The 282796-nt window shown below is 51.2% G+C and overlaps 6 protein-coding genes across 9 annotated transcripts in view; 2 read left to right on the top strand and 4 right to left on the bottom strand.

Annotated features, from left to right (window-relative positions):
- Positions 1–8150, top strand: part of LOC138100586 (E3 ubiquitin-protein ligase RNF31-like) — a 49581-nt gene extending 41431 nt beyond the window's left edge. The window contains exons 17-20 of the mRNA XM_068998459.1: positions 1144–1257; positions 2247–2369; positions 6464–6561; positions 7905–8150. Coding sequence (XP_068854560.1) covers positions 1144–1257; positions 2247–2369; positions 6464–6561; positions 7905–8148 — 579 coding nt within the window. The 3' untranslated portion in view covers positions 8149–8150. The remainder of the gene's footprint in view (positions 1–1143; positions 1258–2246; positions 2370–6463; positions 6562–7904) is intronic.
- Positions 8151–59636: 51486 nt separating this feature from the next.
- IPO4 (importin 4) lies at positions 59637–126470 on the bottom strand. Its single transcript, XM_068998461.1, has 29 exons — positions 126378–126470; positions 126212–126298; positions 122614–122681; positions 118265–118306; positions 112204–112327; positions 104734–104913; positions 103505–103570; positions 103321–103422; positions 102159–102242; positions 101919–102071; positions 101235–101288; positions 100422–100531; positions 97878–97986; positions 95917–96037; positions 93979–94092; positions 87317–87415; positions 85771–85879; positions 76838–76946; positions 75231–75322; positions 75058–75135; positions 73809–73866; positions 73462–73546; positions 71256–71440; positions 68759–68803; positions 67647–68368; positions 67406–67529; positions 66445–66540; positions 61949–62012; positions 59637–59821 (listed from the first exon to the last, which is right to left on the bottom strand). Exons 1-29 carry the CDS (start codon positions 126468–126470, stop codon positions 59676–59678), a joined length of 3519 nt encoding a protein of 1172 aa, XP_068854562.1. The 3' UTR covers positions 59637–59675.
- A 925-nt stretch (positions 126471–127395) lies between these two features.
- Positions 127396–144654, bottom strand: LOC138100583 (NEDD8). Of its 4 annotated transcripts, none has more exons than XM_068998452.1 (11): positions 144564–144654; positions 141514–141742; positions 140277–140384; positions 137724–137864; positions 136559–136654; positions 135467–135566; positions 135345–135387; positions 134709–134764; positions 133937–133984; positions 131273–131355; positions 127459–127548 (listed from the first exon to the last, which is right to left on the bottom strand). In XM_068998452.1, exons 1-11 carry the CDS (start codon positions 144581–144583, stop codon positions 127540–127542), a joined length of 933 nt encoding a protein of 310 aa, XP_068854553.1. In that variant the 5' UTR covers positions 144584–144654; the 3' UTR covers positions 127459–127539. The 4 variants fall into 4 exon arrangements, with proteins under 4 accessions (XP_068854556.1, XP_068854553.1, XP_068854554.1 ...); XM_068998453.1 differs by having other exon boundaries at positions 137763–137864; positions 144564–144651; XM_068998454.1 differs by lacking the exon at positions 137724–137864 and having other exon boundaries at positions 144564–144649.
- Positions 144655–145837: 1183 nt separating this feature from the next.
- On the bottom strand, positions 145838–193630 carry TGM1 (transglutaminase 1). The gene is made up of 15 exons (XM_068998457.1): positions 193601–193630; positions 184074–184275; positions 177574–177750; positions 174694–174972; positions 173427–173545; positions 170356–170463; positions 168274–168448; positions 161722–161860; positions 160321–160424; positions 158049–158137; positions 157770–157923; positions 149853–150131; positions 148128–148288; positions 146987–147123; positions 145838–146075 (listed from the first exon to the last, which is right to left on the bottom strand). Exons 2-15 carry the CDS (start codon positions 184270–184272, stop codon positions 145838–145840), a joined length of 2358 nt encoding a protein of 785 aa, XP_068854558.1. The 5' UTR covers positions 184273–184275; positions 193601–193630.
- A 2569-nt stretch (positions 193631–196199) lies between these two features.
- RABGGTA (Rab geranylgeranyltransferase subunit alpha) lies at positions 196200–223367 on the bottom strand. The gene is made up of 17 exons (XM_068998462.1): positions 223316–223367; positions 223145–223178; positions 219692–219790; positions 218120–218238; positions 216883–217049; positions 215209–215403; positions 214102–214185; positions 213936–214018; positions 212311–212412; positions 212105–212201; positions 211965–212016; positions 211774–211862; positions 206759–206847; positions 203230–203334; positions 201611–201724; positions 197488–197575; positions 196200–196491 (listed from the first exon to the last, which is right to left on the bottom strand). The coding sequence occupies exons 2-17, from the start codon at positions 223145–223147 to the stop codon at positions 196343–196345; spliced, it is 1635 nt and encodes a 544-aa protein (XP_068854563.1). The 5' UTR covers positions 223148–223178; positions 223316–223367; the 3' UTR covers positions 196200–196342.
- A 9594-nt stretch (positions 223368–232961) lies between these two features.
- LOC138100584 (zinc finger protein interacting with ribonucleoprotein K-like) lies at positions 232962–233925 on the top strand. The gene has a single exon (XM_068998456.1). It carries the CDS (start codon positions 233172–233174, stop codon positions 233769–233771), a length of 600 nt encoding a protein of 199 aa, XP_068854557.1. The 5' UTR covers positions 232962–233171; the 3' UTR covers positions 233772–233925.
- Positions 233926–282796: the final 48871 nt, after the last annotated feature.

Genomic DNA, 282796 nt, shown 5'->3' with positions numbered 1-282796 from the left:
GTCAAATTACACCATTTTTGGTGAATTTTGGGTCAATTTGGGTCAGTTATTCCAATTTAGGGCCAATTTTGGGTCAATTTTGACCATTTTTGAGTCAATTTACACCAATTTTGGTCACTTTTGGGTCAATTTCGGCCAATTTTGGGTCAATTTTGGCCAATTTTGCGCCAATTTGCCAATTTTGGGTCAATTTGGGGCAATTTTGAATCAATTTTGGCCAATTTTGGGTCAATTTACACCATTTTTGGTCCATTTCGGGTCATTTTGGGTCGATTTTGGCCAATTTTGAGTCAATTTTGTCCAATTTTGGCCACTTTTGGGTTAATCTTGACCATTTTGGGGTCAATTTTGGCCAACTTTGGGTCATTTGGGGTCAATTTCAACCATTTTTGGGTCATTTTGTGCCAATTTTGGGTCAATCTACCCAAATTTTGTCCAATTTAGGGCCAATTTGGGTCAATTTTGCCCAATTTGGGGCCAATTTTGGGCCCATTTCAGTCAATTTTGGCCACTTTTGGGTCAATTCACCCCAATTTTGGCCACTTTTGGGTCAATTTTGACTTTTTTTGGGTCATTTCGTGCCAATTTTGGGTCAAATTTGGCCAATTTTGGGTCAATCTACCCAAATTTTGTCCAATTTAGGGTCAATTTGGGTCAATTTTGTCCAATTTAGAGCCAATTTTGGGTCGATTTTGGCCAATTTTGGGTCAATTTACCCCAATTTTGGCCACTTTTAGGTCAACCTTGACCATTTTGGGGTCAATTTTGGCCAATTTTGGCCAATTTTGAGTCAATTCACACCAATTTTGGCCAATTTTGGGTCAATTTCGGCGAATTTTGGGGCAAATTTGGCCAATTTTGGGTCAAATTACACCAATTCTGGTCAATTTTGGGTCAATTTGGGCCAATTTTGTCCAATTTAGGGCCAACTTGGGTCAATTTTTGCTAATTTTGGGTCAATTTTGACCATTTTTGGGTCATTTCGTGCCAATTTTGCGTCAATTTTGGCCAATTTTGGGTCAATCTACCCAAATTTTGTCCAATTTAGGGCCAATTTTGGGTCGATTTTTGTCCAATTTTGGGCCAATTTTTGTCCTTTTCCCGCCCCTCCCCCTCCCGCCCCTCCCCCTCCCCCTCCCCCAGAGCTGCCCCTCCCCCCAGTGCCCCCTGCGGGGGTCCCTGCACGGGCACCACCCCCGGGACTGCCTCTTCTACCTGCGGGACTGGGAGCCCCGGCGGCTGCAGCAGCTGCTACTGGTGGGACTGGGAGGGACTGGGAGGGGATTGGGAGGGGATTGGGAGGGACTGGGAGGGGACTGGGAGGGACTGGGAGGGACTGGGAGGGACTGGGAGGGGACTGGGAGGGACTGGGAGGGACTGGGAGGGATTGGGAGGGACTGGGAGGGGATTGGGAGGGACTGGGAGGGACTGGGAGGGACTGGGAGGGGCTGGGAGGGACTGGGAGGGAACTGGGAGGGGATTGGGAGGGACTGGGAGGGGATTGGGATGGACTGGGAGGGACTGGGAGGGACTGGGAGGGACTGGGAGGGGATTGGGAGGGACTGGGAGGGGATTGGGATGGACTGGGAGGGACTGGGAGGGACTGGGAGGGACTGGGAGGGGATTGGGAGGGACTGGGAGGGGACTGGGAGGGACTGGGAGGGAACTGGGAGGGACTGGGAGGGAACTGGGAGGGACTGGGAGGGACTGGGAGGGACTGGGAGGGACTGGGAGGGGATTAGGGGGGACTGGGAGGGACTGGGAGGGGATTTGGGGTTACTGGTTTGTACTGGTTTGGGGTTTGGGGTTACTGGGAGGCGCCGGGATGTGACTGGTTTGAACTGGTTTAAACTGGGAGGTGCTGGGATGAACTGGGGAGGGGGTTCAGGGTTACTGGGAGGTACTGGGAGGGTGTCACAGGGTTACTGGGATAGACTGGGAGGCACTGGTAGAGCACTGGGAGGGCACTGGGAGGGACTGGGGACTGGGAGGCAACTGGGAGGGACTGGGAGGGAACTGGGAGGGACTAGGAGGGACTGGGAAGGGGGTCCAGGTTTACTGGGATGAACTGGGACGGGGTTGGCTCTTACTGGGAGTTACTGAGAGGATCTGGGAGAGGGCTGGGGGTTACTGGTTTGTACTGGTTTGGGGTTTGGGGTTACTGGGAGGGGACTGGGACGGGGTTCTGGGGTCACTGGGAGGTCACTGGTCCGAACTGGTCGTTACTGGGAGCTCTCCTGGCCCAGGATGGGAACGTCCCCTTCGAGACGGAGCCGCCCCCTGACGCCCCCCCCAACCCCAGTGGTGAGACTGGGAGGGACTGGGAGGGACTGGGAGGGAACTGGGAGGGACTGGGAGGGAACTGGGAGGTCTGAAACCCCAGCTGGGATCCCCCAAAATCCCCATTTTTTCCCCAAAATCCCCAATTTTTCCCCCAATTTTTCCCCCCAAAATCCCCAATTTTTTCCCCACTTTTCCCCAATTTCTCTCCCAATTTTCTCCCCAAAATCCCCAATTTTCCCCCCAAATCCCCATTTTTTTCCCAAATTTTCCCCCCAAAACCTCTAATTTCTCTCCCAATTTTGCCCCCAAAATCCCCAAATTTCCCCCCAAAATCCTCAATTTTTCCCCATTTTTTTCCCCAAATTTTCCCCCAAAATCCCCAATTTTCCCCCTAAAATCCCCAATTGTTCCCCCAAATTTCTCCCCAAAATCCCCGATTTTTCCCCAATTTTTTTCCCTAAAATCCCCAATTTTTCCCCAAAATCACCAATTTCTCTCCCAATTTTCTCCCCAAAAATCCCCAATTTCCCCCCAATTTCCCCCCCAAAATTCCCAATTTTCCCCCCATTTCCCCCCATTTCCCCCCCAATTTCCCCCCAATTCCCCCAATTTCCCCCCCAAAATCCCCAATTTTTCCCCAATTTGTCCCCCCATTTCCCTCATTTTCCCCAATTTCTCTCCCCAATTTCCCCCCCCAAAATCCCCAATTCCCCCCCAAAATCCCCAATTTCCCCCCAATTTTCCCCCAATTTTTCCCCAAAATCCCCAATTTCCCCCAATTTCCCCCTAATTTTTCCCCCATTTCTTCCCCAATTTCCCCCCAAAATCCCCAATTTTCCCCCCAATTTTCCCCAATTTCTTCCCCAATTTCCCCCCCTAAAATCCCCAATTTTCCCCCCATTTTCCCCAATTCTCTCCCCAATTTTCCCCCAAAATCCCCAATTTTTCTCAAAATCCCCAATTTTCCCCCATTTTTCCCCCAATTTCCCCCAAAATCCCCAATTTTCCTCAAAATCCCCAATTTTTCCCCAATTTTTCCCCCAATTTTCCCCCCAAAATCCCCCTATTTTCCCTCTAAAATCCTCCATTTTCCCCCAATTTCCCCAATTTCTTCCCCCAATTTCCCCCCCAAAATCCCCAAATTTCCCCCAAAATCCCCAAATTTCCCCCCAAAATCCCCATTGTTCCCCCCAATTTTCCCCAAAATCCCCAATTTTCCCCCAATTTCCCCCCAAAACCCCAATTTCCCTCATTTTCCCCAATTTCTCTCCCAATTTTCCCCCCCTAAAATCCCCAATTTCCCCCAATTTCCCCCAATTTCCCCCCAAAATCCCCCAATTTCCCCCAATTTCCCCCCAAAATCCCCAATTGTTCCCTCATTTCCCCAATTCTCTCCAATTTTCCCCCCTAAAATCCCCAATTTTCCCCAATTTCCCCCCAATTTCCCACCCCTAAAATCCCCAATTCCCCCCCAATTTTTCCCCAAAATACCCCAATTCTCTCCCAATTTCCCTCTAAAATCCCCAATTTTCCTCCCAATTTCTCCCCACAATCCCCAATTTCACCCTAAAAATTCCCCAATTTCTTCCCCAATTTCCCCCTAAAATCCCCAATTTTCCCCACTTTCCCCAATTTCTCTCCCAATTTCTCCCCAAAATCCCCAATTTTTCCTCAAAATCCCCATTTTTCCTCAAAATCCCCAATTTTCCCCAATTTTTTCCCCAAAATCCCCAATTCCCCCCTAAAATCCCCAATTTTCCCCCCCAAATCCTCCATTTTCCCCCAATTTTCCCCTCAAAATCCCCAAATTTCCCCCAAAATCCCCAATTCCCCCCCTAAAATCCCCAATTTTTCCCCAATTTCCCCCTAAAATCCCCAATTTTCCCCAAAATCCCCGATTTTCCCCAATTTTCCCCCAAAATCCCCATTTTCCCTCTAAAATCCTCCATTTTTCCCCCAATTTTTCCCCAATTTCTCCCCAATTCCCCCCCAAAATCCCCAAATTTCCCCCAAAATCCCCCAATTTTCCCCCCAAAATCCCCAATTCCCCCCTAAAATCCCCAATTTTCCCCCAATTTCTCCAAAATCCCCAATTTTCCCCAATTTTTCCCCCCAATTTCTCCAAAATCCCCAATTTTTCCCCAATTTTTCCCCAATTTTCCCCCAAAATCCCCAATTTCCCCCAATTCTTCCCCAATAACCCCCCCAAAAACCCCAATTTCCCCCAATTTCTCCCCAAAATCCCCAATTTTCCCCTTAAAATCCCCAATTTTTTGCCCCAAAATCCCCAATTTTCCTCAAAATCCCCAATATTTTCCCCAATTTTCCCCCAATTTCCCCCCTAAAATCCCCAATTTCCCCCAATTTCCCCCAATTTTTCCTCAAAATCCCCAATTTCCCCCCAATTTCCCCCCATTTTTCCCCCAATTTCCCCCAACCCCCCAAAAATCCCCCAAATTTCCCCCCCTAAAATCCCCAATTTCCCCCCAATTTCCCCCCAAAATCCCCAATTTCCCCCAATTTTCCCCCTAAAATCCCCAAATTTCCCCCCAAAATCCCCCAATTTCCCCCCAAAATCACCAATTCCCCCCCCAAAATCCCCAATTTCCCCCCAATTTCCCCCCTAAAATCCCCAATTTCCCCCCAATTTCCCCCCAAAATCCCCCAATTGTTCCCCCCAAATTTCTCCCCAAAATCCCCAATTTGTCCCCAATTTCCCCCCAAAAATCCTCAATTTTTCCCCAAAACCTCTCATTTCTCTCCCAATTTTTTCCACAAAATCCCCCAATTTTCCCCCCGTAAAATCCCCCAATTTTCCCCCAATTTTCCCCCAATTCCCCCCAATTTCCCCCCTAAAATCCCCCAATTTTCCCCCCATTTTCCCCAATTTTTCCCCCAATTTTCCCCCTAAAATCCCCAATTTTTCCCCAATTTTCCCCCCAATTTTCCCCCATTTTTCCCCAATTTCTTCCCCCAATTTCCCCCCCCAAAATCCCCAATTTTCCCCCAATTTCCCCCAATTTCCCCCCCAAAATCACCAATTTTCCCCAATTTCCCCCAATTTCCCCCCCAAAATTCCCAATTTTCCCCCATTTTTCCCCCAATTTTCCCCTCAAAATCCCCAATTTTCCCCCCAAAATCCCCATTTTTCCCCCAAATTTCCCCCAAAATCCCCAATTTTTTCCTCAAAATCCCCAATTTTTCCCCCATTTTTCCCCAATTTTTCCCCCAATTTTTCCCCACAAAATCCTCCATTTTTCCCCCAATTTTTCCCCCAAAATCCCCAATTTCCCCCAATTTCTTTCCCAATTTCCCCCCCAATTTCCCCCCAATTTCCCCCCCATTTTCCCCCTAAAATCCCCAATTTTTTCCCCAATTTTTTTCCCCAATTTTCCCCCATTTTTCCCCAATTTCTCCCCCAATTTTCCCCCAAAAATCCCCAATTTTTTCCCCAATTTTTTCCCCCAATTTTCCCCCAAAATCCCCAATTTTTTCCTCAAAATCCCCAATTTTTCCCCCATTTTTTCCCCCAATTTTCCCCCAAAATCCCCAATTTTTCCCCTCAAAATCCCCAATTTTTTCCTCAAAATCCCCAATTTTTTCCCCAATTTTTTTCCCCCAATTTTCCCCCCTAAAATCCCCAATTTTCCCCCAATTTCCCCCAATTTTTCCCCCTAAAATCCCTAATTTTTCCCCCATTTTTCCCCAATTTCCCCCCAATTTTTCCCCAATTTTTTCCCTAAAATCCCCAATTTTGTCCCCAATTTTTCCCCCAATTTTTCCCCCAATTTCCCCCCAATCTCCCCCCAATTCCCCCCAATTTCCCCCCTAAAATCCCCAATTTTTCCCCAATTTTTCCCCAATTTCCCCCCAATTTTTCCCCAATTTCCCCCCAAATTTTCCCCCATTTTTCCCCAATTTCTCCCCCAATTTTCCCCCAAAAATCCCCAATTTTTCGCCAATTTTTCCCCAATTTTTCCCCCAATTTTCCCCCAATTTCCCCCCAATTTCCCCCCAATTTTCCCCCCATTTTCCCCCCATTTTCCCCCCCTAAAATCCCCAATCTCCCCCCAATCCCCCCCCATTTTTCCCTAAAATCCCCATTTTCCCCCAATCCCCCCACTTTTCCCAAACTCCCCGTTTCTCTCCCCAAACCCCTCCCCTCCCCTCCCCCCCCCAGGCCGCTGCCCCGGTGCCGGAGCAGAAGCAGCTCGGGGTCACCCTGAGGGACGAACCCTGCGGCCGCTGCGCCCCAAAGGGCCACGCCGGCCTCTGCCGGTCAGTCGGGGGCACCTGGGGGGCAGGGGTCACCCAGGGGTCACCCAGGGGTCACTCGGGGTCATTTGGGGTCACCCAGGGGTCATTTCGGGGCAGTTTGGGGTCACTCAGGGGCGGTTTGGGGTCATTTGGGGTCACTCAGGGGTCACTCGGGTCATTTTGGGGGTCTGGGGTCACTCAGGGGTCACTCAGGGGTCACTCAGGGGCGGTTTGGGGTCACTCAGGGGTCACTCAGGGGTCACTTGGGTCATTTTGGGGGTCTGGGGTCACTCAGGGGTCAGTTTGGGGGTCTGGGGTCACTCAGGGGTCAGTTTGGGGGTCTGGGGTCCACTCAGGGGTCACTCAGGGGTCACTCGGGGTCATTTGGGGGTCACTCAGGGGTCATTTGGGGTGGTTTGGGGTCAGTCCGGGGTCGTTTGGGGTCAATTTGGGGTCATTTCGGGGCGGTTTGGGGTCACTCAGGGGTCACTCAGGGGTCACCCAGGGGTCACTGGTCACTCACTGGCCATCCCCCCCCCCCTCCCAGCCCCCACTACAGCGAGTACCTGGTGTCCCTCAGGGCTCACTCACTGGTCACTCACTGGTCAGTCAGTGGTCACTCAGTGGTCACTCAGTGGTCACTCACTGGTCACTCAGTGGTCACTCACTGGTCACTCAGTGGTCACTCACTGGTCACTCAGGGGTCACTCACAGCTCACCGGTCACTCACTGGTCACTCACTGGTCACTCAGGGCTCAGTGGTCACTCACTGGTCACTCACTGGTCACTCAGGGCTCAGTGGTCACTCACTGGTCACTCACTGGTCACTCAGGGCGCACTCAGGGCTCAGTGGTCACTCACTGGTCACTCACTGGTCACTCACTGGTCACTCAGTGGTCACTCACTGGTCACTCACTGGTCACTCACTGGTCACTCAGTGGTCACTCACTGGTCACTCACTGGCCATTCCCCCCCCCGCCCAGCCCCCACTACAGCGAGTACCTGGTGTCCCTCAGGGCTCACTCAGTGGTCACTCACTGGTCACTCACTGGTCACTCACAGCTCAGTGCTCACTCAGGGCTCAGTGGTCACTCACTGGTCACTCACTGGTCACTCAGTGGTCACTCAGTGGTCACTCACTGGTCACTCCCCCCCCCGCCCAGCCCCCACTACAGCGAGTACCTGGTGTCCCTCAGGGCTCACTCACTGGTCACTCACTGGTCACTCACTGGTCACTCAGAGCTCAGTGCTCACTCAGTGCTCACTCAGGGCTCACTCAGGGCTCACTCAGGGCTCAGTGGTCACTCACTGGTCACTCAGTGGTCACTCACTGGTCACTCACTGGCCATCCCCCCCCCGCCCAGCCCCCACTACAGCGAGTACCTGGTGTCCCTGATCAACCGCCACGGCCTGGACCCCGCCCGTCTCTATGACCGGGCCGAGCTGCGCGCCGCCGCCGAGCGCCACCTAGCGGCCGGGAGGGCCCGGCGCCGGCCGGGCGAGAGCGAGGCCGAGCTGGAGGCGCGACTGCGCCACCTGCTGGAGGAGGAGGCGCCCGTCAGGCCCCGCCCCCCCGGCCCGCTCCGGACACGCCCACTATGCAAATGAGCCCGCGGGAATATGGGGCGGGGGGATTTTGGGGCGGTTTTGGGGGGGTTTGGGGTTTTTTTGGGTTTTTTTTGAGTCGTTTTCGGGTGGTTTTGGGGGGGGTTTGTGGGGGTTTGCGGTCGTTTTGGGTTTTTTTGAGGAGTTTTTGGGTCGTTTTGGGGTGGTTTTGAGTCATTTTGGGGGGATTTGGGGGGTTTTGGGGTCGTTTTGGGATTTTTTGAGGGGTTTTTTGGGTCGTTTTGGGGTGGTTTTGGGGGGGTTTGGGTCGTTTTGGGGTTTTTTTGAGGGGTTTTTTGGGTCATTTTGGAGGGGGTTTGGGGTCGTTTTGGGTTTTTTTGAGGGGTTTTTTGGGTCGTTTTGGGGTGATTTTGAGGAGTTTTTGGGTCGTTTTGGGGTGGTTTTGAGGGGTTTTGGGGTGGTTTTAGGAGGATTTTGGGGTCAGGGGTCACTCAGGGGTCACTCAGGGGTCACTCAGGGGTCACTCCGGGGTCACTCCGGGGTCGCTGCTGGAGGAGGAGGCGCCCGTCAGGCCCTGCCCCCCCGGCCCGCTCCGGACACGCCCACTATGCAAATGAGCCCGCGGGGGCGGTTTGGGGGGGTTTGGGTGATTTTAGGGGTTTTTTTGGGGTTTTTTTGGGGTGGTTTGGGGGGGGGTTTGGGGTTTTTTGGGTTTTTTTTGGATCGTTTTGGGGTGGTTTTGAGTCATTTTGGGGGGATTTGGGGGGTTTTTGGGTCGTTTTGAGTCATTTTGGGGGGATTTGGGGGGTTTTGGGGTCGTTTTGGGGTGGTTTTCGGTGGGTTTGGGGTCGTTTTAGGGGTTTTTTTGAGGAGTTTTTTGGGTCATTTTGGGGGGATTTGGGGGGGTTTTGGGTCGTTTTGGGTCTTTTTTGAGGAGTTTTTTGGGGTCGTTTTCGGGTGGTTTTGGGGAGGCTTTGGGGGAGTTTGGAGTTTTTAGAGGGGTTTTTGGGTCGTTTTGGGGTGGTTTTTGGGGGGTTTGGGGGGGTTTGGGTCCTTTTTGAGGGGTTTTTGGGTTGTTTTGGGGTGATTTTGAGGGGGTTGGGGGGTTTTTGGGTCGTTTTGGGGTGGTTTTAGGAGGATTTTGGGGGTCTGGGGTCACTTAGGGGTCACTCAGGGGTCGCTGCTGGAGGAGGAGGCGCCCGTCAGGCCCCGCCCCCCCGGCCCGCTCCGGACACGCCCACTATGCAAATGAGCGCCTGCAATATGGGGCGGTTTTGGGTCAGTTTGGGTGATTTTAGGGGTTTTTTTTGGGGTGGTTTTGGGGGGGGTTTGGATGGGTTTGGGGTCGTTTTGGGTCTTTTTGAGGGTTTTTTTGGGTCGTTTTGGGGTGGTTTTGGGGGGGTTTGGGGGGGTTTGGGGTCGTTTTGGGTTTTTTTGAGGGGTTTTTTGGGTCGTTTTGGGGTGGTTTTGAGGGGGTTTTGGGTCGTTTGGGTTTTTTTTGGGTTTTTTTTGAGTCATTTTGGGGTGGTTTTGGGGGGGTTTGCGGTCGTTTTGGGTCTTTTTTGAGGGGTTTTTGGGTCGTTTTGGGTCGTCTTGGGGTGATTTTGAGGGGGTTGGGGGTTTTTTTGGGTCGTTTTGGCGTGGTTTTGAGGGGTTTTGCGGTCATTTTGGGGTTTTTTGGGGTTTTTTTGGGTTTTTTTTGGGGTGGTTTGTAGTCATTTTGGGTCTTTTTGAGGGGTTTTGGGGTCGTTTTGGGGTGGTTTTGAGGGGGTTTGGGGGTTTTGGGGGGGTTTGGGGGGGTTTCCGGTTGTTTTGGGATTTTTTGGGGTTTTTTTTGGGTCGTTTTGGGGTGGTTTTGAGGGGGTTTGGGGTCGTTTTAGGATTTTTTGAGGGATTTTTTGGGTCATTTTGGGGTGGTTTTGGGGTCGTTTTGGGTTTTTTTGAGGGATTTTTTGGGTAGTTTTCGAGTGGTTTTGAGGGATTTTTTGGGTCGTTTTGGGGTGGTTTTGAGGGGTTTTGGGGTCGTTTTGGGTTTTTTTGAGGAGTTTTTTGGGTCGTTTTCGGGTGGTTTTGGGGGGGGTTTGGGGTCGTTTGGGGTTTTTTTGAGGGGTTTTTTGGGTCGTTTTCGGTCTTTTTTGAGGGGTTTTGGGGTCGTTTTGGGGGGATCTGGGGGGGTTTGGGGTCGTTTTGGGTCTTTTTTGAGGGATTTTTTGGGTCATTTTGGGGTGGTTTTGAGGGGGTTTGGGGTCATTTTAGGATTTTTTGGGTTTTTTTCTGGGTCGTTTTGGGGTGGTTTTGAGGGGTTTTGGGGGTTTTTGGGTCGTTTTGCGTTTTTTTGAGGAGTTTTTTGGGTCGTTTTCGGGTGGTTTTGAGGGGTTTTTGGGTCGTTTTGGGGACGTTTTGGGTGGGTTTCGGGTCGTTTTAGGATTTTTTGGGGGTTTTTTTGGGTCATTTTCGGGTGATTTTGGGGGCACTTTGGCGTCTTTTTGGGGGGGTTTGGGATCATTTTAGGAGGATTTTGGGGGTCAGGGGTCACTCAGGGGTCACTCAGGGGTCATTTAGGGGCAGTTTGGGGTGATTTTGAGGGGTTTTGGGTCACTTTGGGGTCATTCAAGGGTCACTTGTGGGTCATTTTGGAGGTCTGAGGTCACTCAGGTCGTTTTGGGGGGGTTTGGGGTCATTTTAGGAGGATTTTGGGGGTCTGGGGTCACTCAGGGGTCACTTTGGGGTCATTTTGGGGGTCTGGGGTCACTTTGGGGTCACTCCGGGGTCACTCAAGCAGCCGCTATGCAAATGAGCTTCCATATAAGGCAAAAATGACCAAAAAAGGGGAAAACGCCCCAAAACGGTAAAAAAATCCATTTAAAGAGGGGGAGGGGGCGGGGCTGAGGCGCTTTATGCAAATGAGGGCCGTGAAGGTGATTAATGAATGCAAATGAAGCTTGTACGGGGAGGGGCCACGCCCCTTTTTATGCAAATAAAGCTGTGGGGTCACTGCCGGGAGAGCCACGCCTCTTATGCTAATGAGCCCCAAAATGCCCCAAATTCACCCCGAAATCCCCCAAATTCACCCCAAAATCCACCTGGGAGCCCCAAAATGCCCCAAATTCACCCCAAAATGCCCCAAATTCAGCCCAAAATCCACCCGGGAGCCCCAAAATCCCCCAAATTCACCCCAAAATCCACCCGGGAGCCCCAAAATCCCCCAAATTCACCCCAAAATCCCCCAAATTCAGCCCAAAATGCCTCAAATTCACCCCAAAATCCACCCGGGAGCCCCAAAATGCCCCAAATTCACCCCAAAATCCCCCAAATTCACCCCAAAATGCCCCAAATTCACCCCAAAATCCACCCGGGAGCCCCAAAATGCCCCAAATTCACCCCAAAATCCACCTGGGAGCCCCAAAATCCCTCAAATTCACCCCAAAATCCCCCAAATTCAGCCCAAAATCCCCCAAATTCACCCCAAAATCCCCCAAATTTACCCCAAAATCCCTCAAATTCACCCCAAAATCCCCCAAATTCAGCCCAAAATCCACCTGGGAGCCCCAAAATCCCCCAAATTCACCCCAAAATCCACCTGGGAGTCCCAAAATTCACTCAGGAGCCCCCAAATGCCCCAAATTCACCCCAAAATCCCCCAAATTCACCCCAAATTCACCCCAAAATCTACCCGGGAGTCCCAAAATCCCTCAAATTCACCCCAAAATCCCCCAAATTCACCCCGAAATCCCCCAAATTCACCCCAAAATGCCCCAAAATTCACCCCGAAATCCCCCAAATTCAGCCCAAAATCCACCCGGGAGCCCCAAAATCCCCCAAATTCACCCCAAAATGCCCCAAATTCACCCCAAAATCCACCCGGGAGCCCCAAAATGCCCCAAATTCATCCCAAAATCCACCTGGGAGTCCCAAAATGCCCCAAATTCATCCCAAAATCCACTCAGGAGCCCCAAAATCCCCCAAATTCGCCCCAAAATCACCCAAATTCACCCCAAAATCCCACCTGGGAACCCCAAAATCCCCCAAATTCACCCCAAAATCCACCTGGGAGTCCCAAAATCCACTCAGGAGCCCAAAAATGTCCCAAATTCACCCCAAAATCCCCCAAATTCACCCCAAAATCCCCCAAATTCAGCCCAAAATCCACCTGGGAGCCCCAAAATCCCCCAAATTCACCCCAAAATCCCTCAAATTCAGCCCAAAATTCACCTGGGAGTCCCAAAATTCACTCAGGAGCCCCCAAATGCCCCAAATTCACCCCAAAATCCCCCAAATTCACCCCAAAATCTACCCGGGAGTCCCAAAATCCCTCAAATTCAGCCCAAAATCCCCCAAATTCACCCCAAAATGCCCCAAATTCACCCCAAAATGCCCCAAAATTCACCCCAAAATCCCCCAAATTCACCCCAAATTCACCCCAAAATCCACCTGGGAGCCCCAAAATCCACTCAGGAGCCCCAAAATACCCCAAATTCACCCCAAAATCCACCCGGGAGTCCCAAAATCCCCCAAATTCAGCCCAAAATCCACCTGGACCCCCCAAAACCCCTCAGGGACCCCCCAAAAACCTCAAATTCCTTCAAACCCCCCAAAATCCACCCAGACCACCCCAAAACCCCTCAAATCTCCCCCAAATCCCCCCCAAAACCCCTCAGGGGACCCCCCAAAACTCCTCAAATCCCCCCAAAAATCCCTCAAAATCCCCCAAAATTCACCCCAAAACCCCACCCAGACCCCCCCAAAACCCCTCAGGGATCCCCAAAATTCCCCCAAATTCCCCCCAAATTCTCCCCAAATCCCCCTCAAATCCCCCCAAAACCCACCCTGGACCCCCCCAAAACCCCTCAAATCTCCCCCAAAATCCCCCAAATCCACCCCAAAACCCCACCCGAACCCCCCAAAACCTCTCAGGGACCCCCAAATTCCCCTCAAATCCCCCCAAAATCCACCCGGGGCCCCCCTAAAACCCCTCAAATTACCCCCAAAACCCCTCAATTCCCCCCAAACCCTCTCAATCCCCCCCAAATTTCCCCAAATTCCCTCAAATTTCCCCCAAATCTGCCCAAATCCTCCTCAGGGACTGCCCAAAACTCCTCAAATCCCCCCCAAAATCCCCCAAAATCCCCCCAAATCCCCTCAGGGACCCCCCAAAACCCCTCAAATTTTCCCCAAAACCCCTCAAATTTCCCCCCAAACCCCTCAAATCTCTCCAAAAACCCCTCAGGGACTCCCCAAAACTCCTCAAATCCCCCCAAAAATCCCTCAAAATCCCCCAAATCCACCCCAAAACCTCCCGGGACCCCCCAAAACCCCTCAGGGACCCCCCCAAAACCCCTCAAATCCCCCCAAAATCCACCCGGGACCCCCCTAAAACCCCTCAAATTCCCCCCAAAACCCCTCAATTCCCCCCAAATTTCCCCCAAACCCCTCAAATTCCCCCCAAATTCCCTCAAATTTCCCCCAAATCCCCCTCAGGGACTCCCCAAAACTCCTCAAATCCCCCCAAAAATCCCTCATGATCCCCCAAAATCCACCCCAAAACCCCACCCGGACCCCCCAAAATCCCTCAGAGACCCCCAAATTTTCCCCAAAACCCCTCAAATCCCCCCCAAAATCCACCGGGACCCCCCTAAAACCCCTCAGGGATCCCCCAAAAATCCCCCGGAACCCCCAAATTCCCCTCAAATCCCCCCAAAATCCACCCGGGACCCCCCTAAAACCCCTCAAATTCCCCCCAAAACCCCTCAATTCCCCCCAAATTTCCCCCAAACCCCTCAAATCTCCCCAAATCCCCCTCAGGGACTCCCCAAAACTCCTCAAATCCCCCCAAAAATCCCTCAAAATCCCCCAAATCCACCCCAAAACCCCCCGGGACCCCCCAAAACCCCTCAGGGACCCTCAAAACTCCTCAAATTACCCCCAAACCCCCTCAATTCCCCCCAAAACCCTCAATCCCCCCCAAATTTCCCCCAAACCCCTCAAATTTCCCCCAAATTCCCTCAAATTTCCCCCAAATCCCCCTCAGGGACCCCCCAAAACTCCTCAAATCCCCCCAAAAATCCCTCAAAATCCCCCAAATCCACCCCAAAACCCACCCGGACCCTCAAAAACCCCTCAGGGATCCCCCAAAAATCCCCCGGGACCCCCAAAATCCCCTCAAATCCCCCCAAAACCCCTCAATTCCCCCCAAAAACCCTCAATCCCCCCCAAATTCCCCCCAAACCCCTCAAATTCCCTCAAATCTCCCCAAATCCCCCTCAGGGACTCCCCAAAACTCCTGAAATCCCCCCTAAAATCCCTCAAAATCCCCCAAATCCACCCCAAAACCCCACCCGGACCCCCCAAAACCCCTCAGGGACCCCCAAAACTCCTCAAATCCACCCCAAAACCCCTCAATTCCCCCCAAAACCCCTCAATTCCCCCCAAATTTCCCCCAAACCCCTCAAATTCCCCCCAAATTCCCTCAAATCTCCCCAAATCCCCCTCAGGGACCCCCCAAAACTCCTCAAATCCCCCCAAAAATCCCTCAAAATCCCCCAAATCCACCCCAAAATCCACCCGGGACCCCCCTAAAACCCCTCAAATTCCCCCCCAAACCCCTCAATTCCCCCCAAATTTCCCCCAAACCCCTCAAATTTCCCCCAAATTCCCTCAAATTTCCCCCAAATCCCCCCCAAAAACCCCCCCGGGACCCCCCAAACCTCCCCCGGTCCCTCCCGGCCGCCATTTTCCTCCTCCCTCACCACCTTCCTCCCCTCACGTTTGCCGCGCTCTGATTGGCCGAGCGCCGTGAGGCACCCGGCGCTCCCATTGGCTGGGCGCTTCCCGCCTCTTCCCAAGCTCTTCGCCGATTGGTCAGCGCTTGTCGCCGAGGGGAGAGAAGCGCGCTGATTGGTTGGACGGGGAAAAGGCGGGAAAAAGAGGGGTGGGGAAAAGGGAGGGGCGTCCTGAGGCGAGCGGCCCGGTGATTGGCTGGAAGGAGGGAAAGGGGGCGGGGCGACCGAGGTTATATAAGGGGCGGCGCGGCGCCGTCGGGCTCAGTCCGGCTGTGGCGGCGGTCGAGGCGCGGCGCTTCCGGCGGAGGCGGCGGCGGTTTAATCGACTAATTGCTCCATTTAATTAACTTAATTAACTTAATTAGTGGCGGGGGCTCGCGCCGAGCGTTTACGGCGCTAATTAAGGCGCTAATTAGCGCCGCGGAGGGTTTGGTGGAGGCGATTCGGGACTGGTTGAAACTCGGAAATCCGGGGAGGGGCGTGAGGGTTCAAAGCCGGTTTTAATTTCATTTAATCCCTCGTTTAATTGCTTAAGTAGTTTAATTAGTTGATCGGTTAATTAGTTTTACTCGCGGGGTTTCGCCGCGCTTTTTGTTCTTTTTTTTGAGGCGCCTCGGGCGTTTCCTGAGGGATTTTAGGGTTAAAAATCGCTTTTTTAAAACTCGGTTTTAGCCCGAATTTACCTGAATTGCCTCACGTTTATTCAACTTTAAGCAATTTTTACCTCGGGCTTTTTAATTTTAATTAAATTCGGGCCGTTTTGTCCCCCTTTGGGGCCAAAGTTGCGGTCGAAGCGTTTTAATTCCATCAATTCCCGCCTAAATTAACGAACTCGGACCCAATTAAGCTTTAAACTTAATTAAAATTCCTTTAATTTATTGGTATTTAAATCCAATTGTTCGCTCCAAAATTTATTCACTTTTGGAGCTTTTTGAGGCGGTTTCGGGTCTTTTTTTGAAGCATTTTCTTGCTTTTTCTGCCGCTTGGGGTTGAAATAATTTAAGTGCTGCCTTAATTTATTCTAATTTATTCATATTTATTCAGAGTTATTAAAGTTAACGGATTTGGTTGATATTTAGAGGGGTTTCGGATCAGGTTTTTGGGTCCGGAATTCCCTTTTTTAGGATTTTCTATTAATTGTTAACTTAAGTAGAATTAATTTAATTAATGTTCTATTTATTAACTATTTATTTAATTTATTAAATATTAATTAAAACGAGTTTTTAACGCTTAAAACTGAATTTTAATTAAATTTTAAAGGGTTTTTTTGGGTGCTTTTCCAGGGCTTTTCTGAGGCATTTTTTGGGGCCAAACCCCCCTTTTCCCTAAATAATTAAAAAAACTGTTCTTTAATTAACTTTAATTAAATTTAATAATTTTAATTAAATTTATTCTTTTTAATTAAACTTAATAATTTTAATTAAATTTAATAATTTTCATTAAATTTAATAATTTTAATTACATTTAGTGTTTTAATTAAATTTATGGGTCTCTTTTAAAACCCACTTCGCAAACACCTCGTAACTTAAAATCAAATTTTAATTAAATTTTAATTAATCCTTAATTAACTTTCGTGCCCTTTCCCGAGGCGCCTTAAACCCAAAAATTTAAATATAATTTAAATATTGCTTATCGTTTTTTTTATTAATTTTATTGACGTTTTAGGCGGTTTTTGGTTAAATTTTTGAGCCCTTTTGTGGCTTTTAAGCGTCGATTCGAATCCACTTTAATTTATGCAAATACATGCAAATTAGCGCCAATATATGCAAATTTATGTAAATTTTATGTAAATTTATGTGAATTTAAAATCGATTTTGGTGCCACTTTTCAGCCGATTTCCCCTCGTTTCTGACACTTCCGATTTGCCCAAAATCGCCTTTTTTCCACCCGGTTTTCCCCCCTCCCGCAACAAAAAAAAAATCTAAAAAAATTTTTTTTGGGGGGAAAAAAAAAAAAAAACCAACCCAAATTTATTCAGATTTATTTAAATTTATTCAAATCGAGCTTCCGGAATGTTCTACTACCCCGAGGTGCTGCGGCGCCACAGCGGCTGCTTCGGCACCATCTGGTGAGGGCCCTTTTGGGGCCAATTCCGGGGATTTTGGGGCTTTTCGGGGCGGTTTGGGAGGATTTGGGGTGGATTTTGGGGGGATTCGGGAAGATTTTGGGGGGATTTTGGGGCGTTTTGGGCGGATTTGGGGCATTTTGGGGGGATTTTGGGTGGATTTGGGGTGGATTTTGGGGTGTTTTGGGCGGATTTTGGGTGGATTTTGGGGCGTTTTTTGGGGCGTTTTGGGGCGTTTTGGGGGGATTTTGGGTGGATTTTGGGGTGGATTTTGGGGCGTTTCGGGTGGATTTTGGGGCGTTTTGGGTGGATTTGGGGCCATTTTGGGTGGATTTTGGGGCATTTTGGGGCGTTTCGGGTGGATTTTAGGGTGTTTTGGGCGGATTTGGGGCGTTTTGGGTGGATTTGGGGGGATTTTGGGGCGTTTTGGGGGGATTTTGGGGTGGATTTTTGGTGGATTTTGGGTGGAATTTGGGGTGGATTTTGGGGGGGGTTTTGGGGCATTTTAGGTGAATTGGGGGGATTTCAGGTGGATTTTGGGGCGCTTTGGGTGGATTTTGGGGCGTTTTGGGTGGATTTTGGGGCGTTTTGGGCGGATTTGGGGCGTTTTGGGTGGATTTGGGGGGATTTTGGGGCGTTTTGGGCGGATTTTGGGGCATTTTGGGTGGATTTTGGGGTGTTTTGGGCAGATTTTGGGGCGTTTTGGGCGGATTTGGGGCATTTTGGGGGGATTTTGGGTGGATTTGGGGGGATTTTGGGGCGTTTCGGGCGGATTTTGGGTGGATTTTGGGGTGTTTTTTGGGGCGTTTTGGGCGGATTTGGGGCGTTTTGGATGGATTTTGGGGCGTTTTGGGCGGATTTTGGGGGGATTTTTGGTGTATTTGGGAAGATTTTGGGGTGGATTTTGGGGTGGATTTTGGGGCGTTTTGGGCGGATTTGGGGCATTTTGGGTGGATTTTGGGTGGATTTTGGGGCATTTTGGCTGGATTTGGGGCGTTTTGGACTGAATTTGGGGTGGATTTTGGGGCACTTTAGGTGAATTTGGGGCGTTTTGGGGGGATTTTGGGGTGGATTTTGGGTGGGTTTGGGGGCATTTTAGGGGAATTTGGGGCATTTTGGGGGGATTTTGGGGCGTTTTTTGGGGCATTTTGGGTGGATTTGGGGCATTTTGGGTGAATTTTGGGGTGGGTTTTGGGGCGTTTTGGGTGGATTTTGGGGTGGATTTTGGGGCGTTTTGGGCGGATTTGGGGCGTTTTGGGTGGATTTTGGGGGGATTTTGGGGCGTTTTGGGCGGATTTGGGGTGGATTTGGGTGGATTTTGGGCATTTTAGGGGAATTTGGGGCATTTTGGGTGGATTTTGGGTGGATTTTGGGGCGTTTTTTGGGGCATTTTGGGTGGATTTTGGGGTGGATTTTGGGGCATTTTGGACAGAATTTGGGGTGGATTTTGGGGCACTTTAGGTGAATTTGGGGCGTTTTGGGGGGATTTTGGGGCATTTTGGGGCGCTTTGGGTGGATTTTGGGGTGGATTTTGGGGCATTTTGGGGGGATTTGGGTGGATTTTGGGACATTTTGGGTGGATTTGGGGGTGGATTTAGGGCGGGTTTGGGGGCATTTTAGGTGAATTTGGGGCGTTTTGGGGGGATTTTGGGGCGTTTTGGGTGGATTTTGGGTCATTTCAGGTGGATTTGGGGTGGATTTTGGGTGAATTTGGGGCATTTCAGGTGGATTTGGGCTCATTTTGGGGCATCTTGGGTGGATTTTGGGACATTGGGGTGGATTTTGGGGCATTTTGGGGCATTTCAGGTGGATTTTGGGGCGTTTGGGGCGGATTTGGGGCGTTTTGGGGGGATTTTGGGGTGGATTTTGGGGCATTTTAGGTGAATTTGGGGCGTTTTGGGTGGATTTTGGGGCGTTTTGGGTGGATTTGGGGCATTTTGGGGGCATTTGGGGGCGCATTTTGGGGTGGGTTTTGGGGCATTTTAGGTGGATTTTGGGGCAATTTTGGGGCATTTTAGGTGAATTTGGGGTGTTTTGGGGTGGATTTGGGCGTTTATGGGGGGATTTTGGGGTGGGTTTTGGGGGATTTTAGGTGGATTTTGGGGCATTTTGGGTGGATTTTGGGGCATTTTGGGGCGTTTCGGGTGGATTTTGGGGCATTTTAGGTGAATTTGGGGCGTTTTGGGTGGATTTTGGGGCATTTTAGGTGAATTTGGGGCGTTTTGGGTGGACTTTGGGGCGTTTTGGGGTGGATTTGGGGGGATTTTGGGGCGTTTTGGGGGGATTTTGGGGTGGATTTTGGGGCATTTCAGGTGGATTTTGGGTCATTTTGGGTGGATTTTGGGTGGATTTTGGATCATTTTGGATCATTTCGGGTGAATTTTGGTCATTTTGGGTGGATTTTGGATCATTTTGGGTGAATTTTGGGTCATTTTGGGTGCATTTGGGGTGGATTTTGGGGCATTTTGGGGAATTTTCCAGGCTGGCAGCCACCTGCCACTCGCGGCTGCTCCGCCGGGAGTACCTGGGCGTCAACGTCCCCCACACCTGGTAAGGGCCCCAAAACCCCAAAAACCGCCCCAAAAACCGCCCCAAAAACCCTCAAACCCACCCCAAAATCCTCGATTTCACCTCCAAAAACCCCAAATTCCCCTCAAAAACCCCAAAAAGCCCCAAATTCACCCCAAAAATCCAAAATGGCGGCCTGAGCGAATCCCCCCAAAACCCCCCAAAAACCACCCCAAAACCACCTCAAACCGACCCCAAACCCCTCAAAATTACCCCAAAAATCCAAAATCCTCAATTTCCCCTCAAAAAACCCCAAGTTCCCCTCAAAAAACGCAAATTCCCCTCAAAATACCCAAAAAGCCCCAAATTCACCCCAAAAATCCAAAATGGCGGCCTGAGGCGGGGCTGGCTGTCCCTGAGGGGAACTCCCCAAATAAACCCCCAAAATCGACCCAAAACCATCTTAAATGACCCCAAAACCCCCCAAAATCACCTCAAAAGATCCCAAAATCTTCAATTTCCCCTCACAAACCCCAACTTCCCCTCAAAAACCCCAAATTCCCCTCAAAAAACCCAAAAAGCCCCAAATTCACCCCAAAAATCCAAAATGGCGGCCTGAGGCGGGGCTGGCTGTCCCTGAGGGGAACCCCCCAAAAAAACCCCCAAAACCGCCCCAAAACCACCTCAAACTGACCCAAAACCCCTCAAAATCACCCCAAAAAAACCCAAAATCCTCAATTTCACCTCCAAAAACCCCAAATTCCCCTCAAAAAACCCAAAAACCCCCAAATTCACCCCAAAAATCCAAAATGGCGGCCTGAGGCCGGGCTGGCTGTCCCTGAGGGGAACCCCCCAAAAAACCCCAAAAATCGACCCAAAATCACCTCAAAACCAACCCCAAATCCCTCAAAATCACCCCAAAAAACCCAAAATCCTCAATTTCACCTCAAAAAAACCCAAATTCCCCTCAAAAACCCCAAATTCACCCCAAATTCACCCCAAAAATCCAAAATGGCGCCCTGAGAGAAACCCCCCAAACCCCCCCCAAAAAACCACCTCAAACCGCCCCAAAACCCCCCAAAATCACCCCAAAAACCCCCAAAACCCCCCCAAAAAACTCCAATTTCTGCTCAAAACCCCCAAATTCCCTCAAAAAACCCCAAATTCCCCTCAAAAAAACCCAAAAAGCCCCAAATTCACCCCAAAAATCCAAAATGGCGCCCTGAGAGAAACCCCCCAACCCCCCCCAAAAAAACCACCCCAAACCACCCCAAAACCCCCCAAAATCACCCCAAAACCCCCCAAACCCCTCATTTCCACCCCAAAACCCCCAAACTCCCCCCCAAAAAAACCCCAAAACCCCCCGAATTCGCCCCAAACCGGCCACTTCCGGGTTCTCCTTGGCCCCGCCCAGCGCCGCCGTCACCTCGTTCGTGATTGGCCGAGGCGGTTGGGAAGTCCCGCCCCCTCCCGCCGGGGCCCCGCCCCCTCGCTGCTCGCTCTACCTGGGGGCGTTGCTGCAGTTGGGTCTCGCGAGAGTTTACGGGAGGCAGTGCCGCAGCCTGCTCGGTAGGGGGCGCCAGCCGCGAGATTATGCTAATGAGCCGCGAGGGGGGCGGGGTTATGGTAATGAGAGGTGGGGAGGGGCGGGTTTTTTGGGGGGTTTTGGGGGGGATTTTGGGGGATTTTTGGGGGTTTTTGGGGGTTTTCGGGGATTTTGGGTGGATTTGGGTGGGTTTGGGGGAGATTTGGGGGATTTTTGGGAGGTTTTGGGGTGGAATTTGGGGGATTTTTGGGGGAGTTTGGGGGATTTTGGGTGGATTTTGGGGGGATTTTGGGGGGATTTTGGGGGGAAAATGGGGATTTTTGGGGGGTTTTGGGGGGATTTGGGGGGATTTGGGGGATTTTTGGGGGGATTTGGGGTATTTTGGGAGGGTTTTGGGTGGATTTTGGGTGGATTTAGGGGGAATTTAGGGGGGATTTTGGGGGATTTTGGCTGGATTTTGGGGATTTTGGGGGGATTTGGGGTGGATTTGGGGGAGATTTTGGGTGGAAAATGAGAATTTTGGGGGTGATTTTGGGGAGGTTTGGGGGATTTTGGGTGGATTTGGGGGATTTTGGGGGGATTTTGGGGGGTATGGGGGATTTTAGGGAATTTGGGGGATTTTGGGGAGATTTTGGGGGATTTTGTCGGGATTTTGGGCGAAATTGGGGGAGATTTTGGGGGGATTTGGGGGGTTTGGGGGGTTTTCGGGGATTTTGGGTGGATTTTGGGTGGGTTTGGGGGAGATTTGGGGGATTTTTGGGAGGTTTTGGGGTGGAATTTGGGGTATTTTGGGGGGGGTTTGGGGGATTTTGGGGGGATTTTGGGGGGATTTTGGGGGATTTGGGGGATTTAGGGGGAATTTTGGGGGATTTTGGGGGATTTTGGGAGGATTTTGGGGATTTTGGGGGGGTTTTGGGTGGATTTAGGGGGAATTTTGGGGGATTTTGGGAGGATTTTGGGAGGATTTTGGGGATTTTGGGGGGATTTTGGGAGGATTTTGGGAGGATTTTGGGGATTTTGGGGGGATTTTGGGGATTTTGGGGGGATTTTGGGTGGAAAATGGGAATTTTGGGGGTGATTTTGGGGAGGTTTGGGGGATTTTAGGGAATTTGGGGGATTTTGGGGAGATTTTGGGGGATTTTGTCGGGATTTTGGGCGAAATTGGGGGAGATTTTGGGGGGATTTGGGGGGTTTGGGGGGTTTTCGGGGATTTTGGGTGGATTTTGGGTGTGGGGGATTTTTGGGAGGTTTTGGGGTGGAATTTGGGGTATTTTGGGGGGGGTTTGGGTGGATTTGGGTGGATTTTGGGGGGATTTTGGGGGGAATTTGGGGGGATTTTGGGGGGAAAATGGGGATTTTTGGTGGATTTTGGGGGGGTTTGGGGGGATTTTGGGGGGATTTAGGGGGAATTTTGGGGGATTTTGGGGGATTTTGGGTGGATTTTGGGGATTTTGGGTGGATTTGGGGTGGATTTGGGGGAGATTTTGGGTGGAAAATGGGAATTTTGGGGACGGTTTTGGGGAGGTTTAGGGGATTTTGTCGGGATTTTGGGGGGATTTGGGGGAATTTGGGGCATTTTTGGGGTTTGGGGTGGATTTTGGGCGAATTTGGGGGGGATTTTTGGGGGGGTTTGGGTGGATTTGGGGAGGATTTTGGGGGAGATTTTGGGGGGATTTGGGGTGAATTTGGGGGGATTTTGGGGTGGATTTGGGGGGTTTGGGGGGATTTTTGGAGGGATTTTGGGTGGGTTTGGGGGAGATTTGGGGGATTTTTGGGAGGTTTTGGGGTGGAATTTGGGTGGATTTTGGGGGAGTTTGGGGGATTTTGGGTGGAATTTTGGGGGGATTTTGGGGGATTTGGGGGGATTTTGGGGGGAAAAAGGGGGGTTTTTGGGGTATTTTGGGGGGGTTTTGGGTGGATTTGGGGGAGATTTTGGGTGGAAAATGGGAATTTTGGGGGTGATTTTGGGGAGGTTTGGGGGATTTTGGGGGATTTGGGGGGAATTTTGGGGGGTTTTTGGGTGGATTTGGGTGGGTTTGGGGGGATTTTGATAGATTTGGGGGATTTTGGGGGGTTTGGGGTGGATTTTGGGGGTATTTTGGGGGATTTTGGGGCATTTTGGGGGGATTTTGGGGAGATTTTAGGTGGAAAGTGGGAATTTTGGGGACGATTTTGGGGAGGTTTGGGGCATTTTGGTGGATTTGGGGTGGATTTGGGGAGATTTTGGGGGATTTTTGGGGGATTTTGGGGGATTTGAGGGAAATTTGGGGAATTTAGGGGGGATTTTGGGGGATTGGGGTGGATTTGGGGGGATTTCGGGGGGGATTTTGGGTGGAAAATGAGAATTTTGGGGACGATTTTGGGGAGCTTTGGGCGATTTTGGGTGGATTTTGCGGGATTTTGGGGGGAAAATGGGGATTTTGGGTGGATTTGGGGGATTTCGGGTGGATTTTGGGTGAATTTAGGGGGGGATTTTTGGGGGGGGGTTGGGTGGATTTGGGGGGGATTTTGGGGTGGATTTGGGGGATTTTGGGGGAGATTTTGGGGCGGATTGGGGGGATTTGGGGGATTTTTGGTGGATTTTGGGGGATTTCGGGGATTTTGGGAGGATTTTGGGGAGGTTTGGGGGATTTGAGGGGATTTTGGGGGGATTTGGGGGGAGATTTGGGTGGGTTTGAGGGAGATTTGGGGGATTTTGGGGAATTTGGGGGATTTTGGGGGGATTGGGGTGGATTTTGGGCGGATTTTGGGGGGATTTTGGGCGGATTTTGGGCGGATTTTTGGGGAGATTTTGGGAGATTTTGGGGCCTGTGGGAGGCAGAGTCACAGCCTGGCCGCTAGGGGGCGCTGAGTGCGGGTTCATGCTAATGAGGAGGCGTGTTTATGCAAATGAGGGGTGTGGCTATGTAAATGAAGGGGTGGGGCTTGGGAGGACTTTGGGGCAGATTTGGGGGTTTTTTGGGGTAATTTTGGGGGGATTTTGGCCAATTTTGGGGAGATTTGGGGTGATTTTAGAGGATTTGGGCGATTTGGGGTGGATTTTGGGCCATTTTGGGCCATTTTTGGGCCATTTTTGGGTCATTTTGGGTCATTTTTGGGTCATTTTGGGTCATTTTTGGGTCATTTTCATCTTAAAATTCCGCTGCTCCCGGAGCCGTTTTTGGGTCATTTTGGGGCCGTTTTGGGTCATTTTGGGGCCGTTTTTGCCGGGATTTCGGGGTTTTGGGACAATTCAGGCTCTCTCCATCCATTCCTGTGGGGTTTGGGGTGGATTTTGGGGCATTTTTGGGTCATTTTGGGCCATTTTTGGGCCATTTTTGGGTCATTTTTGGGTCATTTTCATCTTAAAATTCCGCTGCTCCCGGAGCCGTTTTTGGGTCATTTTGGGGCCGTTTTGGGTCATTTTGGGGCCGTTTTTTCCTGGGATTTCGGGGTTTTGGGACAATTCAGGTTCTCTCCATCCATTTCTGTGGGGTTTGGGGTGGATTTTGGGGCATTTTTGGGTCATTTTGGGCCATTTTTGGGTCGTTTTCATCTTAAAATTCCGCTGCTCCCGGAGCCGTTTTTGGGTCATTTTGGGGCCGTTTTGGGTCATTTTGGGGCCGTTTTTTCCCGGGATTTCGGGGTTTTGGGACAATTCAGGCTCTCTCCATCCATTCCTGTGGGGTTTGGGGTGGATTTTGGGGCATTTTTGGGTCATTTTGGGCCGTTTTTGGGTCGTTTTCATCTTAAAATTCCGCTGCTCCCGGAGCCGTTTTTGGGTCATTTTGGGGCCGTTTTGGGTCATTTTGGGGCCGTTTTTTCCCGGGATTTCGGGGTTTTGGGATAATTCAGGCTCTCTCCATCCGTTCCTGTGGGGTTTGGGGTGGATTTTGGGGCATTTTGGGCCGTTTTTTGGGGTTTTTTTTTGCAGAGGACGCCTCGATGATCCTGGAGCGGCTGCACCGCGTGCGGCGCCCCCTGGTGGACATCGACATCAGCCCCCCCCGCAGGTGCCAAAAACCCCCAAAATTCACCCAAAATCCACCCAAAATCCCCCCAAATGGACCCAAAATACCCCAAAATACCCCAAAATCCACCTAAATGCAGCCAAAATCCGCCCCAAATCCACCCCAAATACCTTAAATCCACCCAAAATCCACTCGAAATACCCCAAAATCCACCCAAAATCCTCAAAATCCACCCCAAAACCCCCAAATCCCCCAAAATCCCCCAAATCCACCCAAATCCGCCCAAAATCCACCCAAAATTCATCCCAAATCCACCCAAAATCCCCCAAAATCCACCCAAAATCCACCCAAAATACCCCAAAATCCACCCAAAATCCACCCAAAGTCCCCCAAATCCGCCCAAATCCCCCCAAACCCCCCCAAAATCCCCATTTCTCCCCCCAAATCCCCATTTCCCCCCCAAACCCCCCAAAAATCCCCCAAAAATCCCCATTTCTCCCCCAAAATCCCTATTTTTCCCCCCAAAATCCCCATTTTCCCCCCCAAAATCCCCATTTCTCCCCCAAAAATCCCCATTTTTCCCCAAAATCCCCATTTTTTCTCCCCAAATCCCCCAAAATTCCTAAAAACCCCCCCAAAATCCCCCCAAAATCCCCCAAATCCACCCAAACCCCCCAAAATCCCCAAATTTTGCCCCAAAATCCCCATTTCCCCCCCCAAAATCCCCATTTCTTCCCCAAAATCCCCATTTCCCCCCCCCAAAATCCCCATTTTTTTCCCCCAAATCCCCCCAAAATTCCCAAAAACCCCCCAAAATCCCCCCAAAATCCCCCAAATCTCCCCAAAAATCTTTACTCCGCCCCAATCGCCCATTCTTCCCCCAAAAATCCCCAGTTTCCCCCCCCAAAATCCCCCATTTTTTCCCCCAAATCCCCCTTTTAATCCCCCCAAAACCCCATTTTTCTCCCCCAAATCCCCCCCAAAATTCCCCAAAAACCCCCCCAAAATTCCCCCCAAAATCCCCAAATCCCCCCCAAATTTCCCCCCAAAAATCCCCATTTCTTCCCCCCCCAAAATCCCCATTTCCCCCCCCCAAAATCCCTCATTTTTTTTTCCCTCAAAATCCCCCCAAAAATTCTAAAAACCTCCCCAAAATCCCCCCAAAATCCCCTCAAATCCCCCCCAAAAATCTCCCCAAATCCCCCCCAAAAACCTCCCCTAAAAATCCCCATTTCACCCCCCCCCAATCCCCATTTTTCCCCAAAATCCCATTTTCCCCCCCCCAAAATCCCCATTTTTCCCTCAAAATCCCCATTTTTCCCCCAAATCCCCCCCAAAATTCCCAAAAACCCCCCCAAAATCCCCTCAAAATCCCCCAAATCCCCCCAAAAATCTCCCCAAATCCCCCCAAATCCCCCAAAATCCCCATTTCTCCCCCCCAAAATCCCCATTTTCCCCCCCCAAAATCCCATTTTTTTCCCCCAAATCCCCCCAAAATTCCTAAAAACCCCCCAAAATCCCCCCAAAATCCCCCAAATCCCCCCCAAATTTCCCCCCAAAATCCCCATTTCTCCCCCAAAAATCCCCAATTTTTTCCCCAAAATCCCCATTTTTTCTCCCCAAATCCCCCCAAAATTCCTAAAAAACCCCCCCAAAATCCCCCCCAAAATCCCCCAAATCCACCCAAACCCCCCAAAAATCCCCAAATTTTGCCCCAAAATCCCCATTTCCCCCCCCCAAAATCCCCATTTCCCCCCCCCAAAATCCCCATTTCCCCCCCCAAAATCCCCATTTCTCCCCCCCCAAAATCCCCCATTTCTCCCCCCAAAAATCCCCATTTCTCCCCCCAAAATCCCCATTTTCTCCCCCAAAATCCCCATTTCCCCCCCCAAAATCCCCATTTCCCCCCCAAAATCCCCATTTTCCCCCCCAAAATCCCCATTTTCGCCCCCCAAAATCCCCATTTCCCCCCCCCAAAATCCCCATTTCCCCCCCCAAAATCCCCATTTCTCCCCCCAAAATCCCCATTTCTCCCCCAAAATCCCCATTTCCCCCCCCAAAATCCCCATTTCCCCCCCAAAATCCCCATTTCCCCCCCAAAATCCCCATTTTTTCCCTCAAATCCCCCCAAAATTCCTAAAAACCTCCCCAAAATCCCCCCAAATTCCCCATTTTCCCCCCCCAAAATCCCCATTTCCCCCCCCAAATCCCCATTTCCCCCCCCAAAAATCCCCATTTCTCCCCCAAAATCCCCATTTCCCCCCCCAAAATCCCCATTTCTCCCCCAAAATCCCCATTTCCCCCCCCAAAATCCCCATTTCTCCCCCCAAAATCCCCATTTTTTCCCCCAAATCCCCCCAAAATTCCTAAAACCTCCCCCAAAATCCCCCCCAAATCCCCCTAATCCCCATTTCTCCCCCCAAAATCCCCAAATTTCCCCCCAAAAATCCCCATTTGTCCCCCCAAAATCCCCATTTCTCCCCCAAAAATCCCCATTTTTCCCCAAAATCCCCATTTTTTCTCCCCAAATCCCCCCAAAATTCCTAAAAACCCCCCCAAAATCCCCCCAAAATCCCCCAAATCCGCCCAAACCCCCCCAAAATCCCCATTTCTCCCCCCCAAAATCCCCATTTTTGCCCAAAATCCCCATTTTTCCCCCCAAATCTCCCCCAGGCCGCTGCTGCTGCCGGATTCCCGCGCTCTCATGGAGGAGCTCGAGGCCGCTCCCGACCCCTTCTTCGGGGTCATGGGGGTGGAGCTGCCCCCGGTACCCAAAAACCCCCAAATTCACCCCAAAATTCCTCCTTTCCCCCAATTTCCCAAATTTCACCAATTTTCCCGCCTTTTCCTCTTTTTTTCCCCATTTTTCCTGATTTTTTCCTCATTTTTCCTCATTTTTTTTCCATTTTTTTCTTATTTTTCACCCGTTTTTCCCCAATTTCCCCCAAATTCTTCCCATTTTTTCCCCAAATTTCCTCATTTCCCCCCAATTCTCCCCCAATTTCCCCCAATTTTTCCCCATTTCCCCATTTTTCTCCCCAATTTTCCCAATTTCTCCCCAATTTTCCCCATTTTCCCCCTTTTTTCCCTCATTTTTCCCCATTTCTCCCCATTTTTAACCATTTCTCCTCCATTTCTCACCCAATTTCCCCCCATTTTTTCCCTTTTTCCCCCAAATTCTCCCCAATTTCTCCCCAATTTTTCCATTTTTCCCCATTTTTCCCAAATTCTCCCCAATTTTTCCCATTTCCTGCCATTTTCCCCCAAATTCTTTCCATTTTCCCCCATTTTTCCCCAATTTTTCCCTTTTTCCACCCAAATTCTCCCCATTTTTCCCCAAATTCGCCCCAGTTTTCCCCCAATTTTCCCCCAATTTTTCCCATTTTTCTCCAATTTCCCCTCGTTTTCCCCATTTTTTCCCTTTTCCCCCCATTTTTTCCCATTCTTTCCCATTTTTCCCCAAATTTTTCCCCAATTTTTCCCATTTTTTCCAATTTTCCTGCCTTTTTCTCTTTTTTTCCCGTTTTTCCTGATTTTTTCCTCATTTTTCCTCATTTTTTTTCCATTTTTTTCTTATTTTTCACCCATTTTTCCCCAATTATTCCCCAATTTTTCCCATTTTTCCCTGATTTTTCCCTTTTTTCCCCCACTTTCCCCAATTTCTCCCCCATTTTTCCCCAATTTTTCCCCCCATTCCCCCCATTTTTCCCATTTTTTTCCCTTTTTCCCCCAAATTTCCCCATTTTCCCCCAAATTCTCCCCATTTTCCCCCATTTTTCCCATTTTTTCCCTTTTTTCCCCCAAATTTCCCCATTTTCCCCCAAATTCTCCCCATTTTCCCCCATTTTCCCCATTTTTTCCCCAAATTCTTCCCATTTTTCCCCAATTTCCCCCAATTTTTCCCCAAATTCTTCCCATTTTTTCCCATTTTTCCCCAATTTCTCCCCATTTTTCCCATTTTTCCCTTTTTTCCCCCCAAATTTCCCCATTTTCTCCCACTTTCTCCCCATTTTCTCCAATTTCCCCCCATTTTCCCCCCATTTTTTCCCTTTTTCCCTCAAATTCTTCCCATTTATTCTCATTTTTCTCTATTTTTCCCCATTCCTCCCAAATTCGCCCAAAATTCCCCTTTCCCCCAATTTCCCCAATTTTTCTGCTTTTTTCCTCTTTTTTTTCCCGTTTTCCTGATTTTTTCCTCATTTTTCCTCATTTTTTTTCAAATTTTTTCTTATTTTTCCCCAATTTTCCCCATTTTTCCCCAATTTTTCCCAAATTTCCCCCAATTTTTCCCATTTTTTCCCTTTTTCTCCCAATTTTTCCCCAATTTCTCCCCAATTTTCCCCCATTTTCCCCATTTTTCCCTTTTCCCCCCAAATTCTTCCCATTTTTTCCCCATTTTTCCCCATTTTTCCCCATTTTTCCCCAATTTTTCCCATTTTTCCCCAAATTCTCCCCAATTTTCTTGGGTTTTTCCTCTTTATCTTTTATCCCAATTTTTTCCTCATTTTTCCCCATTTTTCGTCTGTTTCTCCTCCATTTTCCCCCAATTTCTCCCCATTTCTCCCCCAGTTTATCCCAAATTCCCCCATTTTTCCCATTTCCTGCCATTTTCCCCCTAATTCTTTCCATTTTCCCCCATTTTTCCCCGATTTTTCCCTTTTTCCACCCAAATTCTCCCCATTTTTCCCCAATTTCTTTCCATTTTCCCCATTTTTTCCCATTTTTTCCCCAAATTTCCCCATTTTCTCCCAAATTCTCCCCATTTTCCCCCCATTTTTTCCCATTTTTCTCCAATTTCTCCTCAATTTTCCCCATTTTCCCCCCAATTTTCCCCATTTCCCCCCAATTTTTCCCCAATTTTTCCCATTTTTCCCAATTTCTCCCCAATTTTTTCCCAATTTTCCCCCATTTTCCCCCATTTTTCCCGTTTTTTCCCTTTTTCCCCCAAATTCATCCCATTTTTCCCCAATTTTCCCCAATTTTTCCCAATTTTTCCCCAATTTTTCCCATTTTTTCCCAATCTCTCCCCAATTTTTCCCCAATTTCTTCCCATTTTCCCCATTTTTTCCCATTTTTTCCCCAAATTTCCCCATTTTCTCCCAAATTCTCCCCATTTTCCCCCCAATTTTTCCCATTTTTCTCCAGTTTCCCCTCGTTTTCCCCATTTTTTCCCTTTTCCCCCCAATTTTTCCCATTTTTTCCCTTTTTCCCCATTTTTCCCTGATTTTTCCCCATTTTTCCCCCAGTTTCCCCAGTTTCCCCCCAATTTTTCTCATTTTTCCCCAATTTCTCCCTAATTTTTCCCATTTTTTCCCATTTTTTCCCCAAATTCTCCCAATTTTAGTGGGTTTTTCCTTTTTATCTTTTATCCCGATTTTTTCCTTATTTTTTCCAATTTTTTCCCCATTTTTTCTCTGTTTCTCCCCAATTTTTCCCATTTTTCCCTGATTTTTCCCTTTTTTCCCCCACTTTCCCCAATTTCTCCCCAATTTTTCCTCAATTTTTCCCCCCATTCCCCCCATTTTTCCCATTTTTTCCCTTTTTCCCCCAAAATTCTTCCCATTTTCCCCATTTTTCCCCAATTTTCCCCAATTTTTCCCCAATTTTCCCCATTTTCCCCCATTTCTCCCCATTTTTCCCCAATTTTGCCCAAATTTCCCCCAATTTTTCCCCAAATTTCCCCCAATTTTCCCCAATTTTTCCCTTTTTCCACCCAAATTCTCCCCATTTTTCCCCAAATTTGCCCCATTTTTCCCCCAATTTTTCCCATTTTTCTCCAGTTTCCCCTCGTTTTCCCCATTTTTTCCCATTCTTTCCCATTTTTCCCCAAATTCTTCCCAATTTCCCCAATTTTTCTGCTTTTTTCCTCTTTTTTTTCCCATTTTTTCTGATTTTTTCCTCATTTTTCCTCATTTTTTTTCAAATTTTTTCCTATTTTTCCCCAATTTTCCCCATTTCCCCCCATTTTTTCCCATTTTTCCCCAATTTCCCCCCATTTTTCCCATTTTTTCCCTTTTTCCCCCATTTTTCCCCATTTTTTCCCCACTTTTCCCAATTTCTCCTCAATTTTTCCCATTTTTTCCCTTTTTCCCCCCAAAGTTTTCCCATTCTTTCCCATTTTTCCCCAATTTTCCCCATTTTTCCCATTTTTTCCCTTTTTTCCCTCAAATTTCCCCAATTTCTCCCCAATTTTTCCATTTTCCCCATTTTTCCCAAATTCTCCCCTTTTTTTTCCCATTTTTTCGCTTTTTCCCCCAAACTTTCCCCATTTTTTCCCCAATTTTCCCCATTTTCCCTGATTTTTCCCATTTTTTCCCCATTTCTCCCCAATTTCTCCCCAATTTCTCCCCAATTTTTCCCATTTTCCTCCATTTTCCCCCATTTTTTCCCTTTTTCCCCCAAATTTCCCCATTTTCCCCCAATTTTGCCCTAATTTCCCCAAATTTTTCCCATTTTTTCCCTTTTTTCCCCCAAATTCTTCCCATTTTTGCCCCATTTTCCCCCAATTTCTCCCCAATTTTTCTCATTTTTCCCATTTTTTCCCTTTTTTCCCTCAAATTTCCCCAATTTCTCCCCAATTTTTCCATTTTTCCCAATTTTTCCCAAATTTCCCCCAATTTTTCCCATTTTTTCCCTTTTCCCCCCCAAATTCTTCCCATTTTTTCCCATTCTTTCCTATTTTTCCCCAATTTTCCCCAATTTTTCCCCAATCTCCCCCCAATTTTCCCAAATTTCCCCCAATTTTTCCCCAATTTTTCCCATTTTTCCCCATTTTTCCCCATTTTTCCCCAATTTTTTCCCAATTTTCCCCCATTTTCCCCCATTCTTCCCATTTTCCCCATTTTTTCCCTTTTTCCCCCAAATTTTCCCCATTTTTTCCCCAATTTTCCCCATTTTCCCTGATTTTTCCCCATTTTTTCCCCAGTTTTCCCAATTTTTCCCCAATTTTTCCCCATTTTTCCCCCATTTTTCCCCACTTTTCCCAATTTCTCCTCAATTTTTCCCATTTTTTCCCTTTTTCCCCCCAAAGTTTTCCCATTCTTTCCCATTTTCCCCAATTTTCCCCATTTTTCCCATTTTTTCCCTTTTTTCCCTCAAATTTCCCCAATTTCTCCCCAATTTTTCCATTTTTCCCCATTTTTCCCAAATTTCCCCCAATTTTTCCCATTTTTTCTCCAATTTTTCCTCAATTTCCCCCATTTTTCCCCAAAAATTCCCAATTTTCCCCAAATTTTCCCCAATTTTTCCCATTTTTCCCCTTTTTCACCCCAATTCTCTCCCCTCCCCCCCCCAGCCCGAGGCGCTGCTGCCGGAGGAGCTCCCGGAGCTGCCAGGTCTGAACTGGGAGGGACTGGGAGGGACTGGGAGGGACTGGGATGGACTGGGAGGGAACTGGGACGGACTGGGAGGGAACTGGGACAAACTGGGACAAACTGGGACGGACTGGGATGGGCTGGGACAGACTGGGATGAACTGGGAGGGACTGGGAGGGGATTGGGAGGGAACTGGGAGGGAACTGTGAGGAACTGGGATGGACTGGGACAAACTGGGATTGGTTGGGACGGACTGGGACAGAGTGGGACAGACTGGGAGGAAACTGGGAGAGAGTGGGAGGGAACTGGGAGGAACTGGGACAAACTGGGACAGACTGGGATGGACTGGGACAAACTGGGACGGACTGGGACGGACTGGGAAGGACTGGGAGGGCACTGGGAGGGAACTGGGACAGACTGGGACAAACTGGGATGGACTAGGACAGACTGGGCCTTACTGGGAGGGAACTGGGAGGAACTGGGAGGAACTGGGAGGGGATTGGGACAAACTGGGACAAACTGGGACGGACTGGGATGGACTGGGACAGACTGGGATGAACTGGGAGGGACTGGGAGGGAACTGGGAGAGACTGGGACAGACTGGGATGGATTGGGAGGGAACTGGGAGGGACTGGGAGGGACTGGGAGGGGATTGGGACAAACTGGGACGGACTGGGACGAACTGGGATGGACTGGGACAGACTGGGATGAACTGGGAGGGACTGGGAGGGAACTGGGAGGGACTGGGACAGACTGGGATGGATTGGGACAAACTGGGAGGGACTGGGACAAACTGAGACAAACTGGGACAAGCTGGGATGGACTGGGACGAACTGGGACGGACTGGGAAGGACTGGGAGGGCACTGGGAGGGAACTGGGACAAACTGGGACAAACTGGGATGGACTAGGACAGACTGGGCCTTACTGGGAGGGAACTGGGAGGAACTGGGACAGACTGGGACAAACTGGGAGGGAACTGGGACCAAAAATTGCCCAAAACTTCCCCAAATTTCCCCAAAATCCCCCAAAAATCCCCCAAAAAAATCCCAAAAAAATCCCAAAATTCCCAAAATTCCCCAAAATTCCCCAAAATTGCCCAAAATTCCCCAAAATTCTCCAGAATTCCCCAAAATCCCCCAAAATTCCCCAAAATCCCCCAAAAATCCCCCAAAAAATCCCCAAAAAATCCCAAAATTCTCCAAAATTCCCCAAATCCCCCAAAAAATCCCAAAATTCCCCAAAATCGCCCGAAATTCCCCAAAATTTCCCGAAAGTGCCCAAAATTCCCCAAAATTCCCCAAAATCGCCCAAAATTGCCAGAAATCCCCCAAATTTTCCCCCAAAAATTCCCCCAAAAAATCCCCAAAATCCCCCAAAAAAATCCCCCAAATTCCCCAAAAATCCCCCAAAAATCCCAAAATTCTCCAAAATTCTCCAAAATTGCCCAATTTCCCCAAAATTGCCCAAAATTCCCCAAAATTCCCCAAAAATCCCAAAATTCTCCAAAATTCCCCAAAATTCCCCAAAATTCCCCAAAATCCCCCAAAATTCTCCAAAAATCCCCAAAATTCTCCAAAATTGCCCGAAATTCTCCAGAATTCCCCAAAATTCCCCAAAATTGCCCAAAATTGCCCGAAATTGCCCGAAATTGCCCGAAATTGCCCGAAATTGCCCGAAATTCCCCAAAATTTTCCAAAATTCTCCAGAATTCCCCAAAATTGCCCAAAATCCCCCAAATTTTCCCCCCAAAAAATCCCCAAAAAATCCCCAAAATCCCCCAAAAAAATCCCAAAAAAATCCCAAAAAAATCCCCAAAAAATACCAAAATTCCCAAAATTCCCAAAATTCCCCAAAATTCCCCAAAATTGCCCGAATTTGCCCGAATTTGCCCAAAATTGCCGGAATTTGCCCCGAACGGTGGTTGTGTCGCAGAGCGCCCCCTGGCGGCCGCGGCCGAGGCCATCACCCTGCGGGAGGCGGAGCCGGCCCCTCCCCCACCCCCCCCCGAGGAGGTGAAATTTGGGGCCAAAACCCGGGAATTTGGGCAAAAAGGGGAAAAATGGGAGTGGGGGAGGGGAAACGGGGGGGTTTGGGGGGAAAAAGGGGGAATTTGGGGAAATTTGGGATTTTTGGGGGGAAATTTGGGGATTTTGGGGAAAAATTGGGGATTTTGTGGGAAAATTTTGGGGAAAAAATGGGGATTTTGGGGGGAAATTTGGGGGGTTTTGGGGGGAAAAATGGGAATTTGGGGAAAAATGGGGATTTTGGGAAAAGTTTTGGGGATTTTGGGTGGAAAAAGGGGATTTTGGGGGGAAAAAATGGGGATTTTGGGCAAAAATTGGGATTTTTGGGGAAAATTTGGGGAATTTGGGCAAAATTTGGGGATTTTGGGGTGAAAAAGGGGGATTTGGGGGGAAATTTGGGGGGTTTGGGGGGAAATTGGGGGGTTTTGGGGGGAAAAAAAAGGGGATTTTGGGGAAAAATTTGGGGGGTTTTGGGGAAAATTGGGGATTTTGGGTGGAAAATGGGGATTTTGGCGGAAATTTGGGGATTTTTGGGGGGAAATTTGGGGATTTTGGGGAAAAATGGGGATTTGGGGCAAAAATTGGGATTTTTGGGGAAAAATTTTGGGATTTTAGGGGGAAATTTGGGGATTTTGGGGGAAAATGGGGATTTTGGGGGGAAAAATGGGGATTTTGGAAAAAATGGGGGGTTTGGGGGGAAATTTGGGGGGTTTGGGGAAAAATGGGGATTTTGGGAAAAAAATGGGGATTTTTGGGGAGAAAATCTGGGAATTTGGGCAAAATTTGGGGATTTTGGGGGAAAAAGGGGGGTTTTGGGGAAAAAATGGAGATTTGGGGAAAAATTTTGGGGGGTTTTGGGGGGAAATTTGGGGATTTTGGGAAAAAGGGGATTTTGGGGGGGAAAAAAGGGGATTTTGGGCAAAAATTGGGATTTTTGGGGAAAAAGGGGGATTTTGGGGAAAAATTTTGGGGATTTTGGGGGGAAAATGGGGATTTTGGGCAAAAAATCTGGGAATTTGGGCAAACTTTAAAAAAGGGAATTTTGGGGAAAAATGAATGAGAATTTGGGGGAAAATTTGGGGATTTTGGGAAAAAAAAGGATTTTGGGTCCATTTGGGGGGGATTTTTTTGGGTCAAATTGGGTGGATTTTGGGGCAATTTGGGTGGATTTTGGGGGATTTTGGGGTGGATTTGAGGTGGATTTTGGGTGGATTTTGAGGCATTTTGGGTGAATTTGGGCCATTTTGGGGTGAATTTGGGGGATTTTGGGCCGTTTTGGGGTGAATTTAGGTGAATTTGGGGGATTTGGGGTGACTTGGGGTGATTTTAGGGGATTTTGGGGTAATTTTGGGGGATTTTGGGGTGAATTTGGGGGATTTTGGGGTGAATTTAGGGGATTTTGGGGTAAATGTGGGGGATTTTGGGGTAAATTTGGGGGATTTTGGGGTGATTTTGGGCCATTTTGGGGTGATTTTGGGGTGATTTTGGGGTGAATTTGGGTGAATTTGGGTGATTTTGGGCCATTTTGGGGTGAATTTGGGGGATTTTGGGGTGAATTTGGGTGATTTGGGGTGATTTTGGGTGATTTTGGGCCATTTTGGGGTGAATTTGGGTGAATTTGGGTGATTTTGGGTGATTTGGGGTGAATTTGGGTGGATTTTGGGGTAAATTTGGGTGATTTTGGGGTGAATTTGGGCCATTTTGGGGTGAATTTGGGGGATTTTGGGTGAATTTGGAGGATTTTGGGGTCATTTTGGGCCATTTTGGGGTGAATTTGGGGTGAATTTGGGGGATTTTGGGGGATTTTAGGGTGAATTTGGGTGATTTTGGGGTGAATTTGGGGCATTTTGGGGTGAATTTTGGGTGATTTTGGGGTGAATTTGGGGGATTTTGGGGTAAATGTGGGGGTTTTTGGGGTAAATTTGGGGGATTTTGGGGTGATTTTGGGGGATTTTGGGGTGAATTTGGGGGATTTTGGGGTGATTTTGGGTGATTTTGGGGTGATTTTGGGTGATTTTGGGGTGAATTTGGGTGATTTTGGGGTGAATTTGGGGGATTTTGGGGTGATTTTGGGGGATTTTGGGTGCCCCAGGTGGAGCTGCCCGAGGTGACTCCGCGGGAGCTGCAGCTGCTGCTGGAGGCCGAAGGTCAGAGCTCGTTTTTGGGGCATTTTGGGCCATTTTTGGGGCATTTTGGGGCATTTTGGTCATTTTTGGGTCATTTGGGGTCTTTTTGGTCGTTTTTGGGTCATTTTGGGCCATTTTGGGTCATTTTGGGCCATTTTTGGGTCATTTTTTAGCCGTTTTTGGGTCGTTTCTGGGTGGATTTTGGATCATTTTTGGGCAAATTTTGGCTCATTTTGGGTCATTTCGGGATCATTTTGGGGCCATTTTGGGTCATTTCGGGTCACTTTGGGTGGATTTTGGGTTATTTTGGATCATTTTTGGGTCATTTTGGGTGGATTTTGAGTTATTTTTGGTTCATTTTTCGTCACTTTGGGTGGATTTGGAGCCATTTTGGGTCATTTTGGGTGGATTTTGGGTCTTTTTGGGTCATTTTTGGTCCTTTTTTTGGGTCGTTTTTGGGCCACTTTTGGGTCATTTGGGGGCCATTTTTGGGCATTTTGGGTCATTTTGGGTCATTTTGGGTGGATTTGGAGCCATTTTGGGTCATTTTTGGTCCCTTTTTGGGTCACTTTGGGTGGATTTTGGGTCATTTTGGACCATTTTTGGTCATTTTTGGTTCATTTTAGGCCATTTTGGGGCATTTTTGGGGCATTTTGGGGCATTTTGGTCATTTTTGGGTCATTTTGGGAGGATTTGGAGCTATTTTGGGTCATTTTTGGTGGATTTTGTGCCATTTTGGGTCATTTAGGGGCCATTTTGGGGTGAATTTTGGCTCATTTTGGGTCATTTTGGGTCATTTTTGGGTCATTTTTGGTCATTTTTTGGCCATTTTGGGCTATTTTTGGTCATTTTTGGGTCATTTTAGATGGATTTTGGGTCATTTTTGGGTCATTTTTGGGTCACTTCGGGTTGATTTTGAGTCATTTTGGGCCATTTTTGGGTCATTTTGGGTCATTTTGGGTGGATTTGGGGTAATTTTTGGGTCACTTTGGGTGGATTTGGAGCCGTTTTGAGTCATTTTGGGTCATTTTTGGGTCGTTTTGGGTCATTTTGGGTCATTTTTGGGTCCTTTTGGGTCATTTTGGGTCATTTTGGGGCCATTTTTGGTTCACTTTGGGTGGATTTGGAGCAATTTTGGGTCATTTTTGAGTCATTTTGGTTCATTTTGGGTGGATTTTGAGCCATTTTGGTTCATTTTGGGTCATTTTGGGTGGATTTTTGTGCCGTTTTGGGCCATTTTTGGGTCATTTCTGGGTGGATTTTGGGCCATTTTTGGTTCATTTTGGGTCATTTTGGGCCATTTTTGGGCCAGTTTTGGTCATTTTTGGGTCATTTTGGGTGGATTTGGGGTAATTTTTTGGCAATTTTTAGTAATTTTTGGTTCATTTTGGGTCATTTTGGCCATTTTGGGTAATTTTGGTTCATTTTGGGCCATTTTTGGGTCATTTTGGGTGATTTTGGGTCATTTTTGGGCCACTTTGGGGTCATTTTGGGTGGATTTGGGGTCATTTGGGGTCATTTTGGGCCCTTTTTGGGTCATTTTGAGCCATTTTTTGTTCGTTTTGGGCCTTTTTGGGTCATTTTCGGTCATTTTGGGCCATTTTTGGTTCGTTTTCGGTCATTTGGAGCCATTTTGGGTCACTTTGGTTCATTTTGGGTCACTTTGGTTCATTTTGAGCCATTTTGGGTCATTTTAGGGCATTTTGGTCATTTTTGGGTCACTGTGGGTGGATTTGGACCCGTTTTGGGTCATTTCGGGCCATTTTTGGGTCATTTTGGGTAATTTTTGGGTCATTTTGGGCCATTTTCGGGTCATTTTGGGTCTTTTGGGTCACTTTGGGTGGATTTTGAGCCATTTTTGGGTCATTTTGGGCCATTTTTGGGCCGTTTTGGGTCACTTCGGGAGGATTTTGAGCCATTTTTGGGTCATTTTTTGCCACTTTGGGGTCATTTAGGGGCCATTTTTGGGTCATTTTGGGTGGATTTTGGGTCATTTTGGGCCATTTTTGGGTCATTTTGGGTCATTTTGGGAGGATTTGGGGCCATTTTGAGCCATTCTTGGGTCATTTTGGGTGGATTTGGGGTAATTTTTGGGTCATTTTGGGTGGATTTGGAGCCGTTTTGGGTCATTTTTTGGCCATTTTGGGTCACTTTGGGTGGATTTTGGGTCATTTTTGGGCCTTTTTGGTTCATTTGGGGCCATTTTTGGGTCATTTTGGGCCATTTTTGGGTCATTTTGGGCCATTTTTGGTTCATTTTGGGTCATTTTGGGCCATTTTGGGTGACTTTGCTCTCCCCTCCCCCCAGCGGAGGCGCCGGAGCTGGAGCTGGAGCTGCCCCTCCCCCCCCGTGAGAAACGCGGGAATTCGGGGGGAAAAGGCGGGAATTTGGGAAAAAACGGGAATTTGGGGAATTTTGGGGGGAAAAATGGGGGAATTTGGGGAATTTTGGGGCAAATTTTGGGAAATTGGGGGAGATTTGGGGGAATTTTGGGGGGAATTTGGGGGAAAATGGGGGAATTTGGGGGAAATTCGAGAATTTTGGGTGGAAATTTGGGAAATTTGGGGGAATTTGGGGAAATTTTGGGGAATTTTGGGGAAATTTGGGGGAAATTTGGGGGGAATTTGGGGAAGTTTGGGAAATCTGGAGTTTTGGGGGAATTTGGAGGAATTTTTGGGGAATTTTTGGGGAATTTTTGGGGAATTTTGGGGGAATTTTGGGAATTTGGGCAAGGTGGAAGTTTTGGGTGGAATTTCGGAAATTTGGGGAATTTTGGGTGGGAATTCGGGAAATTTGGAGAAATTGGAGGAATTTTGGGGGAATTTGGGTGGAAATTTGTGGAATTTTGGGGAAGTTTGGGAATTTTGGGGGGAAATTGGGGGAATTTTGTGGAATTTTGGGTGGAAATTTGGGAACTTGGAATTTGGGGAATTTTGGGGAAATTTGGAGAATTTGGGGGGAATTTGGGGTGGAAAGTTGGGGAATTTTGGGGGAAATTGTGGAATTTTCAGGGAATTTGGGAATTTTGGGGGATTTGGGGGGAATTTGGGAATTTAGGGGGAAATTGGGGGAATTTTGGGTGGAAATTTGGGAATTTTGGGTGGAAATTTGGGGAACTTGGGGGAATTTGGGGAATTTTTTGGAATTTTGGGGAAATTCAGGAATTTTCAGGGAATTTCAGGGAATTTTGGAGAATTTGAGGGGAATCTGGGGAACTTGGGGGAATTTTGGGGGAATCTTGGGTGGAAAGTTGGGAAATTCGGGGAATTTTGGGGGAATTTTGGGAAAAAATTGGGGAAATTTGGGAAGTTTTGGGAAATCTTGAGAGAAAATGGGGAAAAGCGGGAATTTGGGGGAATTCTTGGGGAAAATGTGGGAATTTTGCGAGGAAATTTGTGGAATTTTGGGGGGAATTTTGGGGGAATTTGGGGGAAATTTTCTGGAATTTTGGGTGGAAATTTGGGGAATTTTGGAGGGAATTTTGGGAGGAAATTTCTGGAATTTTTGGGTGGAATTTTGGGGAATTTTGGGGGGAATTTTGTGTGGAATTTTCTGGAATTTCGGGTGGAATTTTGTGGAATTTTGGCGGGAATTTTGTGGGAATTTCTGGAAATTTCTGGAAATTTTGGGGGAAGTTTGGGAGGAATTTTCTGGAAATTTTGGGTGGAATTTTAGGAGGAAATTTCTGGAAATTTTGGGTGGAATTTTGGGGAATTTTTGGGGAATTTCGGTTGGAAATTTTGGGAGGAAATTTCTGGAATTTTGGGTGGAATTTGGGGGAATTTTGGGGGGAATTTTCTGGAAATTTTGGGCGGGATTTCAGGGAAAATTTCTGGAATTTTGGGGGGATTTTGTGGAATTTCGGGTGGAAATTTTGGGGGGAATTTCTGGAATTTTGGGGGGGAATTTTGGCGGGAATTTTTTGGAAATTTTGTGGGAATTTCTGGAAATTTGGGAGGAATTTTGGGGGGAAATTTCCGGAATTTGGGGGGAAATTTTGTGGGAATTTTGGGGGGAGTGTTGGGGAATTTTGGGGGAATTTTGGGTGGAAATTTCTGGAAATTTTGGGTGGAATTTTGTGGGAATTTTGTGGGAATTTTGTGGATTTTCGGGTGGAAATTTGGGGAGGAAATTTCTGGATTTTTGGGGGGATTTTCTGGAATTTGGGGTGGAAATTTTTGGGAGTAAATTTCTGGAATTTTGCGGGGAAATCTTGTGGAATTCTGTGGGAATTTTTGTCAAATTTTGGGGGGAATTTTTGTGGGAATTTCGGGAGGAAATTTTGGGAGGAATTTTCTGGAATTTTGGGTGGAATTTTGGGGAATTTTGGGTGGAATTTTCTGGCATTTTAGCGAGAATTTTTGGGGGAAATTTTTGGAAGTTTTGTGGGAATTTCTGGAAATTTTCTGGAATTTTGGGGGGAAATGTCTGGAATTTTGGGTGGAATTTTGGGAGGAATTTTGGGTGGAATTTTCTGGAATTTTGTGGAATTTTGTGGAATTTTGGGAGGAAATTTCTAGAATTTTGTGGGGAATTTTGGGGAAGTTTGGGTGGAATTTTCTGGAATTTTGGGGGGAATTTTGGGGGCATTTTGTAGAATTTTGGGGGAAATTTTGGGAGGAAATTTCTGGAGTTTTGGGGGTGAATTTTGGCAGGAATTTTTTGGAAATTTTGTGGAAATTTCTGGAAATTTTGGGTGGAATTTTGTGGGAATTTTGTGGGAATTTTGTGGATTTTCGGGTGGAAATTTGGGGAGGAAATTTCTGGATTTTTGGGGGGATTTTGGGGGGAATTTTCTGGAATTTTGGTGGGAATTTTGGGGAAATTTCAGGTTGAAATTTTGGGAGGAAATTTCTGGAATTTTTGGGCGGAATTCTCTGGGATTTTGGGGGAATTTTGTGGAGTTTTGGGGGAAATTTTCTGGAATTTTGGGGGAATTTCAGGTGAAAATTTTGGGAGGAAATTTCTGGAATTTTGGGGGGAATTTTGGGGAATTTTAGGTGGAATTTTGTGGGGAATTTGGGGGGAATTTTGGGGGGAATTTTGGTGGAATTTTGGGGGAATTTTGGGAGGAAATTTCTGGAATTTTGGGGGGATTTTGTGGAATTTTGGGGGAAATTTTTGGGTGGAAATTTCTGGAATTTTGGGGGGGATTTGGGGGAATTTTGGGGGGAATTTTTTGGGAATTTCTGGAAATTTTGGGAGGAATTTTGTGGGAATTTTGTGGGAATTTTGTGGATTTTCGGGTGGAAATTTGGGGAGGAAATTTCTGGATTTTTGGGGGGATTTTGGGGGGAATTTTCTGGAATTTTGGCGGGAATTTTGGGGGAATTTTGGGTGGAAATTTTGGGAGGAAATTTCTGGAATTTTTGGGCGGAATTCTCTGGGATTTTGGGGGAATTTTGTGGAGTTTTGGGGGGAATTTTGTGGAATTTTGGGGGAATTTCGGGTGGAAATTTTGGGAGGAAATTTCTGGAATTTTGGGGGCAATTCTGGGGAATTTTAGGTGGAATTTTGTGGGGAATTTGGTGGAATTTTGGGTGGAATTTTGGGGGGAATTTTGGGGGAATTTTGGGAGGAAATTTCTGGAATTTTGGGGGGATTTTGTGGAATTTTGGGGGAAATTTTTGGGTGGAAATTTCTGGAATTTTGGGGGGATTTTTCTGGAACTTTGGGTGGAATTTTGGGTGGAATTTGGGGGAATTTTGGGGGGAATTTTTTGGGAATTTTGTGGGAATTTCTGGGAATTTTGGGAGGAATTTTGGGTGGAATTTTGGGGGAATTTTTGGGCGGAATTCCCCGGAATTCCCCATTCCCGCCCTTCCCCCGCAGGCCCCGCCCCCCCGGAGCTGCCGCCCCTCCCCCCCGTCCCCCTCCCCCCCCCCTCCTCCCCCCCCCGCCCCTCCCCCTCCCCCCCCCCCGGCCCCTCCCCCCTCCCCTGTGGGACCCCCGGACCCAAATCCCGCCCGGGCGGCTCCGGGAGCGGCTGCGGCGGCCGGGCCTCGACTGCGCCCCCAGGGTGAGGAATCCTGCCCCATAGATCGGGGGCTGACCCATAGATCCGACCCATAGATCCATCCCTGCCCCATAGAGCCACCCCATAGATCCCATAGATGTGGGGCTGACCCATAGATCTGACCCATAGATCCCATAGAGCCACCCCTGCCCCATAGATCCACCCCATAGATCCCATAGAGCCACCCCATAGAGCCACCCCTGCCCCATAGAGAGCCTCGACTGCGCCCCCAGGGTGAGCATCCTGCCCCATAGATCGGGGGCTGACCCATAGATCCGACCCATAGATCCGACCCATAGATCCATCCCTGCCCCATAGATCGGGGTCTGCCCCATAGATCCGACCCATAGATCCTATAGAGCCACCCCATAGAGCCATCCCTGACCCATAGATCCGACCCATAGAGCCATCCCTGCCCCATAGAGCCACCCCTGCCCCATAGAGAGCCTCGACTGCGCCCCCAGGGTGAGGAATCCTGCCCCATAGATCGGGGGCTGACCCATAGATCCGGGTCTGACCCATAGATCCGACCCATAGATCCCATAGAGCCACCCCATAGAGCCACCCCTGCCCCATAGATCCGACCCATAGATCCCATAGATGTGGGGCTGACCCATAGATCCGACCCATAGATCCCATAGATCCATCCCTGCCCCATAGATCCGACCCATAGATCCGACCCATAGATCCATCCCTGCCCCATAGATCCGACCCATAGATCCCATAGATGTGGGTCTGACCCATAGATCCGACCCATAGATCCATCCCTGCCCCATAGATCCACCCCATAGATCCCATAGAGCCACCCCTGCCCCATAGAGAGCCTCGACTGCGCCCCCAGGGTGAGCATCCTGCCCCATAGATCGGGGTCTGCCCCATAGATCCGACCCATAGATCCCATAGAGCCACCCCTGCCCCATAGATGTGGGTCTGACCCATAGATCCGACCCATAGATCCCATAGAGCCACCCCTGCCCCATAGATCGGGGTCTGCCCCATAGATCCGACCCATAGATCCCATAGAGCCATCCCTGCCCCATAGATCCGGGTCTGACCCATAGATGTGGGTCTGCCCCATAGATCCGACCCATAGATCCCATAGAGCCACCCCATAGATCCCATAGATGTGGGTCTGACCCATAGATCCGGGTCTGACCCATAGATCCAACCCATAGATTCCATAGAGCCACCCCTGCCCCATAGATCCATCCCTGCCCCATAGAGAGCCTCGACTGCGCCCCCAGGGTGAGGATCCTGCCCCATAGATGTGGGTCTGCCCCATAGATCCGACCCATAGATCCCATAGAGCCACCCCTGACCCATAGATCTGTCCCTGCCCCATAGATGTGGGTCTGCCCCATAGATCCGACCCATAGATCCCATAGAGCCTCCCCTGCCCCATAGATCCACGTCTGAGCCATAGATCCGACCCATAGAGCCACCCCTGCCCCACAGATCCGTCCCTGCCCCATAGATGTGGGTCTGCCCCATAGATCCGGGTCTGACCCATAGATCCACCCCATAGATCCCATAGATCCATCCCTGCCCCATAGATCGGGGTCTGACCCATAGATGTGGGTCTGCCCCATAGATCCACCCCATAGATCCATCCCTGCCCCATAGATCGGGGTCTGACCCATAGATGTGGGTCTGCCCCATAGATCCACCCCATAGATCCCATAGAGCCACCCCTGCCCCATAGATGTGGGTCTGACCCATAGATCCACCCCATAGATCCATCCCTGCCCCATAGAGAGCCTCGACTGTGCCCCCAGGGTGAGGATCCTGCCCCATAGATCCGGGTCTGACCCATAGATGTGGGTCTGCCCCATAGATCCACCCCATAGATCCCATAGAGCCACCCCTGCCCCATAGATCCGACCCATAGATCCCCCCACCCCATAGCTCCCCCCCTGCCCCCTAGATCCCCCTCTGCCCCATAGCTCCCCCCTGCCCCACATCTCCGCCCCACAGGAGCTGCAGGAGCCGCCCCACAGAATGCGCCGCCCCCCAAGTGAGCTCCTGAGCGCCCCCGCCCACGGTGAGAGCCCGGCTCTGCCCCACACATCCCTGTGCCCCACACATCCCTGTGCCCCATAGATCCCCTGCCCCACACATCCCTCTGCCCCACACATCCCCCCTGCCCCACACATCCCTGTGCCCCATAGATCCCCTGCCCCACACATCCCCCCTGCCCCACACATCCCCCTGCCCCACACATCCCTCTGCCCCACACATCCCCCTGCCCCACAGATCCCCCCTGCCCCACACATCCCTCTGCCCCACACATCCCCCTGCCCCACAGATCCCCCCTGCCCCACACATCCCCCTGCCCCACACATCCCCCGTGCCCCACATCTCCCCTGCCCCACACATCCCCCTGCCCCACAGATCCCCCCTGCCCCACAGATCCCGGCTCTGCCCCACAGATCCTCCTGTCCCACAGATCCCCCCTGCCCCACACATCCCTGTGCCCCACAGATCCCACCTCTGCCCCACACATCCCCTTGCCCCACAGATCCTCCTGCCCCACGCATCCCTGTGCCCCACAGATCCCCCTGCCCCACAGATCCTGGCTCTGCCCCACAGATCCCAACTCTGCCCCACAGATCCTGGCTCTGCCCCACATCTCCCCCTGCCCCACACACCCCCCATCCCTTCCCCGCTCTGTCTCCCCAGCCCCGCTGCCCCCCATCCCTGCCCCACATCTCCCCCTGCCCCACACCCCATCCCTGCCCCACACATCCCTGCCCCACACCCGCCCCCCATCTCTGCCCCACACATCCCTGCCCCCCATCTCTCTGTCCCCAGCCCCGCTGCCCCACATCTCCCCCTGCCCCACACATCCCTGCCCCCCATCTCTCTCTCTGTGTCCCCCCAGCCCCACTGCCCCACATCCCTGCCCCACATCCCTGCCCCACACATCCCTGCCCCCCATCTCTCCCTGCCCCCCATCTCTCTCTGTCTCCCCAGCCCCGCTGCCCCACATCCCTGCCCCACATCCCATCCCTGCCCCATCCCTGCCCCACATCTCTGCCCCCCATCTTGCTGTGTCTCCCCAGCCCCACACCCCACATCCCTGCCCCATTTCCCTACAGCCCCCATCCCTGCCCCCCATCCCTGCCCCCCATCTCTGTGTCCCAGCCCCACTGCCCCACATCCCTGCCCCACACCCGTCCCCCATCCCTGCCCCACATCTCTGCCCCACACATCCTTGCCCCACACATCCCTGCCCCCCATCTCTCTGTCCCCAGCCCCGCTGCCCCCATCTCTGCCCCACACATCCCTGCCCCCCACATCCCTGCCCCCCATCCCTGCCCCACACATCCCTGCCCCCATCTCTGCCCCCCATCCCTGCCCCCCATCTCTCCCTGCCCCCCATCCCTGCCCCACACATCCCTGCCCCCATCCCTGCCCATCTCTGTGTCCCCCCAGCCCCACTGCCCCCCATCTCTGCCCCCCATCCCTGCCCCACACATCCCTGCCCCCCATCTCTCTGTCCCCAGCCCCGCTGCCCCCCATATCCCTGTCCCCCATCCCTGCCCCACATCCCTGCCCCCATCCCTTCCCCCCATCCCTGCCCCACACATCCCTGCCCCACACATCCCTGCCCCACACATCCCTGCCCCACACATCCCTGCCCCACACATCCTTGCCCCACACATCCCTGCCCCCCATCTCTGCCCCCATCCCTGCCCCACACATCCCTGCCCCCCATCTCTCCCTGCCCCACACATCCCTGCCCCCATCTCTCTGTCCCCCCAGCCCCGCTGCCCCACATCCCTGCCCCCCATCCCTGCCCCCCATCCCTGCCGCCCATCCCTGCCCCCCATCCCTGCCCCACACATCCCTGCCCCCCATCCCTGCCCCACACATCCCTGCCCCACACATCCCTGCCCGCATCTCTGTGTCCCCCCAGCCCCGCTGCCCCACACACACATCCCTGCCCCACACATCCCTGCCCCACACATCCCTGCCCCCCATCTCTCTGTGTCCCCCCAGCCCCGCTGCCCCACACATCCCTGCCCCACACATCCCTGCCCCCCATCCCTGCCCCCCATCTCTCCCTGCCCCACACATCCCTGCCCCCCATCCCTGCCCCACACATCCCTGCCCCCCATCCCTGCCCCACACATCCCTGCCCCCCATCTCTCCCTGCCCCACACATCCCTGCCCCCCATCTCTCCCTGCCCCACACATCCCTGCCCCCCATCTCTCTGCCCCCCAGCCCCGCTGCCCCCCGACCTGGCCGAGCTTTGGCTTCGCTGCTTCCGGCCCCTCCCCCGGCCCCGCCCGCCGGCCCCGGAGCTGCCCAGCGAGGTGGAGGTGGGGCTGCCCCATAGATCTGACCCATAGATAACCCCTGACCCATGGATCTGACCCATAGATCCCTTCTGACCCATAGATCCATCCCTGACCCATGGATCTGACCCATAGATAACCCTGACCCATAGATCTGACCCATAGATCCCTTCTGACCCATAGATCTGACCCATAGATCCCCTCTGACCCATAGATCCTCTCTGACCCACAGGTCCTCTCTGACCCATAAATCTGACCCATAGATCCTCTCTGACCCATAGATCCGATTTGACCCATAGATCTGACCCATAGATAACCCTGCCCCATAGATCTGACCCATAGATAACCCCTGACCCATAGATCCATCCCTGCCCCATAGATCTGACCCATAGATCCCCTCTGACCTATAGATCTGACCCATAGATCCCTTCTGACCCATAGATCTGACCCACAGATCCATCCCTGCCCCATAGATCTTCTCTGACCCATAGATCTCCTCTGACCCATAGATTCATCCCTGCCCTGTAGATCTGACCCATAGATAACCCCTGCCCCATAGATCCTCTCTGACCCATAGATCTGACCCATAGATCCCCTCTGCCCCATAGATCTGACCCATAGATAACCCTGACCCATAGATCCTCTCTGACCCATAGATCTGACCCATAGATCCCCTCTGCCCCATAGATCTGACCCATAGATAACCCTGACCCATAGATCCCTTCTGACCCATAGATCTGACCCATAGATCCCTTCTGACCCATAGATCCATCCCTGCCCCATAGATCTGACCCATAGATCCATCCCTGACCCATAGATCCTCTCTGACCCATAGATCCGATTTGACCCATAGATCTGACCCATAGATAGCCCTGCCCCATAGATCCATTGCTGACCCATAGATCTGACCCATAGATAACCCTGACCCATAGATCCATTCCTGATCCATAGATCCATTCCTGACCCATAGATCCCTTCTGACCCATAGATCCATCCCTGCCCCATAGATCCATCCCTGCCCCATAGATCTGACCCATAGATAACCCCTGCCTCGTAGATCCATCGCTGACCCATGGATCTGACCCATAGATCTCTTCTGACCCATAGATCTGACCCATGGATAACCCTGACCCATAGATCCATCCCTGACCCATAGATCCTCTCTGACCCATAGATAACCCCTGCCCCATAGATCCTGACCCATAGATAACCCTGCCCCATAGATCCATCCTTGCCCCATAGATCTGACCCATAGATAACCCTGCCCCATAGATCCATCCCTGCCCCATAGATTCTGCCCCATAGATCCATCCCTGCCCCATAGATCTGACCCACAGATCCATCCCTGCCCCATAGATCCCACCCTGCCCCATCGGCACCAAATTCTGCCCCCAAAATTTTCCCCCCAAAATCCCAATTTTTCCACCAAAAATTCCAAATTTTTCCCCAAAAATCCCCAAATTTTTCCCAAAATCCCCAAATTCTTCCCCAAAATCCTAAATTTTGTCCTAAAATCCCCAAATTCTTCCCCAAAACTCCCGAATTTTGCCCCAAATCGGGATTTTGCCCAAATTCCCGGGATTCAGCCTCAAAATCCCAAATTTTGTCCTAAAATCCCCAAATTTTGCCGCAAAAATTCCAAACTTCGCCCCAAAAATCCGGAATTTTGCCCAAAATCCCCGAAATTCACCCCAAAATTCCAAATGTTCCTCTGAAAATCCCAAATTTTCCCCTAATTTGCCAAATTTCGAGCAAAAATTCCAAATTTTGCCCTAAAAATCCCAAATTTTGTCCTAAAATCCCCCAATTTTGCCCGAAATTCCCCAATTTTACCCCAGAATTCCAAATTTTCCCCCCAAAATCGCAAATTTTGCCCAAAAATCCCTAAATTTTGCCCCAAATCCCAAATTTCGCCCCAAAATTTTAGATTTTGCCCCCAAAATCCTCAAATTTTGAGCAAAAATCCCAAATTTTGCCCGAAATCCCCCAAAATTCGCTCCAAAATTCCAAATTTTTCTCTGAAACGTCCAAATTTTGCCCCAAAAATTCCGGATTTTGCCCCAAATCTGGATTTTGCCCAAATTCCGGGGATTTGGCCCCAAATTCGCTGCCCCTTTCCCGCCCCTCCCCCCCCCAGGTGCTGCGGGAGGCGCCGGAGCCGAGCCTGGCCCCGCCCACTTCCGGTGAGCCAAAATGGGGCCAAAAACGGCGATTTTGGGCAATTCGGGAATTCGGGGGGGAGAAAAGGGAAATTTGGGAAAAAATTGGGGAAATTTGGGGGAAATTTGGGGAAATTTCGGGAAAAATTGGGGAAATTTGGGGAAAATTTGGGGGAATTTGGAAGAAATTTGAGGAAATTTGGGGAATTTTGGGGTATTTGGGGAAATTTGGGGGAAATTTGGGGGAATTTGGGAAATTTTTAAAAGCCGGGAAGAAAAAGGGGAAATTTGGGGGAAAATTTGGGAATTTTGGGGAAAAATTGGGAAAATTTGAAAGGAATTTTGGAGAAAATTTGGGGAAATTTAGGGAAATTTGGGGGAAATTTGGGGAAAATTTGGGGAAATTTGGGGGAATTTGGGGAAATTTGGGGGAATTTGAGGAAATTTTGGGAAATTTTGGGGAAAAATTTGGGGAATTTTAAGGGTATTTGGGGATTTTGGGAAATTTGGGGGAATTTTGGGAAAAATTTGGGGAATTTTGGGGTATTTGGGGAAATTTGGGGGAAATTTGGGGGAATTTGGGAAATTTGGAAGAAATTTGAGGAAATTTTGGGAAATTTTGCGAAAAAATTTGGGGAATTTCGGGGTATTTGGGGATTTGGGGAAATTTGGGGGAATTTTGGGAAAAATTTGGGGAATTTGGGGGGAATTTGGGAAAAAATTGGGGAAAATTTGGGAGATTTTGGGAAATTTTTAGAAGCCGGGGGTAAAAAATAAGAAATTTGGGGGAAAATTTGGGAATTTTGGGGAAAATTTTGGGAAATTTGGGGGAAATTTGGGGAAATTTGGGAATTTCTGATGAATTTTGGGGAAAATTTTGGGAAATTTGGGGGATATTTGGGGGGAATTTGGGGGAATTCGGGAATTTTGGAAGAAATTTGAGGAAATTCTGGGACATTTTGGGGGAAATTTTGGGAAATTTGGGGGAAATTTGGGGAAATTTGGGTGGAATTTGGGGGAATTTGGGAATTTTAGAAGAAATTTGAGGAAATTCTGGGAAATTTTGGGGAAAAATTTGGGGAATTTCGGGATTTTGGGAAATTTGGGGGAATTTTGAGAAAATTTGACCAATTTTGGGGAAGTTTGGAGGAATTTGGAAAAAAATTGGGGAAAATTTGGGAGATTTTGGGAAATTTTTAGAAGCCGGGGGGAAAAAGGAGAAATTTGGGGGAAAATTTGGGAATTTTGGGGAAAATTTGGGGAAATTTGGGGGAAATTTGGGGAAATTTGGGAATTTCTGAGGAATTTTGGGGAAAATTTGGGGGATTTTAGATGGAATTTGGGAATTTGGGGGGAATTAGTTGGATTTTGGGAATTTTGTAAAAATTTGGGGAAATTTTGGGAAAATTTAGGAAAACTTTGGGTATTTTGGGGGAATTTGGGGGGAATTTGGAAAAATGTTGAGGGAAATTTGGGGGATTTTAAGAAAATTTTGGGGATTTCAAGGGAATTTGGGTATTTTGGGGAATTTCGGCAAAATTTTGGGATAATTCGGGAAGAATTTGGGAAAAAATTGGGGAATTTTGAGGAATTTTGGGTGAAATTTGCAGAATTTTTGACGGAATTTGGGGAAATTTGTAGAATTTTGGGGAAATTTGGAGAATTTCGGAAATTTTGATAAAAATTGGGGAATTTTGGGGAAATTTGAGGAATTTTGGGGCAATTTTGGTGGAATTTGGGGAAACTTTGGGGGATTTTTAGATGGAATTTGGGAATTCGGAGGGAATTTGGGGGAATTTTGGGAATTTTGTAGCAATTTGGGAAATTTTGGGGGAATTTGAAAAAAATTTGGGAAATTTTGGAAAATTTTGGGAGGAATTTGGGGAATTTTGGGGAAATTGTGGCGGATTTTTAAAAATTTGGGATATTTTGGGGTAATTTGGGGAATTTTGAGGAATTTCGGGGAAATTTGGGGGGGAAATTTTAGGAATTTTGGGGAATTTTGTATTTCGGGGTAAATTTGGGAGATTTGGGTGAAATTTGGGGAATTTCGGGGAATTTTAGGAATTTGGGGAATTTTGGGGGGAATTTTTGGGGGGAATTTTGGGGAGTTTTGGGGAATTTTGTGCTTTGGGGATAAATTTGGGAATTTTGGGGTGGAATTTTGGGGAGTTTTGGGGGGAATTTGTGAATTTTGGGTGGAAATTGTGAATTTTGGGTGGAAATTGTGAATTTTGGGTGGAATTTGTGAATTTTGGGGAAATTTGGGGAATTTTTGGGTGGAATTTTGGGGATTTCGGGGCCGCCCTGGATCTGACCCCGCCCCTCCCCCCCTCAGAGCTTTCCCTGGAGCCGCTGGAGGAGGAGCCCAGGTCAGAGAGGGGGAGGGGCCTAGACCGGAAGTGGGCGGGGCCTAACCCGGAAGTGGGGAGGAAATTTGGGAAATTTGGGGGGAATTGGAGGGAAAATGGGGGAAATTCAAAATGGCGGCCGGAAGTGGGGGGGTCATAACCCGGAAGTGGAGTGAGGGGGTGGGATCAGGCCCGGAAGTGGGGAGGAATTCTGGGAAATTCTGGGGAAATTGGAGGGAAAATGGGGAAATTCAAAATGGCGGCCGGAAGTGGGCGGGGCCTAACCCGGAAGTGAAACGGGTGGTGAAATCGGGCCCGGAAGTGGGGAGGAATCCTGGGAAATTTGGGGGAAATTGGAGGGAAAATGGGGAAATTCAAAATGGCGGCCGGAAGTGGGCGGGGCCTAACCCGGAAGTGGAACTGGGGGGTGAAATCAGGCCCGGAAGTGGGGAGGAATCCTGGGAAATTTGGGGGGAATTGGAGAAAAAATGGGGAAGTTAAAAATGGCGGCCGGAAGTGGGCGGGGCCTAACCCGGAAGTGGGGAGGAATCCTGGGAAATTTGGGGGGAATTGGAGAAAAAAGGGGGGGAAATCAAAATGGCGGCCGGAAGTGAGTGGGGCTAAAGCCGGAAGTGACTGTGGGAAACCCGGAAGTGGGTGTGACAATCCGAAAGTGCCTGTGAAAAACCGGAAGTGAATGTGAAAACACAGGAAGTGAGTGTAAAAAGCCCCGGAAGTGAATGTGAAAAACCCGGAAGTGAATGTGAAAAAACCGGAAGTGATTGGGGAAAAGCAAAAAACGATTTAGGGAACACCGGAAGGGGCGTGGTTTAGACCGGAAGTGGGCGGGTTTTATCCCGGAAGTGCATCGGGGCGGGGATTAAGAAGTGGGCGGGGCTCCGGGTGGGGTGGGCGTGGCCTCTGACGCTGCCGCCCCTCCCCCAGCCTCCCTCCCCCTCCGGCCCCGCCCCCCGAGGTTCTCCCGGAGCTTCCGGAGGCGCCGCCCGTCGACCTCAGGAGGTGGGGCCGGGAATTTGGGGGGGATTTGGGGAAATTTCGGGGAATTTTGGGAATTTTCGGGGGATTTGGGGAATTCCGAGGGTTGGAGGGAGACTTGGCGGAAATTTTGGGGAAATTTTCATGATTTTTGCGGAATTTTTGGGAATTTTTGAGGAAATTTTTTGAGGATTTTGTGGGAATTTCTGAGGAATTTTTTGGGATTTTTTGGGGGGATTTTTGGGGGATTTTTGGATGAATATTTTGGTGATTTCTCCAGAATTTTTTGTGGAGTTTCTCAGGAATTTTTTGGGAATTTTGGAAGAATTTTTCAGGAATTTCTCGGGAATTTTTGTGAAATTTTTCAGGAATTTTTTTGTGGGACTTCTCAGGAATTTTTTGGGAATTTTGGGATGAAATTTTCAGAAATTCCTCCGGAATTTTTTTTGAATTTCCCAGGAATTTTTTGAGGAATTTTTTGGAAATTTTTGGACGAATTTTTCAGGAATTTCTCAGGATTTTTTTCTGAAATTTCTCAGGAACTTTTTTGTGGAATTTCTCAGGATTTTTTTGGGAATTTTGGATGAATTTTTCAGGAATTTCTCAGGAACTTTTTATAAATGTTGGGATGAATTTTGCAGGAATCTTTTCAGGAATTTTTTGGGAACTTTGGGATGAATTTTTGTGGAATTTCTGAGGAAGTTTTTTGGAATTTTTGGATAAATTCTTCGGAAATTTCCCCGGAATTTTTGTGGAATTTCTCAGAAATTTTTTGGGAGTTTTGGGATGAACTTTTCAGGAATTTCTTCAGATTTTTTAGGGAATTTCTCCAGAATTTCGGATGAATTTTTTGTGGAATTTCTCGGGAATTTTTCGGGAATTTTCCGAGAATTTCTCAGGAATTTTTTTGGAAATTTGGGATGAATTTTTCAGGAATTTCTCCGGAATTTTGGGAATTTCGGGTGAATTTCTCAGGAATTTTTTGGTGGAATTTTTCAGGAATTTCTCAGGAATTTTTTGGGGGAATTTTTTTGGAATTTTTCGGGGGAATTTTTCGGGGATTTCCGGGAATTTCTCCGGAATTTTTCGGGGGGAACTTTCCCGCCCAACCCCCGCCTCTCTCCGCCCCTCCCCCCCCCCTCAGGCTCCTCCTGGACCACGCCCGGGCCCCGCAGGGGGCGGAGCTCGGCGCCATCTTGGACCCGGCCTGGCCCCGCCCCCTCGTGGCCCGGGCCTTCGCCCTCTGCCTGGGTGAGCCTTGGCCACGCCCCCTTTAAGCCACGCCCACCTCCCCTTTAAGCCACGCCCATTTCCCCTTTAAGCCACGCCCATTTCCCCTTTAAGCCCTGCCCCTTGTCCTTTAAGCCACGCCCTTTGTCCTTTAAGCCACGCCCAGTTCCCTTTAAACCACGCCCCTTTCCCCTTTAAGCCACGCCCCTTCTTTAAGCCACGCCCATTTCCATTTAAGCCACGCCCCTTCCCTTTAAGCCACGCCCATTTCCCCTTTAAGCCACGCCCGTTTCCCCTTAAAAGCCACGCCCCTCCCCCTTGAAGCCACGCCCCCTTTAGACCACGCCCACTTCCCCTTTGGGCAACGCCCCATCCCCTTTAAGCCACGCCCCCTTTAAGCCACGCCCCTTTCCCCTTTAAGCCACGCCCCTCCCCTTTAAACCACGCCCATTTCCATTTAAGCCACGCCCCTTCCTCTTTAGGCCACGCCCACTTTGGGGGGGGTTGGGGGAATTTTTTGGGGAATTTTTGTGGGATTTTGGGGGGGAATTTATGGGGGAATTTTCAGGGATTTTGGGAAAATTTGGGGGGAATTTATGGGGGAATTTTCTGGGAGCTTTGGGGAATTTTGGGGAGAATTTTGGGGGAATTTTCAGGGATTTGGGGGAATTTTTTGGGATTTTTTGGGGGAATTTTCAGGGGTTTTGGGGAATTTTTGGGGGAATTTTCAGGGAGTTTGGGGGGGAATTTATGGGGGAATTTTCAGGGATTTTGGGAAAATTTTGGGAGGATTTTTTGGGGGAATTTTCAAGGAATTTTGGGGGAATTTTCTGGGATTTTGGGGGGACATTTTGGGGGAATTTATGGGGGAATTTTCTGGGATTTGGGGAGAATTTGAGGGAATTTTTTGGGATTTTTTTGGGGGAATTTTCAGGGGTTTTGGGGAATTTTTGGGGGAATTTTCAGGGAGTTTGGGGGGGAATTTATGGGGGAATTTTCAGGGATTTTGGGAAAATTTTTTGGGAATTTTTGGGGATTTTTTGGGGGAATTTTCAAGGGTTTTGGGGAATTTTGGGGGGAATTTTCAGGGATTTTGGGGGGAATTTTTGGGGGAATTTTCAGGGATTTTTGGAAAAATTTGGGGGGAATTTTTTGGGATTTTTTTGGGGAATTTTCAGGGACTTTGGGGAAATTTGGGGGGAATTTTGGGGCGAATTTTCAGGGGAATTTTGGGGGGCGAATTTTGGGGGAATTTTCTGGGATTTTGGGGGGAAATTTTGGGGGAATTTTTGGGGGAATTTTCTGGGATTTGGGGAGAATTTGGGGGAATTTTCTGGGGATTTTTTGGGGGAATTTTCAGGGATTTTGGGGGAATTTTTGGGGGAATTTGGGGGGATTTTGGGGGGGAGTTTATGGGGGAATTTTCTGGGATTTGGGGAGAATTCGGGGGAATTTTTTGGGAATTTTTGGGGGGAATTTTCAGGGGTTTTGGGAAAACATTTTGGAAATTTTTTGGGATTTTTGGGGGGAATTTTCAGGGATTTTGGGGGGGAATTTATGGGGGAATTTTCAGAGATTTGGGGAGAATTTGGGGGAATTTTTGGGGATTTTTTGGGGGAATTTTCAGGGAGTTTGGGGGGAATTTTTGGGGGAATTTTCAGGGATTTTTGGGGAATTTTTGGGATTTTGGGGCGAATTTTCAGGGGAATTTTGGGGGGGAATTTTGGGGGAATTTTCAGGGATTTTGGGAAAATTTTGGGAGGAAATTTGGGGAATTTTCAGGGACTTTGGGGAAATTTGGGGGGAATTTTGGGGCGAATTTTCAGGGGAATTTGGGGGGGAAATTTTGGGGGAATTTTCTGGGATTTTCAGGGGAAATTTTGGGGGAATTTTTGGGGGAATTTTCTGGGATTTGGGGAGAATTCGGGGGAATTTTTTGGGATTTTTTGGGGGAATTTTCAGGGAGTTTGGGGAAATTTGGGGGAATTTTGGGGGGAATTTTCAGGGATTTTGGGGGAATTTTTTGGATTTTGGGGCGAATTTTGGGGGGAAATTATGGGGGAATTTTCAGGGATTTTGGGGGGGAATTTTGGGGAGAATTTTCAGGGATTTGGGGAAAATTTTGGGAGGATTTTTTGGGGGAATTTTCAGGGATTTTGGGGCGAATTTTCAGGGGAATTTTGGGGGAAATTTTGGGGGAATTTTCAGGGATTTTGGGGGGGAATTCATGGGGGAATTTTCTGGGATTTGGGGAGAATTCGGGGGAATTTTTTGGGATTTTTTGGGGGAATTTTCAGGGATTTTGGGGGGGAATTTATGGGGGAATTTTCTGGGATCTTGGGAGAATTTGAGGGAATTTTTTGGGATTTTTTTGGGGGAATTTTCAAGGGTTTTGGGGAATTTTTGGGGGAATTTTCAGGGATTTTGGGGGGGAGTTTATGGGGGAATTTTCTGGGATTTGGGGAGAATTTGGGGGAATTTTTGGGGATTTTTTGGGGGAATTTTCAGGGATTTTTGGGGAATTTTTGGGATTTTGGGGCGAATTTTCAGGGGAATTTTGGGGGGAAATTCTTGGGGAATTTTCTGGGATTTTGGGGGGAAATTTTGGGGGAATTTTCAGGGATTTTGGGAAAATTTTGGGAGGATTTTTTGGGGGAATTTTCAGGGATTCTGGGGGAAAATTTGGGGGAATTTTTGGGGGAATTTTCAGGGATTTTGGGTTCATATTTGGGGCAATTTTCTGGGACTTTGGGGGAATTTATGGGGGAATTTTCTGGGATTTTGGGGGAATTTTTGGGGAAATTTTCTGGGATTTTAGGGAAGTTTTGGCGGGAATTTTCTGGGATTTTTTGGGGGAATTTTCAGGGATTTTGGGGGAATTTTGGGGGGAATTTTCAGGGAGTTTGGGGAAAATTTGGGGGGAATTTTTTTTGATTTCTTGGGGGAATTTTCAGGGATTTTGAGGGGAAATTTTGGGGGAATTTTCTGGGATTTTGGGGGGAAATTTGGGGAGAATTCGGGGGGATTTTCTGGGATTTTGGGGGGAGAAATTTTGGGGGAATTTTTGGGGCAATTTTCAGGGATTTTGGGGGAATTTTGGGGGGGATTTTTTTGGATTTTGGGGGAATTATCTGGGATTTTAGGGAAGTTTGGGCAGGAATTTTTTGGGATTTGGGGGGAATTTTGGGGGGAATTTTTTGGGATTTTGGGGGAATTCTCAGGGAATTTTGGGGGGAATTTTCTGGGGTTTTTTTGTGGGAATTTTGATGGGAATTTTTGGGAGATTTTGGGAAAATTTGGGGGGAATTTTCAGGGAAATCCCGGGAATTTCGGGGGCCCTTCCCAGCACCTCCCCCTCCCCCCCAAGCCCCGCCCTCTTTGCCCATATTTGGCTCAAGCCCCGCCCCCCACAGAGCTCTGCGCCTCCCATTGGCTGCGGCTGGAGCAGCCCAACCCCTACGGACCAATCCGCATCAAGCTCCGCCCCCAGCGCCAATAAACCACGCCCACTTTACCTTATATGGACTTCCGCCTCTTTTCCCTGGGAATTCCGGGGGGGTGGGGGGGGGTTTTGGGCGGAATTTGGGGAATTTTGGGTCAATTTGGGCTATTTTGGGGTCATTTGGGGCTGTTTGGGGTCATTTTGAGGGGATTTGGGGTCAATTGGGGCCCTTTTGGGTCATTTTGGGTCATTTTGGGTCATTTTGGGTCAATTTTTAGGTGATTTTGGGCCATTTTGGGGCCATTTTTGGGTCATTTTGGGTGGATTTTGGGTCATTTTGGGTGGATTTTGGGTCAATTTTGGTCACTTTGGGGACACTTATGGCCAACTTTCGGCAATTTTGGGTCGTTTTGGGTCATCTTTGGGTGGATTTTGGGACATTTTTACGTCACTTTGGGTGGATTTTGGGACATTTTTACGTCACTTTGGGTGGATTTGGAGCCATTTTGGGTCAATTTTGGGCCATTTGAGCCCTTTTTGGTTCTTTTTAGGTCATTTTGGGCCCTTTTGGGTCATTTTTGGGTCACTTTGGGTGGATTTGGAGCCGTTTTGGGTCATTTTGGGTCAATTTTGGTCACTTTGGGGGCACTTGCGACCAATTTTGGGTCATTTTGGGCCATTTTTGGGTCATTTTGGGTCACTGTGGGTGGATTTTGGGGTCATTTTGGGTGGATTTTGGGTCAGTTTTGGTCACTTTGGGGGCACTTAGGCCAATTCTGGGTCATTTTGGGCCATTTTAGGTCAATTTTGGGCCATTTTTGGTCCCTTTTTGGGTCATTTTTGGTCACTTTGGGGGCACTTGCGACCAATTTTGGGACATTTTTAGGTGATTTTGGGTCATTTTTGGCCATTTTTGGGTCCTTTTGGGCCATTTTGGGTCAGTTTTGGGTCACTTTGGGTGGATTTGGAGCCATTTTGGGTCATTTTGGGTCCCTTTGGGTGGATTTTGGGTCATTTTTGGGTCACTTCGAGTGGATTTGGAGCCATTTTGGGTCATTTTGGGTCAATTTTGGGCCATTTGAGCCCTTTTTGGTTCTTTTTAGGTCATTTTGGGCCCTTTGGGGTCATTTTTGGGTCACTTTGGGTGGATTTGGAGCCGTTTTGGGTCATTTTGGGTCAATTTTGGTCAGTTTGGGGGCACTTGCGACCAATTTTGGGTCATTTTGGGCCATTTTTGGGTCAGTTTTGGGTCACTTTGGGTGGATTTGGGGCCCTTTTGGGTCATTTTTGGGTAATTCTGGGCCATTTTGGGTCAATTTTGGTCATTTTGGGGGCACTTACGGCCAATTTTGGGTCATTTTGGGCCATTTTTGGGTCATTTTTAAGTGATTTTGGGCCATTTTTGGCCATTTTTGGGTCATTTGGGGTCACTTTGGGTGGATTTTGGGTCATTTTTGGGTCACCTTGGGTCATTTTGGGTCAGTTTTGGTCACTTTGGGGCACTTACGGCCAATTTTGGGTCATTTTGGGCCATTTTGGGTCAATTTTGGGCCATTTTTAGTAATTTTTGGTCCATTTGGGCCATTTTTGGTCCTTTTTAGGTCATTTTGGGCCATTTTGGGTCAATTTTGGTCACTTTGGGGGCACTTGCGACCAATTTTGGGTCCCTTTGGGTGGATTTTGGGTCATTTTTAGGTCATTTTGGGTCATTTTTGGGTCACTTTGGGTGGATTTGGAGCCATTTTGGGCCATTTTTGGGTCATTTTCATCCATTTTTGGTTCATTTGGGGCCCTTTTTGGTCCCTTTTTGGGTCAATTTTGGTGGATTTTGAGCCATTTTGGGTCATTTTGGGTCAATTTTGGTCACTTTGGGGGCACTTACGGCCAATTTTGGGTCATTTTGGGCCATTTTTGGTCCCTTTTTGGTCATTTTGGGTCATTTTGGGTCCCTTTTTGGTTCACTTTGGGCCATTTTTGGTTCATTTTAGCTCATTTTGAGCCATTTTTAGTCCTTTTTGGGCCATTTGGGCCCTTTTTGGTCCTTTTTGGACCGTTTTGGGTCGTTTTGGGGCATTTTGAGAATTTTCCTGCTGTTTTGGGGCGTTTTGAGGGAATTTTTTGGGAATTTTGGGGATTTTTGGGAAGGTGTTGAGAGGAATTTTCGCTGCGGTTTTGGGGGGATTTTCATGGAATTTTAGGGGGAATTTTGGAGGGGATTTTGAGGCGATTTCAGGGGATTTTGGGTCCTTTTTGAGGCGGATTTTGGGAGGAATTCTCGCAGATTTTCGGGTCGAATTTTCAGGGGAATTTCGAGGATTTTGGGGAGAATTTGGGGGATTCGGGGAGGAATTTTTAGGGAATTCCAAGTTGAGTTTTTCCGAGGAATTTCCCAGGAATTTTGGGGCGATTTCGGGAGGAATTTGGAAGGGATTTTGGGGAGGGATTTGAGCTCGGATTTTTGGTGAATTTTCGGGGAATTTTCGGGGAATTTTTTGGGGAATTTTGGGAGGATTCTCAGCAGAATTTCCCCGCATTTTTTCGGTCCTTTTTTAAGGGAATTTCCCCCCCCCCCCCCCCCCCAAATTCCAGGAGGATTTCGACAAAATTCCAGAAATTTCCAACAAACCCGAAAAAAACTCCAAAAATCGCCCCAAAATTCTGGAAAATTCCCCCCCCCACCACCACCAAGCCCCGCCCCCTTCCGAACAAGCCACGCCCCCTTCCCCGCCCCACCCTCGATTTTTATTGGCCGCCAATGACGTCACTCCTGCCCGGGGGGCGTGGCCTCCAACAGCCGGGCCAAGATGGCGGCGTGGGCGGGGTCGAGGGAGGCCACGCCCACCCGGAAGCGCCGGGGGTCGGCCCCGCCCACCTGGCGGAGCAGCGCCAGCAGTGATTGGCTGAGAGCTGAGGGGGCGGGGCCGGGACGGGTGGGGGGGAGGGGAGGAGGGGAAAAAAACGGGGAAAAAAAGGAAAAAAGGAGGAAAAAAAAGAGGAAAAAAAAGAGGGAAAACGTCACCGAATGAGGCCCAAATTTCCCTCAAAAATCCCCGATTTCGCCCCGAAATTCCCTCCCATCCTAAAAATCCCCAATTGTCAGCAAAATCCCAGGAATTTCCCCCCAAAATTCCCGAAATTTCCCCCCAAAATTCCCGAAATTTCCCTCCAAAATCCTGAATTTTGCCCCGAAATTCCCTCCAATCCCAAAAATCTTCAATTTTCCCACCAAAAATCCCCAAATTTTCCCCCCAAATCCCCAAATTTCCCAGAAAATCCCCAAATTTCCCCCCAAAATCCCCAATTTCCCCCCAAAATTCCCTCCAATCCTAAAAATCCCCAATTGCCACCAAAATCCCAGAAATTTCCCCTCAAAATTCCCGAAATTTCCCTCAAAAATCCCCAAATTCCCCCCAAATGATGTCAAATCCCCCAATTTCCCACCAAAACTATCCCAAAATCCCAATTTTCCCCCAAATTCCCCCCAAAATCCCAAATTTCCCCCCCAAAATTCCCTCCAATCCTAAAAATCCCCAATTGCCACCAAAATCCCGGAAATTTCGCCCCAAAAATCCCGAAATTTCCCCCCAAAATTCATGAAATTTCCCTCAAAAATCCCGAATTTTGCCCCAAAATTCCCTCCAATCCCAAAAATCCCCAAATTTTCCCCAAAAATCCCCAAATTTCCCAGAAAATCCCCCAATTTCCCCCCAAAATCCCTGAATTTCCCCCCAAAATCCCCAAATTCCCCCCAAATGACGTCAAATCCCCCAATTTCCCACCAAACCCATCCCAAAATCCCAATTTTTCCCCAAATTCCCCCCAAAATCCCCAATTTCCCCCCAAAATGACCCCAAATCCCCTCAGTTCTCCCCCAAATTTTCCCCCAAAACCATCCCAAAATGCCAATTTTCCCCAAATTCCCCCCAAAATCCCCAAATTCCCAAAAAATCCCCAGAATTCCCCCAAAAAATCCCAAAAATTCCCCCAAAAAATCCCCAAAATCCCCCCAAAAAATCCCCAAAATTCCCCCAAAAAATCCCCAAAATTCCCCCCCCAAAATCCCCCAATTTCCCCCCAAAACGCCCAAATACCGCCCAAAAAATCCCCAATTTCCCCTCAAAAATCCCCATTTTTTCCCTAAATCCCCCCCCCAAATCCCCCGAAAATTCCCCCCAAAAATCCCCCAAAAAATCCCCAAAAATCCCCAAAATCCCCTCAAAATCCCCAAAACCCCCAAAATCCCCCCAAAAATCCCCAAATTTCCCCTCAAAAATCCCCGCTTTTTGCCCCCCAAAATCCCCATTTTTTCCCCAAATTCCCCCCAAAAATCCCCTCAAAAATCCCCAAAATTCCCCAAATCCCACAAAATCCCCCCAAAATTCCCAAAAATCCCCATTTTATCCCAAATCCCCATTTTTGCCCGAAATCCCCCCAAAAAATCCCCAATTTCCCCTCCAAAATCCCCATTCTTTCCCCCAAATCCCCCAAATCCCCCCAAAATCCCCCAAATCCCTCCAAAATTCCCCCCGAAATTCCCCCAAATCCCCTCAAAAATCCCCAAAATCCCCCAAAAATCCCCCCAAATTCCCCCCAAATCCCCCCAAAAATCCCCAAAATTCCCCTCAAAAATCCCCGTTTTTTGTCCCCCCAAATCCCCATTTTTTCCCCCAAATCCCCCCCAAAAAATCCTCAAAATTCCCCCCAAAACCCCCCCAAAAAATCCCCAAAATCCCCCAAAATCCCCAAAATCCCCCCAAAAATCCCCAAAATCCCCCCAAAATCCCCATTTTTCTCCCAAAATCCCCATTTTTTCCCCAACCCCCCCCAAAACTCCCCAAACGCCCCCCAAAAAATCCCCAAAAATCCTCAAAATCCCCCGAAAAATCCCCATTTTCCCCCCAAAACCCCCATTTTTTTTCCCCAAAATCCCCATTTTTGCCCCCAAATCCCCCCCAAAAAATCCCCAAAAATCCCCAAATCCCCCCAAAACCCCCCAAAATCCCCAAATTCCCCGAAATGGCCCCAAATCCTCACCCGAGTCCAGCCGGGCCAGGGCGGGGCCGAGGCCCCGGACGAGCTCAGGGAGGTGGGGGAGGAGCTGCCGAGGGAAATTTGGGTCAAATTCCGCCGGTTTTGGGCAATTCCCGCAGTTTTGGGCAATTCCCGCCGGTTTTGGGGCGATTCGGGGAAAATTTGGGGGAGTTTTGGGGTAAATTGGGGGGGGGGATGGGGATTTTGGGGGGAAAAAAGGGGATTTTGGGGAAAAAATGGGGATTTTTGGGACAAAAAAATGGGGATTTGGGGGGGAAAAAATGGAGGTTTTTGGGAAAAAAGGGATTTTGGGGAAAAAAAGGGGATTTTAGGGGGAAAAATGGAATTTTGGGGGACAAAAATGGGGATTTTGAGGAAAAATGGGGATTTTTGGGGAAAAAAAATGGGATTTTTGGTGCAAAAAATGGGGATTTTTGGGATAAATTGGGGATTTTTGGGACAAAAACTGGGGACTTTGGGGGAAAAAAAGGGGATTTTGGGGGAAAAAATGGGGATTTTGGGCAAAAAGGAAGATTAGGGGGGATAATGGGGATTTTGGGGGAAAAATGGGGATTTTTGGACAAAAAATGGGGATTTTGGGGGGGCAATGGGGATTTTTGGAAAAAAAAGGGAATTTGGGGGGAAATGGGAATTTTGGGGGAGAAATGGGGATTTTGGGGGAAAAAATGGGGATTTTGGAGGGAAAAATGGGGATTTTTTGGGAAAAAAGGGGATTTTGGGACAAAAAACAGGGATTTTGGGGACAAAAATGGGAATTTGGGACAAAAGATAAGAATTTTGGGGAAAAAATGGGAATTTTGGGGGAAAAATTGGGGATTTGGGCCAAAAATGGAGAATTTGGGGGACAAAAATGAAGATTTGGGGAGAAAAAGGTGATTTTGGGGGGAAAAATGGGAATTTTGGCCAAAAAATGGAGATTTGGGCAGAAATATTGGGATTTTTGGCCGAAAACTGGGTGGGTTGGGCTGAAAATGGGGGATTTTGGGGAAAACTGGGATTTTTGAGGGGATTTTGGGGGAAAATGGGGATTTTGGGATGGTTTTGGGGGGAAATTGGGGGGATTTGGGGTCATTTTGGGGAGAAATTGGGGATTTTTGAGGGAAATTTGGGGATTTTGGAGGGGAATTTTGGGGAATTCTTCCTCAGTTTTTCTTCATTTTTTTCCCAGATTTTTCCTGGATTTTTTTTCCAGGATTTTTCTTGATTTTTCCCCATTTTTTCCCACATTTTTTGAAGAATTTTTCCAGAATTTCCACTGGAATTTCCCAGAATTTTTCCTTGAATTTTTTCTGAATTTTTTTCTGAGTTTTTCCCAGTTTTTTTCTGAGCTTTTCTCTGAATTTTCCTGGATTTTCCCCATTTTTTCCCAATATTTTTTTGTTCAGAATTTTCCCTGAATTTTTTCGAAATTTTTCCTGCTTTTCCCCCAAACTTTTCCCAAGTTTTTCCCCAAATTTTCCCTGAATTTCCCCCAAATTTTGTGTGGATTTCTCCTGAATTTTCCCTGAATTTTCCCAGAATTTTTTCCAATTTCCCCCGAATTTTCCCTGAATTTTCCCCAAATTTCCCCCAAATTTTGCGTGAATTCTCCCTGATTTTTTCCCAAAATTTCCCTGAATTTCCTCTAAATTTCCCCTGATTGTTTCTGAAATTTTTTCCGAATTTTCCCCAATTTTTTCCCCAATTTTTCCCTGAATTTTCCCTGAATTTCCCTCAAATTTTGTGTGAATTTTCCCTGAATATTTCCTGAATTTCCCCCAAATTTCTCCCAAATTCTGTGTGAATTTTCCCAAATTTCCCCCGATTTTTCCCCCAAATTTCCCTGAACTTCCCCGAAATTTCCCCCAAATTTTTCCCGAATTTTCCCTGAATTTTCCCTGAATTTTTCATGAATTTTCCCAAAATTTTGCATGAATTTTCCCCCGAATTTTCCCCAAATTTTTCCCCAAATTTTCTCTGAATTTCCCCCAAATTTCCCTGAATTTCTCTTGAGTTTTTCCTAAATTTTCCCCAATTTTTTCCCAAATTTTCTCTGAATTTCCCCCCAAATTTTCCTGATTTTTCCCGATTTTTCCCCAATTTTTCCCTGAATTTTCCCTGAATTTCCCCCAATTTTTGTGTGAATTTCTCCTGATTTTTCCCTGAATTTTCCCCATATTTTCCCCAAAATTTCCCTGATTTTTTCCCAAAATTTCCCTAAACTTTCCCCAAATTGTGTGTGAATTTTTCCTGAATTTTCCTTGAATTTTACCCAATTTTTCCCGAATTTTCCCTGAATTTCCCCCAAATTTTGTGTGAATTTTTCCCTGATTTTTTCCTGAATTTTCCGAAGTTTTTCTCCAAGCTTCCCTGAATTTTCTCCAATTTTTCCCAATTTTTCCCTGAATTTTCTCTGAATTTTCCTCAAATTTTGTGTGAATTTTTCCCTAATTTTTTCCGACTTTTTCCCAAATTTTGTGTGATTTTCCCCAAATTTTCCCTGATTTTTCCCCAAATTTTCTTTGAATTTCCCCCAAATTTCCCTGAGTTTTCTCTGATTTTTTCCCAGATTTTCTTGGAATTTTCCCCAATTTTTTCCAAAAATTTCCCTGAATTTCCCCCAAATTTTGTGTGAATTTTCCCCGATTTTCCCTAATTTTTCCCTGAATTTTCCCTGAATTTCCACCAAATTTTGTGTGAATTTTTCCCTGAATTTTTCATGAATTTCCCCCAAAATTTTCCTGAATTTTCCCCAATTTTTCCCTGAAGTTTCCTGAATTTTTCCCAATTTTTCCCCGAATTTTCCCTGAATTTCCCCCAAATTTTGTGTGACTTTTCCCCCAATTTTTTCATAAATTTTCCCCAAATTTCCCCCAAATTTTCTGTGAATTCTCCCTGATTTTTTCCTAATTTTTTCCCCAAATTTCCCTGAATTTCCTCTGAATTTTCCCTGATTGTTTCTGAAAATTTTTCCGAATTTTCCCCAATTTTTTCCCAAATTTTTCCTGAATTTTCCCAAAATTTTGTGTGAATTTTTCCTGAATTTTTCCTGAATTTCCCCCAATTTCCCCCAAATTCTGTGTGAATTTTCCCCAATTTCCCCCAATTTTTTCCCAAAATTTCCCTGAATTTTTCCCAAATTTTCCCTGAACTTCACTGAAATTTCGTGCAAATTTTTCCTGAATTTTCCTTGAATTTTCCCCAATTTCCCCCAAATTTTGTTTGAATTTTTCCCCGAATTTTCCCTGAATTTCCCCCAACATTTCCCTGAATTTCCCCCAAATTTTGTGTGAATTCTCCCTGATTTTTTCCTCTTTTTTCCCAAATTTTCCCTGAATTTCCCCTGATTGTTTCTGAAATTTTTTCCGAATTTTCCCCAATTTTTTCCCCAATTTTTCGCTGAATTTTCTCTGAATTTCCCCCAAATTTTGTGTGAATTTTTCCCTTTTTTCCCCCGAATTTTCCCCTGATTTTTCCCAATTTTTACCTGAATTTTTCCTGAATTTTCCCCAAATTTTGTGTGAATTTCTCCTGATTTTTCCCTGAATTTCCCCCAATTTTTTTCCCAATTTTTTCCAAATCTTTCCCAAATTTTTCCCAGAATTTTCCCCGAATTTCCCCCAAATTTTGTGTGAATTTTTCCCTGATTTTTTCCCGAATTTTCCCTGAATTTTTTCCAATTTCCCCCGAAATTTCCCCCAAATTTTGTCTGAATTTTCCCCCAATTTCTTCCCAAATTTTCTCTGAATTTTTCCCAATTTTTCCCCAAAATTTCCCGAATTTTCCCCAATTTTTCCCCAAAATTTCCCTGAATTTTCCCCAAATTTTCCCTGCATTTCCCTCAAATTTTCTGTGAATTTTTCCTGAATTTTCCCTGAATTTCCCCCAATTTTTTCCCAAATTTTCCCTGAATTTCCCCCAAATTTTGTGCGATTTTTTCCTGAATTTCCCCCAAATTTCCCCCAAATTTCCCCCAAATTCTGTGTAAATTTTTCCCCAATTTCCCCCAATTTTGTCCCCAAATTTTGTCTGAATTTTCCCCCAATTTCTTCCCAAATTTCCTCTGAATTTTTCCCAATTTTTCCCCAAAATTTCCCGAATTTTCCCCAATTTTTCCCCAAAATTTCCCTGAATTTTTCCCAAATTTTCCCTGCATTTCCCTCAAATTTTCTGTGAATTTTTCCTGAATTTTCGCTGAATTTCCCCCAATTTTTTCCCAAATTTTCCCTGAATTTCCCCCAAATTTTGTGTGAATTTTTCCTGAATTTTTCCTGAATTTTCCCTGATATTCCCCCAATTTTTTCACAAATTTTCCCTGAATTTCCCCCAAATTTCCCCCAAATTCTGTGTGAATTTTCCCCAATTTCCCCCAATTTTTCCCCCAAATTTCCCCCGAATTTCCCCCAAATTTTGAGCGAATTTCCCCCGAATTTCCCCCAAACTTTCCCGGCTTTTCGGGTGAATTTTGGGCCGATTTGGGCCCTTTTTGGGTCCCTCACCCGCTCGGGCCCCGCCCCCAGCAGGAAGCGCAGCACCGGCTCCTCCTCCTCCAGGTCCTCGCTCAGCGGCAGCGCCCCCAGCACCAGCGGCAGCACCTGACCAGTACAGACCAGTAGCAACCAGTATGGACCGGTACGGAGCAGGATCAACCAGTATAAACTGGGACAAACCAGTATAAACCAGTATAAACCGGTACAAACCAGTATAGACTGGTATGAATCAGTATAGACCAGTATAGTACAGTATAAACTGGTACAAACCAGTATAAACTAGTACGAACCAGTATAGACTGGTACAGACCAGTATAGAGCAGTACAGACAAGTATGGACCAGTATGAACCAGTATGGACCAGTATAGACCAGTATAAACCAGTATAAACTGGTACAAACCACTATAAACCAGTATGAACCAGTATAGACCAGTACAGACCGGTAAGGACCAGCAGGGCCCCTCCCAGTTCATCCCAGTAACTCCCAGTCTCTCCCAGTCCCTCCCAGTAACACTAAAACCCCTTCCCAGTTCATCCCAGTCCATCCCTGTATGGCCCAGTCCCTCCCAGTCCCTTCCAGTCCCCCCCAATCCCCTCCCAGTCCCTCCCAGTCCCTCCCAGTCGCCTCCCAGTCCCTCCCAGTCCCCCCCAATCCCCTCCCAGTCCCCTCCAATCCCCTCCCAGTCCCGCCCAGTCCCTCCCAGTCGCCTCCCAGTCCCTCCCAGTCGCCTCCCAGTCCCTCCCAGTCCCTCCCAGTCGCCTCCCAGTCCCTCCCAGTCCCCCCCAATCCCCTCCCAGTCCCTCCCAGTTCCCTCCCAGTCCCCTCCAATCCCCTCCCAGTCCCCCCCAATCCCCTCCCAGTCCCTCCCAATCCCCTCCCAGTCCCTCCCAGTCCCCCCCGATCCCCTCCCAACCTGCCCCCAACCCCCCCCCAAACCCCCTCCCACCCCCTCCCCCCATCCCCCCGTACCTCCTCGAAGGGCGCCCCCTGCTGGCGCACCAGCGCTCCCACCGCGTTGTCCCTCACCCTCCCCGGCCCCTCCCCCCCCTCCCGCAGGGCGCGGCCGCAAAGCTCCGCCCCCGGCCACGCCCCCCTGGAGGCGCCCAATTAAGGAAAACCCCAAATCCGACACCCCACTTCCTTATATGGCCATGTGGGCGTGGCCTCACCCCCCCCACCCCCCTCCCCCAGCCCCGTGATTGGCGGATACTCCCGGTGGGCGTGGCCGACGGCCTCCCCGATCCGGCCAATGGCGTAGAAGGCGTTGGACCGGACCTCGGGCTCGGGGTCGGCGGCGGCCAATCGGAAAGCGGGGCCCAAATCGGGTAAAAAGGGCGTGGCCTCCGGGCCGAGGGCGTGGCCCAGCTGGCCAATCACGGCCGCCGCCCAGGAGCGCGCCCCGGGGTGGGCGGGGTCGGCCAAAGCGGCCAATAGGGAAGGGAGGAGGCGGCGGAAGAGGCGGGGAGGGAAGGCCACGCCCCTTCCGGGGTTTGGGGAGGCATTTCCGGTGTCTTGGGAGGCACTTCCGGTGTTGGGGGAGCCATTTCCGGTATTAGGGAATCCACTTCCGGTATTAGGAAACCCACTTCCGGTGTTCGGGAATCCATTTCCGGTGTTCGGGAAGCCACTTCCGGTATTAGGAAACCCATTTCCGGTGTTCGGGAAGCCACTTCCGGTATTAGGAAACCCATTTCCGGTATTCGAAAATCCACTTCCGGAATTGGGAAATCCGCTTCCGGTGTCAGGAAATCCATTTCCGGTGTTGGGGATTTCACTTCCGGTTTGGGCCACGCCCGTTTCTGCCATGCTGACGTCGTTTCCGGTTTGGCCACGCCCGTTTCCGGTTCCCAGCAGCCCCGCCCGGGCCATGGCCACGCCCAGTTCCGGCAGCCAATCAGAGGCGGCCTCGCGGAGCTCGGCAAGCTGGGAGGTCTGGGAGGGGGAGGGGCGTTACTGGGAGGGACTGGGAGGGACTGGGAAGGACTGGGAGGGACTGGGAGGGACTGGGAGGGCCCTGGGCTGAACTGGGAGGGACTGGGAGGGACTGGGAGGGCCCTGGGCTGAACTGGGAGGGACTGGGAGGGGACTGGGTGTTACTGGGAGGGCACTGGGAGGGACTGGGAGGAAACTGGTTTGAACTGGGAGGCACTGGGAGGGAACTGGGAGGGAACTGGGCTGAACTGGGAGGGAACTGGGAAGGCACTGGGAGGGCACTGGGAGGGAACTGGGCTGGACTGGGAGGGACTGGGAGTTACTGGGAGGGAACTGGGCTGAACTGGTTTGAACTGGGCTGGACTGGGAGCCCCCCGGCCCCTCCCCCACCTCCTCCTGGGCTCCGTCGGCTCCGCGGCGCCGCAGGCAGCGGATCTGGGGGGGTGGGGGAGGGGCCACGCTCAGCCCCGCCCCCTCCTCCCTAAGCACCGCCCCTTCCCCTTAAGCCACGCCCCTGCTCCTTAAACCACGCCCCTCCCACTTAGGCCACGCCCACTTCCCCCTTAAGCCGCACCCCTTTCCATTTAAGCCACGCCCCTTCCACCTTAAGCCCAGCCCCAAGCCATGCCCCTCCTCCGTAAGCCACGCCCACCCTCCTTTAACCACGCCCCTCCTCATTAATCCACATCCCTATTAAGCCACGCCCATCCCATCTTTGGCCACGCCCCTCCTCCCTAAGCCACGCCCCCGCCATTAAGCCACGCCCCTTCTCCTTAAGCCACGCCCCCCGTAAGCCACGCCCCTCCCACTTAAGCCACGCTCCTTCCCCTTTAGCCACGCCCCTTCCCATTAAACCACGCCTTTACTTAAGCCACGCCCCTCCAATTAAGCCCCGCCCCATTAAGCCCCGCCCCCTTAAAACTATGCTCCCTCCCTAAGCCACGCCCTCTCCTCCCTAAACCACACCCCTTCCCCTTAAACCACGCCCCTTCCCTTTAAACCACGCCCCCTCCCTTTAAACCACGCCCCTTCCCCTTAAGCCACGCCCCCTCCCATTAAGCCACACCCCTCCTCATTAAGCCACGCCCCTTTTAGCCACGCCCCCTCCCTAAGCCCCACCCCTTCTCCTTACGCCACGCCCTTCTTAAGCCACGCCCCTTCTTTATCCATTCCCCTCCCTAAGCCACGCCCCTTTTAAGCCCCACCCCCTCATTAAGCCACATCCTTATTAAGCCACGCCCCTTCCCATTAAGCCACGCCCCCTCCTCCATAAGCCACGCCCCTTCCCCTTAAGCCCCCTCTTCTCCTCAAGCCACGCCCCTTCCCCTTAAGCCACGCCCCCTCCTCCATAAGCCACGCCCCTTTCCCTTAAGCCCCGCCCCCTCCCTTTAAACCCCACCCCTTTAAGCCCCGCCCCTCCCATCAAGCCCCATCCCCTCCATTTAAGCCCCGCCGCATTAAGCCCCACCCCCTCCATTTAAGCCCCTCCCCCTCCATTTAAGCCCCACCCCTCCATTTAAGCCCCGCCCCTATTTAAACCCCACCCCTTTAAGCCCCACCCATTTAAGCCCCGCCCCTCCATTTAAGGCCCACCCATTTAAGCCCCGCCCCTTTCCCTTAAGCCCCGCCCCTCCATTTAAGCCCCGCCCCCTCCCATTAAGCCCCACCCTTTCCATTTAAGCCCCCGCCCCTATTTAAACCCCACCCCTTTAAGCCCCACCCATTTAAGCCCCGCCCCTCCATTTAAGCCCCACCCATTTAAGCCCCGCCCCTTTCCCTTAAGCCCCGCCCCTCCATTTAAGCCCCGCCCCCTCCCATTAAGCCCCACCCTTTCCATTTAAGCCCCCGCCCCTATTTAAACCCCACCCCTTTAAGCCCCACCCATTTAAGCCCCGCCCCCTCCATTTAAGCACCGCCCCCTCCCATTAAGCCCCACCCCCTCTCATTAAGCCCCGCCCCTCCAATTAAGCCCCACCCCTTTAAGCCCCGTCCCTCCAATTAAGCCCCACCCCCTTTAAGCCCCGCCCCTCCCTTTAAGCCCCACTCCCATTAAGCCCCACCCCCTCCATTTAAGCCCCACCCCCCTTAAGCCCCACCCCCTCCCATTAAGCCCCACCCCCTCCCATTAAGCGTCACCCCCTCCCATTAAGCCCCACCCCCTCCATTTAAGCCCCGCCCCCTCCCATTAAGCCCCACCACCTTTAAGCCCCGCCCCCTCCCATTAAGCCCCACCCCCTCCATTTAAGCCCCGCCCCATTTAAGCCCCACCCCCTCCATTTAAGCCCCACCCCCTCCCATTAAGCCCCACCCCCTCCATTTAAGCCCCGCCCCATTTAAGCCCCACCCCCTCCATTTAAGCCCCACCCCCTCCCATTAAGCCCCACCCCCTCCATTTAAGCCCCACCCCCTCCCATTAAGCCCCCCCTCCCATTTAGCCCCGCCCCCTCCCTTTAAGCCCCTCCCTATCCATTTAAGCCCCACCCCTGCGTTTAAGCCCCACCCCCTCCCATTAAGCCCCACCCCTTCCATTTAAGCCCCACCCCCTTAAGCCCCGCCCCCTCCCATTAAGCCCCTCCCCCTCCATTTAAGCCCCACCCCCTCCCATTAAATCCCACCCCCTCCCTTTAAGCCCCACCCCCTCCATTTAAGCCCCGCCCCTATTTAAACCCTACCCCTTTAAGCCCCACCCATTTAAGCCCCGCCCCCTCCATTTAAGCCCCACCCCTCCAATTAAGCCCCACCCCCTTAAGCCCCGCCCCCTCCCTTTAAGCCCCTCTCCCTTTAAGCCCCACCCCCTTAAGCCCCGCCCCCTCCCTTTAAACCCCGCCCCTTTAAGCCCCACCCCTTTAAGCCCCGCCCCCTCCCTTTAAGCCCCGCCCCCCCTCACCTCGCCGGTGATGACGTCAGCCAGGGCTTGGCCAATGGGCTGCAGCCATTCCGGGGGGGCGTGGCCTGGGGGCTGCAGCAGCCGCCCGGCCCCGCCCACCGCCCCCAAAGCCCCGCCCACTTCCGGCTCCCGCCGCAGCCCCTCCAGCAGCGCCCGCAGCGCCCCCTGCTGGCCGGGAGTGGGGGCTGCCAGGGAAAGCAGGAGGGAGCGCTAGGGACCAGTATGGACCAGTATAGACCAGTATAAACCAGTATGAGCCAGTCTAAACAAGCAGGGACCAGTAGGGACCGGTATGGACCAGTATAGACCAGTATAGACCAGTATGGGCCAGTATGGACCAGTATAAACCAGTATGAGCCAGTCTAAACAAGCAGGGACCAGTAGGGACCGGTATGGACCAGTATAGACCAGTATAGACCAGTATGGGCCAGTATGGACCAGTATAAACCAGTATGAGATAGTCTAAACAAGCAGGGACCAGTAGGGACTGGTATGGACCAGTATGGACCAGTATAGACCAGTATGGGCCAGTATGGACCAGTATAAACCAGTATGAGATAGTCTAAACAAGCAGGGACCAGTAGGGACCGGTATGGACCAGTATGGACCAGTATACACCAGTAGGGGCCAGTCTAAACAAGCAGGGACCAGTAGGGACCGGTATGGACCAGTATGGACCAGTATGGACCAGTAGGGACTAGTATACACCAGTATAAACCAGTATGAGCCAGTCTAAACAAGCAGGGACCAGTAGGGACCGGTATGGACCAGTATAGACCAGTATAGACCAGTATGGGCCAGTATGGACCAGTATAAACCAGTATGAGATAGTCTAAACAAGCAGGGACCAGTAGGGACCGGTATGGACCAGTATGGACCAGTATACACCAGTAGGGGCCAGTCTAAACAAGCAGGGACCAGTAGGGACCGGTATGGACCAGTATGGACCAGTATGGACCAGTAGGGACTAGTATACACCAGTATAAACCAGTATGAGCCAGTCTAAACCAGTAGAGACCAGTATGGAACAGTATGGAACAGTATGGACCAGTAGAGACCAGTACGGACCAGTAGGGATCAGTAGGGACCAGTACGGACCAGTATGGACCAGTATAAACCAGTATAAACCAGTATGAGCCAGTCTAAACCAGTAGGGACCAGTATGGACCAGTACGGACCTGTATGGACGAGTAGGGACCAGTATGGACCTGTACGGACCAGTACGGACCAGTACGGACCAGTACGGACCAGTATGGAGCAGTACGGACCTGTACGGAACACTATGGAGCAGTATGGACCAGTAAGGACCAGTATGGACCAGTATGGACCAGTACGGACCTCTACGGAACAGTACAGACCAGTATGGACCAGTACAGACCAGTACGGACCACTATGGACCAGTACGGACCTGTACAGAACAGTACGGACCAGTATGGACCAGTATGGACCAGTAGGAACCAGTATGGACCAGTAGAGACCAGTAGTGACCAGTAGGGACCAGTATGGACCAGTATGGACAAGTATGGACCAGTATGGACCAGTAGGGACCAGTATGGACTAGTATGGACCCATATGGACCGGTATAAACCAGTATGAAGCAGTCTAAACCAGTATGGACCAGTATGGACCAGTAGGGACCAGTTGGGACCAGTTGGGACCAATACGGAACAATAGGGACCAGTATGGACCAGTATAAACCAGAATGAACAAATATAAACCCGTATAAACCAGTCAGAACCAGTATAAACCAGTATGGACCAGTATAAACCAATAAAAACCAGTATGGACCAGTATGGACCAGTATGGACCAGTACAGACCAGTAGGGCCAGTACGGGCCAGTACGGACCAGTGTAAACCAACATAAACCAGTATAAACCGGTAGCACTAGTATAAACCAGTATGGACCAGTTACAACCAGTATGAAGCAATACAAACCAGTAGAAACCAGTCTAAGCCAGTTACAACCAGTATGAACCAGTAAAAACCAGTACAGAGCAATTTGGAGCCCTCCCAGTTCCCTCCCAGTCCCTCCCAGTTCCCTCCCAGTCCATCCCAGTCCCTCCCAGTCCCTCCCAGTCCCTTCCCAGTCCCTCCCAGTCCCTCCCAGTCCCTCCCAGTCCCTCCCTATCCCCTCCCAGTCCCTCCCAGTCCCTCCCAGTCCCTTCCCAGTCCCTCCCAGTTGCTCCCAGTCCATCCCAGTCTCACCAGTTTGTGGCTCCCGGCCCCTCCCACAGCGGCAGAGGCTCCCCAGGGCCTCGTAGGCGGCGGCTCTGACCTGGCACTGGGGGAACTGGGAGGAACTGGGAGTTACTGGGAGGGAACTGGGAGGGACTGGGAGGGAACTGGGAGGGACTGGGAGGGAACTGGGAGGGGACTGGGAGGGACTGGGAGGGGACTGGGAGGGACTGGGAAGGACTGGGAAGGACTGGGAGGGGACTGGGAGGGACTGGGAGGGACTGGGAGGGACCGGGAGGGACCGGGAGGGACTGGGAGGGGACTGGGAGGGACTGGGAGGGACTGGGACGTTACTGGTTTATACTGGGAGGGCTCACCTCGGTCAGATCCAAGATGGCCGCCAGAGTGGAGTCCACGTAGGGCAGGAAGGCGGCACTGGGGACCAGTATGGACCAGTATAAACCAGTATGGACCAGTATGGACCAGTATAAACCAGTATAAACCAGTATGGACCAGTATGGACCAGTATGGACCCCAGTAAGAGAGACCCCCACCAGTCCCCTCCCAGTTCCCTCCCAGTCCCTCCCAGTATGGCCCAGTAACCCCCCCAGGGACTTCCCAGTTCATCCCAGTAATTTCCAGTGATGTCCCAGTATGGACCAGTGACCCCTCCCAGTGCTCCCAGTGTTCCCAGTGCCCTCCCAGTATAAACCAGCAACCCCAAATCCCCCCCCAGATCCTCCCAGTCCCTCCCAATCCCCTCCCAATCCCCTCCCAGTCCCTCCCAGTCCCTTCCAGTTCATCCCAGTAACCCCCAAACCCCAAACCAGTCACTCCCAGTAATCCCGAATCCCCTCCCAGTCCCTCCCAGTCCCTCCCAGTTCCCTCCCAGTCCCCTCCCAGTCCCTCCCAGTCCCCCCCAGTCCCTCCCAGTTCCCCCCAAATCCCCTCCCAGTCCCTCCCAGTCCCAGTTCATCCCAGTAACCCCCAAACCCCAAACCAGTCACTCCCAGTAACCCCGAATCCCCTTCCCAGTTCCCTCCCAGTCCCTCCCAGTCCCTCCCAATCCCTTCCCAGTGCCTCCCAATCCCCTCCCAGTCCCCTCCCAGTTCCCTCCCAATCCCCTCCCAGTCCCCTCCCAGTCCCCTCCCAGTCCCTTCCAGTTCCCTCCCAGTCCCTCCCAGTTCCCTCCCAGTCCCTCCCAGTCCCTCCCAGTTCCCTCCCAGTCCCTCCCAGTCCCCTCCCAGTCCCTCCCAGTTCCCTCCCAGTCCCTCCCAGTCCCTCCCAGTTCCCTCCCAGTCCCTCCCAGTCCCCTCCCAGTCCCTCCCAGTTCCCTCCCAGTCCCTCCCAGTCCCTCCCAGTTCCCTCCCAGTCCCTCCCAGTCCCTCCCAATCCCCTCCCAGTCCCTCCCAGTTCCCTCCCAGTCCCCTCCCAGTTCCCTCCCAGTCCCTTCCAGTTCATCCCAGTAACCCCCAAACCCCAAACCAGTCACTCCCAGTAACCCCGAATCCCCTCCCAGTTCATCCCAGTAAGGCCCAATCCCCTCCCAGTCCCTCCCAGTTCCTCCCAGTCCCTCCCAGTCCCTCCCACTCCCTCCCAATCCCCTCCCAGTCCCTCCCAGTTTACCCGCAGTTCTCCGCTATCTCTCCCAGTGCTCCCAGCGCCGCCTCGGCCAATCCCGGGAAGGCCCCGCCCACTTCCAGCCTGGGGGGAGGGGGCGTGGCCATGACCATAAATGGGCAACGCCCCCTCCTTAAGCCCCGCCCCCTCCCCAAGCCCCGCCCCCTCCCCCCTCTCACTCGGTGACGTCATCCTCCATTGGCTCCGCCCCCTCCTCGTCGTCGTCGTCGTCATGGAGATGCAGCAGCCAATCAGGGGCCTCCGAGGGGGGCTGGGGGGGAACAGGGACCGGTAAGGGACCAGTAGGGACCAGTATGGACCAGTATGGACCAGTACAGACCGGTATGGGCCAGTATGGATCACTATGGGCCAGTAGGGACCGGTATGAACCAGTATGGACCAGTACGGACCAGTACGGGCCAGTATAAACCACTATGGGCGAGTATGGACCTGTATGGACCAATATGGCCCAGTAGGGACCAGTATAAACCAGTATGGACCAGTATGGACCGGTATGGGCCAGTGTGGACCGGTATGGACCATTATGGACCAGTACGGACCAGTACGGGCCAGTATGGACCGGTATGGACCGGTATGGACCGGTATGGACCAGTATGGACCAGTTTGGACCAGTATGGACCAGTATAAACCAGTATGGACCAGTATAAACCAGTAGGGACTGGTATGGACCAGTATGGACCAGTAGGGATCAGTATGGACCAGTATGAACCAGTAAGGACCGGTAGGGACCAGTAGGGACCAGTATAAACCAGTATGGACCAGTATGGACCAGCATGGACCAGTATAAACCAGTATGGACCAGTATGGGCCAGTATGGACCAGTACAGACCAGTATAAACCAGTATGGACCAGTAGGGACTGGTATGGACCACTGTGGGGCAGTATGGATCAGTTTAAACCAGTATGGACCAGTTTGGATCAGTACAGATCAGTATAGACCAGTATGGGCCAGTATAAACCAATATGGACCAGTAGGGACGGGTGTGGACCAGTCTGGGCCAGTACAGACCAGTATAAACCAGTATAAACCAGTATAGAGCACTATGGACCAGTACAGACCAGTGTGGACCAGTATAAACCAGTATGGACCTGTATGGACCAGTAGGGACCAGTATGGGCCACTAGGAACCAGTATGGACCAGTACGGACCAGTATGAACCAGTATGGAGTGGTATAAACCAGTATGAGCCAGTATGGACCACTATAAACGAGTATAAACCAGTATGGGCCAGTATGGACCAGTATGGACCAGTACAAACCAGTGACCCCCCCCCAGGACCTCCCAGTACCCTCCCAGTGCCTCCCAGTTCATCCCAGTATGGTCCCAGTCCCTCCCAGTGACGCCCCGGTTCCCTCCCAGTATGCTCCAGTATAGACCAGTAGCCTCCCAGTTCATCCCGGTAACCTCCCAGTATAAACCAGTAACCCCCCCAGCGCCCTCCCAGTACCTCCCAGTTCATCCCAGTCCGGCCCATCAGCCACCCAGCACTTCCCAGTATGGACCAGTAACCCCCCCCCAGTGAATCCCAGTCCCTCCCAGTAAGAACCAGTAACCCCTTAGGGCCTTCCCAGTTCATCCCAGTATGGACCAGTTCATCCCAGTACAGCCCAGCGACCCCTCGAGGACCTCCCAGTTCATCCCAGTATGGCCCAGTGACCTCCCAGTACCCTCCCAGTCCATCCCAGCACCCCCAAACGCCATCGCGCCCCAAAACCAGTATAAACCAGTATAAACCAGTACAAACCAGTATAAACCAGTACTCACCAGCGAGGCCGGGGGCCGCAGCGCCCCCTGCAGGACGGGCAGCACCCGGGGCAGCAGCGGCGCCGCCCCCTCCCCCAACAGCTCCGAGACCGCCGCCGCCAGCACCAAACTGGGAACACTGGTTTGTACTGGGAAGGGCTCTTGGGGGGACTGGGAGGGACTGGGAGGGACTGGGAGGGGATTGGGCCTTACTGGGACGAACTGGGAGGGGATTCGGGGTTACTGGGAGTGACTGGTTTGGGGTTTGGGGGTTACTGGGATGAACTGGGAGTTACTGGGAGGGGACTGGGAGGGACTGGGAAGGGGTTTTAGTGTTACTGGGGGTTACTGAGAGTTACTGGGATGGACTGGGAGGGACTGGGAGGGACTGGGAGGGACTGGGAGGGAACTGGGAGGGGACTGGGAGGGACTGGGCCTTACTGGGATGAACTGGGATGGACTGGGAAGGAGTTTTAGTGTTACTGGGAGTTACTGGGAGGAACTGGGAGGGACTGGGAGGGACTGGGAGGGACTGGGAGGGGATTTGGGGTTACTGGTTTGTACTGGGAGGGACTGGGAGGGACTGGGAGTGACTGGTTTGGGGTTTGGGGGTTACTGGGATGAACTGGGATGGACTGGGAAGGGATTTTAGTATTACTGGGAGTTACTGGGAGGGAACTGGGAAGGACTGGGAGGGGATTTGGGGTTACTGGTTTATACTGGGAGGGACTGGGAGGGACTGGGAGGGAACTCGGGGTTACTGGGAGTGACTGGTTTGGGGTTTGGGGGTTACTGGGAGGGAACTGGGATGGACTGGGAAGGGGTTTTAGTATTACTGGGAGTTACTGGGAGGGAACTGGGAGGAACTGGGAGGAACTGGGAGGGACTGGGAGGGACTGGGAGGGGCTGGGAGGGACTGGGAGGGGACTGGGAGGGGATTTGGGGTTACTGGTTTATACTGGGAGGGACTGGGAGGGGACTGGGAGGGAACTGGGAGGGACTGGGAGGGGACTGGGAGGGGATTTGGGGTTACTGGTTTATACTGGGAGGGACTGGGAGGGGACTGGGAGGGAACTGGGAGGGACTGGGAGGGACTGGGAGGGGACTAGGAGGGAACTGGGAGGGACTGGGAGGGGACTGGGAGGGAACTGGGAGGGACTGGGAGGGACTGGGAGGGGATTTGGGGTTACTGGTTTGTACTGGGAGGGACTGGGAGGGACTGGGAGGGAACTCGGGGTTACTGGGAGTGACTGGTTTGGGGTTTGGGGGTTACTGGGAGGGAACTGGGATGGACTGGGAGGGGCTGGGAGGGACTGGGAGGGGATTTGGGGGTTACTGGTTTATACTGGGAGGGACTGGGAGGCCCGAGGTGGGCGGGGCTTGGCCGGGAGGGGGCGTGGCCAAGGGGAGGGGCCCGGGGGGGGATTTGGGGCCATTTTGGGGCAATTCCGGGAGATTTTGGGGCTTTTTGGGGGGAATTTTGGGGAATTTTGGGGAAAATTTGGGGAATTTTGGAAAATTTTGAAAAATTTTGGGGGAATTTTGGGGAATTTTTGGGGAATTTGTGGAAATTGGAAAGTTTTTTTGTAAAATTTGGGGGAATTATAGAGAATTTTGGGGAAATTTGGGAAAATCTGAGGAATTTTGAAAAAATTGAGGAATTTTGAAAAAATTCGAGGAATTTTGGCAGAATTTTGGAGAAATTTAAGGAATTTTTGGGGAAAAGTTGGAGAATTTTTGAGGAATTTGTGAAAATTGAAAAATTTTTTAGGAATTTGGGGGAATTTAAAGAATTTTGGGAAAATTGGGGAAATTTTAGGGAAATTTGGTGAATTTTTGGAGAAATTTAAAGAATTTTGGGAAAATTGGGGAAATTTTAAGGAAATTTGGTGAATTTTTGGAGAAATTTTGAGGAATTTTGGGGAAAATTTCGGGAATTTTTAAGAGCTTTTGGAATTTAGGAGAATTTTAGAGAAATTTTAAAAATTTTGGGGAAATTTGGGGAATTTGGGGAAAATTTTAAAGAATTCGTTAGGAATTTTAAGAATTTTGTAGAAATTTGGGGAATTTGGGGGAAATTTGGGGGAATTTTGGGGAAATTTGAGGCAATTTGGGGAATGTTAAGGAAATTTTGAGAAATTTGGGGAAATTTTGGGGGAATTTTGAACGAATTTTGGGGAAATTTTAAGAAATTCTAAAAATTTGGGAAATTTTGGAGAAATTTATGGAAATTTGGTGAAATTTAAAGATTGTTGGGGAAATTTTGGGGAATTTTGGAGAAATTTTAGAGAAATTCAGGGAATTTTTGGAAATTTTGGAGAAATTCTGAGAAATTTGGGGAATTTTTGGGAAATTTTGGGAATTTCGGGAAATTTTGGAGAAATTCTGAGAAAATTTTGGAGGAATTTTGGGAATTTCAGAGAAATTTGGGGAATTTTGTGAAATTTTGGGGAAATTTGGTGAAATATGGAGAAATTTGGGGAATTTTGCGGAATTTTGGGGAAATTTTGCGAAATTTTAAGGAAACTTTGGGAATTCTTTGGGAATTTTAAAAAATTTTGAAGAAATTTGGGGAATTTTTGGAATTTTGGGGAATTTTGGGGGGGAATTTTATGGAAATTTGAGGAATTTGGGGGAAATTTTGTGGAATTTTGGATAATTTTGGGGAAATTTGGGGAAATCTGGTGAAATTGGGAAAATTTCGGGGAAATTCTGGGGAAATTCGGGGAATTTTTGGGGAATTTTGGGGAAAATTTGGAGAAAATTCCGGGGAATTTTCTGGATTTTTTTCCCGCATTTTTCGCCCATTTTGTCCCAATTTTGAAGCTTTTTTGGGGGAGAATTTTGGATTTTTGGGGGATTTTTTGGAATTTCCAGGAATTCCCGGGAAGTTCTGGATTTTTCACGTGACAATTTTGGGGGAAATTCCTTCGGTTTTGGGACATTTTTGCCCATTTTGGGTCAATTTTGGCCATTTTTGGTCAATTTTTGCCCATTTTTCACCATTTTTCACCAATTTTTTGGTTTTTTTTTCGTAATTTCTGGCAACTTTTGGGGAATTTCGGGAATTTTGGGAATTCTGCCTCAACCCTCATCATTTTCACAACTTTCCCATGGGATTTTCCCCAAATTTGGGCCATTTTGGGCCATTTTTCCCCATTTTTCCCCTTTTTTTTTGCATTTTTTTGTATTTTTACCAATTTTTCCCAAATTTTGGGGAATTTTCGGGATTTTTCAGGAATTTGGGGAATTCATGGAATTCCACCTCAATCCTCATTATTTTCACATTTTTTTCATGGGATTTTCCCTCATTTTTGGCAATTTTTAACCCATTTTTAACCATTTTTAACCATTTTTAACCATTTTTTACCCTTTTTTCCCAAATTCCCCCAAATTTCCCCCAAATTTCCCCCAAATTTCCCCCAAACTTCCCCCAAATTTTCCGGGAATTTTTGGGAATTCCAGGAATTCCCAAATTCCCACTGACCTTGACCAATCTCAAACCATTTCTCCTCATTTTTGGGCCATTTTGAGCCATTTTGGGCCATTTTTTTGCATTTTTTTTGCATTTTTTTCCCCTTTTTTTCCCAATTTTACCCAAATTTTTGGGAATTTTCGGGATTTTTCGGGAATTCCCAAAATTCCCAAAATTCCCACTGACCTTCACCAATCTCAAACCATTTTTTCCATGGGATTTTCCCTCCTTTTTGGCCATTTTTAACCATTTTTAATCATTTTTAACCCTTTTTTTCCCATTTTTTCCCCATTTTTTCCCAAATTCCCCCAAATTTCCCCCAAATTTTCCAGGAATTTTCAGGAATTCCAGGAATCCCCAAATTCCCACTGACCTTGACCAATCTCAAACCATTTTCCCTCATTTTTGGGCCATTTTGGGGCATTTTGGGCCATTTTTTTGCTTTTTTTTTTTGCATTTTTTTGCATTTTTTCCCAATTTTTCCCAAATTTTGGGAATTTTCGGGATTTTTCGGGAATTCCCAAAATTCCCCAAATTCCCACTGACCTTGACCAATCTCAAACCATTTTTTCCATGGGATTTTCCTTCATTTTTGACCATTTTTAATCATTTTTAACCATTTTTAACCATTTTTAACCATTTTTAACCCTTTTTTTCCCATTTTTTCCCCATTTTTTCCCAAATTCCCCCAAATTTCCCCCAAATTTCCCAGGAATTTTTGGGAATTCCAGGAATCCCCAAATTCCCACTGACCTTGACCAATTTCCAACCATTTCTCCTCATTTTTGGGCCATTTTGGGCCATTTTGGGCCATTTTTTTGCTTTTTTTTTTGCATTTTTTTGCATTTTTTCCCAATTTTTACCCAAATTTTTGGGAATTTTTGGGATTTTTCGGGAATTCCCAAAATTCCTCAAATTCCCACTGACCTTCACCAATCTCAAACCATTTTTTCCATGGGATTTTCCCTCCTTTTTGGCCATTTTTAACCATTTTTAACCATTTTTAACCCTTTTTTTCCAATTTTTTCCCCATTTTTTCCCAAATTCCCCCAAATTTCCCCCAAATTTCCCAGGAATTTTCAGGAATTCCAGGAATCCCCAAATTCCCACTGACCTTGACCAATCTCAAACCATTTTCCTCATTTTTGGGCCATTTTGGGCCATTTTGGGCCATTTTTTGCTTTTTTTTTGCATTTTTTTGCATTTTTTCCCATTTTTTTCCCAAATTTTTGGGAATTTTCGGGATTTTTCGGGAATTCCCAAAATTCCCCAAATTCCCACTGACCTTCACCAATCTCAAACCATTTTTTCCATGGGATTTTCCCTCCTTTTTGGGTCATTTTGGGCCATTTTTAACCATTTTTAACCATTTTTAACCCTTTTTTTCCCATTTTTTCCCCATTTTTTCCCAAATTCCCCCAAATTTCCCCCAAATTTCCCAGGAATTTTCAGGAATTCCAGGAATCCCCAAATTCCCACTGACCTTGACCAATTTCCAACCATTTCTCCTCATTTTTGGGCCATTTTGGGCCATTTTTTCACTTTTTTTGCATTTTTTTGCATTTTTTCCCAATTTTTCCCAAATTTTGGGGAATTTTCGGGATTTTTCGGGAATTCCCAAAATTCCCCAAATTCCCACTGACCTTCACCAATCTCAAACCATTTTTTCCATGGGATTTTCCCTCCTTTTTGGGTCATTTTGGGCCATTTTTAACCATTTTTAACCATTTTTAACCCTTTTTTCCCATTTTTTCCCCATTTTTTCCCAAATTCCCCCAAATTTCCCCCAAATTTTCCAGGAATTTTTGGGAATTCCAGGAATCCCCAAATTCCCACTGACCTTGACCAATTTCCAACCATTTCTCCTCGTTTTTGGGCCATTTTGGGCCATTTTTTCACTTTTTTTGCATTTTTTTGCATTTTTTTGCATTTTTTCCCAATTTTCCCAAAATTTTTGGGAATTTTCGGGATTTTTCGGGAATTCCCCAAATTCCTCAAATTCCCACTGACCTTGACCAATCTCAAACCATTTTTTCCATGGCATTTTCCCTCATTTTTGGCCATTTTTAACCATTTTTAACCATTTTTAACCATTTTTTCCCCTTTTTTTCCCCTTTTTTCCCAAATTCCCCCAAATTTCCCCCAAATTTCCCAGGAATTTTCAGGAATTCCAGGAATCCCCAAATTCCCACTGACCTTGACCAATTTCCAACCATTTCTCCTCATTTTTGGGCCATTTTGGGCCATTTTTGGCCATTTTTTCACTTTTTTTGCATTTTTTTGCATTTTTTCCCAATTTTTCCCAAATTTTTGGGAATTTTCGGGATTTTTCGGGAATTCCCCAAATTCCCCAAATTCCCACTGACCTTCACCAATCTCAAACCATTTTTTCCATGGGATTTTCCCTCCTTTTTGGGTCATTTTTAACCATTTTTAATCATTTTTAACCATTTTTAACCATTTTTAACCATTTTTTCCCCTTTTTTTCCCCCTTTTTTCCCAAATTCCCCCAAATTTCCCCCAAATTTCCCCCAAATTTCCCAGGAATTTTCAGGAATTCCAGGAATTCCCAAATTCCCACTGACCTTGACCAATCTCAAACCATTTTCCTCATTTTTGGGCCATTTTGGGCCATTTTTTCACTTTTTTTGCATTTTTTTGCATTTTTTCCCAATTTTTCCCAAATTTTTGGGAATTTTCGGGATTTTTCGGGAATTCCCAAAATTCCTCAAATTCCCACTGACCTTCACCAATCTCAAACCATTTTTTCCATGGGATTTTCCCTCCTTTTTGGGCCATTTTGGGCCATTTTAAACCATTTTTAACCATTTTTTACCCTTTTTTTCCCCTTTTTTCCCAAATTCCCCCAAATTTCCCCCAAATTTCCCCCAAATTTCCCAGGAATTTTCAGGAATTCCAGGAATCCCCAAATTCCCACTGACCTTGACCAATCTCAAACCATTTTCCTCATTTTTGGGCCATTTTGGGCCATTTTGGGCCATTTTTTCACTTTTTTTGCATTTTTTTGCATTTTTTCCCAATTTTTCCCAAATTTTTGGGAATTTTCGGGATTTTTCGGGAATTCCCCAAATTCCCCAAATTCCCACTGACCCTCACCAATCTCAAACCATTTTTTCCATGGGATTTTCCCTCCTTTTTGGGCCATTTTTAACCATTTTTAACCATTTTTAACCCATTTTTTTCCCCATTTTTTCCCAAATTCCCCCAAATTTCCCCCAAATTTCCCAGGAATTTTCAGGATTTTTCAGGAATTCCAGGAATCCCCAAATTCCCACTGACCTTGACCAATCTCAAACCATTTCTCCTCATTTTTGGGCCATTTTGGGCCATTTTTGGCCATTTTTTTTCACTTTTTTTGCATTTTTTTGCATTTTTTTGCATTTTTTCCCAATTTTCCCCAAATTTTTGGGAATTTTCGGGAATTTTTGGGAATTCCCAAAATTCCCCAAATTCCCACTGACCTTGACCAATCTCAAACCATTTCTCCTCATTTTTAGGCCATTTTGGGCCATTTTGGGCCATTTTTTGCATTTTTTTGCATTTTTTTGCATTTTTTTTGCATTTTTTCCCAATTTTTCCCAAATTTTGGGGAATTTTCGGGATTTTTCGGGAATTCCCAAAATTCCTCAAATTCCCACTGACCTTCACCAATCTCAAACCATTTTTTCCATGGGATTTTCCCTCCTTTTTGGCCATTTTTAACCATTTTTAACCATTTTTAACCATTTTTAACCCTTTTTTACCCTTTTTCCCCCATTTTTTCCCAAATTCCCCCAAATTTCCCCCAAATTTCCCGGGAATTTTTGGGAATTCCAGGAATTCCCAAATTCCCACTGACCTTGACCAATCTCAAACCATTTTCCCTCATTTTTGGGCCATTTTGGGCCATTTTTAACCATTTTTAACCATTTTTAACCCTTTTTTCCCCATTTTTTCCCCATTTTTTCCCAAATTCCCCCAAATTTCCCCCAAATTTCCCAGGAATTTTCAGGAATTCCAGGAATCCCCAAATTCCCACTGACCTTGACCAATTTCCAACCATTTCTCCTCATTTTTGGGCCATTTTGGGCCATTTTTTCACTTTTTTTGCATTTTTTTGCATTTTTTTGCATTTTTTCCCATTTTTTCCCAAATTTTTGGGAATTTTCGGGATTTTTCGGGAATTCCCCAAATTCCCCAAATTCCCACTGACCTTGACCAATCTCAAACCATTTTTTCCATGGGATTTTCCCTCCTTTTTGGGCCATTTTGGGCCATTTTTAACCATTTTTAACCATTTTTAACCATTTTTTCCCCTTTTTTTCCCAAATTCCCCCAATTTTCCCCCAAATTTCCCAGGAATTTTCAGGAATTCCAGGAATCCCCAAATTCCCACTGACCTTGACCAATTTCCAACCATTTCTCCTCATTTTTGGGCCATTTTGGGCCATTTTTTCACTTTTTTTGCATTTTTTTGCATTTTTTCCCAATTTTCCCCAAATTTTTGGGAATTTTCGGGATTTTTCGGGAATTCCCAAAATTCCCCAAATTCCCACTGACCTTGACCAATCTCAAACCATTTTTTCCATGGGATTTTCCCTCCTTTTTGGGTCATTTTGGGCCATTTTTAACCATTTTTAACCATTTTTAACCCATTTTTTCCCCATTTTTTCCCAAATTCCCCCAAATTTCCCCCAAATTTCCCAGGAATTTTCAGGATTTTTCAGGAATTCCAGGAATCCCCAAATTCCCACTGACCTTGACCAATCTCAAACCATTTCTCCTCATTTTTGGGCCATTTTGGGCCATTTTTGGCCATTTTTTTTCACTTTTTTTGCATTTTTTTTGCATTTTTTTGCATTTTTTCCCAATTTTTCCCAAATTTTGGGGAATTTTCGGGATTTTTCGGGAATTCCCAAAATTCCCCAAATTCCCACTGACCCTCACCAATCTCAAACCATTTTTTCCATGGGATTTTCCCTCCTTTTTGGCCATTTTTAACCATTTTTAACCATTTTTTACCCTTTTTTCCCAAATTCCCCCAAATTTCCCCCAAATTTCCCCCAAATTTTCCAGGAATTTTCGGGAATTCCAGGAATCCCCAAATTCCCACTGACCTTGACCAATTTCCAACCATTTCTCCTCATTTTTGGGCCATTTTGGGGCATTTTGGGCCATTTTTTCACTTTTTTTGCATTTTTTTGCATTTTTTCCCAATTTTTCCCAAATTTTTGGGAATTTTCGGGATTTTTCGGGAATTCCCAAAATTCCTCAAATTCCCACTGACCCTCACCAATCTCAAACCATTTTTTCCATGGGATTTTCCCTCATTTTTGGGCCATTTTGGGCCATTTTTAACCATTTTTAACCCTTTTTTTCCCATTTTTTCCCCATTTTTTCCCAAATTCCCCCGAATTTCCCCCAAATTTTCCGGGAATTTTTGGGGAAATTTGGGGGAATTTTGGGGAATTTCTCTCACCTGACCCTGGTGGCCTCGGGCTCCTCCGGCCGGGCCAGGCCCAGCCCCCGCTCCAGCGCCTCCAGCAGCCCCTCCCCCACCACGGCCGGGCCCAGCGCCCCCAGCACCTCTGCGGAGACCAGTAGGGACCAGTATAAACCAGTATGGACCGGTATGGACCGGTATAAACCAGTATGGACCGGTATGGATCAGTAGGTACCAGTACAGACCAGTTCCCTTCCAGTCCCTCCCAGTGCCCCCAGTGCCCTCCCAGTATAAACCAGTAACCCCAAATCCCCTCCCAGTTCCTCCCAGTTCCCTCCCAATCCCCTCCCAGTCCCTCCCAGTCCCCTCCCAGTCCCTCCCAGTTCCCTCCCAGTCCCTCCCAGTCCCTCCCAGTCCCCTCCCAGTCCCTCCCAGTTCCCTCCCAATCCCCTCCCAGTCCCTCCCAGTTCCCTCTGAGTTCCCTCCCAGTCCCTCCCAGGATAAACCAGTAACCCGAAATCCCCTCCCAGTCCCTCCCAGTCCCTCCCAGTTCCCTCCCAGTCCCTCCCAGTCCCCCCCAATCCCCTCCCAATCCCCTCCCAGTTCCCTCCCAGTCCCTCCCAGTCCCTCCGAGTTCCCTCCCAGTCCCTCCCAGTACAAACCAGTAACCCCAAATCCCCTCCCAATCCCCTCCCAGTTCCCTCCCAGTCCCTCCCAGTCCCCCCTAATCCCCTCCCAGTCCCTCCCAGTCCCTCCCAGTCCCTCCCAGTGCTCCCAGTTCCTTCCCAGTCCCTCCCAGTTCCCTCCCAATCCCCTCCCAGTCCCCTCCCAATCCCCTCCCAGTCCCTCCCAGTGCCCTCCCAGTTCCTTCCCAGTCCCTCCCTTCCCCTCCCAGTCCCTCCCAGTCCCTCCCAATCCCCTCCCAGTCCCTCCCAGCCCCCTCCCAGTTCCTTCCCAGTCCCTCCCAGTCCCTCCGAGTTCCCTCCCAGTTCCTCCCAGTATAAACCAGTAACCCCAAATCCCCTCCCAGTTCCCTCCGAATCCCCTCCCAGTCCCTCCCAGTTCCCTCCCAGTCCCTCCCAGTATAAACCAGTAACCCCAAATCCCCCCCCAATCCCCTCCCAGTCCCTCCCAGTCCCTCCCAGTCCCCCCCAATCCCCTCCCAGTTCCCTCCCAGTCCCTCCCAGTTCCCTCCCAGTCCCTCCCAGTTCCTTCCCAGTCCCTCCCAGTCCCTCCCAGTGCCCTCCCAGTCCCTCCCAATCCCCTCCCAGTCCCTCCCAGTCCCTCCCAGTCCCCCCCAATCCCCTCCCAGTCCCTCCCAATCCCTCCCAGTCCCCTCCCAGTCCCTCCCAGTCCCTCCCAGTCCCTCCCAGTCCCTCCCAGTTCCCTCCCAGTCCCTCCCAGTCCCTCCCAGTCCCTCCCAGTCCCCCCCAATCCCCTCCCAGTCCCTCCCAATCCCTCCCAGTCCCTCCCAGTCCCTCCCAGTCCCTCCCAGTCCCTCCCAGTGCTCCCAGTTCCTTCCCAGCCCCTCCCAGTCCCTCCCAGTTCCCTCCCAGTCCCTCCCAGTCCCTCCCAGTCTCACCCAGTGCCTGTAACTGGTGGGGCCCCCCCCGGCTCAGGGCGGTGACGGCTCCGAGCAGGGCAGGGCCGAGGGGGGAGGGGAGGGAGGAGCAGCCGCAGCCTGGGGGGGGGAGGGGAGGGGAAATTGGGGGCAAATCCGGGGATTTGGGGAAAATTGGAAATTTTGGGGATTTTTGGGAATTTTTGGGCAAAAATTTGGGGGAATTTTGGGGGATTTGGGGGGAAATTGGGGGATTTTGGGGGAATTTTGGGGATTTTTGGAAGAAATTTGGGGGATTTTGGGGCATTTTGGGAAAATTGGGGGATTTTGGGGGAAATTTGGGGAATTTTGGGGAATTTGGGGGGAATTTTGGGAATTTTTCAGGAATTTTTGGGGGGATTTTGGGAATTTCTGGGAATTTGAGGGATTTTGGGGAGAAATTTTGGGGAATTTTTCAGGGTTTTTGGGGGGAAATTTGGGGATTTTGGGAAAATTGGGGAATTTTGGAGATTTTAGGAAATTTGGGGAATTTTTCAGGATTTTTTTGGGGGAAATTTGAGTAATTTTGGGGGAAAATTGGGGAATTTGGGGAGAAATTTGGGAGTTTTCAGGGGTTTTTGGGGGAAATTTGGGGGATTTTGGGGGGAAATTTGGGGAATTTTTCAGGAATTTTGGGGGAAATTTGAGGAATTTGGGGGAATTTTTAGGGGATTTTGGGGGGAAATTCGGGGATTTCGAGAAAATTTGGGGATCTTTGGGAATTTGGGGAATTTTTCAGGAATTTTTGGGGGAAATTTGAGGAATTTTGGGGAATTTGGGGGGGAATTTCGGGGAGAGTTTTGAGGGATTTTGGGGAGAAATTTTGGGGAATTTTTCAGGGGTTTTGGGGGGAAATTTGGGGATTTTGGAAAACTTGGGGATTTTTTGAGATTTTAGGGAATTTGGGGAATTTTTCAGGAATTTTTTGGGGGAAATTTGAGGAATTTTGGGGGAAATTTGGGGAATTTGGGGAGAAATTTGGGAGTTTTCAGGGGTTTTTGGGGGGAAATTGGAGGATTTGGGGAAATTTGAGGAATTTTGGGGATTTTTGGGAATTTTTAGGAAGAATTTTGGGGGATTTTTGGGGGAAATTTGGGGGATTTGGGGGGAATTTGGGAAAATTGGGGGATTTTGGGGGATTTGGGGGATTTTTAGGGGATTTTGGGGGAAATTTGGGGAATTTGGGGAGAAATTTGGGAATTTTCAAGGGTTTGGGGGGAAATTGGGGGATTTTGGGAAAATTGGGGGATTTGGGGGGAATTTTGGGGGGAATTTGGGGAATTTGGGGAGAAATTTGGGAGTTTTCAGGGCTTTTTGAGGGGAAATTCGGGGATTTTTGGGAAAATTGGGGAATTTGGGGATTTTTGGGAATTTTTGGGGGGAATTTGGGGGAATTTTGGGGGATTTGGGGGGAAATTCAGGGATTTGGGGAAAATTGGGGGGATTTTTAGGGGGATTTTGGGGGAATTTTGGGGGGATTTGGGGAATTTTCAGGGGTTTTTGGGGGGAAATTTGAGGATTTGGGGAATTTTGAGGAATTTTGGGGATTTTGGGGAATTTTTGGGAATTTTTTGGAAGAATTTTGGGGGATTTTTGGGGGAAATTTGGGGGATTTTGGGGGATTTTGGAAGAAATTTGGGGGATTTTGGAGGGTTTTGGGAAAATTGGGGGATTTTGGGGGGAAATTTGGGGGAATTTGGGGAATTTTGGGGAATTTGGGGAATTTTGGGGAATTTGGGGGGAATTTGGGGAATTTTTCAGGAATTTTTGGGGGAAATTTGAGGAATTTTGGGGATTTTGGGGAATTTTTGGGAATTTTTTGGAAGAATTTTGGGGGATTTTTGGAAGAATTTTGGGGGATTTTTGGAAGAATTTTGGGGGATTTTTGGGGTGTTTTTGGGGTATTTCAAGGTGGTTTTTCGGGTTTTAGGGTCTTTTTTGGGGTTTCGGGGTGGTTTTTTGGGGCATTTCAGGGAATTTTTGGGCCATTTCAGGGTGTTTTTTAGAGTTTCGGGGTGGTTTTTTGGGATGTTTTTTAGGGTTTTGGAGTGGTTTTTTGGGGTAATTCGGGGTGGTTTTTTAGGGTTTCGGGGTGGTTTTTGGGATTTTGGGGTGTTTTTTAGGGTTTTGGAGTGGTTTTTTTTAGGGTTTCAGGGTGGTTTTTTGGGGTTTCGGGGTGGATTTTTAGGGTTTTTGGGCCATTTCAGGGTGTTTTTGGGTGCTTTCAGGGTGTTTTCTGGGGTTTCAGGGTGGTTTTTGGGATTTTGGGGTGGTTTTTTGGGATTTTGGGCTTTTTTAGGGTTTTGGGGTGGTTTTTTGGGGTGGTTTTTTAGGGTTTCAGGGTGGTTTTTAGGGTTTCAGGGTGGTTTTTTGGGCCATTTCAGGGTGTTTTTGGGTGCTTTCAGGGTGTTTTCTGGGGTTTCGGGGTGGTTTTTTGGGGTTTCAGGGTGGTTTTTTAGGGTATTTCAAGGTGGTTTTGGGGTGTTTTTGGGGTATTTCGGGGTGTTTTTTGGTGTTTTTCGGGGTGTTTTTTAGGGTTTCGGGGTGGTTTTTTGGGTTTCAGGGTGGATTTTTAGGGTTTTTGGGCCATTTCAGGGTGTTTTTGGGTGCTTTCAGGGTGTTTTTGGGGTATTTTGGGGTGTTTTTTGGGGTATTTCAAGGTGTTTTTGGGGTGTTTTTGGGGTATTTCAAGGTGTTTTTTCGGGTCTTTTTTGGGGTTTTGGGGTGGTTTTTAGGGGTTTCGGGGTGGATTTTTAGGGTTTTTGGGCCATTTCAGGGTGTTTTTGGGTGTTTTCAGGGTGTTTTTTGGGGTTTTGGGGTGGTTTTTTAGGGTTTCAGGGGATTTTTTTGGAGTTTCGGGGTGGATTTTTAGGGTTTTTGGGCCATTTCAGGGTGTTTTTGGGTGCTTTCAGGGTGTTTTTTGGGGCATTTCGGGGTGTTTTTTAGGGTTTTGGGGTGGTTTTTTGGGTTTCAGGGTGGATTTTAGGGGTTTTGGGGCATTTCAGGGTGGTTTTGGGTGCTTTCAGGGTGGTTTTTTGGGGTATTTCATGGTGTTTTTTAGGGTTTCAGGGTGGTTTTTGGGGTTCTGGGGTGGTTTTTTGGGGTTTCGGGGTGCTTTTAGGGTTTTGGGGTGTTTTTTTAGGGTTTTTGGGCCATTTCAGAGTGGTTTTTTAGCATTTCAGGGTGTTTTTTTGGGGTTTTGGGGTGGTTTTTTAGGGTTTCAGGGTGTTTTTTGGGGCATTTCAGGGAATTTTTGGGCCATTTCAGGGTGGTTTTTTGGGGTATTTCAGGGTGTTTTTTAGAGTTTTGGAGTGGTTTTTTGGGGTGGTTTTTTTGGGTTTTTCGGGGTGGTTTTTAGGGTTTCAGGGTGTTTTTTGGGGTTTTGGAGTAGTTTTTTGGGGTTTCGGGGGTGTTTTTTTGGTGTATTTCGGGGTGGTTTTTTAGGGTTTCAGGGTGGTTTTTAGGGTTTCAGGGTGGTTTTTTGGGCCATTTCAGGGTGTTTTTGGGTGCTTTCAGGGTGTTTTCTGGGGTTTCGGGGTGGTTTTTTGGGGTTTCAGGGTGGTTTTTTAGGGTATTTCAAGGTGTTTTTGGGGTGTTTTTGGGGTATTTCGGGGTGTTTTTTGGTGTATTTCGGGGTGTTTTTTAGGGTTTTGGGGTGGTTTTTTGGGTTTCAGGGTGGATTTTTAGGGTTTTTGGGCCATTTCAGGGTGGTTTTGGGTGCTTTCAGGGTGTTTTTGGGGTATTTTGGGGTGTTTTTTGGGGTATTTCAAGGTGTTTTTTCGGGTCTTTTTTGGGGTTTTGGGGTGGTTTTTAGGGGTTTCGGGGTGGATTTTTAGGGTTTTTGGGCCATTTCAGGGTGGTTTTGGGTGCTTTCAGGGTGGTTTTTTGGGGTATTTCATGGTGTTTTTTAGGGTTTCAGGGTGGTTTTTGGGGTTTTGGGGTGGTTTTTTGGGGTATTTCGGGGTGGTTTTTGGGGTTTTGGGGTGTTTTTTAGCGTTTCAGGGTGGTTTTTTGGGGTTTCGGGGTGGTTTTTTAGGGTTTCGGGGTGGTTTTTTACGGTTTTGGGGTGTTTTTTTTGGATTTCGGGGTGTTTTTTAGGGTTTTGGAGTGGTTTTTTTGGGGTTTCGGGGTGGATTTTTAGGGTTTTTGGGCCATTTCAGGGTGGTTTTGGGTGCTTTCAGGGTGTTTTCTGGGGTTTCGGGGTGTTTTTTAGGGTTTTGGAGTGGTTTTTTGGGGTTTCAGGGTGGTTTTTTAGGGTTTTTCGGGGTGGTTTTTTAGGGTTTTTCGGGGTGGTTTTTTAGGGTTTTTCGGGGTGGTTTTTTGGGATTTTGGGGTGGTTTTTTAGGGTTTTTGGGTGGTTTTTTAGGGTTTCGGGGTGGTTTTTTGGGGTTTTTCGGGGTGGTTTTTTTAGGGTTTCGGGGTGGTTTTTTGGGGTTTTGGGGTGCTTTTTTGGGATTTTGTGGTGTTTTTTAGGGTTTTGGAGTGGTTTTTTTGGGGTTTTGTGGTGTTTTTTTGGGGTTTTGGGGTGGTTTTTTGGGGTTTCAGGGTGGTTTTTTGGGGTATTTCCGGGTGTTTTTGGGGTGTTTTTGGGGTATTTCAAGGTGGTTTTTAGGGTTTTAGGGTCTTTTTTAGAGTTTCGGGGTGGTTTTTTGGGATGTTTTTTAGGGTTTTGGAGTGGTTTTTTAGGGTTTCAGGGTGGTTTTTTGGGGTTTCAGGGTGGATTTTTAGGGTTTTTGGGCCATTTCAGGGTGTTTTTGGGTGCTTTCAGGGTGTTTTCTGGGGTTTCGGGGTGGTTTTTGGGGTTTCGGGGTGTTTTTTTGGGATTTTGGGCTTTTTTAGGGTTTTGGGGTGGTTTTTTGGGGTGGTTTTTTAGGGTTTCGGGGTGGTTTTTTGGGGTTTCAGGGTGGTTTTTGGGGTTTCGGGGTGTTTTTGGGTGCTTTCAGGGTGTTTTTGGGGTATTTCGGGGTGGTTTTTTAGGGTTTCAGGGTGGTTTTTGGGGTTTCAGGGTGGTTTTTTAGGGTATTTCAAGGTGTTTTTGGGGTGTTTTTGGGGTATTTCGGGGTGTTTTTTAGGGTTTCGGGGTGGTTTTTTGGGTTTCAGGGTGGATTTTTAGGGTTTTTGGGCCATTTCAGGGTGTTTTTGGGTGCTTTCAGGGTGGTTTTTGGGGGTATTTCAGGGTGTTTTTTAGGGTATTTCAAGGTGTTTTTGGGGTGTTTTTGGGGTATTTCAAGGTGTTTTTTCGGGTTTTAGGGTCTTTTTTGGGGTTTCGGGGTGGTTTTTTGGGGTATTTCAGGGTGTTTTTTAGGGTTTCAGGGTGGTTTTTGGGGTTTTGGGGTGGTTTTTTGGGGTATTTCGGGGTGGTTTTTGGGGTTTTGGGGTGTTTTTTAGCGTTTCAGGGTGGTTTTTTGGGGTTTCGGGGTGGTTTTTTAGGGTTTCGGGGTGGTTTTTTACGGTTTTGGGGTGTTTTTTTTGGATTTCGGGGTGTTTTTTAGGGTTTTGGAGTGGTTTTTTTGGGGTTTCGGGGTGGATTTTTAGGGTTTTTGGGCCATTTCAGGGTGGTTTTGGGTGCTTTCAGGGTGTTTTCTGGGGTTTCGGGGTGTTTTTTAGGGTTTTGGAGTGGTTTTTTGGGGTTTCAGGGTGGTTTTTTAGGGTTTTTCGGGGTGGTTTTTTAGGGTTTTTCGGGGTGGTTTTTTAGGGTTTTTCGGGGTGGTTTTTGGGGTTTTGGGGTGTTTTTTTGGGATTTTGGGGTGTTTTTTTTGGGGTTTTGGGGTGGTTTTTTGGGGTTTCAGGTTGGTTTTTTGGGGTATTTCCGGGTGTTTTTGGGGTGTTTTTGGGGTATTTCAAGGTGGTTTTTAGGGTTTTAGGGTTTTTTTTAGGGTTTCAGGGTGGTTTTTTGGGGTGATTCGGGGTGGTTTTTTGGGGCATTTCAGGGAATTTTTGGGCCATTTCAGGGTGTTTTTTAGAGTTTCGGGGTGGTTTTTTGGGATGTTTTTTAGGGTTTTGGAGTGGTTTTTTGGGGTAATTCGGGGTGGTTTTTTAGGGTTTCGGGGTGGTTTTTGGGATTTTGGGGTGTTTTTTAGGGTTTTGGAGTGGTTTTTTTTAGGGTTTCAGGGTGGTTTTTTGGGGTTTCAGGGTGGATTTTTAGGGTTTTTGGGCCATTTCAGGGTGTTTTTGGGTGCTTTCAGGGTGTTTTCTGGGGTTTCGGGGTGGTTTTTTGGGATTTTGGGCTTTTTTAGGGTTTTGGGGTGGTTTTTTGGGGTGGTTTTTTAGGGTTTCGGGGTGGTTTTGGGGGGTTTTGGGGTGGTTTTTTAGGGTTTTGGGGTGGTTTTTTGGGGTTTCAGGGTGTTTTTTGGGGTATTTCGGGGTGTTTTTTAGGGTATTTCGGGGTGTTTTTTAGGGTATTTCGGGGTGTTTTTTAGGGTTTCAGGGTGGTTTTGGGGGTTTCAGGGTGGTTTTTTAGGGTATTTCAAGGTGTTTTTGGGGTATTTCGGGGTGTTTTTTGGTGTTTTTCAGGGTGTTTTTTAGGGTTTCGGGGTGGATTTTTACGGTTTTGGGGTGTTTTTTTTGGATTTTGGGGTGTTTTTTAGGGTTTTGGAGTGGTTTTTTAGGGTTTCGGGGTGGTTTTTGGGGTTTTTGGGGCTCACCCAGCGCGTGCAGGGCGCTCAGCGCCAGCTCCCGGCTCCGGGGGGACCCCGAGGGCTCCAAAGCCTCCAAAATCTTGGGGAGCAGCTGGGGCAGCCAGGGCTGCACCCCCTCCCCTGGGCAGCCCCAAAACGGCCCCAAATCAGCCCCAAATCAGCCCCAAAATCCACGAAAACCATCCCAGAATAACCCCGGATTCATTAGAGTTCATTAAAGGCTCCAAAACGACCCAAATCCCCCCAAAATCCCCCCAAAATCGCCCCAAAACTCCCCAAAATCCCAACTTTTCCCACAAAAAATCCCAATTTCCCTCCAAGATTCCCCTCAAAATCCCCAAAATCCCCATTTTCTCCCCAAAATCCCCCCAATTTCCCCCCAAAAACCCCAATTTTTCCCCCCAAATCCCCAATTTTCTCCCCAAAATCCCCAATTTTCTCCCCAAAATCCCCATTCTTTCCCCAAAATCCCCCCAAAATCCCCTGAATTTCCCCTCAAAATCCCCATTTTTGCCCCCAAATCCCCGACTTTCTTCCCCAAATCCCCAATTTTTTCCCAAAATCCCCAAATTTTCCCCAAATTTCCCCCCAAACTCCCCAAAATCCCAATTTTCCCCCAAAATCCCAAATTCTCTCCCCAAAATCCCCAATTTTTCCCCCAATTTTCTCCCCAAAATCCCTCCCAAAAATCCCCTAAATCCCCAAATTTCTCCCCAAAATCCCCAAATTTCCCCCCAAATCCCCAAATTTTCTCCCAAACCCCCAAACTTCTCCCAAATTTCCCCCAAAGTCCCTCCCAAAAATCCCCATTTCCCCCCAAAATCCCCAAATTTCCCCCAGAATCCCCAAATTTTCCCCAAATTCCCCCAAAATCCCTCCGAAAAATCCCAAATTTTCCCCCAAACCTCAAATTTCTCCCAAACTTCCCCCAAAATCCCTCCCAAAACCCCCAATTTCCCCCCAAAACCCCCAAATTTCCCCCGAAATCCCCAAATTTCCCCCCAAAATCCCAAATTTCCCCAAATTTCCCCCCAAAACCTCAAATTTCCCCCAAATTTCCCCCAAAATCCCTCCCAAAACTCCAAAATTTTCCCCCAAATCCCCAAATATTCCCCCAAAATCCCCAGATTTCCCCCAAACCCCCAAATTTCTCCCAAATTTCCCTCCCAAAACTCCCAAATTTCCCCCCAAAACCCCAAATTCCTCCCCAATTTCCCCCAAAATCCCTCCCAAAAATCCCATATTTCCCCCAAAACCCCAAATTTCCCCCCAATTTCCCCCAAATTCCCCAAATTTCCCCCCAAAATCCCTCCCAAAAATCTCCAAATTTCCCCCCAAACCCCCAAATTTCCCCCCAAAATCCCCAAATATTCCCCCTAAATTCCCAAATTTCCCCCCAAAATCCCAAATTTCCCCCAAAATCCCCAAATTTTCTCCCAAAACCTCAAATTTCTCCCAAATTTCCCCCCAAAATCCCTCCCAAAAATCCCCAAATTTCCCCCCAAAAATCCCCAAAAATCCCCAAATTTCCCCCCAAATCCCCAAATTTTCTCCCAAAACCCCCAAATTTCCCCCAAAATTTTCCCCCAAAACCCCCAAATTTCCCCCAAAATCCCTCCCAAAAATCTCAAATTTCCCCCCAAATTTCCCCCCTAAATTCCCAAATTTCCCCCAAAATCCCTCCCAAAAACCCCCAAATTTCCCCCCAAAATCCAAAATTTCCCCCCAAAATCCCAAATTTCCCCCAAATTTCCCCCAAAATCCCCAAATTTCCCCCAAATCCCCCAAATTTCCCCAAAAATCCCCAAATTTCCCCCCCAAATCCCCAAATTTCCTCCCAAAATCCCCAAATTTGCCCCAAATTTCCCCCAAAACCCCTCCCAAAAATCCCAAATTTCCCCCCAAAACCCCCAAATTCCCCCAAATTCGCCCCGAATTGCTCACCCAGCGCCTCCAGCAGCGCCTCCAGCACAAACCAGTCCCGGGGCTCCGGGGAACTGGGGGAGCCCCAAAATCCCCCCAGGAGCGCCGGGAGCGCCTCGGCCGCCAGCTGGGCCAGCTCGGGCTGCTCCCAGTGCAAACCAGTACCGACCAGTAAGGGCGGGGGACGGCCCAGGGTCACCCCCCCCGAGCCTCCCAGTGCTCCCAGTTTTCTGTCCCAGTTCTGTCGCAGGAACTCCCAGGAATTCCCAGGAACTCCCAGTCCCTCCCAGTTCCCTCCCAGTAACTCCCAGTTCCTCCCAATCCCCTCCCAGTTCCCTCCCAGTAACTCCCAGTCCATCCCAGTCCATCCCAGTCTCTCCCAGTTCCCTCCCAGTCCCTCCCAGTCCCTCCCAGTTCCCTCCCAGTCGCTCCCAGTCTCTCCCAGTCCCCTCCCAGTATAAACCAGTAACCCCAAATCCCCCCCAGTTCCCTCCCAATCCCCTCCCAGTCCCCCCCAATCCCCTCCCAGTCCCTCCCAGTCCCCTCCCAGTCCCTCCCAGTCCCCTCCCAGTTCCCTCCCAATCCCCTCCCAATCCCCCCCAATCCCTCCCAGTCTCTCCCAGTCCCCTCCCAGTATAAACCAGTAACCCCGAATCCCCTCCCAGTCCCTCCCAGTTCCCCCCCAGTCGCTCCCAATCCCCTCCCCATTCCCCTCCCAGTCCCCCCAATCCCCTCCCAGTCCCTCCCAGTTCCCTCCCAGTCCCTCCCAGTCCCCTCCCAATCCCCTCCCAGTTCCCTCCCAGTAACTCCCAGTCCATCCCAGTCCATCCCAGTCCATCCCAGTCTCTCCCAGTCCCTCCCAATCCCCCCCAGTCCCCTCCCAGTTCCCTCCCAGTCCCTCCCAGTCCCTCCCAATCCCCTCCGAGTCCCTCCCAGTCCCTCCCAGTCTCCTCCCAGTATAAACCAGTAACCCCAAATCCCCCCCAGTTGCCTCCCACTCCCTCCCAGCCCCTCCCAGTCCCTCCCAATCCCCTCCCAATCCCCCCCAATCCCTCCCAGTCTCTCCCAGTCCCCTCCCAGTATAAACCAGTAACCCCGAATCCCCTCCCAGTTCCCTTCCAGTCCCTCCCAATCCCTCCCAGTCCCTCCCAGTCTCTCCCAGTCCAAACCAATCCCCTCCCAGTCCCTCCCAGTCCCTCTCAGTCCCCTCCCAGTCCCTCCCAATCCCCTCCCAGTCCCTCCCAATCCCCTCCCAGTCTCTCCCAGTCCCTCCCAATCCCCTCCCAGTCCCTCCCAGTTCCCTCCCAGTCCCTCCCAGTCCCCTCCCAGTCCCTCCCAATCCCCTCCCAGTCCCCTCCCAGTATAAACCAGTAACCCCGAATCCCCTCCCAGTCCCTCCCAATCCCCTCCCAGTCCCTCCCAGTCCCCTCCCAGTCCCTCCCAATCCCTTCCCGGTTCCTTCCCAGTTCCCTCCCAATCCCGTCCCAATCCCCTCCCAGTCCATCCCAGTCCCTCCCAGTCCCCTCCCAATCTCCTCCAAGTCCTCTCCCAGTCCCTCCCAGTATAAACCAGTAACCCCGAATCCCCTCCCAGTCCCTCCCAGTCCCCCCCAAGCCCCTCCCAATCCCCTTCCAGTCCCTCCCAGTCCCTCCCAGTCCCTCCCAGTCTCTCCCAGTCCAAACCAATCCCCTCCCAGTCCCTCCCAGTCCCTCCCAGTCCCCTCCCAGTCCCTCCCAATCCCCTCCCAGTCCCTCCCAATCCCCTCCCAGTCCCTCCCAGTCCCTCCCAATCCCCTCCCAGTCCCTCCCAGCTCCCTCCCAATCCCCTCCCAGTCCCCTCCCAGTCCCTCCCAGCTCCCTCCCAATCCCCTCCCAGTCTCTCCCAGTCCCTCCCAATCCCCTCCCAGTCCCTCCCAGTTTCCTCCCAGTCCCCTCCCAGTCCCCCCAATCCCCTCCCAGTCCCTCCCAGTCCCCTCCCAGTACCTCCAGCTCCTCCCGCAGCTCCCTCAGCGCCGCCGCCGCCGCCCCCCTGACCGCGGCCTCGGGGTCTCCCAGGCCCCCCCGCAGGGCCCCCAGCACCGGGCCCAGGAACCTGCGGAGGCCACGCCCACCCCCCCCTCAGGCCACGCCCACCCCCCCTCAGGCCACGCCCACCCCCCCTCAGGCCACGCCCACCCCATTAAACCCCACTTCCATATATGGTAAGCCACGCCCACATCGCCATATACGGAGTTAAGCCACGCCCACCGTGCGGTACAGGAGGTTAAGCCCCGCCCACATCGCCTTATATGGAGTTAAGCCACGCCCCCAAATTTAACCCCGAAATCGCCCCCCCCAAAATTCCCTGAAAGATCCTTAAAAAAAAAAGGAGAAAAATGCGAGAATTTCACCCAAAATCGGCCCAAAAAAAATCCCGGAAATGTCAAAAAAAATCCTCAATAAATTCCCCAAAAAATGCTCAAAAAAGAGAGAAAAATCTGAAAATTTCACCCAAAAATCGGCCCCAAAAAAATCCCGGAAATGTCCAAAAAAATCCTCAAAAAATGCTCGAAAAAGAGAGAAAAATCCCAAATTTTCACCCCAAAATCGGCCCAAAAAAAATCCCGGAAATGTCCAAAAATTCCCCGAAAAATCCTCAAATAAAAAGAGAAAAATCCGAAAATTTCACCCCAAAATCGGCCCCAAAAAAGTCCCGAAAATGTCCAAAAAAATCCTCAAAAAATTCCCTGAAAAATCCTCAAATAAAAAGAGAAAAATCCGAAATTTTCACCCCAAAATCGGCCCCAAAAAAAGTCCCGGAAATGTCCAAAAAAAAGCCTCAAAAAATGCTCGAAAAAGAGAGAAAAATCCGAAAAATTCACCCAAAAATCGGCCCCAAAAAATGTCCCGGAAATGTCAAAAAAAAGCCTCAAAAAATGCTCGAAAAAGAGAAAAATCCGAAAATTTCAGCCAAAATCGGCCCCAAAAAAAGTCCTGGAAATGTCAAAAAAAATCCTCAAAAAATGCTCAAAAAAGAGAGAAAAATCCCAAATTTTCACCCAAAATCAGCGCCAAAAAATGTCCCGGAAATGTCCAAAAAAATCCTCAAAAAATGCTCAAAAAAAAGAGAAAAATCCGAAAAATTCACCCAAAAATCGGCCCCAAAATTGTCCTGGAAATGTCAAAAAATTCCCCGAAAAATCCTCAAATAAAAAGAGAAAAATCCGAAAATTTCACCCAAAATCGGCCCCAAAAAAAGTCCCGGAAATGTCAAAAAAATCCTCAAAAAATTCCCCCAAAAATTCCCTAAAAAATCCTCAAAAATTCTTAGAAAATTCCCCCAAAAAATTCCCCCCAAATTGCCAAAAATCCCCCAAAAATCCCCAAAAACTCAGAATTCTGAAAGCTCCAAAATCCCCCAAACTCCCCCCAAAAATTCCCCAAAAATTCCCCAAAATTCCCCAAAATTCCCCAAAAATTCTGTATTCTGAAAGCTCCAAAATCCCCCAAATCCTCCCCAAAAATTCCCAAAAAATCCCAAAAAAATCCCCAAAAATTCTGAATTCTGAGAGCTCCAAATTCCCCCAAATTCCCCCCAAAATTCCCCAAAAATTCTCAAAAATTCTGTATTCTGAAAGCTCCAAAATCCCCCAAATCCTCCCCAAAAATTCCCAAAAAATCCCCAAAAATCCCAAAAACTCCCCAAAAAATCTCCAAAAATCCCAAATTTTAAAAGCTCCAAAATCCCCAAAAATCCCCAAAAATTCCCAAAAAATCCCAAAAAAATCCCCAAAAATCCCCAAAAAATTCCCCAAAAATCCCCAAAAATTCCCAAAAAGTCCCCAAAATTCCCCAAAAATTCCGAATTCTGAGAGCTCCAAAATCCCCCAAATTCCCCCCAAAAATCCCCCAAAAATCCCAAAAAAATCCCCAAAAATCCCCCCAAAATTCCCGAAAATCCCAAATTTTAAAAGCTCCAAAATCCCCCAAATCCTCCCCAAAAATTCCCCAAAAATCCCCAAAAATTCCCAAAAAATCCCAAAAATTCCCCAAAAATTCTGAATTCTGAGAGCTCCAAAATCCCCCAAATTCCCCCCCAAAATTCCCAAAAAATCCCCAAAAATCCCAAAAACTCCCCAAAAAATCTCCAAAAATCCCAAATTTTAAAAGCTCCAAAATCCCCAAAAATCCCCAAAAATTCCCAAAAAATCCCAAAAAAATCCCCAAAAATTCCCCAAAAAATCCCCAAAAATCCCCCAAAAAATCCCCAAAAAATCCCCCAAAAACCCCCAAATTCTAAAAGCACCAAAATCCCCCAAATCCCCCCCAAAAACCCCCAGGCAAGCCCCCCCCCCCTCCCCCCTCCCAGTCCATCCCAGTCCCCTCCCAGTTCAACCCAGCAAAGCTCCCTAAGCCCCGCCCCCACAACCCCTGCCCATATAAGGCAAGCCCCGCCCATATAAGGCAAACCACGCCCATATAAGGCAAGCCCCGCCCCCTCCGCCTTAAGCCCCGCCCCCTTTTGCCCATATAAGGCGCCGCCCTCACCGCTGCCGCAAGGTGGCGCCACAGCCCCGCGCCAGCGCCGCCAGCGCCAACAGCGCCCCCTTGCGGCCGCCGGCGGCCGCGCTCCGGCTCGGCCCCTCCAGCAACGGCAACTTCCGGGTTCGGCCCGACCCCAAAATCGGCCGATTTTCACCCAAAAAAACGGGCGGGGGGAGGTGGAAACCAAGTGGGGAAGGGGGGGGGAGAAGGAGAAGGAGAAGGGAAAGAAAAAAAAACGGGAGAAAAAGAGCGAGAATTAGCGAGAAGGGAGGTGGGAAAGGGTCCCCGGCTCGCCCCAAAAATCAGCAGGGAAAGGGCCCCAAAATCGGCAGGAAACGCCCCAAAATCAGCGCGGGCGGGGGGGGGGTGGTGGAATTCCTGAAATGTTCCAAACCCCCACCCAAAAGCTCCAAATTCCAGGGATTTTTCCCTCAAAATCCACCCGGGTTTCTACCCGGAAGGTCCTGGAAGGTGCCTAAGAAACCCCGGTAAAATGGAAATGAAATCGGCCTTAAAAATTCCAAAAAAATCCCCCAATTTTGTAGCCTCACCCCGACGTCAAAATTCCCTCCAACTCTGCCCAAAATTCCTGATTTTTAACCCCCCGCGAGGCCAAAATGTCCAAAATTCGCCTCAGAATTCCCTCCAGGACCCACAAAGTCTCCAGCAAAGGTCCTGAAAGGTCACCAAAAAAACCCCCAAACCCGCCCAAAAAATCCTTCAAAAATCCATCCAAAATTCCCAAAAAATCCCTAAAAATCCTCCCCAAATCCCCCAATTCCCAAAAATTCCCCAAATCTCCCCCTCAGAACCCACCAGTTCCTTCAGCAGCTTTTCGGGGGGCAACCCCTGGGCCAGAGCGTCCAGAGCCTGTGGGGACCAAAATTGGGTCAAAATCCCCCAAATTTGGGGGAAATTCCCCAGGAAATTCGGGGGATTCTCCTTGAATTTGGCAGAAGTTCCAAAAAAAAGGGGAAAAACCAACCAAAAAAGGGGAAAATCTGCCCCGAAAATGGGGGAATTTGGGCCTAAATTGGGTTAAAATTCCCTTAAAAAGGGGAAATTCCGGAGGAAACGGGGAAAATTGCAGCAAAATCGGGGGAATTCCGTGAAAAGTGAGGGAAATGGGGGTTGAAATGGGGGGAAATATTGGAAATTAGGGAAAATCTCCTCGGAAAAAAGGAGAAAATCTTCCCGAATTTGGGTGGAAATGTGCCAAAAGTGGGAAAAATTCCCCAGGAAATGGGGAAAATGTCCCAAAACAGGGGAAAACCTTCCAATTTCGGGAAAACTCCCCCCAGAGAACCAAAATTCCCTGGAAAACCTCTCCTCAATTGGGATAAAACCCCCTCGAAATGGGGAAAATCCCCCCGAATTCCACCGAAAGTTCACGGGGAAGGGGGAAAAAAAAATCCCCAGGAACCAGGAAAATTCCAAAAAAAAAACGGGAAAAACCCCCGGAAAATTTGGGGAAAAGGCCAGAAAATGTGGGAATTTTACCTGGGCGGCGGCGTGGCGGGGGCAGGGCCCCTCCCCCCCCTCGGCCTCATCCCAATTTTCCTCGGGATCGGGATTTTCCGGGCGGAGTTCGGCACAAAGAGGGACCAGGAGCCCCCTCAGGACCAGCGCCAGGAGCCCTCCTCGGAGCAGAGCCTGCACCAGTAGAAACCAGTAGAAACCAGTAGCCTCCCAATCCCCTCCCGGTCCATCCCAGTCCATCCCAGTCCATCCCAGTCTCACCCTGGGTCTCTTCTGTGCCAGGAACGTGACCGTGGCCAGCGCCCGAACCCGCACGGCGTCACCCCGGGACTCGTCGCCGGCCACCTGCGGGTGAAATCTCACCTGAATATTCTCCAAAAAAACTCCACGGGGGGGGGATCTTTTGGAATTCCAGGGATTCCCTAAAAAAATTCCCGGGAATCGCCCCAAAAATCCTGGGATTCACCGGCGGGTTGGAAGGGTAGACCTGGTGTCCCATTGAGCCCATTGGGATTTTATTGGGTAGACCTGGTGTCCTAAATCCCCAATTTACTTCAGTGGGTAGACCTGATGTCTAAAATCTCTATTGTCTTTAATGGGTAGACCTGGTGTCCCTATAACCTCCATTGTTTTCAATGGGTAGACCTGGTGTCCCTGTATTCTCCATTGTCTTCAATGGGTAGACCTGGTGTCCCTCTATTCTCCATTGCATTCAATGGGTAGACCTGGTGTCCCTGAATCTTAATTGTCTTTAATTGACAGACTTGGTGTTCCTGAATCTTAATTGTTTTAATGGACAGACCTGGTGTCCCTGCATTCTCCATTGTTTTCAATGGGTAGACCTGGTGTCCCTATATTCTCCATTGTCTTTAATGGCTAGACCTGATGTCCCTATAATCTCCATTGGCTTCAATGGGTAGACCTGGTGTCCCTATATTCTCCATTGTTTTCAATGGCTAAACCTGATGTCCCTCTATTCTCCATTGTTTTCAATGGGTAGACCTGATGTCCCTCTGTTCTCCACTGCCTTTAATGGGTAGACCTGATGTCCCTGTATTCTCCATTGCATTCAATGGGTAGACCTGGTGTCCCTGACATCTTCATTATCTTTAATGGGTAGACCTGATGTCCCTGTAGTCTCAATTCTATTCAATGGGTACATCTGGTGTCCCTGAATTCTCCATTGTTTTCAATGGGTAGACCTGGTGTCCCTGAATTCTCCATTGCCTTCAATGGGTAGACCTGGTGTCCCTGTAGTCTCCATTGTTTTTCAATGGATAGACCTGGTGTCCCTGCTTTCCCCATTGCCTTTATTGGGTAGACCTGGTGTCCCGAAACTTTTGGGGCTAAAAGTTCCCATTTTGGGGCTGGAATTCCCAAATTTTGAGATGAAAGCCGAGTTTTTTTGTTTTTTTGGGCTTACCTGAAGGCAAAGCTCCAGCATGGGCCGCAGGTGTGGGATCAGAGACTCGGGATTGGCTTCCAGGAACTCATCCAGGACTTCCAGAGCGTTGGCAGCGCAATCCTGAAGACAAAATTCCCGGAATTCAGCCCAAATTCGGACAGATCCGGCCCCAAAATCCTCGGGATTTGTCCCAAAAATTCACCTCATCCATGTTCAGGAGCTCCTGGAGAGCCCGGAGGATGTCGGGGACCAGGGAGCGAAGGAGTTCCTGGGGGAAAAGGGGGGAAAAATGGGAAAAAAAGAGTTAAAAATGAGCCAAAATTGGGAGGTTTGGCCTCAAAAATTCCCATTTTCCAACGGGAAATTCCAAGGCGGGGCAAAAAACGAGGATTGAGGGGGGAAAACCCTTTTTTGTCCAAAACCCCCCATTTTTATCCCAAAAAATCCCCATTTTTGCCCAAAAAATCCCCATTTTTGTCCAAAAATCCCCATTTTTATCCCAAAAATCCCCATTTTTATCCAAAACCCCCCATTTTTATCAAAAAAAACCCCCATTTTTATCCAAAAATCCCCATTTTTATCCAAAAAAACCCCATTTTTATCCAAAAATCCCCATTTTTATCCAAAAAATCCCCATTTTTATCCAAAACCCGCCATTTTTATCCAAAAATCCCCATTTTTACCCAAAACCCCCCTTTTTTGTCCAAAAAATCCCCATTTTTATCAAAAAAACCCCCATTTTTACCCAAAAAAAACCCATTTTTATCCCAAAAATCCCCATTTTTGCCCCAAACCCCCCATTTTTATCCAAAAACCCCCATTTTTACCCAAAAAATCCCCATTTTGGGGGAAAAAGGGGGATTTTGGGTGGAAAAGGCAAATTTTGGGTGGAAAAAGGGGATTTTGGGTGAAAAAAGGGGGATTTTGGGTGGAAAAAGGGGATTTTGGGTGAAAAAAGGGGATTTTGGGTGAAAAAATAGGATTTTGGGTGAAGAAAGGGGGATTTGGGGTGGAAAAAGTGCAAATTTTGGGTGGGAAAAGGGAGATTTTGGGTGGGAAAAGGGGATTTTGGGTGAAAAAAGGTGGATTTTGGGTGGAAAAAAGGGGATTTTGGGTGGGAAAAGTGCAAATTTTGGGTGGAAAAAGGGGATTTGGGGTGGAAAAAGGGGATTTTGGGTGAAAAACGGAGATTTTGGGTGGAAAAAGGCAAATTTTGGGTGGAAAAAGGGTATTTGGGGTGAAAAAAGGGGATTTGGGGGGAAAAAGGGGGATTTTGGGTGGAAAAAGGCAAATTTTGGGTGGAAAAAGGGGATTTTGGGTGGAAAAAGGGGATTTGGGGTGAAAAAAGGGGATTTGGGGTGGAAAAAGGGGGATTTGGGGTGGAAAAAGGGGGATTTTGGGGTGGAAAAAGGGAGATTTTGGGGCACTCACCGTCCTGGTGCCCCCCAGGGCGGCCGCCAGCGCCCCCAGCGCTGCCAGGGCGGCTCCCAAGGTTCCGGCAGAGTTGGCGGCCCCGAGCCCCCAGCGGCAGAGCCCGGCCAGGGCGGGGCCACGGCGGGAAAGGGCGGGGCCGGCCACGCCCAGCGCCACGCCCAGGCAGCGCAGCGCCCCCTGCAGGAGGGAACGTGGGCACAGTTGGGGCGGTCGGGGCATCTGGGGGATTTTTGGGGGGTTTTTAGGGAATTTTTGGGGGTTTTGGGGGATTTTTTAGGGATTTTTTTTGATTTTTTAGGGGATTTTTTTGGGGTTTTTTTTGGATTTTTGGGGGGTTTTTTTGGGCTTTTTTGGGGATTTTTTTGGGGATTTTTTGGGATTTTTTGGGGATTTTTTTTGGATTTTTTGGGGATTTTTTTAGGAATTTTCGGGGATTTTTTAGGATTTTTTTAGGATTTTTGGGGAACTTTTTAGGAATTTTTTTGGATTTTTTTGGATTTTTTGGGGATTTTTTTGGGATTTTTTTTGGATTTTTTAGGATTTCTTTGAGATTTTTTCGGACTTTTTTGAGACTCTTTTTCGATTTCTTGGGGATTTTTTAAGGATTTTTTTGGGATTTTTTTTTGAGTTTTTGGGGATTTTTTTTTTTATTTTTTAGGATTTTTTGAGGATTTTTTTAGGATTTTTTAGGATTTTTGGAGGATTTTTTTAGGATAATTTAGGATTTTTTTAGGACTTTTTTGGGATTTTTTTAGGATTTTTTTTGGGATTTTTTAGGATTTTTTTAGGATTTTTTGGGAATTTTTTTTGGATTTTTTTGGGACTTTTTAGGGATTTTTTTGGGTTTTTTCTGGGATTTTTAGGGATTTTTTTAGGATTTTTTAGGCTTATTTTTTGGATTTTTTGGGGATTTTTTGAAGAGTTTTTAGGACTTTTTTGGGGATATTTTTAGGTTTTTCTTCGGATTTTTTTAGGTATTTTTTGGAATTTTGGGGGGATTTTTTTTGATTTTTTAGGGGATTTTTTCGGGTTTTTTTTGGGTATTTTGGGGAATTTTTTGGTATATTTAGGGGATTTTTTTGGGATTGTTTGGGATTTTTCTGGGATTTTTTTAGGATTTTTTGGGGATTTTTTAGGATTTTTTTAGGATTTTTGGGGAATTTTTTAGGATTTTTTTGGGGATTTTTTTTAGATTTTTTGGGGATTTTTTAAGGATATTTTGGGGATTTTTTTGGGATTTTTTAGGATTTTTTGGAGATTTTTTCGGACATTTTTGAAATTTTTTTACGATTTCTTGGGGATTTTTTAGGATTTTTTTGGGGATTTTTTTGGACTTTTTTGGGATTTTTAGGAGATTTTTTAGGATTTTTGGAGGATTTTTTTAGGATAATTTAGGATTTTTTTAGGACTTTTTTGGGATTTTTTTAGGATTTTTTTTGGGATTTTTTAGGATTTTTTTAGGTTTTTTTGGGAATTTTTTTTGGATTTTTTTGGGACTTTTTAGGGATTTTTTTGGGTTTTTTCTGGGATTTTTTTGGGATTTTTTAAGGATTTTTTAGGGATTTTTTTTGGATTTTTAAGCGATTTTTTTGGAATGTTTTTGGGATTTTTCGAGGAGTTTTTAGGATTTTTTGGGGATATTTTTAAGTTTTTCTTCGAATTTTTTTAGGTATTTTTTGGAATTTTTGGGGGATTTTTTTGCAATTTTTGGGGGATTTTTTGGGGATTTTTGGTGGATTTTTTGGGGATTTTTTGGGATTTTTTGGGGATTTTTGGGAATTTTTTGGGGATTTTTTGGGGATTTTTTTTGGATTTTTTGGGGGATTTTTGGGAATTTTTTGGGGATTTTTTGGGATTTTTTGGGGGATTTTTGGGAATTTTTTGGGGATTTTTTGGGATTTTTTGGGGATTTTTTTTTGGATTTTTTGGGGGATTTTTTAAGGAATGTTTGGGGATTTTTTAGGATTTTTTTAGGATTTTTGGGGATTTTTTTTTGATTTTTTGGGGATTTTTTTGGGATTTTTTGGGGGATTTTTTTCCATTTTTTTGGGGATTTTTTTGGACTTTTTTGGGATTTTATTTTTTATTTTTTAGGATTTTTTGAGGATTTTTTTAGGATTATTTAGAACTTTTTTAGGCTTTTTTGGGGATTTTTTAGGATTTTTTTAGGATTTTTGAGGGATTTTTTTGGAGTTTTTTTAGGCTTTTTTGGGGATTTTTTAGGATTTTTTAAAAATTTTTGGGGAATTTTTTTGGATTTTTTTGGGATTTTTTTAGGAATTTTTGGGGATTTTTTTTAGGACTTTTTTAGGATTTTTGGGGAATTTTTTAGGATTTTTTTGAGATTTTTTCGGACATTTTGGAGATTTTTTTACGATTTCTTGGGGATTTTTTAAGGATTTTTTGGGGGTTTTTTGGGATTTTTTTGGGGATTTTTTGGGATTTTTTGGGGATTTTTTTTTGATTTTTTGGGGATTTTTTTAGGATTTTTTAGGAATTTTTTGGGGTTTTTTTTGGATTTTTTGGGGGATTTTTTGGGATTTTTAAAAAATTTTGGGGGAATTTTTTAGGAATTTTTTTGGATTTTTTAAGGATTTTTTTGGGACTTTTTAGGATTTTTTTAGAGATTTTTTCTGGGATTTTTTAGGGAATTTTTTTAGGATTTTTTAGGGATTTTTTTAGGATTTTTTAGGGATTTTTTTTGGAATGCTTTTGGGATTTTTTGAGGAGTTTTTAGGATTTTTTGGGGATACTTTTAAGTTTTTCTTCGAATTTTTTTAGGTATTTTTTGGAATTTTGGGGGGCTTTTTTTGCAATTTTTTGGGGATTTTTTGAGAAATTTTTGGCGGATTTTTGGAGGATTTTTTGGGGGTTTTGGAGGATTTTTGGGGGATTGTTTTTGGGGTATTTTTGGAGGTTTTCCGGAAGGTTCCGGCAGAGTTGCCGGCCCCGAGCCCCCAGCGGCAGAGCCCGGCCAGGGCGGGGCCACGGCGGGAAAGGGCGGGGCCGGCCACGCCCAGCGCCACGCCCAGGCAGCGCAGCGCCCCCTGCAGGAGGGAACACGGGCAGAGTCGGGGCGGTCGGGGCACTTGGGGGATTTTTGGGGGGGTTTTAGGGAATTTTTGGGGGATTTGGGGGATTTTTTAGGGATTTTTTGGGGGTTTTTTTTGGATTTTTTTGGATTTTTTTGGGGATTTTTTCGGATTTTTTTGGGGATTTTTTGGGATTTTTTTGGGATTTTTTTTGGATTTTTTGGGGATTTTTTTAGGAATTTTTGGGGATTTTTTAGGATTTTTTTAGGATTTTTTGGGGATTTTTTTAGGATTATTTAGGATTTTTTTAGGATTTTTGGGGGATTTTCTTTTTTATTTTCTTGGGACTTTTTAAGGATTTTTTTTGCTTTTTTCTGGGATTTTTTTAGTGAGTTTTTTCGGATTTTTTGGGGGGGATTTTTTTGCGAGTTTTTTGGGATTTTTTAGGATTTTTTTGAGATTTTTTCGGACATTTTTGAGATTTTTTTACGATTTCTTGGGGATTTTTTAAGGATTTTTTTGGGGATTTTTTTGGAGTTTTTTGGGATTTTTAGGAGATTTTTTAGGATTTTTTGGGGATTTTTTTGATTTTTTGGGGATTTTTTAGGATTTTTTTAGGATTTTTGGGGATTTTTTTTGGATTTTTTGGGGATTTTTTAAGGATTTTTTTGGGACTTTTTTGGGATTTTTTAGGATTTTTTTGAGGTTTTTTCAGACATTTTTGAGATTTTTTTACGATTTCTTGGGGATTTTTAAAGGATTTTTTGGGGATTTTTTTGGAGTTTTTTGGGATTTTATTTTTTATTTTTTAGGATTTTTTGAGGATTTTTTTAGGATTATTTAGAATTTTTTTAGGCTTTTTTGGGGATTTTTTAGGATTTTTTTAAACATTTTGGGGGAATTTTTTAGGAATTATTGGGGATTTTTTTTGGATTTTTCGGGGATTTTTTAAGGATTTTTTTTGGGATTTTTTTTGGATTTTTTAGGATTTTTTTGAGATTTTTTCGGACATTTTTGAGATTTTTTTTCGATTTCTTGGGGATTTTTTAAGGATTTTTTGGGGGTTTTTTTAGGATTATTTAGGATCTTTTTAGGATTTTTGGGGGATTTTCTTTTTTATTTTCTTGGGACTTTTTAAGGATTTTTTTTGTTTTTTTCTGGGATTTTTTTAGTGGGTTTTTTCGGATTTTTTTGGGGGGATTTTTTTGCGAGTTTTTTGGGATTTTTTAGGATTTTTTTGAGATTTTTTCGGACATTTTTGAGATTTTTTTACGATTTCTTGGGGATTTTTTAAGGATTTTTTGGGGGATTTTTTTGGAGTTTTTTGGGATTTTTAGGAGATTTTTAGGGATTTTTTTGGGATTTTTTTGATTTTTTGGGGATTTTTTAGGATTTTTTTAGGATTTTTGGGGAATTTTTTAGGATTTTTTTGGGGATTTTTTTTGGATTTTTTGGGGATTTTTTAAGGATTTTTTTGGGACTTTTTTGGGATTTTTTAGGATTTTTTTGAGGTTTTTTCAGACATTTTTGAGATTTTTTTACGATTTCTTGGGGATTTTTAAAGGATTTTTTGGGGATTTTTTTGGAGTTTTTTGGGATTTTTAGGAGATTTTTTAGGATTTTTGGAGGATTTTTTTAGGATTATTTTGGATTTTTTTAGGATTTTTTGGGATTTTTTTTTTTTATTTTTTGGGACTTTTTAGGGATTTTTTGGGGTTTTTTCTGGGATTTTTAAGGGATTTTTTTCAGATTTTTAAGGGATTTTTTTAGGATTTTTTAGGGATTTTTTTTGGAATTTTTTTGGGATTTTTCGAGGAGTTTTTAGGATTTTTTGGGGATATTTTTAGGTTTTTCTTCGGATTTCTGGGATTTTTTGGGGATTTTTTGGGGATTTTTTGGCATTTTTTGGGGATTTTTTGGGGATTTTTTTAGGATTTCTGGGGGATTTTTTTGGTTTTTTTTGGGGAATTTTTTGGGATTTTTTTAAGGATTTTTTTGGATTTTTTGGGGATTTTATTTTGGATTTTTTGGGGATTTTTTAAGGATTTTTTTGGGATTTTTTGGGGATTTTTTAGGATTTTTTGGAGATTTTTTCGGACATTTTTGAGATTTTTTTTCGATTTCTTGGGGATTTTTTAAGGATTTTTTTGGGGATTTTTTTGGAGTTTTTTGGGATTTTTAGGAGATTTTTTAGGATTTTTGGAGGATTTTTTTAGGATAATTTAGGATTTTTTTAGGACTTTTTTGGGATTTTTTTAGGATTTTTTTTGGGATTTTTTAGGATTTTTTGAGGATTTTTTGGGAATTTTTTTTGGATTTTTTTGGGACTTTTTAGGGATTTTTTTGGGTTTTTTCTGGGATTTTTAGGGATTTTTTTCAGATTTTTTAGGGATTTTTTTAGGATTTTTTAGGGATTTTTTTTGGAATGTTTTTGGGATTTTTCGAGGAGTTTTTAGGATTTTTTGGGGATATTTTTAGGTTTTTCTTCGGATTTTTTTAGGTATTTTTTGGAATTTTTGGGGGATTTTTTTGGAATTTTTGGGGGATTTTTGGAGGATTTTTGGGGGATTTTTTGGGATTTTTAAAAAATTTTGGGGGAATTTTTTTGGATTTTTTGGGGATTTTTTTAGATTTTTTGGGGATTTTTTAAGGATTTTTTGGGGGATTTTTTTGGATTTTTTAGGATTTTTTTGAGATTTTTTCGGACATTTTTGAGATTTTTTTTTATTTCTTGGGGATTTTTTAAGGATTTTTGGGGGGATTTTTAGGGAATTTTTGGGGTTTTTTTGGGATTTTTTGGGGGATTTTTTTTGGATTTTTTGGGGATTTTTTTAGGATTTTTTGGGGATTTTTTAGGATTTTTAAAAAATTTGGGGGGAATTTTTTAGGAATTTTTTTGGATTTTTTAAGGATTTTTTTGGGAGTTTTTAGGGATTTTTTGGGGTTTTTTCTGGGATTTTTTAGGGATTTTTTGGGTTTTTTTAGGGATTTTTTTTGATTTTTTAGGGGATTTTTTTGGGATTTTTTGGGGAATTTTTGGGGTATTTTTGGGGACTTTTTGGGGATTTTCAGGGTATTTTTGGTGGATTTCTGGGGTATATTTGGGGCGTTTTTGGGGTACTTTTGGGGGTATTTTTGGGGTGGTTTTGGGGTGTTTTGGGGGCATTTCTCGAGGTATTTTTGGGGCATTTTTGGGGATTTTTGGGGGGGATTTTTTGGGGATTGTTTGGGGCATTTTCGGGGCATTTTTGGGGTATTTTTGGGGCATTTCTGGGGTGTATTTGGGGTGGTTTTAGGGCATTTTTGGGGCATTTCTGGGCTATTTTGGGGCATTTTTGGGCTATTTTGGGGCATTTCTAGGGATATTTTTGGGGTATTTCTTGGCTATTTCTGGGCTATTTTTGGGCTATTTTTGGGCTATTTTGGGCTATTTTGGGGCTATTTTGGGGCTATTTTGGGGCATTTCTGGGCTATTTTTGGGGCATCTCGAGGGCTATTTTTGGGCTATTTTTGGGGCATTTTTGGGGCATTTTTGAGCTATTTTTGGGGTATTTTCCGGGTGGTTTTGGGGGCATTTCTGGGGTATTTTTGGGGTATTTTTGGGGATTTTTGGGGGTATTTTTGGGGATTTTTTGGGACATTTTCGGGGCGTTTTTGGGGTATTTTTGGTGCATTTCTGGGGTAAATTTGGGGTGGTTTTAGGGCATTTTTGGGCTATTTTGGGGCATTTCTAGGGATATTTTTGGGCTATTTCTTGGCTATTTTTGGGCTATTTTGGGGCTATTTTTGGGCTATTTTTGGGCTATTTCTGGGCTATTTTTGGGCTATTTTTGGGGCATTTCTGGGCTATTTTTGGGGCATCTCGAGGGCTATTTTTGGGCTATTTTTGGGCTATTTTTGGGCTATTTTTGGGCTATTTTGGGGCATTCCTAGGACTATTTTTGGGCTATTTTTGGGCCATTTTTGGGCCATTTTTTAGGCCATTTTTAGGCCATTTTTGGGCTATTTCCCGGGCGGTTTCAGACCATTTCTGGGGCTATTTTGGGGCTATTTTTGGGCCATTTTTAGGCCATTTCTGGGGCTATTTTTGGGCCATTTTCTGGCTATTTTTGGGCTATTTTTGGGGCCATTTTTGGGCCATTTTTGGGCCATTTTGGGGCCATTTCTGGGCTATTTTTGGGCTATTTCCCGGGCGGTTTCAGGCCATTTCTGGGGCTATTTTGGGGCCATTTTTGGGCCATTTTTAGGCCATTTCTGGGGCTATTTTTGGGCCATTTTTAGGGTATTTTTGGGGAATTTTCGGGGCATTTTTGGGCCATTTTTAGGCCATTTCTGGGGCTATTTTTGGGCTATTTTTGGGCCATTTTTCGGGTATTTTGGGGGCATTTTCGGGGCATTTTTGGGGCATTTTTGGGGCATTTTGGGGGGCTCTCACCTCTCGTTTCTGGGGGTCCCTGGCCGCCTCCTGCATCCAGCCCTGCAGCGGCTCCCAGAGCCGGGGCCCCCCCAGCAGCAGCAGCCGCGCCCCGAGCTGGCCCAGGGCCCCCCTCGTGGGGGGGCTGCGGGGGCAAAACCCCCCCGTGAGCCCCGAACGGCCCCGATTGCCCCCGGGGCAGCTGCCCCTCCCCCACTGCCGCCCCAAGGCCCAGCTTTTCCCACAAAATCCCCATTTTCCTCCCCAAAAATCCCCATTTTTCCCCCCAAAAATCGACGTTTTTTCCCCAAAAATCCCCATTTTTCCCCCCAAAAATCCCCATTTTCCCCCAAAAAAACACAACTTTCAACCCCAAATTCCCATTTTTCCCCTAAAAATCCCAATTTTCACCCCCAAAAATCCCCATTTTCCCCCCAAAAATCGCCATTTTTCCCCAAAAATCGACATTTTTTCCCCACAAAAATCCACGTTTTTCCCCCCCAAAATCCCCGTTTTTCCCTCAAAAATCCCAATTTTCACCCAAAAATGCATGTTTTTCCCCAAAAATCCCCATTTTCACCCCCCAAAAATCCCCGTTTTTCCCTCAAAAATCCACATTTTTCCCTAAAAATCCCCATTTTTACCCCAAAATCCGCATTTTCCCCCCAAAAATCCCCATTTTTCCCTAAAGAAAAACCCGTTTTTCCCCCCAAAATCCCCATTTTCACCCCCAAAATCCCCATTTTTCCCAAAATCTCCCATTTTTCCCGCCAAAAATCCCCATTTTTCTCGCCAAAAGATCCCCATTTTCACCCCAAAAAATCCCCATTTTTCCCACCAAAATCCACATTTTTTCCCCGCAAAAATCCCCATTTTTCCCCCAAAAATCCCCATTTTTCCCCCAAAAAATCCCCATTTTTCCCCCAAAAATCTCCATTTTTTCCCCAAAAAATCGCCATTTTCCCCCAAAAATCCCCATTTTTCCCCCAAAAAATCCACGTTTTTTCCCCAAAAATCCCCATTTTCCCCCAAAAAACCACAACTTTCAACCCCAAATTCCCATTTTTCCCCTAAAAATCCCCATTTTCACCCCCAAAAATCCCCATTATTTCCCTCAAAATCCCCGTTTTCCTCCCCAAAAATCCCCATTTTTCCCCAAAAATCCCCATTTTCCCCCCCAAAAAAAACCTCGTTTTTCCCAAAAATCCCCATTTTTCCCCCCAAAATCCCCATTTTTCCCCCAAAATACCCATTTTCCCTAAAAAAATCCCCGTTTTTTCCCCAAAAATCCCCATTTTTCCCCAAAAAATCCCCGTTTTTCCCTCAAAAATCCACATTTTTCCCTAAAAATCCCCATTTTTACCCCAAAATCCGCATTTTCCCCCCAAAAATCCCCATTTTTCCCTAAAAAAAACCCGTTTTTCCCCCCAAAATCCCCATTTTCACCCCCAAAAATCCCCATTTTTCCCAAAATCTCCCATTTTTCCCCCAAAAATCCCCATTTTTCTCGCAAAAATCCCCATTTTCACCCCAAAAAATCCCCATTTTTCCCACCAAAATCCACATTTTTTCCCCCAAAAATCCCCATTTTTCCCCCAAAAATCCCCATTTTTCCCCCAAAAAATCCCCATTTTTCCCCCAAAAATCTCCATTTTTTCCCCAAAAAATCGCCATTTTCCCCCAAAAATCCCCATTTTTCCCCCAAAAAATCCACGTTTTTTCCCCCAAAAATCCCCATTTTCCCCCAAAAAAACCACAACTTTCAACCCCAAATTCCCATTTTTCCCCTAAAAATCCCCATTTTCACCCCCAAAAATCCCCATTATTTCCCTCAAAATCCCCGTTTTCCTCCCCAAAAATCCCCATTTTTCCCCAAAAATCCCCATTTTCCCCCCCAAAAAAACCTCGTTTTTCCCAAAAATCCCCATTTTTCCCCCCAAAATCCCCATTTTTCCCCCAAAATACCCATTTTCCCTAAAAAATCCCCGTTTTTCCCCAAAAATCCCCATTTTTCCCCAAAAAATCCCCGTTTTTCCCTCAAAAATCCACATTTTTCCCTAAAAATCCCCATTTTTACCCCAAAATCCGCATTTTCCCCCCAAAAATCCCCATTTTTCCCTAAAAAAAAACCCGTTTTTCCCCCCAAAATCCCCATTTTCACCCCCAAAAATCCCCATTTTTCCCAAAATCTCCCATTTTTCCCCCAAAAATCCCCATTTTTCTCCCAAAAATCCCCATTTTCACCCCAAAAAATCCCCATTTTTCCCACCAAAATCCACATTTTTTCCCCCAAAAATCCCCATTTTTCCCCCAAAAATCCCCATTTTTCCCCCAAAAAATCCCCATTTTTCCCCCAAAAATCTCCATTTTTTCCCCAAAAAATCGCCATTTTCCCCCAAAAATCCCCATTTTTCCCCCAAAAAATCCACGTTTTTTCCCCAAAAATCCCCATTTTCCCCCAAAAAACCACAACTTTCAACCCCAAATTCCCATTTTTCCCCTAAAAATCCCCACCCCATTATTTCCCTCAAAATCCCCGTTTTCCTCCCCAAAAATCCCCATTTTTCCCCAAAAATCCCCATTTTCCCCCCCAAAAAAACACTCGTTTTTCCCAAAAATCCCCATTTTTCCCCCCCAAAATCCCCATTTTTCCCCCCAAAATACCCATTTTCCCTAAAAAATCCCCATTTTTCCCCAAAAATCCCCGTTTTCCCTCAAAATCCACATTTTTCCCTAAAAATCCCCCATTTTTCCCCCAAAATCCCCATTTCCCCCCAAAAATCCCCATTTTTCCCTAAAAAACACCCGTTTTTTCCCCCCAAAATCCCCATTTTCCCCCCAAAAATCCCCATTTTTTCCCAAAATCTCCCATTTTTCCCCCAAAAATCCCCATTTTCTCTCCCAAAATCCCCATTTCACCCCAAGAAATCCCCATTTTTCCCACCAAAATCCACATTTTTTCCGCCAAAAATCCGCATTTTTCCCCCAAAAATGCCCATTCTCACCCCCAAAAATCCACGTTTTTTCCCCCCAAAAATCCCCATTTTTCCCCCAAAAATCCCCATTTTCACCCCCCCAAAAATCCCACATTTTCCCTAAAAAATCCCCCTTTTCCCCCCAAAAATCCCCACATTTCCCCAAAAAACCCCCCCATTTCCCCAAAAAATCCCCCATTCACCCCAAAATCCCCATTTTCCCAACAAAATCCCCTTTTTCCCCCCAAAAAACCCCATTTTCCCCCACAAATCCCCATTTTCCCCAAAAAACCCCATTTCACCCCCAAAAACCCCTTTTCCACCAAAAACCCCATTTTCTCCCAAACACCCCCATTCCACCCAAAAATCCCCACTTCCCCCCAAAATCCCCATTTCCCCCCTAAAATCCCATTTCCCCCCAAATATCCCATTTTCCCCTCAAAAATCCCAATTTCCCAAAAAACTCCCCATTCACCCCCAAAATCCCCCGTTTTTCCCTAAAAATCCCCATTTCCCCAAAAATCCCCATTTCCCCCCAAAAATCCCCCATTTTTCCCCAAAAAATCCCCATTTTCCCACCAAAATCCCCAATATTACCCCCCACAAATCCCCAATTACCCCCCACAAAATCCCCAATTTCTCCTCCCCAAAAATCCCCCCATTTCACCCCCAAAAATCCCCATTTCCCACCAAAATCCCCATTTCCCCCAAAATCCCCATTTTCCCCCAAAAATCCCCATTTCACCCCCAAAAATCCCCATTTCCCCTCAAAATCCCCATTCTCACCCCCCAAAAACCCCCATTTTTCCCCCAAAAAATCCCCATTTTCCCCCAAAATGCCCATTTCTCCCCAAAAATCCCCATTTTTCCCCCAAAAATCCACATTTTTCCCCCAAAAACCCCAATTTTCCCCCAAAAATCCACATTTTCCCCCCAAAAATCCCCCATTTTCCCCCAAAAAATCCCCAACTCACCCCCAAAAATCCCTACTTTTCCCCCCAAAATCCCCATTTTTCCCCCAAAAATCCCCCATTTCCCCCCAAACAAACCCACAACTTCAACCCCAAATTCACAATTATTCTCCAAAAAATCCCAAATTCACCCCCAAAAACCCCCCATTTTCCCCCCCAAAAATCGCCATTTTTCCCCAAAAATCCCCCATTTTTCCCTAAAAATCCCCATTCTCACCCCCAAAAATCCCAATTTCCCCCCCAAAAATTCCCATTTTTCCCCAAAAATCCCCATTTTTCCCCTCAAATCCCCATTTTCCCCCCCAAAAAATCCCATTTTTTTTTTTTTTTTTTTTTTTTTTCCCCCCCCCCCCCTACCCCCAAAAATCCCCATTTTTCCCACCAAAATCCCATTTTTCCCAAAATCTCCCATTTTCCCCCAAAAATCCCCATTTTTCCCCCCAAAAAATCCCCATTTTTCCCCAAAATCTCCCATTTTTCCCCCAAAAATCCCCATTTTCCTCCCCAAAAATCCACATTTTCTCCCCAAAAATCCCCATTTTCACCCCCAAAAATCCCCGTTTTTCCCCAAAAAACCCATTTTTCCCCCCAAAATCCCATTTCACCCCCAAAAATCCCCATTTTTCCACCAAAAATCCCCATTTTTCTCCCCAAAATCCCCATTTTCCTCCCAAAAATCCCCACTTTTTCCCCCCAAAATCCCCATTTTTCCCCCCTAAATTCCCATTTTTCCCCTCAAATATCCCCATTTTTCCCTCAAAAATCCCAATTTTTCCCTAAAAATCCCCATTTCACCCCCCAAAATCCCCGTTTTTCCCTAAAAATCCCCTTTTTTCCCCCAAAATTCCCATTTTTTCCCCCAAAAATCCCCATTTTTCCCCAAAAAATCCCCGTTTTTCCCCAAAAAAACCCATTTTTCCCCCAAAATCCCATTTCACCCGCAAAAATCCCCATTTTTTCCCCCAAAAATCCCCATTTTTCCGCCAAAATCCCCATTTTTTCCCCAAAAATCCACATTTTCTCCCCAAAAATCCCCATTTTCACCCCCAAAAATTCCCATTTTTTCCCCCCAAAATCCCCATTTTTCCCCTCAAAAATCCACATTTTCCCCCAAAAAACCCAATTTTCAACACCAAATTCCCATTTTTCCCCCCAAAATTCCCTTTTTTTTTTGGTTTTTTTTGGGTTTTTTGGGGGGGTTTTTCAGGTTCTTTTGGGTTTTTTTTTTGGCTTTTTGGGGTTTTCTTTGGGATTCTTCAGGGTTTTTTGGGGGTTTTTTTGGATTTTTAAAAATTTTTCCTAAAACCTCTCATTTTCCCCCCCCAAATCCCAAATTTCCCCCCAAAATCCCCATTTTTCCCAAAACCTCCCATTTTTCCCCCCAAAAGTTCCCATTTTTCTCCCCAAAATCCCCAAATTTCCCCCCAAAATCCCAAATTCCCCCCCAAAATCCCAAATTTCCCCCCAAAATCCCAATTTTTCCCCAAAACCTCCCATTTTCCCCCCCAAAATCCCCATTTTTCTCCCAAAATCCCAAAATTCCCGCCAAAAATCCCCAATTTTCCCCCTCAAAATTCCCATTTTTCCCAAAACCTCCCATTTCTCCCCCCAAATTCCCCCCCAAAATCCCAAACTCGCCCCAAATTCCCCATTTTCCCCCCCAAAATCCCCATTTTTGGTCCCAAAAATCCCAAATTCCCCCCCAAAATCCCAAATTTCCCCCAAAATCCCCATTTTTCCAAAACCTCCCATTTTTCCCCCAAAAAGTTCCCATTTTTCTCCCCAACATCCCCAAATTTCCCCCCAAAAACCCCCATTTTCCCCCCCAAAATCCCCATTTTTCCCCCCAAAAATCCCAAAATTCCCCCCAAAATCCCCATTTTTGGTCCCAAAAATCCCATTTTTCCCCCCAAAATCCCCAAATTTCCCCCCAAAATCCCAAATTTCCCCCCCAAAAATCCCCATTTTTCCCCAAAATCCCCCTTTTTTCCCCCAAATCCCCCCAGTTCCCCCCTCCCAACCCCCCCCAACCCCCGGGAATTTGGGGAATTTTGGGGAATTTTGGGGAATTTGGGGAATTTTGGGGAATTTGGGGAATTTTGGGGAATTTTGGGGAATTTGGGGAATTTTTCTCACTCCGTCTCCTGCTCCAGCGCCTCCACCAGCACCTGCGGCAGCCTAATTAATTAATTAACGCCGTTAATTAGCGCCACTTCCTCCCTAATTAACGCCTTTAATCAACCCCAACCCCTCCCTAATTAACCCCTTAAATCAGCCCCTCCCCCTCCCTAATTAACGCCTTTAATCAGCCCCACCCCTCCCTAATTAACCCCTTTAATCAGCCCCACCCCTCCCTAATTAACCCCTTTAATCAGCCCCACCCCCTCCCTAATTAACCCCTTTAATCAGCCCCGCCCCCCTCCCTAATTAACCCCTTTAATCAGCCCCCACCCCTCCCCTAATTAACCCCTTTAATCAGCCCCACCCCTCCCTAATTAACCCCTTTAATCAGCCCCACCCCTCCCTAATTAACCCCTTTAATCAGCCCCACCCCTCCCTAATTAACCCCTTTAATCAACCCCCACCCCTCCCTAATTAACCCCTTTAATCAGCCCCTCCCCCTCCCTAATTAACCCCTTTAATCAGCCCCAACCCCTCCCTAATTAACCCTTTAATCAGCCCCATCCCTCCCTAATTAACCCCTTTAATCAGCCCCCCACCCCTCCCTAATTAACCCCTTTAATCAGCCCCACCCCCTCCCTAATTAACCCCTTTAATCAGCCCCCACCCCTCCCTAATTAACCCCTTTAATCAGCCCCACCCCTCCCTAATTAACCCTTTAATCAGCCCCTCCCCTCCCTAATTAACCCCTTTAATCAGCCCCACCCCTCCCTAATTAACCCCTTTAATCAACCCCCACCCCTCCCTAATTAACCCCTTTAATCAGCCCCTCCCCTCCCTAATTAACCCCTTTAATCAGCCCCACCCCTCCCTAATTAACCCCTTTAATCAACCCCCACCCCTCCCTAATTAACCCCCTTTAATCAGCCCCTCCCCTCCCTAATTAACCCCTTTAATCAGCCCCCACCCCTCCCTAATTAACCCCTTTAATCAGCCCCAACCCCTCCCTAATTAACCCCTTTAATCAGTCCCACCCCCTCCCTAATTAACCCCTTTAATCAACCCCACCCCTCCCTAATTAACCCCTTTAATCAGCCCCACCCCCTCCCTAATTAACGCCTTTAATCAGCCCCTCCCCTCCCTAATTAACGCCTTTAATCAGCCCCTCCCCCTCCCTAATTAACCCCTTTAATCAGCCCCACCCCCTCCCTAATTAACCCCCTTTAATGAACCCCTCCCCCCTCCCTAATTAACCCCTTTAATCAGCCCCACCCCTCCCTAATTAACCCCTTTAATCAGCCCCTCCCCTCCCTAATTAACCCCTTTAATCAGCCCCTCCCCTCCCTAATTAACCCCTTTAATCAGCCCCACCCCTCCCTAATTAACCCCTTTAATCAGCCCCAACCCCTCCCTAATTAACCCCTTTAATCAGCCCCACCCCTCCCTAATTAACCCCTTTAATCAGCCCCACCCCCTCCCTAATTAACCCCTTTAATCAGCCCCCACCCCTCCCTAATTAACCCCTTTAATCAGCCCCTCCCCTCCCTAATTAACCCCTTTAATCAGCCCCACCCCCTCCCTAATTAACCCCTTTAATCAGCCCCACCCCTCCCTAATTAACCCCTTTAATCAGCCCCACCCCTCCCTAATTAACCCCTTTAATCAACCCCCACCCCTCCCTAATTAACCCCTTTAATCAGCCCCAACCCCTCCCTAATTAACCCCTTTAATCAGCCCCACCCCTCCCTAATTAACGCCTTTAATCAGCCCCACCCCTCCCTAATTAACCCCTTTAATCAGCCCCATCCCTCCCTAATTAACGCCTTTAATCAGCCCCTCCCCTCCCTAATTAACCCCTTTAATCAACCCCCACCCCTCCCTAATTAACCCCTTTAATCAGCCCCACCCCCTCCCTAATTAACCCCTTTAATCAGCCCCAACCCCTCCCTAATTAACGCCTTTAATCAGCCCCACCCCCTCCCTAATTAACCCCTTTAATCAACCCCCACCCCTCCCTAATTAACCCCTTTAATCAGCCCCACCCCCTCCCTAATTAACCCCTTTAATCAGCCCCAACCCCTCCCTAATTAACCCCTTTAATCAGCCCCTCCCCCTCCCTAATTAACCCCTTTAATCAGCTTCACCCCCTCCCTAATTAACCCCTTTAATCAGCCCCAACCCCTCCCTAATTAACCCCTTTAATCAGCCCCCACCCCTCCCTAATTAACCCCTTTAATGAACCCCACCCCCTCCCTAATTAACCCCTTTAATCAGCCCCATCCCTCCCTAATTAACCCCCTTAATCAGCCCCATCCCTCCCTAATTAACCCCTTTAATCAGCCCCACCCCCTCCCTAATCAACCCCTTTAATCAGCCCCAACCCCTCCCTAATTAACCCCTTTAATCAGCCCCACCCCTCCCTAATTAACCCCTTTAATCAGCCCCTCCCCTCCCTAATTAACCCCTTTAATCAGCCCCACCCCTCCCTAATTAACCCCTTTAATCAGCCCCAACCCCTCCCTAATTAACCCCTTTAATCAGCCCCACCCCTCCCTAATTAACCCCTTTAATCAGCCCCAACCCCTCCCTAATTAACCCCTTTAATCAGCCCCACGCCTCCCTAATTAACCCCTTTAATCAACCCCCACCCCTCCCTAATTAACCCCTTTAATCAGCCCCACCCCCTCCCTAATTAACCCCTTTAATCAGCCCCTCCCCCTCCCTAATTAACCCCTTTAATCAGCCCCTCCCCCTCCCTAATTAACCCCTTTAATCACCCCCGCCCCCTCCCTAATTAACGCCTTTAATCAGCCCCTCCCCCTCCCTAATTAACCCCTTTAATCAGCCCCACCCCCTCCCTAATTAACCCCTTTAATCAGCCCCCACCCCTCCCTAATTAACTCCTTTAATCAGCCCCACCCCTCCCTAATTAACCCCTTTAATCAGCCCCACCCCTCCCTAATTAACCCCTTTAATCAGCCCCACCCCCTCCCTAATTAACCCCTTTAATCAGCCCCTCCCCCTCCCTAATTAACCCCTTTAATCAGCCCCTCCCCCTCCCTAATTAACCCCTTTAATCACCCCCGCCCCCTCCCTAATTAACGCCTTTAATCAGCCCCTCCCCCTCCCTAATTAACCCCTTTAATCAGCCCCACCCCCTCCCTAATTAACCCCTTTAATCAGCCCCACCCCTCCCTAATTAACCCCTTTAATGAACCCCACCCCCTCCCTAATTAACCCCTTTAATCAGCCCCATCCCTCCCTAATTAACCCCCTTAATCAGCCCCATCCCTCCCTAATTAACCCCTTTAATCAGCCCCACCCCCTCCCTAATCAACCCCTTTAATCAGCCCCAACCCCTCCCTAATTAACCCCTTTAATCAGCCCCACCCCTCCCTAATTAACCCCTTTAATCAGCCCCAACCCCTCCCTAATTAACCCCTTTAATCAGCCCCACCCCTCCCTAATTAACCCCTTTAATCAGCCCCAACCCCTCCCTAATTAACCCCTTTAATCAGCCCCACGCCTCCCTAATTAACCCCTTTAATCAACCCCCACCCCTCCCTAATTAACCCCTTTAATCAGCCCCAACCCCTCCCTAATTAACCCCTTTAATCAGCCCCTCCCCCTCCCTAATTAACCCCTTTAATCAGCCCCTCCCCCTCCCTAATTAACCCCTTTAATCACCCCCGCCCCCTCCCTAATTAACGCCTTTAATCAGCCCCTCCCCCTCCCTAATTAACCCCTTTAATCAGCCCCACCCCCTCCCTAATTAACCCCTTTAATCAGCCCCACCCCCTCCCTAATTAACCCCTTTAATCAGCCCCACCCCTCCCTAATTAACCCCTTTAATAAACCCCTCCCCCTCCCTAATTAACCCCTTTAATCAAGCTCTATTCTTCTCTAATTAAACCCTTTAATGAACCCCTCCCCCTCCCTAATTAACCCCTTTAATCAAGCTCTATTCTTCTCTAATTAAACCCTTTAATGAACCCCACCCCCTCCCTAATTAACCCCTTTAATCAGCCCCAAGCCCCGCCCCTTTTCCCTAAGCCACGCCCCCTCCATTGATTTCAATGGGCCCCTAAGCCCCGCCCCCTTTTCCCTAAGCCACGCCCCCTCAACTGATTTCAATGGAGCCCTAAGCCCCGCCCCCTTTCCCTAAGCCACGCCCCCTCCATTGATTCCAATGGGCCCCTAAGCCCCGCCCCCTTTTCCCTAAGCCACGCCCCCTCCATTGATTCCAATGGGACCCAAGCCCCGCCCCCTTTTCCCTAAGCCACGCCCCCTCCATTGATTTCAATGGGGCCCAAGCCACGCCCCCTTTTCCCAGGCCCCGCCCCCTTTTCCCAGGCCCCGCCCACCTCTGCAGCAGCTCCGGGGGGAGTTTCCGGAGGAGCCTCCGGAGCAAAAGCGCCGCCAAATGTCGGACCTGGGAACCCCAAAATCCCCCAAATTCACCCCAAAATCCACCTGGGAACCCCAAAATCCCACCTGGGAGTCCCAAAATCCACCTGGGAACCCCAAAATCCCCCAAATTCACCCCAAAATCCCACCTGGGAACCCCAAAATCCTCCTGGGAACCCCAAAATCGCCCAAATTCACCCCAAAATCCCACCTGGGAACCCCAAAATCCCCCAAATTCACCCCAAAATCCCACCTGGGAACCCCGAAATCCACCTGGGAACCCCAAAATCCACCTGGGAACCCCAAAATCGCCCAAATTCACCCCAAAATCCCACCTGGGAATCCCGAAATCCACCTGGGAACCCCAAAATCCCACCTGGGAACCCCAAAATGCCCCAAATTCACCCCAAAATCCCACCTGGGAGTCCCAAAATCCACCTGGGAATCCCAAAATCCCCCAAATTCACCCCAAAATCCACCTGGGAACCCCAAAATCCACCTGGGAACCCCAAAATCGCCCAAATTCACCCCAAAATCCCACCTGGGAATCCCGAAATCCACCTGGGAACCCCAAAATCCACCTGGGAACCCCAAAATCCCCCAAATTCACCCCAAAATCCCACCTGGGAGTCCCAAAATCCACCTGGGAATCCCAAAATCCCCCAAATTCACCCCAAAATCCCACCTGGGAACCCCAAAATCCCCCAAATTCACCCCAAAATCCCACCTGGGAGTCCCGAAATCCACCTGGGAACCCCAAAATCCACCTGGGAACCCCGAAATGCCCCAAATTCACCCCAAAATGCCCCAAAATTCACCCCAAAATCCCCCAAATTCACCCCAAAATCCCCCAAATTCACCCCAAAATGCCCCAAATTCACCCCAAAATGCCCCAAATTCACCCCAAAATCCCACCTGGGAGTCCCAAAATCCCACCTGGGAACCCCAAAATCCACCTGGGAACCCCAAAATCCCCCAAATTCACCCCAAAATCCCTCCTGGGAACCCCAAAATCCACCTGGGAACCCCAAAATCCCCCAAATTCACCCCAAAATCCCACCCGGGAGTCCCGAAATCCCCCAAATTCACCCCAAAATCCCACCCGGGAGTCCCGAAATCCCCCAAATTCACCCCAAAATCCCACCTGGGAACCCCAAAATCCCCCAAATTCACCCCAAAATCCCACCTGGGAACCCCAAAATGCCCCAAATTCACCCCAAAATCCACCTGGGACCTCAAAAATTCCCCAAATCCCCCCAAATTCCTAAAAAATCCCCATTTTTCCACCCCAAATCCTCCAAATCCCTCTCAGGACCCCCCAAACTTCCCAAAAAATCCCCAAAAATCCCCAAAAATCCCCAAAAAATCCCCAAATCCCCCCAAATCCCCCCAAATCCTCCCAAAATCCCCCCCAATTCCCCCCAAATCCCCCCAAATCCGTCTCAGGACCCCCCAAACTTCCCCAAAAATCCCAAAAAATCCCAGAATCTCCCCAATTCCCCCCAAAACCCCCCAAATCCCTCTCAGGACCCCCCAAACTTCCCAAAAAATCCCCAAAAAATCCCAAAATCTCCCCAAATCCCCCCAAATTCAACCCAAACCCACCCCAAATCCTCATTTTTCCCCCAAAATCCACCCAAAATCCCCCAAAATCCCCCCAAATTCCCTCTCAGGACCCCCCAAACTTCCCAAAAACTCCCAAAATCCCCAAAAATTCCCAAAATCCCCCCAAAAACCCCAAATCCCTCTCAGGACCCCCCAAACTTCCCAAAAATTCCCCCAAAATCCCCAAAAATCCCCAAAAAATCCCCAAATCCCCCCCAAATCCCCCAAAATCCTCCCAAAATCCCCCCCAATTCCCCCCAAATCCCCCCAAAACCCTCTCAGGACCCCCCAAACTTCCCCAAAAATCCCAAAAAATCCCAAAATCTCCCCAAATCCCCCCAAATTCAACCCAAACCCACCCCAAATCCTCATTTTTCCCCCAAAATCCACCCAAAATCCCCCAAAATCCCCCCAAATTCCCTCTCAGGACCCCCCAAACTTCCCAAAAACTCCCAAAAACTCCCAAAAAATCCCAAAATCTCCCCAAATCCCCCAAAATCCACCCCAAATCCCCCCAAAATCTCCATTTTTCCACCCAAAACCCCCCAAATCCCTCTCAGGACCCCCCAAACTTCCCCAAAAATCCCAAAAAATCCCCCAAAAAATCCCCAAATCCCCCCAAATCCCCCCCAAATCCCCCCAAAATCCCCCCAAAATCCCCGAAAATCCCCCCAAATCCTCATTTTCCCCCAAAAAATCCCCCCAAATCCCTGTCAGAACCCCCCAAACTTCCCAAAAATCCCCCAAAATCCCCAAAAATCCCCCCAAAATCCCCAAATCCCCCCCAAATCCCCCCAAATCCCCCCAAAATCCTCATTTTCCCCCCCAAATCCCTCTTAGAACCCCCCAAACTTCCCAAAAAATCCCCCAAAAATCCCCCAAAATCCCAAAAAATCCCCCAAAATCCCCCCCAAATCCCCCCAAAATCCTCATTTCCCCCCCCAAAACCCCCCAAAATCCCTCTCAGAACCCCCCAAACTTCCCAAAAACTCCCAAAATCCAAAAAAATCCCCAAAAAATCCCAAAATCCCTCTCAGGATCCCCCAATCTTCCAAAAAAATCCCAAAAAATCCCAAACAATCCCAAAATCCCCCCAAATCCCCCCAAAATCCACCCAAAACCCCCCAAATCCCTCTCAGGACCCCCCAAACTTCCCCCAAAATCCCAAAAAAATCCCCAAATCCCCCCAAAATCCTCATTTTCCCCCCTAAAATCCCCCCAAATCCCTCTCAGGACCCCCCAAACTTCCCAAAAAATCCCCCAAAAAATCCCAAAAAATCCCAAAATCCCCCCAAATCCCCCCCCAACCCTCATTTCCCCCCCCCCAAAATCCACCCAAAATCCCCCAAAATTCCCCCAAATCCCTCTCAGGACCCCCCAAACTTCCCAAAAATCCCCCAAAATCCCCCAAAATCCCCAAATCCCCCCCAAATCCCCCAAAATCCTCCCAAAATCCCCCCCAATTCCCCCCAAATTCCCCCAAATCCCCCCCAAATCCCCCCAAAATCCTCATTTCCCCCCCCAAAACCCCTCTCAGGACCCCCCAAACTTCCCAAAAATCCCCCAAAATCCCCAAAAATCCCCAAAAAATCCCCAAATCCCCCCCAATTCCCCCAAAATCCCCCCAAAATTCCCCCAAAATCCTCATTTTTCCCCCCAAAATCCCCCCAAATCCCTCTCAGGACCCCCCAAACTTCCCAAAAATCCCCCAAAATCCCCAAAAATCCCCCAAAAATCCCCAAACCCCCCAAAAATCCCCCCAAAATCCCCCCAAAACCCACCCCAAATCCCCCCAAAATCCCCCCAAAACCCACCCCAAATCCTCATTCCCCCCCCAAAACCCCCCAAAATCCCTCTCAGGACCCCCCAAACTTCCCAAAAAATCCCCAAAAACTCCCCCAAAATCCCAAAAAATCCCCAAATCCCCCCAAAATTTCCCCTCCCCCTCACCTGCGGCCTCTCCGCCTCCCTCAGCAGCACCGCGAGGCCTCGCGGCGCCTCCGGCTCCTGCAGCGCCTCTCGCAGGCGCGCCGTGGCCTGGAAAAGGCTCCAAACGCTCGGGAAAGATCCCCAAAATTCCCAAAAATTCCCAAATTCCCCCCAAAATTCCCGGTACCTGGCGAATCCCGGCGCTGTCGGGCTCCAAAAGCTCCGTCAGGAGCGGCTCCAGTGCGGCCGCCGCCATTTTACACCCCGTGGGCGCCGCCATTTTGGGAGAGGAAAAAGCGGAAGTGGGGCGGAGCGGCGGCGGAAGTGGGCGGGGGGAATGGGGCGCGCTGGGCAGCTGGGAGGAGTTGTCTATGGTGTTAAAGCGGCGATGGGAGAGGTGGGGCCCGATTTTAAAGGGGCGATGGCAGCGCGGGAGGTTTGGGGGTGGAAGCGGTGATTTTGGGGCTAAAAACGGCGATTTTGGGGGTTAAGAATGGTCAAGTTGGGGGTCGAAAGGCATAAATCGGGGCCGGAAGTGGGGATTTGGGGGTTCAAAGCCGCGCTTTGGGGTGTAAAGGGGGGGTTTTGGGGTGAAAAGGGAGGATTTGGGGTGTTGGGGTGAAACGCGATGGTTTGGGGGGTGAAGAGGTTGGAAATTCCCATTTTGGGGTTAAAAACTTAAAATTCGGGTCTGGAAATGAGGGGTTTGTGGTAAAAGCGGCGATTTGGGGGAAAAAGGGCTCATTTTGGGGCAAAAAAGGCTCATTTTGGGTCGTGAGGTGTGAGGGGGTGAAAGCTCCGATTCTGAGGCGGGAAGCGCCGATTTGGGGGCAGAAAGGAGGATTTTGGGGGTGAAAATCGTCGTTTCGGGGCCGAGCCGAGGCTGTGGGGAGCTGCGATGGCGAGCAGGGAGCGAAAAGCGGAGATTTTTGGGGTTAAAAACGGAGATTTCGGCGTCAAAGCGCTTAAAGGGGCAACGGCGGCGGTGGGGCCCACAACGGCCTTAAAGCGGCGCTGCCGCCTTAAAAGGGCGACGCCGTTTTTAAAAGGGCAACGCCACCTAAAAGTGGGGCCCCACCGGCGGGTTTTGAAACCGGAAATGACATCACCGGCGCGGCAATGACGTCACACAGCCAACTTCTGGCGTCATCAGCGAATCTTTATTAAATAACGGATTCACCACGGGGGAACAAAGGCGGGGGGAGGGGGAGGGGTGAAGGGGGGGGAGGGGAAAGGGGCGTGGTCGGGAGGCCACGCCCCCTCCTCAGGGCCTGGCCACGCCCCCCCGCAGGGCCAGGACAAGATGGAGGACGGAGCCCCCCTGGATTTTGTAGTCGGCCGCCGTCTTCTCATCGTTCCTGAGGGGAGGGGGCGGGGTCAGGGAGGCCACGCCCACTTAGGCCATGCCCACTTCCGGCCACGCCCACTTAGGCCACGCCCACTTCCGGTCGCCATGGAACGCCGATTTTTCCCACTTTCGACCCAAATTTTCTCATTTTTTGCCCCATTTTAAGCCCCAATTTTCCCGTTTTTTACCCAAATTTTAACCCAATTTTTCCCATTTTAAAGCCAAATTTTAACCCAATTTTTCCTCATTTTTAACCCCAAATTTTCTCATTTTTAGCCCCATTTTAACCCCAAATTTTCCCATTTTTCACCCCATTTTAACCCCAAATTTCCCCATTTTAACCCCAATTTTAACCCAGATTTTCCAGTTTTTAACCCAATTTTAAGCCAATTTTTCCCCGGTTTTGACTCAAATTTTATCCCAAATTTTCTCATTTTTTGCCTGATTTTAAGCCCCAATTTTCCCGTTTTTTACCCAAATTTTAACCCAATTTTTCCCATTTTAAAGCCAAATTTTAACCCCAAATTTCCTCTTTTTAATCCCAATTATCTCCTTTTAAACCCCAATTTTCTCATTTTTAACTCCAATTTTAACCCAATTTTTCCCCATTTTTAAGCCAAATTTTAACCCCAAATTTCCCCATTTTTGTCTCCATTTTACCCCAAATTTCCCCATATTAAACCCAAATTTTAACCTAATTTTTCCTCATTTTAACCCCAAATTTTCCCATTTTTATCCCCATTTTAACCTCAAATTTCCCCATTTTAACCCCAATTTTAACCCTGATTTTCCCGTTTTTAACCCAATTTTAAGCCAAGTTTTCCCGGTTTTGACTCAAATTTTACCCCAAATTTTCTCATTTTTTGCCCCATTTTAAGCCCAATTTTCCCATTTTTAACCCCAATTTTAACCCCATTTTCCTCATTTTAACTCAAATTTTAACCCCAATTTTCCCCATTTTAAACCCGAATTTTAACCCAATTTTTCCTCATTTTTAACCCCAAATTTTCTCATTTTTAGCCCCATTTTAACCCCAAATTTCCTCATTTTAAACCCCAATTTTAACCCCAAATTTCGCCATTTTTAAGTCCAATTTTAACCCCAAATTTCTCCACTTTTAACCCAAATTTTAACCCCAATTCTCCCCATTTTTAACCCAATTTTCCCCATTTTTAACCCCATTTTAACCCCAATTTTAACCCCAATTTTCCCATTTTTAAGCCAATTTTAAACCAATTTTTCCCCGGTTTTGACTCAAATTTTATCCCAAATTTTCTCATTTTTAGCCCCATTTTAAACCAAATTTTCCCCATTTTTAACCCCATTTTAACCCCAAATTTCCCCATTTTAACCCCAATTTTAACCCTGATTTTCCCGTTTTTAAGCCAATTTTAAGCCAATTTTCCCCGGTTTTGACTCAAATTTTATCCCAAATTTTCTCATTTTTTGCCCCATTTTAAGCCCCAATTTTCCCATTTTTAACCCAAATTTTAACCCAATTTTTCCTCATTTTTAACCCCAAATTTTCTCATTTTTAGTCCCATTTTAAACCAAATTTTCCCCATTTTTAACCCCAATTTTAACCCCAAATTTCCCCATTTTAACTCCAATTTTAACCCAAATTTTCTCATTTTTTCCCCATTTTAACCCCAAATTTCCCCATTTTAACCCCAATTTTAACCCCGATTTTCCAGTTTTTAAGCCAATTTTAAGCCAATTTTAAGCCAATTTTTCCCCGGTTTTGACTCAAATTTTATCCCAAATTTTCTCATTTTTTGCCCCATTTTAAGCCCCAATTTTCCCATTTTTAATCCAAATTTTAACCCAATTTTTCCCATTTTTAACTCAAATTTTAACCCAATTTTTCCCATTTTAAAGCCAAATTTTAACCCAATTTTTCCCATTTTTAACCCAAATTTTCTCATTTTTAGCCCCATTTTTAACCCCAATTTTCCCCATTTTTAACCCCAATTTTAACCCCAAGTTCCCCCATTTTTAACCCCAATTTTAACCCAAATTTCCCCATTTTTGACACAAATTTTAACCCGATTTTTTCCCCCACTTTTAACCCCAATTTTAACCCAATTTTCCCATTTTTAGCCCAATTTTAATGCAAATTTTCCCCATTTTAACCCAAATTTCCCCATTTTAACCCCAATTTTAACCCAAATTTTCTCATTTTTTTGCCACTTTAACCCCAATTTTAACCTCAAATTTTCCCTTTTTTTACTCAAATTTTAACCCAAATTTTCCCATTTTTAACCCAAATTTTAGCCCCAATTTTAATCCAATTTTTCACCCAATTTTAACCCCAAATTTCCTCATTTTTAACCCAAATTTTTTGGCATTTTTAGCCACAAATTTCCCCATTTTCCACTCAAATTTTAACCCCAATTGTCCCCATTTTTAATCCCAATTTTAACCCGAAATTTCCCCATTTTAACCCCATTTTAACCCCAATTTTCCCCATTTTCAACCCCATTTTAACCCAATTTTTCCCCATTTTTATCCTCATTTTAATCCCAAATTTCCCCCCTTTTAACCCCAAATTTTCCCCATTTTTAACCCAAATTTTCCCATTTTTAACCCAAATTTTAACCCCAATTCTCCCCATTTTTAACCCAAATTTTTTACCCATTTTTTCCCCATTTTTAACCCAAACTTTTCCCATTTTTATCCCCATTTTAACCGAATTTCCCCCATTTTTAACCCCAAATTTCCTCCATTTTCAACCCCAATTTTAACCCAAATTTCCCCATTTTCAAACCCAAATTTTAACCCCAATTCTCCTCATTTTTAACCCAAATTTTCCCATTTTAACCCCATTTTTAACCCAAATTCTCCCCATTTTTAACCCCAATTTTAACCCAATTTTCCCCCATTTTAAACCCCAAATTTTCCCATTTTAACCCCATTTTTAACCCAAATTTCCCCATTTTCAAACCCAAATTTTAACCCCAAATTCCCCCATTTTTAACCCAAATTTCCCCATTTTAACCCCGTTTTTAACCCAAATTCTCCCCATTTTTAACCCCAAATTTCCTCCATTTCCAACCCCATTTTTAACCCCAAATTCCCCAATTTTCAACCCAAATTTTCCCATTTTAACCCCATTTTTAACCCCAATTTTCCCCATTTTTAACCCCAATTCTCCCCATTTTTAACCCCAATTTCAACCCAATTTTTCCCCATTTTAAACCCCAAATTTCCTCCATTTCCAACTCCATTTCTAACCCAATTCTCCCCATTTTTAACCCAAATTTCCCCATTTTAACCCCAATTTTAACTCAAATTCCCCCATTTATACCCCAAATTTTCCCATTTTAACCCAGTTTTTAACCACAATTTTCACCATTTTAACCCCATTTTTAACCCAATTTTTCCCCATTTTTAACCCCAAATTTCCTCCATTTCCAACCTCATTTTTAACCCCAAATTCCCCAATTCTTAACCCAAATTTCCCCATTTTAACCCCAAATTCCTCCTTTTAACCCCGCCCACCCCTCCCCTTAAGCCCCGCCCACCACATGACGTCACCCCTTAGGCCACGCCCCCTCCGCCATTTTCCCCCCTTCCCAACCCCAACCCCGCCGCTTCCAACCCCAAATTTCGCCACTTTTCCCCCAAATCTCCGCCTCCCCACCCCACCCCTCCCCCCCCACGGCCACACCCCGTTAAGCCCCGCCCACTTAAGCCCCGCCCAGTCAAACCACGCCCACTTAAGCCCCGCCTACATCTGCTTGCCGCTGTAAATGAGGCGCTGCTGCTGGGGGGGGATCCCCTCCTTCTCCTCCACCCGCTCCTTGATCCGCTCCACCTGGGGTAAAAAAAACCACATCTGGCCACATCTGGGGGGCACCTGGGCACATCTGGGGGTACCTGGGCACATCTGGGGGTACCTGGGCACATCTGGGGGGCACCTGGGCACATCTGGGGGGCACCCACCCCCCCCGGGCCGCACCCACGGCCTCAGGACTACGGCCGGCTGAAGCTCCGGCAGGGCGCCGCCATTTTGGAACGGCGAGGAAGCGGAAGTGGGGCGGAGCGCCGGCGGAAGTGGGCGGGGAGAGAGGGCGCGCTGGGCAGCTGGGAGGACTCGTCTATGGTTTGAAAGGGATCGAGCGGGGAGACGCCTTGGGTCATACTGGGATGGGACTGGGAGGGACTGGGAGGGAATGGGAGAGGCTAGGAGGGGACTGGGAGGGACTGGGAGGGACTGGGAGGGACTGGGAGGGAACTGGGAGGGGATTGGGGGGGATTGGGAGGGGATTGGGAGGGGATTGGGAGGGACTGGGAGGGACTGGGAGGGATTGGGAGGGAACTGGGAGGGCATTGGGAGGGATTGGGAGGGGATTGGGAGGGACTGGGAGCGACTGGGAGGGGACTGGGATGGGACTGGGATGGGACTGGGAGGGACTGGGAGGGGATTGGGAGGGACTGGGAGGGGATTGGGAGGGAACGGGGATGGACTGGGAGGGGATTGGGAGGTACTGGGAGGGAACTGGGAGGGACTGGGAGGGAACTGGGAGGGAACTGGGAGGGACTGGGAGGGAACTGGGATGGGACTGGGAAGGACTGGGAGGGAACTGGGGTAAGCTGGGGGAGAGTCAGGGGGAACTGGGAGGGCACTGGGAGGGACTGGGGAGCACTGGGCCATACTGGGATGAACTGGGAGGTCACTGGGAGCAACTGGGATGGACTGGGCCATACTGGGACCACGTGGACACATCTGGGTCATACTGGGAAGGACTGGGAGGGGCTGGGAGGGGATTGGGAGGGAACTGGGAGGGACTGGGAGGGAACTGGGAGGGACTGGGAGGGACTGGGAGGGGATTGGGAGGGGACTGGGAGGGACTGGGAGGGACTGGGAGGGGACTGGGAGGGAACTGGGAGGGACTGGGAGAGAATTAGGGGGAACTGGGAGAGACTGGGAGGGACTGGGCGGGGACTGGGAGGTCACTGGGGGCAACTGGGATGGACTGGGAGGGCACTGGGAGGCACTGGGAAGCTACTGGGTTGAACTGGGAGGCAGTGGGGGGAACTGGGATGAACTGGGATACACCTGGACCATACTGGGAGGTTACTGGGAGGAGACTGGGATGAACTGGGAGAGGCACTGGGAGCTTACTGGGATGAACTGGGGGTACCTGAGCCATACTGGGAGGGACTGGGAGGGCACTGGGAGGGACTGAGATAAACTGGGAGGGAGTTATGGGGAACTGGGAGGGACTGGGAGGGGACTGGGAGGGACTGGGTGGGAACTGGGCCATACTGGGACACAGCTGGGCCATACTGGGAGGTGCTGGGACGAACTGGGAGGCACTGGGAGGTTACTGGGATGAACTGGGAGAGAATTAGTGGGAACTGGGAGGCACTGGGAGGCCACTGGACCATACTGGGAGGGCACTGGGAGGGGACTGGGAGGGACTGGGAGGTCACTGGGGGCAACTGGGATGGACTGGGAGAGAATTAGGGAGAACTGGGAGAGACTGGGAGGGCACTGGGAGGGACTGGGCCATACTGGGAGGGACTGGGAAGTTACTGGGCTGAACTGGGAGGCACTGGGAGGAACTGGGATACACCTGGACCATACTGGGAGGTTACTGGGATGAACTGGGGGGGCACTGGGAGCTTACTGGGACAAACTGGGGGTACCTGAGCCATACTGGGAGAGCACTGGGAGGGACTGGGATAAACTGGGAGGGAGTTATGGGGAACTCGGAGGGACTGGGAGGGACTGGGAGGGAACTGGGCCATACTGGGACACAGCTGGGCCATACTGGGAGGTGCTGGGACGAACTGGGAGGCACTGGGAGGTTACTGGGATGAACTGGGAGAGAATTAGTGGGAACTGGGAGGCACTGGGAGGCCACTGGACCATACTGGGAGGGCACTGGGAGGGCACTGGGACCAACTGGAAGGGGACTGGGAGGGCACTGGGATGAACTGGGAGGCACTGAGCGGGCACTGGGCCATACTGGGATGAACTGGGAAGTTACTGGGCTGAACTGGGAGGGACTAGGAGGTCACTGGGGGCAACTGGGGTGGACTGGGAGGGAACTGGGCTGAACTGGGAGAGAATTAGGGAGAACTGGGAGGGCACTGGGAGGGACTGGGATGAACTGGGAGGGAGTTATGGGGAACTGGGAGGAACTGGGAGGGGACTGGGAGGGAACTGGGAGGGAACTGGGCCATACTGGGAGGTTACTGGGATGAACTGGGATGCACTGAGAGGCCACTGGGCCATACTGAGATGAACTGGGACCCACTGGGATCCCCCTCCCCCTTACTGGGACCATACTGGGAGCCCCCCTGCGGGTTCCCCCCGCCCCCAGACCGCCCCAAACCGGCCCCAACTGGTCCTTACTGGTTTATACTGGTCCAAACTGGGAGCTCACCTTGTCCGTGGGCTCGATGTCGATCTCGATCTCCTTCCCCGTCAGCGTCTGTAGGGGGGCGCCATCGTCCCGGTCCTCCTCCATCCCACAATGCCCCGCGCCAAACCCCCCCCTCACGGCCTCCCCGCTACAAAAACCCACCCGGAACCCTCCCAAAACCCGCGGTTTTTGCCCCAAATCCCCTCAGCGCCTCCCCGGCCTCCCTTGAGGATGCGGGGAACTCCCTGGATTTGCCCGAAATCCGCGGTTTTCGCCCCAAAAGAAACCTTGACTTTGATGAGCATCGTGGCGGCTGCGGCAGCTTCGGAGCCGCCACCGGAAGCGGAAGTGCGGCCCCGCCCGCTGCGGCCTCAGAGCCCAAAGACAAAATGGCGGCCGAAGCATTTCCGGCCTCGCCGCCAATCACAGCGCTGCGCCCGCCCCTTGCCCGCGTCAAAAATGGCGGCGCCTGTAGTTCCCAGCGCGCTTCCGGGTTCTCAACGCTCGCCATTGGTTAAAGCCGCTGTCAATCAAAGACAGCTTCCACCCGCCCTCCCTGGGCTGCGCCATTTTGGATCCGGGGGGGGGGGAAACGGGGAAAAGCCCCAAAATTGCCCTTTTTAAGCCCAAATTGCGCTGTTTAAATGCTCAATGACGTCACTGCACGCCTCCTATCCCTCTCCAGCCGTGCCGCGCTGGGATTGGCCCCCAAAATTCCCGCCAACACCTCATTGGCTCCCCCACCCCCCCCCCCCCGCCCGCGCCAATGAAGGGGCGGCGCTTCCTCACTCACGGAAGGGGGAGAAGCGGAGGGGGCGGAGCTTCCGGCGTTGGGGGCGTGGCCTCGGCCTGAATTAATGAGGTAATTAACGAGCTAATGAACGGGTTAAAGTTCATCCCAGTCCCCTCCCAATTCGTCCCAGTAACCTCGCAGTCCCTCCCAGTATAAACCAGTAACCCCAAATCCCCTCCCAGTCCCGTCCTAGTGCTCCCAAATCCCCTCCCAGTTCCTCCCAATCCCGTCCCAGTCCCTCCCAGTCTCTCCCAGTCCCTCCCAGTTCCCTCCCAGTCCCTCCCAGTCCCTCCCAGTATAAACCAGTAACCCCGAATCCCCTCCTAGTCCGTCCCAGTTCTCTCCCAGTCCTTCCCACTCCAAACCAGTCCCTCCCAGTTCCTCCCAGTCCCTCCCAGTCCCTCCCAGTTGCTCCCAGTCCCTCCCAGTATAAACCAGTAACACGGAATCCCCTCCCAGTCCCTCCCAGTCCCCCCCCCAATCCCCTCCGAGTTCCATCCCAGTTCCCCCCAATCCCTCCCAGTCCCCTCCCCGTCCCTCCCAGTCCAAACCAGTCCCCCCCAGTCCCCTCCCAGTCCCCCCCAGGCCCTCCCAGTCCCCCCCAAACCCCACCAGAGGGGATCCGTGGTTACTCACGTGGGCGTGGCCCTCACCCCCGGAAGTGGCCTCGGCACCGGCGCTGTGGGCGGAGTTTCCGGCCGTTCACACACCCCTCATTTGCATACAGCCCCGCCCCCTCCCCTTAGAGCCCCGCCTACCCGCGCGGGCGTGGCCGACCTCCAACCAATAGCGGCGCAGGATGGGGAGGGGGCGTGGCCTGGAGCCCGGGGGGGCGTGGCTTCGGCAGAGCTGCGCCAGCTGCGCCATATAAGGGCAAAAAGGGGGCGTGGCTTAGGGGGGAGGGGGCGTGGTTTGGGGAACGGGTGTGGTTTGGGGAGGGGGAGGGGTTTGGGGAAGGGGGAGGGGCTTGGGGAAGGGGAGGGGTTTGGGGAGGGGGCGTGGTTTGGGGGAGGGGCGTGGTTTGGGGAGGGGCGTGGTTTGGGGAAGGGGCGTGGTTTGGGATAAGGGGGCGTGGTTTGGGGAGGGGGCGTGGTTTGGGGAAAGGGGGCGTGGTTTGTGGGAGGGGGAGGGGTTTGGGGAAGGGGAGGGGTTTGGGGAGGGGGCGTGGTTTGGGGAGGGGGCGTGGTTTGGGGGAAGGGGGAGGGGTTTGGGGAAGGGGCGTGGTTTGGGGAGGGGGCGTGGTTTGGGGGAAGGGGGAGGGGTTTGGGGAAGGGGCGTGGTTTGGGGGAAGGGGGCGTGGTTTGGGGGAAGGGGGCGTGGTTTGGGGAGGGGAAAGGGTTTTGGGAAGGGGAGGGGTTTGGGGAGGGGCGTGGTTTAAGGGAAGGGGCGTGGTTTGGGGGCGTGGTTGGTGGGGCGTGGTTTGGGGAGGGGCGGAATTTGGGGAGGGGGCGTGGTTGGGGCGGGGGCGTGGTTTGGGGGAGGGGCGTGGTCTGGGGGAGGGGTTTGGGGAGAGGGCGTGGTTTGGGGAGGGGGCGTGGTTTGGGGAGGGGGCGTGGTTTAGGGAAAGGGGGCGTGGTTTGGGGAGGGGGCGTGGTCTGGGGAGGGGGCGTGGTCTGGTGGAGGGGGCGTGGTTTGGGGAGGGGGCGTGGTTTGGGGAGGGGGCGTGGTTTTGGGTGAAGGGGGCGTGGTTTGGGGAAGAGGCGTGGTTTGGGGGAGGGGGCGTGGTTTGGGGAAGGGGGAGGTGTTTGGGAAAAGGGGGCGTGGTTGGGTGGGTTTGGGATAAGGGGGCGTGGTTTGGGGAGGGGGCGTGGTCTGGGTGTGGCCACGCCCCCTCTTTGGGCCGGACTCACCTGGGGCAGGTCGGGGGGGGGCAGGGCGGCCTCGAGGCGGCGCAGAAAGTCCAGGAAGAGATTCCCGAGGGAGCGGCGGAAGCGCGGCCCGTACTCCTGGGGGATACTGGGATGGACTGGGAGGGACTGGGATGGACGGGGAGGGGAGTGGGAGGGAGTGGGAGGGGATTGGGGGGGAGTGGGAGGGACTGGGAGGGACTGGGAGGGGATTGGGAGGGAACTGGGAGGGACTGGGAGGGGATTGGGAGGGACTGGGAGGGACTGGGAGGGAACTGGGAGGGCACTGGGAGGGACTGGGAGGGAACTGGGAGGGCACTGGGAGGGACTGGGAGGGCACTGGGAGGGACTGGGAGGGGACTGGGAGGGGACTGGGAGGGGACTGGAAGGGGATTGGGGGGGACTGGGAGGGACTGGGAGGGGACTGGGAGGGAACTGGGATGGACTGGGAGGGGATTGGGAGGGACTGGGAGGGACTGGGACGGGATTGGGCCTTACTCGGATGAACTAGGAGGGGATTCGGGGTTACTGGGAGGGACTGGTTTGGGGTTTGGGGGTTACTGGGATGAAGTGGGAGGGACTTGGAGGGGACTGGGAGGGAACTGGGTGGGACTGGGGGGGACTGGGAGGGACTGGGATGGACTGGGAGGGGATTGGGGGGGATTGGGAGGGGCTGGGAGGGACTGGGAGGGAACTGGGAGGAAACTGGGAAGGAATTGGGAGGGGATTGGGAAGGACTGGGAGGGACTGGGATGGGACTGGGCCTTACTGGGATGAACGGGGAGGGGATTCGGGGTTACTGGGAGTGACTGATTTGGGGGTTGGGGGTTACTGGGATGAACTGGGAGGGACTGGGAGGGAACTGGGAGGGACTCGGAGGGGATTGGGGGGGACTGGGAGGGACTGGGAGGGACTGGGAGGGAACTGGGAAGTTACTGAGCCACACTGGGAGGTTACTGGGAAGAACTGGGAGGGCACTGGAATGAACTGGGAACTCCCTGGGGAGTCACTGGGCCATGCTGGGAAGTTACTGGGAGTCACTGGGATGAACAGGGAGAGACTGGGAGGGACTGGGAAGTTACTGGGCCGTACTGGGAGGTTACTGGGAAGAACTGGGAGGGCACTGGGATGAACTGGGAGGGACTGGGAGGGGGTTACTGGTCCGTACTGGTCCATACTGGTCCGTACTGGTCCGTACTGGTCTCACCTGCAGGAAGGCGCGCAGGCCCCGCCCACTTCCCAGAATTCCCAGCACCTGCTCCCGGAAGTTCTCCTCGGCCAGAACCACCAGGGGGCGCCGTTGCACCACCTGGGGGCGGGGCCTGGTGAGGCCACGCCCCCTTTTCACCATATATGGGCATGGGGTGGATGGGGCTCCCAGTAGGGACCAGTATGGACCAGTATGGACCAGGGACCCCTCCCAGTGCTCCCCGTATGGACCAGAATGGACCAGTACGGACCAGGGACCCCTCCCAGTGCTCCCAGTATGGACCAGTATGGACCAGGGACCCCTCCCAATGCTCCCAGTATGGACCAGTGACCCCTCCCAGTGCTCCCAGTATGGACCAGTATGGACCAGTGACCCCTCCCAGTGCTCCCAGTATGGACCAGTATGGACCAGTACGGACCAGGGACCCCTCCCAGTGCTCCCAGTATGGACCAGTATGGACCAGGGACCTCTCCCAGTGCTCCCAGTATGGACCAGTGACCACTCCCAGTACTCCCAGTATGGACCAGTATGGACCAGTATGGACCAGTATGGACCAGTATGGACCAGTATGGACCGGTATGAACCAGTGACCCCTCCCAGTGCTCCCAGTATGGACCAGTATGGACCAGTATGGACCAGTGACCCCTCCCAGCGCTCCCAGTATGGACCAGTATGGACCAGTATGGACCAGTATGGACCGGTATGAACCAGTGACCCCTCCCAGTGCTCCCAGTATGGACCAGTATGGACCGGTATGGACCAGTGAACCCTCCCAGTGCTCCCAGTAACACCAGTGACCCCTCCCAGCGCTCCCAGTATGGACCAGTATGGACCAGGGACCCCTCCCAGTGCTCCCAGTATGGACCAGGGACCCTTCCCAGTGCTCCCAGTATGGACCAGTGACTCCTCCCAGTGCTCCCAGTAACACCCGTGACCCCTCCCAGTGCTCCCAGTATGGACCAGTATGGACCAGTATGGACCAGTATGGACCAGGGACCCCTCCCAGCGCTCCCAGTATGGACCAGTATGGACCAGTGACCCCTCCCAGTGCTCCCAGTATGGACCAGTATGGACCAGTGACCCCTCCCAGCGCTCCCAGTATGGACCAGTATGGACCAGTGACCCCTCCCAGCGCTCCCAGTATGGACCAGTGACCCCTCCCAGTGCTCCCAGTAACACCAGTGACCCCTCCCAGTGCTGCCAGTATGGACCAATGACCCCCCAGTCCTTCCCAGTATGGAGCAGTGACCCCTCCCAGTGCTCCCAGTATGGACCAGTATGGACCACTCCCAGTGCTCCCAGTAACACCAGTGACCCCTCCCAGTGCTCCCAGTATGGACCAGTATGGACCAGTATGGACCAGTGACCCCTCCCAGTGCTCCCAGTATGGACCAGTATGGACCAGGGACCACTCCCAGTGCTCCCAGTATGGACCAGTGACCCCTCCCAGTGCTCCCAGTATGGACCAGTATGGACCAGTATGGACCAGTATGGACCGGTATGAACCAGTGACCCCTCCCAGTGCTCCCAGTATGGACCAGTATGGACCAGTATGGACCAGGGACCACTCCCAGTGCTCCCACTATGGACCAGTATGGACCAGGGACCCCTCCCAGTGCTCCCAGTATGGACCAGTATGGACCGGTATGGACCAGTGACCCCTCCCAGCGCTCCCAGTATGGACCAGTATGGACCAGTGACCCCTCCCAGTGCTCCCAGTAACACCAGCGCCCCCTCCCAGTGCTCCCAGTATGGACCAGGGACCCCTCCCAGTACTCCCAGTGTGGACCAGTATGGACCAGTATGGACCAGTGACCCCTCCCAGTGCTCCCAGTATGGACCAGTATGGACCAGTATGGACCAGTATGAACCAGTGACCCCTCCCAGTGTTCCCAGTATGGACCAGCGACCGCTCCCAGTGCTCCCAGTATGGACCAGGGACCCCTCCCAGTGCTCCCAGTATGGTCCCAGTTCCCTCCCAGTCCCTCCCAGTCCTTCCCAATCCACTCCCAGTTCCCCCCCAGTCCCTCCCAGTGCCTCCAAGTAACCTCCCAGTGCTCAACCAGTGGCTCCCAGGATATCCCAGTAACCCTGTGACACCCTCCCAGTACCTCCCAGTAACCCTCAACCCCCTCCCCAGTTCATCCCAGTCCCTCCCAGTCCCTCCCAGTCCATCCCAGTTCCCTCCCAGTCCCCTCCCAGTCCCTCCCAGTTCCCTCCCAGTCCCTCCCAATCCCCTCCCAGTTCCCCCCCAGTGCCTCCCAGTCCCTCCCAGTGCCTCCAAGTAACTTCCCAGTGCTCCACCAGTGGCTCCCAGTCCCTCCCAGTAACCCTGAACCCCTTCCCAGTTCCCTCCCAGTCCCTCCCAGTTCCCTCCCAGTCCCTCCCACTTCCCTCCCAGTTCCCTCCCAGTCCCTCCCAGTTCCCTCCCAGTCCCTCCCAGTAACCCTGAACCCCTTCCCAGTCCCTCCCAGTTCCCTCCCAGTCCCTCCCAGTCCCTCCCAGTCTCACCCTGTGGGCGTGTCCATCCCGTGGCCCCTCCCCCTCCGGGAACAGCCAATCGAGCGCGTCCAGCACGGCGGGGGCGGGGCCGAGCTCCCTCAGCAGTGACGTCACCACCTGGGGGGAGGGGCCTCGGGTGGGGGAGGGGCCTCGGGTGGGGGAGGGGGGAGCCCGGGGGCGGGGCTTAGGGAGGAGTGGGCGTGGTCTGGGTGTCTGTGCCCATATAAGGAAATGGGGCGGGGTTTTGGGGGTGGGCGTGGCCTGGGATAGGGGGGCGTGGCTTAGAACCTCTGTATGCCCATATAAGGCAATGTGGGTGGGGGTTATTGGGGTGGGCGTGGTGCGGTCAAGGGGGCGTGGCTTAGAACCTCTTTATGCCCATATAAGGTGATGTGGGTGTGTTTTCTTGGGGTGGGCGTGGCTTGGGCTCAAAGGGGCGTGGCTTAGCACCTGTTTGTGCCCATATAAGGTTATGGGGTGGGATTTACTGGGGTGGGCGTGGTCTGGATCAAAGGGGGCGTGGCTTAGCACCTCTTTATGCCCATATAAGGCGATGTGGGTGGGGTTTATTGGGGTGGGCGTGGCCTGGTCAAAGGGGGCGTGGCTTAGAACCTCTTTATGCCCATATAAGGGGATGTGGGTGTGTTTTCTTGGGGGTGGGCGTGGCCTTGGCTCAAAGGGGCGTGGCCTAGCACATCTTTATGCCCATATAAGGCCATGGGGTGTGGTTTATTGGGGTGGGCGTGGCCTGGGCTCAAAGGGGCGTAGCTTAGAACCTCTTTATGCCCATATAAGGTAATGTGGGTGGGGTTTATTGGGGTGGGCGTGGCCTGGCTCAAAGGGGGCGTGGCTTCTAACCTCTTTATGCCCATATAAGGCCATGGGGTGGGGTTTATTGGGGTGGGCGTGGCCTGGGCTCAAAGTGGGCGTGGCCTAGCACCTCCTAATGCCCATATAAGGCCACGAGCGGGGGCGTGGTTTTATCCGAGTGGGCGTGGCTTAAGCCCAGCAACCCCCCACTGGTGGCCCATTTCTGCCGGGTGGGCGTGGCCTGGGGGGGCAGGGTGGGCGTGGCCTAGCAGGAGGTGGGCGTGGCCTGGCAGGAGGTGGGCGTGGCCTAGCGGGGGGTGGGCGTGGCCTAGCAGTGGTGAGCGCGGCCTAGCAGGGGGTGGGCGTGGCCTAGCAGGAGGTGGGCGTGGCCTAACAGGAGGTGGGCGTGGCCTAGCAGGGGTGGGGCGTGGCCTACCTGCGCCCGCAGCCCCAGGCCGAGGCGGTCGCCGTGGCGACCCCGCAGCGCCGCCGGGGCCCCGGCCTGGACGGCCTGGAAGAGGGCCAGGAGCCGCCCCCAGCCCCGCCCCGCCGGGCCCCGCCCATCCGGGCCACGCCCCTCCAGGCCACGCCCCCGCAGCGCCCACCAGGCCCCGGCCATGGCCAGGCGCAGGGAGAGGGCGGGGCTGGGGGGGGAGGGGGCGGGGCTAAAGGGGGGGGGAGGGGAGGGGGAGAGAGGGGGAGGGGAGAGAGCCCAGTTGGGAGGGGGAAAATCCCAGCGTGGCCCCAGTGCCTCCCAGTATATCCCAGTAACCTAGCAGTGCCTCCCAGTTCATCCCAGGAACCTGCCAGGGCCTCCCAGTTCATCCCAGTAACCTGCCAGTGCCTCCCAGTATATCCCAGTGCCCTGCCAGTGCCTCCCAGTATATCCCAGGAACCTGCCAGTGCCTCCCAGTTCATCCCAGTAACCTGCCAGTGCCCTGCCAGTGCCTTCCGGTATATCCCAGGAACCTGCCAGTGCCTCCCAGTATATCCCAGTAACCTGCCAGTGCCTCCCAGTATATCCCAGGAACCTACCAGTGCCCTGCCAGTGCCTCCCAGTATATCCCAGGAACCTGCCAGTGCCTCCCAGTATATCCCAGGAACCTGCCAGTGCCCTGCCAGTGCCTCCCAGTATATCCCAGGAACCTGCCAGTGCCTCCCAGTATATCCCAGGAACCTGCCAGTGCCCTGCCAGTGCCTCCCAGTATATCCCAGGAACCTGCCAGTGCCTCCCAGTATATCCCAGTAATCTGCCAGTGCCTCCCAGTATATCCCAGTAACCTGCCAGTGCCCTGCCAGTGCCTCCCAGTATATCCCAGTGCCCTGCCAGTGCCTCCCAGTATATCCCAGTAACCTGCCAGTGCCCTGCCAGTGCCTCCCAGTATATCCCAGTGCCCTGCCAGTGCCTCCCAGTTCATCCCAGTGCCCTGCCGGTGCCTCCCAGTTCATCCCAGTGCTGTCTCAGTTCATCCTAGTAACCTCCCAGTGCCCTCCAGCTCATCCCAGTAACCTCCCAGTGCTATCCCAGTTCATCCCAGTATATCCCAGTAACCTCCCAGTGCCCTGCCAGTAACCTCCCAGTGCTGTCCCAGTTCATCCCAGTGCTGTCCCAGTTCATCCCAGTAACCTCCCAGTGCCCTCCCAGTGCCCTCCAGTTCATCCCAGTAATCTCCCAGTGCCTTCCAGTAACTTCCCAGTTCACCCCAGTGCCCTCCCAGTGCCCTCCCAGTAACCTCCTAGTATGGCCCCAGTGCCCTCCCAGTGCCCTCCAGTTCATCCCAGTAATCTCCCAGTGCTTCACAGTGCCCTCCCATTATGGCCCAGTGCCCTGCCAGTGCCTCCCAGTGCTCCCAGTATGGCCCCAGTGCCCTCCCAGTTCATCCCAGTGCTGTCCCAGTCCATCCCAGTGCCCTCCCAGTGCCTTCCAGTAACCTCCCAGTTCATCCCAGTGCCCTCCCAGTGCCTCCCAGTGCCTCCCAGTATGGCCCCAGTGCCCTCCCAGTGCCTCCCAGTGATCCCAGTATGGCCCCAGCACCCTCCCAGTTCATCCCGGTGCCCTCCCAGTTCATCCCAGAGTTGTCCCAGTTCATCCCAGTGCTGTCTCAGTTCATCCCAGTGCCCTCCCAGTGCCTTCCAGTAACCTCCCAGTTCATCCCAGTGCCCTCCCAGTATGGCCCAGTGCCCTGCCAGTGCCTCCCAGTGATCCCAGTATGGCCCCAGCACCCTCCCAGTTCATCCCGGTGCCCTCCCAGTTCATCCCAGTGTTGTCCCAGTTCATCCCAGTGCCCTCCCAGTGCCTTCCAGTAACCTCCCAGTGCCCTCCCAGTAACCTCCCAGCGCCCTCCCAGTTCATCCCAGTGCCCTCCCAGTGCCTCACAGTGCCTCCCAGTATGGCCCCAGTGCCCTCCCAGTTCATCCCAGTGCTGTCCCAGTCCATCCCAGTGCCCTCCCAGTGCCTTCCAGTAACCTCCCAGTTCATCCCAGTGCCCTCCCAGTATGGCCCCAGTTAATCCCAGTGCCCTCCCAGTGCCTCCCAGTGCCTCCCAGTATGGCCCCAGTGCCCTCCCAGTGCCTCCCAGTGATCCCAGTATGGCCCCAGCACCCTCCCAGTTCATCCCGGTGCCCTCCCAGTTCATCCCAGAGTTGTCCCAGTTCATCCCAGTGCTGTCCCAGTTCATCCCAGTGCCCTCCCAGTGCCTTCCAGTAACCTCGCAGTTCATCCCAGTGCCCTCCCAGTATGGCCCAGTGCCCTGCCAGTGCCTCCCAGTGATCCCAGTATGGCCCCAGCACCCTCCCAGTTCATCCCGGTGCCCTCCCAGTTCATCCCAGTGTTGTCCCAGTTCATCCCAGTGCCCTCCCAGTGCCTTCCAGTAACCTCCCAGTGCCCTCCCAGTGCCTCCCAGTTCATCCCAGTGCTGTCCCAGTTCATCCCAGTGCCCTCACAGTGCCTCCCAGTAACCTCCCAGTGCCCTCCCAGTAACCTCCCAGCGCCCTCCCAGTTCACCCCGGTGCCCTCACAGTGCCCTCCCAGTAACCTCCCAGTTCATCCCAGTGCTGTCCCAGTTCATCCCAGTGCTGTCCCAGTTCATCCCAGTGCCCTCACAGTGCCTCCCAGTAACCTCCCAGTGCCCTCCCAGTAACCTCCCAGTGCCTCCCAGTATGGCCCCAGCGCCCTCCCAGTTCACCCCGGTGCCCTCCCAGTTCATCCCAGTTTGGCCCAGTAATGCCACGGTCCCCTCCCAGTTTATCCCAGTAACCTCCAGGCTCCCCCCAGTCCCTCCCAATCCCCTCCCAGTCCCTCCCAGTCCCTTCCAGTTTGTCCCAATCCCCTCCCAGTTCCTCCCAGTCCATCCCAGTTCCTCCCAGTCCCCTCCCAGTTCATCCCAGTACGGCCCAGTAACCCCTCAGTCCCTCCCAGTCCCTCCCAATCCCCTCCCAGTCCCTCCCCGTCTCTCCCAGTCCATCCCACTCCCCCCCCCCGCTCACCTGACGTCACTCCCGCCCATCCCCCCGTGTTCCCGCGCTCTCCGTGACGTCACTTCCGGCCCAGCCCCGCCGCGGCCCCGGCGGGTCCCGGGGAAGCTCCGGTGGCGGCGGCGGCGGCGGCGCGCTCGAAGTGACGTCATCGCCGCGCGCCGAGCCCGCGCTCGCTCCCCATTGGCCGCCGCCTCCACCAATCACGAAGCGGGGCCCCCCAATCCCCGCCCACCGCAATGACGTCACTCGGAGGCGGGGTTTGAACGGCGCTTTATTGGAGGGCGGGGGAGTGACGTCACGGGGCGCGCGGTGACGTCATCGGGAGGGGTTAAAGGGGGCACGGGAGGGACTGGGGAGGTCCCAGTGCTCCCAGTATGGACCAGTATGGACCAGTATGGACCAGTGACCCCTCCCAGTGCTCCCAGTATGGACCAGTATGGACCAGGGACCCCTCCCAGCACTCCCAGTATGGACCAGAATGGACCAGTATGGACCAGTGACCCCTCCCAGCGCTCCCAGTATGGACCAGTATGGACCAGGGACCCCTCCCAGCACTCCCAGTATGGACCAGTATGGAGCAGTGACCCCTCCCAGCGCTCCCAGTATGGACCAGTGACCCCTCCCAGTGCTCCCAATATGGACCAGGGACCCCTCCCGGTGCTCCCAGTAACACCAGTGACCCCTCCCAGCGCTCCCAGTAACACCAGTGACCCCTCCCAGTGCTCTCAGTAACACCACTGACCCCTCCCAGTGCTCCCAGTAACACCAGTGACCCCTCCCAGTGCTCCCAGTATGGACCAATGGCCCCCCAGTCCTTCCCAGTATGGACCAGTGACCCCTCCCAGTGCTCCCAGTAACACCAGTGACCCCTCCCAGCGCTCCCAGTATGGACCAGGGACCCCTCCCAGTGCTCCCAGTAACACCAGTGACCCCTCCCAGCGCTCCCAGTAACACCAGTGACCCCTCCCAGTGCTCTCAGTAACACCACTGACCCCTCCCAGTGCTCCCAGTAACACCACTGACCCTTCCCAGTGCTCCCAGTATGGACCAATGGCCCCCCAGTCCTTCCCAGTATGGACCAGTGACCCCTCCCAGTGCTCTCAGTAACACCACTGACCCCTCCCAGTGCTCCCAGTAACACCAGGGACCCCTCCCAGTGCTCCCAGTACTCCCAGTTCCCCTCCCAGTCCCTCCCAGCATGGCCCAAATCGGCCCAGCTCCCCCTCCCAGCGCTCCCAGTACGACCCACCTCGCCCCAGTCCCCCCCTCCCAGTGCTCCCAGTTCACCCCCCCGTGCTCCCGCCGGGCCTTCCCCCCCTCCTCCTCCTCCTCCTGGCCCTGCCGGGGGGGCTCCCAGTGCTCCCAGTGCTCCCAGTTGGGCCCGGGGCCACCTCGAACTGGAGGCTGCCGTGCAGGGGGGGGAGGGCGGAGCTCTCCAGGGCGGCCACCAGGCGGCGCTGTCCTGCCCGCAGCGGCGTCACTGATTGGCTGAGCCGCAGCGTCTGCCCCGCCCCCACCGACCTGCCACCAGTACAAACCAGTAGAAACCAGTATGGGCCGGCGTGGGGCCGACAGGCGCCCAGGAGTGAGAGAGATCGGTCCCAGTCGATGCCAGTTCCTTCCCAGTTCCCTCCCAGTATAAACCAGTGACCCCAAATCCCCTCCCAGTTCCCTCCCAGTTCCCTCGCAGTCGCTCCCAACCCCCTCCCAGTATAAACCAGTAACCCTAAATCCCCTCCCAGTCCCTCCCAGTCCCTCCCAGTCCCTCCCAGTGCCTGCCAACCCCCTCCCAGTCCCTCCCAGTCCCTCCCAAGCCCCTCCCAGTCCCTCCCAGTCCCTCCCAGTCCCTCCCAGTTCCCTCCCAGTCCCTCCCAGTCCCTCCCAAGCCCCTCCCAGTCCCTCCCAGTCCCTCCCAGTCCCCTCCCAGTTCCCTCCCAGTCCCTCCCAGTCCCCTCCCAGTATAAACCAGTAACCCTAAATCCCCTCCCAGTTCCCTCCCAACCGCCTCCCAGTCCCTCCCAGTCCCTCCCAGTCCCCTCCCAGTCCTTCCCAGTCCCTCCCAGTCGCTCCCAGTCCCTCCCAACCCCCTCCCAGTCCCTCTCAGTCCCTCCCAGTTCCCTCCCAGTCCCTCCCAGTCCCTTCCCAGTGCCCTCCCAGTATAAACCCGTAACACCAAATCCCCCTTTTCCCTGCAATTTTAACCCTTTCACTCCCTCCCAGTCCCTCCCAGTTTGTTCCAACCCCCTCCCAGTCCCTCCCAGTCGCTCCCAGTCCCCTCCCAGTCCCTCCCACGCCCCTCCCAGTCCCTCCCAGTCGCTCCCAGTCCCCTCCCAGTCCCTCCCAGTCGCTCCCAGTCCCCTCCCAGTCCCTCCCAGTCCCTCCCAGTCCCCTCCCAGTCCCTCCCAGTCCCTCCCAGTTGCTCCCAGTCTCACCCCAGTGACACCGGTTTGGGGCAGGAGATCCCGGCCCCCTCCATCCTGAGCGAGGCCCCGGTCAGAGGCTCGGGAAGGGGATTCTGGAAAACCACCTGGACCGACACCTCCTGTCCCACCACGGCCGGGCCCAGGAGCTGCCGGGACACCCCAAATCCCACGTTTTCACCCCAAAAAAAAACCAACCCCAATCTCAGCCCGAAATTCCCCCAAAATCCCCGCGTTTCACCCCAAAAAATCACCGGGTTTAACCCCCCAAAAATCACCTCTTTCAGCCCTAAAAAAATCACACTTTCCGCCCCCAAATTTGCGGGTTCATCGGGAAAATTCTCGATGCGGGGATTTTTAGCCCAAAACGAGCGGGTTTAGCTCAAAAATGGCGATTTTTAGCAGAAAAATGGCGGGGTTTAAAGCCAAAATTGGCAGATTTGGGGCAAAAATGGTTTGGACATCAGGTCTACCCACTGAAGGCAATGGGAAACCGAGGGACATCAGGTCTACCCATTGAAGGCAATGGGAAACCGAGGGGCATCAGGTCTACCCATTGAAAGTAATGGGAAACCGAGGGACATCAGGTCTACCCATTGAAAGTAATGGGAAGGCGAGCGACATCAGGTCTACCCATTGAAGATAATGGGAAGCCAAGGGACATCAGGTCTACCCATTGAAGGCAATGGAAGTCCAAGGGACATCAGGTCTACCCATTGAAGGCAATGGGGAATTTTTGGACATCAGGTCTACCCATTAAAGTCAATAGGAATTTTTGGACATCAGGTCTACCCATTGAAGTCAATAGGAATTTTTGGACATCAGGTCTACCCATTGAAGTCAATGGAAATTCTTGGACATCAGGTCTACCCATCAAAGACAATAAGAATTTTTGGACATCAGGTCTAGCCATTAAAGAAATTCCAAAATTTAGGACACCAGGTCTACCCACGAAAAAAGACCGGAAACTTTGGGACACCAGGTCTACCCATTAAACCCAATGGGGATTTAGGGACATCAGGTCTACCCGGTGCCCCCTCCAACACCAACCCCAAATTTTTGGGATTATCCCGAATTTTTCCAGGAACCCCCCCCCAAGATTTGCGGAACCTCCCGCTATCGACGACCCCCCACCCCTCGCCACCCCCCGTACCGTCAGCGTCAGCTCCGGCGAGTGCAGCTGGACCCGCAGCTCCTTGGCCAGCACCTGGCCGGTCTCCTGGACGTTTCCGGCCACCGTCAGCTTCAGGGCGTCCTGGTCACCCACGTGGGGCTGGTACTCGGTGTAGGTCACGGTCATGGTCACCGTCTCCTCTGCGGGGGGACAGCGGGGACACCCCCGGGGGGCTCAGGGGACATCCCCGGGGGGCTCAGGGGACACCCCCGGGGGGCTCAGGGGATACCGGGGACACCCCTGGGGGGCTCAGGGGACACCCCCGGGGGGCTCAGGGGATACCGGGGACACCCCCGGGGGGCTCAGGGGACACCCCCGGGGGGCTCAGGGGACAGCCCCGGGGCTCAGGGGACACCCCTGGGGGGCTCAGGGGACATCCCCGGGGGGCTCAGGGGACACCCCCGGGGGGCTCAGGGGACATCCCCGGGGGGCTCAGGGGACACCCCCGGGGGGCTCAGGGGACACCCCCGGGGGGCTCAGGGGACACCCCCGGGGGGCTCAGGGGACACCCCCGGGGCTCAGGGGACACCCCCGGGGGGCTCAGGGGACACCCCTGGGGGGCTCAGGGGACACCCCCGGGGGGCTCAGGGGACACCCCCGGGGCTCAGGGGACACCCCTGGGGGGCTCAGGGGACACCCCCGGGGGGCTCAGGGGACACCCCCGGGGGGCTCAGGCGACAGCGGGGACACCCCCGGGGGGCTCGTAACCCCAAACCCCAAACCAGTAACCCCAAACCAGTATAAACCAGTAACCCCAAACCCCAAACCAGTAACCCCAAACCAGTATAAACCAGTAACCCCAAACCCCAAACCAGTAACCCCAAACCAGTATAAACCAGTAACCCCAAACCCCAAACCAGTATAAACCAGTAGCCCCCTCTTTTCACCCCTCCCAGTCCCTCCCAGTCCCTCCCAGTCCCCTCTCAATAACCCCAAACCCCCAAACCAGTACAAACCAGTAACCCCACACTCCCTTTTCACCCCTCCCAGTCCCTCCCAGTTCCCTCCCAGTGCCCTCCCAGTCCATCCCAGTTCCCTCCCAGTCCCTCCCAGTACTTCCCAGTTCCTCCCAGTCCTTCCCAGTCCCTTCCCAGTGCCCTCCCAGTATAAACCAGTAACCCCAAATCCCCCTTTTCCCTGCAATTTTAACCCTTTCATTCCCTCCCAGTCCCTCCCAGTTTGTTCCAACCTCCTCCCAATCCCTCCCAGTCCCTTCCCAGTCCCTCCCAGTCCCTCCCAGTTCCCTCCCAGTCCCTCCCAGTCCCTCTGAGTCCCTCCCAGTCCCTCCCAGTCCCTCCCAGTCCCCTCCCAGTAACCCCAAACCCCAAACCAGTACAAACCAGTAACCCCACACTCCCTTTTCACCCCTCCCAGTCCCTCCCAGTCCCTCCCAGTCCATCCCAGTCCCTCCCAGCCCCTCCCAGTCCATCCCAGTTCCCTCCCAGTCCCCTCCCAGTCCCCTCCCAGTCCCTCCAAGTCCCTCCCAGTCCCCTCCCAGTAACCCCAAACCCCAAACCAGTCCCCCCAAACCCCCTTTTCACCCCTCCCAGTCCCTCCCACTCCCCTCCCAATCCCCTCCCAGTCCCTCCCAATCCCCTCCCAGTCCCTCCCAGTCCATCCCAGTCCCCTCCCAGTTCCCTCCCAGTCCCTCCCAGCCCCTCCCAATCCCCTCCCAGTCCCTCCCAGTCCCTCCCAGTGGCTCACCCTGGCCCGGCGGCACTGTCCGGCGGTGCTGCTCCTGCCGGAAGGCGGCTCCGGCCACGCCGGTGTAGCGGACGGCGCAGAGCGAGAGGCGGAGCCGCAGCGTCCGCGGCTCCGGGCCTTGGTTCCGCACCAGCGCCCGCAGCTCCAGCTCGGCTCCGGCCACGGCCGGGCCGGCGGCCACCGTCAGCGTCAGCTCGCCGGCCGAGGCCGCGGCGCGGTTGCGCGGCCGGGAGCCGTGGGCGGTGGCCGTGGAGACGGCGCGGCGCTCCTCCTCCGAGCCTGGCGCAGGGGGCAAGCGGCGGGGCAAGGGTTGGGTCAAGGGGTCAAGGGTTGGTCAAGGGTTGGGTCAAGAGGGCAAGGGTTGGTCAAGGGTTGGGTCATGGGGTCAAGGGGTCAAGGGTTGGGTCAAGAGGGCAAGGGTTGGGTCAAGGGGTCAAGGGTTGGGTCAAGGGTTGGGTCAAGAGGCCAAGGGTGGGGTCATGCGGTCAATGGTTGGTCCAGGGTTGGGTCAAGGGGTCAAGGGTGGGGTCAAGGGGTCAAGGGTTGGGTCAAGGGGTCAAGGGTTGGGTCATGGGGTCAATGGTTGGGTCAAGGGGTCAAGGGTGGGGTCATGGGGGCAACGGTTGGGTCATGGGGGCAAGGGTTGGTCAAGGGTTGGTCAAGGGTTGGGCCAAGGGGTCAATGGTTGGGTCGAAGGGTCAAGGGTTGGGTCAAGGGGTCAAGGGTTGGGTCATGGGGTCAATGGTTGGTCAATGGTTGGTCAAGGGTTGGGTCAAGGGGTCAAGGGTGGGGTCAAGGGGTCAATGGTTGGGTCATGGGGTCAATGGATGGGTCAAGGGGTCAATGGTTGGGTCAAGGGGTCAAGGGTTGGGTCATGGGGGCAAGGGTTGGGTCATGGGGGCAACGGTTGGGTCATGGGGGCAAGGGTTGGGGTGTGGGGGCAATGGTTGGGTCGTGGGGGCAAGGGGTCAAGGGTGGGGTCAAGGGGTCAAGGGGTCAAGGTTTGGGTCGAGGGGTCAAGGGTTGGGTCATGGGTTGGTCAAGGGTTGGGTCATGGGGTCAAGGGTTGGGTCATGGGGGCAACGGTTGGGTCAAGGGGTCAAGAGTGGGGTCAAGGGGTCAAGGGTTGGGTCAAGAGGTCAATGGTTGGTCAATGGTTGGTCAATGGTTGGGTCAAGGGGTCAAGGGTTGGGTCGAGGGGTCAAGGGTTGGCCAAGGGTTGGTCAAGGGTTGGGTCAAGGGTTGGTCAAGGGTTGGGTCAAGGGGTCAAGGGTTGGGTCGTGGGGGCAATGGTTGGGTCATGGGGTCAAGGGTTGGGTCATGGGGGCAAGGGTTGGGTCAAGGGGTCAAGGGTTGGGTCAAGGGTGGGGTTATGGGGTCAAGGGGTCAAGGGGTCAAGGGTTGGGTCATGGGGGCAACGGTTGGGTCAAGGGGTCAAGAGTGGGGTCATGGGGTCAATGGTTGGGTCAAGGGGTCAAGGGTTGGTCAGGGGCTGGGTCATGGGGTCAAGGGGTCAAGGGTTGGTCATGAGGTCAATGGTTGGATCAAGAGGTCAGTGGTTGGGTCAAGGGGTCAATGGTTGGGTCAAGGGGCCAAGGGTGGGGTCATGAGGTCAATGGTTGGATCAAGGGGTCAATGGTTGGGTCATGGGGTCAAGGGTTGGGTCGAGGGGTCAGTGGTTGGTCAAGGGTTGGTCAAGGGTTGGTCAACGGTTGGGTCATGGGGGCAACGGTTGGGCAAGCGTTGGTCAAGGATTGGGTCAAGAGGCCAAGGGTTGGGTCAAGGGGTCAATGGTTGGGTCATGGGGTCAAGAGTTGGGTCGAGGGGTCAAGGGTTGGGTCAAGGGGGCAATGGTTGGGTCAAGGGTTGGTCAAGGGTTGGTCAAGGGGTCAAGGGGTCAAGGGTTGGTCATGAGGTCAATGGTTGGATCAAGAGGTCAATGGTTGGGTCATGGGGTCAAGGGTTGGGTCACCCATCAATCACCCATCCATCACCCATCAATCACCCATCAGTCACCCATCTGTCCCCCATTGATCCCCCATTGATCACCCATCGGTCACCCATCCGTCACCTATTGCTCACTCATCTATCACTGATTGATCACCCATCTGTCCCCCATTGCTCCCCCATTGACCACCCATCAATCACTAATCAATCACCCATCGATCACGCATCAATCACCCATCGATCACCCCTGGGTGCCGCCTCAGCCTCGGGGTGCTTGTAGAGGTGGGTGATGTCGGCTCTCCCGGCCGCGCCGGCCGCCAGCGCATTGATCCCTCATTGATTGATCCCCCATCCATTCCTCCCCCATTGATCCCCCATTGCTCCCTCATTGATCACCCATTGATCACCCATCCATCCCCCATTGATCCCCCATTGATCAGCCACTAATGCCCCATTGATCACCCATCTATCACCCATTGATCACCCATTGATCAGCCACTAATGCCCCATTGATCACCCATCCATCACCCATTGATCACCCATCCATCACCCATTGCTCCCCCATTGCTCCTCCATTGCTCCATTGCTCCCCCATCAATCACTTATCAATCACTAATCAATCACTTATCAATTACCCATCTGTCACCCATCGATCCCCCATCTATCACTTATTGATCCCCGATCTGTCACCCATTACTCCCCCATTGCTCCCTCATTGATCCCCCATTGCTCCCCCATTGCTCCCCCATTGCTCCCCCATTGATCCCCCACTGATTCTCCCATTGCTCCCCCATTGCTCCCCCATCGATCACTAATCAATCACTAATCAATCCCTAATCGATCACCCCTGGGTGCCGCCTCACCCTCGGGGTGCTTGTAGAGGTGGGTGATGTCGGCTCTCCCGGCCGCGCCGGCCGCCAGCGCATTGATCCCTCATTGATTGATCCCCCATCCATTGCTCCCCCATTGATCCCCCATTGCTCCCCCATTGATCCCCCATTGATCCCCCATTGATTGATCCCCCATTGATCAGCCACTAATGCCCCATTGATCACCCATCCATCACCCATTGATCACCCATCTGTCACCCATCAATCACCCATTGATCCCCCATTGCTCCTCCATTGCTCCCCCATTGATCACCCATCAGTCACCCATTGCTTACCCACCGGTCACCTATTGATCACCTATTGATCACCCATCCCTCACCCATTGCTCACCCATCTATCACCTATTGATCACCCATCTGTCACCCATTACTCCCCCATTGCTCCCTCATTGATCCCCCATTGATTCCCCATTGCTCCCCCATTGCTCCCCCATCAATCACTAATCAATCACTAACCAATCACTAATCAATCCCTAATCGATCACCCCTGGGTGCCGCCTCACCCTCGGGGTGCTTGTAGAGGTGGGTGATGTCGGCTCTCCCGGCCGCGCCGGCCGCCAGCGCATTGATCCCTCATTGATTGATCCCCCATCCATTCCTCCCCCATTGCTCCCTCATTGATCCCCCATTGATTGATCCCACATTGATTGATCCCGCATTGATCCCCCATTGATCAGCCACTAATGCCCCATTGATCACCCATCCATCACCCATTGATCACCCACTGATCCCCCATTGATGCCCCATTGATCACCCATCGCTCCTCCATTGCTCCCCCATTGATCACCCATCAGTCACCCATTGCTCACCCACCGGTCACCTATTGATCACCTATTGATCACCCATTGATCACCCATCCATCACCCATTGATCACCCATCTATCACCTATTGATCACCCATCTGTCACCCATTCCTCCCCCATTGCTCCCTCATTGATCCCCCATTGCTCCTCCATTGCTCCCCCATTGCTCCCCCATCAATCCCTAACCAATCACTAACCAATCACTAACCAATCACTAATCAATCCCTAATCGATCGCCCCTGGCTGCCGCCTCACCCTCAGGGTGCTTGTAGAGGTGGGTGATGTCGGCTCTCCCGGCCGCGCCGGCCGCCAGTGCATTGATCCCTCATTGATTGATCCCCCATCCATTCCTCCCCCATTGCTCCCTCATTGATCCCCCATTGATTGATCCCCCATTGATTGATCCCGCATTGATTGATCCCGCATTGATCCCCCATTGATCAGCCACTAATGTCCCACTGATCACCCATCCATCACCCATTGATCACCCACTGATCCCCCATTGATGCCCCATTGATCCCCCATTGCTCCTCCATTGCTCCCCCATTGATCACCCATCAGTCACCCATTGCTCATCCACCGGTCACCTATTGATCACCTATTGATCACCCATTGATCGCCCATCCATCACCCATTGCTCACCCATCTATCACCTATTGATCACCCATCTGTCACCCATCCATCCCCCATCTATCACCTATTGATCACCCATCTGTCACCCATTACTCCCCCATTGCTCCCTCATTGATCACCCATCCATCCCCCATCCATCCCCCATTGATCCCCCATTGATCCCCCATTAATGCCCCATTGATCGCCCATCTATATCCTACTGATCCCCTATCTGTCATCCATTGATCACCCATCTATCACCTATTGATCCCCCATTGCTCCTCCAGTGCTCCCCCATTGATCCCCCATTGATCCCCCATTGCTCCCTCATTGATCCCCCATTGCTCCCCCATTGCTCCCCCATCAATCACTTATCAATCACTAATCAATCACTTATCAATTACCCATCTGTCACCCATCGATCCCCCATCTATCACCTATTGATCACCCATCTGTCACCCATTACTCCCCCATTGCTCCCTCATTGATCCCCCATTGCTCCTCCATTGCTCCCCCATTGCTCCCCCCTCAATCCCTAACCAATCGCTAACCAATCCCTAACCAATCACTAATCAATCCCTAATCGATCACCCCTGGGTGCCGCCTCACCCTCGGGGTGCTTGTAGAGGTGGGTGATGTCGGCTCTCCCGGCCGCGCCGGCCGCCAGCGCATTGATCCCTCATTGATTGATCCCCCATCCATTGCTCCCCCATTGATCCCCCATTGCTCCCCCATTGATCCCCCATTGATCCCCCATTGATTGATCCCCCATTGATCAGCCACTAATGCCCCATTGATCACCCATCCATCACCCATTGATCACCCATCTGTCACCCATCAATCACCCATTGATCCCCCATTGCTCCTCCATTGCTCCCCCATTGATCACCCATCAGTCACCCATTGCTTACCCACCGGTCACCTATTGATCACCTATTGATCACCCATCCCTCACCCATTGCTCACCCATCTATCACCTATTGATCACCCATCTGTCACCCATTACTCCCCCATTGCTCCCTCATTGATCCCCCATTGCTCCCCCATTGCTCCCCCATCAATCCCTAACCAATCACTAACCAATCCCTAACCAATCACTAATCAATCCCTAATCGATCACCCCTGGGTGCCGCCTCACCCTCGGGGTGCTTGTAGAGGTGGGTGATGTCGGCTCTCCCGGCCGCGCCGGCCGCCAGCGCATTGATCCCTCATTGATTGATCCCCCATCCATTGTTCCCCCATTGCTCCCCCATTGCTCCCCCATTGATCCCCCATTGCTCCCCCATTGATCCCCCATTGATTGATCCCGCATTGATTGATCCCGCATTGATCCCCCATTGATCAGCCACTAATGTCCCACTGATCACCCATCCATCACCCATTGATCACCCACTGATCCCCCATTGATGCCCCATTGATCACCCATCGCTCATCCATTGCTCCCCCATTGATCACCCATCAGTCACCCATTGCTCACCCACCGGTCACCTATTGATCACCTATTGATCACCCATTGATCACCCATCAGTCACCCATTGCTCACCCATCGGTCACCTATTGATCACCCATCTGTCACCCATCCATCCCCCATCTATCACCTATTGATCACCCATCTGTCACCCATTACTCCCCCATTGCTCCCTCATTGATCACCCATCCATCACCCATCCATCCCCCATTGATCCCCCATTGATCCCCCATTAATGCCCCATTGACCACCCATCTATATCCTACTGATCCCCTATCTGTCATCCATTGATCACCCATCTATCACCTATTGATCCCCCATTGCTCCTCCAGTGCTCCCCCATTGATCCCCCATTGCTCCCCCATTGATCCCCCATTGCTCCCTCATTGATCCCCCATTGCTCCCCCATTGCTCCCCCATCAATCACTTATCAATCACTAATCAATCACTTATCAATTACCCATCTGTCACCCATCGATCCCCCATCTATCACCTATTGATCACCCATCTGTCACCCATTACTCCCCCATTGCTCCCTCATTGATCCCCCATTGCTCCCCCATTGCTCCTCCATTGCTGCCCCATTGATCCCCTACTGATTCTCCATTGCTCCCCCATCAATCACTTATTAATCAGTAATCAATCACTTATCAATCCCTAACCAATCACTAATCAATCCCTAATCAATCACCCCTGGGTGCCGCCTCACCCTCGGGGTGCTTGTAGAGGTGGGTGATGTCGGCTCTCCCGGCCGCGCCGGCCGCCAGCGCATTGATCCCTCATTGATTGATCCCCCATCCATTGCTCCCCCATCGCCCCTCCATTGCTCCCCCATTGATCCCTCATTGATTGATCCCCCATCCATTGCTGCCCCATTGCTCCCCCATTGATTGATCCCCCATCGCTCCTCCATTGCTCTCCCATTGATCACCCATCAGTCACCCATTGCTCACCCACCGGTCACCTATTGATCACCTATTGATCACCCATTGATCACCCATCCCTCACCCATTGCTCACCCATCTATCACCCATTGATCACCCATCTGTCACCCATTACTCCCCCATTGCTCCCCCATTGATCCCCCATTGCTCCCCCATTGCTCCCCCATCGCTACCCCACTGATTCTCCCATTGCTCCCCCATTCCTCCCCCATCGATCACTAACCAATCCCTAACCAATCACTAATCAATCCCTCATCGATCACCCCTGGCTGCCGCCTCACCCTCGGGGTGCTTGTAGAGGTGGGTGATGTCGGCTCTCCCGGCCGCGCCGGCCGCCAGCGCATTGATCCCTCATTGATTGATCCCCCATCCATTCCTCCCCCATTGCTCCCTCATTGATCACCCATTGATCCCCCATTGATTGATCCCGCATTGATTGATCCCGCATTGATCCCCCATTGATCAGCCACTAATGCCCCACTGATCACCCATCCATCACCCATTGATCACCCACTGATCCCCCATTGATGCCCCATTGATCACCCATTGCTCCTCCATTGCTCCCCCATTGATCACCCATCAGTCACCCATTGCTCATCCACCGGTCACCTATTGATCACCTATTGATCTCCCATTGATCACCCATCTGTCACCCATTGCTCACCCATCTATCACCTATTGATCACCCATCTGTCACCCATCCATCCCCCATCTATCACCTATTGATCACCCATCTGTCACCCATTACTCCCCCATTGCTCCCTCATTGATCACCCATCCATCACCCATCCATCCCCCATTGATCCCCCATTGATCCCCCATTAATGCCCCATTGATCACCCATCTATATCCTACTGATCCCCTATCTGTCATCCATTGATCACCCATCTATCACCTATTGATCCCCCATTGCTCCTCCAGTGCTCCCCCATTGATCCCCCATTGATCCCCCATTGCTCCCTCATTGATCCCCCATTGCTCCCCCATTGCTCCCCCATTGCTCCCCCATCAATCACTTATTAATCACTAATCAATCACTTATCAATTACCCATCTGTCACCCATCGATCCCCCATCTATCACCTATTGATCACCCATCTGTCACCCATTACTCCCCCATTGCTCCCTCATTGATCCCCCATTGCTCCTCCATTGCTCCCCCATTGCTCCCCCATCAATCCCTAACCAATCACTAACCAATCCCTAACCAATCACTAATCAATCCCTCATCGATCACCCCTGGGTGCCGCCTCACCCTCGGGGTGCTTGTAGAGGTGGGTGATGTCGGCTCTCCCGGCCGCGCCGGCCGCCAGGGTGCTGATGCTGCGGCCGATGGCTCCCTCCTCCACGTGCACCACGGCGAAGCCGCCGTGCGCCTGCCGCTGCCAGTACACCTTGTCGCTGTTCACCTGCGCGGCCACGCCCCCTCATTAGCATACCCGTGACCACGCCCCCTCGTTAGCATAGCCCCGACCACGCCCTCTCATTAGCATAACCCCGCCCACCCTGATTTGCATGCGGCGGCCACGCCCACCTCGGCGAAGACGAAGGGCGTGTCGTACTTGAGGAAGACGTGGCCGTTCTTGACGGCCGTCACCGAGCAGGGCCCGCAGCAGAACAGGCCTGGGGGGAGGGGAGAGAGCGGGATGGACCAGTATAAACCAGTATGGACCGGTGTCAACCAGTATAGACCGGTAGGGAGCGGTATGGACCGGTATAAACCAGTAGGGACCAGTATGGACTGGTGTAAACCAGTATAAAGCACTATAAACCAGTATGGACCGGTATGGACCAGTATGGACCAGTATAAACCAGTATGGACCAGTATAAACCAGTATGGGCTGGTATGGTCCGGTATGGACCGGTATGAACCAGTATAAACCAGTATTAACCAGTATGGGCCGGTATGGACCAGTATGGACCGGTATAAACCAGTATGGACCAGTATGGACCAGTATAAACCAGTATAAACCAGTATGGACCAGTATGGACCGGTATGGACTGGTATAGACCGGTATGGACCAGTATGGACTGGTATAAACCAGTATAAACCAGTATAAACCAGTATGAACCGGTATGGACCGCTACGGACCGGTATAAACCAGTATGGACCGGTATGGACCGGTGTCAACCAGTATAAACCGGTAGGGAGCGGTATGGACCGGTATAAACCAGTAGGGACCGGTATAAACTAGTATGGGCTGGTATAAACCAGTATGGACTGGTATGGATCAATATCGATCAGTATGGAATGGTATGGACTGGTATGGACCGGTATGGACCGGTATAAACCAGTATGGACCGGTATGGACCGGTGTCAACCAGTATAAACCGGTAAGGAGCGTTATGGACCGGTATAAATCAGTATGGACCAGTAGGGACCAGTATGGACTGGTGTAAACCAGTATAAACCAGTATAAACCAGTATGGACCGGTATGGACCAGTATGGACCAGTATAAACCAGTATGGACCAGTATAAACCAGTATGGGCCGGTATGGTCCGGTATGGACCGGTATGAACCAGTATAAACCAGTATTAACCAGTATGGGCCGGTATGGACCAGTATGGACCGGTATAAACCAGTATGGACCAGTATGGACCAGTATAAACCAGTATAAACCAGTATGGACCAGTATGGACCGGTATGGACTGGTATAGACCGGTATGGACCAGTATGGACTGGTATAAACCAGTATAAACCAGTATAAACCAGTATGAACCGGTATGGACCGCTATGGACCGGTATAAACCAGTATGGACCAGTATGGACCGGTGTCAACCAGTATAAACCGGTAGGGAGCGGTATGGACCGGTATAAACCAGTAGGGACCAGTATAAACTAGTATGGGCTGGTATAAACCATTATGGACTGGTATGGATCAATATCGATCAGTATGGAATGGTATGGACTGGTATGGACTGGAATGGACCGGTATAAACCAGTATGGACCGGTATAAACCAGTATGGACCAGTATGGACCGGTATAAACCAGTATGGACAGGTATAGACCAGTATGGACCAGTATAAACTGGTATGGACCGGTATAAACCAGTATGGACCGGTATAGACCAGTATGGATCAGTATGGACCGGTATGGACCGGTATAAACCAGTATGGACCAGTATGGACCAGTACAGACCGGTATGGACGAGTATGGACCGGTATGGAACGGTATGGACTAGTATAAACCAGTATTAACCAGTATGGACCGGTATGGACCGGTATGGACCAGTATAAACCAGTATAAACCAGTAGGGACCAGTATAAACCAGTATGGACCGGTATAGACCGGTATGGACCAGTATGGACTGGTATAAACCAGTATAAACCAGTATGAACCGGTATGGACCGGTATAAACCAGTATGGACTAGTATGGACCAGTATAAACCAGTATGGACCAGTATGGACCGGTATGGACTGGTATGGACCAGTATGGACCAGTACAGACCAGTATAAACCAGTCCAAACCAGTATAAACCAGTATAAACCAGTATGAGGCCACCACCCCCTCCTTGAGGCCTCCCTCCCAGTCCAAACCACTATAAACCAGTCTAAACCAGCCCAAACCAGTCCAAACCAGCCCAAACCAGTATAAACCAGTATAAACCAGTATAAACCAGTATGAGGCCAGCACCACCTCCTGACCCCCTCCAGCCACTCCCTGAGGCCTCCCTCCCAGTCCAAACCAGTCTAAACCAGTCTAAACCAGTCCAAACCAGTCCAAACCAGCCCGAACCAGCCCAAACCAGCCCAAACCAGTATAAACCAGTATAAACCAGTATAAACCAGTATAAACCAGTACCGCTGCTGGTCTCCTGGGGGGTGGCGTCCACCACTTGCCACCCGTCGTAGCCGTCGGGGAGGTCCGGCCGCTTCATCCAGCAGTCGTTCCACACGTGGAAGTTCCTGGGAAACCAGTACAAACCAGTATAAACCAGTATAAACCAGTACGGACCAGTACGGACCAGTACGGACCAGTATGGAGCGGTATAAACCAGTATGAGGCAAACCAGTAGAAACCAGTATGGAAAATGAGGTCCGGGGTGATTTTAGGGGCTGTCAGTGCCCTCCCAGTATGAACCAGTATGAACCAGTATGAACCAGTATGAACCAGTATAAACCAGTATGGAGCGCTATGAGTCAAACCAGTATAAACCAGTATGAAAAACACACCTTTCCCCCCATTTTAGGCCCTCCCAGTCCCTCCCAGTATAAACCAGTCCCCTCCCAGTACAAACCAGTAACCCCGAATCCCCTCCCAGTCCCCTCCCAGTCCCCTCCCAGTTCATCCCAGTTCATCCCAGTCACCCCAGACCTCAACCCAGTACAAACCAGTAATGGAAAAACCCCAAACCAGTGACTCCCAGTAGGCCCAAATCCACTCCCAGGGACCCCAAACTCCCTCCCAGTTCATCCCAGTTCCCTCCCAGTATAAACCAGTAACCCCAAATCCCCTCCTAGTCCCTCCCAGTTTGCTCCCAGTCCAAACCAGTCCAAACCAGTCCAAACCAGTTCCCTCCCAGTCCCCTCCCAGTCCCTCCCAGTTCATCCCAGTACAAACCAGTTCCCTCCCACTATAAACCAGTCCCTCCCAATCCCCTCCCAGTCCCTTCCCAGTATAAACCAGTAACCCCAAATCCCCTCCCAATCCCCTCCCAGTCCCTCCCAGTTCCCTCCCAGTCCCCTCCCAGTTCCCTCCCAGTCCAAACCAGTCCCTCCAGTTCCCTCCCAGTATAAACCAGTCCCTCCCAGTCCCTCCCAGTCCCTCCCAGTATAAACCAGTAACCCCAAATCCCCTCCCAGTCCCTCCCAGTGCCCTCCCACTCCAAACCAGTCCCCTCCCAGTATAAACCAGTAACCCCAAATGCCTTCCCAGTCCCTCCCAGTCCCTCCCAATCCCCTCCCAGTCCCCTCCCAGTCCCCTCCCAGTTCCCTCCCAGTCCCTCCCAGTTCCCCTCCCAGTCCCTCCCAGTCCCTCCCAATCCCCTCCCAGTCCCTCCCAGTTCCCTCCCAGTTCCCTCCCAGTCCCTCCCAATCCCCTCCCAGTCCCTCCCAGTAACCCCAAATCCCCCTTTTTAACCCTTTCCCCCCACTTTTACCCCTTTAACTCCCTCCCAACCCCCCCCAATCCCCTCCCAACCCCTCCCAGCCCCTCCCAGTCCCCTCCCAGTATAAACCAGTATAAACCAGTAAGAACCAGTACCAGACGGAGTCGGTGTTGAGGCGCTCCAGCGGCCGCATGCTCTCGTCCAGGTAGATGTCGGTGGTCAGCGACGCGTCCGTGTCGTGCGCCGAGTTGTAATTGGTCACCGTGCGGGTGGGCAGCCCCAGGCAGCGCAGCACTGACCAGTACGGACCAGTACGGACCAGTATGAACCAGTACGAACCAGTACGAACCAGTAGAAACCCATTGAAAGCCGTTTAAACCGGTTTAAAACAGTAAAAACCAGTTTAACCCAGTACAAACCAGTAAGGAGTGGAGTTATGGCCCAGTTCCAGCCAGTTTAACCCAGTAGAAACCAGTACAAACCAGTACAAACCAGTATGAACCAGTAGAAACCAGTTTAAGGCCGTTTAAACCAGTTTAAAACAGTAGAAACCAGTTTAAGACACTAAAAAACCAGTAAGGAGTGGAGTTATGGCCCAGTTTCCACCAGTACAAACCAGTACAAACCAGTACGGACCAGTATAAACCAGTACGAACCAGTACGAACCAGTACGAACCAGTAGAAACCCATTTAAAGCCGTTTAAACCGGTTTAAAACAGTAAAAACCAGTTTAACCCAGTACAAACCAGTAAGGAGTGGAGTTATGGCCCATTTTCCACCAGTACAAACCAGTACGGACCAGTATAAACCAGTATAAACCAGTATAAACCAGTACAAACCAGTATGAACCAGTACAAACCAGTACGAACCAGTAGAAACCAGTAGAAACCCATTTAAGGCCGTTTAAACCGGTATAACCCAGTACAAACCAATAAGGAGTGGAGTTATGGCCCAGTTCCAGCCAGTTTAAACCAGTAGAAACCAGTACGGACCAGTATAAACCAGTATAAACCAGTAGAAACCAGTATGAACCAGTAGAAACCGGTTTAAGGCCATTTAAACCGGTTTAAAACAGTAAAAACCAATTTAACCCAGTACAAACCAGTAAGGAGTGGAGTTATGGCCCAGTTCCAGCAAGTTTAACCCAGTAGAAACCAGTACGGACCAGTATAAACCAGTACAAACCAGTATAAACCAGTACAAACCAGTATAAACCACTAGAAACCCATTTAAAGCCGTTTAAACCGGTTTAAAACAGTAAAAACCAATTTAACCCAGTACAAACCAGTAAGGAGTGGAGTTATGGCCCAGTTCCAGCCAGTATAAACCAGTAGAAACCAGTACGGACCAGTATAAACCAGTACAAACCAGTATGAACCAGTACGAACCAGTACGAACCAGTAGAAACCCGTTTAAGGCCGTTTAAACCGGTATAACCCAGTACAAACCAATAAGGTGTGGAGTTATGGCCCAGTTCCAGCCAGTTTAAACCAGTAGAAACCAGTACGGACCAGTATAAACCAGTATAAACCAGTACAAACCAGTATGAACCAGTACGAACCAGTAGAAACCCATTTAAGGCCGTTTAAACCGGTTTAAAACAGTAAAAACCAGTTTAACCCAGTACAAACCAGTAAGGAGTGGAGTTATGGCCCAGTTCCAGCAAGTTTAACCCAGTAGAAACCAGTACAAACCAGTACAAACCAGTATGAACCAGTAGAAACCAGTTTAAGGCCGTTTAAACCAGTTTAAAACAGTAGAAACCAGTTTAAGACACTAAAAAACCAGTAAGGAGTGGAGTTATGGCCCAGTTTCCACCAGTACAAACCAGTACAAACCAGTACGGACCAGTATAAACCAGTACGAACCAGTACGAACCAGTAGAAACCAGTAGAAACCCATTTAAAGCCGTTTAAACCGGTTTAAAACAGTAAAAACCAGTTTAACCCAGTACAAACCAGTAAGGAGTGGAGTTATGGCCCATTTTCCACCAGTACAAACCAGTACGGACCAGTATAAACCAGTATAAACCAGTACAAACCAGTATGAACCAGTAGAAACCAGTACATACCAGTTTAAGGACGTTTAAACCAGTTTAAAACAGCAGAAACCAGTTTAACGCAGTACAAACCAGTAAGGAGTGGAGTTACGGCCCAGTCCCAGCCAGTTTAACCCAGTAGAAACCAGTACGGACCAGTATAAACCAGTATAAACCAGTACAAACCAGTATGAACCAGTATAAACCAGTACAAACCAGTACGAACCAGTATGAACCAGTTTAAGGCGGTTTAAACCAGTATAACCCAGTTTAACCCAGTATAAACCAGTAAGGAGTGGAGTTATGCCCCAGTTCCAGCCAGTTTAACCCAGTATAAACCAGTATAAACCCGTACAAACCAGTAAGAACCAGTTTAAGGCAGTTTAAACCAGTAGAAACCAGTTTAACCCAGTATAAACCACTCCAAGCAACTCCCAGTGACTCCCAGTGCCCTCCCAGTACAAACCAGTCCCTCCCAGTATAAACCAGTAACCCTAAATCCCCTCCCAGTCCAGACCAGTCCCTCCCAGTCCCTCCCAGTCCCTCCCAATCCCCATTTTTAACCCTTTCTCCTCCATTTCACCCCCGATTTCCCCCGTTTTTTCCCCGTTTCTCCCCTCCCAGTCCCTCCCAGTATAAACCAACCCCTCCCAGTCCCTCCCAGTCCCTCCCAGTCCCTCCCAGTCCCCCAAACCCCCATTTTTAACCCTTTCACCTCCATTTCTCACTCATTTTCCCCCAATTTTCCCCGTTTTTTCCCTGTTTCTCCCCTCCCAGTCCCTCCCAGTATAAACCAGTCACTCCCAGTCACTCCCAGTCAGTCCCAGTCAGTCCCAGTCCCTCCCAGTCCGCTCCCAGTCCCTCCCAATCCCCCCAAACCCCCATTTTTAACCCTTTCTCCTCCATTTTTCCCCCGATTTCCCCCGTTTTTTCCCCGATTTCCCCCGTTTTTTCGCCGTTTCTCCCCTCCCAGTCCCCTCCCAGTCCCTCCCAGTTTGTCCCAGTCCCTCTCAATCCCCTCCCAGTCCCCTCCCAGTCCCTCCCAGTATAAACCAGTGCGCACCGGTGGTGACGACGCCGGCGAACACCCAGCACTGCCCGTAGCGCACGGGCGCCCCCGGCCCAAACCAGTCCAGACCAGTCCAAACCAGTGACCCCAAATCCCCTCACAGTCACTCCCAGTCCGTCCCAGTCCAAACCAGTCCCCTCACAGTTCCCTCCCAGTCCCTCCCAGTTCCCTCCCAGTCCCTCCCAGTCTCCTCCCAGTCTCCTCGCAGTCCCTCCCAGTCCCCATTTTTAACCCTTTCTCCTCCATTTTTCACCCGTTTTCCCCGTTTTTTCCCCATTTCTCCCCTCCCAGTCCCTCCCAGTATAAACCAGTGCCTCCCAGTCCCTCCCAGTCCCTCCCAATCCCCTCCCAGTCCCTCCCAGTCCCCCCCAACCCCCATTTTTAACCCTTTCTCCTCCATTTCTCACCCGATTTTCCCCGTTTTTCCCCCGTTTCTCCCCTCCCAGTCCCTCCCAGTCCCTCCCAGTTTGTCCCAGTCCCTCCCAATCCCCTCCCAGTCCCTCCCAGTCCCCCCCCAACCCCCATTTTTAACCCTTTCTCCTCCATTTCTCACCCGATTTTCCCCATTTTCCCCCCGATTTTCCCCGTTTTTCCCCCGTTTCTCCCCTCCCAGTTCCCTCCTAGTCCCTCCCAGTTTGTCCCAGTCCCTCCCAGTCCCTCCCAGTCCCTCCCAGTCCCTCCCAACCCCCATTTTTAACCCTTTCTCCTCCATTTCTCACTCATTTTTCCCCCAATTTTCCCCGTTTTTTCCCTGTTTCTCCCCTCCCAGTCCCTCCCAGTATAAACCAGTCACTCCCAGTCACTCCCAGTCAGTCCCAGTCCCTCCCAGTCCGCTCCCAGTCCCTCCCAGTCCCCCCCAACCCCCATTTTTAACCCTTTCTCCTCCATTTCTCACTCATTTTTCCCCCAATTTTCCCCGTTTTTTCCCTGTTTCTCCCCTCCCAGTCCCCTCCCAGTCCCTCCCAGTTTGTCCCAGTCCCTCTCAATCCCCTCCCAGTCCCCTCCCAGTCCCTCCCAGTATAAACCAGTGCGCACCGGTGGTGACGACGCCGGCGAACACCCAGCACTGCCCGTAGCGCACGGGCGCCCCCGGCCCAAACCAGTCCAGACCAGTCCAAACCAGTGACCCCAAATCCCCTCACAGTGACCCCAAATCCCCTCACAGTCACTCCCAGTCCGTCCCAGTCCAAACCAGTCCCCTCCCAGTATAAACCAGTCCCCTCCCAGTCCCTCCCAGTCCCTCCCAGTCCGTCCCAACCCCCATTTTTAACCCTTTCTCCTCCATTTTACCCCTGATTTTCCCCGTTTTTTCCCCATTTCTCCACTCCCAGTGCCTCCCAGTCCCTCCCAGTTCCCTCCCAGTTTATCCCAGTCCCCTCCCAGTATAAACCAGTCCCTCCCAGTCCCTCCCAGTCCCCCCAACCCCCATTTTTAACCCTTTCACCTCCATTTCTCACTCATTTTTCCCCCAATTTCCCCCGTTTTTTCCCCGTTTCTCCCCTCCCAGTCCCTCCCAGTATAAACCAGTGCCTCCCAGTCCCTCCCAGTCCCTCCCAGTCCCTCCCAGTCCCCCCAAACCCCCATTTTTAACCCTTTCTCCTCCATTTTTCCCCCGATTTCCCCCATTTTTTCCCCGATTTTCCCCGTTTTTCCCCCGTTTCTCCCCTCCCAGTCCCTCCCAGTCCCTCCCAGTTTGTCCCAGTCCCTCTCAATCCCCTCCCAGTCCCTCCCAGTCCCTCCCAGTCCCCCCCCAACCCCCATTTTTAACCCTTTCTCCTCCATTTCTCACCCGATTTTCCCCATTTTCCCCCCGATTTTCCCCGTTTTTTCCCCGTTTCTCCCCTCCCAGTTCCCTCCTAGTCCCTCCCAGTTTGTCCCAGTCCCTCCCAGTTCCTCCCAGTCCCTCCCAGTCCCCCCCAACCCCCATTTTTAACCCTTTCTCCTCCATTTCTCACTCATTTCTCACCCGATTTTCCCCATTTTTTCCCCGATTTTCCCCGTTTTTCCCCCTTTTCTCCCCTCCCAGTCCCCTCCCAGTATAAACCAGTCACTCCCAGTCACTCCCAGTCAGTCCCAGTCAGTCCCAGTCCCTCCCAGTCCGCTCCCAGTCCCTCCCAGTCCCCCCCCAACCCCCATTTTTAACCCTTTCTCCTCCATTTCTCACCCGATTTTCCCCGTTTTTCCGCCGTTTCTCCCCTCCCAGTCCCCTCCCAGTCCCCTCCCAGTATAAACCAGTGCGCACCGGTGGTGACGACGCCGGCGAACACCCAGCACTGCCCGTAGCGCACGGGCGCCCCCGGCCCAAACCAGTCCAGACCAGTCCAAACCAGTGACCCCAAATCCCCTCCCAGTCCCCTCCCAGTCCCCTCCCAGTCCCTCCCAGTCCCTCCCAGTTCCCTCCCAGTCCCCTCCTAGTCCCTCCCAGTTCCCTCCCAGTTCCCTCCCAGTCCCTCCCAGTCCCCATTTTTAACCCTTTCTCCTCCATTTTTCACCCGTTTTCCCGTTTTTTTCCCCATTTTTTCCCTCCCAGTCCCTCCCAGTATAAACCAGTGCCTCCCAGTGCCTCCCAGTCCCTCCCAGTCCCCTCCCAGTCCCTCCCAGTCCCTCCCAGTCCCCCCAACCCCCATTTTTAACCCTTTCTCCTCCATTTCTCACTCATTTCTCACCCGATTTTCCCCGTTTTTTCCCCGTTTCTCCCCTCCCAGTCCCCTCCCAGTCCCCTCCCAGTATAAACCAGTGCGCACCGGTGGTGACGACGCCGGCGAACACCCAGCACTGCCCGTAGCGCACGGGCGCCCCCGGCCCAAACCAGTCCAGACCAGTCCAAACCAGTGACCCCAAATCCCCTCCCAGTGACCCCAAATCCCCTCACAGTCACTCCCAGTCCGTCCCAGTCCAAACCAGTCCCCTCCCAGTATAAACCAGTCCCCTCCCAGTCCCTCCCAGTCCCTCCCAGTCCGTCCCAACCCCCATTTTTAACCCTTTCTCCTCCATTTTACCCCTGATTTTCCCCGTTTTTTCCCCATTTCTCCACTCCCAGTGCCTCCCAGTCCCTCCCAGTTCCCTCCTAGTTTATCCCAGTCCCCTCCCAGTATAAACCAGTCCCCTCCCAGTCCCTCCCAGTCCCTCCCAACCCCCATTTTTAACCCTTTCTCCTCCATTTCTCACCCAATTTCCCCCATTTTCCCCCCGATTTCCCCCGTTTTTTCGCCATTTTTTCCCACCCAGTCCCTCCCAGTATAAACCAGTCAGTCCCAGTCAGTCCCAGTTCCCTCCCAGTCCCTCCCAGTCCCTCCCAATCCCTTCCCAGTCCCTCCCAGTCCCCCCAACCCCCATTTTTAACCCTTTCTCCTCCATTTTCCCCCTGATTTTCCCCGATTTCCCCCGTTTTTTCCCCCGTTTCTCCCCTCCCAGTCCCCTCCCAGTCCCTCCCAGTTTGTCCCAGTCCCCTCCCAGTATAAACCAGTCCCTCCCAATCCCCCCCAAACCCCCATTTTTAACCCTTTCTCCTCCATTTCTCACCCGATTTTCCCCGTTTTTTTCCCCGTTTCTCCCCTCCCAGTCCCCTCCCAGTCCCTCCCAGTATAAACCAGTGCGCACCGGTGGTGACGACGCCGGCGAACACCCAGCACTGCCCGTAGCGCACGGGCGCCCCGGAGCTGAGGAAGCTGCGCAGGATCCCCACGGAGCCGGCCCAGGCCGAGGGGTTCGTGCCCCGCCCGTACTCGCCCGTCCAGTTGCCCACCAGGACCCCGCTGTCGTCCAGGGAGTTCACCTGGGGGGGTTGGGGGGGTTCGGGGGGGTTCGGGGGGGTTTTGGGGAAAATTTGGGGGGGTTTTGGGAAAAATTTGGGGGGGGTTTCGGGGGTTTGGGGGGGTTTTGGGGGGATTTTAGGGGGTTTTGGGGGGATTTTGGGGGGGGTTTGGGGGCTTTTGGGGGGATTTTGGGGGGGTTGGGGAAAATTTGGGGGGGTTTGGGAAAAATTTGGGGGGGTTTTGGAGGGATTTTGGGGGGGTTTGGGGGATTTTGGGGGGTTTTGGGGAAAATTTGGGGGGATTTTGGGGGGTTTGGGGGGGTTTTGGGGGGTTTTGGGGGGGTTTGGGGGGTTTGGGGAAAATTTGGGGGGATTTTGGGGGGTTTTGGGAAAAATTTGGGGGGATTTTGGGGGTTTTGGGGGGGGTTTTGGGGGGGATTTGGGGGGGTTTGGGGAAAATTTGGGGGGGTTTGGGAAAAATTTGGGGGGATTTTGGGGGTTTTGGGGGGGTTTGGGGGGTTTTTGGGGGATTTTAGGGGGTTTTGGGGGGATTTGGGGGGGGGTTGGGGGGATTTTGGGGGATTTTAGGGGATTTTGGGGGATTTTGGGGGAATTTTGGGGGATTTTGGGGGGATTTCGGGGATTTTCGGGGGATTTTGGGGGATTTTGGGGATTTTGGTGTTGGAAGGAATGGCGCCCCCTGGGGGGAAATGCTGGGAATTCTGTGCCAAAATCTGGGGAATTCAGCCCAAAATGCCCCAAAATCCCGGGAATTCCCCCCAAAATCCCCCCCAAATCTCAGGAATTCAGCCCCAAATCCCCCCAAATCCCCCAAAATCCCGGGAATTCCCCCCAAAATCCCCCCCAACCTCCCGCCAACCCCCCCTAAACCCCGGCATTTCCCCCCAGAACCTCCCCAAAAGCCCCAAAATCCCGGGAATTCAGCCCAAAATCCCGGGATTTTATCCCAAATCCCACAAATCCCGGAATTCCCACCAAAATCGACCCCAAATCCCGGGAATTCCCGCCCAAAATCCCCCTAAATCCTGGGAATTCGGCCCAAAATTACAGAATTTCACCCCAAAACCCCCCCAAAAATCCCCCCAAATCCCAGGAATTCAGCCCCAAATCCCAGGAATTCAACCCAAAATCCCCCAAAATTCCAGGAATTCAACCAAAAATCCCCCGAAACCGCCGGAATTTGCCCAAAATCCCGGGAATTCAGCCCAAAATCCCCCCCAAATCCCAGGAATTCCCCCCAAAATCCCCCCAAATCCTGGGAATTCGGCCCAAAATTCCGGGATTTCACCCCAAAACCCCCCCAAATCCTCCCAAAATCCCAAAAATTCAGCCCCAAATCCCAGGAATTCAACCCAAAATCCCCCAAAATCCCAGGAATTCAGCCCCAAAATCCCAGGAATTCAACCGAAAATCCCCCAAAACCGCCGGAATTTGCCCAAAATCCCGGGAATTCAGCCCAAAATCCCCCCCAAATCCCAGGAATTCCCCCCAAAATCCCCCTAAATTCCAGGAATTCAGCCCAAAATTCCAGGATTTCACCCCAAAACCCCCCCCAAAAATCCCCCCAAATCCCAGGAATTCAGCCCCAAATCCCAGGAATTCAACCAAAATCCCCCAAAATCCTCGGAATTCAGCCCCAAAATCCCAGGAATTCAACCGAAAATCCCCCGAAACCGCCGGAATTTGCCCAAAATCCCGGGAATTCCCCCCAAAATCCCCCCAAATCCTGGGAATTCAGCCCAAAATTCCAGGATTTCACCCCAAAACCTCCCCAAATCCCCCCAAATCCTGGGAATTCTTCCCCCAAATCCCAAGAATTCAGCCCCAAATCCCAGGAATTCCCCCCAAAACCCCCCCGAACCCCCGGAATTTGCCCAAAATCCCGGGAATTTCCCCCAAATCCGCACCATGGCCGAGACGACGCGCGCCACCATGACGGGGTCGCCGCGGGCGCTGTGGGGCATCCCCCGGCGGTCCAGGATGAACAGGGAGGCGTCCAGGACGCCCGGCTCGAACTGCGAAGCGGCGGGAATGGCCCAAAATTCCCGAAATTCCCGAAATTCCCGGAATTCCCGAAAAAAATCCGATCGAAAACGGCCAAAATTTGGTTAAAATACGCCCGAAATCGGCTCAAAACGGCTCCTCTCGATGCCATTTTTGGGGGGTTTTGACCTCATTTGGGATCCTCAATTTATCAGGAGTGTCCCAAAATCTCTGGGATCCCAAAATTCTCAAAATTCCCGGAATTCCCGAAAAAATCCAATCAAAAATGGCCAAAATTTGACCAGAATTGGGTAAAATTCCCCCAAAATTGGCTCAAAACGGCTCCTCCCAACAGCGTTTTTGGGGGTTTTGACCTCATTTGGGAGCCCAGGATTTTTTGGGATGTTCCCAAAATTTCAGGGATTCCAGAATTCCCGAAATTCCCGGAATTCCCCAAAAATCTGACCGAAAATGGCAAAAATTTGAGCAAAATTGGGTAAAATTCCCCCAAAACGGCACCAAAATGCCTCCTGTTGGTGTTGGTTTTGGGGCGTTTTGGGCGATTTTGGGATCCTAAATTTATCAGGAGTGTCTCAAAATCTCTGGGATCCCAAAATTCCCGGAATTCACGAAATTCCCGAAAAAAAATCTGACCAAAAATGGCCAAAATTTGACCAAAAACTGGAAAATTTCAACCAAAACAGCATCAAAATGGCTCCTGTTGGTGTCATTTTTGGAGTTTTTTGGGAGATTCTGGGATCCCAAATTTTTCAGGAGGTTCCCAGAATCTCTGGGATCCCGAAATTCCCAAAATTCCCAGAATTCCCGAAAAAATCTGATCAAAAATGGCCAAAATTTGATCAAAATTGGGTAAAATTCCCCCAAAATTGGCTCAAAACGGCTCCTCCCGATGCTGTTTTTGGGGGTTTCGACCTCATTTGGGAGCCCAGGATTTTTTGGGATGTTCCCAAAATTTCAGCGATCCCAAAATTCCTAAAATTCCCGGAATTCCCGAAAAATTCTGATCAAAAATGGCCAAAATTTGACCAAAATCTGGAAAATTTCCTCCAACTTGGCCCAAAACGGCTCCTGCTGGCACCGTTTTTGGGGTTTTTTGGGAGATTTTGGGATTCCAAATTTTTCAGGAGGTTCCTAAAATCTCTGGGATCCCGAAATTCCCAAAATTTCCCGGAATTCCCGAAAAAATCCGACCAAAAATGGCCAAAATTTGACCAAAATTGGGTAAAATTCCCCCAAAATGGCACCAAAATGGGTCCTGTTGGTGCCGTTTTTGGGCTTTTTTGGGCGATTTTGGGATCCCAAATTTATCAGGAGTGTCCCAAAATCTCAGCGATCCCAAAATTCCCCAAAATTCCCGGAATTCCCAAAAAAATCTGACCGAAAACGGCCAAAATTTGACCAAAATCCCCCCAAATTGCCTCAAAACGGCTCCTCCCGACGCCGTTTTTGGGGGATTTTGGCCTCATTCGGATCCCAAATTTTTGGCGGATCCCAAAATTCCCGAATCCCAAAAAATTCCTAAAAAAATCCACCCGGAACACCCCAAAAACGGCAAGATTTTGGGTCAAAATCCCCCAATTTTGGGTCAAAACTCCCCCAATTTTGGGTCAAAATCCCTCATTTTAAGCCAATTTTGGGTCAATTTTGGGACTTTTCCGACCGGAATTTTTTTGGGATCCCCCCAAAATTCCCAGAAATCCCAAATTCCTGCTCTTTAGCGCCCCCTGCTGGACGAACCCATCCAAACCCTTCAATTTTGGGTCAAAACCCCCCAATTTTGGGTCAAAACTCCCCATTTTAAGCCAATTTTGGGTCAATTTTGGGACTTTTTCAACCGGAATTTTTTCGGGATGCCCCCAAAAATTCCCAGGAATCCCAAATTCCCGCTCTTTGCTGCCCCCTGCTGGACGAACCCCTCCAAACCCTTCAATTTTGGGTCAAAACCCCCCAATTTTGGGTCAAAATTTCCCATTTTGAGCCAATTTTGGGTCAATTTTGGGTCAATTTTGGGACTTTTCCGACCGGATTTTTTTCGGGATGAGCCCAAAATTCCCAGAAATCCCAAATTCCCGCTCTTTAGCGCCCCCTGCTGGATGAACCTTTCCAAACCCCTCAATTTTGGGTCAAAACCCCCCAATTTTGGATCAAACCTCCCAATTTAAGCCAATTTTGCGTCAATTTTGGGACTTTTTTGACCGGAATTTTTTCGGGATGCCCCCAAAAATTCCCAGGAATCCCAAATTCCCGCTCTTTGCTGCCCCCTGCTGGACGAACCCCTCCAAACCCTTCAATTTTGGGTCAAAATCCCCCAATTTTGGGTCAAAATCCCTCATTTTAAGCCAATTTTGGGTCAAATTTGGGGCTTTTCCGACCGGAATTTTTTTGGGATGAGCCCAAAATTCCCAGAAATCCCAAATTCCCACTCTTTAGCGCCCCCTGCTGGACGAACCCATCCAAACCCTTCAATTTTGGGTCTAAACCCTTCAATTTTGGGTCAAAATCTCCCATTTTGAGCCAATTTTGGGTCAATTTGGGGTCCATTTGGGACTTTTTCAACCGGAATTTTTTCAGGATTTCCCCAAAATTCCCAGAAATCCCAAATTCCTGCTCTTTGCTGCCCCCTGCTGGACGAACCCCTTCAAACCCTTCAATTTTGGGTCAAAACCCCCCAATTTTGGGTCAAAATTTCCCATTTTAAGCCAATTTTGGGTCAATTTTGGGTCAATTTTGGGACTTTTTCAACCGGAATTTTTTCGGGATCCCCCCAAAATTCCCAGAAATCCCAAATTCCCGCTCTTTGCTGCCCCCTGCTGGACGAACCTTTCCAAACCCTTCAATTTTGGGTCAAAACCCCCCAATTTTGGGTCCAAATTTCCCATTTTAAGCCAATTTGGGGTCAATTTTGGGTCGTTTTCGACGGGGTTTTTTTCAGGGGATTTTTTGGGGCGGATTCCGGGGATTTTGGGGCTCGGACCTGGCCGTAATTCCAGGACCTCTCGGCGATCTGGTCCTCGGTGCCGTAGAAGATGCGGCCGCTCTCGTTGAGGACGTACTCGCTGAGGTCGCTCGTCTTCTCCATGTAAACCGAGTCCTCTGCGCCCCAAAACTCCCCAATTTCACCCCAAAATTCCCGACTTTCCGAAAAAATCCCGACGTTCCACCCCAAAATTCCCGAGTTCCACCCCAAAATTCCCAACTTTTCACCCTAAAATTCCCTCATTCCCCAAAAAATCCCGACTTTCACCCCAAAATTCCCAACTTTTCACCCCAAAATTCCCGACTTTCCACCCGAAAATTCCCTCATTTCCCAAATTCCCGAGTTTCACCCCAAAATTCCCTCATTTCCCAAAAATCCCCAACTTTTCACCCCAAAATTCCCAAGTTTTGACCCCAAAATTCCTGAGTTTCACCCCAAAATTCCTGACTTTTCACCCCAAAATTCCCTCATTTCCCAAAAAATTCCGCCTTTCACCCCTAAATTCCCGAGTCCCACCCCAAAATTCCCGACTTTCACCCCAAATTCCCATCTTTTCACCCCAAAATTCCCAAGTTTTGACCCAAAATTCCCGAGTTTCACCCCAAAATTCCTGACTTTCCACCCTAAAATTCCCTCATTTCCCAAAATTCCGGATTTTCACCCCAAAAAATTCCCTCATTCCCCAAAAAATCCCGACTTTCCACCCCAAAATTCCCGAGTTCCCCCCCAAATCCCGAAATTCCCCCCAAGATCTTCAAATTTCCCCTCAAACCCCCAAAATTCCCCCCAAAATCCCCAAATTTCCCCCCAAACCCCCAAATTTCCCCCAAATCCCCCCAAAACCCCCAAATTCCTCCCCCAAAACCCCCAAAATCCCCCTAAAATCCCCAAGTTTCCCCCCAAAACCCCAAATCCCCCACAAAACCCCCAAATCCTCCCCCCAAAATCCCCATTCTTACCCCCAAAACCCTCAAATTTCCCCCAAAACCCCCAAATTTCCCCCAAAACCCCAAATCCCCCCCCAAACCCCCAAATTTCCCCTCAAAATCCCCCAAATCCACCCCAAAACCCCCAAATTTCCCCCCCAAAACCCCAAATCCCCCCCCAAACCCCCAAATTTCCCCTCAAAATCCCCCAAATCCACCCCAAAACCCCCAAATTTCCCCTGAAAACCCCCAAATTTCTCCCCAAAACCCCCCAAATCCACCCCAAAACCCCCAAAATCCCCCCAAATCCCCCCAAAATCCCCCCCGCAGCTCCGCACCGGGGCACCAGGGGTTGAAGAGCACCACGACGTCGTTGGCGGCCTCGAAGGGGGCGGCGAATTCCCCGGCGGGGCAGCGCGTGCGGGCGCTCAGCGCGTAGCGGCCAATGGGGGCCGCGGGCGGGGCCCGGAGCCACGCCCACAGGGCGTGGTCAGCGCCGGCCCCGCCCCCCACGGGCTCGGCCACGCCCTCGTCCAGCTGGGCCTCCCAGCCCGTGGGCGAGGAGCCGCCCAGGGGCACCAGGACGTGCGTGCCCTTGGCTACCTGCGGGCTGGGGCCTGCGCCAGGGAGGCGGCGGCACCGACGGCACCCCAAAATTCCCCGTTTTACCCCAAAATTGCCACCAAATCCCCGATTTTACCCCAGAATCCCCGATTTTACCCCCAAAATTCCCGATTTTACCCAAAAAATCACCGTTTTGCCCCAAAATTCACCAATTTTACCCCAAAATTCCCACAAAATCCCCACAAAATTCACAAATTTCCACCAAAATTACCGATTTTACCCCGAAATTCCCTATTTTACCCCAAAATTCCCAATTTTACCCCAAGATTCCCGATTTTACCCCAAAATTCCCCATTTGGTCCCAAAATCCCCCATTTTACCCCAAGATTCCCAATTTTACCCCAAAGCTCGGATTTTACCCCAGAATCCCCCATTTTACCCCAGAATCTCCGATTTTACCCCAAAATTCCCGATTTTACCCCAAAATTCCCGATTTGACCTCAACCCAGAAATTTTGCCCCAAAATTCCTGATTTTACCCCGAAATTCCCGCAAAATCCGGAGATTTCCCACCAAAATTCACCAATTTTACCCCCAAAATTCCCAGTTTTACCCCAAAAATTCACCCGTTTTATCCCCAAATTCTCGATTTTACCCCGAAATCCCAAATTTACCCCAAAATTCCCATTTTTACCCCAAAATTCCCAATTTTACCCAAAAATCCCTGATTTTACCCCAGAATTCCCGATTTTACCCCAAAGTTCCCCATTTGGTCCCAAAATCCCCAATTTTACCCCAAGATTCCCAATTTTACCCCAAACCTCTGATTTTACCCCAGAATCCCCGATTTTACCACCAAAATTCCCGATTTGACCCCAAATTCCCAATTTTACCCCAAAATCCCTGATTTTACTCGAAAATTACCATTTTTACCCCAAAATCCCCAAATTTTACCCCAGAATTCCCAATTTTACCCCAAAATTCCCGCAAAAACCCCACAAAATTCACCATTTTCGACCCCAAAATTCCCAATTTTACCCCAAAATTCCTGATCTTACCCCAAATTCCGGATTTTACCCAAAAATTCCCATTTCTACCCCAAAATTCTCAATTTTACCCCGAAATCCCCGATTCTATCCCAAAATTCCCCCAGAATTTCCCAGAAAACAAATGGGGCAAAATGGGGAAAAATTGGGCAAAAAATTGGGAAAAATGGGAAAAAAGTCGGGGAAAAAGGGGCAAAAATGGGGAAAAATGGAGAAAAATATCGGGGAAAAAAATGGGTGAAAATCGGGGAGGAAATCTGCAAAAATCAGGGGAAAATGGGGAAAAATCAGAGAAAAATGGGCAAAAATTGGTGAAAAATGGGGAAAAATGGGGAAAAAATGGGTAAAAAAGGGGAAAAATGGGCAAAAATTGGGGAAAATTTGGAGGAAAAATTGGGAAAAAAAATAGCTGAAAATTGGGGAAAAAATCGGAAAAAATTGGGGAAAAATTGAGGAAAAAGGGGCAAAAATGGGGAAAAGTTGGGGAAAAATGGGCAAAAATGGGGAAAAATGGGCAAACCCCCCCCTTTTTTCCCCAAAAATCCCCAAATTTCCCCCAAAACCCCAAAAACCCCAAAACCCCCGGATTTTCCCCCAAAATCCCCCCCAAAACCCCCAAAATCTCCCCCAAATTCCCCCCCAAAAAATCCGTTTTTTCCCAAAAACCCCCCAAATCCCCCCCCAAAAATCCCCCAAAACCCCCAAAATCCCCAAAAATCCCCAAATTTCCCCCAAAAATCCCCAAAATTTCCCCAAAAATCCCTAAATTTTCCCCAAATCCCCAAAATTTCCTCCAAAATCCCCGATTTTTCTCCAAAAATCCCCAAATTCCCCCCAAAATCTCCCCAAATCTCCCCCAAAATTTCCCCCAAAAATCCCCAATTCCCCCCAAAAACCCCCCAAAATTCCCCAAAAATCCCCCCAAAATCCCCAAATTTCCCCCAAAACCCCCAAACCCCCGGATTTTCCCCCAAAATTCCCCCCAAAAACCCCCAAAATCTCCCCCAAATTCCCTCCAAAAAATCCGTTTTTTCCCCAAAACCCCCCAAAATCCCCCCAAAAATCCCCCAAAACCCCCAAAGTCTCCCCCAAATTCCCCCAAAAAATCCCTGTTTTTTCCCCCAAAACCCCCCAAAATCCCCCCAAAAATCCCCCAAAATCCCCAAAAATCCCTAAATTTTCCCCAAATCCCCAAAATTTCCTCCAAAATCCCCGATTTTTCTCCAAAAAATCCCAAATTCCCCCCAAAATCCCCCAAAATCTCCCCCAAAAATCACCCAAACCCCCCCAAAAACCCCCCCCAAAAATCCCCAATTCCCCCCAAAAACCCCCCAAAATTCCCCAAAAATCCCCCAAAACCCCCAAAATCCCCAAAATTCCCCCCCCAAAAAACCCCAAAACCCCCGGATTTTCCCCCAAAATCCCCCCAAAACCTCCCCCAAATTCCCCCCCAAAAGATCCGTTTTTTCCCAAAAACCCCCCAAAATCCCCCCCAAAAACCCCCCAAACCCCCCCAAAACCCCCCCAAGTTTTTTCCCAAAACCCCCCAAACCCCCCCAAACCCCCCCAAAAACCCCCAAAACCCCCGGATTTCGCCCCAAAACCTCACCCAGGGTGAGCTCGAAGCAGAGCTCGTCTCCGTCCGCCAGGGGGCGCGGCAAGGCCACGCCCACGTGGAACCGCTGCCCCCGCCGCACCACCAGGGGGCGCTGCGCGAACTCCTGCGTGTGGTGAGCCACGCGATTGGCCGAGGCGCCGGGGCGGAGCCAGACGGGAGCCAATAGGCCTGCGAGGACAGCCCGAGGGGGCGGGGCTTAGCGCGGCGGCCATCTTGGGAGGCAGCATGGCGGCGGCCATCTTGGCAGGCAAAATGGCGGTGGCCATCTTGGGAGGCAAAAAGCCGGCGGCCATCTTGGCAGGCAAAATGGCGGCGGCCATCTTGGCAGGCAAAATGGCGGCGGCGCGGGGGGGGGGGGAATGGAGGGTTGGGGGAGGGGGAATGGGGGATTTTGGGGGGGGGGCTTTGGGGGTGGGGATTGGAGGGTTGAAAGTGGGATTTTTTGGGGGGGTTTGGAGCGTTTTGGGGCATTTTCGGAGCATTTTCGGCCGTTTCGTAGCAGTTTTTTGGTCCCCGACATGGGAGGTTTTACACCGCAAAATGGCGCTTTTTGAACTCCCAAATGGGGGATTTTTCAGCCATTTTGGGCCCTTTTGGACCATTTTTGGTCATTTTTGGACAATTTTTGGCCACTTTTGGACAATTTTTGGTCATCTTTTGGACCCCAAAATGGCGCTTTTTGAACCTCAAAATGGCACTTTTTGCCCCCAAAATGGGGATTTTTCAGCCATTTTGGACCATTTTTGGCCAATTTGGACCATTTTTGGTCATTTTTGGACCATTTTTGGCCACTTTTGGACAATTTTTGGTCATCTTTTGGCCCCCAAAATGGCGCTTTTTGAACCCCAAAATGGCGCTTTTTGAACCCCAAAATGGCGCTTTTTGCCCCCAAAATGGGAATTTTTCAGCTATTTTGGACCATTTTTGGCAGTTTTGCACCCAAAATGAGAATTTTCAGCCATTTTGAACCATTTTGGGCCACTTTTGGACAATTTTCGGCCATTTTGGACCGTTTTTGGTCACTTTTGGACAATTTTCAGCGATTTTGGGGCCATTTTCAGCCATTTTGGACCATTTTTCGGTCAAATTTTGGACCCCAAAATGGCGCTTTTTGAACCTCAAAATGGCACTTTTTGCCCCCAAAATGGGGATTTTTCAGCCATTTTGGACCATTTTTGGCCAATTTGGACCATTTTTGGTCATTTTTGGACCATTTTTGGTCACTTTTGGACAATTTTCCGGCCATTTTGGAGCATTTTTTGGACATCTTTTGGCCCCCAAAATGGCGCTTTTTGAACCCCAAAATGGCGCTTTTTGCCCCCAATTAGAAATTTTTCAGCCATTTTGGACCATTTTGGGCCATTTTTGGCCATTTTGGACCATTTTTGGTCACTTTTGGACAATTTTCAGCGATTTTGGGGCCATATTCGGCCTTTTGGACCATTTTTCCGTCAAATTTTGGACACCAAAAGGGCGCTTTTCGCCCCCAAAATGGGGATTTTTCAGCCATTTTGGACCATTTTTGGCCATTTTGCACCCAAAATGGGAATTTTCGGCCATTTTGGACCATTTTTGGCCACTTTGGGACCCTTTTTGGCCGCTTTTGGAGCATTTTTTGGTCATTTTTTTGTTCCCAAAATGGGAATTTTACACCCCAAAATGGTGCTTTTTGCCCCCAAAATGGGAATTTTGGACTATTTTGGACCATTTTTGGCCATTTTGGACCTGTTTTGGTCACTTTTGGACATTTTTGGTGATTTTGGGGCATTTTCGGCCATCTTGGACCATTTTTCGGTCAAATTTTGGTCCCCAAAATGGGAATTTTACACCCCAAAATGGCGCTTTTTGGAGCCCAAAATGAGAACTTTTTGGCAATTTTTGGACCATTTTTGGCCATTTTTGGACCATTTTTGGTCATTTTTACCCCAAAATGGGATTTTACACCCCAAAATGGACGTTTTGGACGCTTTTGGACCCAAATCCGCCAATTTTGGGGTCCAAAATCAGAATATTTGGACGAAAATTGAACTTTTGGACCCCAAAATGGGAATTTTCTGCCATTTTGGACCATTTTTTGTTATTTTTGACCCCTTTTAGCCATTTTTGACCCAAAATGGGAATTTTACACCCCAAAACGGACGTTTTGGACCCTTTTGGACCCAAATTTGGTGATTTCAGGTGCCAAAATCAGAATTTTTGGACAAAAATGGAACTTTTGCCCCCAAAATGGGAATTTTCGGCCGGTTTGGACCATTTTTGGCCATTTCGGACCCAAAATGGGACTTTTAGACCCCAAGATGGACGTTTTGGACACTTTTGGACCCAAATCCGCCAATTTTGGGGTCCACAATCAGAATATTTGGACGAAAATGGAACTTTTGGACCCCAAAATGGGAATTTTTTCTGCCGTTTTGGACCATTTTTGGCCATTTTTTGTCATTTTTGACCATTTCTGGCCATTTTTGACCCAAAATGGGAATTTTACACCCCAAAATGGGCGTTTTGGACCCTTTTGGACCCGATTTTGGTGATTTCAGGTGCAAAAATCAGAATTTTTGGACAAAAATGGAACTTTTGGCCCCCAAAATGGGAATTTTCGACCGAAACCGAGATTTTATGGCCCAAAATGGCGCTTTTTAACCAAAAACCGGCATTTTAACCCCAAACTGACTCATTTCTCCCCCAAAAATGGCATTTTGAGACCAAAAATGGGGATTTGGGGGCGTTTTTGGGGCTGGATCGGGAACTGGAGACCTTAAATGGAAAATTTTGGCCATTTTGGACCATTTTTGGTCATTTAGGACCCAAAATGCGACTTTTACACCCCAAAATTGACGTTTTGGACCCTCTCGGACCCAAATCCGGTGATTTTGGGAGCCAAAATCAGAATTTTGGGCCAAAACCGGAACTTTTGGGCCATTTTTTGCCGCCAAAATGGGAATTTTTCCTCCCAAACTGGGATTTTTCACCCCAAAAAAAGGAACTTTTCCCGCCCTACAAACGCCCGATTTTGGCCCCAAATTTGGCTTTTTTCACCCCAAATTCCCGTTCCCGTGGAATTTTGGGGGGATTTTTGCCCCGATCAGGGAATTTTGGCCCCCAAAACGGCACTTTCGGAACGTTTCGGACCCAAAATCGGCACTTTTCACCCCAAAATGGCGTTTTCGGCCCCAAATGGGAATTTTTGGGCTCAGAATTGGTGATTTTGGGGCCGTTTTTGGCCCCCAAAGTGCCGCTTTTTGGAACTTTGGCCCCAAGAATCCCAAATTTCCCCCCCATGAGCCCCAAAATCCCGGGATTTTCCCCCAAAATCCCCAATTTCCACCCAAAATCCCCCCAAAATCCCCCCCAAATCCTCCAAAAATTCCCCAAAATCCACCCAAAATTCCCCAACCCCCCAAAATCCCACAAATCCACCCCAAAATCCCCCAAATTCCCCCAAAGTTCCCCCAAATCCACCCAAAATCCCCCAAAATTCCCCAAAATCCACCCAAAATCCCCCAAAATCTCCCCAAATCCACCCAAAATCCCCCAAAATCCCCCAAATCCCCCCAAAATTCTCCAAAATTCCCCCAAATCCACCCCAAATCCCCCAAAATTCCCCAAAATCCCCCAAATCCACCCAAAACCCCCCAAAATTCCCCCCAAATCCCCATTTTTCCCCAAAAAATTCTCCAAAATCTCCCCAAATCCACCCAAAATCCCCCCAAATCCCCATTTTCCCACCCAAAATCCCCCCAAATTCCCCCAAATCCACCCAAAATCCCCCCCAAAATCCCCATTTTCCCCCCAAACACCGAAATCCCCCCCAAATTCCCCCAAATTCCCCAAAATCCCCCCAAATCCCCCAAATCTCGGGAATTTCTTTACCCAAATTCCCCTTTTTCCCCCCAAACCCCGGGGATGTTTTTTTCCCCAAAATCCCGTATTTTTTTTTACCCAAATTCCCCCTTTTTCTCCCCAAAATCCTAGGATTTTTTTTTCCCCAAAATCCCACTTTTTCCCCCAAATTCCCCCTTTTCTCTCCAAACCCCCGGTATTATTTTTTTACCCAAATTCCCTCTTTTTCTCCCCAAAACCCGAGGATTCTTTTTTACCCAAATTCCCCCTTTTTCCCCCCAAAATCCCGGATACATTTTTTCCCCCCAAAATCCCATTTTTTCCCAAAATCCCCCCTTTTTCCCCCCAAACCCCCGGTATATTTCTTCCCCAAAACCCCGTATTTTTTTTTACCCAAATTCCCCCTTTTTCTCCCCAAAATCCTAGGATTTTTTTTCCCCAAAATCCCACTTTTTCCCCCAAATTCCCCCTTTTCTCTCCAAGCCCCCGGGTCCATTCTTTTCCTCAAATCCGCCCTTTTTCCCCCCAAACCCCCGGCTACATTTTCCCCCCCAAAATCCCATTTTTTTCCCCAAATCCCCCCTTTTCCCCCCATCTCCCCCCATTTCCCGGCTCCATGTTTTTGCCCAATTTCCCCCTTTTTCCCCCCAAAACCCCCGGTATATTTTCCCCCCCAAAATCCCATTTTTTTCCCCAAATCCCCCCTTTTCCCCCCATTCCCCCCCATTTCCCGGCACCATTTTTCCCCCTTTTCTCCCCCTTTCCCTCCCCCATTTCCCGGCTCCATGTTTTTGCCCAAATCCCCCCTTTTTCCCCCAAAACCCCGGGTACATTTCCCCCCCAAAATCCCGGATTTTTTCCCCCTTTTCCCCCCCATCTCCCCCCATTTCCCGGCTCCATGTTTTTGCCCGAATCCGCTCTTTTTGGCCCCAAAACCCCCGGGTATATTTTCCCACCTAAAATCCCATTTTTTCCCCCAAATCCGCCCTTTTTCCCCCAAAATCCCAGGATGTTTTTTTTCCCCAAAATCCCAATTTTTTTTTGCCCAAATCCCCCCTTTTCCCCCAAACCCCCGGGTACATTTTCCCCCTAAATCCCGGATTTTTTCCCCCTTTCCCCCCCATTTCTCCCCATTTCCCGGCTCCCTGTTTGCCCAAATTCCCCCTTTTTCCCCCCAAAACCCCCGGTATATTTCCCCCCCCAAAATCCCATTTTTTTCCCCAAATTCCCCCTTTTTCCCCCCATTTCCCCCCAAACCCCCGGTATATTTTTTCCCCAAAATCCCGGATTTTTTCCCCCTTTTCCCCCCCATCTCCCCCCATTTCCCGGCTCCATGTTTTTGCCCGAATCCGCCCTTTTTGGCCCCAAAACCCTGGTATATTTTCCCACCCAAAATCCCATTTTTTTTCCCCAAATCCCCCCTTTTCCCCCCAAAATCCCAGGATGTTTTTTTCCCCAAAATCCCGGATTTTTTAGCCAAATCCCCCCTTTTTCCCCCCAAAACCCCAATATATTTTTCCCCCCAGATCCCGGATTTTTTCCCCCTTTTCCCCCCCTATCTCCCCCTATTTCCCGTGTCCATGTTTTTGCCCAAATCCCCCCCTTTTCCCCCCAACATCCCAGGATGTTTTTTCCCTAAAAATCCCATTTTTTTTTTCCCCAAATCCCCCCCTTTTCCCCCAAAACCCCGGGTACATTTTCCCCCCAAAATCCCGGATTTTTTCCCCCTTTCCCCCCTTTCCCCCCCATTTCCCAGCTCCATGTTTTTGCCCAATTTCCCCCTTTTTCCCCCCAAAACCCCCGGTATATTTTCCCCCCCAAAATCCCTTTTTTTTTCCCCAAATCCCCCCTTTTTCCCCCAAAACCCCGGGTACATTTCCCCCCAAAAATCCCGGATTTTTTCCCCCTTTTCCCCCCCATTCCCTCCATTTCCCAGCTCCCTGTTTTTGCCCGAACCCGCCCTTTTTGGCCCCAAAACCCCGGTATATTTTCCCACCCAAAATCCCATTTTTTCCCCCAAATCCGCCCTTTTTCCCCCAAAATCCCAGGATGTTTTTTTTTCCCCAAAATCCCAATTTTTTTTTCCCCAAATCCCCCCCTTTTCCCCCAAACCCCGGGTACATTTCCCCCCCAAATCCCGGATTTTTTCCCCCTTTTCCCCCCCTTTCCCCTCCATTTCCCGGCTCCATGTTTTTGCCCAAATTCCCCCTTTTTCCCCCCAAAACCCCCGGTATATTTTTCCCCCCCAAAATCCCATTTTTTTCCCCAAATTCCCCCTTTTTCCCCCCATTCCCCCCCATTTCCCGGCTCCATTTTTTCCCCCTTTCCCCCCCATCTCCCCCCATTTCCCGGCTCCATGTTTTTGCCCAAATTCCCCCTTTTTCTCCCCAAAACCCCCAGTATATTTTCCCCCCAAAAATCCCATTTTTTTCCCCAACTCCCCCCTTTTTCCCCCCAAAACCCCGGCTACATTTTCCCCCCCAAAATCCCATTTTTTCCCCCAAATCCCCCCTTTTTCTCCCAAAATCCCAGGATGTTTTTTTCCCCCAAAATCCCAATTTTTTTTTCCCCAAATCCCCCCTTTCCCCCCCATTTCCCGGCCCCCTGTTTTTGCCCGAACCCGCCCTTTTTGGCCCCAAAGCCTGTCCCACCCGGCCGCAGCGGCTGCGGCGCTCTCCGGCCCGGCAGCTCCCCCGGGATCGGTTCCCATTCCCGGTTCCGCTCCCGGTTCCCGCAGCAGCCGCAGCAGCCGCCCGCTAGGCGGCGCCACACCCCGCGCCGCGACGGCGCCCCCTGGTGGCGCACGGAGGCGAAGCGCCCCGGGTCCCGCCGGGGGTCGGGGTCCGGCATGGCCTGGAAAGAGAAGGGGGGAGACACCAGTATGGACCAGTATGGACCAGTATGGACCAGTATGGATCAGTTTGGATCAGTACAGACCGGTCTAACCCAGTAGAAACCAGTAGAAACCAGTATGGACCAGTAGAAACCACGATGGGGTTCCTGCCACCCATTAGGAGCTATAGTGGGTCCTTCGGGAGTCCTCCCAGTATGGGCCAGTTTGGACCAGTATGGAGCAATATAAACCAGTATAAACCAGTATGGATCAGTTTGGATCAGTACAGACCGGTCTAACCCAGTAGAAACCAGTATGGACCAGTAGAAACCAGGATGGGGTCTCTGCCACCCATTAAGTTCTATAGCAGATCCTTAGGGACTCCTTCCAGTATGGACCAGTATGGACCAGTTTGGACCAGTTTGGACCAGTATGGACCAGTATGGATCAGTTTGGATCAGTACAGAGCGGTCTAACCCAGTAGAAACCAGTATGGACCAGTAGAAACCAGGATGGGGTCCCTGCCACCCATTAGGAGCTATAGTGGGTCCTTCGGGAGTCCTCCCAGTATGGACCAGTATGGACCAGTATAAACCAGTATGGATCAGTTTGGATCAGTACAGACCAGTCTAACCCAGTAGAAACCAGTAGAAACCAGTAGAAACCAGTATAAACCAGGATGGGGTCTCTGCCACCCGTTAAGACCTATAGTGGGTCCTTCGGGACTCCTCCCAGTATGGACCAGTACAGACCAGTATGGACCAGTACAGACCAGTATGGACCAGTATATACCAGTATGGACCAGTATGAACCAGTATAAACCAGTATAAGCCAGTATGGGGTCTCTGCCACCCATTAAGTCCTAAAACACATCCTTGGGGACTCCTTCCAGTATGGACCAGTATAAACCAGTATGGACCAGTTTGGACCAGTAGGGAGCAGTATAAAGCAGTATAAAGCAGTCTAAACCAGTAGAAACCAGTATGGACCAGTAGAAACCAGGATGGGGTCCCTGCCACCCATTAGGAGCTATAGTGGGTCGTTCGGGAGTCCTCCCAGTATGGACCAGTAGAAACCAGTATGGGCTCCCTGCCACCCATTAGGAGCTATAGTGGGTCCTTCGGGAGTCCTCCCAGTATGGACCAGTAGAAACCAGTATGGGCTCCCTGCCACCCATTAGGAGCTATAGTGGGTCGTTCGGGAGTCCTCCCAGTATGGACCAGTATGGACCAGTTTGGACCAGTATGGACTAGTACAAACCAGTATGGATCAGTTTGGATCAGTACAGACCAGTCTAACCCAGTAGAAACCAGTAGAAACCAGTACGGACCAGTAGAAACCAGGATGGGGTCCCTGCCACCCATTAGGAGCTATAGTGGGTCCTTCGGGACTCCTCCCAGTATGGACCAGTATGGACCAGTACAGACCAGTATGGACCAGTATATACCAGTATGGACCAGTATGAACCAGTATAAACCAGTATAAGCCAGTATGGGGTCTCTGCCACCCATTAAGTCCTAAAACACATCCTTGGGGACTCCTTCCAGTATGGACCAGTATAAACCAGTATGGACCAGTTTGGACCAGTAGGGAGCAGTATAAAGCAGTCTAAACCAGTAGAAACCAGTATGGACCAGTAGAAACCAGGATGGGGTCCTTGCCACCCATTAGGAGCTATAGTGGGTCCTTCAGGAGTCCTCCCAGTATGGACCAGTATGGGCCAGTTTGGACCAGTATGGAGCAATATAAACCAGTATAAACCAGTATGGATCCGTTTGGATCAGTACAGACCGGTCTAACCCAGTATAAACCAGTATGGACCAGTAGAAACCAGGATGGGGTCTCTGCCACCCATTAAGTTCTATAGCAGATCCTTGGGGACTCCTTCCAGTATGGGCCAGTATGGACCAGTTTGGACCAGTTTGGACCAGTATAAACCAGTAGAAACCAGTATGGATCAGTTTGGATCAGTACAGACTGGTCTAACCCAGTAGAAACCAGGATAAACCAGTATGGACCAGTATAAACCAGGATGGGGTCTCTGCCACCCGTTAAGACCTATAGTGGGTCCTTCGGGAGTCCTCCCAGTATGGACCAGTATGGATCAGTACAGACCGGCCTAGACCAGTAGAAACCAGTAGAAACCAGTACGGACCAGTAGAAACCAGGATGGGGTCCCTGCCACCCATTAGGAGCTATAGTGGGTCCTTCGGGACTCCTCCCAGTATGGACCAGTATGGACCAGTACAGACCAGTATGGACCAGTATATACCAGTATGGACCAGTATGAACCAGTATAAACCAGTATAAGCCAGTATGGGGTCTCTGCCACCCATTAAGTCCTAAAACACATCCCTGGGGACTCCTTCCAGTATGGACCAGTATAAACCAGTATGGACCAGTTTGGACCAGTAGGGAGCAGTATAAAGCAGTCTAAAGCAGTCTAAACCAGTAGAAACCAGTATGGACCAGTAGAAACCAGGATGGGGTCCTTGCCACCCATTAGGAGCTATAGTGGGTCCTTCGGGAGTCCTCCCAGTATGGACCAGTACGGACCAGTACAGACCAGCATGGACCAGTATGGACCAGCATGGATCAGTGTGGACCAGTACAGACCAGTAGGGACCAGTATATACCAGTATGGACCAGTGTGAACCAGTATAAACCAGTATGGGGTCTCTGCCACCCATTAAGTTCTATAGCAGATCCCTGGGGACTCCTCCCAGTATGGACCAGTATAAACCAGTATGGACCAGTTATGACCGGTAGGGACCAGTGTGAACCAATATGAATCAGTATGGACCAGTATGGACCAGTACGGATAAGTACAGACCAGTCTAACCCAGTAGAAACCAGTAGAAACCAGTATGGACCAGTATAAACCAGTATGGGGTCCCTGCCACCCATTAGGAGCTATAGTGGGTCCTTCGGGAGTCCTCCCAGTATGGACCAGTATGGACCAGTATGGACCAGTTTGGACCAGTATGGACCAGTATATACCAGTATGGACCAGTATAAACCAGTATAAGCCAGTATAAACCAGTATAAACCAGTATGAGGTCTCTGCTACCCATTAAGTTCTATAGCAGATCCTTGGGGACTCCTTCCAGTATGGACCAGTACGGACCAGTTTGGACCAGTATGGATCAGTACAGACCGGTCTAAACTAGTATAAACCAGTATGGACCAGTAGAAACCAGCAGAAACCAGTATGGACCAGTATAAACCAGTATGGGGTCTCTGCCACCCACTAGGACCTATAGTGGGTCCTTCAGGAGTCCGCCCAGTATGGACCAGTATGGACCAGTTTGGACCAGTAGGGACCAGTATGGACCAGTATGAACCAGTAGGGACCAGTTTGGATCAGTCTGGATCAGTTTAGACCAGTCTAAACCAGTCTGGACCAGTATAAACCAGTAGAAACCAGTATAAACCAGTACAGGGTCTCTGCCCCCCATTAGGATCTACAGCAGATCCGTGAGGACTCCTCCCAGTTTGGACCAGTATGGACCGGTATGGACCAGTTTGGATCAGTCTGGACCAGTACAGACCAGTAAAAACCAGAATAAACCAGTAAAAACCAGTAAAAACCAGTAGAAACCAGCGGAAACCAGTAAAAACCAGTCTGGACCAGTTTGGACCAGTACAGACCAGTATGGACCAGTATGGACCGGTCTAGACCAGCATAGACCAGTATAAGCCAGTATGGACCAGTATGGACCAGTACAGACGGGCCTAAACCAGTATAAACCAGTATGGAGCAGTATAAACCAGTATGGACCAGTATAAACCAATATGGGGTCCCTGCCACCCATTAGGACCTATAGTGGGTCCTTCGAGACTCCTCCCAGTATGGACCAGTACAGACCAGTATAGACCAGTATAAACCAGTATGGACTGGTACAGACCAGTCTAAACCAGTCTAAACCAGTAAAAACCAGTATGGGGTCTCTGCCACCCATTAAGTCCTAAAGCAGATCCTTGGGGACTCCTCCCAGTATGGACCAGTATGGACCAGTTTGGACCAGTCTGGACCAGTACGGACCAGTCTAAACCAGTATAAACCAGTAAAAACCAGTAGAAACCACTAGAAACCAGTAAAAACCAGTTTGTACCAGTATGGACCAGTAGGGACCAGTATGGACCAGTACGGACCAGTTTGGATCAGTACAGACCAGTCTAAACCAGTCTAAACCAGTCTAAACCAGTCTAAACCAGTCTAAACCAGTACAGGGTATCCACCCCCCATTAGGAGCTACAGCGGGTCCTTGGGGACTCCTCCCAGTATGGACCAGTATGGACCAGTATGGACCAGTATGGACAAGTACAGACCAGTATAAACCAGTATGGGCAAGTACGGGCCAGTCTAACCCAGTATAAACCAGTATGGACCAGTATGGACCAGTATAAACCAGGATGGGGTCCCTGCCACCCGTTAAGACCTATAGTGGGTCCTTTGGGAGTCCTCCCAGTATGGACCAGTATGGACCAGTTCGGACCAGTATGGACCAGTATATACCAATATGGACCAGTACAGACCAGCATAGACCAGTATAAACCAGTCTAAACCAGTATGGAGTCTCTGCCACCCATTAAGTTCTATAGCAGATCCCTGGGGACTCCTTCCAGTATGGACCAGTATAAACCAGTATGGACCAGTATGGGCCAATCTGGATCACTTTGGATCAGTTTAGACCAGTCTAAACCAGTAGAAACCAGTATGAACCAGTATGAACCAATCTAAACCAGTATAAACCAGTCTAAACCAGTATAAACCAGTATGGGGTCTCCATCCCCCATTAGGAGCTACAGCGGGTCCTTGGGGACTCCTCCCAGTATGGACCAGTATGGACCGGTACGGACCGGTATGGACCAGTAGGAACCAGTATGGACCAGTTTGGATCAGTTTAGACCGGTCTAAACCAGTCTGGACCAGTATAAACCAGTATAAACCAGTACAGGGTCTCTGCCCCCCATTAGGACCTACAGCAGATCCGTGAGGACTCCTCCCAGTATGGACCAGAACGGACCAGTATGGACCAGTTTGGATCAGTAGGGACCAGTATGAACCTGTATGGACCAGTCTGGACCAGTACGGACCAGTACGGACCAGTAAAAACCAGTAAAAACCAGTAAAAACCAGTAAAAAACAGTAGAAACCAGCGGAAACCAGTAAAAACCAGTCTGGACCAGTATGGACCAGTTTGAACCAGTATGGACCAGTACGGACCAGTATGGACCGGTCTAGACCAGCATAGACCAGTATAAGCCAGTATGGACCAGTAAAAACCAGTATAAACCAGTATGGGGTCTCTGCCACCCATTAGGACCTACAGCGGGTCCTTGGGGACTCCTCCCAGCATGGACCAGTAAGACCAGTACAGACCAGTATGGACCAGTATGGATCAGTACAGACCGGTCTAAACCAGTGTAAACCAGTATGGACCAGTATAAACCAGGATGGGGTCTCTGCCACCCACTAGGAGCTATAGTGGGTCCTTCAGGAGTCCTCCCAGTATGGACCAGTACGGACCAGTATGGACCAGCATGGACCAGTATGGACCAGTATGGACCAGTATAGACCAGCATAGACCAGTATAGACCAGTATAAACCAGTATAAACCAGTATGGGGTCTCTGCCACCCATTAAGTCCTAAAGCAGATCCTTGGGGACTCCTCCCAGTATGGACCAGTATGGACCAGTATGGACCAGTGACCCCTGGCAGGGCTCCCAGTATGGACCAGTATGGACCGGTATGGACCAGTGACCCCTCCCAGTGCTCCCAGTATGGACCAGTATGGACCAGTGAACCCTCCCAGCGCTCCCAGTATGGACCAGTATCGACCAGTGACCACTCCCAGGGCTCCCAGTATGGACCAGTGACCCCTCCCAGTGCTCCCAGTATGGACCAGTATGGACCAGTGACCCCTCCCAGTGCTCCCAGTATGGACCAGTGACCACTCCCCAGTGCTCCCAGTATGGACCAGTATGGACCAGTGACCCCTCCCAGTGCTCCCAGTATGGACCAGTATGGACCAGTATGGACCAGTGACCCCTCCCAGTGCTCCCAGTATGGACCAGTATGGACCAGTATGGACCAGTATGGACCAGTGACCCCTCCCAGTGCTCCCAGTATGGACCAGTATGGACCAGTATGGACCAGTGACCCCTCCCAGTGCTCCCAGTATGGACCAGTATGGACCAGTATGGACCAGTATGGACCACTATGGACCAGTGACCCCTCCAGTGCTCCCAGTATGGACCAGTATGGACCAGTGACCCCTCCAAGGGCTCCCAGTTTGGACCAGTACGGACCAGTATGGACCAGTGACCCCTCCCAGTGCTCCCAGTATGGACCAGTATGGACCAGTGACCACTCCCAGCACTCCCAGTATGGACCAGTATGGACCACTGACCCCTCCCAGTGCTCCCAGTATGGACCAGTATGGACCAGTGACCCCTCCCAGTGCTCCCAGTATGGACCAGTGACCACTCCCCAGTGCTCCCAGTATGGACCAGTATGGACCAGTATGGACCAGTATGGACCAGTGACCCCTCCAGTGCTCCCAGTATGGACCAGTATGGACCAGGGACCCCTCCCAGTGCTCCCAGTATGGACCAGTGACCACTCCCCAGTGCTCCCAGTATGGACCAGTATGGACCAGTGACCACTCCCAGCACTCCCAGTGTGGATCCGTGACCCCTCCCAGTGCTCCCAGTATGGACCAGTATGGACCAGTATGGACCAGTGACCACTCCCAGTGCTCCCAGTATGGACCAGTATGGACCAGTGACCTCTCCCAGTGCTCCCAGTTTGGACCAGTGACGCCTCCCAGTGCTCCCAATATGGACCAGTATGGACCAGTATGGACCAGTATGGACCAGTGACCCCTCCCAGTGCTCCCAGTATGGACCAGTTTGGACCAGTATGGGCCAATATGGACCAGTTTGGATCAGTTCAGACCTGTCTAAACCAGTAGAAACCAGTATGGGGTCTCTGTCCTCCATTAGGACCATTAACGGGTCCTTGGGGACTCCTTCCAGTATGGACCAGTATAAACCAGTATGGACCGGTAGGGAACAGTATGGACCGGTAGGGACCAGTTTGGACCAGTTTAGACCCGTCTAAACCAGTATAAACCAGTATGGACCAGTAAAAACCAGTATAGGTTTTCTGCCACCCATTAGGACCAGTTTACACCAGTATGGACCACTATGGACCGGTTTGGACCAGTATAGACTGGTACGGATCAGTAAAAACCAGTATGGACCAGTATGGACCAGTAGGGACCAGTTTGGACCAGTAGGGACCAGTACAGACCAGTCTAAACCAATATGAACCAGTAAAAAGCAGTAGAAACCAGTAAAAACCAGTAGAAACCAGTAAAAACCAGTCTGGACCAGCATGGACCAGTTTGAGCCAGTTTGGATCAGTTTAAACCAGTCTAAACCAGTAAAAACCAGTAAAACCCAGTAAAACCCAGTACAAACCAGTATAAACCAGTACAGGGTCCCTGCCACCCATTAGGAGCTACAGCGGGTCCTTGGGGACTCCTCCCAGTATGGACCAGTATGGACCAGTGACCCCTCCCAGCGCTCCCAGTATGGACCAGTATGGACCAGTGACCCCTCCCAGTGCTCCCAGTATGGACCAGTGACCCCTCCCAGCGCTCCCAGAATGGACCAGTATGGACCAGTATGGACCAGTGACCCCTCCCAGTGCTCCCAGTATGGACCAGTGACCCCTCCCAGCGCTCCCAGTATGGACCAGTATGGACCAGTATGGACCAGTGACCCCTCCCAGCGCTCCCAGTATGGACCAGTGACCCCTCCCAGCGCTCCCAGTATGGACCAGTATGGACCAGTATGGACCAGTGACCCCTCCCAGTGCTCCCAGTATGGACCAGTATGGACCAGTGACCCCTCCCAGTGCTCCCAGTATGGACCAGTGACCACTCCCAGTGCTCCCAGTATGGACCAGTATGGACCAGTATGGACCAGTGACCCCTCCCAGCGCTCCCAGTATGGACCAGTATGGACCAGTGACCCCTCCCAGTGCTCCCAGTATGGACCAGTGATGCCTCCCAGTGCTCCCAGTATGGACCAGTATGGACCAGTATGGACCAGTGACCCCTCCCAGCGCTCCCAGTATGGACCAGTATGGACCAGTATGGACCAGTATGGACCAGTATGGACCAGTGACCCCTCCCAGCGCTCCCAATATGGACCAGTATGGACCAGTGACCCTCCAGTCCTTCCCAGTATTGCCCAATCCTTCCCAGTATGGACCAGTAACCCCTCCCGGCCTCCCAGTGCGGCCCCGGAAGCCGCTCCCAGTGCTCCCAGTTCCCTCCCAGTCCCTCCCAGTCCCTCCCAGTCCCCCCGGGCCGGGCCTGCCCCAGCAGCTCCTCCCCCGCCAGACCAGTTCCCCCAGTTCACCCAGTTCCCCCCTCGCCTCCCTCCCAGTTCTCCCAGTAACCCCCCCCCCGAGCTCCCAGCGCCCCCCAGTGCTCCCAGTGCTCCCAGTAAACCCCTCCCAGTGCTCCCAGTGCCCCCCCAGTAACCCCTCCCAGAGCTCCCAGTTTGCCCAGTAACCCCTCCCAGAGCTCCCAGTTTGCCCAGTAACCCCTCCCAGTGCTCCCAGTGCTTCCAGTTCCCCTCCCGGCCGCTTCCGGCAGCCCCAGTGACCCCTCCCAGTGCTCCCAGTTTGACCAGTAACCCCCTCCCAGTGCTCCCAGTACTCCCAGTTTGACCAGTAAGCCCCTCCCAGTGCTCCCAGTTCGCCCAGTAACCCCTTCCCAGTGCTCCCAGTACCCCCCCCATGGTTCTCCAGACCTTCCCAGTCATCCCAGTTTCCCCTCCCAGTGCTCCCAGTACTCCCAGTCTAATCAGTAACCCCCTCCCAGTGCTCCCAGTCGGACCAGTAACCCCCTCCCAGTGCTCCCAGTACTCCCAGTCTGACCAGTAACTCCCTCCCAGTGCTCCCAGTTCGCCCAGTAACTCCTTCCCCGTGCTCCCAGTAGCCCCATTTCGCCCAGTAACCCCTTCCCAGTTTGCCCAGTCACCCCCCAGTCCTTCCAGTTCCCCCTCCCAGCGCTCCCAGTGCTCCCAGTAACCCCCTCCCAGCGCTCCCAGTCCTCCCAGTAACCCCCTCCCAGCGCTCCCAGTCACCCCCCAGTGCTCCCAGTCCGCCCAGTTCCCCCTCCCAGTGCTTCCAGTCCCCCCCCCAGTCCTCCCAGTCACCCCATTTGCCCCTCCCAGTCCTCCCAGTTCGCCCAGTTTGCCCTCCCAGCGCTCCCAGTCCCCCCAGTTCGCCCTCCCAGCTCTCCCAGTGCCCCCAGTACCTCTCCGGGTGCTCCCAGTTGCTCCCAGTAACTCCCAGTGCCGGCAGAGCGGGGAAAGGGGCGGGGCCGGCGGGGGAAGGGGCGGGGCCCGCTCAGGCCACGCCCCCTCCGGCCTCACCTGGCTCACTATTTGGCAGGAGGGGAGCTATGGGCGCGGCAATGGCTCACTATGTGGCACTCCGCCCAGAACCTTCCCCCAGTCTAAACCAGTATAAACCAGTAAGCACGGAACCACCCCAAATCGTTCCCAGTGGGTCCCAGAGCCTCAGGAATTCCCTCCCAGTATGAACCAGTATAAACCAGTAAGCCCCGAACCACCCAAAAGTCGTTCCCAGTGGGTCCCAAGCCCCCTCCCAGTATAAACCAGTACACACCAGTAAGCCCAGAATTCCTAAAAGTGGCTCCCAGTGGGTCCCAGAGTGCCCTGAGCGCCGTCCCAGTATAAACCAGTACAAACCACTACGTGGTGGGGGGGGGGGTCCCTATGGGGCGAGTCTATGGCCCACTATTTGGCAGGGGGGTTCCTATGGGCGTTTCAATGGCTCACTATGTGGCAAGGACGTCTATGGCTCAATGGGGTGGGGGGACTGGCTCAGTATTTGGCAGGGAGGGGGCTCTGGGGGGGTCCCTATAGGGCGAGACAATGGCTCACAATCTGGCAGGGGGGGTCCCTATAGGGTGATTGAATGGCTCAAAATTTGGCAGGGGGTCCCTATGGCCTGACCCAATGGCTCAAAATCTGGCAGGGGGGTCCCTATAGGGTAATTCAGTGGCTCACTATGTGGCAGGGGGGTCCCTATAGCCCGAATCGATGGCTCACAATCTGGCAAGGGGGGGGTCCCTATAGGGTGTACTAATGGCTCACAATGTGGCAGGGGGGTCCCTATAGGGTAATTCATAGCTCACAATCTGGCAGAGGGGGTCCCTATAGGGTAATTCAATGGCTCATTATGTGGCAGGGGGTGTATGGCTCAATGGCGGGGGGCTGTGGCTCAGTATTTGGCAGGAGGGTCCCTAAGGGTTGAATAGGTGGCTCACTATGTGGCAGGAGGGTCCCTATGGGCTGAACCGATGGCTCACAATATGGCAGGGGGATCCCTATAGGATAATTCAATAGCTCACAATGTGGCAGGTGGCTCCCTATAGGGTAATTCAATGGATCACAATCTGGCAGGGGGGTCCCTATAAGGCAAGTCAATGGCTCACTATGTGGCAGGGGGGTCCGTATAGGGTGAACAAATGGCTCAAAATCTGGCAGGAGGGTTCGTATAGGGTAATCAATGGCTCACAATGTGGCAGGGGGGTCCCTATAGGGCAATATCAATGGGCTCACTATGTGGCAGGGGTCCCTATAGGGTAATTCAACAGCTCACAATCTGGCAGGTGGGTCCCTATAGGGTAATTCAATGGCTCACTATGTGGCAGGGGGGTCCTATAGGCGGAACTAATGGCTCAAAATCTGGCAGGGGGGTCCCTATAGGGTAATTGAGTGGCTCACAATCTGGCAGGGAGGTCCCTATGGGTTGAATCAATAGCTCACTATGTGGCAGGCGGGTCCCTATAGGGTAATTCAGTGGCTCACAATCTGGCAGGGGGGTCTCTATAGGCTGAACTGATGGCTCACTATGTGGCAGGGGGGCCCCGCGGGAGGGGGGGAGGGGTGGGGGATGCCGCGGCCGGGGCTGGGCCGGGGCTCACTATTTGGCAACCCTCTGACTCACTATTTGGCAACTCCCCACGCCCGGCGCGCCGGGCAGTGGCTCACTATTTGGCAAGGCCTCGCCCCAGGGCTGGGCCATGGCTCACTATTTGGCAGTGACGCTTTTCCCCCCACCCCAAAGCGCCCCTCCCCCACTCCCCGGACGGGTCCGGCCGCTGCCCTTCCCCCACCTCCCCCCCCCCCAAAAAACCGCAGGGGCACCCCCGCCCCTCCCCCACCCCCGCCCCGCCCGCGGTGGCGCAACCGGGGCGGCGGTTTGGGGTTGGGATGAGGCAACTGGGAGGGACTGGGAGGCACTGGGAGGGGCGGCCAGGGCACTGGGGGGCACTGGGAGGGGCTGGGAGGGGACGGGAATGTGCTGGGAGGCGCTGGGAGGGACTGGGACGTACTGGGGGGGGCGCTGGGATGGACTGGGAAGGCACGAGAGAGTAACTGGGATGTACTGGGAGGGACTGGGAGTGGAGCAGCGGGGACTGGGAGGGGATTGGATAGGACTGGGGCATACTGGGAGGGCACTGGGAGGGACTGGGGAGTTACTGGAATGGACTGAGGGGCAACTGGGACAAACTGGGAGGGGACTGGGAGGGGACTGGGAGGGGACTGGGAGGGACTGGGACTGTAGCGGGATGCACTGGGATGTACTGGGAGAGCACTGGGAGGGCACCGGGGGTAACTGGGAGGGGACTGGGATGTACTGGGAGAGCACTGGGAGGGCACCGGGGGTAACTGGGAGGGGACTGGGAGGGACTGGGAGGGCACTGGGAGGGCACCGGGGGTAACTGGGAGGGCCTGGGATGGACTGGGATGGGACTGGGAGGGACTGGGAGGGAACTGGGAGGGCACTGGGAGGCACTGGGGAGTAACTGGGACAAACTGGGAGGGACTGGGAGGCATCACTTTATTGAACCCCGGAAGTGCCGAACCCGGAAGTGCCGACCCGGAAGTGGTTACGCGATGACCACGGAGGGGGCGTGGTTAAGCCCGGAACGAGGGGGGGCGTGGCCTCCCCGAGCAGCAGCCAATCAGCTGAAGGTGACGTCAACGCGTGGGAGGAGCTGGGCCAGGAGGGCGGGGCCGCCGGGGGCGGAGCTCAGCGGGGTCCCGGCCAATCGCAGCCGGGCCAGGCGGGGCCAGGCAGCCAATGGGGACAGGGCGGGGGCGTGGCCAAGCGCTGGGGGCGGGGCCAGTCAGGACACGCCCAGCGCGGCCTCAGCCGCGCCTCCAGGGCGGGACCAGTACGGACCGGTATAAACCAGTACGGACCGGTATAAACCAGTACGGACCGGTATAAACCAGTACGGACCAGTATAAACCAGTACGGACCGGTATAAACCAGTACGGACCAGTATAAACCAGTACGGACCGGTCCCCTCCCGGTATAAACCTGTAACCTCTGTACCCTCCCCCGCCCCTCCCAGTCCCCTCCAGTCCCCTCCCAGTATAAACCAGTAACCCCAAATCCCCTCCCAGTTCCCTCCCAGTCTCGTCCCAGTCCCTCCCAGTTCCCTCCCAATCCCCTCCCAGTATAAACCAGTAACCCCAAATACCCTCTCAGTCCCCTCCCAGTCCCTCCCAGTCCCCTCCCAGTCCCCCCAGTCCCTCCCAGTTCCCTCCCAGTCCCTCCCAGTCCGTCCCAGTTCCCTCCCAGTCCCCCCCAATCCCCTCCCAGTTCCCTCCCAGTCCCTCCCAGTCCGTCCCAATTCCCTCCCAGTCCCCCCCAATCCCCTCCCAGTCCCCCCCAGTCCCTCCCAGTTCATCCCAGTCCCGCCCAGTCCCCTCCCAGTCCCTCCCAGTTCCTCCCAGTTCGCTCCCAGTCCCTCCCAGTTCATCCCAGTCCGTCCCAATTCCCTCCCAGTCCCCCCCAATCCCCTCCCAGTTCCCTCCCAGTCCCTCCCAGTCCCTCCCAGTTCATCCCAGTCCCGCCCAGTCCCCTCCCAGTCCCTCCCAGTTCCTCCCAGTTCGCTCCCAGTCCCTCCCAGTTCATCCCAGTCCCCCCCAGTCCCCTCCCTGTCCCCCCCAGTCCCCTCCCAGTCCCTCCCAGTCCCCCCCAGTCCCCTGCCAGTCCCTCCCAGTTCCCTCCCAGTTCCCTCCCAGTCCCTCCCAGTCCCTCCCAGTCCCCCCCAGTTCCCTCCCAGTCCCTCCCAGTCCATCCCAGTTCCCCCCGTACGGTTCCGGTCCAGCCGCAGCAGCTGCAGGCGGGGGAGGGGCGGGGCCGGGCCCAGTTCCGAGATCCGGTTATCGGAGAGATCCAGTTCCTGCGGGGAACTGGTGAGACTGGGAGGGACTGGGAGGGACTGGGAGGGAACTGGGAGGGACTGGGAGGGACTGGGAGGGGACTGGGAGGGACTGGAAGGGAACTGGGATGGACTGGGAGGGACTGGGAGGGAACTGGGAGGGACTGGGGAGGTCACTGGTCAGACTGGGAGCACTGGGAGGCTGAACTGGGAGCACTGGGAGGGCTCACCGGTGTTACTGGGAGGGGGTTCACGTGTTACTGGTGGAACTGGGAGCACTGGGAAGGGTCACTGGTGTTAGTGGGAGGGGGTTCACATGTTACTGGTGGAACTGGGAGCACTGGGAGGGGTCCCTGGTGATACTGGGAGCACTGGGAGGCTGAACTGGGAGCACTGGGAGGGCTCCCTGCTCCATACTGGGAGCACTGGGAGGCTGAACTGGGAACACTGGGAGGGCTCACCGGTGTTAGCCGGACGGGGCTCACGCCTCACTGGTGGAACTGGGAGCACTGGGAAGCCGAACTGGGAGCACTGGGATGGGTCACTGGTAGAACTGGGAGCACTGGGATGGGTCCCTGGTGATACTGGGAGCACTGGGAGGGGTCCCTGGTGATACTGGGAGCACTGGGAGGCTGAACTGGGAGCACTGGGAGGGCTCCCTGCTCCATACTGGGAGCACTGGGAGGCTGAACTGGGAGCACTGGGAGGGCTCACTGGTGTTAGCCAGACGGGGCTCACGCCTCACTGGTGGAACTGGGAGCACTGGGAGGCCTCCCTGGTTATACTGGGAGCACTGGGAAGCTGAACTGGGAGCACTGGGAGGGCTCCGTGCTCCATACTGAGAGCACTGGGATGGGTCACTGGTGGAACTGGGAGCACTGGGAAGCTGAACTGGGAGCACTGGGAGGGGTCACTGGTGTAACTGGGAGCACTGGGAGGGCTCCGTGCTCCATACTGGGAGCACTGGGATGGGTCACTGGTGGAACTGGGAGCACTGGGAAGCTGAACTGGGAGCACTGGGATGGGTCATGGGTGTAACTGGGAGCGCTGGGAGGGCTCCCTGCTCCATACTGGGAGCACTGGGAGGCTGAACTGGGAGCACTGGGAGGGCTCACCGGTGTTAGCCGGCCGGGGCTCACGCCTCACTGGTGTTACTGGGAGCACTGGGAAGCTGAACTGGGAGCACTGGGATGGGTCACTGGTGGAACTGGGAGCACTGGGATGGGTCACTGGTGTTACTGGGAACACTGGGAATCTGAACTGGGAGCACTGGGTTAGGGTCACTGGTGTTACTGGGAGGGGGTTCACATGTTACTGGTGGAACTGGGAGCACTGGGAAGCTGAACTGGGAGCACTGGGATGGGTCACTGGTGTTACTGGGAGCACTGGGAAGCTGAACTGGGAGCACTGGGAGGCTGAACTGGGAGCACTGGGAGGCCTCCCTGCTCCGTACTGGGAGCACTGGGAGGCTGAACTGGGAGCACTGGGAGACCTCCCTACTCCATACTGGGAGCACTGGGAGGCTGAACTGGGAGCACTGGGAGGGGTCCCTGCTCCATACTGGGAGCACTGGGAGGGCTCCCTATTCCATACTGGGAGCACTGGGAGGGCTCCCTGCTCCATACTGGGAGCACTGGGAGGCTGAACTGGGAGCACTGGGAGGGCTCACCGGTGTTAGCCGGCCGGGGCTCACGCCTCACTGGTGTTACTGGGAGCACTGGGAAGCTGAACTGGGAGCACTGGGAAGGGTCACTGGTGTTACTGGGAGGGGGTTCACGTGTTACTGGTGGAACTGGGAGCACTGGGAAGGTGAACTGGGAGCACTGGGAGGCCTCCCTACTCCATACTGGGAGCACTGGGAGGCTGAACTGGGAGCACTGGGAGGACTCACCGGTGTTAGCCGGACGGGGCTCACGCCTCACTGGTGTTACTGGGAGCACTGGGAGGGGTCCCTGGTTATACTGGGAGCACTGGGAAGCTGAACTGGGAGCACTGGGAGGGCTCCGTGCTCCATACTGAGAGCACTGGGATGGGTCACTGGTGGAACTGGGAGCACTGGGAAGCTGAACTGGGAGCACTGGGAGGGGTCACTGGTGATACTGGGAGCACTGGGAGGGGTCACTGGTGATACTGGGAGCACTGGGAGGCTGAACTGGGAGCACTGGGAGGGCTCCCTGCTCCATACTGGGAGCACTGGGAGGGCTCCCTTGTCCATACTGGGAGCACTGGGAGGCTGAACTGGGAGCACTGGGAGGACTCACCGGTGTTAGCCAGACGGGGCTCACGCCTCACTGGTGGAACTGGGAGCACTGGGAGGGGTCCCTGGTTATACTGGGAGCACTGGGAAGCTGAACTGGGAGCACTGGGAGGGCTCCGTGCTCCATACTGAGAGCACTGGGATGGGTCACTGGTGGAACTGGGAGCACTGGGAAGCTGAACTGGGAGCACTGGGAGGGGTCACTGGTGTTACTGGGAGCACTGGGAGGGGTCACTGGTGATACTGGGAGCACTGGGAGGGGTCACTGGTGTTACTGGGAGCACTGGGAGGGGTCACTGGTGATACTGGGAGCACTGGGAGGCTGAACTGGGAGCACTGGGAGGCCACCCTGCTCCATACTGGGAGCACTGGGAGGCTGAACTGGGAGCACTGGGAGGGCTCACCGCTGTTAGCCGGCCGGGGCTCACGCCTCACTGGTGTTACTGGGAGCACTGGGAAGCTGAACTGGGAGCACTGGGATGGGTCACTGGTGGAACTGGGAGCACTGGGAAGCTGAACTGGGAGCACTGGGATGGGTCACTGGTGTTACTGGGAACACTGGGAAGCTGAACTGGGAGCACTGGGATGGGTCACTGGTGTTACTGGGAGCACTGGGAAGCTGAACTGGGAGCACTGGGAGGGCTCCCTGGTCCATACTGGGAACAATGGGATGGGTCACTGGTGGAACTGGGAGCACTGGGAGGGGTCACTGGTGATACTGGGAGCACTGGGATGCTGAACTGGGAGCACTGGGAGGGGTCCCTGGTTATACTGGGAGCACTGGGAAGCTGAACTGGGAGCACTGGGAAGGGTCACTGGTGTAACTGGGAGCACTGGGAGGGGTCCCTGCTCCATACTGGGAGCACTGGGAGGCTGAACTGGGAGCACTGGGAAGCCTCTCTGCTCCATACTGGGAGCACTGGGAGGCCTCCCTGCTCCATACTGGGAGCACTGGGAAGCTGAACTGGGAGCACTGGGAAGGGTCACTGGTGTTACTGGGAGGGGGTTCACGTGTTACTGGTGGAACTGGGAGCACTGGGAAGGTGAACTGGGAGCACTGGGAGGCCTCCCTACTCCATACTGGGAGCACTGGGAGGCTGAACTGGGAGCACTGGGAGGGCTCCCTATTCCATACTGGGAGCACTGGGAGGGCTCCCTATTCCATAATGGGAGCACTGGGAGGCCTCCCTGCTCCATACTGGGAGCACTGGGAGGCTGAACTGGGAGCACTGGGAGGGCTCACCGCTGTTATCCGGCCGGGGCTCACGCCTCACTGGTGTTACTGGGAGCACTGGGAGGGGTCCCTGGTTATACTGGGAGCACTGGGAAGCTGAACTGGGAGCACTGGGAGGGCTCCGTGCTCCATACTGAGAGCACTGGGATGGGTCACTGGTGGAACTGGGAGCACTGGGAAGCTGAACTGGGAGCACTGGGATGGGTCATGGGTGTAACTGGGAGCGCTGGGAGGGCTCCCTGCTCCATACTGGGAGCACTGGGAGGCTGAACTGGGAGCACTGGGAGGGCTCCCTGCTGCATACTGGGAGCACTGGGAGGCTGAACTGGGAGCACTGGGAGGCCACCCTGCTCCATACTGGGAGCACTGGGAGGCTGAACTGGGAGCACTGGGAGGGCTCACCGCTGTTATCCGGCCGGGGCTCACGCCTCACTGGTGTTACTGGGAGCACTGGGAAGCCGAACTGGGAGCACTGGGACAACTCCCCGGTCCCTACCGGTCTCTAATGGCTCCTAGCAGTCTATACCGGTCTATACTGGTTTATACTGGTTTATACTGGGCTCACCTGCAGCCTCCGCAGCGCCCCCAGCCCCCGCGGCAGCGCCCCCAGGCCGTTGCCGGGCAGCTCCAGGCGGGTGAGCAGCGCCAGGCGCTCGGCCAGCGGCAGCGAGGTCAGCTCCTGCACCAGTACAAACCAGTATAAACCAGTATAAACCAGTACGGACCGCTATAGACCAGTACAGAGCAGGAGGAATGGAAAAAACCCCGCCCAAAAGGGTTGGAAGCGTCAAACCGGTATAAACCAGTATGGACCGGTAAGGCTGGCCAGCCCAAAGCCAAGCGGGAAGGTGTTAAAGTTATTCCAGTATAAACCAGTATAAACCAGTATAAACCAGTATAAACCAGTATAAACCGGTATAGAGCAGTACGAACAGAAAAACCCCGCCCAAAAGCCTTTTAAGCCCCAAACCAGTACAAACCAGTATAAACCAGTAACCCCAAAATCCCTCCCAGTGCCTCCCAAACACCTCCCAGTACAAACCAGTACAAACCAGTATAAACCAGTAGCCCCCAAATCCCCTCCCAGTGCCTCCCAAACCCCTCCCAGTATAAACCAGTATAAACCAGTAAAAACCAGTAACCCCCAAATCCCCTCCCAGTGCCTCCCAAACCCCTCCCAGTATAAACCAGTACCAACCAGTAACCACCAAAATCCCTCCCAGTTCCTCCCAAACGCCTCCCAGTACAAACCAGTACAAACCAGTATAAACCAGTAACCCCCAAATCCCCTCCCAGTGCCTCCCAAACCCCTCCCAGTACAAACCAGTACAAACCAGTACAAACCAGTAACCCCCAAAATCCCTCCCAGTGCCTCCCAAACCTCTCCCAGTATAAAACAGTATAAACCAGTAACCCCCCAAATCCCTCCCAGTTCCTCCCAAACGCCTCCCAGTACAAACCAGTACAAACCAGTATAAACCAGTAACCCCAAAATCCCTCCCAGTGCCTCCCAAACCCCTCCCAGTATAAACCAGTATAAACCAGTAACCCCCCAAATCCCTCCCAGTTCCTCCCAAACCCCTCCCAGTACAAACCAGTACAAACCAGTATAAACCAGTAACCCCAAAATCCCCTCCCAGTGCCTCCCAAACCCCTCCCAGTACAAACCAGTATAAACCAGTATAAACCAGTACAAACCAGTATAAACCAATAACCCCCAAATCCCCTCCCAGTGCCTCCCAAACCCCTCCCAGTACAAACCAGTACAAACCAGTACAAACCAGTAACCCCCAAATCCCCTCCCAGTGCCTCCCAAACCCCTCCCAGTATAAACCAGTACAAACCAGTAACCCCCCAAACCCCTCCGGAAGCCCTCGAACCCCTCCAATCCCTCTCCCAGTCTAAACCAGTAACCCCAACCCCCCTCCCAGTCCAAACCAGTAACCCCCAATCCCTCTCCCAGTCCAAACCAGTCCAAACCAGTCCAAACCGGTACAAACCAGTCCAAACCAGTATAACCCAGTAAACCCCAAAACCCCTCCCAGCAGCTCCCAAACTCCCCCAAGCCCCTCCCAGTCCAAACCAGTCCAAACCAGTAACCCCCAAACCGCCTCCCGCTCAGCCCCGATCCCTCTCCCAGTCCAAACCACTATAAACCAGTATAAACCAGTATAAACCAGTTACCTTCCCGGGCAGGCTGAGCTCCTCCCCCGCTCCCAGCACGGCCAGCGCGGCCTCGAAGCGGGACCGGACGTCGGCCACGAAGCCGGAGCGCAGCGGGTCAGCGTCCTGCGGGGACCAGTATAAACCAGTATAAACCAGTACGGACCAGTAGAAACCAGTACAGACCAGTATGGACCAGTAGGAAGGGAAAAAACCCCGCCCAAAAGGGTTTTAAGCCCCAAACCAGTATAAACCAGTATGGACCAGTAAGGCCGGCCACCCCAAACCCATTGTAAGAGGTGTCAAAGCTGTCCCAGTAGAAACCAGTATAAACCAGTATAAACCAGTATGGACCAGTAGGAAGGGAAAAACCCCGCCCAAAAGGCTTTAAAGCTCCAAACCAGTATAAACCAGTCCAAACCAGTATAAACCAGTAACCCCCAAACTCCCTCCCAGTTCTTCCCAAACCCCTCCCAGTATAAACCAGTACAAACCCGTACAAACCAGTAACCCCCAAAATCCTTCCCAGGGACTCCCAAACCCCTCCCAGTATAAACCAGTACAAACCAGTACAAACCAGTAACCCCCAAAATCCCTCCCAGTACCTTCAAACACCCCCAAACCCAGTCCCAGTATAAACCAATATAAACCAGTATGAACCAGTCCAAACCAGTAACCCCCAAACTCCCTCCCAGTGCCTCCCAAACCCCTCCCAGGATAAACCAGTATAAATCAGTACAAACCAGTATAAACCAGTAACCCCCAAATCCCCTCCCAGTGCCTCCCAAACCCCTCCCAGTATAAACCAGTACAAACCAGTAACCCCCAAATCCCCTCCCAGTACCTTCAAACACCCCCAAACCCCTCCCAGTATAAACCAGTACAAACCAGTAACCCCCAAAATCCTTCCCAGTGACTCCCAGTGCCTCCCAAACCCCTCCCAGTATAAACCAGTACAAACCAGTACAAACCAGTAACCCCCAAAATCCCTCCCAATGACTCCCAACCCCCCCAAATCCCTCCCAGTCCAAACCAGTACAAACCAGTAACCCCCAAACCCCCTCCCGCTCACCCCCCGAGCCCTCCCAGTCCAAACCAGTCCAAACCAGTATAAACCAGTAACCCCCAAAATCCCTCCCAGTGACTCCCAAACCCCTCCCAGTATAAACCAGTCCAAACCAGTACAAACCAGTAACCCCCAAAATCCTTCCCAGTGACTCCCAAGCCCTCCCAAACCCCTCCCAATATAAACCAGTACAAACCAGTATAAACCAGGAACCCCTAAACTCCCAGTGCCTCCCAAACCCCTCCCAGTCCAAACCAGTCCAAACCAGTAACCCCCAAACCCCCTCCTGCTCACCCCCCAAGCCCTCCCAGTCCAAACCAGTCCAAACCAGTATAAACCAGTAACCCCCAAAATCCCTCCCAGTTCCTCCCAAACCCCTCCCAGTATAAACCAATATAAACTACTATAAACCAGTATAAACCAGTAACCCCAAAATCCCCTCCCAGTGCTTCCCAAACCCTGTCCCAGTACAAACCAGTACAAACCAGTATAAACCAGTAACCCCCCAAAATCCCTCCCAGTGTCTCCCAAACCCCTCCCAGTACAAACCAGTATAAACCAGTATAAACCAGTAACCCCCAAACTCCCTCCCAGTTCTTCCCAAACCACTCCCAGTATAAACCAGTACAAACCCGTACAAACCAGTAACCCCCAAAATCCTTCCCAGGGACTCCCAAACCCCTCCCAGTATAAACCAGTACAAACCAGTACAAACCAGTAACCCCCAAAATCCCTCCCAGTACCTTCAAACACCCCCAAACCCAGTCCCAGTATAAACCAATATAAACCAGTATAAACCAGTATAAACCAGTAATCCCAATATCCCTCCCTAAGGGACCCCAAACCCCTCCCAGGATAAACCAGTATAAATCAGTACAAACCAGTATGAACCAGTCCAAACCAGTAACCCCCAAACTCCCTCCCAGTGCCTCCCAAACCCCTCCCAGTATAAACCAGTATAAACCAGTATAAACCAGTACAAACCAGTAACCCCCAAATCCCCTCCCAGTGCCTCCCAAACCCCTCCCAGTATAAACCAGTACAAACCAGTAACCCCCAAAACCTCTCCCAGTACCTTCAAACACCCCCAAACCCCTCCCAGTATAAACCAGTACAAACCAGTAACCCCCAAAATCCTTCCCAGTGACTCCCAGTGCCTCCCAAACCCCTCCCAGTATAAACCAGTACAAACCAGTACAAACCAGTAACCCCCAAAATCCCTCCCAATGACTCCCAACCCCCCCAAACCCCTCCCAGTCCAAACCAGTATAAACCAGTAACCCCCAAACCCCCTCCCGCTCACCCCCCGGGCCCTCCCAGTCCAAACCAGTCCAAACCAGTAACCCCCAAAATCCCTCCCAGTGACTCCCAAACCCCTCCCAGTATAAACCAGTCCAAACCAGTACAAACCAGTAACCCCCAAAATCCTTCCCAGTGACTCCCAAGCCCTCCCAAACCCCTCCCAATATAAACCAGTACAAACCAGTATAAACCAGTAACCCCCAAACTCCCAGTGCCTCCCAAACCCCTCCCAGTCCAAACCAGTCCAAACCAGTAATCCCCAAACCCCCTCCTGCTCACCCCCCAAGCCCTCCCAGTCCAAACCAGTCCAAACCAGTATAAACCAGTAACCCCCAAAATCCCTCCCAGTGACTCCCAAACCCTTCCCAGTATAAACCAGTATAAACCAGTAACCCCCAAAATCCCTCCCAGTGCCTCCCAAACCCCTCCCAGTATAAACCAGTATAAACCAGTACCCCCAATATCCCTCCCTAAGGGACCCCAAACCCCTCCCAGTACAAACCAGTATAAACCAGTACAAACCAGTATAAACCAGTAACCCCCCAAACTCCATCCTAGGGTCCCCAAACCCCTCCCAGTATGAACCAGTACAAACCAGTAACCCCCAAAATCCCTCCCAGTGACTCCCAAACCCCTCCCAGTCCAAACCAGTCCAAACCAGTAACCCCCAAACCCCCTCCTGCTCACCCCCCGAGCCCTCCCAGTCCAAACCAGTCCAAACCAGTATAAACCAGTAACCCCCAAAATCCCTCCCAGTGACTCCCAAACGCCTCCCAGTATAAACCAGTATAAACCAGTGACTCCCAAAATCCTTCCCAGTGACTCCCAAGCCCTCCCAAACCCCTCCCAGTATAAACCAGTACAAACCAGTATAAACCAGGAACCTCCAAAATCCCTCCCAGTGCCTCCCAAACCCCTCCCAGTATAAACCAGTATAAACCAGTAACCCCAATATCCCTCCCTAAGGGACCCCAAACCCCTCCCAGTACAAACCAGTACAAACCAGTACAAACCAGTAACCCCCCAAACCCCTCCCAGCAGCTCCCAACCCCCCTCAAACCCCTCCCAGTCCAAACCAGTATAAACCAGTAACCCCCAAACCCCCTCCCGCTCACCCCCCGAGCCCTCCCAGTGCAAACCAGTATAAACCAGTATAAACCAGTCCAAACCAGTGGCGCTCACCTGCAGGCTCCGGAGGTGCTGCCGAATCTCCTGGGCGTGGCCCCGCGGCTCCAGCGCCGCCAGCAGCAGCGCCAGCGTCAGCAGGCAGCCTGCCCAGTACAGACCAGTACAGACCAGTATCAACCAGTATGAACCAGTACAAACCAGTATGAACCAGTATAAACCAGTATAAAGCAGTTTAAAGCGGTTTAAAGTGGTTTAAACCAGTATAAAGGGGTATAAACTGGTAGAGTGGAGTTGTGGCTCCCAGTTCAACCCAGCCCCTAGACCAGTATGAACCAGTATGAACCAGTATAAACCAGTATAAACCAGTATAAACCAGTATAAACCAGTATGAACCAGTTTGAGGCAGCTTCAACCAGTATAAACCAGTATAAACTGGTAAAGGGTGGAGCTGTATGTCCCAGTTCAACCCAGGCCCTAGACCAGTACAAACCAGTACAAACCAGTACAAACCAGTACAAACCAGTTCCCCTCAAAAATCCCTCCCAGGGATTCCTAAACCCAAGCCCAGTATAAACCAGTATAAACCAGTACAAACCAGTAACCCCCAAATCCAACCCAAAAAGGGCCCAAACCCCTCCCAGTATGAAACAGTACGAACCAGTATAAACCAGTATGAACCAATATAAACCAGTATGAACCAGTTTGAGGCAGCTTCAACCAGTATAAACCAGTATAAACCAGTATAAACCAGTATAAACCAGTATAAACCCGTATAAACCAGTATAAACCAGTTTAAAGTGGTTTAAACCAGTACAAACCAGTACAAACCAGTACAAACCAGTACAAACCAGTATAAACCAGTAAGCCCAGCACCCCCACATCCATCCCAAAAGGGCCCAAACCTCTCCCAGTACAAACCAGTACAAACCAGTACAAACCGGTATAAACCAGTATAAACCAGTAAAAATTCTGGTTTTTGGAGTTTTTGGGGGATTTTGGGGGAATTTTGGGGATTTTTGGGGCATTTTTGAGGTTTTTTGGGAGATTTTGGGATTTTGGGGGGGATTTTTTGGGGGTTTTGGATTTTTTGGGTTTTTTCGGGGGGGATTTTGGGGAATTTTGGGGAATTTTGGGGTTTTTTTGAGGTTTTGGGGTTTTTTGGGGTGGATTTGGGGATTTTGGGGGGATTTGGGGAATTTTTGGGGCTTTTTTGGGGGAATTTTGGGGAATTTTGGGGAAGTTTGGGGCATTTTGGGGTTTTTTTGGAATTTTTGGGAATTTTGGGGTTTTTTTGGGGAGTTTTGGGGCGATTTTGGGGAAGTTTGGGGCAGTTTTGGGATTTTTTTGAGGTTTTGAGGGATTTTCGGGCATTTTTGGTTTTTTTTTTGTTTTTTGGGGGGATTTTGGGGGGATTTGGGGATTTTTGGAGGTTTTGGGGATTTTTAGGGCAGTTTTGGGCAGGATTTGGGGATTTTGGGGATTTTTTTGGGGTGGATTTGGTGGTTTTGGATTTTTGGGTTTTTTTGGGGGGATTTTGGGGAAGTTTGGGGATTTTTTTGAGGTTTTTGGGTTTTTTTAGGGGTGGATTTGGGGATTTTGGGTTCTTTGGGGGCATTTTGGGGAAGTTTTGGGGGATTTGGGGGTTTTTGGGGAAGTTTTGGGGCAGTTTTTGGGGTTTTTTGGATTTTTGGGGGTTTTTTGGGGTTCATTTGGGAATTTTGGGGTTTTGGGGGGATTTTTGGGGCAGTTTTTGGGGGGATTCGGGGTTTTTGGGGGGATTTTTTGAGGGGACTTTGAGGATTTTTTGGGGTTTTTGAGGATTTTCATGGGAATTTTGGGGAAGTTTGGGGCATTTTGGGGGATTTTTGGGGATTTGGGTTTTTTGGGGGAATTTTTGGGAATTTTGGGGTTTTTTGGGGGAGTTTTGGGGCGATTTTGGGGAAGTTTGGGGCAGTTTTGGGATTTTTTTTTGAGGTTTTGAGGGATTTTTGGGCATTTTTGGGGGTTTTTTTGTTTTTTGGGGGATTTTGGGGGATTTTTGGGGGATTTGGGGATTTTTGGGGGGATTTTTTGAGGGGATTTTGGGAATTTTTTGGGGGTTTTGAGGATTTTCATGGGAATTTTGGGGAAGTTTGGGGCATTTTGGGGCATTTTTGGGGATTTGGGTTTTTTGGGGGAATATTTGGGAATTTTGGGGTTTTTTTGGGGAGTTTTGGGGCGATTTTGGGGAAGTTTGGGGCAGTTTTGGGATTTTTTTTTTTGAGGTTTTGAGGGATTTTCGGGCATTTTTGGGGTTTTTTTTGGTTTTTTGGGGCGATTTTGGGGATTTTTGGGGGAAGTTTGGGGGATTTTTGGAGGTTTTGGGGATTTTTAGGGCAGTTTTGGGCTGGATTTGAGGATTTTGGGGTTTTTGGGGAAGTTTGGGGCCGTTTGGGGGGGGTTTTTTTGATTTTTTGGTGTTTTTGGGGGTTCATTTGGGAATTTTGGGGTTTTGGGGGATTTTTGGGGCAGTTTTTGGGAGGGATTTGGGGTTTTTGGGGGGATTTTTTGAGGGGACTTTGGGGATTTTTTTGAGTTTTTGAGGATTTTTTGAGGATTTTGGGGGGAATTTTGGGGAAGTTTGGGGCATTTTGGGGTTTTTGGGGGAATTTTTGGGAATTTTGGGGGTTTTTTGGGGTGTTTTGGGGCGATTTTGGGGATTTTTGGGGCAGTTTTTGGGGGGATTTGGGGTTTTTGGGGGGATTTGGGTTTTTTGGGGTTTTGGGGATTTTTTGGGGGGGATTTTTGGGGGGATTTTGGGGAAGTTTGGGGCATTTTGGGGTTTTGGGGGATTTTTGGGACATTTTTGAGGTTTTTTGGGAGATTTTGGGATTTTGGGGGTTTTTTTGGGGGGTTTTGGGGATTTTTGGGGGATTTGGGGGATTTTTTGGGGGGATTTTTGGGGGGATTTTGGGGAAGTTTGGGGCATTTTGGGGTTTTGGGGATTTTTAGGGCATTTTTGGGGTGGATTTGGGGATTTTGGGGATTTTTTGGGTTTTTTGGGGGGAATTTTGGGGAAGTTTGGGGGAGTTTGGGGATTTTTTGAGGTTTTTGGGGTTTTTTTGGGGTGGATTTGGCGGTTTTGGGTTCTTTGGGGGCATTTTGGGGAAGTTTTGGGGGATTTGGGGGGTTTGGGGGGAAGTTTTGGGGCAGTTTTTGGCGTTTTTTTGTTTTTTTGGGGTTTTTGGGGTTCATTTGGGAATTTTGGGGGTTTTGGGGATTTTTGGGGCAGTTTTTGGGGGCATTTGGGGTTTTTGGGGGGATTTTGGGAATTTTTGGGGGTTTTTGAGGATTTTTTGAGGATTTTCGTGGGAATTTTGGGGAAGTTTGGGGCATTTTGGGAATTTTTGGGGATTTGGGTTTTTTTGGGAATTTTTGGGAATTTTGGGGTTTTTTTGGGGAGTTTTGGGGAAGTTTGGGGCAGTTTTTTGGGATTTTTTTTGAGGTTTTGAGGGATTTTCGGGCATTTTTGGTTTTTTTTTTGTTTTTGGCGGGATTTGGGGGATTTTTTGGGGTTTCTGAGGATTTTTTGAGGATTTTTGGGGGAATTTTGGGGAAGTTTGGGGGATTTTTGGGGGTTTATTGGGGGCATTTCGGGGGATTTGGGGGGGGTTTTGGGTTTTGGGGGATTTTTGGGGCAGTTTTGGGGGATTTGGGGTTTTGGGGGAGATTTTTCGGGGGGATTTGGGGGATTTTTTGGGGTTTTTGAGGATTTTTGGGGGATTTTGGGGGAAGTTTGGGGGATTTGGAGGATTTTGGGGTTTTTTGGGGGCATTTTGGGGTTTTTGGGGGGTTTTATCTGAGGAGATTTTAGGTGTTTGGGGGATTTTTAGGGCAGTTTTTTGGGGGGGATTTGGGATTTTTGGCGATTTTGGGGTTTTTTTAGGGGGGATTTGGGATTTTGGGGGGGATTTTTGGGGTTTTTTGAGGTTTTGGAGGGGTTTTGGAGTGGATTTGGGGGTTTGGGGGGTTTTGGGGGAAGTTTGGGGCATTTCTGGAGTTTTTTTGGGTTTTTCGGGGCCGTTTTGGGGGGTTTTTTTTGGTTTTTGGGGGTTTTGGGCGGATTTTTTTGGAGCTTGGAGGTTTTTTGAGCTGGGGCTTTTTTGGAGGTTTTTTTTTGGCTTTTTGGGGTTTTTTGGGGAGGTTTTTCGAGCATTTTTGGGCTGGTTTTTTTTGGGTTTTTGGGCTTTTTTTTCATTTTTTGGGGTTTTTTGGGAGGTTTGTTTTTTTGGCTTTTTGGGGTTTTATTCCAGCTTTTTTGGGTTTTTTTTTGTTTTTTTGGGGTTTTTTGAGCGGGTTTGTTTTCTGTGGTTTGGATTTTTTTTCCAGTTTTTGGGGTTTTTTTGGGCGGGGTTTTTTGGGGGTTTTGTTTGTTTGTTTTTTGGAGTTTTTTGGGGGGCATTTTTTTTGTTTTTCGGGGTTTTTGGGGGGGGGCATTTGAGGTTTTTCGGGTGGTTTTTTTTTTGTTTTTTGGGGTTTTTTTCTGGCGGTTTTTTTTTGTTTTTTGGTGTTTTTTTCCAGCTTTTTTGGGCGCTTTTTTGGGTTGGGATTTTTTTGGTTTTTATGGGTTTTTTTGGGCCTTTTCCCCCAAGTTTTTTGGTGGTTTTTTGGCCCCTTTTATTTTGGTTTTTTGGGGGTTTTTTTTGAGCTTTTTTGGGCCTTTTTTTTTGCTTTTTTGGGGCTTTTTTTTGAGCTTTTTTGGGCGGTTTTTTGGGGCTTTTTTTTCTTTTTCTGGGGTTTTTAGGGCGGTTTTTTTTTGGTTTTTTGACCTTATTTGTGCGTTTTTTTTAATCTTTTTGTGTTTTTTCCAACCTTTTTTAGACATTTTTTTTGTGGCGGTTTTTTGGGGTTTTTTTCCATTTTTTGGGTCGCTTTTTTCCCTTTCTTTATGGCTTTTTTCGAGCTTTTTCGGGGCGGTTTTTTTTCATTTTCTGGAGTTTTTTAGGCCTTTTTTTTTTGGTTTTTTGCCCTTTTCCGGGGCTTCCTCAGCCCTTCCCAGGAACCCCAGGGGGTTTTTCGCCGGCTCTCACCGCGGCTCTGCGGCTCCAGCTCCAGCAGCTCCCGGCACATCCGCGCCTGCTCCCGCAGCACCGGCGCCTCGGCCACGCCCAGCTCGGGCCTGGGGGCGGGGCTCGGTCACAAAGGGGCGTGGCTCGCCCAAAAAGGGGCGTGGCTCGCCCAAAAAGGGGCGTGGCACGCCCAAAAAAGGGGCGTGGCTCACCAGAACAGCTCCCGCTCCACGATTGGCTCCTGCCACCAGGCTTCGGCTTCACCTGTCGGGGGGGCAAAAAAAGGGGCGTGGCCAGGTGAGGAGTGGGCGTGGCCCGAAGTGGGCGTGGCCCGAAGTGGGCGTGGCCTCACCTGGCTGCAGCGTCACCTGGTGAGGGGTGGGGTCGGGCGCCCAGGTGACCTCCAGGCGGGCGGGGCGGGCGGGGGGCGGGGCGGGGAGGTCGCAGAGCTGATGTCACCTGTCAAGGTGGGCCAGGTAGGCGGTGGCCACGCCCACCTCCCCCCCCAAAGCCACGCCCACCCTGGCCCCGCCCGCTTTCCTTTACAAGGGAGGATACCCAGGTGTGGCTGGGGCGTGGCCGCCCCTCCCCCGAGCGCCACGCCCCGTCGAGGGTGGAGCCGTCCAGTGTCGCCGTCAGCTCCGGGCGCTCCGGGTTCACCTGTGGGAGTAAAAGGAACAAAATTTGGGGTGTTTTCCCCGCCAGAAATTGGGGGTTTGCAGCCCTAAAACGGACATTTTTGACATCAAAATATTTGGGGCATCAGGTCTACCCGTTAAAATGAATGGGGATGTTTTTGGACAGCAGGTCTACCAATTGAAGGCAATTGGGATTTAGGGACACCAGGTCTACCCATTGGCGACAATGGAAGGAAAAGGACACCAGGTCTACCCGTTAGCGGCAATGGAAGGAAACGGACACCAGGTCTACCCATTGGCGCCAATGGAAGAAAAAAGACACCAGGTCTACCCATTGGCGCGAAAGGAAAAGGACATCAGGTCTACCAATTGGTGACAATGGAAGGAAAGGGACACCAGGTCTACTCATTAGCGACAATGGAAGGAAACAGACACCAGGTCTACCCATAGATCACAATAGAATGTGAAAGAACACCGGATCTACCCATTAGCGGCAATGGAAGGAAACGGATACCAGGTCTACCCATCGATGACAATAGAATGTGAAAGAATACCAGGTCTACCCATTAGCGAAAATGGAAGGAAAAGGACATCAGGTCTACCCATTGGTGCCAATAGCAGGAAAGGGACACCAGGTCTACCCGCGGGCGACAATGGTAAGAACAGGACATCAGGTCTACCCATCGTCGCGACACCAGGTCTACCCATTGTCGCAAATGGAAGGAAAAGGACACTAGGTCTACCCATTGGCGACAATGGAAGGAAAGGGACATCAGGTCTACCCATTATCGACAATGGAGGAGAGAAGGACATCAAGTCTATCCCTGAAAGTCAATGGGGACTTTGGGACACCAAGTCTATCCATTAATAGAGCTTGATTGGAAAGGGTTACTGGTTAAACTGGGAGCACTGGGAAGGGCTAAGGAGGAGCACTGGGGGAGGAAGTGGAAGCACTGGGGGGAACTGGAAGCACCGCAAGGGAGGAAAGGACAAACTGGGAGTACTGGGAGCGGGTTACTAGGAGCACTGGGAGAGGCTAAGTGGGGGCACTGCGGTTACTGGGAGCACTAGGAGGGGGGAACTGGGAGCACTGGGGCATTACTGGAAGCACTAGGAGAGGTTAGTGGGGTTTAATGGAAATAATCAGGACACCAGGTCTACCTGTTAAAGTTAATAGGGATAATTGGGACACCAAGTCTACCATTAAAGACAATAGGCCTTGTTGGGACACCAGGTCTACCCATTAAAGCCAATGGGATAAATAAGACACCAAGTCTACCCATTAAAGACAATAGGCCTTGTTGGGACACCAGGTCTACCCATTAAAGACAATGGGGAAAATAAGACACCAGGTCTACCCATCGATGTCAATGGAGATTGCTGGGACATCAGGTCTACCCATTAAAGTCAATGGGGACCCAGGACCACCAGTCTGTGGGGGAACCCCAAGGATTTTTGGGGGGGCCCTCAGGGCTTTTGGGGGTACCCAGGTGTAAGGGGGGGGTTTATTGAATTCTGGGGGGGGATCCAGGTGTCCTGACTCACCCTGACAGGGCGGGAGAAGATGACGGCCAACGAGGCGTCCTCCCGGTCGACGTAGACACAGATGATCCTCGGTGGTGGGGGGGCTGTTGGGGGGCACCCCAACATTCAGGGGGCAGCCCGGAAATGCAGGTGAAGGACCCAGGTGTGGCAGGGAACCCCGAGTTACCTCGGGAGAGAATGCAGCGCAGGTACACCCAGGCGCTTTGGTCCGTGGGGTCAGTGAAGACGGCATTCTGCACCAGCTCCAGCTCTGGGGGTGGAAAAAAGGGGGCACCCCAATATCTCAGCGGGGCAGCCAAGGGTCTGGCAGGGACACCCCAATATCTGAGGGGAGCACCCAGGTGTGTGGGAGTTCAGGTCTACCCAGTAAAGTCAATGGGGACACTGGGTTGGGGGGACCCCAGGGGTTTTAAGGGCGGTTTTGGGAAATGTGGTGACCCCTAATGTGTCTCCACAGGGGTTTGGGGTGGTCCCAGGAGTCCAGGGAGTGACCTCAAAGTCAGATTTACCCATTAAAGCCAATGGGGAATTTAGGGACACCAGGTCTACCCATCACTAATGACATGGATTTATTATCGGGCCTGTCCACTAACAATAAATGGGACACCAGGTCTACCCATTGACGACAATGGGACAGCTGGGATACCAGGTCTACCCGTTGATGGCAATGGGAATTTTGGGACAACAGGTCTACCCATTGTGAGCAATGAAATTTTGGGGACACCACATCTACCCATTTACGGTAATAGAAAATGTGGGACAACAGGTCTACCCATTGTCGGCAATGGGAAAAATTTGGGACACCAGGTCTACCCATTGTCGGCAATGAGAATCTTGGGACACCAGGTCTACCCATTGTCGGCAGTGGGAAATTTGGGACACCAGGTCTACCCGTCGACAGCAATCGGAATTTTGGGACACCAGGTCTACCCATTGTCGGCAATGGAGGGGGAATTTTGGGACATCAGGTCTACCCATTGTCGGCAACGGCGGGGAATTTTGGGACATCAGGCCTACCCGCTGACGGCAATAGGAAATATGGGACACCAGGTCTACCCATTGTCGTCAATGGGAATTTTGGGACACCAGGTCTACCCATTGACAGCACCGGAATTTTTGGGGCACCAGGTCTACCCCCTAAACCCAACGGAGCACAACCCCCCTCACCGCGTCACGCAAGAGGCCGGAAAAAATTTTGGGATTGGCGCAAAATTTCGGGAATTTTTGGGGATTGGCGCAGAATTTCGGGAATTTTCGGTGGGAATTCTCTCACCTTCCTTCAGCCTTTCGGGGGGCAGCGCCCCTGCCTCGCCCTTCCCGGAATTCCTGGCGGGCGCCAGGAGCCGCAGGCGGTGGTGCCACGCGGAGAAGTTGGAGAAGTCGCGGCTCAGCAGGGCCCCGGCGAAGGCCAGCTCAGCCTCGGGGTCCTGCCCGGCCGCCAGCGCCCGCCGGTGCTCCCAGGCGTGGACTGGGAGGGCACCAGTATAAACCAGTAAGCACTGGGAGCCACCCCCGAGCCCCTGAGGCCCGTGGCGGCAGCTCCCAGTATAAACCAGTAAGGGTCGATGCGGCCAAACCCGTTCCCAGTGCGGTCTAGGGGCTCCCAGTGTGGTCTTGGGGATCCCAGGTTTATACTGGGAGGGCACCAGTATAAACCAGTAAGCACTGGGAGCCACCCCCGAGCCCCTGAGGCCCATGGCGGCAACTCCCAGTATAAACCAGTAAGGGTCCATGTGGCCAAACCCGTTCCCAGTGCGGTCTAGGGGCTCCCAGTGCGGTCTTGGGGATCCCAGGTTTATACTGGGAGGGCACCAGTATAAACCAGTAAGCACTGGAGTCAGCCCTGGGGGCTGTGGCGGCAGCTCCCAGTATAAACCAGTAAGCCCAGCTCCCACACAATTTGCTCCCAGTGGCTCCCAGCCATCCCTGAGCTCCCTCCCAGTATAACCCAGTATCCTCCAGTACAACCCAGTAGTTCCCGAGGCCCTGCCCAGTATACCCCAGTATACCCCAGTACAACCCAGTACAACCCAGTATAACCCAGTATCACCCAGTATCACCCACCACCACCAACACCCCCTCCCAATATAAACCAGTATAAACCAGTACAACCAGTACATACAGTGCCCGGTCCTCCGGGCCAGCAGGGGGCACTCACACCCCCCCCACTCCCTCTCCCAGTATAACCCAGTGACCCCCCAGCGCCCCATCCCAGTATAAACCAGTACAAACCAGCATAACCCAGTATAACCCAGTCTGACTTAATCTCGACGCCCAGGTCCTCCCAGCCAGCAGGGGGCGCTCACACACCTCCACTCCCTCTCCCAGTACAACCCAGTATAACCCAGTGATCCCCCAGCGCCCCATCCCAGTATAAACCAGTACAAACCAGTATAACCCAGTCTGACTCAATCTCGACTCCCAGGTCCTCCCAGCCAGCAGGGGGCACTCACACACACCCCCCCTACTTCCTCTCCCAGTATAACCCAGTACAACCCAGTATAACCCAGTAACCCCCCAGCGCCCCATCCCAGTATAAACCAGTACAAACCAGTATAACCCAGTATAAACCAGTATAACCCAGTCTGACTCAATCTCGACTCCCAGGTCCTCCCGGCCAGCAGGGGGCGCTCACACACCCCCACTCCCTCTCCCAGTATAACCCAGTATAACCCAGTGATCCCCCAGCACCCCATCCCAGTATAAACCAGTACAAACCAGTAGAACCCAGTATAACCCAGTCTGACTCAATCTCGACGCCCAGGTCCTCCCGGCCAGCAGGGGGCGCTCACACACCTCCACTCCCTCTCCCAGTATAACCCAGTCCAACCCAGCACAACCCAGTCCAACCCAGTCCAACCCAGCACAACCCAGCGACCCCCAGCGACCCCCAGCGCCCCATCCCAGTATAAACCAGTACAAACCAGTAGAACCCAGTGGGACTCACAGTTGCGGGGGTCGGCCGCCAGCAGGCGCTCGCACAGCGCCAGGTCCTCCCGGCCAGCAGGGGGCGCCGCGGCGTGGCCCAGCACCCAGCCCCGGTGGTGCCAGGCCCCGTAGGACTTGGGGTTCACCCCCAGGCACTGCCCCACGAAGGCCAGCTCCGACGGGACCCTGCCACCAGTAGAAACCAGTATGGACCAGTACCGACCAGTATAAACCAGTATAAACCAGTATAAGTGGTAAAAACCGGTAAAAAACTGGTAAAAAAACGGTAAAAACCAGTAAAAACCAGTAAAAACCAGTGTGAGGCAAAGTGGTATAGACCAGTATAAGCAAATAAAAACCAGTATGGACCAGTATGGACCAGTACAAACCAGTATAAACCAGTATAAACCAGTATAAGTGGTAAAAACCGGTAAAAACCAGTAAAAACCAGTAAAAACCAGTGTGAGGCAAAGTGGTATAGACCAGTATAAGCAAATAAAAACCAGTACGAGCCAGTATGGACCAGTATGGACCGGTATGGACCGGTATAAACCAGTATAAACCAGGATAAATGGTAAAAACCAGTAAAAACCAGTACAAACCAGTACAAACCAGTATAAACCAGTACAAACCAGTATAAACCAGTCTGGACCAATATAAGTGGCAAAAACCAGTACAAACCAGTTCAGGCCAGTATACATTGGTACAAACCAGTATGGACCAGTATAAACCAGTATAGACCAGTACAAACCAGTATAGACCGGTACAGACCAGTATAGACCAGTACGGGCTCTCCCAGTCCCTCCCAGTCCCCCTTTAACCCTTCCCAGTATAAACCAATATAGACCAGTACAGACCAGTACAGACCAGTACGGGCTCTCCCAGTCCCTCTTTAACCCTTCCCAGTATAAACCAGTATGGACGAGTATAAACCAGTATACACCAGTATAGGCTGGTAGAGACCAGTACAGACCAGTATAGACCAGTACAGACCAGTATAGACCAGTACGGGCTCTCCCAGTCCCTCCCAGTCCCCCTTTAACCCTTCCCAATGCCCTCCCAGTCCAAACCAGTCCAAACCAGTCCCCTCCCAGTCCAAACCAGTCCCCTCCCAGTCCAAACCAGTAACCCCCACCTCCCTTTTAACCCTTCCTTACCCCCTTTAAACCCCTCCCAGTCCAAACCAGTGGCCCCCCGGCACCCTCCCAGTCCAAACCAGTGCAAACCAGGGCAAACCAGTGCAAACCAGTACGCACCAGTCCCCTCCCAGTGCTCCCAGTGCGCGGCGCCGCAGGTTCCAGCAGGTGCCCACGTCGGGGTTGGCCGCCAGCACCGAGCCCGTGAGGGACAGCACCTGGGCGGGCGGCGCCCCCTGCTGGGCGGGAGAATCCCAGTATAAACCAGTATGAACCAGTATGAACCAGTATGAACCAGTTCAAACCGGTATAAACCGGTTTATCCCCATTAAATCCCAGTTCCGCCCCAGTAACTCCCAGTTCTGTTAAGGGACAGCACCTGGGCGGGCGGCGCCCCCTGCTGGGCGGGAGAATCCCAGTATAAACCAGTATGAACCAGTATAAACCAGTATGAACCGGTATGAACCAGTTCAAACCAGTATAAACCGGTTTATCCCCATTAAATCCCAGTTCCGCCCCAGTAACTCCCAGTTCTGTTAAGGGACAGCACCTGGGCGGGCGGCGCCCCCTGCTGGGCGGGAGAATCCCAGTATAAACCAGTATGAACCAGTATAAACCAGTATGAACCAGTATGAACCATTATAAACCAGTATAAACCAATTTAAATCAGTTTAAACCAGTATGAACCAGTATAAACTGGTATGAACCAGTATGAACCAGTACAAACCAGTGCCCTCCCAATCCCCTCCCAGTTCCCTCCCAGTATAACCCAGTAACCCGCCCCCCCCACCAGGGACTTCCCAGTTCATCCCAGTTCATCCCAGTAACTCCCAGTCCCTCCCAGTTTGTCCCAGTCCCCACCAGTAACTGCCCAGTAAATTCCCAGTACATCCCAGCCCCTCCCAGTTACATCCCAGTGCTCCCAGTTTTCCCCCCAGTCCCTCCCAGTATAAACCAGTAACCCCCCCCAGGGACTTCCCAGTTCATCCCAGTAACTCCCAGTGACCTCCCAGTATGGACCAGTGACCCCAAATCCCCTCCCAGTTCCCTCCCAGTTCCCTCCCAGTCCCTCCCAGTTACATCCCAGTAGCTCCCAGTTTCCCCCCCAGTCTCCTCCCAGTCCCTCCCAGTTCATCCCAGTAACCGCCCCAGGGACTTCCCAGTTCATCCCAGTAACTTCCAGCTCCCTCCCAGTATGGACCAGTGACCCCTCCCAGTGCTCCCAGTGTTCCCAGTCCCCTCCTAGTATAAACCAGTAACCCCAAATCCCCTCCCAGTCCCCTCCCTGTTCCTCCCAGTATAAACCAGTAACCGTAAATCCCTTCCCAGTCCCTCCCAGTCCCTCCCAGTCCCTCCCAGTCCCCTCCCAGTATCAACCAGTAACCCCAAATCCCCTTTAGACTCCATTTAAAACCCTCCCAGTCCAAACCAGTCCAAACCAGTAACCCCCAATCCCCTCCCAGTCCCTCCCAATCCCCTCCCAATATACACCAGTAACCCTCAATCCCCTCCCAGTCCAAACCAGTCCAAACCAGTAACCCCCAATCCCCTCCCAGTTCCCTCCCAGTCCCTCCCAGTCCCTCCCAGCCCAAACCAGTCCAAACCAGTAACCCCCAATCCCCTCCCAGTTTCCTCCCAGTCCCTCCCAGTCCCTCCCAGTCCCTCCCAGCCCAAACCAGTCCAAACCAGTACCCCCAGTAAGGCGTCCATGGCCTCCCGGTAGTGCCTCAGTTTCTCCTCCCGCTGCCGGCGCCGCGCCGAGTCCGGGGGGCGGAGCTTGAGCCGCCCGTGCTGGGAGAGCAAACTGGGATGGACTGGGAGCACTGGGAGGGACTGGGAGGGGCTGGGAGGGGACTGGGAGGGACTGGGAGGGGATTGGGAGGGGATTGGGAGGGGATTGGGAGCACTGGGAGGGACTGGGAGGGAACTGGGAGGGACTGGGAGGGGACTGGGAGGCGACTGGGAGGGACTGGGAGGGACTGGGAGGGACTGGGAGGGGATTGGGAGGGGATTGGGAGGGACTGGGAGGGACTGGGAGGGACTGGGAAGGAACTGGGAGCACTGGGAGGAAACTGGGAGGGACTGGGAGGGAACTGGGAGGGGACTGGGAGGGGATTGGGAGGAACTGGGAGGGACTGGGAGGGGACGGGGAGGGAATTGGGAGGGACTGGGAGGGACTGGGAAGGAACTGGGAGGGAACTGGGAGGGACTGGGAGGGCACTGGGAGGGACTGGGAGGGACTGGGAGGGGACTGGGAGGGGACTGGGAGGGACTGGGAGGGGACTGGGAGGGGACTGGGAGGGCACTGGGAGGGCACTGGGAGGGCACTGGGAGGGCACTGGGAGGGACTGGGAGGGGATTGGGAGGGGACTGGGAGGGACTGGGAGGGCACTGGGAGGGGACTGGGAGGGACTGGGAGGGACTGGGAGGGCACTGGGAGGGCACTGGGAGGGACTGGGAGGGCACTGGGAGGGGACTGGGAGGGACTGGGAGGGACTGGGAGGGACTGGGAGGGGAAGGGAGGGACTGGGAGGGACTGGGAAGGAACTGGGAGGGCACTGGGAGGGCACTGGGAGGGACTGGGAGGGACTGGGAGGGACTGGGAAGGAACTGTGAGCACTGGGAGGGACTGGGAGGACACTGGGAGGGACTGGGAGGGACTGGGAGGGGACTGGGAGGAACTGGGAGGGACTGGGAGGGGACTGGGAAGGAACTGGGAGGGGACTGGGAGGAACTGGGAGGGACTGGGAGGGACTGGGAGGGGACTGGGAGGGAATTGGGAGGGACTGGGAGGGCACTGGGAGCACTGGGAGGGACTGGGAGGGCACTGGGAGGGCACTGGGAGGGACTGGGAGGGACTGGGAGGGACTGGGAGGGACTGGGAAGGAACTGGGAGCACTGGGAGGGACTGGGAGGGACTGGGAGGGACTGGGAGGGCACTGGGAGGGCACTGGGAGGGACTGGGAGGGGACTGGGAAGGAACTGGGAGGGGACTGGGAGGAACTGGGAGGGACTGGGAGGGACTGGGAGGGGACTGGGAGGGAATTGGGAGGGACTGGGAGGGACTGGGAAGGAACTGGGAGCACTGGGAGGGACTGGGAGGGCACTGGGAGGGCACTGGGAGGGACTGGGAGGGACTGGGAGGGACTGGGAGGGGACTGGGAGGGAATTGGGAGGGACTGGGAGGGACTGGGAAGGAACTGGGAGCACTGGGAGGGACTGGGAGGGACTGGGAGGGACTGGGAGGGCACTGGGAGGGCACTGGGAGGGACTGGGAGGGACTGGGAGGGGAAGGGAGGGACTGGGAGGGACTGGGAAGGAACTGGGAGGGCACTGGGAGGGACTGGGAGGGACTGGGAGGGGACTGGGATGGAACTGGGAGCACTGGGAGGGACTGGGAGGGCACTGGGAGGGCACTGGGAGGGACTGGGAGGGGACTGGGAGGGACTGGGAGGGGATTGGGAGGGAACTGGGAGGGACTGGGAGGGACTGGGAGGGAATTGGGAGGGAACTGGGAGGGGACTGGGAGGGGACTGGGAGGAACTGGGAGTGACTGGGAGGGACTGGGAGGGGACTGGGAGGGGACTGGGAAGGAACTGGGAGGAACTGGAAGGGACTGGGAGGGACTGGGAGGGAACTGGGAGGGACTGGGAGGGGACTGGGAGGAACTGGGAGTGACTGGGAGGGACTGGGAGGGGACTGGGAGGGGACTGGGAAGGAACTGGGAGGAACTGGGAGGGACTGGGAGGGACTGGGAGGGAACTGGGAGGGACTGGGAGGGAACTGGGAGGGACTGGGAGGGACTGGGAGGGCACTGGGAGGGCACTGGGAGGGACTGGGAGGGGACTGGGAGGGGACTGGGAGGGACTGGGAGCACTGGGAGGGACTGGGAGGGAACTGGGAGGGACTGGGAGGGACTGGGAGGGCACTGGGAGGGCACTGGGAGGGACTGGGAGGGGACTGGGAGGGGACTGGGAGGGACTGGGAGCACTGGGAGGGACTGGGAGGGGACTGGGAGGGGACTGGGAGGGACTGGGAGGGACTGGGAGGGACTGGGAGGGACTGGGAGCACTGGGAGGGACTGGGAGGGCACTGGGAGGGCACTGGGAGGGACTGGGAGGGGACTGGGAGGGACTGGGAGGGACTGGGAGGGACTGGGAGGGACTGGGAAGGAACTGGGAGGGGAAGGGAGGGACTGGGAGGGGACTGGGAGGGGACTGGGAGGGACTGGGAGGGACTGGGAGGGACTGGGAAGGACTGGGAAGGAACTGGGAGGAGACTGGGAGGGACTGGGAGGGACTGGGAAGGAACTGGGAGGAGACTGGGAGGGACTGGGAGGGACTGGGAAGGAACTGGGAGCACTGGGAGGGACTGGGAGGAAACTGGGAGGGACTGGGAGGGAACTGGGAGGGGATTGGGAGGGACTGGGATGGACTGGGAAGGAACTGGGAGCACTGGGAGGGACTGGGAGGAAACTAGGAGGGACTGGGAAGGAACTGGGAGCACTGGGAGGGACTGGGAGCACTGGGAGGGACTGGGAGGGAACTGGGAGCACTGGGAGGGACTGGGAGGGAACTGGGAGCACTGGGAGGGACTGGAAGGGATTGGGAGGGACTGGGAGGGACTGGGAGGGGACTGGGATGAACTGGGAGGGCACTGGGATGAACTGGGGGGGCACTGGGATGCACTGGGCTGAACTGGGAGGTCACTGGGCTGAACTGGGATGAACTGGGAGGTCACTGGGCTGAACTGGGAGGTCACTGGGAGGTCACTGGGCTGAACTGGGAGGGCACTGGGATGAACTGGGATGAACTGGGAGGGCACTGGGCTGAACTGGGAGGTCACTGGGAGGTCACTGGGCTGAACTGGGAGGTCACTGGGAGGTCACTGGGCTGAACTGGGAGGGCACTGGGATGAACTGGGATGAACTGGGAGGGCACTGGGCTGAACTGGGAGGTCACTGGGAGGTCACTGGGCTGAACTGGGAGGACACTGGGATGAACTGGGATGAACTGGGATGAACTGGGAGGGCACTGGGGGATTGGGGAATGGGGAGATGGGGGGGGGGCGCTCTCCGGGCCCGGCCGGTTCCATTCCCGCCGCGGGGGGGGGGGGGGGGGAGGGGGAGCGGAGTTGTTCCCTCACCATTTCCTCTGCCGGGCGCGGGGGGATCCGGGACCTGCGGGCGGCACCGCGGCTCAGGGCGGATCCCGGCGGATCCCGGGCCCTTCCCGGAAGACCCCGGGCCCTTCCCGAGGATCCCGATCCCGGTGGGACCCCCCCCCCCCCCGCCCCGCCCGTGATCCCGGCACCCACCGGAGCGGCGGCGGCGGCAGCGGCTGAGAGCGGCGCGGGGGCTGCCGGGAATGGCGGCGGTGCCGCGGGGGATGCTGGGATATACCGAGGCACATAACACCGCCCGCGCCCTGCGGAGCGCGAGGCATGCTGGGATACATCGAGGCGTGTGCGCGGCGCCATCTTTGATTGCCTCGGTTTTTCCAGGCTCCTTTCCCGAATTCCTCTGTCCGGAGAGCACCCAGCGTGTCCAGAGAGCACCCAGAGTGTCCAGGGAGCACCCAGAGCGTCCGGAGAGCACCCAGAGTGTCCAGAGGGGACCCAGAGTGTCCGGGGGCACCCAGAGTGTCCAGGGGCCACCCAGAATGTCCAGAGAGCACCCAGAGCATCCGGAGAGCACCCAGAGTGTCCGGGGGAACCCAGAGTGTCCAGGGGGCACCCAGAGTGTCCAGGAGCGCCCAGAGTGTCCAGAGGGCACCCAGAGTGTCCAAGGGGCACCCAGAATGTCCAGGAGCACCCAGAATGTCCAGGAGCACCCAGAGTGTCCTGAGAGCACCCAGAGTGTCCAAGGGGCACCCAGAGTGTCCTGAGAGCACCCAGAGTGTCCAGAGGGCTCCCAGAGTGTCCGGGGAGCACCCAGAATGTCCAGGAGCACCCAGTGTGTCCTGAGAGCACCCAGAGTGTCCAGAGGGCAACCAGAGTGTCCGGGGAGCACCCAGAGTGTCCAGGGAGCACCCAGAGTGTCCAAGGAGCACCCAGAGTTTCCAAGGAGCACCCAGAGCGTCCAAGGAGCACCCAAAGTGTCCTGAGAGCACCCAGAGTGTCCGGAGGGCACCCAGAGTTCAGGAGCACCCAGAGTTTTTTGAGAGCACCCAGAGTGTCCAGAGGGCACCCAGAGTGTCCAGAGAGCACCCAGAGTGTCCAGAAGGCGCCCAGAGTGTCCAAGGGGCACCCAGAGCATCCTGAGGGCACCCAGAGTGTCCAGAAGGCACCCAGACTGTCCACAAGCACCCAGAGTGTCCGGGGAGCACCCAGCATGTCCAGAGAGCACCCAGACTGTCCAAGGAGCACCCAGAGTGTCCGGAGAGCACCCAGAGTGTCCTGAGAGCACCCAGAGTGTCCAGGGGACACCCAGATTGTCCTGGGAGCACCCAGTGAGTCCAAGGAGCACCCAGAGTGTCCTGAGAGCTCCCAGAGTGTCCAGAGAGCATCCAGCACGTCCGGGGAGCACCCAGCATGTCCAGAGAGCACCCAGAGTGTCCGGGGAGCACCCAGCATGTCCAGAGAGCACCCAGACTGTCCAAGGAGCACCCAGAGTGTCCTGAGAGCACCCAGAGTGTCCGGAGAGCACCCTGAGTGTCCTGAGAGCACCCAGTGAGTCCAAGGAGCACCCAGAGTGTCCTGAGAGCGCCCAGAGTGTCCAGAGAGCATCCAGCACGTCCGGGTAGCACCCAGAGTGTCCAAGGGGCACCCAGAGTGTCCAAGAAGCACCCAGAGTGTCCTGAGAGCACCCAGAGTGTCCAAGGAGCACCCAGAGTGTCCTGAGAGCACCCAGAGTGTCCAGGGGACACCCAGATTGTCCTGGGAGCACCCAGTGAGTCCAAGGAGCACCCAGAGTGTCCTTAGAGCGCCCAGAGTGTCCAGAGAGCATCCAGCACGTCCGGGTAGCACCCAGAGTGTCCAAGGGGCACCCAGAGTGTCCAGGGGCACGCAGAGTGTCCTTGGAGCACCCAAAGTGTCCTTGGAGCACCCAGAGTGTCCAGAGAGCATCCAGCACGTCCGGGTAGCACCCAGAGTGTCCAAGAAGCACCCAGAGTGTCCAGGGGGCACCCAGAATGTCCAAGGGGCACCCAGAGTGTCCAGGAGTGGGGGAGACAGAGGAGTAGAAACTCCTGCAATTAAAGGAGGCTTTGATTTACAACCCTGGAAGTGACCAGCTCTGGCTTAATTGACAGCGATTTGAGGACTTTAAGCAACAGGATTCCAAACTTGTGTTCCTATCATTGTAAGTAAAATTGTACACTGGGTGTTTTGGTGAAGGGTTTTAAAATAGAATCGTGTGATTTTATATAGTTTAAGTTAAGAATTTAGATGGTATAAGAGGGACATCTGTGTGTACGTGACATGAGAAGTTCTTGGTCAAGACACAGCTGCATTGCAGTGAGGAGTGCCACAGGTGATAGGTCATTAATCTAAAACAAAGTGTCGTTTTAATTATCTATTGGATTAGAAAGTTATAAATTACGGTGTAACCCTAAATCTTGGGACGAGTCGCCATTACTCGGAGGTGTTGTAAAATCTCACGCCTCGACTGGTGCGTTTGTTATTTTAAACAATGAATTCGTGTAGTTGCATAGTCCCATCCCTTAAAGTTAATTTCCTCCGACACGTGAAAGCGCCAGAAAGGGACACCTGTGCCCCAGTGCAGTCGGAGCTGCTGGTCCCCACACAGATGCCCTTTGCTCGTTTCACCTCCCTCTATTTCCGAGTGATTGTACTTAAAATGAAAAATAAAGTGACTTTTTGAAGGCTCCAATTTCAAAACCATTGCTCTAAACCCTTCTCCCTTTCCCTGTGCAGCTGTGGTTGCTCTGGCTCTCTGCTGCCTGCAGTTGTGCCTCCTGGCAGCTGTTCCTCTGTGTCCAAGGCTTGTCCCTGCCAGTGCTGCCAGAGCCCAGCCCAGCCCTGGGGGCTCAGCCCTGCCCTGCAGAGCCCTCCCAGCACAGGGCAGTGCCCAGGGGCATCTCCCTGGCAGCAGGGCCTGAAGGGCAGCTCAGACAGAGGGAGATGCTGCAAGCCAAGGTGCTGCTGGTGCTGTCTGCAGGCAGAGGAGTGTGAGGAGGCACTTCCTGAGGGAGATCTGAGGCAGAGCTGCTGATCCCCAGGGTGGCAGTGCAGGAGTCTCAGTGACACAGACAAACCTGAGAGCCCCTTTCCCTTCCCTTGAGGAGAAAGCTGAGAGCAGCCCTGGCCATGCAGCACCACCTCCCCAGCAGGAGGAGTCTGCCCTGAGGGGGGCCGCTCCTTCCACCTCCAACTGCTCCCCACAGCCCATGGGGAGCTCCCAGGCAGGCTGAGAGCTGCCCCTGGCAGGTGGCAGATGCCCTGGCCTGGCAAAGAGCCCTCAGGGCTGCAGGAGCTGCTCTGCAGGACAGCCCTGGGCACCCCTGGCTGCTGCCCACCTTCAGAGCCTGCAGCCGGCCCTGGCAGCAGGAGCCGTCCTGCCCTGTCCCTCTGACGGTGCCCAGGGCAGCCCCGCTCTGCAGCACATCCTCCCCCAAGGCAGGAACGGCAGCAGAGCCATCCTCACAGCCAGGGCAGCCGTGTCATGGGCCAGAATGATCTCTGGGAGCAGAATTCTCTGAGTCTTTCCACTGAATTCTCTGTGCCTGTCCTTTCCCTGGGTCTCTGTTGCAGATGGAAGCTGCTGGTGCCATTCTCAGCTTGAAGCCCTCTTTTGATGCAAGCAGATGTTGCCAGCTGTGTTCAGCAGCTGTGGCTCAATGTTTCTGCAAAGCTTTTGTGTTCCTCATGGAACCAAGGAGCCATTGTGACACTGCAGGGGCTGATGGCATCAAGGAGACAATTGTGACAGTACAGAACCTCCTAGAAACAAGGCTCCAGTGTGATACCGTGGGGAATCATGGAATCAAGGAGCCCATTGTGACACGGCCAGGCCGCATGGAACCAATGGTCCATGGTTACACTGCGGATTCAAGAAGACCATGGTGACACCACGGAGCATCATGGAACCATACGTCCATTGTGACACAGCGGGGCCTCATGGAAACAAGGGCACCATTGTGGCAAAGCAGGGCCTAATGGAAGCATGGAGAGCATTGGGACATTGTGGGGAATCATGGAAGCATGGAGAGCATTGTGACACTAAGGAAACTCCTGGAACCAAGATGACCACTGGCACATCATGGAACCTCATGGAAGCAAGGCTCCATGATGACTTTGGAGGGCCTCATGGAGCACAGGATCCATTGTGACACAGCAGGACCTGGTGCAACCAAGGAGCCTTTGTGATACTCCAGATGCGCATGGAAGCCAGGGTGCACTGAGACACAGCGGGGCCTTGTTGGAACCAAAGACACCTCTGCAAAAAGCAGGCTAGCTCATAGAAGCAAGGAGTCCATTGTTACAACATAAAACCTCCGGGTGGGGAACAAAGGTTGCGTGAGGGGAATAGAAAACATAAACGATGTAATAGAAGGGAAAAAGGGAAAAAAACCTAAAGTAAAATAGATTTTACAGTGAAATAGCATAAAATAACTATGGGGAAAAAAGAAAATAATGCCAGAGCTGATTCTGTTGCGACTTTGCAGTTCTTCTCCGAGCTGGGTCTGAGCCAGGAGCCGGTGGGCTGGGAGAGACATCGCTGCTGAGGGGCTGAATATTTCCGAAACTAAAGGATCAAGGGACACCTTGAGGTTCCAGCAGTCCCCACGCACACGTTCGATTCCCTCATTTCAAGCTGAAAGCTCAGCTCCACTTGTGACTCTGCTTTGTAGCGATGGATGGAAACATTCCCCGCAATTCCCGTCCAAAGAGCCCGGCAAGGTTCGCGTCGGGAGAGCTCCCTCGGGGCAGCCCCGGCTCCTGCCCTGCTTGAGTCCCTCTCGAGCCCGCTGTGGTTTCCAGCTGCTTCGCTCCGGCTGCCCCAAATGCCCGTGAATTGCACGGAACTGGAACAGATCCGAGTCCTCGTGGCTCGGGCTAAGGGCAGGGAGAGGTCACTGAGGGATCGCCATCGCGGCCACAAGAGCCCCGACGTGGGGAATGAACTGGATTTGGGACGGAGCGGATCAGAACAGGAGAGTGAGGAGGAAAATAAACCCTGGAACAGAACCTTCCCCCGACCTCTTTCTCCTTGCCGGAGTTCACTTTATGCCCGGCTCCTCCCTGCTGTGCCCAGCGGGGCAGGGAGAAGGGATGGGAGTCGCGCTCAGTTCGTGCCGCTGCTTCCCCTCGGGGACAGGAATCCTTCCCTGCTCCGGCGCGGGGTCCCTGCCATGGGGTCAGTCCCTGCCCTGGCCAGCGGGGGGTCCCTCCCATGGGGTCAGACCCTGCCCTGGCCAGCGGGGGTCCCTCCCATGGGGTCAGTCCCTGCCCTGGCCAGCGGGGGTCCCTCCCATGGGGTCAGTCCCTGCCCTGGCCAGCGGGGGGTCCCTCCCATGGGGTCAGTCCCTGCCCTGGCCAGCGGGGGGTCCCTCCCCACCCGTGCGGTCACTCCCCGGCCCGGCCCTGAGGCGCGGGGCAGTCGCGGGGCAGCCGCGCTCCGGCCCCGTCAGCGGCAGCGCCGCTTCGTGCCGGGCAGGAGCGGCAGAAGGAGCCGGGCGGCGGCGGGGGCTGAATCCCGGCAGCAGCGAGGAGGAAGAAGAGGAAGAAGAGGAAGAAGAGGAAGAAGAGGAAGAAGAGGAAGAAGAGGAAGAGGAAGAAGAGGAAGAAGAGGAAGAAGAGGAAGGGGCCGGGGCCGCCTGCGGTGTCCGATCCCCGGCAGCAGCGGGGAGGCCTCGGGCAGCGGCGGCGGGCGGGGCCCTTTGGAGCCGCCCCGAGGGCTCGGTGCCGACCTGGGCCCTTGAAGGAGCCGCTCGGCGGGACGGGCGAGCTGGGAACGAGAGAAAACGCCGAGGAAAGAAGAAAATCCGATCAAAGAGCCGCACCGAGAGGCGTCTCCGCCGACCCGTGGCACCCAGAAACCCCGGAAAATCGCTGCCATGCACTAAGGAACCTTTCCGTGCGCAGCCAGGGGCGCAGAGGGGGGATCCTTATGAAGTCCCCTCCCCTCAGTCCCTCCTGGGCACGGCCGGGCATTAGCGCAGCTCCCGGGGCTGTGTCCCGGCACCGGCTGCTGCCACAGGGCACGGGGCTGCCGCGCTCGGGCATTAAACGCGACAGATTTGGGGAGCAGGGACAGCCACAGAAAGCCTCGGGGAGCCCTCGGGAGCCTGGAGCTGCACGAGGGCCACAAAGGATGCCCTGGACACAGCGATGGCCCCAGCAGCGGCTCTGCCCCCCAGCACGGGGCTGTGTCCCAGACCCCCCGCTCCAGCCCGAGGTTTGGGGGCGGCAGCGGAGCTGCTGGACGGAGGACGGCTGGAGGAGCAGGAGCGGGAGGAAGAGGAGGGATAAAGGGGGAGGGCGGGAGGAAGAGGCGGGACAGAGGAGGAAGGAAGAGGAGCCTCCATGTGCATCCATCGCTCTCTGTGCCCGCAGCTCTGGGCCTCGGGAACACCGCTCCCCCCATCCCGCAGGTGACCGGGGAGGGGCAGCTCGCCCCAAATATCTTGGGCGGTGCCTGGGGTTGTTTTGGGAGAGGGGATTTTTGGAGCTTGGAGGACTCCAGCACCGAGCCCCAAATATCTTTGTTGGTTCCTGGGGAAGGGGGGTTTGGTGGGGCGGGGGAGGGGAGGCGGATGTTTGGGTCTTGCAGGGCTCCGAATGTGAGTCGCAAATGCCCCTTGGGGGATATTGGGGAGCCCCCGGCACGCGGGGTTTTGGGGGTCCCGGTGGCGGCTGCCGGGAGAAATGGGATGGGGCGGGATGGGGCCCGGGAAGGGTGGGATGTGGATTGGGGTGTGGGATGAAGTGTGGCGGAGGGGGATGGGCGGGATGGGGCCTGGGATGAGGCAGACGAAGGTTGGGGATGATGAGGCCGGGGGGACCCCAGTCCTCAGGGGCCCGCGGGGTATCCGCCAGCTCCGAGGGAGTTTTGGGGCACCCCTAATCCTGAGGGGGCGGTGCTGGCAGCGGGGGACACGTGGCTCCGGCACCTCTGGCCCCAGCTGAGCCCCCCCCGCCCCCAGCGCCCCCCGGAGCGGAATTTGGGGAGGGGGAGGTGGGGGCGGCCAGGCCGGGCCCCCCCGCGCTGTCCCGGCGGGGGCCGAGTGCGGGCGGGAGCCCCGCGGGGCCCGGCCCTGCCCGGGCACGGCTGATGCCGCCCGCCCGCGCTCCGCACTGGTCCGGACTGGTGCTCCCAGTGCCGTGCGGGGCGGGGCCGCTCTGGGGACCCCCCAGGGCACAGCGCGGCTGCTTTGGGGCTGTCGGCAGCGCCCGGCGCTGGGCATGGGGCGTGTGGGGGCAGCTGGGGCCGCACTGGTGGCACTGGTGGTGCTGGGAGCCCCCCCGGGCGCGGGGTGAGCGGTGAGAAGGGGGGCGGGTCTGGGACCCCAAATTGAGCGAAATGGGGAATGGAACCCCCAAAGGGAGCAGGAGGGGCCTGGAACCCCCAAAACCAAGGCCGGGGGAGGGGAGGTGGGGATTGGGGATGGGGAAGGTGCAGAAGGAGGAGGGGAAGAGGGGGCTGGGACCCCCAAGCAAAGCGGGGTGGGGATGGGACACCCAAATTGAGCTGGAATGGGGCTGTGGATTGGGGGAACGCTGAGAAAGGGGAGGAGAGGGGAGGGTGTTCTGGTTTGGCCAAATTTAGAAATATATCCTCTGAGAGAAGGCACAACCACCCCTCCCCCTCCAGGTTCGGGGAAAAAATAAATTTTCCTCGAAGGAAAGTGAAGGAGATAAAACTATTTATTTACCAAAAACACAGGAAAGAAAAATAATGCTAAATAATAAAATCTGTCGCTGTGGAGGAAAAGAACCTAGGAAAGTTTTAGAGTCCTCCCTTTGGTCTCCTCGGAGCTGGGGCTTGGCCCAGGCCCAGGCCCTCTGTGCCCGGTGGAAAGTCCTCCCGATGTGCTCTGATGTTAAAGCAATCAAGCAGTCCAGTAGAAAAGGGGATTTTCCAGGGGAGGAAAAATTCAGCTCTCAGTTTCTCTCCGGAGAACAAGCAGCTGAACAACTGGCCAAAAAAGAAACTGTTCTGGGCGCAGCCAGCCGGGTGCTTCCCCCCTCCCCTGCCACAGCTGGGAAACCAATTGCTATCTGTGTGTGAGCTTGAACAAGCTGCAAACTGCCCTGAAAAAGTTTTGCTCAGTTTTTTCCTTCCCCCTCTCAGGCTCAGTTTAGAGGCATAGAAAGGCACAGGAATTAATTTCTGGGCATAGGCAGCGATATGGGATACACATCATAAGGTCACCCCAAGACAGAGGGAAAGGTGGGGTTGGGACAGCAGAAGAGCGGTTCCATGGGGGTGCAGCCCTGTCCCCCAGCACCTGAGCCCTGGAGCGATTCCCTGGGGCTCTGGGGAAGGGAGGGATCCGCACTGGGGGGGTCCCCAACCCCCCTGTCCATCCCTGGGCTGATCGGGGGCTCCCCCCACACAGCAGCCGGTGCTGCGGCAGCCGTGGGGCAGAGGGGGTGGGAAAGGGGGGGCAGGGTGGGAGTGGAGGAGGAGCGGGAGGAAGAGTAGGGAGAGAGGAGGAGGAGGAGCTGGAGAACCACGAGGTTCCACCGCCCGCCCACTGTGTCCGCAGCACCCCCAGCCCCGGTAGCATCTTCCCCCCCATCCTGCAGGTGAGCGGGGAGGGGGAGCTCACCCCAAATCTATCGGGGGTCACCAGGAGGGGTTTTTTTGGAGGGGTGTTTGGAGCTTGCAGATTCTGGAATCGAGCCCCAGATGTCCTTGCATGTCCCTGGGAGGGATTTTTGGGCCAGAGGGGATATGTGGATCTTGCAGGACTCCAAAGCTGAGCCATAATTGCCCCTTGGGGGTCTTGGGGGGTCCATGTGAGGATCGCCCGGTCCTGGCGGGGTTGGACATTGGGTTTGGGGATCCCCAGGAGAGCTGGGGGCTGGAACACAGGACCCCTGGAGTGGGGAGAGCAGAGAGGGACGATACCAGAGCTGGGGGCCCCCAAGAGCCTGGAAAGGTGGGGGGGCCTGGAGATGAGACAGGGCTGGGACCCCTCAGCCCTAAAAGGGGCGGTGAGGAGAGGGGGGAGCCCCAAGTGCCTGGAGTGGAGGGAGGCTGAAAAGGGGACCCTGGGACCTCTGGGAGCCAAAGCAGAATCAGGAAAAAAGGGACCTTTGGGACCCCCAAAACCCCCCAGCATCCCTAAGCAGGACCCCAGAGAGGGGGATCCCCAGGACCCCCGGGACCCCCAGCAGCCCTGACAAGGGGGACCCCCAGAACCCCAAAGTGAGGAGACTGGAAAGGGGGAACTCCTGGAGGCCGTTTTGGAGTCATTCTTGATTTTTTGTTGGTTTTATGGACACCAGGTACCCGGTGACTTCTAGAGGTGGACTTGGGCAGGAGGAAGCCCCAACCCAACACACTCATCCCTTGTTTCTCCATAAACCAGGATTTCCCATTCCCAACCCTTGGCCAGATGGAGGAGGAGGCTGCGAGGAAGAGGAAGATGCCCCGGGACCCCCAGGCAGGTGAGGAGGAAGTCAGTGCCCCTTTCCCCCTCTCTCCTGCTCCATCTCCCAGCCCAGCATCGCCCCCGGCTGCAGGACAACCCCGCTGCCGACGCCGTCCTGCCGGGGACGGACTGGGGGGATCTCCTTCCCCTTCCCTGTGGCACGGAGGCAAATCCCATCCTCTCCTTGTCCTTCCTCCCCAGACAAGGAGCTGAGGACGGAGCCCAGGGAGGACAAATCCCCGCGGCAGAACCTGGTGGAAGAGGCCGTTTTGAGCGGCTCCACAGCTCAGGAATCCAATGGGGAGGAAAAGCCCCGGAGATCCCGCAGGAGGAGGGGCTGCAAACGCAGCCCAGGGTGCCCTGAGGAGGAAAGACCCACCCTGTGCCGGGAAGGCAGCCGGAGATGCAGCCAGAGGTCAGAGCTGGTGGTTCATGAGCAGCTTCACGATGGGGAGAAGCCCCACACGTGTGGGGAATGTGGGAAGAGCTTCAGGCGGAGCTCCCACCTGATCAACCACCAGAGGATCCACACTGGGGAGAAGCCCTATGAGTGTGGGGAATGTGGGAAGAGCTTCAGCCAGAGCTCCAGCCTGATCAACCACCAGAGGATGCACACTGGGGAGAGGCCCTATGAGTGTGGGGAATGTGGGAAGAGCTTCAGCCAGAGGTCCTACCTGATCAATCACCAGAGGATCCACACTGGGGAGAGGCCCTATGAGTGTGGGGAATGTGGGAAGAGCTTCAGCCAGAGCTCCCACCTGATCAACCACCAGAGGATGCACACTGGGGAGAGGCCCTACGAGTGTGGGGAATGTGGGAAGAGCTTCAGGTACAGCTCTGACCTGAACCGCCACCGGCGCATCCACACTGGGGAGAGGCCCTACGAGTGTCCCCAGTGTGGGAAGAGGTTTCAGACCAGCTCCACTCTCCTCCTGCACGAGCGGATTCACACGGATGAGAGGCCCTTCCGCTGCCCCGAATGCAGGAAGGGCTTCAAGCAAAACTCAGCCCTCGTCATGCACCGGCGCATCCACACCGGGGAGAGGCCCTACGAGTGTTCCGAGTGTGGGAAGAGCTTCTCAGAGAGGTCCTCCTTGATCGTCCACTGGCGCATCCACACCGGGGAGAGGCCCTACGAGTGTCTTGAGTGTGGGAAGAGCTTCTCCAGGAGCTCTCACTTGACCAGACACCAACAGAGGCACCGCTAAGGGAAGCCCTGCGAGTGCCCCGACTGTGGGAAGAGCTTTGTCCTCTGCTCCAGCTCCATCTCCCATCAGAGGAGCCACGTTTGGCAGAGCCCTGGTGACCCACATTCCCTGTGATCCGTGTTGGGAAGACCCCTGGCTGGTGCTCTCCACGTTCTCCTGGATCCCTGTAGGCACCTGGGTGAACGCAGGGGCAGGAACATCCATCGGGACTCAGATCAACATTGGAAATTCATTGGGAAGAGCTGATTTTTTACCTTTACACTCTAAAATTTTCATCTGCTCTGTCCAATTGTTTTTTCTGGTGGTATCAAGCAACCCTGGATGATCTTGGAGATCTTCTGCAGCCTAAGTAATTTCTGTGTTAATCCCACTGAAACAACCAAAATTGAGGTAGAAATAAAGAAATTAAACAAAGAGATCTAAAGCGGCACCATATTACCGGAATTTGGGGTTGAATTTGGGGTTCAGAGGAATATTTGGGAGGATCTGAGTGTTGTGGGGCTGTGAAGCCAGGCAGACTGGGGCCACAATCTTGTGTTGTCAGAACGTGTCCACCTGAGCCCACCTATTCTACAGGAATTCCGGTTGTCTGTCCCAGTCCCTGCTCTGGGTCTCTCCCTTTGGGGTGTGACGTCCAATGTCGGGAAAGGCGCGGGAGACGAGCTCATGATTTCATGATCGGCAAGCCTCGATTTTATTGTCTTTTCATCTCTTATTTATACAACACTTAAACAGCTCATACATATTGCAAAACCTGAGCTCATGATTGGTCATCTTCTCTCGTGGGAACAACACACCCCGCAGTGATGGTTTCTTCATTCCAGTCTGCTCTGGCTTGTGTCCTGTTGGACACCCTGTTGATAAGAAACCCCTTTTCCCACGACAGGCTGACTCCTACATCCTGCAAGGCTCTATCTTATCATGTCCTCTGCTGCGCAGCCATTCCTCAGATAAGCTCTCTACACTTCCTCCGTTTTCTTTATGTGCTATCATGCTCAGAGTTGTTGTTTTTAGGAGTACCCTCTTGATACAAGTTAGAGCGCAGCTGAACAGGACTAATCCTACCAAAACCATGATCAATAAGAGAAACAATGTTTTTACCATGCTTTTTACCCAACCACCCAATCCCAGTTCACTGACCAGCCCATCTAGGCCAAAGAAACCTGTATCTTCCTTAATTTTTTGAGAGTGATTTATAAGCTGTTGAATCTCTGCATGAATAGAGCGAGAATGATCATTTAGATCCATGCAGCATAGTCCCTCAAATTCTTCACACCCGTGTCCATGAGCTAACAACAGAAAATCAATAGCAGCTCTATTTTGTAATACAGCATGTTGGACTGTGCTTAAATCATCTGCAAGCGCGGACAGTACTCTACTTGTTCCATTTGCTTGCTTCACTACCCAGCAGCTTAATCTCTCTATATTGCGATGAGCTCGAGCTGCTTTCCTTGTCCTTTTTCCGGCGTCTGTGAATGCAGTAATGGCATTGTGGACAGGCTTATCTTCTCGCAAGGGTTTTGAAATCCAGTTCCATACTCCTATCCACTGTAATGCCTTGGGAAACAGGGGACCGGTCTGAATTTTGGCTCCTGAGGACAACAGGGCTTCCGTGAGTAATGAAGAATTTAGCAAGTACCAGTCCAAGGCAGGTTTTTCCATTGGGAGATTGATGCACTCAGGTTCTTGTCCTCCAATTTCCAAAATGCGCAAACGTCCTTTCTTAATTAAATTAGCCAAATTTTCAAGTTTTGTGGTAATAGTTTTTCGTTGCTGCAACTGTGGTGATATCCATTCTAAAACCGTCAGCTCCCCCGTTTTCTTTAGCTGCGTAATTGCGCCGAGGAGGTGAGTTTCAGAATTCCAAATAGTAAGAGAGAGGGGAATGTCTGGATTGAGACGCGAAACAAAACCGTCTGTGATACAGGTGGTGATTTGTTGTAGAGCTTCTTGCTGCTGCGGCGTTAGGTGTACCGGTGTGCATGGATCTGATCCTTTTAGTAAGGGACGGAGCTGGTCTAAAAGAACATTGGGGATTCCTACTATTGGCTTTAACCACTGCAGATCACCTAACAGTTTTTGAGCGTCATTTAAAGTGGTGATTGAGGCTTGGATATGTAGTTTTTGAGGCTTCACTCTTTGATTGGTGATGACCCATCCTAAATACTTCCACAGGGAGGATATTTGAATTTTGTTAGCAGCTATTACTAAAGACCATTCTTGAAGAGAGGAGGTAATAAGCTGAATTTCTGTTTGGTCAAAAGGCTCCTTCTGCGCAAACAAAATATCATCCATATAATGATAAATGATGGTCTGAGGTAACTTTTGTCGCAGTGGTTGCAACGCTGCATCGACATACAATTGACATATGGTGGGAGAGTTGCGCATTCCCTGCGGCAATACGGTCCACTCAAAACGTTTGTCTGGTTCACCACGATTAAGAGCAGGCAATGAAAAGGCAAATTGCTTCGTATCATCTGGATGTAGTGGAATTGTGAAAAAGCAATCTTTCAAGTCAATAATAAGAAGAGGCCAATCTTGTGGCAACATTGCTGGATTAGGGAGTCCTGGCTGCAGCGCTCCCATAGGCTCCATACGAGCATTGACAGTTCGAAGGTCTTGTAGCAGACGAAACGTGCCATTTTTCTTTTGGATGACAAAAATTGGGGTGTTCCATGGGCTTGTCGACGGCTTAAGATGTCCTTGTTGAAGCTGCTCATTGACTAGAGCGTGTGCTTGAAGCAGATTTTCCCGTTTTAAAGGCCATTGCTTAACCACTACAGGGTTATTGTCAGTCCATCTTAGTGGCAGCGGGAAATTCCAAGCAACGGCCCTTAGCAGAAATGGCGATCATCGGTAAGCACAAAACCCATTTGGGCCAATACATCTCTTCTGAGGAGGCAGTCAACTGTGGGGGGTAGAGGGGCGATAGAAAAAGTTGCGGTAGTTTTCTTGCCCTCAATTTCTACAGTTATCAGCGGAGATTTGTGTGCTAGTTTCATTCCTCCGACACCAGTGATGGCTGTCATTGCTGGCAGAAGAGGCCAATGTGAGGGCCATGTGTTCACATCGACAATGCTGGAGTCTGCCCCTGTGTCTAGGAGGCTCTGTAACGTGATTGTTTCTCCTTTGTAGGTTAGGGCACACGGCTTCCGTGGACGGCTATTAAGATCGATGGTGAGCAAGGTTAGTTCCCCAGTTGAGCCGCAGCCTGTATGAGCGTTTGGTTGAGCCTGCAAGGGTTGCATGCCTTGTGTGGCTTGAGGCAAAGGTACAAATTGAGCTAGTCTTTGGCCTTTAGGAATCCTTACAGGTGGATGAACAGTATAAGCCAGTATGAAGATATCACCTTGTGAGTCAGCGTCCACCACGCCTGGTTGAACGAACAGTCCTAGGGCAGTGGCAGATGATCGGCCAAGAATCAAGCCTCCTACTGGTGTACCATTGAGGCAGATGGGTCCTGTTAGTCCTGTAGGGATGTTATGGATTTCAGACGTCAGGAGATCACAGTCTACTGAGGCTGCCAAGTCCAGGCCGAGGCTGCCACTTGTTGCTGGCTGGAGGCAGGGCAAGGGTTTGCAGCTGCTACTTGTGTCCCTGCGCGGCTGCTGGACGCGCTGCTCCGGGAGTTTCCCTGCTTCTTGTTACGGCAGGCATTCGAGTTATGCGTGTTGGATTGGCATTTGTTGCACCAAACTCCGGATGCTGAGCACTCCCGATGAAGGTGGCCCGACTGGCCACATCGATAGCATCTCATTCTGTTTCCCTCTGGAGGCAACCAGGGGCGCGTGGCTGCTGCTTGGAGGGGAGCAAGGGCGGCCATTACCTGCGTCTGAGCACTAGCTGCTTGTTCCTTCAATCCCTCCCCCAGCTTTTCTAACACGTGGACTAAAAAGGCTTGAGCACCTGTGGGCAAGGTCGCAGCTTTATCTAGTAATGCCTGAGTGGTCCAATCACCAGGTATAGAGGTAATCAGAGATCTAGTGGCAGGATTGCTATTTTGCAAAATGCACTGTCTTAAGATAGCATCTTGCATATGATCGGGTATCCCTGCCCTAGAGATAGCATCCATAACCTTATCAACAAAGGAGCTTAACGATTCATCACGACCCTGCTTGATGCTCATATATAGGGGGGTCCCTCCCGATGTCCTGACTTTATCCATTGCTCTCTTAGCTACTGCCATTGCCTCCCTAAGTTTATGTGGCCCTAGTCCAGCTTGAGCTTCAACTCTGAGATATGGGCCCTGTCCCATAAGCTCATCTACAGTAAGGCCTGTTAAGGGGTCCCCTTGGGGTCTGGGGAGGTTAGTGCTACTTGCCGCTTCCTCTCTCCACCTTGCCTCAAAAAGCAATCTCTGAGAGGGGGTGTAAATGAGTTTCGTGATGGCCAGGATATCGGCAGGCAGAAGAATGTGGGCATTTAAAAGATAATCTAACATCTGCTTAGCTGGTTCACTAGACACCCCAAAGTTACTGACTGTTGCTCTCAGCTGGGACAGGAGTTTCCAGTCGAGATGGGCAAACTGCGCATTCTGGCCCCCTTGTGCATTAGTAGTGAAAACAACAGGGAAAGCCATCGCTTCTTGTGCCGCTGCTAGGAGTTCGGAATCTCCCCTTTCCATGCCGTCTCGGGCAAGCGCCTGCCACAACTCTCTCCTCCTTGCTGCCATAGCCTCCGCCGGGTCAGATTCTGCCCCAGGGACAGGCTCCGTGGCATTAGAGGGGTCGGGCGGCAGCGGCGGGCGTGAGGGGGTTAATGCAGAAGCGGCGATTGAAGCAGAAGGCGGGGGAGCAGGCAGGGGGGTAGGCAGCTCGGGGGATTGACTGTCAGCGGGGGGTGGCTCTGGAGGAATCTCAATAGTGGCAAAGGCGGGGGGGTTTGGGGCTGTAGGGAAAACCGAGGAGTCATTATCTTGGTTACGGGAATGCGCTATCTTAATGCCTATGACTGCTCGCTTCTCTGCCTGCACTAACAGTAGCTCATTATGAACTGCTTTCCAAAGTTTGCTTATTTTCTTGGCTGACTTATCATCGTCTAAAACAAGGCTAAAAAGTTCATCCCCGTACCTCCGCCATTCTGCTAACTCGTGAATGCTGTGAGGGTCGTTAAAGAAACCATAGGAACGCCAGTGAGTTAGTAGGGAAGGGAGGTCTTTTTCTAAGTTAAAAGCTTTAAAGTGACGCTTAAGAAGAAAAGCTTTAAATAAATCCTGTGCTGCTTGCCTATCCATACTTACGGTACCGTGGCTAGCCCTCCAGGCTTCGGCAGCACGTATCAGCGAACCCACCGGTGTGGTCGTTCGGGCACGGAGACGGGAACACAGTTGTCCTCCGCTCTTATTGCCGTCCCTCTAGCTGCAGGACCTGAACCCAACGCACCTTTCCTTGTGGAAGTGGGGGTAGGGGGGGGTAACTGACGTGCCTTCTGTTCGGGCATCAGATGTCGGGAAAGGCGCGGGAGACGAGCTCATGATTTCATGATCGGCAAGCCTCGATTTTATTGTCTTTTCATCTCTTATTTATACAACACTTAAACAGCTTATACATATTGCAAAACCTGAACTCATGATTGGTCATCTTCTCTCGTGGGAACAACACACCCCGCGGCGATGGTTTCCTCATTCCAGTCTGCTCTGGCTTGTGTCCTGTTGGACACCTTGTTGATAAGAAACCCCTTTTCCCACGACATTTTGCTTTCACGGGGGAGGGCCAGCAATATACTTTCACTCGCCTCCCACAAGGATTCAAACACTCACCCACTCTAGCACATCATGCACTAGCACAAGAATTGTCACTCATTCCTCCTGCACCAGGAGTAAGAGTATACCAATACATTGATGGCATTTTGGTGGCAGGAGATGAGATTACACCTGTACAAACAACACAAACAAACATCATTAAACATCTAGAATCCCCGGGCTTACGTATTCCTCCTGAAAAAGTACAACTCCCTTCCCTAGAAGTAAAATTCTTGGGAATCTGGTGGAAAGGAGGAATGGTGTGTATTGCCCCAGACACCCTCAGCCACCGAGACCAAATTGAAACCCCAGAGACTAAAAAAGACCTGCGGCATGCTTTAGGCCTGCTAATTTTTTGGAGGAAACACATTCCTGACTTTTCAATAATTGCAAGGCCCCTGTATGATTTGCTAGGAAAAAAAGCAAAGTGGGATTGGACTCCCTTGCACGATGAGGCCCTACAACTCCTAATTTTTGAAGCTAACACATACCAATCCCTAGGTCCTATACATCCCACTGATCCAGTACACATGGAATGGCGATTTGCAAGCTCTGGACTGTCTATACATTTATGGCAGAAAGGACCCGATGGTCCGACCAGACCCATAGGGTTTTACTCACGCAGTTTAAAGATGTAGCAAAACTATATTCTACCTGGGAAAAAAGTTTATTCGTGGTCAGCACTGCTTTTCAGGAAGCAGAGAAAACTACCCACAAACAACCCCTGATTTTAAGGGAACCTTTTCAAGTCATCAAGTCAGTTTTGGCAGGAATCCCACCCCCTGACGGGGTGGCCCAACGTGCCTCTGTTTGCAAACGGTATGCTCAAATGGAACATTATTGCACCATTTTTCAAGTAACAGAAGGAGCTCGCAAAAATCTTCCTCTACAAGATGAGGTAACCCTAAATAGCACCACTGACTTTTCACCTTCTATGATCCAAGTTGCTCCCCCGTACTCAGAACGATTGCAGAATGTGTGGTTTACGGATGCATCAGCAAAGCGAGAAGGTAAGGTTTGGAAATGTGGTGCTGTAGCCTTACAAATAAATACAGGCAAGCAAATTGTAACAGAAGGGGAAGGTAGTGCACAAGTGGGAGAACTGGCAGCAGTCTGGAGTGTATTTAACCATGCATCTGAAACCTCAGACTCTGTATATGTTTACACTGATTCTTTTGCTGTGTTCAAAGGGTGTACTGAATGGCTCCCCTTCTGGGACAAAAAGGACTGGGAAGTAAACAGGGTGCCTGCTTGGCAAAAGGAAAAATGGCAAGAAATTCTTGCTGTAGCAAAAAAGGGGAAATTCTTAGTTGGCTGGGTAGCCTCTCATCAAGAAAAGGAAACCCCAACTAGCCACTGGAATCACAAAGTAGATGAGAGGGCCAGATTAGCCCCACTAAGTAGAAAACCTCCAAGAGAAAACTGGGATCCATTCTTAGAATGGTTGCACTTAAAGCGACAGCACACCGGGGCACAAGACCTATACAAGGAAGCAGCAAGCAGAGGATGGCCGGGGACTCGGGAAATGTGCCGTACCTGCAGATCTTCATGCGAGCAGTGCCGGACCCGATCAGAGCGTCACCCTTTAGAACAGCCCCCCTCACATATCAGAGACAGGAAAGGGACTGTGGGACACATGGCAAGTAGATGATATTGGACCTTTTGGAAAGTCTGAGGGCAAACAACACGTGGCGGTAGAAGCCAGGTCAGGACTAGTCCAAGCAGGAGCCTTCTCTCGGGCAACTAGTGCAAACACATTAGAAGCCCTTAAAATGTGGTTCAGTTTCTTTCCAAAACCTGTACCTATCCAATCCGACAACGGGGCACATTTCACAGCGACCATCGTCCAAAAATGGGCCAAAGAAGAAGGGATCCAGTGGATATTTCACACACCCCATTATCCACAAGCAAATGGCATCGTCGAGAGAACAAATGGCCTGCTTAAGCGATTTCTGAAACCTCAACATTCTAATTGGACTGAACGACTATGGGATGCTGTGAAAACAGTACATGAGCAATGGGGAGTAAATGGATGTCCCAGACTCACAGCTTTTTATCTGCAGCCTCCCTCCTTGATACCAGCAACATCTAAACCTACAGGTAATCAAAAACCCGCACGCTTCCCAGGACAGCCTGTATGGGTGGAACTGCCTACCGCAGGAGCTGTACCCATGGTACTCACTACTCCTTTGAACATGCATACCTGGAAAGCAAACGATGCTTATGGCAAAGAACACAAAATAAGCTCTCGCTGGCTTATTCCTACATTTTAATATTAGCCCTGAAAGGGGCTGGACAGACTTTTTCTTGTCTTTCACAGGTAACTGAACAACAGGAGAAAAAAATATTCAGGACTGTGCATGAAAAACCTCAGATACAAACTATGCTTCGGTTTACTGGTAATTGTGATTGTAACATGTTAGCTCTATTTTTATGCTTATTTACCTTGTGCATGTGCTCAGCAGAGCTAGCTAGCAGAGCTAGATCAAAGGAACCTTGCCTGGAAATTAGGAAAAGGGTTTGCAAAAATATGGAATCCTACTGATCAAGGTGTATGTGTAACATTACCTGATTCTGCCGAACCAGGATTGCCATCTTACATAGTACCCTTGAATTTATCTTTTGTCCTCAATATGACTAGTGTGGCAGCTCCATTGCCTCTACCTGAACAGTGGACAAGTCAGAAAAATGGAGCCCAAGTTGAGTGCAGAGGTACCCCTATAGTACATAACCTTTACCAAACATATGACCCACCTTCTGATGCACCTCATGAAGGACAGTTGCACCAGAAATATTGTAGAACTAGGCGTCCAAAGGTAAATAGAACCATCTTATCTCAAATTGAATCCCCTCACCCAGCCATCAAATTAGATAAAAGTCAATTCAGCCCTGAGACAATAACCTTTGAGGAATATAATGCTAAACAGCCCTGCCTTGTTTACCCATGGGATCCACGGTTTGACCCACTCTACACACCAGATGTAGATGAAGGCAAATATAGCACAGTTTTTAACCCTTCCTGCTGTGGTCAACTTCCGAACATAACGAATAGAACCCCAATCGACTGACAACATTTAATGTGGGCATGGTCTGTACAAACAGTTCTTAAAGGTAAATTTAGAGACTAAAAAAGACTACAAAAGAAGATAGTCCTCTATTCAATTGCTCAAAGGTGATAACATGCAAAGAAGGACCAGGAGATCCTCCAGAAACATGGTTTTCACTTAGAATTCGAACATTAGGAACTGATGTGTGTACTTGTTGGGGATACCTCTCAAAAGGCTGGAGAAATCAAGATGAGTCCTGTAACTCCTCCTACAAATACCTTCTCAACCCATGTGGAGTTCCTTTTACCCCCTACCCAGTCCGTGGGACTCCAATCAATACTAAGCCAAAAATCACCATCCTTGATTATGCAGATGCAACTAAGTGGAAAACTGCAAAATATATAGCCCCTCTTGGAATGGCTTGGGGATGCTCTGATGAGATATTTTATTCACATTTGTCATTAGAACAACATGCTGGACTTAGGTGTGGAATTGGAATTCCCTCCCTTTGCCCCAGACGTATTTTTACTTTCACCAAAGTGTCTAAAGAACGTCACTGTCGTAGTGTTCCCTCTTCAAAGGCAACACAAAGAGCAGAATGGGCAATTCAAGGAGTTGACATTCCAGATTACTATACCACTGGACAAAAAGTATCTCTATTTCTGGAAAATTTCTTTACTCCCTATGTTACCTTTAAAAGACACCAGTTCGTATTAGAAGATATTACCTGGCAATTAAGTATATGAAGCAATTGGACACAAGATGCATTTGGAGAATTATACACCCAAGTCCAGCAAAATACTAAAATGACCCTGCAAAATAGATTAGCTTTAGAGATGGTATTGTTAAAAGAACAAGGAGTTTGTGGGATGTTCAATAGAACAGAAACTGAGGGTTGTATTACAATTCATAATGCCTCTAGCTCCGCTGAGGAGGCATGAGCTAAGATGAGAGAAATAAGTAATCATACTAGAAATTTGTTTCATGCAATGCAACCGCGAGAAGTATTTGATAGTTCATGGGTCACTACCATCCTAAAGTATTTTGGGCTCACAGGGTGGGGAAAATGGTTAGCACAACTTGGAATAACAATTGCTACTGGAATTGCATTGCTAATCGTTGGTATTGGCTGGGTTAAATGCATGATACAACACTTACTCCTTTCCTTCTCCCCCTCTGTACGCTGTATTCAAATCACCACCACCGAAGAAGGCTGACCCTTGCCTCTCCCCCCCCACCACCACCACCACCGCTGCCTGCTGCGAGACACTCTGAGGCCTCCTGGAGCCGACGCCGCCCGCCTGAGGAGAACCCCCCGAACCTGCAGCCCTGGAGCGGAACCACGAGTGAGTTGTGGAACCCCTCCCCTGCTGCTGCGTGCCGTGCTGAGAGCACCGCGAGTGGGCCAAGGCTCGGCTGCAGCGACCGGGCACCGCGCCTGCAACTCGGAGGACGGGCGGCCGCCTTGCAGCCAAACTGCTCCCAAGGTCAGAGGAGGCAGATAAGACGCTTCCAACTGCTTCGCTCCCCCCACCCCATCTCGGCGGCACTAAAGGTAGCACAGTGAGCTGCTGCTCAGACGGACCTTCCCTTCTCTTTTTTTTTTTCTTTCTTTTTCCTTTTTTGTAATTGGGAGACATTGCCAGCATGGGCGCAGAGTTTCAGCACCAGAAGACCCCGTACTACAGGTATGGACTTGCTTTTTAACAAAAAAAGGCATAAAATACGACCAACAGGCTTTAACAGCCTTAAGCACATGGTGTAAGAGCCACAGACTAGACGGCTCCGAGGGGACTGCCCTGGGCTTGGAAAGGTTGAAGCAGGCTGGTAAAATTAGAATCGAAGCGGCTCCCACAGGAGATGAGACAGCTATTAATGTGCTAAAGCCTTGGAGGCTCCTTTAAAAAGGAGAATAATGCAAGGATGACGGTGGGAACGCGGCGGGCGCCGCCCACTGAGGCCGGCAGCGAGGAGAGGGCGCCGGGAGAGGCAGCGGGAGGCGTGGCCGCAGCACCGGGCGCGCAAGAGAGCACCGCGGCCGAGCAGCCTTTCCGCCAGCTGCACATCCTGGTCCCTCTCGCCCTGGGAAATGCGTGTGGGGGCTGGGGCCAGGGGGGCTCCGTCCCTCTCAGCCCTGGGGTGACCGCCCCGAGTATCCCCCGCCATGACTTGGACAGAGATCCCCCCAGTCCCGATCGTTCCCCGACAGGAGAGGCCTGAAGACACCACAGGACCCCCCAGGATGCAGAGGGACGGAGACAGCCCCGGGCCATGCGTGCTCCTCACCCCCGCTGAGGCCGGGGGGGCTCCGGCCTCCTCTCCCACGGGGAAGGCGGGGGCTTGGGGATTTGTTTGCATCGCAAGCGACTCGCTGGGAGAGCAAAGCTCACTCAAGGCATTTGATGTGGTTTTTGCCAATTTTATTTTGTTTTACCGTGTTTTACCTGGCATTAGCTGATTTTACCTGGTATTACCTGATTTTACCGTGTTTTACCTGTATTAGATAATATTAGATGGTATTAGCCGGTATTACCGTGTTTTACCTGGTATTACCGTGTTTTACCTGGTATTACCGTGTTTTACCTGGTATTACCTTTGGTGGGCTTCGGGTGGTGTCCGAACTCTTCCGATTTTGTCCCTCGTTGCCCCGGCGCTGCTGGGGCCCTGCCTTTGCCGAGCCGGGGTTGCTGTCCCTCGTTGCCCCGGCAGTTGCCCGTCCCTGCCTTTGCCGAGCTGGGGTGCGGTCCCTCGTTGCCCCGGCAGTTGCCCGTCCCTGCCTTTGCCGAGCTGGGGTGCGGTCCCTCGTTGCCGCGGTAGTTGCCCGTCCCTGCCTTTGCCGAGCCGGGGTTGCTGGCGCTCCCACTGCCATCTGGAGGGGCCGGCGCAGGTACCTGAGAAAAGTGGCAGAGAGAAAAGGCGCATTGGCGGCGAGAAGCGGCGCAGCGAACCATCCCATCTCCCTCCCAGCCACCCCCTCACACCCGCCCCGGCCCGGGGCTCCAGGGCCGCGGCGCTGAGGGCCGGGCCGCTCCCAGAGCTCCGGCCTCGGGGCTTCCGCTCCTCTCCGCCCGCTCCGCTCCGCTGCTGCCGCCTCCACGCCGGGACTGCAACTGAAGCCCCGCCACCGCCGCCGCCTTATATAGGCAGCCTAAGCCCCGCCCCCCCGGGCGGCAGCCAATGGGAATCGAGCGCCAAGGTTCCTCATTGTGAGGAAACAATGAGGGGCGGGGCCAGAACGTAGCGGAGCGATCTGATTGGTCGAGAGGCAGCGGGTCAATGACATCACACCCCGGGCATTACCAAAGCTTAGCAAAAATGAAACCCTAGAAAATAGAAAAATTACATTTAAAACGCCACTGGAGTGTGGCATTCAGCAGCGGCCGCTCTTTATTGGGGCCAGGTGCACCAGGGGATTTCTCCTCTGAAATATCCTGTGTGCCGAGGGCTCCAAAGCTCCTGTTCACACGCTGTGCTTTGCATCCTTTTGCATTGCTATCATTCGATTCAACGCTGCCCTGAACTCCCCGCTGGACGCTGCAAAGAGCGGTCTCAGAGCTGCTGAGCCACTACTAGCAGGCATCCTGTGACCATGCCTGGCAGTGCTGGCCGCAAATTTTCTGTGGAAACAGAGCGTCCTGCAGCTGTATCCAACGCGCCTGCACAGCCATCACAAAAACGCTCGCCCAAGACAGACACGCTATCAGAAGCGGCCGATCCATGCTTAAGCATCATGCCTGGAAATAGCGGCTGGCCAGGAAGTCCTAATGTCGCCGCTGCCCTTTGTGACAACTCTGCGGCGCAGGCGGCGGGGCCACGACGTCTCCGGGCGACGACACTGCCCCAGAGGCAGGGGGCTCGGGGACGGCCAGTGCCAGCACCGCACCGAGCCCGCTGATTGCTCCACAGGCCGCGGCCTCTGTGACACGCGGGGACAGCGCCTGGCTCGCAGCGCAGGGAGGCAGGGCCGGCATCAGGGCGGGCTGGGGGAGGGGTCGGCGTTGAAGCCCCACTTGGGCTGCCTTGGGCTGCCATTGCGGCTCAGGCCGGCCTTAGGGCTGGCCCTGCCCTTAGGGCTAACGGTGGCCTTGAGCTTGGAGCCTGCCTTGGGCTAGGGAGTGCACCTGGGGCACTGGCCTTAACTCCATGAATGGTTGGCCTTAGGGCAGCAGTTGGGGCTGAGTTTGGGAGTTAGAGCTAAAGGCGGCATTGGAGTGTGGGCTGGGGCTGGGCTCGAAGCTGGACTTAGGGCTTCAGTTGGGATTGGTGTTGGGCTTGATCTTAAGAGTTGCAGTTGGGGCTGGCTTTGGCCTTCGAGCTCACCGTTGTTATAAACGAGGCTGAGACTTTTTTTAAAAAAGAAAAGCCAACTCGTTTGTTTATTCATTAACAACTGAGAGCGAGAACCCAGGATAAGCCCAGGCTCCGCACGACAAGCCAGAGTAAAGCAGCACACAAAAAGGACAGTGTGACCCACTGGGTGCAACCTCGGACCCCAAGTTCCGCAGGAGCTCCCCGGATAAAGTCCCAGGTCCGTTCTTATGCCCTCTGTCCGTTCACAATTGGTGGATTTTGGATTCTTCTTCTGATTGGCTCGCTTCCAGGGGTTCTATTGGTCTTTATCAAGATGCATTTTTGTCCAATCATTTCCCGAGGGTGTCGAATGATTGGCTAAGCGGTCCAAGATGTTGACATCACCTGCATGAGGTCATTTTCTAGTCCATCACGTCATCACATCCCCAATTGCGTCTCCACCTAGTGCTCACACTCCGATATTACACCCAGACAGTCTCGCAATATCCTCCGTTAACATGCCCATTTATCCAACTATCAACTCCCCTCTTTTCTATCTCCTCCAAACAGTAAAAATCAACACCCTGAAACCAATTCATTTATTACACCGTTGCATTTGGTTTAGGGCTGAGCATTTAGCAAGGGGCTGGAATTAGGAGAGGCCTCGGCGTTAGGGCTGGGTTTTACATTACAGCTACCATTGGCGTGAAGGCTAAATGCGGCGTTTGCCTTCAGCCTGGCCTTGGTATTGGCTCTGGGGCTGCACGGGTCTGCCACTGGCATGGGATGAAATCCAGGACTGTGAGCGTGTCTAAACATGGAGTGAGACTGAGATCAGAATGGGCGTGCGCTTTGGGACCGAGCGCACGCCCAGCGGAAAAGAGAAGACGTCACTGCGGGATGTCCCTGGCATCGTCCCCGCCCTGCTCAGGCACCACCAAACCTGGCGGCAGCTGCCTTGGCCAAGATGCAGGTGCTCCCAGCTCTGGCTGCTCCCGCTTCCGGGTGCTCCCAGCCCCCCTCCAGCTCTGCTGGAGCCCCTTTAGGCACTGCAAGGGTGATTGGCCCCAAACTGGGCCCTACTTTTACTGTCAAATAAAATACATCAATTTTTTGGCATCGACATTTAATCTCGTTTGGTTTTAATCTCACATCTGGCAATATTTTGAACCTTCTAAGTTCTTTCTGGTTTATGCTCAGAGACTTCGCCTGCTTTGCTTTTCTGGGTCTGAACCGGATCGTAACACTTTATTGGCATAGTCGGCAGGATCCCCCTAAAATGAGAGTGTTGTTTCCAAAAAATGCATGAATTGCTAATTCTTATGATTGGATCATTTTAGGAAAATAAAACAACGTACCTTTCTACATTTCCTAACACCTCTCTACCTTTCTTACTCTGTCTTACTCTTTTGTTTGTTTGTTTGTTTGCTTGTGTGTTTGCACATGCACCTGAGCTAAAACGGTGCTCCCGAGGCCCAGGGTCTGGGAAATTGGCACTCCTGTAGGTAAAAGACCTGGGAGGTTTGGAAAGTAATTTTGAGACTTGTAACTTTGGTAAACACTAGGTGCTCTCGAGGTGTAAGGAGTAGGACCTCAGAAACCATTTTGTAAGGGGTGTCCCTCAAGAGAGACTACTCCAGTGTTTGTAACTTTCTTTGGTTTGGCAGAAGAGGAACCTTCCCAGAGTGCAGGGGTGAGACTTTTGTAAATTTACTTTACGCTGGGCATCCTCTAGGAATGATCACTCCGACATTTGTAAGTAACATGGGACATCATACACAAGCTTTGTTTACTTTGTTGGATGAATTTGGTGCCAGGCCATCTCCTCCAGGGACGGACTGGGCACAAAACTATTGGTATAATATCCAAGCACTCGTTGATCGAGTCTCTGTCCTGCGCACAGGAGCGAGACTCAAAAAAGGTAAAGCACAACCAGTGGTATGTTCTGTCTTAGCTGCTGCTGTGCTAGCTGCAGTAGAACACAGAGAGCACCAGCAGAAAGCTGATATGGAAGTTACTGCTTCATTACAGCATTTGGTTAAAGCATTGCAATTTCAGCTGGAGCTAACACCCACCTCCTCCAGGAAGAGATAAGGAATGAAAAGGCTAGTGTCTGTGTGCTCCGAGAGGAGCTGTTTGCAAGATCAGCAAATGAGGGAAAAAAGGAGTCAGAGCTGGAACTATCTAAAGAAGCGTACCCCCTCTCGGACTTAGAATCCTTGCGTAATCACTCAGAAAAGCCTTCAGCCTCGCTCCGTCCCTTCATTAAAACAGAATACACCCATGAGGCTTCAGACGACGACACACCTGACATAACCACAAAAGAAATCCCATCTACAGCTACTGAATTGGCCAAACTAAAGGAAGGATATAGCCAAAGTCCCAAAGAATCTGAAACTGAATGTGTTTGGAGACTCTCTCTCACACGGGCTGACCAAATTCTGTTCTCAGAAAAAGAGGCAGAAGGGTACTGGAGGGGCAGGAGTCTTCCTTACCACAGGAGATAACCGTGCTCCTTGGTCCCTCCCCAGAGAGCTGCTGATTGGGCTGGCAGACTCAGTCCTTCAGAAAGAGGAGATCCCCTGGCTATAGTAAGGAATGTCAATCAGACTGTAGAAAGTGTACAGAAAGCGGCTCGTTTACAAATGATGCATGATAGGAAATTAACACCACGAGGTGAATCTCCAGTGATCGTGCCTGTGGATCCTGAGAGAATGATACCTCTTATCAGAGGCCTCCCTGAAGCTGTGAAACCCATAGGCATGCAGCTAAAAGGACAAATAGAAAGTCTCCCAATTGCAGAAAGAGCTGTAGCCACCTTGGAGGCAGCAGCTATTTCCCTCAGTCTTAACCGGGCAAAAGGGAAGGTTTGGACCTGGGGGGGAAGGTGGCACAAGAATTAATTAATTACGGGAGAAAATATGGCCCAATTCCTTCAAATACAACTGATTCTAGATCAATTCGGCGCACAGAGTGCAAAACCCTGTCCCCAGCAAAACTCCAAAAGGTAAGGTTCTCCCCTGGGCTGGGTAGACAAACAAATACAGGGGAAGAACGCAAGGAGAAGAGAAATGCCCTGTGGATTGCGGCCTTACAAAAGGGAGTCCCAAGGACCCTAATGGATGGCCAGCCCACTAATAAATTAGAACTATTCATCCAAGAGTGGCCAGCAAAAGAGGAACCATTAAAAGCTGTCCCTGCTACAGCCCCTCCCCTGGAGGAACCACAAGAAAGGGAAGGTGACAGAAAACCCTTATCTTTGCAGAAGGTAAGCCAGGGGGCGAAGGGTGGATTCACATCAGGCGCCTTTCTAACAATTCCAGAGGAGACCCGTTAATAACCTGTCCTACTGGTCCCCACAAAGCCCCGGTAACTTTTTGAGTAGATACTGGTGCTCAGGTGTCTGCCCTTAAAATTGAAGATGCCTCCTCACGTGGAATCACTCCCTCACGTAAGAGTATACGTGTCACAGATGTTTTTGAGAATACCCAAGCCCAGATGACAGCAAAGGTAAGACGCTGGTTAGTGGCAGAAGAGAAAGCAGTTGACACCCTAATGATTACAGGTGAATTTCCTACAAATTCACTGGGTCTGGACCTCCTAAAGGGAAGGCCTTGGACCAATGAAGAAGGAAAAATAGGGACTTTGGGGCAGGAAACCTCCCATTTGTGTTTGTTAAGTTCTGCTCCTGCTCTTCCCCCCTCCCTAGTAACCAATGTCAAACCTTACCCCTTGCCTTTAGGAGCCAGAGAAGGAATCACACCAATTATTGCACATTTGAAAGAAAAAGGAATAGTGATTGCAACACATTCCCCTTACAATGCTCCTGTGTGGCCAGTCCGCAAGCCTAATGGCAACTGGAGACTGACAGGAGACTATCGGCGGCTTAACTCAAATACAGGGCCTCTCACTGCTGCAGTCCCAAACATTGCTGAGCTGAGAGCTACTAGACAAGAACAAGCTCATCCAATTGTGGCCACTATTGATGTCAAGGACATGTTTTTTATGGTCCCCTCGCAGGAACAAGATCAGGAGCGTTTTGCTTTCACGGGGGAGGGCCAGCAATATACTTTCACTCGCCTCCCACAAGGATTCAAACACTCACCCACTCTAGCACATCATGCACTAGCACAAGAATTGTCACTCATTCCTCCTGCACCAGGAGTAAGAGTATACCAATACATTGATGGCATTTTGGTGGCAGGAGATGAGATTACACCTGTACAAACAACACAAACAAACATCATTAAACATCTAGAATCCCCGGGCTTACGTATTCCTCCTGAAAAAGTACAACTCCCTTCCCTAGAAGTAAAATTCTTGGGAATCTGGTGGAAAGGAGGAATGGTGTGTATTGCCCCAGACACCCTCAGCCACCGAGACCAAATTGAAACCCCAGAGACTAAAAAAGACCTGCGGCATGCTTTAGGCCTGCTAATTTTTTGGAGGAAACACATTCCTGACTTTTCAATAATTGCAAGGCCCCTGTATGATTTGCTAGGAAAAAAAGCAAAGTGGGATTGGACTCCCTTGCACGATGAGGCCCTACAACTCCTAATTTTTGAAGCTAACACATACCAATCCCTAGGTCCTATACATCCCACTGATCCAGTACACATGGAATGGCGATTTGCAAGCTCTGGACTGTCTATACATTTATGGCAGAAAGGACCCGATGGTCCGACCAGACCCATAGGGTTTTACTCACGCAGTTTAAAGATGTAGAAAAACTATATTCTACCTGGGAAAAAAGTTTATTCGTGGTCAGCACTGCTTTTCAGGAAGCAGAGAAAACTACCCACAAACAACCCCTGATTTTAAGGGAACCTTTTCAAGTCATCAAGTCAGTTTTGGCAGGAATCCCACCCCCTGACGGGGTGGCCCAACGTGCCTCTGTTTGCAAACGGTATGCTCAAATGGAACATTATTGCACCATTTTTCAAGTAACAGAAGGAGCTCGCAAAAATCTTCCTCTACAAGATGAGGTAACCCTAAATAGCACCACTGACTTTTCACCTTCTATGATCCAAGTTGCTCCCCCGTACTCAGAACGATTGCAGAATGTGTGGTTTACGGATGCATCAGCAAAGCGAGAAGGTAAGGTTTGGAAATGTGGTGCTGTAGCCTTACAAATAAATACAGGCAAGCAAATTGTAACAGAAGGGGAAGGTAGTGCACAAGTGGGAGAACTGGCAGCAGTCTGGAGTGTATTTAACCATGCATCTGAAACCTCAGACTCTGTATATGTTTACACTGATTCTTTTGCTGTGTTCAAAGGGTGTACTGAATGGCTCCCCTTCTGGGACAAAAAGGACTGGGAAGTAAACAGGGTGCCTGCTTGGCAAAAGGAAAAATGGCAAGAAATTCTTGCTGTAGCAAAAAAGGGGAATTTCTTAGTTGGCTGGGTAGCCTCTCATCAAGAAAAGGAAACCCCAACTAGCCACTGGAATCACAAAGTAGATGAGAGGGCCAGATTAGCCCCACTAAGTAGAAAACCTCCAAGAGAAAACTGGGATCCATTATTAGAATGGTTGCACTTAAAGCGACAGCACACCGGGGCACAAGACCTATACAAGGAAGCAGCAAGCAGAGGATGGCCGGGGACTCGGGAAATGTGCCGTACCTGCAGATCTTCATGCGAGCAGTGCCGGACCCGATCAGAGCGTCACCCTTTAGAACAGCCCCCCTCACATATCAGAGACAGGAAAGGGACTGTGGGACACATGGCAAGTAGATGATATTGGACCTTTTGGAAAGTCTGAGGGCAAACAACACGTGGCGGTAGAAGCCAGGTCAGGACTAGTCCAAGCAGGAGCCTTCTCTCGGGCAACTAGTGCAAACACATTAGAAGCCCTTAAAATGTGGTTCAGTTTCTTTCCAAAACCTGTACCTATCCAATCCGACAACGGGGCACATTTCACAGCGACCATCGTCCAAAAATGGGCCAAAGAAGAAGGGATCCAGTGGATATTTCACACACCCCATTATCCACAAGCAAATGGCATCGTCGAGAGAACAAATGGCCTGCTTAAGCGATTTCTGAAACCTCAACATTCTAATTGGACTGAACGACTATGGGATGCTGTGAAAACAGTACATGAGCAATGGGGAGTAAATGGATGTCCCAGACTCACAGCTTTTTATCTGCAGCCTCCCTCCTTGATACCAGCAACATCTAAACCTACAGGTAATCAAAAACCCGCACGCTTCCCAGGACAGCCTGTATGGGTGGAACTGCCTACCGCAGGAGCTGTACCCATGGTACTCACTACTCCTTTGAACATGCATACCTGGAAAGCAAACGATGCTTATGGCAAAGAACACAAAATAAGCTCTCGCTGGCTTATTCCTACATTTTAATATTAGCCCTGAAAGGGGCTGGACAGACTTTTTCTTGTCTTTCACAGGTAACTGAACAACAGGAGAAAAAAATATTCAGGACTGTGCATGAAAAACCTCAGATACAAACTATGCTTCGGTTTACTGGTAATTGTGATTGTAACATGTTAGCTCTATTTTTATGCTTATTTACCTTGTGCATGTGCTCAGCAGAGCTAGCTAGCAGAGCTAGATCAAAGGAACCTTGCCTGGAAATTAGGAAAAGGGTTTGCAAAAATATGGAATCCTACTGATCAAGGTGTATGTGTAACATTACCTGATTCTGCTGAACCAGGATTGCCATCTTACATAGTACCCTTGAATTTATCTTTTGTCCTCAATATGACTAGTGTGGCAGCTCCATTGCCTCTACCTGAACAGTGGACAAGTCAGAAAAATGGAGCCCAAGTTGAGTGCAGAGGTACCCCTATAGTACATAACCTTTACCAAACATATGACCCACCTTCTGATGCACCTCATGAAGGACAGTTGCACCAGAAATATTGTAGAACTAGGCGTCCAAAGGTAAATAGAACCATCTTATCTCAAATTGAATCCCCTCACCCAGCCATCAAATTAGATAAAAGTCAATTCAGCCCTGAGACAATAACCTTTGAGGAATATAATGCTAAACAGCCCTGCCTTGTTTACCCATGGGATCCACGGTTTGACCCACTCTACACACCAGATGTAGATGAAGGCAAATATAGCACAGTTTTTAACCCTTCCTGCTGTGGTCAACTTCCGAACATAACGAATAGAACCCCAATCGACTGACAACATTTAATGTGGGCATGGTCTGTACAAACAGTTCTTAAAGGTAAATTTAGAGACTAAAAAAGACTACAAAAGAAGATAGTCCTCTATTCAATTGCTCAAAGGTGATAACATGCAAAGAAGGACCAGGAGATCCTCCAGAAACATGGTTTTCACTTAGAATTCGAACATTAGGAACTGATGTGTGTACTTGTTGGGGATACCTCTCAAAAGGCTGGAGAAATCAAGATGAGTCCTGTAACTCCTCCTACAAATACCTTCTCAACCCATGTGGAGTTCCTTTTACCCCCTACCCAGTCCGTGGGACTCCAATCAATACTAAGCCAAAAATCACCATCCTTGATTATGCAGATGCAACTAAGTGGAAAACTGCAAAATATATAGCCCCTCTTGGAATGGCTTGGGGATGCTCTGATGAGATATTTTATTCACATTTGTCATTAGAACAACATGCTGGACTTAGGTGTGGAATTGGAATTCCCTCCCTTTGCCCCAGACGTATTTTTACTTTCACCAAAGTGTCTAAAGAACGTCACTGTCGTAGTGTTCCCTCTTCAAAGGCAACACAAAGAGCAGAATGGGCAATTCAAGGAGTTGACATTCCAGATTACTATACCACTGGACAAAAAGTATCTCTATTTCTGGAAAATTTCTTTACTCCCTATGTTACCTTTAAAAGACACCAGTTCGTATTAGAAGATATTACCTGGCAATTAAGTATATGAAGCAATTGGACACAAGATGCATTTGGAGAATTATACACCCAAGTCCAGCAAAATACTAAAATGACCCTGCAAAATAGATTAGCTTTAGAGATGGTATTGTTAAAAGAACAAGGAGTTTGTGGGATGTTCAATAGAACAGAAACTGAGGGTTGTATTACAATTCATAATGCCTCTAGCTCCGCTGAGGAGGCATGAGCTAAGATGAGAGAAATAAGTAATCATACTAGAAATTTGTTTCATGCAATGCAACCGCGAGAAGTATTTGATAGTTCATGGGTCACTACCATCCTAAAGTATTTTGGGCTCACAGGGTGGGGAAAATGGTTAGCACAACTTGGAATAACAATTGCTACTGGAATTGCATTGCTAATCGTTGGTATTGGCTGGGTTAAATGCATGATACAACACTTACTCCTTTCCTTCTCCCCCTCTGTACGCTGTATTCAAATCACCACCACCGAAGAAGGCTGACCCTTGCCTCTCCCCCCCCACCACCACCACCACCACCGCTGCCTGCTGCGAGACACTCTGAGGCCTCCTGGAGCCGACGCCGCCCGCCTGAGGAGAACCCCCCGAACCTGCAGCCCTGGAGCGGAACCACGAGTGAGTTGTGGAACCCCTCCCCTGCTGCTGCGTGCCGTGCTGAGAGCACCGCGAGTGGGCCAAGGCTCGGCTGCAGCGACCGGGCACCGCGCCTGCAACTCGGAGGACGGGCGGCCGCCTTGCAGCCAAACTGCTCCCAAGGTCAGAGGAGGCAGATAAGACGCTTCCAACTGCTTCGCTCCCCCCACCCCATCTCGGCGGCACTAAAGGTAGCACAGTGAGCTGCTGCTCAGACGGACCTTCCCTTCTCTTTTTTTTTTTCTTTCTTTTTCCTTTTTTGTAATTGGGAGACATTGCCAGCATGGGCGCAGAGTTTCAGCACCAGAAGACCCCGTACTACAGGTATGGACTTGCTTTTTAACAAAAAAAGGCATAAAATACGACCAACAGGCTTTAACAGCCTTAAGCACATGGTGTAAGAGCCACAGACTAGACGGCTCCGAGGGGACTGCCCTGGGCTTGGAAAGGTTGAAGCAGGCTGGTAAAATGAGAATCGAAGCGGCTCCCACAGGAGATGAGACAGCTATTAATGTGCTAAAGCCTTGGAGGCTCCTTTAAAAAGGAGAATAATGCAAGGATGACGGTGGGAACGCGGCGGGCGCCGCCCACTGAGGCCGGCAGCGAGGAGAGGGCGCCGGGAGAGGCAGCGGGAGGCGTGGCCGCAGCACCGGGCGCGCAAGAGAGCACCGCGGCCGAGCAGCCTTTCCGCCAGCTGCACATCCTGGTCCCTCTCGCCCTGGGAAATGCGTGTGGGGGCTGGGGCCAGGGGGGCTCCGTCCCTCTCAGCCCTGGGGTGACCGCCCCGAGTATCCCCCGCCATGACTTGGACAGAGATCCCCCCAGTCCCGATCGTTCCCCGACAGGAGAGGCCTGAAGACACCACAGGACCCCCCAGGATGCAGAGGGACGGAGACAGCCCCGGGCCATGCGTGCTCCTCACCCCCGCTGAGGCCGGGGGGGCTCCGGCCTCCTCTCCCACGGGGAAGGCGGGGGCTTTGGGATTTGTTTGCATCGCAAGCGACTCGCTGGGAGAGCAAAGCTCACTCAAGGCATTTGATGTGGTTTTTGCCAATTTTATTTTGTTTTACCGTGTTTTACCTGGCATTAGCTGATTTTACCTGGTATTACCTGATTTTACCGTGTTTTACCTGTATTAGATAATATTAGATGGTATTAGCCGGTATTACCGTGTTTTACCTGGTATTACCGTGTTTTACCTGGTATTACCGTGTTTTACCTGGTATTACCTTTGGTGGGCTTCGGGTGGTGTCCGAACTCTTCCGATTTTGTCCCTCGTTGCCCCGGCGCTGCTGGGGCCCTGCCTTTGCCGAGCTGGGGTGCGGTCCCTCGTTGCCCCGGCAGTTGCCCGTCCCTGCCTTTGCCGAGCCGGGGTTGCTGTCCCTCGTTGCCCCGGCAGTTGCCCGTCCCTGCCTTTGCCGAGCTGGGGTGCGGTCCCTCGTTGCCGCGGTAGTTGCCCGTCCCTGCCTTTGCCGAGCCGGGGTTGCTGGCGCTCCCACTGCCATCTGGAGGGGCCGGCGCAGGTACCTGAGAAAAGTGGCAGAGAGAAAAGGCGCATTGGCGGCGAGAAGCGGCGCAGCGAACCATCCCATCTCCCTCCCAGCCACCCCCTCACACCCGCCCCGGCCCGGGGCTCCAGGGCCGCGGCGCTGAGGGCCGGGCCGCTCCCAGAGCTCCGGCCTCGGGGCTTCCGCTCCTCTCCGCCCGCTCCGCTCCGCTGCTGCCGCCTCCACGCCGGGACTGCAACTGAAGCCCCGCCACCGCCGCCGCCTTATATAGGCAGCCTAAGCCCCGCCCCCCCGGGCGGCAGCCAATGGGAATCGAGCGCCAAGGTTCCTCATTGTGAGGAAACAATGAGGGGCGGGGCCAGAACGTAGCGGAGCGATCTGATTGGTCGAGAGGCAGCGGGTCAATGACATCACACCCCGGGCATTACCAAAGCTTAGCAAAAATGAAACCCTATAAAATAGAAAAATTACATTTAAAACGCCACTGGAGTGTGGCATTCAGCAGCGGCCGCTCTTTATTGGGGCCAGGTGCACCAGGGGATTTCTCCTCTGAAATATCCTGTGTGCCGAGGGCTCCAAAGCTCCTGTTCACACGCTGTGCTTTGCATCCTTTTGCATTGCTATCATTCGATTCAACGCTGCCCTGAACTCCCCGCTGGACGCTGCAAAGAGCGGTCTCAGAGCTGCTGAGCCACTACTAGCAGGCATCCTGTGACCATGCCTGGCAGTGCTGGCCGCAAATTTTCTGTGGAAACAGAGCGTCCTGCAGCTGTATCCAACGCGCCTGCACAGCCATCACAAAAGCGCTCGCCCAAGACAGACACGCTATCAGAAGCGGCCGATCCATGCTTAAGCATCATGCCTGGAAATAGCGGCTGGCCAGGAAGTCCTAATGTCGCCGCTGCCCTTTGTGACAACTCTGCGGCGCAGGCGGCGGGGCCACGACGTCTCCGGGCGACGACACTGCCCCAGAGGCAGGGGGCTCGGGGACGGCCAGTGCCAGCACCGCACCGAGCCCGCTGATTGCTCCACAGGCCGCGGCCTCTGTGACACGCGGGGACAGCGCCTGGCTCGCAGCGCAGGGAGGCAGGGCCGGCATCAGGGCGGGCTGGGGGAGGGGTCGGCGTTGAAGCCCCACTTGGGCTGCCTTGGGCTGCCATTGCGGCTCAGGCCGGCCTTAGGGCTGGCCCTGCCCTTAGGGCTAACGGTGGCCTTGAGCTTGGAGCCTGCCTTGGGCTAGGGAGTGCACCTGGGGCACTGGCCTTAACTCCATGAATGGTTGGCCTTAGGGCAGCAGTTGGGGCTGAGTTTGGGAGTTAGAGCTAAAGGCGGCATTGGAGTGTGGGCTGGGGCTGGGCTCGAAGCTGGACTTAGGGCTTCAGTTGGGATTGGTGTTGGGCTTGATCTGAAGAGTTGCAGTTGGGGCTGGCTTTGGCCTTCGAGCTCACCGTTGTTATAAACGAGGCTGAGACTTTTTTTAAAAAAGAAAAGCCAACTCGTTTGTTTATTCATTAACAACTGAGAGCGAGAACCCAGGATAAGCCCAGGCTCCGCACGACAAGCCAGAGTAAAGCAGCACACAAAAAGGACAGTGTGACCCACCGGGTGCAACCTCGGACCCCAAGTTCCGCAGGAGCTCCCCGGATAAAGTCCCAGGTCCGTTCTTATGCCCTCTGTCCGTTCACAGTTGGTGGATTTTGGATTCTTCTTCTGATTGGCTCGCTTCCAGGGGTTCTATTGGTCTTTATCAAGATGCATTTTTGTCCAATCATTTCCCGAGGGTGTCGAATGATTGGCTAAGCGGTCCAAGATGTTGACATCACCTGCATGAGGTCATTTTCTAGTCCATCACGTCATCACATCCCCAATTGCGTCTCCACCTAGTGCTCACACTCCGATATTACACCCAGACAGTCTCGCAATATCCTCCGTTAACATGCCCATTTATCCAACTATCAACTCCCCTCTTTTCTATCTCCTCCAAACAGTAAAAATCAACACCCTGAAACCAATTCATTTATTACACCGTTGCATTTGGTTTAGGGCTGAGCATTTAGCAAGGGGCTGGAATTAGGAGAGGCCTCGGCGTTAGGGCTGGGTTTTACATTACAGCTACCATTGGCGTGAAGGCTAAATGCGGCGTTTGCCTTCAGCCTGGCCTTGGTATTGGCTCTGGGGCTGCACGGGTCTGCCACTGGCATGGGATGAAATCCAGGACTGTGAGCGTGTCTAAACATGGAGTGAGACTGAGATCAGAATGGGCGTGCGCTTTGGGACCGAGCGCACGCCCAGCGGAAAAGAGAAGACGTCACTGCGGGATGTCCCTGGCATCGTCCCCGCCCTGCTCAGGCACCACCAAACCTGGCGGCAGCTGCCTTGGCCAAGATGCAGGTGCTCCCAGCTCTGGCTGCTCCCGCTTCCGGGTGCTCCCAGCCCCCCTCCAGCTCTGCTGGAGCCCCTTTAGGCACTGCAAGGGTGATTGGCCCCAAACTGGGCCCTACTTTTACTGTCAAATAAAATACATCAATTTTTTGGCATCGACATTTAATCTCGTTTGGTTTTAATCTCACATCTGGCAATATTTTGAACCTTCTAAGTTCTTTCTGGTTTATGCTCAGAGACTTCGCCTGCTTTGCTTTTCTGGGTCTGAACCGGATCGTAACACTTTATTGGCATAGTCGGCAGGATCCCCGTAAAATGAGAGTGTTGTTTCCAAAAAATGCATGAATTGCTAATTCTTATGATTGGATCATTTTAGGAAAATAAAACAACGTACCTTTCTACATTTCCTAACACCTCTCTACCTTTCTTACTCTGTCTTACTCTTTTGTTTGTTTGTTTGTTTGCTTGTGTGTTTGCACATGCACCTGAGCTAAAACGGTGCTCCCGAGGCCCAGGGTCTGGGAAATTGGCACTCCTGTAGGTAAAAGACCTGGGAGGTTTGGAAAGTAATTTTGAGACTTGTAACTTTGGTAAACACTAGGTGCTCTCGAGGTGTAAGGAGTAGGACCTCAGAAACCATTTTGTAAGGGGTGTCCCTCAAGAGAGACTACTCCAGTGTTTGTAACTTTCTTTGGTTTGGCAGAAGAGGAACCTTCCCAGAGTGCAGGGGTGAGACTTTTGTAAATTTACTTTACGCTGGGCATCCTCTAGGAATGATCACTCCGACATTTGTAAGTAACATGGGACATCATACACAAGCTTTGTTTACTTTGTTGGATGAATTTGGTGCCAGGCCATCTCCTCCAGGGACGGACTGGGCACAAAACTATTGGTATAATATCCAAGCACTTGTTGATCGAGTCTCTGTCCTGCGCACAGGAGCGAGACTCAAAAAAGGTAAAGCACAACCAGTGGTATGTTCTGTCTTAGCTGCTGCTGTGCTAGCTGCAGTAGAACACAGAGAGCACCAGCAGAAAGCTGATATGGAAGTTACTGCTTCATTACAGCATTTGGTTAAAGCATTGCCATTTCAGCTGGAGCTAACACCCACCTCCTCCAGGAAGAGATAAGGAATGAAAAGGCTAGTGTCTGTGTGCTCCGAGAGGAGCTGTTTGCAAGATCAGCAAATGAGGGAAAAAAGGAGTCAGAGCTGGAACTATCTAAAGAAGCGTACCCCCTCTCGGACTTAGAATCCTTGCGTAATCACTCAGAAAAGCCCTCAGCCTCGCTCCGTCCCTTCATTAAAACAGAATACACCCATGAGGCTTCAGACGACGACACACCTGACATAACCACAAAAGAAATCCCATCTACAGCTACTGAATTGGCCAAACTAAAGGAAGGATATAGCCAAAGTCCCAAAGAATCTGAAACTGAATGTGTTTGGAGACTCTCTCTCACACGGGCTGACCAAATTCTGTTCTCAGAAAAAGAGGCAGAAGGGTACTGGAGGGGCAGGAGTCTTCCTTACCACAGGAGATAACCGTGCTCCTTGGTCCCTCCCCAGAGAGCTGCTGATTGGGCTGGCAGACTCAGTCCTTCAGAAAGAGGAGATCCCCTGGCTATAGTAAGGAATGTCAATCAGACTGTAGAAAGTGTACAGAAAGCGGCTCGTTTACAAATGATGCATGATAGGAAATTAACACCACGAGGTGAATCTCCAGTGATCGTGCCTGTGGATCCTGAGAGAATGATACCTCTTATCAGAGGCCTCCCTGAAGCTGTGAAACCCATAGGCATGCAGCTAAAAGGACAAATAGAAAGTCTCCCAATTGCAGAAAGAGCTGTAGCCACCTTGGAGGCAGCAGCTATTTCCCTCAGTCTTAACCGGGCAAAAGGGAAGGTTTGGACCTGGGGGGGAAGGTGGCACAAGAATTAATTAATTACGGGAGAAAATATGGCCCAATTCCTTCAAATACAACTGATTCTAGATCAATTCGGCGCACAGAGTGCAAAACCCTGTCCCCAGCAAAACTCCAAAAGGTAAGGTTCTCCCCTGGGCTGGGTAGACAAACAAATACAGGGGAAGAACGCAAGGAGAAAAGAAATGCCCTGTGGATTGCGGGCTTACAAAAGGGAGTCCCAAGGACCCTAATGGATGGCCAGCCCACTAATAAATTAGAACTATTCATCCAAGAGTGGCCAGCAAAAGAGGAACCATTAAAAGCTGTCCCTGCTACAGCCCCTCCCCTGGAGGAACCACAAGAAAGGGAAGGTGACAGAAAACCCTTATCTTTGCAGAAGGTAAGCCAGGGGGCGAAGGGTGGATTCACATCAGGCGCCTTTCTAACAATTCCAGAGGAGACCCGTTAATAACCTGTCCTACTGGTCCCCACAAAGCCCCGGTAACTTTTTTAGTAGATACTGGTGCTCAGGTGTCTGCCCTTAAAATTGAAGATGCCTCCTCACGTGGAATCACTCCCTCACGTAAGAGTATACGTGTCACAGATGTTTTTGAGAATACCCAAGCCCAGATGACAGCAAAGGTAAGACGCTGGTTAGCGGCAGAAGAGAAAGCAGTTGACACCCTAATGATTACAGGTGAATTTCCTACAAATTCACTGGGTCTGGACCTCCTAAAGGGAAGGCCTTGGACCAATGAAGAAGGAAAAATAGGGACTTTGGGGCAGGAAACCTCCCATTTGTGTTTGTTAAGTTCTGCTCCTGCTCTTCCCCCCTCCCTAGTAACCAATGTCAAACCTTACCCCTTGCCTTTAGGAGCCAGAGAAGGAATCACACCAATTATTGCACATTTGAAAGAAAAAGGAATAGTGATTGCAACACATTCCCCTTACAATGCTCCTGTGTGGCCAGTCCGCAAGCCTAATGGCAACTGGAGACTGACAGGAGACTATCGGCGGCTTAACTCAAATACAGGGCCTCTCACTGCTGCAGTCCCAAACATTGCTGAGCTGAGAGCTACTAGACAAGAACAAGCTCATCCAATTGTGGCCACTATTGATGTCAAGGACATGTTTTTTATGGTCCCCTCGCAGGAACAAGATCAGGAGCGTTTTGCTTTCACGGGGGAGGGCCAGCAATATACTTTCACTCGCCTCCCACAAGGATTCAAACACTCACCCACTCTAGCACATCATGCACTAGCACAAGAATTGTCACTCATTCCTCCTGCACCAGGAGTAAGAGTATACCAATACATTGATGGCATTTTGGTGGCAGGAGATGAGATTACACCTGTACAAACAACACAAACAAACATCATTAAACATCTAGAATCCCCGGGCTTACGTATTCCTCCTGAAAAAGTACAACTCCCTTCCCTAGAAGTAAAATTCTTGGGAATCTGGTGGAAAGGAGGAATGGTGTGTATTGCCCCAGACACCCTCAGCCACCGAGACCAAATTGAAACCCCAGAGACTAAAAAAGACCTGCGGCATGCTTTAGGCCTGCTAATTTTTTGGAGGAAACACATTCCTGACTTTTCAATAATTGCAAGGCCCCTGTATGATTTGCTAGGAAAAAAAGCAAAGTGGGATTGGACTCCCTTGCACGATGAGGCCCTACAACTCCTAATTTTTGAAGCTAACACATACCAATCCCTAGGTCCTATACATCCCACTGATCCAGTACACATGGAATGGCGATTTGCAAGCTCTGGACTGTCTATACATTTATGGCAGAAAGGACCCGATGGTCCGACCAGACCCATAGGGTTTTACTCACGCAGTTTAAAGATGTAGAAAAACTATATTCTACCTGGGAAAAAAGTTTATTCGTGGTCAGCACTGCTTTTCAGGAAGCAGAGAAAACTACCCACAAACAACCCCTGATTTTAAGGGAACCTTTTCAAGTCATCAAGTCAGTTTTGGCAGGAATCCCACCCCCTGACGGGGTGGCCCAACGTGCCTCTGTTTGCAAACGGTATGCTCAAATGGAACATTATTGCACCATTTTTCAAGTAACAGAAGGAGCTCGCAAAAATCTTCCTCTACAAGATGAGGTAACCCTAAATAGCACCACTGACTTTTCACCTTCTATGATCCAAGTTGCTCCCCCGTACTCAGAACGATTGCAGAATGTGTGGTTTACGGATGCATCAGCAAAGCGAGAAGGTAAGGTTTGGAAATGTGGTGCTGTAGCCTTACAAATAAATACAGGCAAGCAAATTGTAACAGAAGGGGAAGGTAGTGCACAAGTGGGAGAACTGGCAGCAGTCTGGAGTGTATTTAACCATGCATCTGAAACCTCAGACTCTGTATATGTTTACACTGATTCTTTTGCTGTGTTCAAAGGGTGTACTGAATGGCTCCCCTTCTGGGACAAAAAGGACTGGGAAGTAAACAGGGTGCCTGCTTGGCAAAAGGAAAAATGGCAAGAAATTCTTGCTGTAGCAAAAAAGGGGAATTTCTTAGTTGGCTGGGTAGCCTCTCATCAAGAAAAGGAAACCCCAACTAGCCACTGGAATCACAAAGTAGATGAGAGGGCCAGATTAGCCCCACTAAGTAGAAAACCTCCAAGAGAAAACTGGGATCCATTATTAGAATGGTTGCACTTAAAGCGACAGCACACCGGGGCACAAGACCTATACAAGGAAGCAGCAAGCAGAGGATGGCCGGGGACTCGGGAAATGTGCCGTACCTGCAGATCTTCATGCGAGCAGTGCCGGACCCGATCAGAGCGTCACCCTTTAGAACAGCCCCCCTCACATATCAGAGACAGGAAAGGGACTGTGGGACACATGGCAAGTAGATGATATTGGACCTTTTGGAAAGTCTGAGGGCAAACAACACGTGGCGGTAGAAGCCAGGTCAGGACTAGTCCAAGCAGGAGCCTTCTCTCGGGCAACTAGTGCAAACACATTAGAAGCCCTTAAAATGTGGTTCAGTTTCTTTCCAAAACCTGTACCTATCCAATCCGACAACGGGGCACATTTCACAGCGACCATCGTCCAAAAATGGGCCAAAGAAGAAGGGATCCAGTGGATATTTCACACACCCCATTATCCACAAGCAAATGGCATCGTCGAGAGAACAAATGGCCTGCTTAAGCGATTTCTGAAACCTCAACATTCTAATTGGACTGAACGACTATGGGATGCTGTGAAAACAGTACATGAGCAATGGGGAGTAAATGGATGTCCCAGACTCACAGCTTTTTATCTGCAGCCTCCCTCCTTGATACCAGCAACATCTAAACCTACAGGTAATCAAAAACCCGCACGCTTCCCAGGACAGCCTGTATGGGTGGAACTGCCTACCGCAGGAGCTGTACCCATGGTACTCACTACTCCTTTGAACATGCATACCTGGAAAGCAAACGATGCTTATGGCAAAGAACACAAAATAAGCTCTCGCTGGCTTATTCCTACATTTTAATATTAGCCCTGAAAGGGGCTGGACAGACTTTTTCTTGTCTTTCACAGGTAACTGAACAACAGGAGAAAAAAATATTCAGGACTGTGCATGAAAAACCTCAGATACAAACTATGCTTCGGTTTACTGGTAATTGTGATTGTAACATGTTAGCTCTATTTTTATGCTTATTTACCTTGTGCATGTGCTCAGCAGAGCTAGCTAGCAGAGCTAGATCAAAGGAACCTTGCCTGGAAATTAGGAAAAGGGTTTGCAAAAATATGGAATCCTACTGATCAAGGTGTATGTGTAACATTACCTGATTCTGCCGAACCAGGATTGCCATCTTACATAGTACCCTTGAATTTATCTTTTGTCCTCAATATGACTAGTGTGGCAGCTCCATTGCCTCTACCTGAACAGTGGACAAGTCAGAAAAATGGAGCCCAAGTTGAGTGCAGAGGTACCCCTATAGTACATAAGCTTTACCAAACATATGACCCACCTTCTGATGCACCTCATGAAGGACAGTTGCACCAGAAATATTGTAGAACTAGGCGTCCAAAGGTAAATAGAACCATCTTATCTCAAATTGAATCCCCTCACCCAGCCATCAAATTAGATAAAAGTCAATTCAGCCCTGAGACAATAACCTTTGAGGAATATAATGCTAAACAGCCCTGCCTTGTTTACCCATGGGATCCACGGTTTGACCCACTCTACACACCAGATGTAGATGAAGGCAAATATAGCACAGTTTTTAACCCTTCCTGCTGTGGTCAACTTCCGAACATAACGAATAGAACCCCAATCGACTGACAACATTTAATGTGGGCATGGTCTGTACAAACAGTTCTTAAAGGTAAATTTAGAGACTAAAAAAGACTACAAAAGAAGATAGTCCTCTATTCAATTGCTCAAAGGTGATAACATGCAAAGAAGGACCAGGAGATCCTCCAGAAACATGGTTTTCACTTAGAATTCGAACATTAGGAACTGATGTGTGTACTTGTTGGGGATACCTCTCAAAAGGCTGGAGAAATCAAGATGAGTCCTGTAACTCCTCCTACAAATACCTTCTCAACCCATGTGGAGTTCCTTTTACCCACTACCCAGTCCGTGGGACTCCAATCAATACTAAGCCAAAAATCACCATCCTTGATGATGCAGATGCAACTAAGTGGAAAACTGCAAAATATATAGCCCCTCTTGGAATGGCTTGGGGATGCTCTGATGAGATATTTTATTCACATTTGTCATTAGAACAACATGCTGGACTTAGGTGTGGAATTGGAATTCCCTCCCTTTGCCCCAGACGTATTTTTACTTTCACCAAAGTGTCTAAAGAACGTCACTGTCGTAGTGTTCCCTCTTCAAAGGCAACACAAAGAGCAGAATGGGCAATTCAAGGAGTTGACATTCCAGATTACTATACCACTGGACAAAAAGTATCTCTATTTCTGGAAAATTTCTTTACTCCCTATGTTACCTTTAAAAGACACCAGTTCGTATTAGAAGATATTACCTGGCAATTAAGTATATGAAGCAATTGGACACAAGATGCATTTGGAGAATTATACACCCAAGTCCAGCAAAATACTAAAATGACCCTGCAAAATAGATTAGCTTTAGAGATGGTATTGTTAAAAGAACAAGGAGTTTGTGGGATGTTCAATAGAACAGAAACTGAGGGTTGTATTACAATTCATAATGCCTCTAGCTCCGCTGAGGAGGCATGAGCTAAGATGAGAGAAATAAGTAATCATACTAGAAATTTGTTTCATGCAATGCAACCGCGAGAAGTATTTGATAGTTCATGGGTCACTACCATCCTAAAGTATTTTGGGCTCACAGGGTGGGGAAAATGGTTAGCACAACTTGGAATAACAATTGCTACTGGAATTGCATTGCTAATCGTTGGTATTGGCTGGGTTAAATGCATGATACAACACTTACTCCTTTCCTTCTCCCCCTCTGTACGCTGTATTCAAATCACCACCACCGAAGAAGGCTGACCCTTGCCTCTCCCCCCCCACCACCACCACCACCGCTGCCTGCTGCGAGACACTCTGAGGCCTCCTGGAGCCGACGCCGCCCGCCTGAGGAGAACCCCCAGAACCTGCAGCCCTGGAGCGGAACCACGAGTGAGTTGTGGAACCCCTCCCCTGCTGCTGCGTGCCGTGCTGAGAGCACCGCGAGTGGGCCAAGGCTCGGCTGCAGCGACCGGGCACCGCGCCTGCAACTCGGAGGACGGGCGGCCGCCTTGCAGCCAAACTGCTCCCAAGGTCAGAGGAGGCAGATAAGACGCTTCCAACTGCTTCGCTCCCCCCACCCCATCTCGGCGGCACTAAAGGTAGCACAGTGAGCTGCTGCTCAGACGGACCTTCCCTTCTCTTTTTTTTTTTCTTTCTTTTTCCTTTTTTGTAATTGGGAGACATTGCCAGCATGGGCGCAGAGTTTCAGCACCAGAAGACCCCGTACTACAGGTATGGACTTGCTTTTTAACAAAAAAAGGCGTAAAATACGACCAACAGGCTTTAACAGCCTTAAGCACATGGTGTAAGAGCCACAGACTAGACGGCTCCGAGGGGACTGCCCTGGGCTTGGAAAGGTTGAAGCAGGCTGGTAAAATTAGAATCGAAGCGGCTCCCACAGGAGATGAGACAGCTATTAATGTGCTAAAGCCTTGGAGGCTCCTTTAAAAAGGAGAATAATGCAAGGATGACGGTGGGAACGCGGCGGGCGCCGCCCACTGAGGCCGGCAGCGAGGAGAGGGCGCCGGGAGAGGCAGCGGGAGGCGTGGCCGCAGCACCGGGCGCGCAAGAGAGCACCGCGGCCGAGCAGCCTTTCCGCCAGCTGCACATCCTGGTCCCTCTCGCCCTGGGAAATGCGTGTGGGGGCTGGGGCCAGGGGGGCTCCGTCCCTCTCAGCCCTGGGGTGACCGCCCCGAGTATCCCCCGCCATGACTTGGACAGAGATCCCCCCAGTCCCGATCGTTCCCCGACAGGAGAGGCCTGAAGACACCACAGGACCCCCCAGGATGCAGAGGGACGGAGACAGCCCCGGGCCATGCGTGCTCCTCACCCCGGCTGAGGCCGGGGGGGCTCCGGCCTCCTCTCCCACGGGGAAGGCGGGGGCTTGGGGATTTGTTTGCATCGCAAGCGACTCGCTGGGAGAGCAAAGCTCACTCAAGGCATTTGATGTGGTTTTTGCCAATTTTATTTTGTTTTACCGTGTTTTACCTGGCATTAGCTGATTTTACCTGGTATTACCTGATTTTACCGTGTTTTACCTGTATTAGATAATATTAGATGGTATTAGCTGGTATTACCGTGTTTTACCTGGTATTACCGTGTTTTACCTGGTATTACCGGGTATTACCTGATTTTACCTTTGGTGGGCTTCGGGTGGTGTCCGAACTCTTCCGATGTTGTCCCTCGTTGCCCCGGCGCTGCTGGGGCCCTGCCTTTGCCGAGCCGGGGTTGCTGTCCCTCGCTGCCCCGGTAGTTGCCCGTCCCTGCCTTTGCCGAGCCGGGGTTGCTGTCCCTCGTTGCCCCGGTAGTTGCCCGTCCCTGCCTTTGCCGAGCTGGGGTGCGGTCCCTCGCTGCCCCGGCAGTTGCCCGTCCCTGCCTTTGCCGAGCTGGGGTGCGGTCCCTCGTTGCCGCGGTAGTTGCCCGTCCCTGCCTTTGCCGAGCCGGGGTTGCTGGCGCTCCCACTGCCATCTGGAGGGGCCGGCGCAGGTACCTGAGAAAAGTGGCAGAGAGAAAAGGCGCATTGGCGGCGAGAAGCGGCGCAGCGAACCATCCCATCTCCCTCCCAGCCACCCCCTCACACCCGCCCCGGCCCGGGGCTCCAGGGCCGCGGCGCTGAGGGCCGGGCCGCTCCCAGAGCTCCGGCCTCGGGGCTTCCGCTCCTCTCCGCCCGCTCCGCTCCGCTGCTGCCGCCTCCACGCCGGGACTGCAACTGAAGCCCCGCCACCGCCGCCGCCTTATATAGGCAGCCTAAGCCCCGCCCCCCCGGGCGGCAGCCAATGGGAATCGAGCGCCAAGGTTCCTCATTGTGAGGAAACGATGAGGGGCGGGGCCAGAACGTAGCGGAGCGATCTGATTGGTCGAGAGGCAGCGGGTCAATGACATCACACCCCGGGCATTACCAAAGCTTAGCAAAAATGAAACCCTAGAAAATAGAAAAATTACATTTAAAACGCCACTGGAGTGTGGCATTCAGCAGCGGCCGCTCTTTATTGGGGCCAGGTGCACCAGGGGATTTCTCCTCTGAAATATCCTGTGTGCCGAGGGCTCCAAAGCTCCTGTTCACACGCTGTGCTTTGCATCCTTTTGCATTGCTATCATTCGATTCAACGCTGCCCTGAACTCCCCGCTGGACGCTGCAAAGAGCGGTCTCAGAGCTGCTGAGCCACTACTAGCAGGCATCCTGTGACCATGCCTGGCAGTGCTGGCCGCAAATTTTCTGTGGAAACAGAGCGTCCTGCAGCTGTATCCAACGCGCCTGCACAGCCATCACAAAAACGCTCGCCCAAGACAGACACGCTATCAGAAGCGGCCGATCCATGCTTAAGCATCATGCCTGGAAATAGCGGCTGGCCAGGAAGTCCTAATGTCGCCGCTGCCCTTTGTGACAACTCTGCGGCGCAGGCGGCGGGGCCACGACGTCTCCGGGCGACGACACTGCCCCAGAGGCAGGGGGCTCGGGGACGGCCAGTGCCAGCACCGCACCGAGCCCGCTGATTGCTCCACAGGCCGCGGCCTCTGTGACACGCGGGGACAGCGCCTGGCTCGCAGCGCAGGGAGGCAGGGCCGGCATCAGGGCGGGCTGGGGGAGGGGTCGGCGTTGAAGCCCCACTTGGGCTGCCTTGGGCTGCCATTGCGGCTCAGGCCGGCCTTAGGGCTGGCCCTGCCCTTAGGGCTAACGGTGGCCTTGAGCTTGGAGCCTGCCTTGGGCTAGGGAGTGCACCTGGGGCACTGGCCTTAACTCCATGAATGGTTGGCCTTAGGGCAGCAGTTGGGGTTGAGTTTGGGAGTTAGAGCTAAAGGCGGCATTGGAGTGTGGGCTGGGGCTGGGCTCGAAGCTGGACTTAGGGCTTCAGTTGGGATTGGTGTTGGGCTTGATCTTAAGAGTTGCAGTTGGGGCTGGCTTTGGCCTTCGAGCTCACCGTTGTTATAAACGAGGCTGAGACTTTTTTTAAAAAAGAAAAGCCAACTCGTTTGTTTATTCATTAACAACTGAGAGCGAGAACCCAGGATAAGCCCAGGCTCCGCACGACAAGCCAGAGTAAAGCAGCACACAAAAAGGACAGTGTGACCCACCGGGTGCAACCTCGGACCCCAAGTTCCGCAGGAGCTCCCCGGATAAAGTCCCAGGTCCGTTCTTATGCCCTCTGTCCGTTCACAATTGGTGGATTTTGGATTCTTCTTCTGATTGGCTCGCTTCCAGGGGTTCTATTGGTCTTTATCAAGATGCATTTTTGTCCAATCATTTCCCGAGGGTGTCGAATGATTGGCTAAGCGGTCCAAGATGTTGACATCACCTGCATGAGGTCATTTTCTAGTCCATCACGTCATCACATCCCCAATTGCGTCTCCACCTAGTGCTCACACTCCCATATTACACCCAGACAGTCTCGCAATATCCTCCGTTAACATGCCCATTTATCCAACTATCAACTCCCCTCTTTTCTATCTCCTCCAAACAGTAAAAATCAACACCCTGAAACCAATTCATTTATTACACCGTTGCATTTGGTTTAGGGCTGAGCATTTAGCAAGGGGCTGGAATTAGGAGAGGCCTCGGCGTTAGGGCTGGGTTTTACATTACAGCTACCATTGGCGTGAAGGCTAAATGTGGCGTTTGCCTTCAGCCTGGCCTTGGTATTGGCTCTGGGGCTGCACGGGTCTGCCACTGGCATGGGATGAAATCCAGGACTGTGAGCGTGTCTAAACATGGAGTGAGACTGAGATCAGAATGGGCGTGCGCTTTGGGACCGAGCGCACGCCCAGCGGAAAAGAGAAGACGTCACTGCGGGATGTCCCTGGCATCGTCCCCGCCCTGCTCAGGCACCACCAAACCTGGCGGCAGCTGCCTTGGCCAAGATGCAGGTGCTCCCAGCTCTGGCTGCTCCCGCTTCCGGGTGCTCCCAGCCCCCCTCCAGCTCTGCTGGAGCCCCTTTAGGCACTGCAAGGGTGATTGGCCCCAAACTGGGCCCTACTTTTACTGTCAAATAAAATACATCAATTTTTTGGCATCGACATTTAATCTCGTTTGGTTTTAATCTCACATCTGGCAATATTTTGAACCTTCTAAGTTCTTTCTGGTTTATGCTCAGAGACTTCGCCTGCTTTGCTTTTCTGGGTCTGAACCGGATCGTAACACTTTATTGGCATAGTCGGCAGGATCCCCGTAAAATGAGAGTGTTGTTTCCAAAAAATGCATGAATTGCTAATTCTTATGATTGGATCATTTTAGGAAAATAAAACAACGTCCCTTTCTACATTTCCTAACACCTCTCTACCTTTCTTACTCTGTCTTACTCTTTTATTTGTTTGTTTGTTTGCTTGTGTGTTTGCACATGCACCTGAGCTAAAACGGTGCTCCCGAGGCCCAGGGTCTGGGAAATTGGCACTCCTGTAGGTAAAAGACCTGGGAGGTTTGGAAAGTAATTTTGAGACTTGTAACTTTGGTAAACACTAGGTGCTCTCGAGGTGTAAGGAGTAGGACCTCAGAAACCATTTTGTAAGGGGTGTCCCTCAAGAGAGACTACTCCAGTGTTTGTAACTTTCTTTGGTTTGGCAGAAGAGGAACCTTCCCAGAGTGCAGGGGTGAGACTTCTGTAAATTTACTTTACGCTGGGCATCCTCTAGGAATGATCACTCCGACATTTGTAAGTAACATGGGACATCATACACAAGCTTTGTTTACTTTGTTGGATGAATTTGGTGCCAGGCCATCTCCTCCAGGGACGGACTGGGCACAAAACTATTGGTATAATATCCAAGCACTTGTTGATCGAGTCTCTGTCCTGCGCACAGGAGCGAGACTCAAAAAAGGTAAAGCACAACCAGTGGTATGTTCTGTCTTAGCTGCTGCTGTGCTAGCTGCAGTAGAACACAGAGAGCACCAGCAGAAAGCTGATATGGAAGTTACTGCTTCATTACAGCATTTGGTTAAAGCATTGCAATTTCAGCTGGAGCTAACACCCACCTCCTCCAGGAAGAGATAAGGAATGAAAAGGCTACTGTCTGTGTGCTCCGAGAGGAGCTGTTTGCAAGATCAGCAAATGAGGGAAAAAAGGAGTCAGAGCTGGAACTATCTAAAGAAGCGTACCCCCTCTCGGACTTAGAATCCTTGCGTAATCACTCAGAAAAGCCCTCAGCCTCGCTCCGTCCCTTCATTAAAACAGAATACACCCATGAGGCTTCAGACGACGACACACCTGACATAACCACAAAAGAAATCCCATCTACAGCTACTGAATTGGCCAAACTAAAGGAAGGATATAGCCAAAGTCCCAAAGAATCTGAAACTGAATGTGTTTGGAGACTCTCTCTCACACGGGCTGACCAAATTCTGTTCTCAGAAAAAGAGGCAGAAGGGTACTGGAGGGGCAGGAGTCTTCCTTACCACAGGAGATAACCGTGCTCCTTGGTCCCTCCCCAGAGAGCTGCTGATTGGGCTGGCAGACTCAGTCCTTCAGAAAGAGGAGATCCCCTGGCTATAGTAAGGAATGTCAATCAGACTGTAGAAAGTGTACAGAAAGCGGCTCGTTTACAAATGATGCATGATAGGAAATTAACACCACGAGGTGAATCTCCAGTGATCGTGCCTGTGGATCCTGAGAGAATGATACCTCTTATCAGAGGCCTCCCTGAAGCTGTGAAACCCATAGGCATGCAGCTAAAAGGACAAATAGAAAGTCTCCCAATTGCAGAAAGAGCTGTAGCCACCTTGGAGGCAGCAGCTATTTCCCTCAGTCTTAACCGGGCAAAAGGGAAGGTTTGGACCTGGGGGGGAAGGTGGCACAAGAATTAATTAATTACGGGAGAAAATATGGCCCAATTCCTTCAAATACAACTGATTCTAGATCAATTCGGCGCACAGAGTGCAAAACCCTGTCCCCAGCAAAACTCCAAAAGGTAAGGTTCTCCCCTGGGCTGGGTAGACAAACAAATACAGGGGAAGAACGCAAGGAGAAAAGAAATGCCCTGTGGATTGCGGGCTTACAAAAGGGAGTCCCAAGGACCCTAATGGATGGCCAGCCCACTAATAAATTAGAACTATTCATCCAAGAGTGGCCAGCAAAAGAGGAACCATTAAAAGCTGTCCCTGCTACAGCCCCTCCCCTGGAGGAACCACAAGAAAGGGAAGGTGACAGAAAACCCTTATCTTTGCAGAAGGTAAGCCAGGGGGCGAAGGGTGGATTCACATCAGGCGCCTTTCTAACAATTCCAGAGGAGACCCGTTAATAACCTGTCCTACTGGTCCCCACAAAGCCCCGGTAACTTTTTTAGTAGATACTGGTGCTCAGGTGTCTGCCCTTAAAATTGAAGATGCCTCCTCACGTGGAATCACTCCCTCACGTAAGAGTATACGTGTCACAGATGTTTTTGAGAATACCCAAGCCCAGATGACAGCAAAGGTAAGACGCTGGTTAGCGGCAGAAGAGAAAGCAGTTGACACCCTAATGATTACAGGTGAATTTCCTACAAATTCACTGGGTCTGGACCTCCTAAAGGGAAGGCCTTGGACCAATGAAGAAGGAAAAATAGGGACTTTGGGGCAGGAAACCTCCCATTTGTGTTTGTTAAGTTCTGCTCCTGCTCTTCCCCCCTCCCTAGTAACCAATGTCAAACCTTACCCCTTGCCTTTAGGAGCCAGAGAAGGAATCACACCAATTATTGCACATTTGAAAGAAAAAGGAATAGTGATTGCAACACATTCCCCTTACAATGCTCCTGTGTGGCCAGTCCGCAAGCCTAATGGCAACTGGAGACTGACAGGAGACTATCGGCGGCTTAACTCAAATACAGGGCCTCTCACTGCTGCAGTCCCAAACATTGCTGAGCTGAGAGCTACTAGACAAGAACAAGCTCATCCAATTGTGGCCACTATTGATGTCAAGGACATGTTTTTTATGGTCCCCTCGCAGGAACAAGATCAGGAGCGTTTTGCTTTCACGGGGGAGGGCCAGCAATATACTTTCACTCGCCTCCCACAAGGATTCAAACACTCACCCACTCTAGCACATCATGCACTAGCACAAGAATTGTCACTCATTCCTCCTGCACCAGGAGTAAGAGTATACCAATACATTGATGGCATTTTGGTGGCAGGAGATGAGATTACACCTGTACAAACAACACAAACAAACATCATTAAACATCTAGAATCCCCGGGCTTACGTATTCCTCCTGAAAAAGTACAACTCCCTTCCCTAGAAGTAAAATTCTTGGGAATCTGGTGGAAAGGAGGAATGGTGTGTATTGCCCCAGACACCCTCAGCCACCGAGACCAAATTGAAACCCCAGAGACTAAAAAAGACCTGCGGCATGCTTTAGGCCTGCTAATTTTTTGGAGGAAACACATTCCTGACTTTTCAATAATTGCAAGGCCCCTGTATGATTTGCTAGGAAAAAAAGCAAAGTGGGATTGGACTCCCTTGCACGATGAGGCCCTACAACTCCTAATTTTTGAAGCTAACACATACCAATCCCTAGGTCCTATACATCCCACTGATCCAGTACACATGGAATGGCGATTTGCAAGCTCTGGACTGTCTATACATTTATGGCAGAAAGGACCCGATGGTCCTACCAGACCCATAGGGTTTTACTCACGCAGTTTAAAGATGCAGAAAAACGATATTCTACCTGGGAAAAAAGTTTATTCGTGGTCAGCACTGCTTTTCAGGAAGCAGAGAAAACTACCCACAAACAACCCCTGATTTTAAGGGAACCTTTTCCAGTCATCAAGTCAGTTTTGGCAGGAATCCCACCCCCTGACGGGGTGGCCCAACGTGCCTCTGTTTGCAAACGGTATGCTCAAATGGAACATTATTGCACCATTTTTCAAGTAACAGAAGGAGCTCGCAAAAATCTTCCTCTACAAGATGAGGTAACCCTAAATAGCACCACTGACTTTTCACCTTCTATGATCCAAGTTGCTCCCCCGTACTCAGAACGATTGCAGAATGTGTGGTTTACGGATGCATCAGCAAAGCGAGAAGGTAAGGTTTGGAAATGTGGTGCTGTAGCCTTACAAATAAATACAGGCAAGCAAATTGTAACAGAAGGGGAAGGTAGTGCACAAGTGGGAGAACTGGCAGCAGTCTGGAGTGTATTTAACCATGCATCTGAAACCTCAGACTCTGATTCTTTTGCTGTGTTCAAAGGGTGTACTGAATGGCTCCCCTTCTGGGACAAAAAGGACTGGGAAGTAAACAGGGTCCCTGCTTGGCAAAAGGAAAAATGGCAAGAAATTCTTGCTGTAGCAAAAAAGGGGAATTTTTTAGTTGGCTGGGTAGCCTCTCATCAAGAAAAGGAAACCCCAACTAGCCACTGGAATCACAAAGTAGATGAGAGGGCCAGATTAGCCCCACTAAGTAGAAAACCTCCAAGAGAAAACTGGGATCCATTATTAGAATGGTTGCACTTAAAGCGACAGCACACCGGGGCACAAGACCTATACAAGGAAGCAGCAAGCAGAGGATGGCCGGGGACTCGGGAAATGTGCCGTACCTGCAGATCTTCATGCGAGCAGTGCCGGACCCGATCAGAGCGTCACCCTTTAGAACAGCCCCCCTCACATATCAGAGACAGGAAAGGGACTGTGGGACACATGGCAAGTAGATGATATTGGACCTTTTGGAAAGTCTGAGGGCAAACAACACGTGGCGGTAGAAGCCAGGTCAGGACTAGTCCAAGCAGGAGCCTTCTCTCGGGCAACTAGTGCAAACACATTAGAAGCCCTTAAAATGTGGTTCAGTTTCTTTCCAAAACCTGTACCTATCCAATCCGACAACGGGGCACATTTCACAGCGAGCATCGTCCAAAAATGGGCCAAAGAAGAAGGGATCCAGTGGATATTTCACACACCCCATTATCCACAAGCAAATGGCATCGTCGAGAGAACAAATGGCCTGCTTAAGCGATTTCTGAAACCTCAACATTCTAATTGGACTGAACGACTATGGGATGCTGTGAAAACAGTACATGAGCAATGGGGAGTAAATGGATGTCCCAGACTCACAGCTTTTTATCTGCAGCCTCCCTCCTTGATACCAGCAACATCTAAACCTACAGGTAATCAAAAACCCGCACGCTTCCCAGGACAGCCTGTATGGGTGGAACTGCCTACCGCAGGAGCTGTACCCATGGTACTCACTACTCCTTTGAACATGCATACCTGGAAAGCAAACGATGCTTATGGCAAAGAACACAAAATAAGCTCTCGCTGGCTTATTCCTACATTTTAATATTAGCCCTGAAAGGGGCTGGACAGACTTTTTCTTGTCTTTCACAGGTAACTGAACAACAGGAGAAAAAAATATTCAGGACTGTGCATGAAAAACCTCAGATACAAACTATGCTTCGGTTTACTGGTAATTGTGATTGTAACATGTTAGCTCTATTTTTATGCTTATTTACCTTGTGCATGTGCTCAGCAGAGCTAGCTAGCAGAGCTAGATCAAAGGAACCTTGCCTGGAAATTAGGAAAAGGGTTTGCAAAAATATGGAATCCTACTGATCAAGGTGTATGTGTAACATTACCTGATTCTGCCGAACCAGGATTGCCATCTTACATAGTACCCTTGAATTTATCTTTTGTCCTCAATATGACTAGTGTGGCAGCTCCATTGCCTCTACCTGAACAGTGGACAAGTCAGAAAAATGGAGCCCAAGTTGAGTGCAGAGGTACCCCTATAGTACATAAGCTTTACCAAACATATGACCCACCTTCTGATGCACCTCATGAAGGACAGTTGCACCAGAAATATTGTAGAACTAGGCGTCCAAAGGTAAATAGAACCATCTTATCTCAAATTGAATCCCCTCACCCAGCCATCAAATTAGATAAAAGTCAATTCAGCCCTGAGACAATAACCTTTGAGGAATATAATGCTAAACAGCCCTGCCTTGTTTACCCATGGGATCCACGGTTTGACCCACTCTACACACCAGATGTAGATGAAGGCAAATATAGCACAGTTTTTAACCCTTCCTGCTGTGGTCAACTTCCGAACATAACGAATAGAACCCCAATCGACTGACAACATTTAATGTGGGCATGGTCTGTACAAACAGTTCTTAAAGGTAAATTTAGAGACTAAAAAAGACTACAAAAGAAGATAGTCCTCTATTCAATTGCTCAAAGGTGATAACATGCAAAGAAGGACCAGGAGATCCTCCAGAAACATGGTTTTCACTTAGAATTCGAACATTAGGAACTGATGTGTGTACTTGTTGGGGATACCTCTCAAAAGGCTGGAGAAATCAAGATGAGTCCTGTAACTCCTCCTACAAATACCTTCTCAACCCATGTGGAGTTCCTTTTACCCACTACCCAGTCCGTGGGACTCCAATCAATACTAAGCCAAAAATCACCATCCTTGATTATGCAGATGCAACTAAGTGGAAAACTGCAAAATATATAGCCCCTCTTGGAATGGCTTGGGGATGCTCTGATGAGATATTTTATTCACATTTGTCATTAGAACAACATGCTGGACTTAGGTGTGGAATTGGAATTCCCTCCCTTTGCCCCAGACGTATTTTTACTTTCACCAAAGTGTCTAAAGAACGTCACTGTCGTAGTGTTCCCTCTTCAAAGGCAACACAAAGAGCAGAATGGGCAATTCAAGGAGTTGACATTCCAGATTACTATACCACTGGACAAAAAGTATCTCTATTTCTGGAAAATTTCTTTACTCCCTATGTTACCTTTAAAAGACACCAGTTCGTATTAGAAGATATTACCTGGCAATTAAGTATATGAAGCAATTGGACACAAGATGCATTTGGAGAATTATACACCCAAGTCCAGCAAAATACTAAAATGACCCTGCAAAATAGATTAGCTTTAGAGATGGTATTGTTAAAAGAACAAGGAGTTTGTGGGATGTTCAATAGAACAGAAACTGAGGGTTGTATTACAATTCATAATGCCTCTAGCTCCGCTGAGGAGGCATGAGCTAAGATGAGAGAAATAAGTAATCATACTAGAAATTTGTTTCATGCAATGCAACCGCGAGAAGTATTTGATAGTTCATGGGTCACTACCATCCTAAAGTATTTTGGGCTCACAGGGTGGGGAAAATGGTTAGCACAACTTGGAATAACAATTGCTACTGGAATTGCATTGCTAATCGTTGGTATTGGCTGGGTTAAATGCATGATACAACACTTACTCCTTTCCTTCTCCCCCTCTGTACGCTGTATTCAAATCACCACCACCGAAGAAGGCTGACCCTTGCCTCTCCCCCCCCACCACCACCACCACCGCTGCCTGCTGCGAGACACTCTGAGGCCTCCTGGAGCCGACGCCGCCCGCCTGAGGAGAACCCCCCGAACCTGCAGCCCTGGAGCGGAACCACGAGTGAGTTGTGGAACCCCTCCCCTGCTGCTGCGTGCCGTGCTGAGAGCACCGCGAGTGGGCCAAGGCTCGGCTGCAGCGACCGGGCACCGCGCCTGCAACTCGGAGGACGGGCGGCCGCCTTGCAGCCAAACTGCTCCCAAGGTCAGAGGAGGCAGATAAGACGCTTCCAACTGCTTCGCTCCCCCCACCCCATCTCGGCGGCACTAAAGGTAGCACAGTGAGCTGCTGCTCAGACGGACCTTCCCTTCTCTTTTTTTTTTTCTTTCTTTTTCCTTTTTTGTAATTGGGAGACATTGCCAGCATGGGCGCAGAGTTTCAGCACCAGAAGACCCCGTACTACAGGTATGGACTTGCTTTTTAACAAAAAAAGGCATAAAATACGACCAACAGGCTTTAACAGCCTTAAGCACATGGTGTAAGAGCCACAGACTAGACGGCTCCGAGGGGACTGCCCTGGGCTTGGAAAGGTTGAAGCAGGCTGGTAAAATTAGAATCGAAGCGGCTCCCACAGGAGATGAGACAGCTATTAATGTGCTAAAGCCTTGGAGGCTCCTTTAAAAAGGAGAATAATGCAAGGATGACGGTGGGAACGCGGCGGGCGCCGCCCACTGAGGCCGGCAGCGAGGAGAGGGCGCCGGGAGAGGCAGCGGGAGGCGTGGCCGCAGCACCGGGCGCGCAAGAGAGCACCGCGGCCGAGCAGCCTTTCCGCCAGCTGCACATCCTGGTCCCTCTCGCCCTGGGAAATGCGTGTGGGGGCTGGGGCCAGGGGGGCTCCGTCCCTCTCAGCCCTGGGGTGACCGCCCCGAGTATCCCCCGCCATGACTTGGACAGAGATCCCCCCAGTCCCGATCGTTCCCCGACAGGAGAGGCCTGAAGACACCACAGGACCCCCCAGGATGCAGAGGGACGGAGACAGCCCCGGGCCATGCGTGCTCCTCACCCCCGCTGAGGCCGGGGGGGCTCCGGCCTCCTCTCCCACGGGGAAGGCGGAGGCTTGGGGATTTGTTTGCATCGCAAGCGACTCGCTGGGAGAGCAAAGCTCACTCAAGGCATTTGATGTGGTTTTTGCCAATTTTATTTTGTTTTACCGTGTTTTACCTGGCATTAGCTGATTTTACCTGGTATTACCTGATTTTACCGTGTTTTACCTGTATTAGATAATATTAGATGGTATTAGCCGGTATTACCGTGTTTTACCTGGTATTACCGTGTTTTACCTGGTATTACCGTGTTTTACCTGGTATTACCTTTGGTGGGCTTCGGGTGGTGTCCGAACTCTTCCGATTTTGTCCCTCGTTGCCCCGGCGCTGCTGGGGCCCTGCCTTTGCCGAGCCGGGGTTGCTGTCCCTCGTTGCCCCGGCAGTTGCCCGTCCCTGCCTTTGCCGAGCCGGGGTTGCTGTCCCTCGTTGCCCCGGTAGTTGCCCGTCCCTGCCTTTGCCGAGCTGGGGTGCGGTCCCTCGTTGCCGCGGTAGTTGCCCGTCCCTGCCTTTGCCGAGCCGGGGTTGCTGGCGCTCCCACTGCCATCTGGAGGGGCCGGCGCAGGTACCTGAGAAAAGTGGCAGAGAGAAAAGGCGCATTGGCGGCGAGAAGCGGCGCAGCGAACCATCCCATCTCCCTCCCAGCCACCCCCTCACACCCGCCCCGGCCCGGGGCTCCAGGGCCGCGGCGCTGAGGGCCGGGCCGCTCCCAGAGCTCCGGCCTCGGGGCTTCCGCTCCTCTCCGCCCGCTCCGCTCCGCTGCTGCCGCCTCCACGCCGGGACTGCAACTGAAGCCCCGCCACCGCCGCCGCCTTATATAGGCAGCCTAAGCCCCGCCCCCCCGGGCAGCAGCCAATGGGAATCGAGCGCCAAGGTTCCTCATTGTGAGGAAACGATGAGGGGCGGGGCCAGAACGTAGCGGAGCGATCTGATTGGTCGAGAGGCAGCGGGTCAATGACATCACACCCCGGGCATTACCAAAGCTTAGCAAAAATGAAACCCTAGAAAATAGAAAAATTACATTTAAAACGCCACTGGAGTGTGGCATTCAGCAGCGGCCGCTCTTTATTGGGGCCAGGTGCACCAGGGGATTTCTCCTCTGAAATATCCTGTGTGCCGAGGGCTCCAAAGCTCCTGTTCACACGCTGTGCTTTGCATCCTTTTGCATTGCTATCATTCGATTCAACGCTGCCCTGAACTCCCCGCTGGACGCTGCAAAGAGCGGTCTCAGAGCTGCTGAGCCACTACTAGCAGGCATCCTGTGACCATGCCTGGCAGTGCTGGCCGCAAATTTTCTGTGGAAACAGAGCGTCCTGCAGCTGTATCCAACGCGCCTGCACAGCCATCACAAAAACGCTCGCCCAAGACAGACACGCTATCAGAAGCGGCCGATCCATGCTTAAGCATCATGCCTGGAAATAGCGGCTGGCCAGGAAGTCCTAATGTCGCCGCTGCCCTTTGTGACAACTCTGCGGCGCAGGCGGCGGGGCCACGACGTCTCCGGGCGACGACACTGCCCCAGAGGCAGGGGGCTCGGGGACGGCCAGTGCCAGCACCGCACCGAGCCCGCTGATTGCTCCACAGGCTGCGGCCTCTGTGACACGCGGGGACAGCGCCTGGCTCGCAGCGCAGGGAGGCAGGGCCGGCATCAGGGCGGGCTGGGGGAGGGGTCGGCGTTGAAGCCCCACTTGGGCTGCCTTGGGCTGCCATTGCGGCTCAGGCCGGCCTTAGGGCTGGCCCTGCCCTTAGGGCTAACGGTGGCCTTGAGCTTGGAGCCTGCCTTGGGCTAGGGAGTGCACCTGGGGCACTGGCCTTAACTCCATGAATGGTTGGCCTTAGGGCAGCAGTTGGGGCTGAGTTTGGGAGTTAGAGCTAAAGGCGGCATTGGAGTGTGGGCTGGGGCTGGGCTCGAAGCTGGACTTAGGGCTTCAGTTGGGATTGGTGTTGGGCTTGATCTTAAGAGTTGCAGTTGGGGCTGGCTTTGGCCTTCGAGCTCACCGTTGTTATAAACGAGGCTGAGACTTTTTTTAAAAAAGAAAAGCCAACTCGTTTGTTTATTCATTAACAACTGAGAGCGAGAACCCAGGATAAGCCCAGGCTCCGCACGACAAGCCAGAGTAAAGCAGCACACAAAAAGGACAGTGTGACCCACTGGGTGCAACCTCGGACCCCAAGTTCCGCAGGAGCTCCCCGGATAAAGTCCCAGGTCCGTTCTTATGCCCTCTGTCCGTTCACAATTGGTGGATTTTGGATTCTTCTTCTGATTGGCTCGCTTCCAGGGGTTCTATTGGTCTTTATCAAGATGCATTTTTGTCCAATCATTTCCCGAGGGTGTCGAATGATTGGCTAAGCGGTCCAAGATGTTGACATCACCTGCATGAGGTCATTTTCTAGTCCATCACGTCATCACATCCCCAATTGCGTCTCCACCTAGTGCTCACACTCCCATATTACACCCAGACAGTCTCGCAATATCCTCCGTTAACATGCCCATTTATCCAACTATCAACTCCCCTCTTTTCTATCTCCTCCAAACAGTAAAAATCAACACCCTGAAACCAATTCATTTATTACACCGTTGCATTTGGTTTAGGGCTGAGCATTTAGCAAGGGGCTGGAATTAGGAGAGGCCTCGGCGTTAGGGCTGGGTTTTACATTACAGCTACCATTGGCGTGAAGGCTAAATGTGGCGTTTGCCTTCAGCCTGGCCTTGGTATTGGCTCTGGGGCTGCACGGGTCTGCCACTGGCATGGGATGAAATCCAGGACTGTGAGCGTGTCTAAACATGGAGTGAGACTGAGATCAGAATGGGCGTGCGCTTTGGGACCGAGCGCACGCCCAGCGGAAAAGAGAAGACGTCACTGCGGGATGTCCCTGGCATCGTCCCCGCCCTGCTCAGGCACCACCAAACCTGGCGGCAGCTGCCTTGGCCAAGATGCAGGTGCTCCCAGCTCTGGCTGCTCCCGCTTCCGGGTGCTCCCAGCCCCCCTCCAGCTCTGCTGGAGCCCCTTTAGGCACTGCAAGGGTGATTGGCCCCAAACTGGGCCCTACTTTTACTGTCAAATAAAATACATCAATTTTTTGGCATCGACATTTAATCTCGTTTGGTTTTAATCTCACATCTGGCAATATTTTGAACCTTCTAAGTTCTTTCTGGTTTATGCTCAGAGACTTCGCCTGCTTTGCTTTTCTGGGTCTGAACCGGATCGTAACACTTTATTGGCATAGTCGGCAGGATCCCCGTAAAATGAGAGTGTTGTTTCCAAAAAATGCATGAATTGCTAATTCTTATGATTGGATCATTTTAGGAAAATAAAACAACGTACCTTTCTACATTTCCTAACACCTCTCTACCTTTCTTACTCTGTCTTACTCTTTTGTTTGTTTGTTTGTTTGCTTGTGTGTTTGCACATGCACCTGAGCTAAAACGGTGCTCCCGAGGCCCAGGGTCTGGGAAATTGGCACTCCTGTAGGTAAAAGACCTGGGAGGTTTGGAAAGTAATTTTGAGACTTGTAACTTTGGTAAACACTAGGTGCTCTCGAGGTGTAAGGAGTAGGACCTCAGAAACCATTTTGTAAGGGGTGTCCCTCAAGAGAGAC

The sequence above is a fragment of the Aphelocoma coerulescens genome, unplaced genomic scaffold (assembly GCF_041296385.1).
Source record: "Aphelocoma coerulescens isolate FSJ_1873_10779 unplaced genomic scaffold, UR_Acoe_1.0 HiC_scaffold_116, whole genome shotgun sequence".
NCBI lineage: Eukaryota > Metazoa > Chordata > Aves > Passeriformes > Corvidae > Aphelocoma > Aphelocoma coerulescens.
This window is presented reverse-complemented; position numbering and strand designations above follow the sequence as displayed.

Excerpts from the sequence above, each read along its gene's own strand:
- LOC138100583 (XM_068998452.1), bottom strand. The coding sequence starts at position 144,583 with ATGGGCGGGAGTGACGTCAG. Across the intron at positions 141,743-144,563 it reads ATGGGCGGGAGTGACGTCAG|CCCCGCCCCCTCCCCCCCCA; the intron begins GTGAGCGGGGGG and ends CCCCCCCTTTAG. Across the intron at positions 135,567-136,558 it reads CCCCCCCCGACCTGCCCCAG|CTGGCGCAGCTCTGCCGAAG; the intron begins GTGAGTCCGGCC and ends TATATGGCGCAG.
- LOC138100584 (XM_068998456.1), top strand. The coding sequence starts at position 233,172 with ATGCACACTGGGGAGAGGCCCTATGAGTGTGGGGAATGTGGGAAGAGC.
- TGM1 (XM_068998457.1), bottom strand. The coding sequence starts at position 184,272 with ATGCCGGACCCCGACCCCCGGCGGGACCCGGGGCGCTTCGCCTCCGTG. Across the intron at positions 170,464-173,426 it reads GGTCCTGGAATTACGGCCAG|TTCGAGCCGGGCGTCCTGGA; the intron begins GTCCGAGCCCCA and ends GCCGCTTCGCAG. Across the intron at positions 148,289-149,852 it reads GACAGTGCCGCCGGGCCAGG|AGGAGACGGTGACCATGACC; the intron begins GTGAGCCACTGG and ends GTCCCCCCGCAG.
- IPO4 (XM_068998461.1), bottom strand. The coding sequence starts at position 126,470 with ATGGCGGCGCCCACGGGGTGTAAAATGGCGGCGGCCGCACTGGAGCCG. Across the intron at positions 87,416-93,978 it reads GAGCGCCCTGCACGCGCTGG|GCTGCGGCTGCTCCTCCCTC; the intron begins GTGAGCCCCAAA and ends TCCCCCCCCCAG. Across the intron at positions 66,541-67,405 it reads AGGGGGCGCCCTTCGAGGAG|GTGCTGCCGCTGGTGCTGGG; the intron begins GTACGGGGGGAT and ends TGTACTGGTCAG.
- RABGGTA (XM_068998462.1), bottom strand. Across the intron at positions 212,413-213,935 it reads TCTTCTCCCGCCCTGTCAGG|GTGAACCCGGAGCGCCCGGA; the intron begins GTGAGTCAGGAC and ends TTACTCCCACAG. Across the intron at positions 212,202-212,310 it reads CACGCCCCAGCCACACCTGG|CTCTGCGACCTCCCCGCCCC; the intron begins GTATCCTCCCTT and ends AGGTGACATCAG.